The 226527-nt window shown below is 42.2% G+C and overlaps 4 protein-coding genes and 2 pseudogenes across 26 annotated transcripts; 4 read left to right on the plus strand and 2 right to left on the minus strand.

The window, feature by feature from the left end:
- Positions 1–3514: 3514 nt before the first annotated feature.
- PDZD11 (PDZ domain containing 11) lies at positions 3515–6347 on the minus strand. 6 transcript variants are annotated; one of them, XM_070290304.1, is made up of 7 exons: positions 6209–6347; positions 5601–5700; positions 5253–5336; positions 4929–4985; positions 4527–4625; positions 4243–4303; positions 3515–4082 (listed from the first exon to the last, which is right to left on the minus strand). In XM_070290304.1, exons 2-7 carry the CDS (start codon positions 5685–5687, stop codon positions 4048–4050), a joined length of 423 nt encoding a protein of 140 aa, XP_070146405.1. In that variant the 5' UTR covers positions 5688–5700; positions 6209–6347; the 3' UTR covers positions 3515–4047. The 6 variants fall into 6 exon arrangements, with proteins under 6 accessions (XP_070146405.1, XP_070146406.1, XP_070146404.1 ...); XM_070290305.1 differs by having other exon boundaries at positions 6250–6343; XM_070290303.1 differs by having other exon boundaries at positions 4243–4321; positions 6250–6343.
- Positions 6348–6351: 4 nt separating this feature from the next.
- KIF4A (kinesin family member 4A) lies at positions 6352–134497 on the plus strand. 4 transcript variants are annotated; one of them, XM_070290308.1, is made up of 31 exons: positions 6352–6468; positions 6845–6988; positions 7105–7219; positions 14488–14678; positions 15796–15888; positions 18359–18525; positions 18752–18846; positions 59851–59967; positions 60596–60771; positions 67425–67486; positions 79292–79424; positions 81008–81066; positions 81174–81279; positions 86208–86264; positions 87274–87459; positions 94073–94176; positions 95499–95643; positions 98132–98242; positions 102573–102656; positions 103106–103219; positions 109577–109732; positions 109852–109952; positions 114802–114931; positions 116068–116238; positions 118756–118863; positions 119864–119941; positions 120296–120394; positions 120924–121106; positions 131577–131693; positions 133376–133498; positions 133776–134497. In XM_070290308.1, exons 2-31 carry the CDS (start codon positions 6869–6871, stop codon positions 133977–133979), a joined length of 3705 nt encoding a protein of 1234 aa, XP_070146409.1. In that variant the 5' UTR covers positions 6352–6468; positions 6845–6868; the 3' UTR covers positions 133980–134497. The 4 variants fall into 4 exon arrangements, with proteins under 4 accessions (XP_070146409.1, XP_070146410.1, XP_070146411.1 ...); XM_070290309.1 differs by having other exon boundaries at positions 6415–6487; XM_070290310.1 differs by having other exon boundaries at positions 6415–6468; positions 6848–6988.
- Positions 10987–12063, minus strand: LOC138930087 (zinc finger protein Pegasus pseudogene; annotated as a pseudogene).
- A 1736-nt stretch (positions 134498–136233) lies between the features above and the next one.
- On the plus strand, positions 136234–145817 carry GDPD2 (glycerophosphodiester phosphodiesterase domain containing 2). Of its 10 annotated transcripts, none has more exons than XM_070290321.1 (17): positions 136332–136604; positions 137507–137540; positions 138181–138294; positions 138592–138695; positions 138951–139044; positions 139212–139271; positions 139502–139600; positions 139778–139871; positions 140019–140164; positions 140280–140362; positions 140471–140621; positions 142370–142591; positions 142790–142938; positions 144484–144631; positions 144790–144872; positions 145123–145151; positions 145239–145817. In XM_070290321.1, exons 3-17 carry the CDS (start codon positions 138190–138192, stop codon positions 145289–145291), a joined length of 1620 nt encoding a protein of 539 aa, XP_070146422.1. In that variant the 5' UTR covers positions 136332–136604; positions 137507–137540; positions 138181–138189; the 3' UTR covers positions 145292–145817. The 10 variants fall into 10 exon arrangements, with proteins under 10 accessions (XP_070146413.1, XP_070146420.1, XP_070146414.1 ...); XM_070290316.1 differs by having other exon boundaries at positions 136525–136604; positions 137977–138294; positions 138592–138650; XM_070290314.1 differs by having other exon boundaries at positions 136527–136604; positions 137977–138294.
- A 10414-nt stretch (positions 145818–156231) lies between these two features.
- Positions 156232–211799, plus strand: DLG3 (discs large MAGUK scaffold protein 3). 6 transcript variants are annotated; one of them, XM_070290322.1, is made up of 21 exons: positions 156232–156588; positions 159567–159620; positions 159890–159940; positions 160591–160715; positions 160918–161087; positions 161383–161519; positions 161862–162006; positions 162616–162775; positions 164361–164517; positions 164930–165032; positions 184944–185058; positions 199813–199989; positions 200213–200288; positions 203015–203060; positions 204732–204773; positions 206313–206363; positions 206818–206919; positions 207397–207569; positions 207951–208060; positions 208394–208485; positions 209549–211799. In XM_070290322.1, the coding sequence occupies exons 1-21, from the start codon at positions 156232–156234 to the stop codon at positions 209653–209655; spliced, it is 2550 nt and encodes an 849-aa protein (XP_070146423.1). In that variant the 3' UTR covers positions 209656–211799. The 6 variants fall into 6 exon arrangements, with proteins under 6 accessions (XP_070146423.1, XP_070146424.1, XP_070146425.1 ...); XM_070290323.1 differs by lacking the exon at positions 204732–204773; XM_070290324.1 differs by lacking the exons at positions 159567–159620; positions 204732–204773.
- LOC138929937 (heterogeneous nuclear ribonucleoproteins A2/B1 pseudogene) lies at positions 194001–197265 on the plus strand (annotated as a pseudogene).
- Positions 211800–226527: the final 14728 nt, after the last annotated feature.

Genomic DNA, 226527 nt, shown 5'->3' on the forward strand with positions numbered 1-226527 from the left:
ACTCTCAAGGGTCTTCTCCAACACCATAGTTCAAAAGTATCAATTCTTCAGTGCTCAGCTTTCTTTATAGTCCAACTCTCACATCTATACATGACTACTGGAAAAACCATAGCTTTGACTAGATGGACCTTTGTTGGCAAAGTAATGTCTCTGCTTTTTAATACTTTGCTCTATTTACTTGGGAGATTTACCTGTGCCAGGGATTAGAGCTTTGAGGCTTCTTGGTCCTAGGGAAGCATCATTATGCCTCAGAAAGGACTATCCCTATCCAGTAACTCTGGGTCAGAAGAGGGTCTTAACACTATCTGATCACTTACTTCATTTCTCATTTATCCAGACAAGTCTCTACAGAGGAGGCAGAATTATTGAGCCCAGTGCCAAAACCAGTTGCAATGCAAAAAATATAACTCATGTCTCTTTATGATCTCTCCATTGCATTCGTCCCTAGTTATTCACCATGGCTTACTCTTTTGGATAACTTTGGCTTATCCTATTGTGGGGTGGGGGTAAGGTTCATCTCCATACTATGCAGTGCAAAGGCCTGGAATCATGTCCCTGAACCTGACCTTTGTTTTTTCTTTTGCACACACACACACACACACAGCTATTCCAAGGCATGGCTTCTGCCCTTCTTTCCAGAGGTTAAATCATATCCCTGAACCTGACCTTTGTTTTTTCTTTTGCACACACACACACACACACACAGCTATTCCAAGGCATGGCTTCTGCTCTTCTTTCCAGAGGTTAAATCCTGTCTACTGAAGGAAGAGGAGAGGATCCTTTCTCCCAGTCTTGCTGAGGTAGGGAGGGTACGAGCAGAGAAGGCAAACTTCCTTTGCTGAGTTGATGGCCAGGCCAATTTTTCTGCCTGACATACTGAAGGGGAAATGGGACTAACTTCAGCCCAAAGCAGCTGCCTGGCTTGCTTTTAGGTGAAAGGGATGAGAAGATAAAAACTTCTTTTCTGTGTCTCCTACAAGATGCCTCTGAGAGTTGAGATTTGACTCCAGCCACTTCACTCTACCACCTTCCTTCCTTAACACACAATTTGGTGGCAAAATCCAACTGGGACCCTCCAATGAGTCAAGCATCAAAAACCACTGTTCTTATTGACAGCTTAGGCTATCTCTCTGCCTAATTTGATCAATTTGCTGTATTTGGGCTTCCCAGTTCCAGTCCTCCCCCACTTCATGTTTACAGTTTAAATACTTGGCTACTTATGAAGCTCTTATTCAATTCCTAGGCTTAGGAGTAAAACAGAACCCCTGAAAATGCTATCTTTTTTCCTTGACCACTTCTCACAGTTACAAGGTGGAAAGTTCTTGCAGAGTCCAGGAATCAATCCCACCTGACCATGTGGGATGTCTTACTGATAAACAACATCTGCAGGGGATCCAATTCTACAGCAGCTGCTGCTGCTAAGTCGCTTCAGTCGTGTCTGACTCTGTGTGATGCCATAGATGGCAGCCCACCAGGCTCCCCCATCCCTGGGATTCTCCAGGCAAGAACACTAGAGTGGGCTGCCATTTCCTTCTCCAATGCATGAAAGTGAAAAGTGAAAGTGAAGTTGCTCAGTCGTGTCTGACTCTTCGCGACTCCATGGACTATAGACTACCAGGCTCCTCTGTCCATGGGATTTTCCAGGCAAGAGTACTGGAGTGGGGTGCCATTGACTTCTCTGCTACAGCAGCTAGAATATCTCAAAGACCAACACAGTTCCTTCATTGTTTTCTTATCTACACCTTCAATATATGACAGGTCCTTTCACCCCAGTCTCTTATTGTTTGTGCCTTCTCCACACCATACCTACACCTCCACAATGCAGTTGCACCATGGTAGTGTCCCAACACAGAGCCATTCTAAGTACCTCAAAGAACAAACCAATTTAGGGCAAGAGGATTTTTGCCTCTTAGGCCTGTGGTACCTGGCTGGGACTTTTTACCCTGTTCACTACACTTCTTAGATGAGTTGTTTTAAAACCTTTTACCCACAGAGAGAGTCTTGAACCTCAACATTCAGTAGACTCAGCCAATGTCTTTGTGGAAGTATCTCAGCCCCTAGTTTCTTACTCAGATGGCCATTTGAGGGCAGCAGAGCAAATATGAACATATATTCTATGTGGGGCTGGGTGGGGGGGATTTCACTGGTGGCTCAGATGGTGAAGACTCCACCTGCAATGGAAACCCAGGTTCGATTTCTGGGTCGGGAAGATTCCCCTGGAGAAGGGAACAGCAACCCACTCCAGGATTCTTGCCTGGAGAATTCCATGGACAGAAGAGCCTGGTGGGCTACAATCCATGAGGTCACAAAGAGTCAGATACGACTAACACTTTCACTTTCCAGGAAACACAGAGGCAGCTAGATTGACTGTACCTCCAGCTCTGCTCACCAGGATGTTGCTACCTGACAATAGCACTGAGCTTCTAGAAGAGGTACCATAGCAGAGCTGGGGTTGGGGGAGTGTTTACAGGAAGAACCAGAACTTCCTCACAGAGATATGTTACTACTATTTAGAACAGTTTCCCATATTTGAAGACTTACTCAAATTCATTAAAAAGAAGTGGGATGGAAACCCTGGTTGATTAGCAGTCGGCAGAGTCAGTAAATTGGCTGGTTTGTGCAAAATTTGGGAAGAGTAGAGTGGGAAAGTGAGTTAACTGTGGCAACATGAGTAGAGGTGGTGCTGAAAGTGCAGAGGTGTAGCCTTCTAATAGTGATTTTTAAAAATTGAGGCATAGTTGATATACACAATTGTACTGTGACTTTGAATAAAAAGATCTTTAAGTACAAAAAAATAAAAAATAAATATATATTTAAAAAATCAGACATCTAGGCTACATCTCAAACCAACAGCATCACTTTTCAGGGGGAAGAGCCTCAAAATATATATTGAAGTTTCCCAGGATTCTTCAAGGAAAATTTGGGACTTTCATTATGGGGTACAATTTCACCCCATACCTCATTAGATAACTTTCTATTCTTAATGGGTATTGTGAACATGTCAATGGCATTACACGTGGCCTGGAATATCTAACAATGGATTGCTAAGAACATGGCAGAAAGCTATTTGGGGGTTGGAGTGAAGACAAGGGGGAAATCAGCAAGCAGTCAGTACTACTCAACCAACCAGGTGGAAATTGGGAACCGACTGCTTACTGCTATCCCTGAAAAGAAATGCATCTAAGCCTCTCCCTTAGTTTATGTTCCAGATGAAAGAATCTGGGAAAAGAGAAGACAGAACTATATTAATACTGGCTCCTGCACAGAAGTGGCCACAGTTCATGGGGGAAGGGACACCATTTCCTCCAGTACCCCTCACCCTATACCCATTCCTCAGTCATACTGCAGATAAGCTTCCTGGGTCTCCCTAACATTCTGGCCAGAAAGAGATAATTGTGAAGTACGTACAGTGTTGCTCTGTTGCTTCTAGTGGTTCCTCTCTTTGGAAGAGCTTTTATTTTTATCTCAAAAGCATTTATCACCCAACCAGTATCATTCAAAAGTCACACCAACATGTCCTCAGCACTGTATTTTACTTTTTTGCAGAGAGAAAATAGAATGAGGGAGGGGAGGAAAACATGGTTCCATTGCAGTCTCCAAAATGTACAGGTATACACTGCTAGCATAAGGATAGGATGAGATGGTCAGGCAGATTAGCGGGGAGGCCCCCAATATCCTTTTTTCTACTGATTTGTATATGCTAATGAAAATGACATGAAATATGTGGAATTGCCTAGCACATGGTATTCAATAAATGTCAGCTGCCTTCTCTAGCAGGGTTCTCCACAAGCTAAGAGATACCTAGACATCACCATCCTTCTCTTTCCAGGGTATGAAGCCCACATAGAAAACTAGAGAACTCAAAGCACAGTACAGTTGGGAAAATGCAGTTGGCCGGCTGGCTCAGTGCAGGGTCTTGCTGTCTCTCCATCCTCCCGACTCCACTCTCCCAGGGTGAGGCTGAGAGTAGTTTCCCAGATGGCTTCCCTGAGACCTAGCTAGCTTGTCCTAGGAGATCCCATGTGGAGGGCTGTGGGTTGCAACTCTCTAGTGCACAGTCCTCTCTTTCTGGCGATGATAATCTTGGGGAAAACAAGAAAGAAAAGGAAGAAAAGCACAGGTTATTTTCTGACCTGAGTTCCCAACTCCCCATCACCAACTTGTGGGGCCTCTAGTAATCAGCATTTAAAGAGTTCCCACTGAGGGTTCTGCCAGGTAAGCAAAAGAGAGAGAGGCACTTACTGTAGGGAAAGAAGCGGACCCGCATGCTGATTTCTCGAGCTGTCTTCAGGATCTCAACAGCCTGGAAGGAACGTGGCAGCTTGTACAAATGAAGAGATACAACCCAGGAAAGAATTATAACAAGAGGAAAGTAGTTTGCCACTCCAACCTTCTGGGTCACGAATAGCTGCCTCCCTCTTATCAAGGTGAAATTCTTTATCAGGTTACACATTAAGCTAATCTTACCCACTGCATCCTACCTGGGATGGCTTCTAGCCTCACCACAGCCCAGGTGCTGTGCTCACCTTGCTGTGCTCAATATCTTGGAAATCCACATCATTCACAGCTAGGACTTGGTCCCCTTCCTGAAGTCCTGCTCGATGTGCATCAGAGTCAGGAATCACCTGTAATATATATAATCAAGGTAGGATAATTTCAAACAGTGTAAGTGAAATTAAATGCCGTTCAAATGTAAGGTACTATATTCGTTGTGTGTGTGTGTGTGTGTGTGTGAGAGAGAGAGAGAGATGACGTGGGGAAACAGGTGGCTTGCAAGGTAGGAAGTTGTAAGTGGGCAAGGACAGTCTCACTATGCCCCTTCTATAAGTCTACTGAATCATCCTTCTCCCCAGTCTTGGGACATCACGGTTCAGCAATCTGATAACAAAGGGAAGTAGCTATCCATATTGCCTACCAGGCAGACGCACCTTGGAGATAAAGATGCCCAGCTGGGAGGCCTTTCCTCCTCGGATGTTAAACCCCAACTGTAAGACAAGAGCACAGAAGGGGGCTCAATACAGACCACAAACACAGGAGTATCTAGTAGCATCAATGTATGACAGCTTGCCTTATGTCCCTCAGAGAGCAGTCAGAAGTTGTGCAAGTGGCATCTCAGCTTTTCTGCTCATAAAAGGAAGATTCAGAGCCTCCTCATCTGCTTCCCAATTCATCCCCCCCAACCATGGCCAACTTCTGGGCCTGGTATGGACAAACCTAGCCTGGAATAAGAAGCAACTCTTCCATAAGCTCACCTGAGCTCCAGGGGGCTTCTTCAGTGTAACGATGCGGGGCAGAAACTGGGTCAACTCATTGTTGTAGTCTGGATGGTATACCCTCTGTAAGACACAGCAACCCCAGAAATCTTATTATCAGGCTTACTACTTTAATCCAGAACATAAATGCTTCACCCTGAAGCCAGGAGAAGGTGAAGTCATGGACTTAGTTTAAGTAAAACAGGTAACACTGTTTTAGTAACAGTTGCTCAGAATCCAACTTCTAGCTAAGATTCTCTCTCCATTGAGCTTTCTAACTGCCATCCTCCCTTTCATATATCATCTTGTGCCTATGGGAAAAAAATTCCTTGTACAGATGGTTCCCACCTCATGAGGAGGAATCCATGCTGGGGGATTCTCATAGGCAGGCAGGAAAACCACCGGGTAGTCATCGTAAGGAATCCGGCTGTCCATCTCCAGCAAGGACCTGGAATGGAAGCGTGAATCAAAGCTGACGAAAATGATTTAAAAGGGAAAACAGCCCAGCAAGTTTTAGAAAACAACCCAACCCATTCCAAGACTGTCAGTCTATATGCCCAGCCCACTTCTAGGTAGGTGATAGATTTTGGGAGAGAAGGAAGAAAACTATCAACTTGGCTGACTATCTGGATGCTAACAACCTCTTAGATACACTATAGAAATGATCTGCTTTCTCACAACAAGCTTGTGAAACATATGTTACCGTCCTCATTCTAGAGAGGAGGAAATCAGGATCGAATCTAAAACTATCTGACTACTTTCGAAATTCAACGGAATGCTGATTCCAACTATGCATATAAACTCGGGGCAAGGCACCGCCCCACATTTCCTAATGTGATGAGTTATGGTGGCGGTCTGCAGACTGGCCTTTCCTTTACCACCAGCCACCTTCCAGATCTCTTTCCAGCATCGTGCCTGAGTCCTGGCCCACAGCACTGTAAAAGTTGTCTTACTACCTCTCTAACCCGCAGGCCTCAGACGCCGAGTCTCAGCTCACCGCCAACTCAGCCTGGGAACCGGAAGCGGATGTTAGGCTGAGTCGGAAAGAGGCGGGTCACGGAGCGACGCGCACGTCCCCCTCCCATGCGTCTTCCTGCGCGCGCCGCGTGCGTGCTCCGCCCTCAGGCTGTCTGCGCTCCGATTGGCTGGCGCCCCCGGGAGTGATTTGAAACTTGGCGGTTAAACCTCTGGTTGGGACAGGGCGGCGGGAGACCTGGTAAGGGACGTTTAGTTTGGTGAGTTAAGGGGCCACCTTAGCTCAGGATCTGCCCTTCCCAGTACCCTGGTGCTTTGGTTCTTTGTCGTCGTCTCCGCTGGGCTTTTTCTTTCTATTTCAGAGGCCACTTCGCTGTTTTCAGAGGGTCAGGGTGATGGGCAGTCCTGTCCTGGCCAAGACTGAGAGACAGTGACTTTTCCTGAGGTAGCGATCCCGCTGGGAGGGAGAGGCTGCCGCCGTAGGCTACCGCTGACTTCCCTAACCCACCACACCCTCCGAGGAGGGCCAGAACTGAAGAAAGGAGGACACTCTCCCACTCCTGCCGACCTACCAAGGTTTATCAAAGAGCATCTTTTTCTTTTTTTTTTACCCTCAGCAGAGACGGTGCAGAAGTAGGATCATGAAGGAAGAGGTGAAGGGCATTCCTGTAAGAGTGGCACTGCGATGTCGCCCTTTGGTCCCCAAAGAGATTAATGAGGGCTGCCAAATGTGCCTTTCCTTCGTACCCGGGGAACCTCAGGTGCGTAGCAGAGTCCTGGGCCTCCCTCTGAACAGCTGGTGCCAAATAACAGTGAGGGGCACGGTCTAGCCTTTTTTTTTTTTTTCCCCTTACTCCTTGTTCCTTGCCTTCTCTAGGTGGTGGTTGGTACTGACAAATCTTTTACCTACGATTTTGTGTTTGACCCCTCTACTGAACAAGAGGAAGTCTTCAATACAGCAGTAGCACCACTCATAAAAGGCGTATTTAAAGGTGAGACTGGTTGATTCTTCAAACGATTCTTGAACATATACTATGTGTCAGGCACTGTGATTGGGTGCTGCCAATACAGGAATGGATGAAACATGAGTCCTGCCTTCAAAAAGCCCACAACCTAAGAACTGACCCAATGAAAGTACCTTTATTCTATATTTGCTTTCTATGGTTCTGCTCGTCTTTGACTTGTATATGTTTTTGTTTGTTTGCTCTGAAACCTCGTTAGATTTTAAGTTCTTTGATGGGTGCTGATGACGCCCTAGTTGAGGCCCAGGCACTGCAAAGTCTCTTGAGGGATTCAGAGGTAAATAATACAGCTTCTGGACCCTGAAAGAGTTCAAAGTCCAGGGGTAGGATTGGAAGTAGATGACTACGTACACACTGTTAAACACAGTCGTGTCTGACTCTCTGCGATCCCGTGGACTGTAGCCCACCAGGCTCCTCCATCCATGGGATTCTCCAGGCAAGAATACTGGAGTGGGTTGCCATTTCCTTCTCCAGGGGATCTTCTTGACCCAGGGATTGAACCCAGGTCTCCCACATTGCAGGCAGAGACTTTAACCTCTGAGCCACCAGGGAAGCCTGTTAAACACATAAGAAATATTAAACTTTTTGCTTCATTTTTTTTAGACAAAAGTATTTTAAATGTTAAAACCTTTGAGATTTCCTAAAGCCCCTGAATACACTGGCCAGTTAATAATCTTGATTACAGAAGAGAAGCCAGGGCTTTAGTGTTATTTAAGACTATGGCAAAGTTCTGAAGAAAGGAGCAGTGCCAGAGAGGTGTCTAACTGTTAGTCTACTACAGTGGTTAGTCAAGATTCAAAGGATTTAAAAGAAGTAGAACCATGGTGTACTAGTCCTTTAAAGTTGAAAGTGATATTTACACATCATCTAGTCTATTTTTCTTTCCATCCAAAGAAAATTACTTTCTAGCAATATCTCTGTTAAGTGAACTTCCAGCATCTGGTTAAAATTTTTTTCTTTGACAGAAATATCACAGATTGGTTTTTGGACTATTCTAATTGTGTTAGATTATATTGAGATGAAATTTGCTTCCCAGTAATTTCTGCTCAGTGGCATTAGTTCTTCCAGGCAACAGCTACTCACATTTTTTTTTTTTCACTTCTTAAAATGATGTCATGGCCTAAGACACATCGAACACTTTGTTTCAGATTTTTAAAATAGTAAAACAGTAATTTCAAACAAATGTTGCAGGAACAGCATAAAGTACTTTTTTTTTTCCTGAACCCTTTGACATGAGTTGTTGTCCTGATGGTCCCCTGAATACTTTAGTGTATATTTGCTATGAACAGGAGCTTTCTCCTATGTAACTACAATACGACCATCAAAATCATGAAATTAGCATTGTTACATCACTACCATCTGGTACTCAGACTTCATTCAAGTTTCACCAGTTATCCCAGTAATGTCCCATATAGCAGAAGGATCTGGTTCAAAGTCATATGTTGTATTTAGTTGTACTGCCTCTGTAGTCTTCTTTATTATAAAACTCATTTGGTCTTTTGACTTTCATGATCATGACAGTTTTGACAATCACAGGCCAAGTTTGTAAATGATATTTGTTTATGATTAGATTCAGATTATATATCTTTAGCAGGAATATCGCAGAAGTGGTGCTGTATCCTTCTCATTGAATCCTACGAAACAGCACACAATTTTGATTTGTTCTATTACTACTGGTGTTCTTTATGATCATTTGATTAAGGTGGTATCTGCCAGATGTCTCCTATAAAGTTAATCTTTTTCCTATCTATATATTTGGAGGACCATTATTTTATTCTAATTTTCTTCTAATTAACCATCCTTCCTTTCCTTTAGCCATTCCTAAAGAAAAATATGGCATCCAGACCCTGTATTATTCTATTATCTTTCATGGAATGTACCTTCACAACTTCATAAGAATGTTAAAGTTCTTCTTTTATATTCTGTTTCTTTTTTTGAAAGTGTGGCGTTTTTGTGTTCATATATTACAAAAGCAAGGCTTCATTCACAATATGAATTACATAATTGTAAAACTATTACATACTAAATAGTTATTCCAGCATTAAACTGATTTCTGGAATCCTTAAACAATGTAGTGTGTTTTGCAACTATACTCAAGTTTTATGTTTTACATACAAAATACGTTCTTTACATCAAAGTACATATTAACAAAACTAAGTTCTAGAAATCATGTATTCTGTAAGACTACTTAATGGAAAGTCCTTAGTAGGGAATTTAAAAAAAATACATCCATTTGATAAATATTTTTGTAGAACTTAAATGAAGTTTATTCTGGACTTTTCTTTTTTTTTTAGTTAATATTCCCTTTGTCAAACAATTCTGCAGATGAATGGCGAACACCTATTTCTAAAATGAAATGGCACTGGAAAATAGCTAGTGAAATTTTTTCAAAGTAAAAGTATATCCTTTACTTGAGTTTCAAGAAGTTGTAGCTACTTACTATATTAATAAAAATCTGAAATAAAATCATTCCCTGTTAATCCCTTTACAGTTTCTTAAAAAGAGTGGAGATAAATTATCTACCAGCTTTAAAATCTAGTTATGTTCACTAAACAAAACTAAATTTGGTTTCAGAACATTGCCTGTTAACAGTGAAGTATTATAAATAGTCCATGTTAAGCTTTTCTCAACTCATTTCTATAAAATATTTTATTAAAAATAAAATGGGAGAAACATTAAATACTTAATGGAAGATGCCAACATCTTTCCAATACAGAATTTAACTCACAAAAATTTAAATAAAACCTTAAATATTTAAAAAAATACAATACCAAAAAAGTTTCTAATGTAGATTTGCTTCAAAATTGTTAGTGCGTTTAGAATTAACTAGCTTTCAAGCATTGATACCTTTGGAATACAACTGTATTTCAACTTTAATTCATAGGAATTTTTAAATTATACATTCTAGTTTATAGTTCTGAAAAAAAAACTGAACTAAATTGCTCTTTCAAAACATCTTTAGTTGTCAGGAAAAGAAAGTGTTGATCACTCTTTGGCCCAGAATATACAGTTAATAAACTGGTTTTAGCATGAGAGGTCCTCCTTTTTGTTTAATGAATGCTTTCATTTTATATTTTGTGGTATTGCTTTTATATGAAGAATAAGTAGGAAAAAAATAGCCACAAAAGTGTCAAAATGACAGCATCCTGTTTTTGACAATATATACATACAAGGGCCAAGTTACACATTTGGAAGTGACTGCTGTAAAACTAATCTGAGCTGTAAGTGCTAAAAGCAACAGCAGAACAGACTGCAGACTTTCGATTCACAAGCCTCAGATTGACAAGGAGAGTTATATGGAGAAACTCCTTGGTGCTGCTCTTTCAACAGTGCAGTGGAGATTAGTTTAGATTAGATATTAAGCCACAAGAACTCATTCTATTGGCTTTGTAGCATTTGGAAGAGAGGACAGAAGATACATTAACTTGGCACTTTGGGGTTTTTGTGGAGACATACCACCAATATTTCCCTTTCACTTACTGTAAGTGTAAAAGTGCTTTTTAGTTAATACTTAATAGGTAAAATGTTTGCTTTAAGCCAGTTAGTAACACTTTCAAGATTTGAATCAAATTTTAAAAATTTTGCAAAGTACACAGAAAGCAAGAGTTAGTAACAATATATTTTATTGTTTGACCAAGCTGTCCTCAGAGTAAGCTAGTTATTACCCAATATAAAAATGACAGCCTCCTATTCAAATTTATTTACTCTAGATTTATTTACTCTAGATTCAAATTTATTTACTCCAGCTCCAGGGTGGGAGCTGGAGTGCTCGGTTGGCTGTTTCCCATGCTTGGACTACTCGTGTGGGTGCTTGGTTCACTGCTTGGACCTCCCACTGGGCTGTAGTTCCTCTGACTGTGACAGCCGAGGTTCAGGGCTGGTGGGAAGAGGAACTCTAAGGGATACTTGCTGACACTACAGAAACTACTGCCTGGGTAGAGGGCTGCTGTATTAGTGAAAGGCTTCTTGTTGGTGCAGGGAACTACATCAGGGGGTGCGAGGTTTTGCTTTTCAAGTGGCAAACTGGACAACTGTCCTGCTAGAGTCGAGAGCTGGTTTAATGGGTTGTCAACCATGAGTTCTTGGGGGCCTCTTGGCAGGCCCTCTGTTGGTGTGGTTTTTGCCATACTTTCATAGGAGTCACTCTGGATATTTGGGATTTCATGGGCAAAATCATTAAGGTGTCTGCTTCCTGAACCACTGTGGAAGGTGGGCTTAAATTGATTAGTGCTCTTCTGCTATAGGTCAGATTGCTAATTTTCTTTTGTAAACCCCTGCACATTCTCTTGCTGCTTAAGGAAGACCTAGTACCTTAAACCTAGAACCATTTTAGATTTGTGCTTTTGATGATGGGACAGGATGCTTCAATCACTGCAGCAAAAGGAACACAATCCACATTTGTATGGTTTTTCTCCTATATGGGAACACATATGGGCTTCCAGATGACAATCACAGGCAGATGCAAATGGGCATAAGTGACATCAATGAAGTTTCTCACCTGTATGGATTTAAATGTGTTCAGTGAGCCAGGTGGTGCCTTTGCTGACATAGTTGCAATATCAACCCTTGAGCTTTTCGTCAAAGGTCCTTTCAAACCCATTTACTAACATTCCTGAGTTTTCATCCAAGGAAATTTCAACAGATGGGTGATTGAGTCCATTTTGATCACCATCTGTTCCAGCTCCCTAAAGAGCCTCTGCTTCTTTGTCCCCACTAACTGATCCAGAAATCATGTTGACATGATGAGTCTGCTGAGTCAGGAATTCCTGGAAATCTTTCATGAAGTTCAAAGGCTCTGGTTTCTTTTCACTCATCTTTGTTTTTGAGATATTTGTATGGAGTTTACAGTTCATTATACCTTTTCACCCCAAATCAGTTCCCCCCTTTTCTTGCCACTCCAACATTGATGAAATGTAGAGTAATTTAAATTTACTCTGGAGACACACCAAGGGACTCCAGAAGGCCATGGAGGGAATTTCAACTAAACTGAAAAGCCATAGAGTTCACCTGACAGCCACGCTGAGTAACCCCCACCACCTTGTTCAACGCTGCTGCTGTCATCATCAGTGTCTTTGTCACTGCCGCCGCCCTGTTTGTGTGTCTCCAGTTCCATTACTTTCGTATTCTTAACTTGAGAAACTATGGGAATTATGGTCTTTAGAGGCAATAGAAAGTAGAAAGTGATTTCAATGTATATGTGTTTGGTTAATATTGCTCTCAGCTGCAAAGATAAAGCCAGTATTTTTCAATCAGCTCAACAGTACCCTGAGTTTTTTGTAAAAAAGTGCTGAAACTTGATTTCCCCAGTTATTACTATATATACATATCTGTGATATTATAGATGATTATGAAATGTTATTCTCTTGCCCCAGAGTCATGCCAGTTGATATTAGCAATCTATTACAGTGAAAATCTCAATGTAACATCTTAAGATCTTCCAGAACATCAAGGTCTTCATTTACATGAATCAGTTCAGTTCAGTTGCTCAGTTGTGTCCGACTCTGCAACCCCATGAATTGCAGCACCCCAGGCCTCCCTGTCCATCACCAACTCCTGGAGTTCACCCAAACTCATGTCCGTCGAGTTGGTGATGCCATCCAACCATCTCATCCTCTGCCGTCCCCTTCTCCTCTGGCCTCCAATCCCTCCTAGAATCAGAGTCTTTTCCAATGAGTCAACTCTTCACATGAGGTGGCCAAAATATTGGAGTTTCAGCTTTAGCATCAGTCCTTCCAATGAACACCCAGGACTGATCTCCTTTAGAATGGACTGGTTGGATCTCCTTGCAGTTCAAAGGACTCTCAAGAGTCTTCTCCAACACCACAGTTCAAAAGCATCAATTCTTTGGCACTCAGCTTTCTTCACAGTCCGACTTTCACATCCATACATGACCACTGGAAAAACCATAGCCTTGACTAGATGGACTTTTGTTGGCAAAGTAATGTCTCTGCTTTTGAATATGCTATCTAAGTCGGTCATACCTTTCCTTCCAAGGAGTAAGCGTCTTTTAATTTCGTGGCTGCAATCACCATCTGTAGTGATTTTGGAGCCCCAAAAAATAAAGTCTGACACTGTTTCCACTGTTTCCCCATCTATTTGCCATGAAATGATGGGACCGGATGCCATGAGCTTAGTTTTCTGAATGTTGAGCTTTAAACCAACTTTTTCACTCTCCTCTTTCATTTTCATCAAGAGGCTTTTTAGTTCCTCTTCACTTTCTGCCATAAGGGTGGTGTCATCTGCATATCTGAGGTTATTGATATTTCTCCCGGCAATCTTGATTCCAGCTTGTGCTTCTTCTAGCCCAGTGTTTCTCATGATGTACTCTGCATATAAGTTAAATAAGCAGGGTGACAATATCCAGCCTTGACGTACTCCTTTTCCTATTTGGAACCAGTCTGTTGTTCCATGTCCAGTTCTAACTGTTGCTTCCTGACCTGCATATAGGTTTCTCAAGAGGCAGGTCAGGTGTTCTGGTATTCCCATCTCTTTCAGAACCTTCCGCAGTTTATTGTGATCCACACAGTCAAAGGCTTTGGCATAGTCAATAAAGCAGAAATAAGTTCTCTCAAAAAAGAAGAAAAAAAAAAGGACATACATCACATTAAGTGAAGTCTCTCAGTCATGCCCAACTCTTTGCAGCCTCATGGATAGTAGCCTGCACCAAGCTCCTCCGTCCATAGGATTTTCAAGGCAAGAGTACTGGAGTGGGTTGCCATTTCCTTTTCCAGATATATCACATTGAATCATACTTAAATGATGACATTTCTATGAGGAACCTGATAATAGGGTTCTAATGAAGACTTTGTTAATCAAAGAAATACATGTTGGAATCCCTTCTATCTATGCATTTTCTAAGACTTCCATTTAATTCCCATAATTTAGAATTGTTCAGGTAGAAAGCAGAATTCTAAAACCCTGAATGACTTTTAGACAGTGACTTAGTCACTATCATTATCTCAGTCATATCGTTTTAAGTGTTTTACTTCCTAGCTTTTAAGAGCTAGCAAGAGAAGCATACATGTGGGTTCAATATTTTTCTTCTTTGCTTATTTGGAGTAATGCAAAGTCATGGCACCCATATAATTTTTCTTTGTGTCTGACATTCCCAAGAGACCCTTGTGTTCAGAGAGCAGTCTCAGTTCTGCTACAAGTAATTACTGAAGGACATGGAGGGTATTGATTGGATGAAAATATTTGAGCCCCCATCACTACACATGTGACTTCTGTTTTGCCAGGATACAATGCAACCGTCCTGGCCTATGGACAGACTGGCTCTGGAAAAACCTATTCGATGGGAGGTGCATATACTGCAGAGCAAGAAAATGAACCAACAGTTGGGGTCATTCCTAGGGTAATACAACTGCTCTTCAAAGAAATTGATAAAAAGAGTGACTTCGAATTTACTCTGAAAGTATCATACTTGGAGGTAAATGATTTATTTTTATTCTGAATTCAAATTTATCTTTGGGTAGAAAAATAAATGCATATTGAATTTTTCCTGGTATGACTCAATAAATTGAATTTTTAGTAAATTGCATTTTAGTAAATTGATAGAGAAAACTTACTGGCTCAGTTGGATCTGGCTCTCACCCAGTTTTTTCCTTGTCAGAGTAGTCTGTTTAATCTGATTGTTAGAGAAGTTGGCATTCCCATATAAAAAGAAGATAGGAATACTTTGAGTTTGGCCTCTATTATTGATTCCCTGTAGAGTCTTTAGAAAAATATTTGATATCCCTTTACTGTTTTGAGGCTTGAGTGATCATGCTGCTACTCCATGAAGAATGTTTATAAAAATTGGGTGAAGTTTTGAGCTGTGTAAGTAATGATAGAGTGTTTATTCAACAGATATTTATTGAATATTACAGGCCCTGTTCTAGGTATTTGGGATATATCAGTGAACAAAACATAAAAGTCCCTACCTTTGTGGATATTTTCATTCTAGTATATAGTAGTATACAAATAGACTGACCAATTACATCTAGCCCTCATGATACCAGAAACACATACCTAGAGACCTTACAACTTCTGATAATCTACCTGGTTGATTCCATAGCAATGATAAGATGTCTTATCTTTAAGGAGCAGTAATTAAATGTATATAATTTAACAAACAAACATGGTGCTTACTATGAAACAGTACTTAAAGTTCTGGTTGTTGAAATATTCGTTGCCATTCACCCTCCAATAAAGACCTATTACTTACATTTTAACAAAATCGGTGAAGGTGATGTTATGACCATCTAAGAACTGAATTTAGATACCCATGTAGCTTTTCATTGTGTCTACTATTCCTAAGAAACTCACTCTTAAGATAGCAGTTTTAATTTTATTACAAGTAATAAATGTGAATTTATTCTTATAAGTATCAGTGATTACATTTAGGGTTAAAATCCTTGTCTTAATTATAAAAAATACGTTTGTTGCAAAAAAATTTTTTTTAATACAGAAAGTCAAAGAATTTTAGAAATCACTTGTGGTCCCACAACTCCTTGATTACCACTGTTGACATCTTGTTTTTACCACTTTGTTTTCAATAATGCCAGATTTACAATGAAGAAATCTTGGATCTTCTATGCCCATCTCGTGAGAAAGCCCCTCAAATAAATATACGGGAGGATCCTAAGGAAGGCATAAAGGTGTGTTTGTCTCTCATTTGATGTTATTTTAAAATGTTGGCCACTTCTAACTGTTCACACTCACTTTATTTGCCACTGTGGTTTTAAATGACCGTTAGCACCTCAGTCTTTTAGGTTCTGTGTGAATTAGGTCCTAATCTAGAATTCCTGGATGGGAACTCTTGTGGGGAAGGAAGTTTTACTACCTTCTTAGAGAAGGTTAGAGAGGCTGCTGCTGCTGCTGCTGCTAAGTTGCTTTAGTCGTGTCTGACTCTGTGCAACCCCATAGACGGCAGCCCACCAGGCTCCTCTGTCCCTGGGATTCTCCAGGCAAGAATACTGGAGTAGGTTACCGTTTCCTTCTCCATATTACCTCTTGAAGGAATGCTAATATCAATGAAATGTTTATTGGCTATTTACAGAGTCCTGAGGCTGGGCTGTCCAGTATGGTAGTCACCAGCCATAAATGGCTATTTAAACTTAAATGAACTGCAATTGAATATAGTTTGAAATTCAGTCTCTCAGTCACACCAGCCACATATCAAGTACTCATGTGACTAGTGGCTACTGTATTAGATAGCACAGATATGGAACATGGTCATAGAAAATTCTGTTAGCCCTGTAAGAGACATTGTGCTAGATCTTTGTAAGGATATTTAGAAAGTAAGATGATACAAAAATTTTGAGTTTACCATAGGAAGAAGAGATCACTTATTTGAGAGGCTTCTGTCACATGGTATAGATGTAGGCTGAGGACCTATAGCTGAACAAAGTTTGAGGCAAGGTTGGGAGTTTTGTATATGGGAGTGGACCAAATCCAGAAGCCAGAAAACAGGCAGAGTTTGGTTCTAGCAGCAGCTTGAGTATTCAGGAGTTGGAGAATTTGAGGAGGGGAGTAGATAAGAATAGGGTAGTGCAGACTTAGGACAACTTGGTAAGATAATACCTTATGCATCTCCCTCTCCTTCTCTCTGTACCGAAAGTTGAAATTTAGGTTGCAGGTGCCTGAGAGGCAGTTGCCTGTGCTTCTGAAATTTTTTTGAGCCATTAAGTCATTAGCCAGGCACTAAGGCAAAGCTTGAAGGATCAGACCTATTTTGAAAGCCTGATAAGCATGGAATACAGGAAGACAATTTGCATGGTGGGGATAAGAAACCTGGGTAAGATGCATGCTATCACCAGAAGGAATGTTGGTACTTAGCCAGCTTTTGACTGGCTAAGATCTTCTGTGTGCCTAAACTATACTAGAGCAGGAATTAAATCCCAAACACTATTTGAGCAGAAATTTGCAATACAGAGAAGTGTGAATTTCTGATTCAAATTGTGGTGGGTAAGGAAAAGTTTGTAAGTACTGTTCAAGTGGCATGGATGGTAAGAAGTAAGTAAAGAAGTAAGGGCATTCTTGTAGTAAGGAATAGCTTAAAGCAGGAAAGCAGAAAATATACTCATGGGGGTAGTAAGATTAGGTTAGTCTGTCTGGATTAGAGGATATGTCTTAGGAACTAATAGGAGCTATGTTAAGACCAGATTATGAAGCCAGACTAAAGAGCTTAGTTTCTATCTCTGTGAATAGTATATAAGCTACTTAATACCTCCTGTGGCTACTTTTATCAAGTTTTTATCTTTCCGTGTATATCTCTGACTAAGTTAGCTCCTGGGAGGTTAGGAGAATATCTTAAAATCTCTTTGTACTCTCATTATTTCACATGGGGCTTGGGGGTTTGGTGACATTTTAGGAAGCTGGATTTTCAGAAGGCTAAACAAGAATGGGAAAAGGAGAGACTAGGATGAGGGAGGAAAATTTGGGGAAATTGCCTTATTTTTCAGGCATGTGAAGTAATATGGGTCTGGATTAGACAGTAGATATGGAAAGGAAAAGGAAGCAATGGATTCAAAAGAAGAATTATGGAGAGTTGGTAATAGATGAAATATGGAGGAAGAAGAGGAATTAAGGGCAAATCTGAAGTTTTGAGAATAGAGATCTAGAAATGAAGTAGTGTAGAGAATCACTATTGGTGGAAGGAAGATGAGTTTGGTTTTGAAATGTAGGACTAGAAATTAGGTTCACAGATGTTGATTTGGGATTTATGGCATTCTAAAATCGTAGCATATTAGGGCTAGAAGGGACTTCATTATCATCTAGTTCAATCTCCAGAGGCTCCAAGAGATTTTAACTTATGCAGCTTCTCCTGGGTAGATAGAGTACCAAACCTAGGACCCTGTTTTCCTAATCAGTGGAAATTGTACCAGGCTATTTTCCCTAGTGAAAATGAAATATAAAATGGGCCCGAGATATAGGAAAGAACATAGGGCCACATGGAGGAGAAAGTAGCAAAGAGAAATACTACAGCTATTTGTGTTGCCCTTACTATTCTTAAGGCCAAAGCTTACCTTCACCTGAGGCTCCCTGGAAGGCACTTATCCATTGCTACCCTAAAATGATGAAGTATTTGAAGTTGAATTATAAGAGTTTTTTCTTTCTCTGAATTAGATTGTGGGACTCACTGAGAAGACTGTTTTCATTGCTCTGGATACTGTTTCCTGTTTGGAGCAGGGCAACAACTGTAGGACTGTGGCCTCCACGGCTATGAACTCCCAGTCATCTCGATCTCATGCCATCTTCACAATCTCCATAGAGCAAAGAAAGAAAAGTGACAAGTAAGTTACGGTTTAAAGAGTTAAGATTTTTAATGTTAGTTCTACTAAAGTTGAATAATTGCTTCTTGATTTGACAAATAATCAAACATCAGTACTCTGAGTACTTGTAATAAATCAATCCATTTAGACTGACTTGAAAGAAAATGAGAGCAAGCAGATGAGCCTTGATACTCACCTGCCCTCAAAGTTGTGTATCGTTCTCACTTATGTCCTGTTATTTTCATAGGAATAGCAGCTTTCGCTCCAAGCTGCATCTCGTAGACCTTGCTGGATCAGAAAGACAGAAGAAAACCAAGGCTGAAGGGGATCGTCTAAAAGAGGGTGAGAGTAATTAAGGCCACAGTCATAGATAAAAACCTCTAATACTCTTATTGCTATTGTTGGTGTCTTGACTGGAATATTTCAGGTCACGTTCTAACAATATCAACAATTCAAGTTTGAGGCTGATTTCAGAAATAGTGAAAAACTGTTTCTTTTCCTTGCACTAATTTCCTAATTTAGGTATGAGATTTGGATCTGGTCCTTGGTTTGATTTCATCTGGCCCAGGCAAGTTTTAGTTTTTGTTTTGTTTTATCCCCAACTACTTATTAAAATCAGTATACTGATTCTGTCATTCCAAGTATTCACTATCCTTCCCCAGATGTTGTCACTTATAAACCTCATCAGCATGGTTTCCATATCTTCATTTAAGTTGTTAGATATAAATGATGATGCTCCTAAGGCTAGAAGAACCCCATGGTGTATGCTATTAATATTAGAAACCTTCATCCAGCATGCTAGTGACCTGATAATCTGCATGCTTTGGCAATGGTCTTTCAAGCAATTATTAATCTAGCTAACAAAAATTAACAACCAGCTCCCATTTCTCAATTTATACTTATTTATCTTTTATGTCATAAAAGATTTTGTCAAATGCCTTGCTAATATCCAGATATACTATGTCTACCATATTTCTCATGGCTACCAGCTTACTAACAGTGCAAAAAATAAATAAGGATTAGCCTAAATCAACTATTTCTAAGTGAATTCAAGCTGGCTTCTAGTGCTTGTTCTTCCATTTCTAGGTTCTTGCAAGCCATCCCTGTAATACTCCATCCCTGTAATAATCTAGAAGACTTATATCAAACTTACTGATCTGTAATTTATGGAATTAACCTTTTTTTCCTGAAAATTGAAATTACATCTGCCCACTCTTCTGGAACATCCTTCTTTGTGATGCCTGAAATATCATTGACATAGCTTCAGCATTCTTGTTTGAAATTACTCGCAGTTCCCTCAGCTATAATTCATCTGGTCCAAGATATTTGAACTCTTATTAAAGTAGTTGAGTTCTCGCTTACTACTTCTTTACTCATATTGGGCTTCAGTTCCTTCTTGGGAACTGAGAAGGCAGAAACAGAAATAGTAATTGAGGAATTTTACCTCTTTGTCATTTATCATTATTATACTGCTGACACAGGGTAGAGACCTATTTCTTCCTCATTCAGCTTTTTGTTCTGAATATATGTAAAAGTGTCCTTTTTGTACTATGTTTGTACTTTTGAGATTTATCCTTCTTAAGACTATTTTTAAAGGTTCTTGCGGTTCCTTTATCTTTTTTTAGGTGTACATTTCTGAGGGTTTTTTTTAAAACAGCTTTATTGAGATATAATTCACATGCCATAAAATTTACCCATTTAAACTGTACATTTCAATGAACTTTTGTATATTCAGAGTTGTGCAACCATCACCACAATCTAATTTTAGAACATTTTCATCACCCGCCAAAAGAAACTCATACCCATTAGCAGTCAGTCCCCATCCACACCCCCTTCTCTAGCCCTAGGCAACCACTAACCTATATTCCATATAAATGGAATCACATAATTTCTGGTCTTTTGTGACTGTCTTATTTCACTTAGCATAAGGTTTTCAAGGATCATCCATGTTACAGCATGTATCATTACTTCATTCCCTTTTTTTGCTGAATCATATTCCATTATACAGATATACAACATTTTGTTTGTCCATTCGTCAGTTGTATCCAATTTGACTATTTTGAATATTGCTCTGTGAACATCTATGTATAATTTTTTATGAGGACAATTGTTTTAATTTCTCTTTAGGTATAACCTAGGAGTGTTATACCTGGGTCATATGATAGCTGTTTATATTTCTTTAAAATATTAACGTGTGCTGAATGTACCATAAAACTCACTTTTTAATTTTTTTTTAAAGTAAGTTTTATTTTATTTATTTATTTTTAGTTATTTATTTTTTTAATTTTAAAATCTTTCATTCTTACAGGCATTCCCAAACATGAACCCCCCTCCCACCTCCCTCCCCATAACATCTCTGTGGGTCATCCCCATGCACCAGCCCCAAGCATGCTGTATCCTGCGTCAGACATAGACTGGCGATTCAATTCTTACATGATAGTATACATGTTACAATGCCATTCTCCCAAATCATCCCACTCTCTCCCTCTCCCTCTGAGTCCAAAAGTCCATTATACACATCTGTGTCTTTTTTCCTGTCTTGCATACAGGGTCGTCATTGCCATCTTTCTAAATTCCATATATATGTGTTAGTATACTGTATTGGTGTTTTTCTTTCTGGCTTACTTCACTCTGTATAATCGGCTCCAGTTTCATCCATCTCATCAGAACTGATTCAAATGAGTTCTTTTTAACGGCTGAGTAATACTCCATTGTGTATATGTACCACAGCTTTCTTATCCATTCATCTGCTGATGGACATCTAGGTTGTTTCCATGTCCTGGCTATTATAAACAGGGCTGCGATGAACATTGGGGTACATGTGTCTCTTTCAATTCTGGTTTCCTCGGTGTGTATGCCGAGCAGTGGGATTGCTGGGTCATACGGTAGTTCTATTTGCAATTTTTTAAGGAATCTCCACACTGTTCTCCATAGTGGCTGTACTAGTTTGCATTCCCACCAACAGTGTAGGAGGGTTCCCTTTTCTCCACACCCTCTCCAGCATTTATTGCTTGCAGATTTTTGGATCGCAGCCATTCTGACTGGTGTGAAGTGGTACCTCATTGTGGTTTTGATTTGCATTTCTCTAATAATGAGTGATGTCATTATTAGAAAACTCACTTTTTTAAAGTGTATAATTCAGTGACTTTTTTAGTATATTCACAAGGTTGTACAACCATCACTACAATAAATTTTAGAATATTTCATCATCCTCGAAAGAAACCCACACTCATTAGTAGTCACTCATTTTTTTCCATTGTCTACCTCCCCCCACCCCACCTCCAGGCAATGACTAATCTTTCTGTCTTTATGGAGTTGCCTATTCTGGACATTTCATATAAATGTAATCATACAATATGTGAGCTTTTGTAACTGGATTCTTTCATTAACATCTTTGCTGGGTTCATTCTTGTTATAGCAGGTATCAGTACCTCCTTCCTTTTATTGCCAAACAGTATTCTACCACATGAATATATTAAGTTTTTATTTATCCATTAATTTGTTGATGGACATTGGGGTTGTTTCTACTTTTGGTTATTATGAACAGTGCTGCTATGAGCACTGGTATACAGGTTTTCCTGTGGATATATGTTTTCATTTCTCTTGGGTATATACCTAAGTGGAATTGCTCAAATGATAATTCTATATTTAACTTTTTGAAGAACTGCCAGACTGTTTTTCATAGCAACTGTACCATTCTACTTTCTTACCAGAAATATATAAGAATTGTAATTTCTCCATATTGTTAGTTGTTTTATTATGTCTTTAATTATAGCCATCCTAGTGGCTATGAAGTGGTATCTTATTGTGGTTTGGGTTTGCATTTCTTTGACGGCTAATAATGCTTTGTGAGCTTCTCAGCAGTTTGTGTATCTTCTTTGGAAAAACGTCCATTCAGATTCTTTGCCCATTTCTTAAATTGGGTTATTTATCTTTTTATTATTGAATTGTGTGTATTCTTTATATATTCTAGATACTAGCCCATTTTCTGGAGAAGGCAATGGCACCCCACTCCAGTACTCTTTGCCTGGAAAATCCCATGGATGGAGGAGCTTGGTAGTCTACAGTCCATGGGGTTGTGAAGAGTCGGACATAACTGAGCAACATCACTTTCACTTTTCACTTTCATGCATTAGAGAAGGAAATGGCAACCCACTCCAGTGTTCTTGCCTGGAGAATCCCAGGGCTGGGGGAGCCTAGTGGGCTGCTGTCTATGGGGTCGCACAGAGTCGGGCACAACTGAAGCGACTTAGCAGCAGCAGCAGCCCATTATCAGTTACATGCTTTGCAAATGTTTTCTTCCATTCTTTGGGTTGCTTTTTCAGTTTTTTGAAGGTGTCCTTTGAAGCACACATTTAAGATTTTTTTATGAATTCCATTCGTTTGTTTTTTTCTTTTATTTCTTTAGTTTGGTGTCATATCTAAAAAATCGTTGCCTAATCCAAGGTCACAAAGATTTATATCTCTATTTTCTTCTAAGAGTTTTGTAGTTTTAGATGTTAAATATAGATCTGAGATTCATTTTGAGTTAAATTTTTTTAAAGATTATTTCTTTTTGACTGTACTGGGTCTTCATTGCTGTGCATGGGCTTTCTCTTGTTGCAGCGAGCAGGGGATCCTCTTTGTTGCGGTGCACAGGCTTCTCATTTTGGTGGCTTCTCTTGTTGCAGAGTGTAGGCTCTAGGCATGCCGGCTTCAGTAGGTGCAGTGCATGGGCTCAGTAGTTGTGGCTCTCAGAAGTGTAGATCAGTAGTGTGGCACAGGGGCTTAGTTGCTCTGTGGCATGTAGGATCTTCCCGGACCAGGGATTGAATCCGTGTCCCCTGCATTAGCAGGCAGATTCTTAACCACTAGGCAGCCAGGCAAACCTTTGAGTTAACTTTTATATATGGTATAAAGTGGCAGTCCACACTTTTATCTTTTGCATGATGTAGATATTCAGTTATCCCAGTATCATTTGTTGAAAAGACTATTCTTTACCCATTGAATTGTCTTGGCATCCTTGTCAAGGAATAGTTGGAATCTAAGTTCTATTCCATTGATCTATATATATGGATATATCCTTATCCCATTACTATACTGTCCTGATTACTGTAGCTTTGTAATAAGTTTTGAAATTGAGACGTGTGAGGGCTCTACCTTTGTTCTTTTTCAAGATTGTTTAGGCTATTCTGTGTCCTTTGAATTTTCATATGAATGTTAGAGTCAGCTTGTCATATTCTGCAAAGAAGTCAGCTGGAATTTTTACAGGGCTTGTGTTGACTCTGTAGATCAATATAGGAAGTATTGGTGTCTTTCAATTTTTTCAAGTATTTCAATTCATAAACATCAGATGTCTTTCCATTTATTTAGGTCTTGTTTAATATCTTTCAATAGTGCTTTTTAAAAAAATTTTCAGACTACAGGTTTTACACTACTTTTGTTAAATTTATTCCTGAATATTTTGTTCTTTTCAATGCAATGCTTTTGTAAATGGAATTGTTTTTACTTAATTTCATTTTCAAATTATTTATTGAGCTTTTATATTGATCTTGTGTGTGCAAGCTTGCTGAACTTGTTATTTCTAATAGTTTTTTAATGGAGTCTCTAGGATTTCTATTTACAAAGTCATGTCATGTGTGAACAGAGATAGTTTTACTTCTTTCTTTCTGGTCTGGATACCTTTATTTCCTTTTCTTACCTATTTCTCTTGGCTAGAACCTTCAGTACAGTGTTGAATAGAAGTGGTGTAAGTGGATGTTGTCCTATTCCTGATCTTAGGGGAAAAGCATTCAGTCTTTTACTGTTAAGACTGATGTTAGCTGTGGATTTTTCATAGATTCCCCCTAGCAAGTTGAGGAAATTCCTTTCTATACCTAATTTGTTGAGTGTTTGAATCATGAATTTGTCAAATGTTTTTTTCATCATCTGTTGACATAATCACATTATTTTCTGTTCTGTCAACATGGTATATTGCATTAATTGATTTTTGGGTACTGAACCATCTTGTACTCCTTAAATAAATCTAACTTATTGTTTTATACCTCTTGTGACTTTACTGGACTAATTCTATAATTCCCTGAGGTTTGTGGTCACAGAAGTATATGCTCAGTTACTTTAGTAGTTAGCTAATGATTGGTCATACATAAAACTGTGTGTGCTAAGTTGCATCAGTCGTGTCCAACTCTGTAATGCTACGGACTGTAGCCCGCCAGGCTCCTCTGTCCATGGGATTCTCTAGTCAAGAATACTGGAGTGGCCTCCTCCAGGGGATCTTCAAGACCCAGGGATTGAACCCTCATCTCTTACGTCTCTACATTGGTAGGCAGGTTCTTTACCACTAGTGTCTCATTTCCTTTAATGCCTTGAGCCTATAACTCTCTTCCAGCATTTTCCTAGGGCTCTGAGTTTGTGTTGGGGCTTACTTTCAATGCCCAGGTTCTTTACAGCTCTGTCTTAGTTTTTACTTCTTGAGCAGAGCCTCAAAGTCAGCCAGAGGTATAAAATGAGGGCCTTTTAGGTCTTTCCTGAGCATGCATACAGCTTTCTAGCTCTCCAGCAATATATCAGAGCTTTTTTAAAGTCCCCAGTGGACATTTCACTCCCCAGATCTTCCTTTGAACTTCTCAGCCAGGCTCTTGTTTGACCATGGCTTATTAAGTCTGGTGTGTATCATCACCAGATATTTTTATATGCAGGTATATGCATGGCCCTTGTGGCTCAGCATTAAAAGAATTCACCTGCAGTGCAGGGGAAGCAGGTTCAATCCCTGGGTTGAGAAGATCCCCTGGAGAAGAAAATGGCAACCCACTCCAGTATTCTTACCTGGAAAATCCCACGGACAGAGGAACCTGGTGGGCTACAGTCAATGGAGTCACAAACAATCAGACACGACCTAGCAACTAAACAACAACAATTTATATATATATATATAAATGCACATTTAGTAATACATTTGCTATATGCCTTTTAAAATTTTGGCATTGCTAAATTAATTTCCTTTTAATTACACAAGTAGTGTGCGTGCATGCTAAGTTGCTTCAGTCATGTCCGACTCTTTGCAACCCAACGGACTGTAGCCTACCAGGCTCCTCTGTCCATGGGATTCTCCAGGCAAGAATACTGGAGTGGGTTGCCATGCCCTTCTCCAGGGGATCTTCCTGACTCAGTAATCGAACCAATGTCTCTCATGTCTCCTGCGTTGACAGGTGGGTTCTTTACCACTAGCACCACCTGGGAAGCCCCAAAGTTCATGAATCAACAAGTAGTAAGTAAGTAAGTGAAGTTACTCAGTCGTGTCCGACTCTTTGCGACCCCATGGACTGTAGCCCACCAGGCTTCTCCATGGGATTCTCCAGGCAAGAATCCTGGAGTGGGTTGCCATTTCCTTCTCCAGGGGATCTTCCCTACCCAGGGATCGAACCTGGGTCTCCCATATTTTAACACTTTAACTGGGTCTCCCACACTTTAACCTGTGCTGCTGCTGCTGCTAAGTCGCTTCAGTTGTGTCCGACTCTGTGTGACCCCATAGACGGCAGCCCACCAGGATCCCCCGTCCCTGGGATTCTCCAGGCAAGAATACTGGAGTGGGTTGCCATTTGGAAAGCCCAGTATACAAACATAAGCAATATGGATGAAGATAAAATCCCCCTTGATTTACCATCTAATTCTAATCTAGAGGTAATTACTTTTACCTGCCCGGGGGGTAGCATTCAAGATTTTTTTCTGTGTATATACTTTTATTGGTGTTTCCTGTTGTTTTTAAAGATAAATGCTATCATATTGCATATATTAGGGATTTCCTCGATGGCTCAGGAATAAAGAATCTGTCTGCAGTGCAGGAGCCACAGGAGACATGGGTTCAATCCCTGGGTCGGGAAGATCCCTGGGTCGGGAAGATCCCTGGGTCGGGAAGGTCCCTGGAGGAGGGCATGGCAACCCACTCCAGTATTCTTGTCTGAAGAATCCCATGGACAGAGGAGCCTGGCAGACTATAGTCCATAGGATCACAAAGAGTAGGACACAACTGAAGCAACTTAGCATGCATGCATACACGCAGAGCATATATTGTTTGTCAGCTTGCTTTTGTCTCAGCAATATATGTTTGAATTCTGTGAAGTGTTAGTTGCTCAGTCGTGTCCGACTCTTTGTGACCCCATGGACTGTAGTCTGCCAGGCTTCTCTGTCCATGGGATTTCCCAAGCAAGAATACTGGAGTGGGTAGCCATTCCCTTCTCCAGGGGATCTTCCCAACTCAGAACTCTTTATCAGTTTATAAGTCTACCTCATTTTTACAACTATCTAGGATTCCAGAGTATACTAAGTTCACTTTAACTATTCCTATTTTGATTGACATTTAGGTTGTTCAGTTCTTGACTATGGCAAAATGATGCCTCAGTCAACAGCCTTGTGCATGATACACACATGAGAGTGTTCCCTAGGCTATGTACCTGGAAGAGGAATTGCTAATTTGAAGTGTATACATTTCAGGCTTTTAAATACTACTAAATATTGTCCTCCAAAATGTCTGAAATACTACTAAATATTGTCCTCCAAAATGTCTGTCTCAGTATGCACATCAATATATGAGATTATGTTTCCCTATACTGCTGACAATACTGAATATTATTGATCTTTTTCATTTGTACCTATTTTGAACATTGCATGTTATTTTTTAAAACTTGTGTTTCTCCAGTTATTTATGAAATTGAGCATCTTTTCATGTTTATTCCATTTCTCTTTCTACTTTTATGAATTTGCCTGCTCATTCCTTTGTTTTGTTTTCTATCAGGTTGAATTTTTCTGGTTGACTTTAGGAGTTGTTTCTATATTCTAGATATTAAACCTTGTTACATATATTGCATATATTTTTCTCAGTCTCATTTTTTAACTTTGTTAATCTTATTAATTCATTTATTCGGGTGTGCTGGGTCTTATTTGCAGCACACAGGATCTTTAGCTGTGCCATGAGAATTCTTAGTTGTGGCATGTAAGATCTAGTTTTCTGACCAGGCCCCCTGCCTTGGAAGCTCGGAGTCTTAAGCTACTCTACCATCAGGGAAGTCCCTAACTTTGTTAATCTTTTGATTCATTTCTTATGTGTGTATTTCTTCTATATAGTTTTTTCTTGAGGTAAAATTTATGTGCAATAAAATCACATATTTAAAATGTTCAATTTCTTGAGTTTTGATAGTCATATGCACTCATGCAACTACTACCCCAAACATGATAAAAAAACATTTCCATCTCCCCTAGAAAATTATTTTGTGCCTCTTTCCAGTCAATTCACCCTTCCCATATTCCACTTTAAGAAACCACTTTTCTGACTTCTAGCACCAGATTAATTTTATGTGTTCTTAAACATCATATAAATGGAATCATTATTTTTTCATGTGTTTGGCTTTTGCTCAATGTAAGATTTTGGGGACAGATTTTTTTCATGTTCTTTCTTTGATTAATAGTGTGTTCCTTTGTACTGCTGAGTAGTATTCCATTATAATACTACTTGTTCTTCCATTTTCCTATTGATAGAAATTAGAATTATTCCCAGTTTTTAGCTATTATGAATAAGACTACCCTGAACATTCATGTACAGGTCTTTTTGTTAACATACATTTTCATTTCTCTAGGAGTGGAAGAGGTAGATATATGCTTAGTTTTGAGTGCCAAACAATTCTGTAATATGGTTTGTACTGTTTTATACTCCAGCAATATTATGAAAGTTCCAGCTTATCACAGCTTCATAAATAAAGATATTGTCTTAGAAATTCTAGTAGGTGTCAAATACATCTCATCATATTTTGTTTTGTTTTTTTTTTTTAACCACACCGTGCAGCTTACGAGATCTTAGTTTCCAGACCAGGGACTGAACCTGGGCCATGGCAGTGAAAGCATCACGCCCTAACCACTGGCCCACCAGGGAATCCACCCCCCATAATTTTTTTTTAATTTTATTGAAATATAGTTGATTTACAATATTGTGTTAATTTCTGCTGTACTTTATACATATTCGTATTCTTTTCCATTATGGTTTATCATAGGATATTGAATATGGTTCGCTGTGTTATACAGTAGGACCTTGTTGTTTATCCATCCTATATATAATAGTTTGCATTTATTAATCACAAACTCCCAATTCTTCCATCCCCTACTCCCTCCTCTTGCTTGGCAGCCACAAATCTGTTCTCTGTGCCTGTCAGTCTGTTTCTGTTTCATAGGTATGTTCATTTGTGTCATATTTTAGATTCCATGTATAAGTGATATCATATGGTTATTTGCCTTTTTTCTTTCTGACTTACTTCACTTGGTCATCTCATCATTGCTTACTTTGCATTTCCAAGATGACAGTGTTGAGCTCCTTTTCACATACTTATTGTCTATTCATATATCTTTTTTGGGGGGAGGATCCAAGTATTTTGCCTATTTTTTAAAATTGTGTTATCATCTTTTTATTGATGATTTGCAGTTCTTTATGTATTCTGAATTCAATCATCAGATATGTATATTTCAAATATTTTTTTCCAGTATGTGGCTTGTATATCTTTTTAGTGATGTCTTTTGTTAAATAAGAATTTTAAGTTTTTAATTGAAGTATAATTGATTTATAATGTGTTAATTTCTGCTATACAGCAAAGTGATTCAGTTATATATATATAGATATTCTTTTTTATATTATTTTCTATTATGGTTTATCACAGAATATTGAATATAGTTCCCTGTGCTATAGAGTAGGACCTTGTTGTTTATCCATTCTATATATACTACTTTGCATCTGCTAGAACCAAACTAGATGGAGAAACAATGAAAACAGTGGCTGACTTTATTTTGAGGGGGCTCCAAAATCACCACAGATGGTGACTGCAGCCATGAAATTAAAAGACACTTACTCCTTGGAAGAAAAGTTACGGCCAACCTAGAGAGCATATTAAGAAACAGAGACATTACTTTGCCAACAAAGGTCCATCTAGTTAAGGCTATGATTTTTCCAGTAGTCATGTATGGATGTGAGAGTTGGACTATAAAGAAAGCTGAGGACTGAAGAATTGATGCTTTTGAACTGTGGTGTTGGAGAAGACTCTTGAGAATCCCTTGGACTGCAAGGAAATCCAACCAGTCCATCCTAAAGGAGATCAGTCCTGAAGAGTCATTGGAAGGACTGATGCTGAAGCTGAAACTCCAATACTTTGGCCACTGATGCGAAGAACTGACTCATTGGAAAAGACTCTGATGCTGGGAAAGATTGAAGGTGGGATGACAGAGGATGAGATGGTTGGATGGCATCACCGACTCAATGGACATTAGTTTGAGTCAACTCCGGGAGTTGGTGATGGACAGGAAGGCCTGGGGTGCTGCAGTCCATGGGGTCGCAAAGAGTCGGACACGACTGAGCGACTGAACTGAACTGAACTGAGAACCAAACTCCCCTTCCATCCCTCTTCCACCGCCCTCCCCATTGGCAACCACAAGTCTGTTCTCTGTCTGTGAGTCTGTTTTGTAGAAAAGTTCATTTGTGTCATAGTTTAGATTCCACGTATAAATGATTCATATGGTTATTTGTCTTTCTGACTTGCTTCACTTAGTATGATAATCTCTGGGTTTTTCCATGTTACTGCAAATGGCATTATTTCATTCTTTTTTAATGACTGAGTAGTATTCAGTTGTGTGTGTGTACCACATCTTCTTTATCCATTCATCTATCATTGAACATCTAGGTTGTTTTCACATATTGGCTATTGTGAATAGTGCTGCTATGAATGTAGGGGTGCATGTATCATTTTGAATGACAGTTTTGTCTGGATATATGTCTAGGAGTGGGATTGCTGGATCATAAGGCAACTCTATTTTTAGTTCTGTGAGGAACCTATATACTATTTTCATAGTGACTGTACCAACTTAATTTCCTACCAACGGTGCAAGAGGATTCCCTTTTCTCCACAACCTCTCCAGCATTTGTCGTTTGTAGACTTTTAATGATGATCATCCTGACTGGTGTGAGGTGGTATGTCACTGTAGTTTTTATTTGCACAAAAACTTTAATTTTGATAAAGTTCAGTTTTATCAAGTTTTGTCTTCTTTAATGTTTAGAGCTGTTGGTATCTTGTCCAAGAAATCTTTGTATACCCAAAGTGATGAAGATAATTTCCAAAGTTTTCTACTTGAAGCTTTATAGTTTTAGCTTTTACATTAGTTGTATAATCTATTTTGAGTTAGTTTTTGGTTATAAACTGAGATGTGGGTTGAAAATCATCCTCTACCCACTGTGAATATCTAGTTCTTCTAGCACCATTTATTAAAAAGAAACTCCTTTACTCCTTCTTTGACTTAGTATCTGAGTGTATTGAGTTGACCAATACAATGTGTGGATCTATTTCTGGCCACTATTCTACCCTATTAGTGAATTTGTTTATTCTTAAGCCTTTTATTGAATCTAGTTTGTAGTATGTTTTAATCTCTGGGAGGACAAGTTTCCCCTCACTTTTCTTTTATCAGAACTGTTTTTATTATTTTATTTCCAGGCAAATTTTAGAATCAAATTGTCAGGTTCTATGAAAAATCTTTTTGGGATTTTTATTGAGAACCAAATTCAATTTATAGATTACATATAATTGAGCCTACCCATCCATGAGCATGATCTCTCCACATTTATTCAAGTCTTCTTTTATGTCTTTCAGTAAGATTTGTAATTTTCTTAATGTAATTATTACACCACAGATCTTGGTAGGCTTATTCTGGAATTTTATAGTTTTTGTTGCTATTTTGAATACCTCTTTTTCTATTTTATTTTCTAGTCGTGTTTAGGAAAAGTATTCATTTTCAAATTTCCATCTTATATCTAACCACATTGCTGAGTTGCCTTCTTAGTTTCTCGTAATTTGTCCGTTGTGTTTCTTGGATTTCCTAGGTAGACATTCACATTATTTTCAAATACTTTGGCCTCTTCCTTTCCAATATATATTTTTTTCATGTCTTTTTTCATTATAAGGTTGAGTAGTACCAATGATAGTAACCATTCTCATCTTTTTTTCCTTTTTTTGCTCTCACCATCTTTTATTGGCAGATAGCCTTTATCAAGTTAATGAAGTGACCTTTGAGTCCTGGTTTAAGAATTACATATTTTTAAAATAAGAAATGAGTATTGGATTTTATCATTGACTTGGAATTAATGAACATTTAGTATTTTCTTTTATAAATTATTGATAGAATAAATTATAAACATAAATTTTCTGTCATTGAATCATATCCAGTTGATCATGATAAATTACTTTCTGTACATTGCAGAATTTCATGAACTAGTGTCCAGTTTAGGACATTTACATGTCTGTTCCTATGAGAGTAGTCTATAACTTTTTTTTAAAGTATGTATATCTTGAGCCAATTTTGGTAATTTATATTTTCTTAGAAAATTATTTTGTCTGGATTGTCAAGTTTATTGATATAATACTGCATGTAGATTTACTATTTTTAATCTATTCTGTAATTATGTCTCTCAGTTCATTTGCTTACATATCTTCACAATTTTTTTCCTATCATTATTTGACAGATTTGTATTTAACTGTACTTTTTCTCCTATTTAACTTTTTACTCTCAATTAATGACTTCCTCCCAGGTTATTTTATTTTGTTTAGATATATGCTTTTTATGGGGCTTCCCAGGCGGCTTAGTGGGTAAAGAATCCACCTGCAATTCAGGAAATGGAGGAGGCGCAGGTTCAATCCCTGGTTCGGGAAATCCCTTGGAGGAGGGCATGGCAACCACTCCAGTATTCCTGCCTGGAAAATCCCATGGACAGAGGAGCCTGGCAGGCTACAGTCCATAGGGTCGCAAAGAGTTGGACACAACTGAAGTGACTGAGCATGCACACATGCATGCTTTTTATGGCTACCTGAGTTGAAATCGTAACTCTCTTCTTCTCTTTTCTTTTTTAAAAAGCTTTTTCCCATTCTGAAGGCTGTCTTTTCACTTTGCTTATGGTTTCCTTTATTGTGCAAAACCTTTTAAGTTTAATTAGGTCCCATTTGTTTATTTTTGCTTTTATTTCCATTACTCTGGGAGGTGGGTCATAGAGGATCCTGCTCAGAATGGGAGAAAATAATAGCAAGTGAAGCAACTGACAAAGAAGTAATCTCAAAAATATACAAGCAGTTCCTGCAGCTCAATCCCAGAAAAATAAATAACCCAATCAAAAAATGGGCCAAAGAACTAAACAGACATTTCTCCAAAGAAGACATACAGATGGCTCACAAACACAGGAAAAGATGCTCAGCATCACTCATTATCAGATAAATGCACATCAAAACTACAATGAGGTACCATCTCACGCCAGTCAGAATGGTTGCTATCAAAAAGTCTACAAACAATAAACGCTGGAGAGAGTGTGGAGAAAAAGGAACCCTCTTACACTGTTGGTGGGAATGCAAACTAGTACAGCCACTATGGAGAACAGTTTGGAGATTCCTTAAAAAATTGCAAATAGAACTGCTATATGACCTAGCAATCCCACGCTGGGCATACACACCAAGGAAACCAGAATTGAAAGAGACACATGTACCCCAATGTTCATCGCAGCACTGTTTACAATAGTCAGGACATGGAAGCAACCTAGATGCCCATCTGCAGACAAATGGATAAGAAAGCTGTGGTACATATACACAGTGGAATATTACTCAGCCATTAAAAAGGATACATTTGAATCAGTTCTGATGAGGTGGATGAAACTGGAGCCTATTATACAGAGTGAAGTAAGTCAGAAAGAAAAACACCAATACAGTATACTAACGCATATATATGGAAGTTAGAAAGATGGTTACGATAACCCTGTATGTGAGACAGCAAAAGAGACACAGATGTAAAGAACAGTCTTTTGGACTATGTGGGAGAAGGCGAGGATGGGATGATTTGAGAGGGTAGCGTTGAAATGTGTGTATTATCATTTGTGAAGCAGATCGCTGGTCCAGGTTTGATGCATGAGACAGGGTGCTCAGGGCTGGTGCACTGGGATGACCCTGAGGGTTGGGATGGGGAGGGAGGTGGGAGGGGGTGTATGGATGGGGAACACATGTACCCGTGGCTGATTCATGTTGATGTTTGGCAAAAACTACTACAATATTGTAAAGTAATTAGCCTCCAATTAAAATAATTATTTTTTTTAAAAAAGCTTTTTAAGCATATTCAAAAGAAGCCAGGATGTTATAATGAACCCCCCTTGTACCTATCATGCAATTTCAACAGTGACTAATTTATGACCAATCTTGTTTCATCTGTATCCTAACCACTTTCTCCCTGTGATATTATTTTGAAGCAAATCCCAGATATAAGGTCTTATTTATTTCAGTTTGTATCTGAAAAAAAAATGAGAAATCTTTTAAAAATATAATCTTCTAAAAATTAATAATAATGACTTAATATCATCAAATGTCTAGTAAGCATTCAAATTGCCAAGTCTCACTGATTTTATTTATTTGCATCAGGATTTAAGTAAAGTCCACACATTGTTATTACTTGATAGGTCTTTTAATCTATAGGTACCCCCTCCATCTCCCCTTACTCCTCAACTTCCTAGAATTTATTTATTGAAGTAAGCAGGTTGCTTTATAGAATTTCTCGGTCTTGAACTTCACTGATTGCATGCCCATGTAGTTTTAACATGTCTGTCTTTCCTCTGTATTTCCCACAAATTGCTAGTTGGATCTAGAGGCTAAATCACATTCAGGATCAGTTTTTTTTTTTTTTTCTTTTGTTTGTACATACTGTTTGATTATCTCTCTTTTGGTGGTAGACCTCCTTTATTTTCAGTTGTCCCTATCTAAAAAGATACATTTAAGACTATACATTTTTCTCTAAGTACCACTTGAATATAATCGTATAATTGTGACAAATGGTACTCTAACTGTTCACTTTTAAATAGGAGGTTTCCTTTTTAAAATTTCATTTATTTGTTTGTTTATTTTTCGGCAGCACTGAGTCTTCATTGCTACATATGAGCTTTTTCTAGTTGTAGTGAGGAGGGGCTGCTTTTCATCGTGGTGGCTTCTCTTGTTGCAGAACATGGGCTCTCGGCACACAAGGTTCAGTAGCTGTGGGAGATTTCCTCTTTAATTTTCTCTTTAACCTAACAGTTAGGTAGAAAGTATCTCTATGTAGTCTTTTGTGGTTACTTTCTGATTTTTTGCATTTATGATCATTAAGTGTATATGATTTCTATTTTTTGAAATTTTGCCTAATTCTTATTTGATCTTTGTTAATATTCCATGTATATTTGAAAAGAGTATTTTTCTGTTGGGTGTATACCTATGTATACCTATGAAACTCATTAAATGTATTATTCACAGTCTCCACGTCCCATCCTGTTATTTGCTTAATGTTGTTTTCTTACAATCAAGAATTTGTCAATTTTTCCTTTTATTTCTTTATGTATTATATATTTTTAAGCTATATTGCTAGCTGCATAAAGTATCATGGCATGTATCTTCTTACATGATTATATCTATTTTGTTTGATTAATATTTCTTCACCTACATTCTATTTGTTAGCCCTTGCTTGGTGTGTCTTTTTGGATCTATTAATTGAAACCATGTATCTTGAGTTCATTCATTCATTCATTCATACCCAATCAGATGTTCTTTTTTAACAGAGGGCTTTTTTATTCTACATGTTTTATTTAATGTTTGTGTTTGAACTTATTCCTGCCATATCATTTGCTACTAGCGCCAGTGACCTACTCCTACTCTGGTACTACAACCAATTACCTTGATTGTTGTCCCAAGGCTCCCTCTTGTTTGCTGGATCCACTGCCTTCAAGTCTGCATTATCCATAGAGCTGGTGCCACCTTTTTACAGCAGTTCTTTCCTGTATATCTTTTCTTATGTTAGTCTGATTCAGCTGCTTTTAATCTCTCAAAGATTTTGCCATTTCTTATCCACCAGTGATAGATTCACAAGTGATTGCCGGCTTTCTCAGTTGGCAGCATCTTCAAATCTCAAAGGAATTTAACTCAATTTCTTTAGAGAGTTTTGTATACATATCCCAGGTTACTTTTTTTTTTTTTTTTTTTTGCTTCAGAGCTTCAATTTCCTCATTTGTAAAACAGGATTTGAATATATACTTGAATATTATACTTGCACAAAGATGTGAGGATTAAATGAACAAATACAACATAATTCCCGGTATACAGTAGCCTCTTAGTAATTATTAATTCCATCTTCTGTGTTTTCACTTGCTCTGAGTGGTGGTTAATATAGAATATAGGGGTCCTACTGATATTTATAAACAAGCTCAGATGAAGTAAGATTCCTAGGAGCTTGCTATGGTGCTTATCATCATCTGAGATAAATTTTTGAGGGTGGAAGAGGCTTATGGGGATGTGACTTATACCAGTGGAATTGTGTTATTTGGCTAACAAAATATTCCCAAAGCCAAGACCCCACTGTTAGAGGGCATGATTTTCTACCTATCAAGAGCTAAGAAGGTTGCTGCTGCTGCTACTGCTGCTAAGTCGCTTCAGTCGTGTCCAACTTTGTGCAACCCCATAGATGGAAACCCACCAGATTCCCCCGTCCCTGGGATTCTCCAGGCAAGAACACTGGAGTGGATAAGAAGGTTGCTAGCCCCTCTAAAATATTTTCAGAGGGTGGATATGGCTCATCAGAATTTTGTTGCATATTGCATTACTGGGGGTGGAGGGATGAGGTGTACTCAAGTGTCAGATTTGATTTATGAGGCAAAGAAGTTTATGACAAAATCATAGTTGAGTCTTAAATCAAGTGGGAGATGCCATTAACTGAAAGGAAAGCTAGTGAGAAAATAAGCCATAGGTATATAGGAAGCAGAAAGCAGAAAGATGAGTTTGATTTTGGATGTGTCAGATTTGAAATGCATATTAGAAAAGTCCAGGAAAAAATAGGAAAATTCAGTACTAGAGTGTAAAAGGAACATCTGGATTGGAGATAAAATATTTGGAATCTATGGGTTAGGTTGCCCTGGGAGAGAGTTGTAGAGAAAGACTAGATATTGAGAGAAGCAACTCTAATATTAGTGAGGAGCATTGATATTCAAGAGTCAAGGGTAAAGGAGCCAGCTAAAGAGGTTCAAGAGACACAGGATAGTAGTAGCTAAAAAAAAACTGAAGTAAGAGTTTCTAGAAAGAAGGGATTGTCACCTGGGTCAGATGCTTCAGAGTGGTTCTGTAAGATGAAGACCGAGAAGAAGCAAATGAATTTGTCTCTCCATCGAGGTTTTTGGTGATCCTTACCTAAACAGTGTCAGTTGTGTGGTAAGGAATTGGAGCAGGTTATGTCAGACTGAGATATGCGTGTACCTACCATTCTGAATGTGATGTTTATCTTTTCCATTAATTTCATTACTCTTGTTATCCCTTAATGATATATAGTTGGAGAAGGAAATGGCAACCCACTCCAGTATTCTTGCCTAGAGAATCCCATGGACAGAGGAACCTGGTGGGCTGCTGTCCATAGGTTTGCACAGAGTCGGACATGACTGAAGCGACTTAGTATGCATGCATGCATTGGAGAAGGAAATGGCAACCCACTCCAGTGTTCTTGCCTGGAGAATCCCAAGGACAGAGGAGCCTGGTGGGCTGCCATCTATGGGGTCGCACAGAGTCAGACACAACTGAAGCGACTTAGCAGCAGCAGCAGCAACAGCAATGATACATAGTGCTATTTTACCTGTTTTTAAACTTTTCATAAGTGGTTTCAAATGTATTTGTCCTTTCATCACTGATTTTTTTCCTCAGTGTTAAATTTGTGATATTCATCCATCTTTTAAAAAATATTTATTATTTTAAAAAGTATTTATATATTTGGCTGTATCGGGTCTTAGTTGCAGCATGCAGGGTCTTCGTTGGATCTTCATTGCAGCACTGAGGATCTTTCATTGCACGGGCTTCTTTCTAATAGTGGTGTACAGCCTCAGTAGTTGTGGCCTACAGGCTCTCTAGTTGTGGCGCTTGGGCTCCAGAGCAAGTGGGCTTTCTGGTGGTGGCACACAGGCTTAGTTGCCCCACCGCATGTGGGATCTTAGTTTCTCGTCCAGGGATCGAAGGCAGATTCTTACCCACTGAAACACCAGAGAAGTGCTAAGATTCATCCATCTTGATCCATATAGCTCTAAGTTTTTAAGGGGTTTCCCTGGTAGCTCAGCTGGTAAAGAATCCGCCTGCAATGTGGGAGACCTGGGTTCAATCCCTGGGTTGGTTTCCCCTGGAGAAGGGAATGGCTACCCACTCCAGTATTCTAGCCTGGAGAATTCCATGGACTGCATAGTCCATGGGGTCACAAAGCATATAGTTCTGTTCTAAGTTTTTTAAACTAGTCTTAGATTTTCTTAGTATAAAATCATATCAGTAAACAGAAAATTATCTCTTTGCCAAAATTTATTCCTGTTTTTTAATTCTCTTATTTTTTTTGTTTATTAGTAAGAAGCATGTTGAAGGATACATCCTGAACTTGTGAAGTTGCTTTCCTTGGGAGGAATCTAGTTTCTGATTTTAATTGGAATAGTTTTAGTATTTTAATATTTGGAATGTTAATTGCTACTGGTTTTGGTAAATGGTATCTTATTCTTTTAATTCCAGAAGTCTTTTTTATGCTGTACTTTAATGTCCTTGAGAGATCTTTTTTAAACTCAAGTTGTCTGCTTCCTTCAGCAGCTCTATTTCATAAAAGCCCTATTCTAAGCATTCTGCTTATTCCTCTTATTGACTTCCCAGTCTCCTTATGTGTGTTGTTATTTTCCTTTGTCCACTCATTGGGGGCTCAAGTCTTATGCTGGGGTGCTTTACATCATAGCCAGCTGTGTTGAATGGAAAAGTCACAGTGGTTTCTGCCCATGAACCGGGACTGTAGCAGCAAGCATGTTGTCAGTCAGCTTGTCGCAGCAGGCATGTTGTCATTCAGCTTGTCACCTTCTTGGGAGGGATCAAGAGGAGGCCTCTCTGTACTCTTGTTCCCTTGGTGCTGTCCTTGTCTCAAGGTAGGGAGGACCCAATCCAACTCTTCAGTTTCTTCTCAGCATTTTCAGATCCAGGAAAACCTGGCAAACTCTGATAGGCAATATTGACTCTCCCCTAGGAGTTAATAGAGTCCTTCAGGCCAAGCCTTCACCGGAAGCTGTGTTCCCATTCTTGCACTTTGTCTCTCCTACATCAGACCTCAGGCCAGTAGCCCAGAGCTCTCATCTGTTTCAGAGGTGAAAAATCCTGCCTCACCCCTTATTCTCAGGTCTCAAACCCATCTTGTGACCTCATTCTCTTGGTTGACAACAGTACCTACTTGGCTCAAGAGCAGAATAGATGGATCAGACTTGGGAATAGAAGGAATCTGGGATGTCTTTAACCTACCATCTTGTTAAAAATCCATCTACATTTTTAAATTCCCATGAAGGTATGCAATTATTCATTTTCTAAAGTTTACTCACTTTTCTACTAAGTATTACCAGTTTGATAAATTTAAAATGGTATCTCATTTTCATTTCCATAGTTATGAGTGAATTGAACATACTTTTATATTTATAGGCCATTTATATTTTGGATTAAATTACCCATTCAAAGTGTTTCTCTCGCTTTAGTCATTGTGGATGCTGTACATTTCTTGTTAAGTTTATCCCTACTTTTTCTTTTGGCCATGCAGTTCAACATGTGGGAACTTAGTTCCCTGACCAGAGATCAAACCTGCACCCCCTGCATTTGAAGCACAGAATCTTAACCACTGGACCGCCAGGGAAGTCCCAAGTTTATCCATACTTTTTATTGTGACTTTGAATATAAAACATGTTCAGATTTCTGCCAGATAGGTTATAAATAGATGACAGATGGATAACAGGTAGATTATTTAATTGAAGTATAAGGTACATATAGAAAGGTGCTCAAATCATAATTATACAGTTTGGTGAATGTTCACAAAGTGAATATAGCCATGTAATTAACACCCAGATCAAGAAACAATATATAAACATCCTAGAATTACCACCTATGCCCACTTCCAGTCTCTATCTTCCCTAGAGGGTAACCTTTGTGTCTGACTTCTTTCATACAATGTAAGGTTGTCAAAGAAAATACAGGTTGGTTAGTTAAATTTGAACTTCAAATAAATGGTGAATCATTTTGCATGGAGGATACATATATTAAAAATGATTTATCATTTATCTGAAATTCAAATTTAACTATCTAAATATCCTATATTTTTTTCTTTTGCTAAATCTAGTAACCCTAACTCAACATTATGTTTGTGAGATTCATCCATATTATTGCATGTAGATGTATTCATTCATTTTCATTACTATACATATTCCACAGTTTATTCCTTTCTACTGTTGGATGGGCATTTGAGTAATTTCCAGTCTGGAGCTATTGAATAGTGCTGCTGTGAATATTCTTGTACATATATTTTGGGAAACATATATACACAAGTTTCTTCAATCCTGATTTCTCCTGTAACTGCTACCCTATCTGCTTCCCTTTAAAGTTAAACTCCTTAAAAATGTTTATACTGCTTAGCAACATGTATAAATCACTCTTAAATTTTTTGGTGAGATATACCTACAGAAAATTACACAAACCATGTGTATAGTTTATTAATAATTATAAAGTGAACACCCTTGTAGTTACATTTAGGTTAAAAACAAAACATTTTTTAAAAAAAACATTTCCAGCACCCATATATAATCCTCACAGCTCACGATCCCCTCCCTTTTCTCTAAAAGTAAACACTCCTGATTCTTGTGATAGTAATTCCCTTGCTTTCCTTGATAGTGGTGCCACTTGTGTATACATATCTAAACAACATAATTTAGTTCTGTTTACTTTTAAACTTTATGTAAGTGGAATTATACTATATGCAATCTTTTGTGTCTTACATCTTCTATTCAACATTGTGTAAAAGGTTCATATGTTCATATAGGCATAGTTCTTTCATTTCCATTTCAGTATAGTTTCCATTGTATGATTATACCACTATTTATTCTTTCTACTGGTGATGGATATTTCCGTTTCTAGTTTTTGGTTCTCATAATCAGGCATTTTTGTTAATGTATCCTGATCTGCATGTGTAAGAATTTTTTAAGATATATACCTAGAAGTAGAATTACTGGGTCATAGGATACATATACACCTAGTTGTCTTCCACAGTGTTCCAGTGTGTGAGAGTCCATGTTGCTCAACATTCCTGAGGTGGTTATATTCCACATGTTTTAGCAGAATTTTAAACAGTTGCCAGTTCAGTGTGTGTGGAGTGGCAAACTTCATTGTGGTTTTAATTTTCATTACCTGGATGAATGGTTGATCACCTTTGCATATGATTATTGCCCATATATATTTTCTTTTCTGTTAAAGGCTTATTCTGTTCTTGCCCATTTTTCTATTGTATCAGTCTGTTACTGATTTTAAAAAGTAGTTCTTTATATGCTGTACATTCTAGTCACTCTTCAGTTCAGTAGCTCAGTTGTGTCTGACACTTTGCAACCCTAAGGACTGCAGCAGGCCAGGCTTCCCTATCCATCAACAACTCCTGGAACTTGCTCAAACTCATGTCCATTGAGTCGGTGATGCCATCCAACCATCTCATCCTCTGTCGTCCCCTTCTCCTGCCCTCAATCTTTCCGAGCATCAGGGTCTTTTCCAATGAGTCAGTTCTTCACATCAGGTAGCCAAAGTATTGGCATTTCAGCTTCAGCATCAGTCCTTCCAGTGAATATTCAGGACTGAGTTCTTTTAGGATTGACTGGTTTGATCTCCTTGCAGTCCAAGGGACTCTGACGAGTCTTCTCGAGCACCACAGTTCAAAAGCATCAATTCCTCAGTACTTGGCTTTCTTTAAGGTCCAACTCTCACATCCATACATGACTACTGAAAAAACCAGAGCTTTGGCTAGATGGTCCTTTGTTGACACAGTAATATCTCTGCTTTTTAATACACTGTCTAGATTGGTCATAGCTTTTCTTGCAAGGAGCAAGCATCTTTTAATTTCATGGCTGCAGTCACCATCTCCAGTGATTTTGGAGTCCACGAAAATAAAGTCTCTTACTGTTTCCATTGTTTCCCCATCTATTTGCCATGAAGTGATGGGACCAGATGCCATGATCTTCATTTTTTGAGTGTTGAATTTTAAGCCAGCTTTTTCACTCTCCTTTTTCATCCTCATCAAGAGTCTCTTTGGTTCATCTTCACTTTCTACCATGAGGGTGGGGTCATCTGCATATCTGAGATTATTGATATTTCTCCCGGCAATCTTGATTCCAGCTTGTGCTTCACCCAGTCCAGCATTTTGCATGATGTTCAGTTCAGTTCAGTTCAGTAGCTCAGTCGTGTCCAACTCTTTGTGACCCTATGGACTGCAGCAAGCCAGGCCTTCCTGTCCATCACCAACTCCTGGAGTTTACCCAAACTCATATCCATCGAGTTGGTGATACCATCCAACCATCTCATCCTCTGTCGTCCCCTTCTCCTCCTGCCCTCAGTCTTTCCCAGCATCAGAGTCTTTTCAAATGAGTCAGCTCTTCACATCAGGTGGCCAAAGTATTGAAGTTTCAGCTTTAACATCAGCCCTTCCAGTGAACACCCAGGACTGATTCTCCTCTAGGATGGACTGGTTGGATCTCCTTGCTGACCAAGGGACTCTCAAGAGCCTTCTCCAACACCACAGTTCAAAAACATCAATTCTTCAGCACTCGGCTTTCTTTACAGTCCAACTCTCACATCCATACATGACTACTGGAAAAACTATAGCCTTGACTAGGTGGACCTTTGTTGGCAAAGTAACATCTCTGCCTTTTAATATGCTGTCTAGGTTGGTCATAACTTTCCTTCCAAGGAGTAAGGATCTTTTAATTTCATGGCTGCATTAAATAATCAAGGTGACAATATACAGCCTTGATGTACTCCTTTCCTAGTTTGGAAACGGTCTGTTGTTCCACGTCCGGTTCTAACTGTTGCTTCTTGACCTGCATACAGATTTCTCAGGAGGCAGGTCAGGCAGTCTGGTTTTCCCATCTCTTGAAGAATTTTACAGTTTGTTGTGACCCACACAGTCAAAGGCTTTAGCATAGCCGATGTAGCAGAAGTAGATATTTTTCTGGAACTCTCTTGCTTTTTCAATGATCCAGTGGATGTTGGCAATTTGATTCTCTGGTTCCTCTGCCTTTTCTAAATCCAGCTCGAACATTTGGAAGTTCTCGGTTCATATACTGTTGAAGCCTCATTTGGAGAATTTTGAGCATTATTTTGCTAGTGTATGAGATAAGTGCAATTGTGTGGTAGTTTGAGCATTCTTTGGCATTGCCCTTCTTTGGGATTACAATGAAAATTGACCTTTTCCAGTCCTGTGGCCACTGCTGAGTTTTCCAAATTTGCTGGCATATTGAGTGCAGCACTTTTGCAGCATCATCTTTTAGAATTTGAAATAGTTCAACTGGAATTCCATCACCTCCACTAGCTTTGCTCATAGTGATGCTTCCTAAGGCCCACTTGACTTTGCATTCCAGGATGTCTGGCTCTAGGTGAGTGATCACACCGTCATGGTTATCTGGGTCATAAAGATCTTATTTGTATGCTGCTAAGTCACTTCAGTCATGTCTGACTCTGTGTGACCCCATAGATGGCAGCCCACCAGGCTCCCCCATCCCTGGGATTCTCCAGGCAAGATCACTGGAGTGGGTTGCCTTTTCCTTCTCCAGTGCATTAAAGTGAAAAGTGAAAGTGAAGTCGCTCAGTCATGTCCGACTCTTAGTGACCTCATGGACTGCAGCCCACCAGGCTCCTCCGTCCATGGGATTTTCCAGGCAAGAGTGCTGGAGTGGGTTGCCACTGCCTTCTCTCTTATTTCTATAGTTCTGTATATTCTTGCCACCTGTTCTTAATATCTTCTGTTTCTGTTAGGTCCATACCATTTCTGTCCTTTATTGTGCCCATCTTTGCATCTCTTGGTATCTCTAATTGCATCCCTTGGTATCTCTAATTTTCTTGAAGAGATCTCTATTTTTTCCATTCTATTCTTTTCCTCTATTTCTTTGCTTTGACCCCTGAGGAAGGCTTTCTTATCTCTCCTTGCTATTCTTTGGAACTCTGGATATATCTTTCCTTTTCTCCTTTGCCTTTCACTTCTCTTCTTTTCTCAGCTATTTGTAAGGCCTCCTCAGACAACAGTTTTGCCTGTTTGCATTTCTTTTCTTGGGAATGGTTTTGATCACCACCTTCTGTACAATGTTATGGTCCTCCATCCATAGTTCTTCAGGCACTCTATCATTTCTAATCCCTTGAATCTATTTTGTCACTTCCACTGTAAGGGATTTTATTTAGGTCATACCTGAATGGTCTAGTGGTTTTCCCTACTTTCTTCAGTTTAAGTCTGAATTTGGCACTAATGAGTTCATGATCTGAGCCACAGTCAGCTCCTGGTCTTATTTTCACTAATGGTATGGAGCTTCTCCATCTTTGGCTGCAAAGAATATAATTAATCTGATTTCGGTATTGACCATCTGGTGATGTCCATGTGTAGAAGTCTTCATAGAACCATTCAACTTCTTTGCCAGCTTCTCTGGCATTGGTGGTTGGGGAATAGACTTGGATTCCTGTGAAACTGAATGGTTTGCCTTGGAAATGAACAAAGATCATTCTGTTGTTTTTGAGATTGCACCCAAGTGCTGCATTTTGGACTCTTTTGTTGACTATGAGGACTACTCCGTTTCTTCTAAGGGGTTCTTGCCCACAGTAGTAGATATAATGGTCATCTGAGTTAAATTCACCCATTCCAGTCCATTATAGTTCACTGATTCCTAAAATGTCAATTACTACTCTTGCCATCTCCTGTTTGACCACTTCCAATTTGCCTTGATTCATGGACCTAACATTCCAGGTTCCTATGCAGTATTGCTCTTTATAACATCAGACTTCACTTCCATCACCAGTCATATCCAAAACTGGGTGTTGTTTTCTCTTTGGCTTCTTTTCTTCATTCTTTCTGGAGTTACTTCTCCACTCTCCTCCAGTAGTGTATTGGACACCTTCCAACCTGGGGAGTTCATCTTTCAGTGTCATATCTTTTTGTCTTTTCGTACTATTCCTGGGGTTCTCAAGGCAAGTCACTGTTCAGTTATATTTATTGCAAACCTCCCCACTCCTACATGTTTTGCTAATATCTTGTTCATCTCTGGCTTGTTCATTTACTCTCTTTTCATTTATGATTCTTTTATATTATGTCTTATTTAAGAAATCCTTCAGAACCCCCAAGGTATTCTGTACTATCTAATAAAAACGTCACAATTTTGCCTTCACATTTAAGTCTTTAATTCATCTGAAACTATTTTATGAACATGGAATGATGTAGGGGTCCAATTTTCATTTTCCATGTAAACACCCATTTGTCCTAGCAGTATTTATTGAAAAATCCATCCTTTTCCCTCTGATGAGCAGTGCCACTTCTGTCATATATTAAGTGCCCAAATATACCTTGGTCTGTTTCTGTGTACTCTGTTCTACTAAGTAAAACTAAGTCTTCCAAATCTATGTATATCTCCTCACTTATTGAGGACTTCTTTAATATTTCTCAATAATTTTCCTCATAGACATCTTATACATCTTTTGTTCTATTCTTGAGTAATTTGTATTTTGACTCTATTGCAAGTGATATTTTAAAATCTTTTTGGTAAAGTATGATATACAAACAGAAAAGTACATATATCATAACTGAATAGCTTGCTGAATTCTCATAAACTAAATAAATTCATGTAACCAGGATAAGTATAATCTTTAAAAATTTTATATTCTAACTTTGTTTTTGGTATATGGGAGTAAAATTTATTTTTTAATACTGACTTTGTATCTAGGTACCTGTAATCTATACCCACCTTGCTAAAACCACTGTGGAAAAGATCACCAGTGATATCTTAGTTGCCAAAATGAATTGGTTCTTTTCAGTGTCCATCTTACCTGACTTCTCTGTGGCATTGACACTTGAACATATCCATCTTGAAACTCTTCTTGTTTGTGAATCCTCACTCTCCTAGTTCTTTTCTTAACTCAAACTACTCCTTTTCAGTTTCTTTTCCTTCTTTCTGTTCTTAATAATATGCTAATTATTGTACTCAGCATGATTTTCTTGACTAGTAATGAGTACCTGCTGTTAGTTCTTCCTTAGCAATATTGCCACGATTCACCCACTTCCAGTCTGTTCCTGCTGCCTCTGCTAAGTCCATTCCTTACCCGACACACCTGGTCAGGAGTCTCCTAACACTGTCACTCTGAGGACGTTTTCCTTCTAAATATCATAGCTATGCTGATCTCCTTAAAATACCACTTTGTGCGTGGCACCTCTTCTGCTTAGAAACTAAGTGGCACATCACTGCTTATAGGATGAATTCTAAACACTATAGCTAGGCCTTCCAAACCTTTGTACCCTGGTCCCAGTTTACCTCCTCAGCTATCTTTCACAGCTTCTCTGCCCACGCTCTCTACTCCAGCTACATGGTCTCCACAACATGCCCTGCTATTTCTGGCTCTGTGTACACATCACAGCTGTCTCCCCTTCTCTCCCACACTGAAGTCATTCTCCCCATTCCCCATCAAACTATCTGCAACATAGCTATCTTTCAAGGTCCAACTTAAGTCTTGGGTTTTTGATGTCACTTTTTATAACTATTTTATCTTCTAATGTATTTCTTCTCTGAAATTCCGTACGACCAGGGAGCCACCTGGCCATTTTCTGGCCTGTCTGTATTTCCACTCATACGTCTCTCACCACTTCCCCATAAAATCCAGGGATCTAGCCATGACAGTCTCTACTCCATGCTTTCCAAACAGTACTGTTGTTTCAGATCTCTGCACTGTGGTACTTGTATTGGCTTTCCTCCCTCAGCATAGAAACATACCAATGTGTTTCTCCCATTTTAAAGCAAACAAAATCCTTCATCCTCCTCACACTATTGCTCTTTTCCCTTTTCCTTTCACTCTGCTTTTTTGGCAGCCCTCCATCCTCATCCCATTGAAACTGTCCCTGCCAAGATCAACCAGTGACCTGAATAACTGAATCCATCAGGCTCTTTACTTGGTGACTCCATTGTGTCTGACACCCTGCCCCTTCTTCTGGACAGTCTCTTTCCTCCCTTGAATCTGTGACACTGCCCTCCTGGGTTTCGTCTTACTTTTCTTTCTTTCTTTTTTAAAATTATTTATTTATTTTTATTTTTGGCTGCACTAGGTCTTAATTGCTGCACGAGCTTTTCTTTAGTTGCGGTGAGTGGGGGCTACTCTCCAGTTGTGGTGCCTGGCTTCTCATTGCGGTGGCTTCTCTCGTTGTGGAGCATGGGCTCTCGACACCCAGACTTCAGTAACTGCAGCATGATTGCTCAGTAGTTGCGGCTCAAGGGCTCTCGAGTTCAGGCCTCAGTAGTTGTGGCATATGGGCTCAGTTGCTCCTTTCTGGACCAGGGATAGAACCAGTGTCCCCTGCATTGCACGTCAGATACTTAACCCCTGGATCACCAGGGAAGCTCTTCCTCTTACATTTCTGAGGACTCTTTCTCAGGCTCCTCTGCTGCTGCTGCTGCTGCTGCTGCTAAGTCGCTTCAGTCGTGTCTGACTCTGTGCGATCCCATAGATGGCAGCCCACCAGGCTCCGCCATCCCTGGGATTCTCCAGGCAAGAACACTGCAATGGGTTGCCATTTCCTTCTCCAATGCATGAAAGTGAAAAGTGAAAGTGAAGTCGCTCAGTCGTGTCCGCCTCTTCTTCTACCTGCCTATAATTGAAACATGGCCCAGGTTCTGCCTGGGATTTTTTTTTTTTCTTCCCGCTGTAAGCCCCTCACCTTGCCACCTCCACACCACCCTAAATTATCTCAACACTTAGACACTTAAAGCTTCTACCCATAGGCTGCTGATCCCAAACTTCTGTCTCCAGCTCATATCTTGCATCTACATTTCAGCCTATAAATGTATTTGCCTATGGGGCATCTCCCAGAGCTCCTCACTTTGTACCAGGCACTCAGCATGGCCTTCACGCTCCAGCCTTGCCTACCTGGCTAGCTTCTTCTCTCCCCGACCCTTTGTCACAGTCTGCTTAGCCATACTAAGTGTGCTAAGTTCACACTCGTCTCTGCGTCTTTGTACATCCCACTCCCTCTGCCAAAAATGCCTTCCCCCTGTCTTCACGTGGCTTATTCTATTTCACCCTTCACTACTCAGCTCCAGTTTCATCCCCTTGAACGACCTTCAGTTCTTTGACTGCCTCCAACTTCTCCCACCCCCAACCCCTGCATCTAGTGCTTGCTTCTTTCCTATACTAACACTACCCCAACTCTGTACTATAGCCATCTCCTTTCCTGACTCCCAGTAGACAGCAAGCCAATCAAAAGTGGAAACTAAGTCTTATTCATCTTTGAACCCCTAGGGCCTGGCATAGTCCCTGACATATTTTCATAGGCCCTCATTGAATGCCTGAGTTTTTTCTCCCTTTGGTCTGACTGGTAGTTCCTACTAATATTTCAATTCACAGTTTGGATGTCACCCATCTATAAAACCTCTTTCTTGGGTTGCAGTCTTTCCATCAGTTGATCAGAGAAGGCAATGGCACCCTACTCCAGTACTTTTGCCTGGAAAATCCCATGGACGGAGGAGCCTGGTGGGCTGCAGTCCGTGGAGTCGCTAAGAGTCGGACACAACTGAGCGACTTCACTTTCACTTTTCACTTTCATGCATTGGAGAAGGAAATGGCAACCCACTCCAGTGTTCTTGCCTAGAGAACCCCAGGGACGGGGGAGCCTGGTGTGTTGCCATCTATGGGGTCGCACAGAGTCGGACACGACTGAAGCGACTTAGCAGTGGCAGCAGCAGCAGTAGCAGTTGATGCTCCCATACTGTTTTTTCCTAACACTTTCAAATTTTCAAAGAGACAACAAAGATTATACAGGAACATTTCTACATCTAGCATCTGGATTCCACCATTAATATTTTAGTATATTTCCTTTATTACATATCTGTCCATTTATCTACTTATTAATCTACATTCTTTTTTTAAATGCATTTTTAAATAAATTGTACACATTAGTACACTTCCTCCCAAATTCTTAAGCTTATGTATTATTAACTGAAGTTTAATATTTGAGTAGATTTTTAATGTAAAATTTACAATGAAAAGCACAAATTTTAAGTGTATCTTAGCTGAATTTTGACAAATGCATTTACTTAAAAGACTGTAATCCAAAGCGTTTTCATAATATATAAAAGATTATCTCTCTTCTCAGTCAATTGTTAGCCTGAGTCTCACAGCATTCTCTCTTTTCATTGTAATTATATTTGTCTTCTTTTCTTGTTAAATTTTGAGTTCCTTGAAGGGAGAGACCAGTTGATATTTTCTTGCCACCTGTGCTAAGCCTGACACAAAGTAGGTGTTCTATAACTATTGACTGGCCAGATATATGAATATCTGCCCTACTCCTGAAATATGAGCACATGCTGTATTCATTCTCTTTCTTGTCTCCCACATCCAAAAAGTTTCTTGGTTATGTCATTTTTATGTCTTAAACACCTTTAACTTCTCAAGACTTTGTTCTTCTCCCATGGTTCCAGTCCTTAACGATCTCTCAACTGAACTATTAAAATAACCTCCTAAATGGTTTCTTAAACACCAGTTTTTTAACTCCCAAATCTACCTTCCAAATGACTACCAAAGCAGTATTTCTTTTTTTTTTTCAAAGCAGTATTTCTAAATCTAAATTTGATCATGTTCATGCCCTCTTCAAAACCTTTCATTTGTGTCCATCATCTACAACAGATGTTTTTAGTCTGCCTTCCTTTTAAAGCAGATGAACTATTTTTAAAATGAAGTCATAAATTCTCACGGTTGAAATAAATTAAGAAACAGATTTGAAATTCACATAAATTTATTTTGTAAGTTCAGATATATAACATTGAGTAGGTCAATCTTCAAGCAATAAGAATATTACAGCTTATTTTATTATCACAATTTCTTTCTTTATATTCACTTGTATATCATGAAATTGTTCATGGTAAAAAATGCAATACATTTAACAGAGGACTTGTATCTAGAATATATGAAGAACTCTCAAAATTCAGTATTATAAAAAGCAATACAACTAGAAAATGAGCAAGACACAAACAGATACTACACTGAAGAGAATATACAGATGGCAGTAAGCACATGAAAAGATGTTTAGCATCCTTAGTCATTAACCAAATGCAAGTGAAAACCACAAGAAGATTGCATACCTCTCAAAATAACTAAAAGAAAAAATATCAAATTCTGGCAAGAATGTGGTGAAATCGAATTTCTCATACATTGCACTATTGAACATTTATTCCAGAGAAAGTGAATGTTCACACAAAAACCTGTACATAAATGTTCATAGCTGCTCTACTGTAATAACCAAAAACTGGAAGCATCTCAAATGTTTATCAGCAGGTAAATGAATGGTTAAACAAACTGGTATATCCACACTATGTAATACTACTCAGCAGTAAAAAAGAATGAACTATTGAAATAGACTCCTTGGATGGATTATTATTGTTATGCTGAGTGGGAAACAAAAGGGCTAGTCTCAAAAGGTTAAACACTCTATGTGCTGTTTATACATTGTTGAACTAGCAAAATTGTAGGGGAGAAAAATTAATGGTTGTCAGGGCGTAAGGATTGGGGTGTGAAGAGGTAAGTGTGCCTAGAAAGGGTAGTACAGGAGACCCTTAAGATGATAGAAAAGTTCTGTATCTTGATTTTGTTGATCATTTCATGAAGTTATACATGTGATATTATACAGAACTATACACATACACAGAGTATATATAAAAACTAAATAACATCTGGGGATTGTGCTAATGTTAATTTCCCTTTGCTGATTATTGTACTATGTTTATGAGAGATGTTACCATTGGGGGAGGCTGAGTGAATGGTACACAAGACCTTGCTGTACATATTCCTTACAGCTTCCTGTGAATCTGTAACTATTTCAAAATAAATATTTTTAATGCAGTATAAACAAAAATATTTTTTTCTCTCTCCCCAGATCCCTTGTCTAGGTGTTTAGACAGTCTCTCTATTTAAGTGGAAGCATTCTATGTACTCTCTTCTAATCTACTCTTTATTTATGGAGATTGTTCCACATTAGCATATACACCTCTACTGTGTTCTTTTTCATGTCCATATATTGTATAGATGTGCCATGGTATTTATTACACCATTTCCCTATTGATGAACATTAGGTTGGTTCCAGACTTTTGCACACTAGGCTCCAATGAACATTCTTAGTTCTTAGTATATGACATGATGGGGATTCTGGATGACAATCTTATTTAAGGTTTTGTATCTAATTTTTTCTGTAATTTTTCCTTGTCATACATTATCAAGAAAATCCTGATTCATACTAATACATAATTATGAGTTATGAATATTTTTTAACAGCCTACTTTGCAGTCTCTTCAATTATTAAACTGATCTAGGAGCTTTGATGAGAAGTGATAGGACATTTAAATTCAGTGTTGGATCACTAATGATATATTTCCTAATTTATGTTATATAATAACTTAATGTCCAACAAGACACTCACAAAGCTTATAAGAAGCACTGAAATCATCTTTTTTTGAGTGCCGTTGGCTAAGTGCTTCATATATACTATTGCATTTCATTTTTTCCCCCAGCTTTATTGAGATATTATTGACATATAGTATATATTATATTTATGTTGTACAATGTGATGATTTGACACATGTATTTATTATAAAATGATTACCACAATAAGGTTAGTTAACACCTCCATCTCCTCATTTGATTACCATTTGTATGTGTGTGTGGTGATAACATTTAAACTTTACTCCAAGGGGGTCAGGGAAAGATGAAATGAGTAAAGAGAATCAACTGTATGGTAATGGATGAAAACTAAAATTTTAATGGTGAGCACACTATAGTGTATATAGAAGTAGAAGTGTAATCTTGTGCACATGGAACATATATTGTTATAAACCAATGTTATCTCAATAAAAATGTTTTAATTAAAAAAAGATTTACTCTCTTAACAACCATTAAGTACATAATACAGTACTGTTGATTACAGTCACCATGCTGTATGTGAAATCCCAGAACTTACTCATCTAATAGCTGGATGTTTGTAGCCTTTGACCAACATCTCCCTATTTTCCCTACCTCTCAGCCTCTGGCCACCACCATTCTACTCTCTTTCTATGAGTTCAGCTTTTTTAGATTCCACATATAAGTAAGGACATACAATGTTTGTCTTTCTCCATCTGATTTATTTCACTCAGCATGATGCCCTTAGAGTCCATCCATGTTAAAAAAGGCAAGATCTTCTTTTTGGTGGCTGAATAATATTCCTCTGTATGTGTGTACCACATTTTCTTTATTGATTCATCCATCAATGGCTACCTAGATTGTGAAACTGTCTTTAATAGCATATCGTAACATGTTGAGTTCCATATTAATTTGGTACCACACAACTGACTATGAAAATGTGATGAGCACATGAATTGAGTAACTGCCTCTGTCTGGTGTTTCAGTACAAGCTCATGTGCTACAGTGGTACAGTTATTTGTACAATTTTCTGTGAGTGTGCACAGAAACTGGGCAAAAGTCTTGTGCACAGCTACAACCTCAAATTACACATTTGCAAAAAATTCAAACATACAAATAATAAAGGTATATTCAAAGACTGCAGAAAAATTAATTAACCTTGCTGTACAAGATAATGTGTCAGTAGACTCCAGTGTGTTAAGGTTTGCTTTATAGCATATTAGAATGAGCCATTTAAATGCAGTTTTATTTAAAATAGTTAAAATAATTTTAAATAGCAGTGATGGTTGCACAACAGTGTAAATGTACTTAATGCCACTGAACTGTACACTTAAAAGCTGTTAAAATGGTACATTTTATGTTATATATATTTTACCACAATAAAAATAATTTTTAAAACAAAATTCAAATTACAGTTACAGAAACTCTACAGTATTTTTGTGGGTCCCTGAAGTATCCCTAAGGTCCTGAGGAACACAATTTGAAAACCACTGTTCTACAGGGGAAATACAGATACCTGAGCATGACATATGCTGTTTATGATCTGCCCCTAATTGTCCTCTGGACTCATTATTTGTTACTCTTTACTTCGTAACTTGCACTGTTTTCCTATTGAACTACCTGTAGTTCCTAAATGTATGATGCCCTCTCTCACAAATATGTGCCTTGACATATGTTACTTCTCTGCCTGGAATGCCCTTATATTCTTTTTTCCTACTCTTCCCTCCTCCATCAGCATTGTCCTAGTCATTCTTCACAATTCAGCTCAAATTTTCAATTCCCAGTCCCTCCTATGAAAACTCATTTTTACTATATTTATCTTTTCCTTTAATATTATATTTGCAATTATTTTTTGTTGGTGTGTCTCTCTCCCTTTATATTTTTAACTCTTTGAAAGTAGGGATTGTGACTTATTCATTTTTGTATCTCTAATGCCTAGCACAGTGCCTAGAATATTTAACATATTCACTAAATGATGAAAAGGACTCGAATGTATGAGGTGATAAAAGTGGGAGAGTCCAGGATATCTCAGATTTGCTGTTTGTTGGGTGACTGATTAGATGGTGAGACAATGAAGAGGAACAGTGCTGAAAGTGAAATAGATTTGCACTGAAAGATGAATTCTGTGTTGTTCAAGTCTGTGTTATGCAATGTCATGTGTGCACAGCCCACTGGAGGTTATTCAGTCGGCAGATAAAATATAGCTTTGGACAACAGGAAAGAGGTCTGGTTTGGAGATGCAGATTTGAGGGAGTCATTAATACAGATGTTTATTGGAACTCTAGGCAAGGATGAGATAACCCAGGAAGAATGTATATAGTAAGCAAAAACCTTAAGACAGTCCAAAGAGAATACCAACATTTAATGGGTTGGTATTGGAAAGTCTACCCCACTGAGTAGACTAGGAATGGTTGAGAATGGGGGATACAGTAGTCACATGGCTCTGGAGGGAAGACTTGAGAGTTTAAGATTTCTTTAAATATAGTTTCTACCAACCCCATCTTTTCAGCCTCAAGTCTCTTGTCTTTCCAAGGTATCTGGTGCCTCTAAGGGAGCAAATAAGCTCATTTCCATAGAGCATAGAGGTTAGGATCATGGACTTTGGAGCCCAACTGCCTCCATTTGAATTCTGACTCTGCCACTTACTAGCTATGTGACCTTAGGCAAGTTACCTAACCTCTTTGTGCCTCAGCTCTTATATCTGTTGACACAAGGATAATCATGCTTTATGCACACTTTATGGGGCCACTGTGAGGGTTAAGTGAGGTAATATGTATAAAGTTCCCAGAACAGAATCTGGCTTTTAGTAAACACTATATAACTTAGCTGTTATTATCACTGTCATCATCATTATTGTCCCTTTGCAGGCACATTAGATTGAGGCTCCTCCGTCTTGCTGATTCAGTTATTGCTCTCCACCTGTACTCTAAAAACATTGAGATCTCTTGCCTGTTGGTATTTCCTCTCCTGTGCTCTGTGATCTTATCGGTTATTACTTTCTAAATTCCTTTTAATGGTATCTTAGTGGGGAAAGAAATGCTGATGGTCAGTCTTCTATGTTTGAACAGAACTTCGTCTAATGTTCTCTGTGTTCTTTTTGTATGCGGTTTTGTTACATTGATTCCTGTGAAGCTATATCAATTTTTATTGGAATAATGTGTGTCTAAATAATTACAATTTTATTTTTTGAAAGCCTTTCATACTTTTCCCCCTTTAGACTTTCAGTACCAGAAGCATAACTATTTTTTCCCCTGAGTTCTAGAAATCTGTTTTCTTAACGTCTAGTGTACTGATATTTGATCCTGCACCTCGGTCCCTTATAACCAGATTCTCATCATTTCACTTACACTGTCAGTTCTTCCATGTGTGTCGACTCGAAGGCCAAAGCAGCCATTTCCTTCTTGCCGTATCCTTTTGCTGAAGAAATTGTCATGAGAATAGATAAGGACTGTATTGGGTGCTCTGCTTTCAGTGTCATGTAATTTAGCAAATAACTACATTATCTAAGTTTCTCTGTCCTATTAATAATAACTTACATGTGGATAGCACTTTATAGATCACATTTGATTTTTATCATAGCCTCATGAGGTAAGTAAGGTATGTATTACACCTGTTTTATGGATAAAAGGAAAGTTTTAGTGACTTGTCCAAGGTCATACACACTGATAAGTACCAGAGGCAGAGTTTGAGCTAAGATTCTGTCTCCCAATTAAGTTCCTTTTCACCCTATCACCTCTCAGTAGTTACTCCTGTAAGTCTTGTGACCAATTGCAGTAACAGATCATTCCCTTTCTCTCTGACTATGCAGAGTATATCTATACTATCATATTACTTCTTTTCCCCCCCTAATCTGTGCTACCTGCCTTAGGCTCATACATGTTTTCTTCTCATACAGAGCAGGGTGTCTCAGCTGTTGCACTATTGACATTTTGGGTCAAATAATATTGGGAAGCAGGGACTGTCCAGGGCATTGTAGAAAGTTTAGTGGCATCCTTGCCCTCGACTCACAAGATGCCAGTAGTACTCCCCCTGACCTCGCAAGTTGTGACAACCAAAATGTCTCCAGATATCACCAAATGTCCTCAGTTCAGTTCAGTCCAGTCACTTGGTCATGTCCTACTGTTTGTGACCCCATGGACTGCAGCACGCAGGCATCCCTGTCCATCACCAACTCCTGGAGCATGCACAAACATATTTCCATCAAGTTGGTGATGCCATCCAACCATCTCATCTTCTGTCATCCCCTTCTCTTCCTGCTTTCAGTCTTTCCCAGCATCAAGATCTCTTCCAATGAGTCAGTTCTTCGCATCAGGTGGCCAAAGTATTGGAGTTTCAGCTTCAGCATCAGTCTTTCCAATGAACACTCAGGCCTGATTACCTTTAGGATTGACTGGTTTCATCTCCTTGCAGTCCAAGGGACTCTCAAGTGTCTTCTCCAATACCACAGTTCAAAAGCATCAATTCTTCGGTGCTCAGCTTTCTTTATAGTCCAACTCTCATGTGTATACATGACTACTGGAAAAACCATAGCTTTGACTAGATGGAACTTTGTCAGCAAGGTAATGGCTCGGCTTTTTAATATGTTGTCCAGGTTAGTCATAGCTTTTCTTCCAAGGAACAAAGCATCTTTTAATTTCATGGCTGCAATCACCATCTGCAGTGATTTTGGAACCCCCCAAAATAAAGTCTGTCATTGTTTCCATTGTTTCCCCATCTATTTTCCATGAAGTGATGGGATCGGATGCCACGATCTTACTTTTTTGAACCTTGAGTTTTAAGCCAACTTTTTCACTCTCCTCGTTCACTTTCATCAGGAGGCACTTTAGTTCCTCTTCAATTTCTGCCGTAAGAGTGGTGTCATCTGCATATCTGAGGTTATTGGTATTTCTCCCAGCAATCTTGATTCCAGCTTGTGCTTCATCCAGCCCAGCATTTTGCATGATGTACTCATAGAACTGTTCAACTTCAGCTTCTTCAGCATTACTGGTTGGGGCATAGACTTGGATTACTGTGATATTGAATGGTTTGCCTTGGAAACAAACAGAGATCATTCTGTTGTTTTTGAGATTGCACCCAATTGCTGCATTTCAGACTCTTTTGTTAACTATGAGGGCTACTCCATTTCTTCTAAGGGATTCTTGCCCACAGTAGTAGATATAATGGTCATCTGAGGTAAATTTGCCCATTCCAGTCCATTTTAGTTCACTGATTTCTAGAATGTCGATGTTTATTCTTTCTATCTCCTGTTTGACCACTTCCGATTTGCCTTGATTCATGAATCTAACATTCCAGGTTCCTATGCAATATTGCTCTTTGCAGCATTGGGCTTTACTTCCATCACCAGTCACATCCACAGCTGGGTGTTGTTTTTGCTTTGGCTCCATCCCTTCATTCTTTCTGGAGTTATTTCTCCACTGATCTCCAGTAGCATATTGGGCACCTACCAACCTGGGAAGTTCATCTTTCAGTGTCCTATATTTTGCCTTTTCATACTGTCCATAGGGTTCTCAAGGCAAGAATACTGAAGTGGTTTGTCATTGCCTTCTCCAGTGGACCACGTTTTGTCAGATGTCAAAAGTCCTACAGAAGCAAAATTGTCCCCAGTTGAGAACTGCTTCATAGAGAGCTGCCTCCTTTCTCTCCTACCTTGTTTTTCTCTCCTGTGACAAATATACCCTTTTAATCTAGTTGTAAAATCTATTGTAACATGTGTTCATTATACTTGTGAAGTTCTAGTCCCCTTTTAAAGTTAAAATCTCTATTATTTATTTGTTGCCCTAGTGAACAAATACCTGAAGCTATTGAGTAGTATTCTTGATCCTTTCCTCACTTGATCCATTCTCAATCTTTTCAAGAGAAGAGGAACTTCTGGTCTTACAACTTTATCCAGACATTTTTCTCCATAGCCATACTTGATCAGAACTTTTAAGTCTCTTCAGACATGTTCTTCCCAGTCTTTATGATATATTTTCTCCATCCATGTCAAGAATTTCTCTCTCAACAACAGAAAATCAAATGCTCTTTTGTGATGATTTCTTTCCAGAGAGACATTCATTTCCCTTGCTCCTTTCTATTCCAAAACCCCAACTCTCATTTGAAGAAAAAATTCAGCCTTTTTATTCTTAAGTCTGTGCTTCTTGCTTAGATCACAGTACCCATAATTTCTTCTCAGGGCTTATCTGGGCTTTTGTTGTTGTTCCTGTGAAGTAATAGATGGACATTTTGCTTAATAGGTTTGAAACACCTCAGCAGTCTTTCCTTCACATCCCAGATGGGATATGGGCCAATAAGATGGCACAATGTTCTGTTTGGCCAAAATGTGTAAGAAGAGAAAGAACTGAACTAATATGAGGATTAGTACAGGCAATGGTGAGGTTTGATTAATCTTACCAGGATCTCCTTCACATCCTGGATGGGATAAATGGCCCTGGAAAATAGCAGTAAAAGGAAAAGAAAGAGATGGTTGCTTGATGGAACTGTTTTTGTCTTCATTGTCATCATTCTCAGTTGCTCAGTCATGTCTGACTGCGACCCCATGGACTGCGGCATGCCGAGCTTCCCTGTCCTTCACCTTCTCCTGGAGTTTGCTCAAACTCATGTCCATCGAGCCAGTGATGCCATCCAACCATCTCATCCTCTGTCATCCCCTTCTCCTCTTGCCTTCAATCTTTCCTAGCATGAGGGCCTTTTCCAATGAGTTGGCTCTTCATGTCAAGTGGCCAAAATATTGGAGCTTCAGCATCAGTCCTTCCAGTGTATTCAGCATTGATTTCCTTTAGGAATTGAATTCCTTTAGGATTGACTGGTTTGATCTCCTTGCTGTCCAAGAGGCTCTCAGGTCTTCTCCAGCACCACAGTTTGAAGGCATCAGTTCTTTGGCACTCAGCCTTATATATTGGGATATTTGAACATGTGAATAAACTGAAAAGAAGGAATTTTTAAAGGGAAAATAAATTGAAGATCTAAGAGGAAGGTGGAAGATTGAACAATCCAGGGTCCCTGGGAAAATTAAGGGAATAGAAACACCAGCAGAGGCTGAAGGGAAAATAAAGGTAGTTATTTCCTACTGAAACAGGGAGAAGAACAGAGGAATCAGTAACAGTAAAGGAAAGACTGTGAAGTGAGGAGAGGGGAAGTTAGGGAGCCCTTGTGAAGAATTGATCACCATAATGTATTTGTTGAAATCGTATACTAATAGAGTGAAGGTAGATTTCCAGTCTTGGAAATGATGAGTGTTTAGAATAGCTGCCATGGTGAAGGAAGAATGAAGAAGAGAAGATGATCAATTGACCAAGGGTTCAGCCAAGGTCAGATAGCATGTTTTATAATGGATGAATCCAGTCCATTTGATTATGTAACTTTCTTCAGCATTGCAGTGTGGAGAGAAGCACACATGTGCGTGCATGTGCGCGCGCGCACACACAGCTGGTTTAACCTAGGCCTGGGAATTGACATGGTGGGAATGGCAGAAAGTCATGGGTTTAATGAGTGCTTGGGAAAGTATAACCGAAATGACTGCAGGGTTCAGAATAGGTAGTTTAAGGCCCAGGAAAGATGATCTACCAAGGGTATTAGAAAGAGTCAGTTGGTATTTCCCTGCTGGTCCAGTGGTTAAGACTCCACGCTTCTGCTTCAGCCGGTGCAGGTTTAATCCTTGGTCGGGGAACTAAGTTCCTATATGCCATGTGGTGCAGCGAAAAAGAGAAAGAAAGAGTGTCAGTAAATTTGTAGCCACAATAAGGGTGAAGAACAGCATCCATGAAAGAAACGGAAGGATGGTAGTAGGATGCAGTCAGAGAGGAATTTTGGAGTTAAGGATCTTATAGATATAGTTGTTATATAGATCTTATAGATATAGATCTATTTAAGGATCTTATAGATATAGTTGTTATATAGATCTTATAGATATAGATCTATAAGGGAGTCCAGTGGCTAATAAGTAAAGTAGAATAGCACTAACAATCATCATGCCATTTATATATCATATGACTTTGTTTTGTGTAAGGTATCTTATTAACTCCCCACCACAATCTATGAACTGGGTAGATTTGCCCCCTTCTGTAGAACTTACCCAAAATTGCATAACTAGTCAGTGACAAAGCCAGGATTAGAACCTAGCCACCATTGCCCATGCATTTAACCATTATACTATATAGACTTTCCATGATTGTAATCATTATACTGTATAGACTTTCCAAGATAAACATAACCATGGAGGCTTTCAAGGGACCTCAGATTATTACAATGTTTAAAAAGTAAACCTTGGAATTTAAGAAGTGGAAAAGAATGTTTACTTTGTTTGAAACAAGAGGAAAGTATAAAACGTAAATAACTATACAAGTGGTTGTTGTCATGGTGATCTGTTATCTGTCTGCTTTGTTTCCATGGAAAAGGGTAAGAAGTGCCAACTGACTTAATTGTGCTTTCACCTTTGCCCTTTGAACTTTACTTAATTGGAAGACCAACTGTTTGAAAGAGGAAGAGATGGAAAGAAAGTAAAATATCAGAGTGGACATCACCAGCTTTTACCAGCATTATGTTTATTCCCGTTTCTGTCCATTCCACCTAGGGAAAATATGGTGTGTTTCTCAAAGAGCATAAGAATATTTGATAAGAACACTAAAGATTTTTAAATAATGTTTTTCTTTTATAGAGAGCTTTCTGTTTGGGGAAAAAAAAGACACTCTCGGAAAAGTGAACAGGATTAAGAGGTTTCCTTAAGATTGCTAACTTAATAATTCTATGGGGTCTTTATTCTTTTCTCTTTCTCAGGATAGGTATATGTTAGATGTTACCAAGCAATTTAAATTTTCTTTCCTATTATTAGGTATTAATATTAACCGAGGCCTCCTATGTTTGGGGAATGTAATCAGTGCTCTTGGAGATGACAAAAAGTGTGGCTTTGTGCCCTACAGAGATTCCAAGTTGACTCGACTGCTTCAAGGTAAGCCCAAAGTGCCTCTAAGAAATAAGAAAGTAACTTAGAATGATAGTGATGAGAATGCAAAGATAGGACAGATATTAATAAAAAGCCAGATTTTTGGACTATTACATACAGAAATGTCCAATTGATAAACAGGAGAGAGACCTGCTGGCAAGCAGGCTTCTAAGGTAATGGAAAAATGTCTTCATATATGGATTTGAGAGCCAAAAAAATCTGTAGAGTGTCAACTGTACTTAGTACTTTGTATCTGGAAATGAACTTGCTTACTGTATTTATTAATGCTGACAAGCAGAATTCCCTAAAAAGTTAAAATCTACCTAGAGGAAGCATCCAAAGAATGTTTACTCCTAATAGTGGCTCCTAACTTACTTGGCCCAGGCCCCGGTTGTTTTAACCCGATTAACTGCTGATGTCACAGTCTCACTTAAGGAGGACACATGTAATAGCATGCTAAACTATATCATTTTACACAGCAGAAATTCTTGATGTGTTTATATTGATGCAATAGGAAATTTGTAGATACTTAAGAATTATTTTCTTACGGCTCTGAGATTGAAGTATCCAACCCAATGGACAGCTTTGCTTGCGTCCTACTTGGATTTCACTTCCTTCCATTATTCTTTTTCAGATTCTCTAGGAGGTAATAGCCACACTCTTATGATAGCCTGTGTGAGTCCTGCTGACTCCAATCTAGAGGAAACATTAAACACTCTTCGTTATGCTGACAGAGCAAGAAAAATCAAGAACAAACCTGTTGTTAATATTGATCCCCAGACAGCTGAACTTAATCATCTGAAGCAACAGGTAGAAGGGACTTAACATTTGATGGGGAAAATTACAAGTATGTGAGTGGAATGATAGAGCTCCTATTTCTCAGCTTTTTCTCCACCAGGACTTTAGAGATGTTGGTTAAGCATTCTGTTAGTATGAGGACATGTTAAAGTAACTCCTATGAACATGTTTTTTGGTCATATTTAAGATTAGAGGGTGACACTGGATATTTCACTGATAAAGAAGTGAGCAGTGAGAGTTGGGGCAAGAGACGTGTGCAGGAGTCAGATCCCAAAGGTCCTTATATGACTGGTTAAAGAATTATAATAATTCAAGTAAACACTATGGCCTGAACTAAAGACAGAAGCAATAGAGATAAAGAAAGGGGGACAAATTATTGACAGAAACAACAACAACAAAAAACCCAAGGAGGTAGAATGTATAGAGCTTACAAATGTGGCTACAGATTTGATGTGAAAGGGTAGGTAGGGAAAATCAAAGTTGATTCCCAGGTTTTTTGCTTGGACAACTGAATAAATGGTAGTAACAATCATTGAGTCAGGGAATTTAGGAGGAAAATAGGGGTCAGGCAGGGAAATGGAAATGATGAAATTCAGTTTGGGACATTTTGAGTTTGAAGCTCTTGAGGAACATCTAAGTAGAGTTATTCAAACTTGGCTGGGTATGCGGGTTTAATGTAGAGAGGTCTGAAGATACAGATTTGTATGTCATCAGCATTTAGCTATGACAAACCTAGACAACATATTAAAAAGCAGAAACATTACTTTGCCAACAAAGGTCTGTCTAGTCAAAGCTATGATTTTTCTAGTAGTCATGTACAGATGTAAGAGTCGGACCTTAAAGAAAGCTGAGTACCGAAGAACTAATGCTTTTGAACTGTGGTGTTGGAGAAGACTCTTGAGTGCCCCTTGGACTGCAAGGAGATCCAACCAGTCCATCCTAAAGGAAATCAGTCTTGAATATTCATTGGAAGGTCTGATGCTGAAGCTGAAGCTGTAATACTTTGGCCACCTGATGTGAAGAACTGACTCATTGGAAAAGACCCTGATGCTGAGAAAGATTGAAGGCAGGAGGAGAAGGAGATGACTGAGGATGAGACGGTTGGATGGCATCACTGACTCCATGGACATGAGTTTGTGCAAGCTCCGGGAATTGGTGATGGACAGGGAAGCCTGGCGTGCTATAGTCCATGGGGTTGCAAAGAGTCAGACACGACTAAGCGACAAAAGTGAGAATTTAGATGGTACCTGATGTTACAAAGTAGATGAAATCGAAGAGTGCCTGGCATGTTAAAGGCACTTACTCAATATTTGCTGAGTGAGCAAATGGCAAAGAAGAGAGACGAAGGCTAGATAGAACTCAGGGGTAACAGCAGTATTTAAGGAAGGGGGAAAGGAGAGCTGACAGCAAGGGAGATGAAGAAAGAGCAAACAGGTAGGAAGAAAATCAGTGGTTCATGGAAGACAAGGGGAGAAAGTTTCAAGGAGGGCTATCAAAAGTATAAATTTATAAAGAAGTGTAAAGATAAGGGTTAAAAAGGTCCATTGATTTTTTTTTTTAATCAGCAAGAAAGCTATTGATGACTGCAGTGAGAAGAGGGTCAGGGGAATGATAAGAACAGATTGCTATGGGATGGACAGTGAATGCTAGACAAGGAAGTGGAGGAAGTTGGTAGGCTCTTCTTTCAAGAAGGCAAGATAAAAGAAGACAGTAGCTGGTAGTCATGGGTCAAGGGATATAAATCTGTGGTTTTTTCTTTTTTTTTTTGAAATATGGAAGAGACTTGAGCATATGAAAGAACCAGAGACTGGTTGGGATAGACTTGGAGAGACTGAGAATAGGAATGAGTTGATAAGGTGTTTTCTTTCAGTTGAGATCCTCTGCACAAATAAAAAGGGATTCACCTTAGACAGTAGAGGGGATACCTGCCCATAAGACTAAAAGAAAAGAGGTTAGAATAGGAAGGATACAGTGACACTAATTTAGATAAACAAGAAGGGAAACTGAGCAATTTTCAGCCTGATGACCATTTTCTTCTCAGAGAAATAGAAGACAAGGTCATCTTCTAAGAGCAATCAAGCAGATTGATAGCATTGAGGGACTGAAGAGACCTCAGAAGGCTTAAAGTCTTGGAAATGGAAGAAGTAGCTGACTAGGAACATGAATTTGTGGTGGTATCAGTATGACTGTGCAACAGCTCAATAGCACTGGCAGAATAGCAGATAGTGAGATTGGCCCCCTTGGCAGGGGTGTCAGCTTTTCTTGGTATAGTACTCTTCCCAGTGGGAATCTAGTGTTTCTCAACAGTCTAGTGCTCACTCCATCTCTAGCTTCCTCCTCAGTGATAATAATTACACCTCATTTAATCTGTTGTCTTCCCTCCTTTTACTGTCCTTTATTTCCTTCCTCCTAAGGTTCACTATAGAAAATATAAGTAATTTACCTGTTTACAAAATCACTTTAATTATAAAGTACCTTATTCAGTGCTGCTTCTTTGTTTGCTTTCATGTGTACTCCTATTGCCAGAAATGCTTTTCTTCCTGGTCATTTATTTGTTCATCCATTCCAACAATAAAAATTTACTGAACACTATTATGTGCCAGGTACTGTGCTGGAATATATTGTTGAGCAAAGAAGATAGTTTCTGCCTTCATGGAACTCTCCTAATAGGAGAGACAAACAAACATTAAGCACACAGTCATACCAATGTATTATAAACTGGAATAGTGTACTATAGAGCACTGTGAAAGTATGAACAGGATCTTCTGTTAAATATCTACTCTGAAAAGAAGGCTTCCCTAAGGTAACTACATTTGAGCTGAGATCTGAAAGATGAAGTAGGAATCGTCTACGCAGAAAAGAAAGAAGATTCCAGAGAGAAGAAATACATGTTGTTGTTTAGTTGCTAAGTTGTGTCCAACTCTCTGTGACCCCTGGGGTGTAGCCTACCAGATTCCTCCATCTATGGGATTTCCCAGGCAAGACTACTGGAGTGGTTGCCATTTCCTTCTCCAGGGGATCTTCCTATCCCAGGGATTGAATCAGCATCTGCTGCTTAACAAGTGGGTTCTTTACCACTGAGTCACCTGCAAAGCACAATAGTGTGTGTATCAGAGTATAATGGGAAAGAGTATTGACAATGCAGCCAAGCTGCCCGGGTTCAAATCCTGGCTCTATACCTCACTAGCTATGTACCCTGGGCGAGTTCTCTGTGCCTCGGTTTCCCTATCTATAAAACAAAAATAATAATAATAGTACCTGCTTCATAGAGTTTTTATGAGGGTTAAATGAGTTAATACATATAAAGCACTTAGAACAGTGCCAGACATATAGCATGTCTGCAAAGGTCTTGAGTTAGGAATGAGTATAGTGCATTTGAAGACTATTGTGGCTAGAGTGGAGAGAGCAAGGAACGGGTAATCAGACTGGATTACCAGTTTCCCCCTATCAAACAACCTTGTTCCCTGTAAATGCTTTAGAAATCTGTGTTGTTGTTGTTTAGTTACTAAGTCATGTCTGACTCTTTGCAACCCTATGGACTATAGCCCACCAGGCTCCTCTGTCCATAGGATTCTCCAGGCAAAATATTGGAGTGGGTTGCCATTTCCTTTCAGTCAGAGGCCTGATTGAAGCCTCATGTACTATGTTAAAAATGATTTTAAGCTAGGTGGCAGCATTAATAATTTACAATTTTGAAAGATGGTATGGCTGCTGTGCACAAATAGATTATGGTGGAGCAAAAATATACTCATAGAGACCACTTAAGAAGTTACTGCAATGGCCCAAGAGAAAGAAAAGTGGTGGCTTGGACTTGGGGTGGTGGTAGTGATAGAAAGAAGTGACCAGTGGGTTAGATAAGGGGGTGAAGGTATGACACCCAGCTTTCTGCCATGTGAAACTGCATATTCACTGAACCAGAATACACTAGAGAAAAACCAGGTTTGGGACAGCAGACAACTAAGTGGAAATATTAAGTAGATAGTTCTGTATAAAGGTTCTAAATTCAAAAAAGTTGAGAAGATCCCCTGGAGAAGGAAATGGCAATCGCTCCAGTATTCTTGCCTGGGAAATCACATGGACAGAGGAGCCTGGTGGGCTACAGTTCATGGGGTCGCAAATGACATGATTGAGCGACTAACACTTTCAATAATAGTAATACTCATTTCCCAGTATTATTTATTAATAATGTTAATATTTCCCAGTAGTAATAGTCCCCTCAGGGCTGATTTGAGGACTTAATGAGACATTATGTCTAAACCATCTTCCATGGTGTCTGGCTCCAGGGACTAGACTCAGGCCTTAAAGAAGCTCCCTTTGTTTCAGATTTCCTGTCTCACCTTGACATGGTTCAGAAAAACCCTTTTATATTCATTATTTAATTTTATCATCATAATATGCCAATGAACACAGCAGGTATCTTTATCCCCATTTTAAGACACTAGGGTCTAAGAAATGAATATGGTGGTTCAGGGCAGGCTGACAGGAACCAGGTCACCTGATAGCCAGCCCTTGACTTTTCCCACTGTCTCTCCCCAGTGGAGTGGTAGTGGCTTTTCAAGGAACAAGAAAGTTCTTCTCCCTGCAATTGGATGTAAGCCTTACTTGCAGGTTGCAAGGGAGAGAGAGCTGGATTGGAGGGAACAGCACTCCCCTACCAGCAGTTCCTTCACTGATGGCCAGCAAATCGTCCCTAAGCTTTTTGCCTGAAGGCTCCTGTTGATAAAATGGAAGTAAAATATCAGTTTCCCCCTATCAAACAACCTTGTTCCCTGTAAATGCTTTAGAAATCTGTGTTGTTGTTTAGTTACTAAGCCATGTCTGACTCTTTGCAACCCTATGGACTGTAGCCCACCAGGCTCCTCTGTCCATAGGATTCTCCAGGCAAAATATTGGAGTGGGTTGCCGTTTCCTTCTTCAGGGGATCTTCCCAACCCAGGGACTGAACCCATGGCTTCTGCATTGCAGGCTGATTCTTTACTGCTGAGCCACCAGGGAAGCCCAGAGAAATCTGTGTGGATCAAATGAAATCACATGTGTAGTCATGCTTTGGAAATAATGATGTGATAGTAAATGTAAAATACTAGTGTTCTTGCATTTTAAAAGTTCTAAATTCAGAAAAATCTGTGTTTGAGATAAATTTGGGAGTCACCAGTTTTTATTAATAAATGGTAATTGAAACTATAGGCAGAGAGCTTTGAGGAACTTTTATCACCTAAAAGACAATTGGAGCAAAGATGAACTAAGAAATTGACTAGAAGATCAGCTTGAAAAATAGAAGGAAAAGCAGGAAAGTGTGGTGTCTGGTAACCCAAATGCTACCAAACAGTCAAATAAGATGAAGACTAAAAAATGCCCATGGGATATAGTAACATATAGATCATTGGTGACATTATCCAAAGTTATTTCAGTGGAATGTTGTGGGCACAGATCAGATTAGAATAAGTTAAAGAGCAAGTGAGAGAAGAGCAACAGAAATGGAGGCAGTGGGTGTAGACTATTCTCTTAAACTTTATGAAGGACAGAAATCAAGCAAAAAGTGATAGGAAGCGGGATTAGGGGAGGTACTGTTAAGATGGTAGAGACTTGAACATGTTTTAATCTTAATAGGAAGGATACCGTAAAAAGAGAGAAGTCACATATATAGAAGAGAGAGGGGATAACAAATAGAGTAAGATTTATCAGAAGGCAAGAAGAGTTGGGATCCAAAACTCAAGCAGAACAGCTTCTCTTTTGTCATAAGAGGAAATGGAGACAATGATTACAGGTGCACTCTGGTTTAAGATCCATCCCCACAAAGCCTCCTTTAAACTATTGTGGGATTTTATTAATTTGCTTCTTCTCAGAACCCTAAAGTACTTAAGTATACTTGATGACTTAGCATTTTCTGTCTTGTGTTATTTCCTACTTTTTCAGGCCTTAGTCTTGTCTTCATCAACTAGATTGTAAACTAGATAATAAACTACAAGAGTTTATTTTGTGCCCCCCCCCCAACATTGCCTAGCTCAGTGCTAAGTCTGATTTAAAAAAAAAAAAAAAACCAGAATAGAGGCTCAATAAACTCATGAAGATGCTTAGGTAAAAGAGATGACATCTTCTAAGTACTAGTTATTCATGTAGTGCTGATTGTCTTTTTATCATTGAATCATCAACCATGTTGCTTTCTGTAATACCTAAGATATGCCTTAGATTTCATAGGCATCAAGTAAAATTCAGTTCAGCTCAGTCGTGTCTGACTCTTTGCGACCCCATGGACTGCAGCATGCCAGGCCTCCCTGTCCATCACCAACTCCCAGAGTTTACCCAAACTCATGTCCATTGAGTCGATGATGTCATCTCATTCTCTGTCATCCCCTTCTCCTCCCGCCTTCAATCTTTGCCAGCATCAGGATCTTTTCCAATGAGTCAGTTCTTCACGTCAGGTGGCCAGAGTATTGGAGTTTCCGCTTCAACATCAGTCCTTCCAGTGAACACTCAGGACTGATCTCCTTTAGGATGGATTGGTTGGATATCCTTGCAGTCCAAGGGACTCTCAAAAGTCTTCTCCAACACCACAGTTCAAAAACATCAAGTAAAATTACCCTACTGCTAATTATGATAATTTTGCTGAGTAGGGATAAGTAGTTTTGATTGATAACTAGCTGACTATTTTTCTTTGCCTTTTCCAGGTCCAGCAGCTACAGGTTTTGCTGCTACAAGCCCATGGAGGTACCCTGCCTGGATCTATAAAGTAAGAGCCGTAGACTAATTTTAAATGTATATTCTAACAGAGCCTTTTTCTCCTCATAGTTGTTTCCCCCCTGATATTCTAAAGTTTCTGATAGCACTTGGTGTCAAGGTAGGGATCTTAACAAACTTGCTGTCCATTTAGGACTTGGCTAGTTAGCTTTGAGACAACCTGATAAAATAGAAAAAGCATGGGTTCTGGCCTCAGAAATGTATTAATTGGAATCCTACTACGAGAAAGAGCTATTTTTCTCCTCCTACCACTTATTTATCTGATTATGTATTTATAGCCATATAGACCCATGGGTATTTATTTTATTCTATGCATTAACACCCAATACTATCATCATTTGTTTTATATCTCGTTTTATTTTTTGTTTCTTGTCCACTAGGAACACCTTCAGAGTAGCTCTTGTATTCTTTAACACACGGTCAAGTTTTTAAGCATTTCCACCAGATGTTGTATTTTCCCTGCCTCAGCTCTGGAATCAATCATATGTCTAAGGAGCCCTGTTTTTTCTTTTAGTTGGAAAATGGTACTTAGAAACATATCTGGGCATTAGGTGTGCTCATTGTTACTGGGATATCACTACTTCTAGGCCCTCTCAGTGAGTAGAGCTAGGAAATATCTATATGTACAGTAACCCACACATATATCTGTATTTTTATATCTATCTAACTGTATATATGTTAAAAACCATGATTTTAGACTAATACCTCTGATTCCAATCTAACATTACAGGGTTTATTTTAATCTTCCCACTCTTTATTTATAACTTCTTTCTCCAGCAGTGAAAAACCAGCTCTCATTATTTGCGTTCTATTTACTTACTAGTTCAGTTCTAGTAGACACATAAAATAATTTTGGAATTGTTAGCCCATACCCCTGTGAGAAAGACTTTTAGTGACTAGATTACAGCATATATGTACAGTTCTTTTTGTCTTTAGACTTTAAAGTATCCAGGCAAGATACTGTTTCCCAAAGTTACTGTTTGTATTCCATTGTGGATCCCCCTACATCTTGCTCGGTTGGTTTTAATTGTTTATATTTGAGGTATATGAAGAGTATGTGAAGCATTATTGATGGTCTAAGAGTCAGGGTTTTACAAAAAGATATACTCAGAGCAGAGAAATGCAAATCAAAATTGCAATGAGATATCACCATATACCTTGTCAGGATGCCTACTATTGAAAAAAAAACAAACAGAAAATAACAAATGTTGGAAAAGGATGCAAGGAGAATGTGGAGAAATTACAACCTTTGTACATTGTTGAATGGATTGTAAAATGATATAAATGCTATGGAAAGCAGTATGGAGGTAGCTCAAAAAATTAAAAATAGAACTACCATATGATCCAGGAATCCCACTTCTGGGTATATATCTTAAAGAACTGTAAACAGGGTCTCAAAGAGATATTTGCTTACCCACCTATTCATAATAGATCCCGTGGACAGAAGAGCCTGATGGGCTGCAGTCCACGGAGTCACAAAAGAATTGGACATGACTTAGCGACTAAGCAACAATATATACATACAACAAAATGTTGTTGTTGTTGTTGTTGTTGTTGTTATCATTCAGTCTCTCAGTCATGTCTGACTCTGTGACCCCATGAACTGCAGCACACCAGGTTTCTCTGTCCTTCACTATCTCCCAGAGTTTGCTCAAACTCATGTCCATTGAGTTGCTATGCCATCCAACCATCTCATCCTCTGTTCCCTCCTCCTCCTGCCCTTGATCTGTCCCAATATCATTCAGCCTTTAAAAGGAAGGAAATCCTGTCACATGTTACAACATGAATGAAACTTTAGGACATTATGTAAGTAAAACAATCAAGTCACAAAAAGACAAATACTGTATGATTCCCCTTATATAAGGAATTTAAAGTAGTCAAATCCACAGAAATGAAGAGTAGCATGGTGGTTACCAAGGGCTAGGGGAGGGCCAAAAGGGGAGTTATTATTTAATGGGTATATAATTTGAGTTTTACAAGATGAAACATTTCTAGAGATCTGTTTCACAGCAATGTAAATATACTTAATGCTACTCAACTGTACACTTAAAAGCAGTTAAGATGACAAGTTTTATATTATATGTTTTTTGCTGTACTGTGCTGTGCTCAGTCACTTCAGTCGTGTCTGACTCTTTGTGACCTACAGACTGTAGCCCTCCAGGCTCCTCTGTTCATGAGATTCTCCAGGCGACAATACTGGAGTGAGTTGCCGTGCCCTCCTCCAGGGGATATTCCTGACCCAGGAATTGAACCTATATCTCTAATGTCTCTTACATTATAGGCAGGTTCTTTACCCACTGAGCCACCTGGGAAGCCCATGTGTTTTTTTACAATATAAAAAAAGAAAAAACCTACAAGAGAACTAGAAAAAAATATAGACAAAGTTCTCTGCATACAGGTGAAGGTAAAGAGCACTCTATGAATAAAAGCAGTGACAGAAACTAAAAGAATAGACCAGGGATGGAGAGTTGCTGTTGAATGGGTATGGAGTTTCAGTTTTACAAGAAGGCAAAGTTATGGAGAGTCATTGCACAACAGTGTAAATATACTAACACTATTAAACTGTACACTTTAAAATGTGCATACAACAAAGTGTTGTATGTTAAGATGGTAAATTTTATGCTATGCTTTTTACCACAGTGTTTTATTTTTAAAGAAAAAAATATGCATACTCAGAGAAGTGTTCCTGTTTGTCCCTGCTATCCTGTCCCATTCCACCCTTATTTCTACTTCTTTACCACCACATTCTCCTAACCCCTGTATTTAATCAGTCTCTTTAGTTTCTTCCTATATTTCTTTTGTACAAATGAGCGGTTGCTTGTGTATGATTTCATATCCCCTTCTTTCTCATATGAATGGTAGTACACTATAAATATACTTTGTGGCTTTGCTTTTTTCAGTATTTTCTAAAAGTCATTTATCAGTTCATAAGTCTTCCTCATTCTTTTTTGTACAGCTCCATGGTACTCTTACTGTGTATATGTGCCATACATAGTAATTCACCTTCTCTCCTGTGTATGGGCATTTAGGTTGTTTCCAATATTTTGCAATTACAGACATGCTGCAGTGAATAACCTTTTATATGTATATTTTCTTCCTTTTTCTTTCTTTCCTTATTAGCTGCACCGAGTCTTAGTTGCAGCATGGGTGGTCTTTAGTTGTGGCATGTGAACTCTTAGCTGTGGCATGTGGGATCTAGTTCCCTGACCAGGGATAGAACTCAGACCCCCTGTATTGAGAGTGTGGAATCTTAGCCATTGAACCACCAGGGAAGTCCCTGTATATATTTTCATATTGTTAGTTTTCTTCAGAGTAGGTTTCTAGGAATGGGATTGCTGGGGCAAAAGGTAAGTGCATGTGTGGTTTTGTTAGATATTGCCACATTCCCTTCCAGAATTATACCCATTTGTATTCCCAACAGCAGTGTGTAAGAGTGCTTTTTTCCCCACAGCCTCGCCAGTAGAATGTGTTGTCATATATTTTCAACTTTTGCTAATCTGATACAAGAGAAATTCTATCTCAGTGTTGTTTTAATTTGCATTTCTTTAATCGTGAATGAATTTTAGCTTTTTTTCCCAAATGTTTCAGGGCCACTTTTATCTCTTTTTCTGGTAAACTGTCTGTTCATGTGTCCCATTTTTTATTGGGTTTTTGGATCCGATGGTCCTTTTTTAAAAAAATGTGATTGCTCCTGCTAAGTCACGTCAATCGTGTCCGACTCTGTGCAACCCCATAGATGGCAGCCCACCAGGCTCCCGTCCCTGCGATTCTCCAGGCAATAATACTGGAGTGGGTTGCCATTTCCTTCTCTAGTGCATGAAAGTGAAAATTAAAAGTGAAATCACTCAGTCGTGTCCAACTCTTCGCGACCCCATAGACTGTAGCCTACCAGGCTCTTCCATCCAAGGGATTTCCCAGGCAAGATTACTAGAGTGGGTTGCCATTGCCTTCTTCAAAAAATGTGATTAAATATGCATAAAAAATTTAGCCATTTCAAGTATACAGTTCATTGGCATTAAGTATATTCACAATATCGAGCAATCAGCAGCACCATCCATTCCACAAACTTTTTTCTTTCATCTTGCAAAACCGAAACTGTACCCATTAAAAAACAACTCCTTGTTTCCCCTTCTCTCCAGCCCCTGGCAATCATAATTCTACTTTTATTGATTACTCTAAGTACCTCATATGAATGGAATAATAATTGTATTGTTTATCCTTTAGTGACTGTTTGTTTCACTTAGCATGATGTCTTCAAGTTTCATCCATGTTGTAGTATGTGTGAGGATTTCCTTCCTCTTTTTAAAATATTTATTTATTTATTTATTTGGCTGCTGCTGCTGCTGCTAAGTTGCTTCAGTCGTGTCCAACTGTGCGACCCCATAGATGGAAGCCCACCAGGCTCCCCCATCCCTGGGATTCTCCAGGCAAGAACACTGGAGTGGGTTGCCATTTCCTCCAGTGCATGAAAGTGAAAAGTGAAAGTGAAGTCGCTCAGTCGTGTCCGACTCTTCACGACCCCATGGACTGCAGCCTACCAGGCTCCTCCGTCCATGGGATTTTCCAGGCAAGAGTACTGGAGTGGGGTGCCATTTATTTGGCTGAGTCGTGTCTTAGTTGCAGCATGGGGGATCTTTGTTGTGTCATGCAGGATCTTTCATTGTGGTGCACAAGTCTGTGCACAAGTCTGGTTGTGGCACGCGGGCTCAGTAGTTGCAGCACATGGGTTCTGTAGTTGTGGTGCATGGGCTTAGTTGCTCTGAGGAGTGTGGGATCTTAGTTCCCCAACCAGGGATCAAACCATGTCCCCTGCATTGCAAGGCAGATTCTTTTTATTTTATTATTATGTTGGCTGTGCTGGATCTTTGTTGCTATGCATGGGCTTTCTCTAGTTGAGGCAAGCGGGTAAAAGCTACTCTTCATTGCAGGGGCACAGGCTTCTTATTGTGGCGGCTTTTCTTGTGGAACACAGGCTCTAGGCATGTGGGCTTCAGTAGTTACAGCACAAGGGCTCGGTAGTTGTAGCACATGGGTTCAGTTGCTCCCTAGCATGTAGAATCTTCCCAATTCAGTTCAGTTCAGTTCAGTTGCTTAGTTGTGTCTGACTCTTTGCAACCCCATGGACTGCAGCACGCCAGACTTCCCTGTCCATCACCAACTTCCAGAACTTGCTCAAAATCATGTCCATCGAGTAGGTAATGCCATCCAACCATCACATCCTCTGTTGTCCCTTTCTCCTCCCACCTTCAATCTTTTCCTGCGTCAGGGTCTTTTCCAATGAGGCAGTTCTTCACATCAGGCGGCTAAAGTATTGGAGCTTCAGCTTCAGCATTAGTCCTTCCAATGAATTTTAAAAGGAAATCAGGACTGATTTCCTTTAGGATGGACTGCTTGGATCTCCTTGCAGTCCAAGGGACTCTCAAAAGTCTTCTCCAACACCACAGTTCAAAAGCATAAATTCTTTGGCACTCAGCTTTCTTTAGAATCCAACTCTCACATCCATACATGACTATTGGAAAAACCATAGCTTTGACTATACAGACCTTTGTCAGCAAAGTAATGTCTCTGCTTTTCAATATGCTCTTTAGGTTGGTCTTAGCTTTTCCTCCAAGGAGCATGCATATTTTAATTTCATGGCTGCAGTCACCATCTCCAGTGATTTTGGAGCCCAAAAAACTAAAGTCTCTCACTGTTTTCATTGTTTGCCCAGCTGTTTGCCAGTGAAGTGACGGGACTGGATGCCATGATCTTCATTTTTTGAATATTAAATTTTAAGCCAACTTTTTCACTCTCCTCTTTCACTTTCATCAAGAGGCTCTTTAGTTCTTCACTTCCTACCATAAGGGTGGTGTCATCTGCATATCTGAGGTTCTTGATATTTCTCCTAACAATCTTAATTCCAGCTTGTGCTTCATCCAGCCCAGCATTTCTCATGATGTACTCTGCATATAAGTTAAATAAGCAGTACATACAGCCTTGATGTACTCCTTTCCCAATTTGGAAACAGTCTGTTGTTCCATGTCCGATTCTAACTGTTGCTTCTTGACCTGTATCCTGATTTCTCAGAAGGCAGGTAAGGTGGTCTGGTATTCCCATCTCTTTAAGAATTTTCCACAGTTTGTCGTGATCCACACAGTCAAAGGCTTTGGTGTAGTCAATAAAGCAGAAGCAGATGTTTTTCTAGAACTCTCTTGCTTTTTCTGTGATCCAACAGATGTTGACAATTTGATCTCTGGTTCCTCTGCCTTTTCTAAATCCAGCTAGAACATCTGGAAGATCTTTGTTCAAGTACTGTTGAAGCCTGGCTTGGAGAATTTTGAGCATTAATTTGCTAGCATGTGAGATGAGTGCAGTTGTGCAGTAGTTGGAACAGTCTTTGGCATTGCCTTTCTTTGGGATTGGAATGAAAACTGACCTTTTCCAGTCCTGTGGTCACTGCTGAGTTTTCCAAATTTGCTGGCGTATTGAGTGCAGCACTTCACAGCATCATCTTTTAGGATTTGAAAGAGCTCAACTGGAATTCCATCACCTCCACTAGCTTTGTTCGTAGTGTTGCTTCCTAAGGCCCACTTGACTTTGCATTCCAGGATGTCTGGCTCTAGGTGAGTGATCACCATCATGGTTACCTGAGTCATGAAGATCTTTTTTGTACAGTTCTTCTGTGTATTCTTGCCACCTGTTCTTAATATCTTCTGCTTCTATTAGGTCCATACCATCTCTGTCCTTTATTATGCCCATCTTTGCATGAAATGTTCCCTTGGTGTCTCTAATTTTCTTGAAGAGATCTCTAGTCTTTCCCATTCTATTGTAATCTTCCCAGACCGAGGATCAAAGCCATATCTCCTGCATTGGCAGGAGGATTCTTCTCCACTCCACCACCAGGGAAGTCTACAAGGTGGATTCTTACCTACTGAACCACCAGGGAAATCCCAGAATTTTGTTCCACTTAAAGGCTGAATAGTATTCCATTGTATGTATATACCACATGTTGTGTATCCCTTCATGTGTCAATGGACATGGGTTGCTTCTACCTCTTGAGTATTGTGAATAATGTTTCTATGAACATGGGTATGCAAATAACTTTGCTTTCAGTTTTTTGGGTATATACCCAGAAGTGGAATAGCTGGATCATATATTTATTCTATTTTTTATTTTTTATTAAATTTCCATACCCTTTTCCATAGTGGCTACACTATTTTACATTCCTCCAGAAGTGCACAAATGTTGATTTCTCCACATCCTTGCCAGTACTTGGTATTTTCTTTCTTTCTTTTTATGATAATCGCCCTAATTTTGGCCCTTATTTTCAATAGTTCTTTTTATATTAGTGGTATTAGTCTTTTGTCTGTAGTGTGTGTCACAAATATTTTCTCCTAATTTGTTTTGTACTTTGTTCCTGGTTTTTTTGAATCATGCAAAAAAATAAATTTTTATGTAGTAAAAGTTTATGAGTCATTTTTTATTACCTCTGGATTTTTTTTAACCTCTAGATTTATTGAGATATACTTTATATACCATTAAATCCATTCACTTTAAGTATACAATTTGATGGGTTTTTTTTTTTTTTCACTTTTTATTTATTTATTTATTTTTTGGCTGCACTTGGTCTCCTTGCTTTGCACAGGCTTTTTTCTCTAGTTGTGGCGAGCTGGGTCTACTCTTTGTTGTGGTGTGAGGGCTCCGCATCGCCAAGGCTTCTCTTGTGGAGCACAGGCTCTAGGCTCAGGGGTTCAGTAGTTGCAGCACTCGGGCTCAGTAGTTGCAGCACACAGGCTTAGTTGCTCTGCAGCATGTGGAATCTTCCTGGACCAGGGATTGAACCCATGTCCCCTGCATTGGCAGGCACATTCTTATCCACTGCGCCACCAGGGAAGTCCCAATTCAGTGGTTTTTAGTAAATTTACAGAGTTGTGTAGCTATCACCACAATCCAATTTTGGAACATTTCTATCACTCCAAAAAGATCCTTTGTGCCAGTTGTAGTCACTTCTATTCCTACTCCCAAACCCAGGCAATCACTAATCTGCTTTCTATAAGATTTGCCTATTATGGACATTTCATATATGTGGAATCTTGCTGTATGTGAACTTTTTATCTGATTTCTTTGACCTATAATATTTCTGAGATTATCAGTACTTCATACCTTTTCATTGTTAAATAGTACTCTGTTGTCTGGATATACCACATTTTGTCTATCAGTTTCCCAGTTGATGAACTTTTGGGTTGTTTCAACTTTGGGGCTATTAGCAATTATGCTGCCATGAACATTCAATTGCAAATTTTTGTATGGATATATGTTTTTTATTGGGAAGGTACAAGTGGAATTTCGGGGTCTCATAGACTTTTAGAGAAACTGCCAAACCATTTTCCAAAGTGGCTACATTGTTTTTAATGTTCTCCTCATGTTTCTGAATTTTGATTTCTGAATTTTGATTCCTATGCCAAGATTAAAGAGGAATTCACCCATGTTTTCTTCTAGTAGTTATGTTGCTTTTATTTTTCCATTTGGAGTTTGGTGTGAAGCTATTTTATTTTAATTTCCTTATTTTTCAATAACTCAATCATTTTTTCTGATTATAAAAGTGATACATTGCTTCTTGTAGGACATTTAGAAAAGTATAAAGAATAAATCTTAAAATTGCCATAATTTTATCACCCAGAAATGACTGCCTTTCTCTTTGAATTCCTCCCTCTTTGGATCATTTAATCTTGGTTTTCTGATAATATTTTAAGAATGTTGGATAAAGAAACTGAAGAAAGCTTGGATCCTTTAAAGGGTCTGCTAAACATTCGTTCTAGTGTAGCCAGTTTAGAAGCAGTTGACCTATCTTCCTTTCCTTTCAATTTAGTATAGACTTGTTTCATGTAAGACAAGACTAACCAAAATCATTTCAGACTTCTGACTACCTAGAATAACCTGTAGGATATAATTTCAGCTACAAAAGTAACAGATTTTAAGAAACAGTTGATAAAAGAATCAATTTAGCTCAATTGTTCAATGTTTTTCAGAGAAATAAAGATGCTGCCTCTTTGCTCAAAAATGTACAGTTATACTTTTAGAGGTGTTTCTTAAGGCTTTTTAACAAAATTTATTTTACATACATGATTTTTTTTGCTTTTTTCCTTAGGTTAAATACTTTTCTTTTTTGAATGTGTGTCATTGAAGCTTTTGTATAGATTTTCTGAGCCTATTTGTCAATTTGCACATACTCAACTTGAATTCCTTGTGGCACTGGCAGTTAAATAGCATCTGAAAAGAGGAAACATTGGTTTCCATTGTATTTTCTCCATATGGAGAAAGCTTGGAAATTTTTAGAGGGAAAGAAACTATTGAGTAAAATGTATCATTACTTTGGAGCTTGTCAACTTGCATGAATGATACATGGAAGTTTAATAACAATAAAGAAATCAGAACAATCTAAAATAACTCTAAATTTACCCATAGTTTATTTTATAATCCATATTTTAATTGAACATTCCTTCATAAGAGTTCTAATAAATTCTCAAGAGTATAATATGAGACCCTATAGTGTGGCCTTGCTTATTAACTTTTTTTTTTACTTTTTTTAATATAAATTTATTTATTTTAATTGGAGGTTAAAAGTAAGCCAGAAAGAAAAACACCAATACAGTATACTGAGGCATATATATGGAATTTAGAAAGATGGTAATGATAACCCTGTATGTGAGATAACTTTTGGATAAAGAACATGCTAAGATCTTCTCTAAGAATTTGTGGAAGTCTTAAACTGGGTGAGAGGGCATCTGTTATTAAACTCTTTCTGTTCTTTCTTGAGATTGAGAACAGCTGTTCCCTGTCCTTTTTTCTCTTTATTATATCCTTGCAACTATTCATTTCCCCCTGCCATTTCCTTCAGATCGAATCTTCATATTTCTTCTGATCTTTTTTTGCCAGTCCTATTTTCCAGTCTTTTGAACAATTAATCCCAGTGTGTTAAAAAAAAAAAAAAGGCAAATCAAAACTGCTTTTTATTGATTTGCTTCATTATTCTGGAACTGATATAGCAAATTATCTGCATAAATTCCAAACTGTTCTTATCTTTTAAACTATTTCTGTCCCTTCCTTTCACTGTTTCAAATGAATGCTATTGTTGCCACCACCCACACTAAGCCATTAAAAATTGATAGACAAATGAACAGGAGGCTGTGGGTCATCAGTTTGAAGCAAGGCAAGCATTTAGAAGGGAGCACTTATTTATGGAAAGTTGTGAAATGTGTTCTTAGTGACCACAGATCATCATTTCAACATTTTGGTTCCTAAATGCTATTTCTCTAAACTGTACAGCAGATCGGTAAGTCACTTATGTTGATGAACTTAAAGTTTGACCATGAGGAGTTTCACTTCTACCTCCTCCATACCTCTTCTTTCTCTGCTTCCCTAACCTTTAATGAAGGATTGAGAATGAGAAGAGGGAAACTTCTTACATATTTGGAATAAGTAAAAAGATCTTAAACCAAGAACTAAGGATAAAAGTTAGTCATTCCTGTTGCAACCATCAGTTCAGTTCAGTCACTCAGTCGTGTCCAACTCTTTGCAACCCCATGAACTGCAGTACGCCAGGACTCCCTGTCCATCACCAACTCCTAGAGTTCACCCAAACCCATGTCCATTGAGATGGTGATGCCATCCAACCATCTCATCCTCTGTCAGCCTTCTCTTCTCCTGCCCTCAATCTTTCCCAGCATTAGGGTCTTTTCACATGAGTCAGCTCTTTGCATCAGGTGGCCAAAGTATCGGAGTTTCAGCTTCAACATCAGTCTTCCAATGAACACCCAGGACTGATCTCCTTTAGGATGGACTGGTTGGATCTCCTTGCAGTTCAAGGGACTCTCAAGAGTCTTCTCCAACACCATAGTTCAAAAGCATCAATTCTTTGGTGCTCAGCTTTCTTTATAGTCCAACTCTCACATCCATACATGACCACTGGAAAAACCATAGCCTTGACTAGACGGACCTTTGTTGGCAAAGTAATGTCTCTGCTTTTTAATATGCTGTCTAGGTTGGTCATAACTTTGCTTCCAAGGAGTAAGCATCTTTTAATTTCATGGCTGCAGTCACCATCTGCAGTGATTTTGGAGCCCAGAAAAATAAAGCCTGACACTGTTTCCACCATTTCCCCATCTATTTGCCATGAAGTGATGGGACCGGATGCCATGATCTTAGTTTTCTGAATGTTGAGCTTTAAGCCAACTTTTTCACTCTCCTCTTTAACTTTGATCAAGAGGCTCTTTAGTTCTTCTTCACCTTCTGCCATAAGGGTGGTGTCATCTGTATTTGTGAGGTTATTGATATTTCTCCCGGCAATCTTGATTCCAGCTTGTGCTTCATCCAGCCAAGCGTTTCTCATGTTGTACTCTGCATAGAAGTTAAATAAGCAGGATGACGATATACAGCCTTGACATACTCCTTTTCCTATTTGGAACCAGTCTGTTGTCCCATGTCCAGTTCTAACTGTTGCTTCCAAACCTGCGTACAGGTTTCTCAAGAGGCAGGTCAGGTGGTCTGGTATTCCCATCTCTTTCAGAATTTTCCAACCATATCTGGCTCTAAATTATTACTTTCCTGCAAACCATTAATTTAAAGTAGTTCAGGCATACATTTTTATTTATCCAGTATACTACCTGGCTGGAAGAATGGACATACTTTTTCTAGATTTGTGAGGGGTAATTTTAAACCAAGCCCTGCAAAGGCCTATGGGATATATATTTTTAATCCACCTCTAATATAGGTATTATTGATCAGATATTTTTCTAATATGTTACTTTCTTTGTTTCAGTGTGGAGCCATCAGAGAATCTGCAATCCTTAATGGAGAAGAATCAGTCACTGGTAGAGGAGAATGAAAAATTAAGTCGTGGTCTAAGTGAGGCTGCTGGTCAGACAGCTCAAATGTTGGAGAGGATCATTTTGGTGAGGCTCCAAGACTAAACTAGCAGTCTGGACATTTATTAGCTTTAGTTTCTGAAATATTTAATGTGCTTCTCATTATGAGAGACAAGTTACATGAAAAGAAATGGATTAGTATTGCCGTATCCTCCATGGAACCCCTCCAGGGAGAATCCAACAAAATATAATCAAACATACAGAGAAGTTAAATGAATTATACTGTGAATACCTATGTATCTACCACAAAGAATCTTCATGAATCCCATTTTAAAATGGATTTGTTCTAAAAGAGCAGAGAGGAAAGAACCAGGTCCCTCTGTCAACTTAAGTTCTGCCTAATCATCCATAATACCAAGTAACTATCTCCTCACTAAGATTTTAGTTCCTTTCTATCTCCCTTCCCCAAATGTTGTCACATTTCACATCCCATCCCAACAGCTGCCATAATGAGATGAAACATCTGGGGGATTAATTTTAGCACCTTTTACATATGGTCAATTTTCAAATGGTGGATCACAATGTAACTAACTATATCAGTTTTGTGTCCTACTGCCTGTCAGATAGTAACCTCCTGGTTCAGTTCTGGCTCTTGTCACGAACATTTTTCTACTAGTCTAAATACAGCTCAGTCACAGCTGTAAATACAGCTCTAAACACAGCTATTGCCAGCAGTGAAAATGAGTTTCCACTAAAATGTAACTGAACATCTGTAATTTATACACCTTCATGCATCAGTGTACTCCAGTCAGGGAAGGGTAAGCTGCTTAAAGATTTCTTTAAAGGGGGCCAAATCCTAGGTCCATTGTAATGTCCATTACTAGCAGAAGGGTGAAAATGGGATCTAGGGAATTTTTTATATACAGTTTTCTATCTCCAGTGCTACATTTTATGTCTTTGAAGTAACCCTAGAAGCTGTAACATGTGAGTGTGGCTGACGTAACAGACAGTACTTGTTATTCTAGCCACGTACCCATCTGACCTTTTTAAGGTTGTTACAATGGCTGCCCAAAGGGTTTTTGTTTGATGTCTTATCAGAACTTCATAACAAGCACAACATTTTTGTCCTATATAAACTGCCCTTCCCAAATCTGTTGCAGCATCTAGCATGTTACAGATACTGTGATTAAAATAAAATGAAAAGTATCAATCACCCTTTCCAAAACGTAGCTGTCTCTGCCATTTTGTCTTCTCTGCCATCATTCTTATACCTCATCCTTTTTCTTGCTTTATTTTGCTAAAACTGTCAGGCAAGTGGGCTTTTGCACACAGCAAGGAATAGCATGCCAGGAAGTATTGCTTTTTCCCCCAGTTGCAAGGTTCTCTATGGAATTAAGGCTTCACACTCCATCCCATAGCTGAGCTTCATTACAAGCAGAAGACCCAGCTGCTTGGATGCTATTTTTAGTAGCTCATGTTGACTGAAGGGCTAATTTCCATGACTGTTAAGAAACACGTTTCTAAATAACCAAAGCCCAGTAAATCCTCTATTACAACAAATGAGGCAGCCTCTCTACCTAGGTTTTAATCCATTAAAAGTAGAAGAGAGGGCATAATTAGGTGAGGCTATCAGACACTTCCACTGATGATCTCTTGGATCTTTGTTGCAGACAGAACAAGCAAATGAAAAAATGAATGCCAAGCTAGAAGAGCTCAGGAAGCATGCAGCGTAAGTTTCCTCCCAGATGTTTGTTAGTGACCTATACCACCTTAGTGCATAACCATGGACTCACTGGCTTTTGATTAACCCTTGGATTCCTTTGCTTAAATTTTCAGCTGCAAAGTGGATCTTCAAAAGCTAGTGGAGACTTTGGAAGACCAGGAATTAAAAGAAAATGTAGAGATAATTCGTAACCTGCAGCAAGTGATTACCCAGCTATCGGTAAGCTAAATAAGGGTAGTGGAAATAGCCATATTGCTTTTGTTTACTTCTCTTGATCCTTATAAACCCATCTAACCCTGTACTTTTTGCTGAAACAACTCGATTGTGAGCTGTTGAGGACAAAGATCATGGATCATTGGATACAATCTGAATATTGAATTAGTTAAAACACTCATAGATCACATGTGCAATGGAACATTATTATTTCAGTATTCTAATCACACACTGGAAACAGCAACACAAGGGTGCAAAATTGCCTGGGTAGTTCAAGCAGCAGTCATTGATTTGCTGTCCTTTCATTGTAGGCTAACTTAATAAGAGGCCTTATACCATACCCAGATTTTAAATAAGCAGAATTCTGACCCATAGTGTAGAGCCTCCAGGGAATACCATAGCTCTCTTTTATAACCAGTAATAAATTAGTTTGACTGATCATTCTGCTATAAGTTCCCATTTCTATTTATTTTTAGAACTATTATAGTAGTTGTGGGTGGGTTTTATTGGGACGGAGGTTGTTGTTTTTTCCAGATGACAAATTCTTACAGTCCTACCATCCTAAAAACCTCTTATTTTGATGTTCCTTCTCTTAGTCCTTAGGCATAAATACTTTTTTTAAAAATCAAAATCATATTATGTTCAGGGTCATGGTTCGTAAAAAATTAGGGTTTGTTTTGTTCCATCTGTACTTTCTTGATTATTATTATGAAGCAGTAATGTGTATGTAAATGCCTGCTAGATATTCACAGCTCTGAAACAGAGGTTTTAATTTTACCAGAACTGTGATTCTCTAACCTGGGTCTTGCCCCATGGTGTTGTAGAGTTGTCAACAGAGTATCATAAAATCATCCAGACCTCTATTTTACTCTTAAAGAGTCAGTGAAAAAAATACCATACAATATTGTGGGGGGAATGTTTAGGATGGCCAGTTCAAGAGATTAAATGAGTAAACTACCAAGACTAGAAAGCAGTGTTTTAGAATAAGTAGTACTGTATAAAATTGTAGCAGGTAGTCCAAGATGACAGTTCATTTATCCAACAAACAGGCCATAGTATTTGAGAATCTGAGTTCCAGGGCCAGAAAAACCCTGGTTTGAAGCCCATTCTGCTACTCACTAGCTGTGTAACCTTGCTAGGTACTGCATTAATATCAAAAGAAAATAATTCAAGTGACTTAAGTCAAGATGAAAGACATTATTCAGCTGATATACTCTGGGGTCTCCTGAACTCCAGCTAACTCCCTGAGTTGAAATATGATTGGAGTTTCATAGGGTAAGAAGATAGGGATGTGTATCTTTGTCGTTTGACTCAGGTGACAGTTTTTGTTGTTAATTGCTGTGAATCTTTTGATTGGAGGATGCTCCGGTTTTCATGCTTCTTGCTCAAGAATTTTGATGCAATCCCATGCTGCTGATTATCTAATTATTTTCAAGAATTGTTCTTGCAAGTCTCGTTTTTTTGTCAGTTGGTCAAGGATGACAGGTGGGAGAGTTGGCAAAAAAGGGAGAAAGGAAAAGGAGGCAAGGAAAACTAGGAACTCTCTCTCATGTCTGTTTTAACCCTTTTACATCAGCAATATGAGCAAAGAGTGATGGGAGCTCAACGGAAGGAGTGATTAACTGCCTAGAAAATTCAGGAAGAAGAAACTGGGTCCTAAAAAATGAGTAGGAGTTTGCCACACAGAAAAGGGGGAAAGGATGGTCTATATAGAGGAAAAGGTACTCGCAAAAGCAGAGGTATAAATGTTTAGAACATGGTAAGAACATCATTGTGGCTGAAGACAGAGTGCATGCTAGAGAATGACTATCACAAGGTTCAATTTCACCATCTGTAATAGAGGTGAAGCATCTTATGTATGAAAACTTTGTGAGAGACTGCCTCAGAATTCAGATAGTCAAGGCTGCAGAACCCTGCTGGAACCAAAACTTATTAAGATCAGAAAAGAGTGATCCAGGGCACCATTGTTCATAGCCACTACACTGATCTTAAAGGATTCTACATCATCTTATTTCTGGGTCTTTGGGTCACATGGGAAGGATGAAGAAGGAAATCAATGGAACAAAGTTAACAAAATAATAGAAGTCATATCCTCAGTGAAGATCTGGCAGCATGACTGATGCCTGGTGTGCCTATGGAGGAAGTTGGTAGTGGTGGCTGGCTCAGAGGAACTCTAGAAAATTGCAGTGTCTGCCACTAAAATTCACTCGGCACACATAGCAAGAGGGTGCTAAAGATTGCCACAAGCTGATGAAGTCCCTGGCTTCCATCCACTGTCACCATTAGGCAGAATAACCCTTTTACTCAGGGCTCCTGCTGGACTTTTGAATCAGAGTTTTCTATGTCTATTGTTTGGAGACCCTCCTAGCTACATTTTTTTTTTTTTGGAAATACACAACAATGTATCCTGTGGCTTTTATTAAGACTCACTACAGTGAAAGCAAAATGTTTCAAATGTAAATGCTTGTGCCCTTCATTCTGGATTAAAACTATTTTTATTTTAAGTGACGGGCGAACACCCCCTTTTCAGTTATGAGGCAGTCACTGTTCCTGGACCTTTCTCCTGGGGTTTTAAGTGCTACACTGTACTATTTCTTCCTATAAAATATAATTCAAGCAAACCTCCTATAACAGTTACCTGTGAGGAAATTCATGCAGTCCTTTCAATTCCCACAAAATAAAAATTTCTTTTTTGTTTTTACTCCCTCCTTCAAGACCAGTTCCATAAATAGATTTTTGCATGCCAATAATGCTATTGCTTACAGCCTGTAAGCACAAACTTCATTTTGGTGGGTATTGCTGGTTAATGTAGCTCAGTGTACCATGGCCTTGTTCATCTGACCACCACCTTCAGCAAATGTATGTCTTTTTATTACAAGAGGTTCATAGTAGCCTTAAAATGGGGAAGAAAGAGGCTATTAGATTGAAATAAGTCCTATTGTTATATATTTACATCTAGGATTATAAAGACAGAATCCTGACATGTTCACATAGAACGTCACCAAAGCTTAAACCTTAGCATTGAAGTTATATTGGGCCAAAAGGTAAACTCAAAGTAATGACATATCTTCTTCAGGGCATGTTGAATCAGATCTACTCTGATCCTGACCCTCTGGAAAGCCCTAGAAAAAGTCTCCAAAAGCCAGTGTCATAGGTCCTGTTAATCTAGGATAGGTCTATAACTAGTCATTTTACTGAGACTTACTGGGAGGGAGAGCCCCTTGGACTGCAAGGAGATCCAACCAGTCCATTCTAAAGGAGATCAGCCCTGAGTGTTCTTTGGAAGGAATGATGTTAAAGATGAAACTCCAGTACTTTGGCCACCTCATGCGAAGAGTTGACTCATTGGAAAAGACTCTGATGCTGGGAGGGATTGGGAGCAGGAGGAGAAGGGGACGACAGAGGATGAGATGGCTGGATGGCATCACCGACTTGATGGACTTGAGTTTGAGTGAACTCTGGGAGTTGGTGATGGACAGGGAGGCCTGGCGTGCTGCGATTCATGGGGTCACAAAGAGTCGGACACGACTGAGCAACTGAACTGAACTGGGAGGGAGAAGAGGTAACCATTAACCTATAGTATTTTGAAGTGCTCTGTTTTTTAAGAAGAGTTTAGTATGTCCTAGCCTTGGAGAATCACCAGTACTGTAAATCATAATAAGAAAGGATGTGAGAACACTGGGTCTTCCTTTGAATTCTCTTTGAGTCTCACTGATTAGGAATTTCTAGGCAGAATAAGGGAAATGCTTTACAAACAACATTTACTAAGGGCCTCTTTTTTTCTTCTTCTTTTTTTGGCCACACTGTGTGACATAGCAGGATCTTAGTTCCCCAACCAGGGATCAAACTCATGCCCCCTGCACTGGGAGCATGGAGTCTTAACCAGTGGATCTCCAGGGAAATCCCACTAAGGGCTTCTTTCACTCCTTGCCTTAAAGGTAATAAGATTCAAGTTTCAGTAACTATGTAATGTTTCACTAGGCTGATGCAGAGACTCCCTGTGCTAACCCTAAATTTATCTCCTTGCTATTGAGCCAATAGCTCTTTTACCTATGACCTTAATCATATGACATCTTGAAAATAATCCTTTCTTCAGAGGACTTTGCAGAATCACTTAAACAGAAGTGGTAATCCTTATGTTTCAATGCCAAATAAAACCTAAATTCCAGTGGGAAAAACAAAGCTTCCTCATATGATAGCCTGTAAACAAATTTGTCCTAATAAGTGGCTTTAGGTTTCCCTTTTAGGTGGTTGTTATTCTAATGCCCCTAAAAGGATTGTGCCCTTTTCTGAGAGGGAATCAATGCTTACCCTTTCCCTTCAAGTAACCACTACCTGGAGTAACTGCATATGATTTGTTCCAATGCATATGAGGGACAGAATCTGAAGTATGTTTGTCTGACTTCATGAGCACATTTTTCTGGGGTATTTATTTCCTTGTAGAGTAGGCTCTTGCTACCTTGACTGGCTATAAAATAAAAATCACAAATAATCCTTCATCATACTCACTTTTCTGCTGCATTGCCTTTATTTGCTATGTCTGATCTTAAGATGCTGTGTCCATAAGAACTGACTAGACCTGTACATTAAAACATAAAAAGAAAGGGTAGCATCTAAAGTGGATTAAACTTTGGCCTGTTTAAATGACTGTTTCACTCTAGTTCAGTGATCTCTGGCAGAGCAGGAGAGGTGCAATAAATGTCAGTTGCTACATGACCTTATTTTTATAAAGACCACACAATTGACCTTTACAAAGAAGACAGATTCTTGAGAGTTGGGAAGTGGAAACGTGTGTGTGGGGGGTGAGTGGTATATGTGACTACAGAATTGGTCCAATACCTTAAATGATCTCTCTATACACTTGAAAACAACTAAATAACCCATATAAAACCCACTAGTAAGCTCCTAAACTGAGACATCATTTGTCATTGCAGGATGAAACTGTTGCTTGCATGACTGCAGCCATTGATACTGCAGTAGAACCAGAAACAGTAAGTAATTGGCCCTTTGTGTAGAACCAGGAGATTTAACTGTGCCATTTCTTATAATTTATCACTCAGCTGAGGAAGAGAATCCCTGATTGTTACCATCCTCCGTAGAATGCCCTGGAAATTTAGAACTCTTGAGTATAAATCTAAGCTAAGTATAAAATCCGTAAATTGGATAGGATCTCTCTCTAGTAGTATAACTGGTAATGGGTGACAGGGCTTCTCAGCGATGCCACTTTCTATATTTGCAGTCTGGCGTACTGATTTCTTGTTAGATGCTTGTATTCTGTATCAACTGTCTAGCACATCAAGACAATGAAGGAAACAAACTAGAAAATTATGGCAAAATCAAAAAACCATTAGAAAAGAAATGGAAGAGAATTTTTTCTCAGCATAGTTTTCTATAGATGCAGTGGTTAGGGGCTAAAAGAACCAAAGAAAATATTTTGAGCATTCAAGTCACAAGAATAGATCAAATGTGTTAGAAACTGGCTGATGGTTATAGAGTAAAGTCAAAATAAAAGACTGGACAATGGTTTGCTTGAGACAGCTTTTCCCCCCTAAAACAAATATATATTGGTATTTTTTTATATTCTGAAAGAAGAAAGATAGAAGATAAATCAGGTGCCAGAGGCCAGCTCTAAGAATAAATGAAACCTCTTCTCCACTTCCACCATTACAAAGTGCCATTTCCAGAGCCCTCTCTCCTCTAAGGACCCCTTAGAATAAGGTGAAAGTAAGAAATGTTGGCCAGACCTATAAAGAAAAGAGCAAGAAACTTGGTTCATTCTAAAAGAGTCAGTCAAAGGATATAAAAAATAAGGTGCTTGTGAGAGCAGGGAAATGGGTTAGCTCAATTTATTTCTGATGTTTAAAGCAAATGTATGAGAAGCCAGTTTTAAAAGAACAGAGGGACTGATAATGGAGAAATGGCTGTGAGACTTGATGAAACAGTGCCTAAGAACTCCAGTTGCTTATTTCTCTTACAAATCATTATCCTGATCTTTTCCAGCAAGAGGCCATCAGTCCAGAGAGCAGCAGGTCTTCTGATGCTTTCACCACTCAGCATGCTCTACGTCAAGCTCAGATGTCTAAGGAGCTGGTTGAGTTAAACAAAGCCCTTGCACTGAAAGAGGCCTTAGCCAAGAAAATGTCTCAGAATGACAGCCAACTACAGCCCATCCATTTCCAGTACCAGGTAAAATATTTACTAGGGCACTTGATATTCATGTCGACCATCTTTCTTTAGTTATACGGGAAGAAAACAGACACACCATTTTTGATGACAAGACAACATAAAATGCACAGTATGACTGGAGTTGTACTATTGGTTAAACACAGAAGGGTACATTCAGGATAAAGAAACTGTAATTTTCTTTCATTTAATCTAATACCTTACTTATATAACAGGTATTTAATAAATAGATAATGTTATAATACATGTGATCCTTACTTGTAGAGAATTGTTCTAATAACTATGCTGGGATTCTAAGGAAGGTACATCTCTTAGTAGATGGTCTGGGTTCTAGAGAGAATTATGAGGACACCAGTAATGGATGTCTCATGACCTGGCAAATGGGTAAACTGCTTTTCCTAATGTTAGTCCTAAGTGGCTCTTGCTAATTAAAATCAGGTCTTTACTTAGACAAGTCTTGGGCTCGTAGGTTGTCCACACGGTTACCCTTGCTCCAGACCTTATTTTCCCATGTAGCCCAGTGTTTCCCATCCACAAAGGGATGTCAGCAGAACTGGAAGGGGAGAGGATGGATTGTTTTCCTATTCAGACCCCCAAAGTCCTATGTTCTCAGGAAATCCCTATATTATACATTTCTATCACCAGCTCCTGTAAATTTTCAAAATGAAATTAAGTAAAGTGTTTCTCCTAAGTAATTTTCACCACTATTTTTTTTCTGTAGAGTAGAAGTTGCTTCCAAAATAACAGCCAAGTTGCCAGTAGAGGTTGTATTTCCATTTTGTTATCACAGTCTTAACATTTTTAAAACTTATTTTTTATGTCACACAAAAGCATGTATATCATTTTTACAGGTCAAATAATACAATACTCAGAAAAATAAAAGCAAACTACCTTCTCTCCTATCCCCTAGGCTTATACTTAAAGTTTTTAAAGCTGTTTCCTCTGACATTTACCTCCAGATTCTAGATAAGAGTTGGTAGTATAGTTGTTACTTTAAAATTTTTATACATTATCAATTGACTTCCCACTATGGAAGATGGGAATATTAGCTCTCATATACATTCCCCCATGCACATTGCCTCACCCTTTCACAGTTTTTGATTAAATGAATAATTACTATTTAAATTTTATAATTACACAAGTTTTACAGCTGAGCCACATAGTATAATGTGATTCTATTTTCTTTCTTGTACAGCCTTTTGCATTTCCTGAAGCTAATAATCTCATTTTGGGGAGTTCCCTGGTAGTCCAGTAGCTAGCACTGGGGGTTTTCATGGCTATGGGACCAGGTTCAATCCCTGGTCAGGGAAATAAGATCCCATAAGCCGAGCAGTGCAGCTAATAATAATAATCTCATTTTTTCATTTACTTAGTCTTCTGTGTACCAGTCAATAATTTATCACTGAGGACTTCCCTGGTGGTCCAGTGGTTAAAAATCTGCCTGCCAATACAGAGAACATGGGTTTGATCCCTGGTCTGGGGAGACCCCACATGTCACAGAGCAACTAAACCTGAGTGCCACAACTACTGAGCCCATACAGCTAGAGCTCATTCTCTGCAACAAGAGATGTCACTGCAATGAGAAGCCTGTGCACCACAACAAAGAATAGCCCTGGCTCGCCACAACTAGAGAAAGCCTTTGCACAGCAACAAAGACCTAACATAGCCAAAATAAATAAATACAATTTAGAAAAAAATAATTTATCTTCAGAACTTCCCTTGTGGTCCAGTGGCTAAGCCTCTGTGCTCCCAATGCAAAGGGCCCAGGTTCAATCCTGGTCGGGAAACTAGATCCCACATGTTGCAACTAAGAATTTGCATGCCTTAACTAAAGATCAGAGATCCTTTGTGCCACAACTGAGACCCAGTGCAGCCAAAGAAATAAACAAAAAGATAATTTATCTCTAAACTTCTTAACAGAATTATAAAGCTCCTCTCAGTAGAACAAATGTACCAGGTAGTTTATCAGTCCATTTCTTTCTTGAAGACAACCCTCCTATCTTCTGTCTTGGTTTGTTTTCTCTAGGCCTACTGCCCAGCCATCAGCCTGGGACCATTGTTTACTAGAAGCAATGCTTTACTGCTCATCTCTGTGTTGAAACCGATTCCATGTCTTCCTCATTCTTGGGCTACCTCTTTGTGCTGGTGGAGTACAACCCATATAGCTTTCTGAGAAAGTGTACATGAAAGGAAAATGTTTTAAACCATTCACTGCATGCCTGAAAATAGCTTTTTGTTTGTTATGGTGGAAATGACAGTGCTTACATTTGTTAATTTGTCTGGGTTTAGAATTCTGCAGTGGGAATTGTTTTTCTTCAGAATCCTGAAAGATTTGCTCCATTATCTTCTATTTCCAGTGCTATTGATTAGAAATCCATTATAATTCTTAATACTTTTTTTATGGGGAGGAGGGCACACCTAACAGCTTTGGGGGTCTTAATTCCCATGTCAGGGATTAAACCCACAGCCCCCCTACATTGGAAGCACCAATTCTTAACCACTGGACTGCCAGGGAAGACCCCTGATTCTTTTTATTTGACCTGTATTTTCCTCTCCTCTGGCAACTTTCAGGATCTTTTCTTTGTCCCCAGATATTCTTGAATTTCACAATGATGTGCCTTAGTGTGTATCTGTTCTCACATATTGTGCTTTGTGCTTCGTGAGTCCTTTCAATCTAGAAATTTGTATTCTTCTCTAGTGGGAAGTTTTCTTGTATTATTTCTTTAATAACGCCCATCACTATTTTCTGTTTTCTCTTTTCTTGCACGCCTCTTAGCCAGATATTGGATCTCTGAGATTTCGTCTCTGCTTATCTCCTCCCTTGTATTTTCTATTTCTTTGTCTTTTTATTCCACTCTCTGGGAGATTTCCTTCCACTCTTGGTAAATGTTTTTATTTGCCTATTTCTAAGATTTTTTAAAATCCTCTAATTGTTCCTTTTTATAACCTCTTCTTTTTTATTCATGGATTCAGTACTCATCTTTAAGGATAGAAATTAAATTTTGTTGAACTTTTCTTCTTCTTCCTGCCTTGCCTCTGTTTCATTCAAATTCCTTTTTTAGTATATTTGATTTGGTCTTTCTCTAATGCAAGACGTTTTCTTCAAATTTCTAGTAATTTTTGGTTATCCATTGATATTTAAGAGTGAGACAGTAATAGCCAATAGGAGAAGCCACCACAATGAGAAGCCTGTGTACTGCAACAAAGAATAGCCTCCACTCACTGCAACTAGAGACAGCCTGCATGTAGCAAAGAAGACCCAGCACAGCCATAAGTAAATAAATTAGCCAATAAGAAGTTCTTTATGCATAGGTTTCTCTGGGCTGGTCAGTTACCAATAAAGAAATCTTTCATTCTCCTGCCTAGAGTTGTGTGGGGAGAATAGCAATATGCCCTATTTCTGGTAACTCAGAGCAAATAGGAGAGTTGAAATCTCTCTGGTTATATACAGACTTCTTATTTAATCCCCTATCAATAGTATGTTAATTTATCCCTGTCTTTTGTTGTGTCTGCTGCCTGTGAGTTCAGCCTGTCAGGTTCAGCTTCTCCCAAGAGGAAAGCTCCGCTCTTCTTTGTGGTTCCGATACAAATTGGTTTGTTTCTTCCTGACATTTGTCCTATGGGAGTCATAGTTTAACTTTTTTAATTTACTCTACTGAGTCAGTTACCACTTACACAATTCTTTTCCTCTTCCAAAAAAGTTTGTTTAATTTCTTGACTACTCTCTTCATCCTTGTTGATTTATATCCTTTGGGGAGGTCATTTTAGTAGGTTTTCAAGAGAGGGCAAGTTAAATACAAAGCTCAATCCTCCATATTAACAGGACATACAATGCACCCTTTTTTAGGTCAAATGTATTTTGGCCTTTTCAGGATAAACAAAGGATTAATGATAAGGCTGAGAAATTATTCCTCTCTTTCTTGTACATTTGCCTAGAAACTCAGGAACATGTTTCCTCAGTGTACTTCTGACCCTATGATGGGTGCTGGTAATGAGCTAGAGCTATAGGTGTAGCAAGATAACATATCCGTTTTTTCCCCTTGGAATCAAATATGCTTGAGCTTCCAAACTTTAAAGTTAAAAGGAAATAAATTCTTAGTGTTAACTGTACCTTTTAATCACATGTAAATGTCTCTCTTTTTCTAAGAAATAAAGATAGTTCTTTGTTCTAAACAATATTTTCCTATCACTGTGAGGAATTTCTATAGGAAAAAAAATGTAATATCTATTTATTTATTTGCCTCACCAGGTCTTAGTTGTGGTATGTGGAATCTTTGATCTTTGTTGCAGTTCACAGGATCTTTAGTTGCAGCATGTGGGATCTAGTTACCTGGCCAGGGATGGAACATGGGCCCCCTGCATTGGGAGAATGAAGCCTTAGACACTGGACCACTAGGGAAGTCCTGATATAGAAAAATTTGAGGAGGTATAAGTTCTGGTTAGTGCAGATTACCATGAATTATAATAGTACAGTAGTCAACTATTTGAATTATTTCCCTTGTAGAGCCAGTGAGATAATGATTGACTGAATGTGGCATACATAATGAAGAGATACTGTTTTTTTACCTATCCAATTAATAAAAATTTTGAAATGTAGCAATATCAAATGTTGACAACAGTACAGGGAAACAAGTACTCTCATACATAGCTAGAGTGTCAATTGGAATAACCACTTTGGTAGACAGTTTGTCAGTATCTATTAAAATTGGAAATGTGTACACCCATGAACCTGTAATTCCACCTGTCTCTACCCTAGAAGAGGCTTGCACATGTGCACAGAAGGCATGTACAAGAATGTTTCATTATGGCAAAAAAGAAAAAGACTGTGACAATGAGATCTGTATGCACTGATATAAATAAATCTCTAAGACCAAGTTCTTTTTTAAAAAAGGCAAGTGACAAAATGTTATCTATGTATAATGTGACTCTATCTTTAACATATTTTAGTAGGTATCTACATACATGTACATATAGCATATGTATGTATATATATTATTTTCAAATCTATTTACATATATGTTCCAGGCATTTGCCAAAACATATTTAATAAATAAATGCACACACTTCCATGTAAATGTCTAGAATATGTACATGTCCAGATACATAGTATGTAAATGTCTAGGAAAAAGTGTCTGGAAGATCTGGACCAAGCTGATGACAATGGTTACTTCTGGAGAGAGGTCTGGAATTTTGGCAGGGGTGAGGCAGTCAAGGGAACTTGCCCTTTATATGTATTATCTGGATTATTTTTTGTAAGAATGTTTTCATATGTTACTTCTATAAGTACACACACACATACATTATTGTCAGTTTAAATATACAGGGTATATAAAGCAGTGAGATTGGTTTTCATTGTTTATATTACACTTGATCTTAGCCAAAAGACCAAGAAGCGATCATTGTTCATATTGAAATGACTAAAAGTGTGTTTCTTGAAAAATAGCTCTTGCCTATTTAGATACGGCCCTACCTAACCTGCCTTTGCTTCTTTGTCTCATTTCAATACTGGTTGAAGGCCTTCATATAATCTTCTTGGATACTAACCACTCATTCAGCCAGTTTCCTGTGAGAGCAGAAAGGAATCTATTCATTGAGTTTTCCCTATCTTAGAAGAGCTACCAAACTTCCATTTCTAGAATTTGTTCTCTAAATGCATGCAGAACTGCAGTTGCTGATACATGCATACATTTGAAAGTTCTAAATACAAGAATGTGCATCTCTTTACAGTTTACAAAATATTTTTACTTTTTTGTCTTATTTGATCTTCCCAACAACCTGTGAGGCAGATAGTGTTGTTAATTGCTTACATAGATGAGACCACCCCCAGGTTCAGCAGTTCACCAGGAGGAATCACAGGACTCAAGTATAGTCACACTCACCGCTAAGGTTTATTATAGTGGAAGTATACAAAACAAAATCAGCAAAGGGAAAAACCACATGGGGCAAAGTCTGTAGGAAACTGAGTGCTTCCAAGAGTCTTCTTCCAATGGAGTCACATAGTATGTACTTAATTCCTCCAGCAATGGATTTTAACAATGTGTGTGAAATGTTGTCTATCAGGGAAGCTCCCATGAGCCTAGGAGTCCAGGATTGTTAGCAGGGGTAATTCATGTAGGCATTTTGTCCCTAGCACATATGAAAATTCTAGACTCCCAGAAGGAAAGCAATGTGCTCAGGGTAAGTCATATTGCTTGCACAGTCCAGGCATAACGAGCCACTCTTAAAATTGTGGGAATCCTACCAAAATCCAGGTTCCCAGATTTGAGCCTAGGTCCAACTTGCAAGCAGATCTGTTTTTAGGACTGATAAGTCTCAGACCTGCCACGTTAGCTCTTTTTTGCATAGAAACTAAGGCTAAAAGAGATGAAATGGCTTTTCTTAAGTTATTTACATAGAGTATGCTGGACTCAAGGTTCAAACCTAGGCCTTTGGATTCCAAGTTGGTACTTTTCCCACTACATAACTTTAATCTCCATCAAATCAAGTAGAAATGTTTTTAGTGTGCAACTGAAGTGGTAGAAATTGAATGCATAGTTCCTTAAGATGTGAAATGTTGAAGTGATTTTCTTCCTTTACCTTGTAATGCTTTCTTTCTCTCAACCTATAACATTTCTAGGATAACATAAAAAATCTAGAATTGGAAGTCATCAATTTGCAAAAGGAAAAAGAAGAATTGGTTCTTGAACTTCAAACAGCAAAGAAGGATGTCAACCAAGCCAAGTAAGAAAAAAGTCAATAATTATATTTCACGTTCCTAACTGTGTGTGAAGAACTGTAGAGGAAATAGAAAAGTAAAAGAGCCATTTCCTGCCCTTAGAGGATTTAAACCTAATTATGGAGAGGAGACCTAAAACAAAAGAAAATTAAAGGAATTGAGATTTTAAATAACATTTCATGGTGACAGTAAAAGAATACCATAACACAGCATGTGATTAGTAGCCAAATAAATTTCTTAGGCAGTAATCACTTTAAGAGTTCAGAGGCAGAAGATATCAGTTCAGGGTGGCATAATCAAGGAAGGTTTTATAAGAAGTTAGCATTTAAAATTAAACAGAATAAAAATAAAGAAGTTAGCATTTGAGCTAGATTTTGAAAGATTATCAGACCTACCAGACCAGCAGTTTCTTGGTCCCTGTGCTGATGGTAAATTCACCTGTGAATAGAATTAATATTCAGGCTAGTAAATGAAAAATCAATCTAGCCATCCCTTAGTTAGTTAAGAATAAAGCCAAGACAAATTACCAGAATATCCCACTGTCCCTTAGACCTTTGCCTTATTGGCTATTCTACCTTCTTTTTACTCAATGATTCTATTATATTTCTCTATGTATCCAAAGTTCATGTTCTTAGAAGTTATGTTGAATGTTTGCTTTCTATCTCAGACTTGTGTAACAATCATCAGAATTATTCCTTATAACTAAAGTGAAGTGAAATGCTTTTAAAGAACCATCCTTTTAACACAAAGTGGTGGTGCCAGGGGTCGGGGGGGGAGTAGTATTGAGACAACTGCCTAGTTATATACTCAAAAAATTTCCTTTGCTCTTTGTATTAAGCTCTAATTTTTGAGACAGTTTTAGTTTTGGGGGTAGTATTAATTTTTAAAAAAATTTCTATTTATTTATTTATTTTTGGCTGTGCCAGGTCTTTGTTGCTGTGCATGGGCTTTCTCTAATTGCAGCGAGTGGGGAGTACTCTCTAGTTGCAGTGCCTGGACTTCTCTTGTTACAGAGCACAGGCTCTAGGATGTGCGGGCTTTGGTAGTTGTGGCAAGTGGGCTCAGTGGTTGTGGGGCACGGGCTTGGTAGCCCCAAGGCATGTAGAATCTTCCCAGACCAGGAAATGAACCCCGGTCCTGGCATTGGCAGGCGGATTCTTATCCACTGAACTACCAGGGAAGTCCAGTCTTCCTTATTTAAGATGGCTATATGACTGGTCCCCTATATTATATATATCAAGGGTGTAAACCTGGAAGTCTAATATTATGTCTTTTGAAATCAGACTTTGCTCCTGCTAGTCCTCATTCCTACAAAATCTGTGTTTAGGTTGAGTGAGCGCCGCCGGAAACGTCTCCAGGAGCTAGAGGGTCAAATAGCTGATCTGAAGAAGAAACTGAATGAACAGTCTAAACTTCTGAAGCTGAAAGAATCCACAGAGCATACCGTCTCCAAACTGAACCAGGAAATACGAGTAATATACTCTCATCCTTGCATTTACCCTGTAGAAACTTAACAACCATAGGCGTTCTATTAGAATTATACTACAGAGGTGTTTTCAAGTGAGGAAGTAGCTTGAATCTCTGCAAATGTCCTTTTTGTAAGGACATTGTGATAGTAGTCATCTAGAATTTGAATAACAAAACAGTTACTCAGTTTTGACATTCAGAATTTTAATGTTAGATTCTCTGAAACCAAAGGGCAAGGATACCTTAATATTTAGTGGTGATATTTTGACCACTTTCCATGATCATGTAGAATAATTCTGCAAAGTGATTACAAAATGACTGGCACCTAGAGAAAATTTTTGGTCACTGATGTTTGACTTCTGACATCTACAAAGTGGTGGTTACAGGTCATTGTACTGAACCTATTTGAATACAGTGGTTGCTAGGTAGATTTTGTCCTTGAGATTTAGTAGATACTTCCTTGAAATTTCATTTATATGCAGTGAATTTAGAGCTGGTTTTAGCTTGTAGGTAAATTTTTTATACAAAAAAGATCTTAATGACCCAGACAACCACAATGGTGTAATCACTCAACTACAGCCAGACATTCTGGAATGTGAAGTCAAGTGGGCCTTAGGAAGCATCACTCTGAGCAAAACTAGTGGAGGTGATAGAATTCCAGCTGAGCTACTTCAAATCCTAAAAGATAATGCTGTAAAAGTGCTGTACTCAATATTCCAGCAAATTTGGAAAACTCAGCAGTGACCACAGGACTGGAAAACGTCAGTTTTCATTCCAATCCCAAAGAAAGGCAATGCCAAAGAATGTTCAAACTACTGCACAGTTGCACTCACATGCTAGCAAAGTAATGCTCAAAATTCTCCAAGTGAGGCTTCAATAGTGCATGAACTTCCAGATGTTCAAGCTGGATTTAGAAAAGGCAGAGGAATCAGGGATCAAATTGCTAACATCCCTTAGATCACAGAAAAAGCAAGAGAATTCCAGAAAAACATCTACTTCTGCTTCATTGACTATGCTAAATCCTTTGAAGGTACAGATCACCACAAACTGTGGAAAATTCTTCAAGAGATGGGAATACCAGACCACCTGACCTGCCTCTTGAGAAATCTGTATGCAGGTCAGGAAGCAACAGTTAGAACTGAACATGGAACAACAGACTGGCTCCAAACAGGAAAAGGAGTAAGTCAAGGCTGTATATTGTCACCCTGCTTATTTAACTTATATGCAGAGTACATCATGAGAAGTGCCAGGCTGGATAAAGCACAACAAACTTTGGAAAAGTCTTAAAGTGTTAGGAATACCAGACCACCTTACCTGCCACCTGAGAAATCTGTATGCCGGTCAAGAAGCAACAGTTAGAACTGGACATGGAACAACAGACTGGTTCCAAATTGGGAAAGGAGCATGTCAAGGCTGTATATTGTCACCTTGCTTATTTAATTTATATGCAGAGTACATCATGAGAAGTGCCGGGCTGGATGAAGCACAAGCTGGAATCAAGATTGCCGGGAGAAATATCAATAGCCTCAGATATGCAGATGACACCACCCTTATGGCAGAAAGCGAAGAAGAACTAAAGAACTTCTTGATGAGGATGACAGAGGAAAGTGAAAAAGCTGGCTTAAAACTCAACATTCAAAAAACGGAAATCATGGCATCCTGTCCCATCACTTCATGGCACTTTGTTGTCATGGGAAAACAAAGGAAACAGTGAGAGACTTTATTTGGGGGGCTCCAAAATCACTGGAGATGGTGACTGCAGCCATGAAATTGAAAGACACTTGCTCCTTGGAAGAAAAGCTATGACCAACCTAGACAGCATATTAAAAAGTAGAGACATTACTTTGTGGACGAAGGTCCGTCTAGTCAAAGCTCTGGTTTTTCCAGTAGTCACGTATGGATGTGAGAGTTGGACCTTAAAGAAAGCTGAGCACCGAAGAATTAATGCTTTTGAACTGTGGTGTTGGAGGAGACTCTTGAGAGTCCCTTGGACTGCAAGGAGATCCAACCAGTCCATCCTCAAGGAAATCAATCCTGAATATTCATTGGAAGGACTGATGCTGAAGCTGAAGTTCCAATACAAGACCCTGATACTGGGAAAGATTGAAGGCAGGAGGAGAAGTGGACGACAGAGGATGAGATGGTTGGATGGCATCACCGACCTGATGGACATAAATTTGAGCTAGCTCCAGAAGTTGGTGAAGAACAAAGAAGCCTGGAATGCTGCAGTCTATGGGGTCACAAAGAGTTGGACAGGACTGACTGACTGAACTATTTTTTTCTATTATTTGTTCAGAGTGTTCATTTGTATAGTCTATACTTGGAAACCCTGTGCAAGCATAGTAAGGAGTATTGCAAGCATAATCAGAAAATCTGTTAGCAAACTTTTCAACTCAGCTCTGGATTTTCTTTCCTTAATGGTTAGTCTATCCATCTGTATATCAGCCCAGAATAAATGCAGGTGACTACTTGTGCTGATTTTTGTTTTCATAGGTGATAAAAAACCAGCGGGTACAGTTAATGCGTCAGATGAAAGAGGATGCAGAGAGGTTTAGACAGTGGAAGCAACAAAAAGACAAAGAAGTAATCCAGTTAAAAGAACGGGTAAGTAACTGCAGCTTCTCAGAATCCTAACTAATGAACCCTTTTCTGGGCTGACTAGCATTAAAGCCTCTCTTCTAACAACTGGATCTCTAAATATATGATACATTCATGAATTTAACATGAATTTTTTTAAACGTCTACTATGTGCAAGGTACTACCCACTAGATACCATGGAAAATAGAAAGATGAGTAGTATACGTGTTCTGCCCTTGAAGAATGTCTTATCTACAAAGAGTGGTAGAATATAATTTCTAAAGGTGATGGTAGTTTTATTTTTTAACTAAGCATTATAAAAGAAATGTTGTAAAAAGAGAATATGTTGTCTAAATGGGAAAGTGAGACATAAGCATGGTTTTCTTCAACAAGTTAGTGTTCCAATATATTAATTTGAGAGTGATGTTAAGATAGTGAAGTTTATATAATATTTGTATGTAATGTAGTACCAGGGAGGATAATAATTAGGAAAGCAGAAAATAATGAAAATCATTTTTTATCTTTTTAAAAATGTGTTTACTTTATAAAAAGTTGTTTATTTTTGGCTGGCGGGGGTTGCTTTGCAGTGTTGGTTTCTGCCTTGTATCCTCATTGGTCAGCCATGGGTGTATGTCACCTCCCTCTTGAACCTTTCTCCCACCTCCCTTTTTCTTGTTCTGATATCCAGCAAGGTTCAGCCCAGGTGGTTACCAAATACATACACTGGAGACTAATTAGAAAAGAAAATGTTTAAGAAAAAGAGTGTACCATTTTTAAAAAATGTTTTATTTAAAAATATTTTTAAATTAAAATGTTTATAAAGTAATTAAAAATTATTTAGAAGGTTTAAAAAACTCATGGAATTTTTCAAAGGTCTGAAAACAGTTCATATCTTTTTTATAAGAATAAACAAAAAAGTTAAAACCATAAAAAATTAGGCATAGTTTTCTTTAATACAAGAAATAAAGAGACTGGTACTTTACAAATAGTCTAAAATGCCAATGTAGTTAAGAAAGGGAATCACACTTCTAGTTGGACTAAAAAGATGATAACTGAAAAGGCCTTGAACAATAGGGAGGATTTTGACAGAGGTAAATGCCAGCATTCCAAATAAATAGAAGATCAGGAATGAAGACACAGAGATGACAGCTTTGTCGGAATTTTCAAGGAATAGCAAATGATCCATGTTGGATGAAGGATAGTCAGAGAAGATTTCATTGGAAAGACAAGTTGAAGCTGGATTGTTAAAGATTCAGGAAATTTGAAATTTGTTAGTGTAAAGATTTTTAGGATTTTTGAGAAACAAAGTAATATCAGCAAAGTACTGCTTTCCAAGATACATCTGGGATTCAGGTGTTAAACAAACTAAAGTATTGGGAACCTAGAGGCCAGAACACAAGCAAATATTGCATCATCCAGAAAGATAATAGGGACCTGAATTAGAATAGTAACAGTGATCTTGGAAAGCACAGGAAAGAACATTAATTTGGGATCATTTTTAGAACAGGCCAGAATGTGATATGTTGAATCAAAAAATGAGAGAAATGTTTTAGGAATGGTGGCACAAGGAGCTTTGTGGTCTCTCTTTCCAGCAAAAGAAGTGCAACTGGTGACATTTATTAAAACAACCATTAAAAGTCTCTGGAAATTGTCTTAAAGGCATACAGGAAGTAAATCATTCCAGGAAATCTATTTAATCTCAATAAGAACAGCAAAGAGTCTGTAGCCTTTGAGCCTCGAGCAACTCTCTCCCTCCTACCCAACAGCTCCATTTTGCTGAAGCTTTTTTTTTTTTTTTTTTTGGATTAAGAGCAGCCAAGAGGTCTGGGGATCCCTTCTTCCATCTCACCCCCGTGCACAGAGTGGAAGCTCTATCCCTGCTGCAGAAGACCACAACTACTGGGGTCTGACTATCCTAACCCCTCTAATCATAGGATGTAGGTTCCATGTCAAGAGAGGCAAACCAAGAAAAATAGGGTGTGCTGCCCCTGCTCAGCATCCTAATCCTAGAACAGAGATATCACTCAGAGAAGTGGGCTGCTGTCCCACCAGGTCCTAAACAGTGGTACAGATAGTTCTGCCCAGGGAGAGAAGCAGGCCATAGGAATGAAGTTTTCCCTAAGAGGACTGGCTTTATTTGGCAATAGAATCTGGGGAAGTTAAAACCTAAAGGTGCTGTCAAAAACAATGGAAATTTTGGTAGTGAACAATTAGGAGGAGACTGGTAGCTCCTGAGAACAATAAATGAAACAACAGTCAAAATATTCTAAGATCTAATGACTGAAAACTTTCTAAATTTGATTAAAAAAAACATTACACATCTAAGAAGCTCAATCAACTACAAGTAGGATAAATTTACAGAGATCCACACCCGAGACACTTCATGTCCAAATGTTGAAAGACAAAGACAAAAAACTTAAAAGCAGCAAAATAAAATGACTCATCACATACAGAGAAATCCCAATAAAATTAACAGCTGAATTCTCATCAGATCAGGAATAAGACAAGGGCATCCACTCTCACCACTTCTATTCAACATTGTCCTGGAGGTTCTAGCCAGGACACTTAGGCAAGTAAGATATATGAAAGGCATCTAGGTTGAAAAGGAAAAGGCAAAACTATCTCTGTTAGAGATGACATGATCTTGTATATAGAAAATCCTAGAGAATCAACTGAAAACTGTTAGAACAAATACATGAGCAGGAGAGTTGCAGGATATAAGTTCAATGCACAAAATTTGGTCATATTTCTCTTCACTAAAAACTAACAATTTGAAAGTGGAATTAAGATAATTCCATTTATAATAACATCAATAAAAATAAAATACTTAGGAATAAGCTTAACAAAACAAGTATAAGACTTGTATACCAAAAACTACAAAACGTCCTTTAATTAATAGAAGATCTAAGTGAAAAGAACAATAACCCATGCTCATGAGTGGGAAGACTTAATGTTAAGTTGGAATACCCCAAGATTGATCTACAGATTCAACACAATCCCAACCAAATTTTGTCCTAGCTTATTTATAGAAATTCACACATTTATCCTAAAATTCATATGGAAATGCAAGTGACCAAGAATAGTCATAACAATCTTGAAAGAGAAGAAACTTGGAAATATGATATTTCCTGATTCCAGCAAATCCATGACCTCACATAGCTACCCTTTATTTTCAGTGTGAAAACACTTAAGATCTACTCTTTTAGCAGATTTAAGTAGAGTTCAACTTTTTTAGATTCTGCATATAAGTGAGAAGGCTTCCCAGGTGGTGCTAGTGGTAAAGAGGCTGCCTGACAATGCAGCTTCCCTGGGTTGGGAAGATCCCCTGGAAGAGAGCATGGCAACCCACTCCAGTATTCTTGCCTGGAAAATTCCATGAACAGAGAAGCCTAGTAGGCTGCAGTCCATAGGGTCACAAAGAGTCAGACACGACTGAAACGACTTAGCACATATAAGTGAGATCATACAGTATTTGTCTTTCTCAGTCTGGTTTATTTCATTTACCATAATGACTTCCAGGTTCATCCACATTGTTTCAAATGGCAGGATTTCCTTCTTGTTTGTGAATGAATAATATTCCATTATGTATACAGTTGACCCTTGAACAACATGGATTTGAACTTCATGGGTCAACTTACACATGAATTTTTTTCAATAGTAAATACTACACTACTATACTATTCAGGGGCTTCCCAGTTGGTGCTAGTGGTAAGAAACCCACCTCCCAGTGCAGAAGACATAAAAGACATTCGACCCCTCAGTCAGGAAGATCCCCTGGAGGAGAGCATGGCAACCCACTGCAGTATTTTTGCCTGGAAAATCCCATGGACAGAGGAGTCTGGCAGACTACTGTCCGTAGTGTCGCAAAGAGTGAGACACGACTGAAGAGACTTAGCACACATGCACTATACTCTCCACAATCGGTTGAATGTATGGATGCAGAACCACAGATATGGAGGGCCAACTGTAAAGTTAAACCCAAATTTTCGATTGCATGAGAGTTGACACCCCTAACCTTGTGTTGTTCAGGCAGCAATATATTCCACATTTTCTTTATCCATTTGTTTGTCAACAACTTTTGTCAACTTAGGTTATTTCTGTAGCTTGGTTATTGTAAATAATGCTGCAATGAGTATGGCAATGCAGGTATCTCTTCAAGATACTGATTTCATTTCCTTTGCATGTATACTCAGTAGTGAGATTATCAGATCATATGGTCTTTCTATTTTTGATTTTTTAAGGAATTTCATTCTGTTTTCCATAATGACTGTACTGTTGAAAGACTCTTCAGTTACATTATAAGGTTTTATTTTAACTAGCTGAATAGCAATTAAAAATCTGGCTCTCTTCTTCTTAGGACCGCAAGAGGCAATATGAACTGCTCAAACTTGAAAGAAACTTCCAGAAACAGTCTAATGTGCTCAGACGTAAAACTGAGGAGGTAAGAAAATCCAATCTGCTAGGTCAAGTGTATTATCACTTTCAGGCTTAGATGCTGGCAGAATGGCATCCCTTAAATGAGCCAGTGTCCTGAGAAACCAGGGATACCAACCTTGACAGCAATTTGAGTCTTGATCCCTGTTGGTCAAGCATAAAACCTGCTGAAAATAGCAGTATTCGAATAAGGATTTTTTTTCCTGATTGGACTTGCTTCTTTACAAAAAAAAAGTAACACTAATATATGACAGTTCTAGATACTATCAGTCTGCAGTACTTCCTTGAAATGTGTACCTCCCCTAGGCTCTTGAGCCATAACCAGTGTTATGTACATGGGGACTTAGAAATGCGGTTCCTATAGAATTCAGACCCATAGAATTTTTATGCTAGAAATGAGAATGTTCTTCTTTCATACCCTTTAATTCAACATTACTATGAACCATTTTTATTTAGGCAGCAGCTGCCAACAAGCGTCTCAAGGATGCTCTCCAAAAACAGCGAGAGGTCGCAGATAAGCGGAAAGAGTCTCAGAGTCGTGGAATGGAAGGCACTGCAGCGCGAGTGAAGGTATGGACAGCTTGAACCACCATTTGTCTTATGTACACTGGGGATAGGGGAAAATGTGGAGTTGCTTTCTTTTTATTTAGAAGTAAACATTACAAAATCTGAAGTTCTACCTGAAAACCTTATTTCCCAAAGATATGATTACCTCCAAATGGTTGTTAAAGAACAGGAGTAGTGAACTCTTTCTGTTCCTGAGTCTTGATCACTGTTGGTCATAAACTTTGAGCAGATAAAATTTTTTAACAGTTTTATTGAGGTATATTTGACCTACAATAAATTATACATATTTAATGTGTACATTTTTAAAAGTTTTGACACAGATATACACCTTTAAATCATCACCACAATCAAGATAATGTCAGTGTCCATCAGGATCAAAACTTTGTCCACTTTTGTAATCCCTCCCTCCCATACCCAATCTATCCTTCTACCCCCCATCTCCAGGCATCCATTAATCTGCTTTCTGTCACTGGATTTTCTATGTAGATGATCATGTCATCTGCACATAGGGACAATTTTATTTATCCTTGCCCACTCTGTATGCCCTAAAAAAAGAGCCTTTCTTACCTAATTGTACTTGCTAGAACCTCTAGTAAAATATCAGTAGAATAGATAAAAAGAGGACATCCTTGCTTTGTTCCTAATTTTAGAAGGATAGCTTTCAGTCTTTCACCGTTAAGTATATTAGCTATAGATTTTTGTATCAGATTGAATAAGTTCTTATCTATTCCTAGTTTGCTGAAAGTTTTTTTATCATGACTGGATGTTGGGTTTTTCCCAAAAGTTTTTTTCTGAATCCTTTTGAGATGATTTTATGATTTGTTTTTACTCAGTATGGCAATGGCATTGATCTTTTTCCAATTTATTTTATTAAGATATAACTGACATACAGTAAGATTTACCCTTTTTAGTGTAGTACAGTTCTGTAAGTTTTAACATCACATGGTTATTATCAAAATACAGAATAGTTATCCCCTCCAAATTGCCCTGTAACACTTTGTCGTCATCTCCCACATCCTTTCATAAACAGTGATCTGCGTTCTGTCATTATTGTTTTCACTTTGCATTGTATCGATGTCATATAACTGGAAACATACAGTATGGCTTCTTTCACTTAGAATAAGGCATTTGAAATTCATCCATGTGTGTCTGTGCGTACTGTCATGTCCAACTCTTTGTGACCCCATGGACTGTAGCCTGCCAGGCTCCTCTGTCCATGAGATTTTGCAGGCAAGAATACCAGAGTGGGTTGCCATTTCCTCCTCCAGGGGATTTTCCCCACCCAGGGGTTGAACCCGCATATCCTGTGTCTCCTGCATTGGCAGGTGGATTCTTTACCACTGAGCCACAAGGGAAGCTCATCCATGCTATTGCCTATATTATTCCATTGTATGGAGGTTCCTTTATCTATTCACTTTATCTAATCATTTAAATGTTTTCTTGGAGTCATTTTTCTCCTAGTTTTTTGGGCTCATGAATAAAGCGGTTATAAAAACATTCTCATACAGGTTTCTATATAACAAAGATAGTCATTCACTTGGGTAAATAGCTAAGAGTGAGATTGCTTGGTCATATGGTAAGTGTGACCATATAAAGGAGAGGGAAGCCTGGCATGCTGCAGTCCATGGGGTTACAAAGAGGCAGACATAACTTAGCACCTGAACAGCAACAACAGTGTAAGTGTATGTTTAACTTTACAAGAAACTGCCAAATTATTTATCTAGTTGTTCAGTGCTAGTATATAGAAATACAATTGACTTTTGTATATTAATTTTTATCTTCTGACTTCATTAGTTTTGTAGCTATTTTGTAGGTTCTTTGGGACTTTCTATATAGGTAATCATACTGTTCATGGGGTTCCCAAGGCAAGAATACTGAAGTGGTTTGCCATTCCCTTCTCCAGTGAACCACATTCTGTCAGACCTCTCCACCATGACCTACCTGTCTTGGGTTGCCCCACGGGCATGGCTTAGTTTCATTGAGTTAGACAAGGCTGTGGTCCTAGTGTGATTAGATTGACTAGATTTCTGTGAGTATGGTTTCAGTGTGTCTGCCCTCTGATGCCCTCTTGCAACATCTACCATCTTACTTGGGTTTCTCTTACCTTGGGCGTGGGGTATCTCTTCACGGCTGCTTCAGCAAAGCACAACTGCTGCTCCTTTCCTAGGATGAGGGTATCTCCTCACCACTGCCCTTCCTGACCTTCAACGTGGGATAGCTACTCTAGGCCCTCCTGCTCTCCTTGGACGCAGGGTGGCTCCTCCCGGCCGCCGCCCCTGGCCTCGGGGATGCGGGGTGGCTCCTCCTGGCCGCCGCCCCTGGCCTCGGGGATGCAGGGTGGCTCCTCCTGGCCGCCACCCCTGGCCTCGGGCACTGGGTAGCTCCTCTTGGCTGCTGCCCTTCAGGCATGGGGTCCTCCCGGCTTCTGCCCCTGACCTCAGATGTGGGGTAGCTCCTCTCAGCCACGCTTAGTGCACTGGTCGCAGCCGCCTGCACTTAGTGCACCGGAACAACAGACTGGTTCCAAATAGGAAAAGGAGTCCGTCAAGGCTGTATATTGTCACCCTGCTTATTTAACTTATATGCAGAGTACATCATGAGAAACGCTGGGCTGGAAGAAACACAAGCTGAAATCAAGATTGCCAGGAGAAATATCAATAACCTCAGAGATGCAGATGACACCACCCTTATGGCAGAAAGTGAAGATGAACTAAAAAGCCTCTTGATGAAAGTGAAAGTGGAGAGTGAAAAAGTTGGCTTAAAGTTCAACATTCAGAAAACGAAGATCATGGCATCTGGTCTCATCACTTCATGGGAAATAGATGGGGAAACAGTGTCAGACTTTATTTATTTGGGCTCCAAAATCACTGCAGATGGTGACTGCAGCCATGAAATTAAAAGACGCTTACTCCTTGGAAGGAAAGCTATGACCAACCCAGATACCATATTCAAAAGCAGAGATATTACTTTGCCGACTAAGGTCTGTCTAGTCAAGGCTATGGTTTTTCCAGTAGTCATGTATGGATGTGACAGTTGGACTGTGAAGAAGGCTGAGTGCCGAATAACTGATGCTTTTGAACTCTGGTGTTGGAGAAGAGTCTTGAGAGTCCCTTGGACTGCAAGGAGATCCAACCAGCCCGTTCTGAAGGAGATCAGCCCTGGGATGTCTTTGGAAGGAATGATGCTAAAGCTGAAACTCCAGTACTTTGGCCACCTCATGCAAAGAGTTGACTCATTGGAAGAGACTCTGATGCTGGGAGAGATTGGGGGCAGGAGGAGAAGGGGACGACAGAGGATGAGATGGCTGGATGGCATCACGGACTCGATGGATGTGAGTCTGAGTGAACTCCAGGAGTTGGTGATGGACAGGGAGGCCTGGCATGCTGTGATTCATGGGGTTGCAGAGTCGGACATGACTAAGCGACTGAACTGAACTGATATAGTTAATCATGCCATCCATAAATACAGTTTTATTTCTTCTTTTATAATATATATGTATTTTATTTACTTGCCCTATTGCATTGGTTAGGACATTCAGGATGATACTGAATAGGAGAAATGACAGTAGAAACCCTTCTGTTTCTGATCTCAGGGGAACAATATTCAGTCTTTACCATTAAGTGTGATATTAGCTGTAGGTTTTTCATAGAGGTCCTTTATCAGCTTGATAATGTTCTTATCTGTTCTTAGTTTGCTGTGAGTTCTTATCTTGAATGGATTTTTTTTTTTTTTTGGCTACACCACACACTTTGTAGGATCTTAATTCCCCAACCTGGGATCAAACCCAGGCCCCCAGCAGTGAAAAGGCCTGATGGGTTCTAATTACTGGACCACAAGGGAATTCTCAATGAGTGGATATAAATTTTGCCAAATACTTTTTGTGTCTAGTTTGTTGATTTGGTGAATGATTTCAACGTTCAAATATCGAGTCAGCCTTGCAATCTTTGAATAAACTCCACTTAGTGATGATATATCATCCTTTTTATGTATTGTTGAGCTTGTGTGTGCATGCGTACATGCTCAGTTGCTTCAGTTGTGTCCGACTCTTTGTGATCCTATGGACTATAGCCCACCAGGCTTCTCTGTCCTTGGGATACTCCAGGCAAATGCCCTCCTCCAGGGGTATCTTCCTGACTCAGGGATTGAACCTGGATCTCCTGCATTGCAAGCAGATTCTTTACCGCTAAGCTCCATTGTTGAGTTCAACAATATATAAATTAAAATCTTGCTAAAATAAAAATTTTGTGTATAATTTTTATATCTGTATTCTTGAGGGACATTGGTCTGTTGTTTTCTTATAATGTCTTTGTCTGGTTTTGATATCAAGGCCTCCTAGAATAAGTGAGAAAGTATTGCCTCCTCTTCAATTGTCTGGAAGAGTTTGTATAGAACTAGTATTGTTTCTTCCTTACAAGTTTTGTACATTTCACACATTAAGCCATCTAGGCCTGAAGGATGTTTCTGTTAGTTGTTGCTTTGGGTCAGAGGAGGGGTTAACTCTAATTCAGTTAGTGAGCTTTGGTAGTTTGTGTGTTTGCCATGATGGCAAACACATGAATGAATAACTCATAAAGGCATGAAGTTATTCATCAGTTCAGTTCAGTTCAGTCGCTCAGTCATGTCCAACTCTTTGCGACCCCATGAATTGCAGCATGCCAGGCCTCCCTGTCCATCACCAACTCCCGGAGTTCACTCAGACTCACGTCCATTGAGTCAGTGATGCCATCCAGCCATCTCATCCTCTGTCATCCCCTTCTCCTCCTGTCCCCAATCCCTCCCAGCATCAGAGTCTTTTCCAATGAGCCAACTCTTTGCATGAGGTGGCCAAAGTACTGGACTTTCAGCTTCAGCATCATTCCCTCCAAAGAAATCCCAGGGCTGATCTCCTTCAGAATGGACTGGTTGGATCTCCTTGCAGTCCAAGGGACTCTCAAGAGTCTTCTCCAATACCACAGTTCAAAAGCATCAATTCTTTGGCGCTCACCTTTCTTCACAGTCCAACTCTCACATCCATACATGACCACAGGAAAAACCATAGCCTTGACTAGACGGACCTTTGTTGGCAAAGTAATGTCTCTGCTTTTTAATACGCTGTCTAGACTGGTCATAGCTTTTCTTCCAAGGAGCAAGCGTCTTTTAATTTCATGGCTGTAGTCACCATCGCCAATGATTTTGGAGCCCAAGAAAATAAAGTCTGTCACTGTTTCCATTGTTTCCCCATCTATTTGCCATGAAGTGATGGGACCAGATGCCATGATCTTCATTTTTTGAATGTTGAGTTTTAATCCAGCTTTTTCACTCTCCTCTTTCACCTTCATCAAGAGGCTCTTTAGTTCCTCTTCAATTTCTGCCATAAGGGTGGTGTCATCTGCATATCTGAGGTTATTGATATTTCTCCTGGCAGTCTTGATTCCAGATTGCCAAAATTGTTTCCAGATTAATATCAAATAATTATATGTGATTAATAATAGTTAATTAATAATAAATCATTAATATAAAAATATATCCACTCTAGCTTTCTTTGACTACTTTTAGCATGGTATATCTTCATCTAAAAATGAAAATTTTCATTTTTTGAAAGTATCTGTGTTTTATTACCCTGGATCTCATTGCGATACACAGGCTTCTCATTGTGGTGGCTTCTGTTGTTGTAGAGCACAGGTTATGCACATGGGCTTCAGTAGTTGCAACACATAGGCTCAGATGTTGCAGTGTGCAGGCTCTAGAGCATGGGCTCAGCTGTTGTGGTGCTTAGGTTCAGTTGCTCCATGGCATGTAGGTTCCTCCCAGACCAGGGTTCGATCCCATGTCCCCTGCATTGGCAGGCGGATTCTTATCCAGTGCACCACCAGGGAAGTCCAGGTTACCTTTCTAAAAACTGAATTTATTTCACTCAGACTGTAAAGTAATTAACCTCCAATTAAAATAAATAAATTTATATTAACAAAACTGAATTTAGTTAATTGCATTTTTTAAAATTCCATTGATCTATTTTAAAGATTAATAATGGTTACTGTTTATTAAGTAGAACAGATGATCAAAATATACTTCAGTTCTGTATTATGACTTATTATGGACAAAGGTTAAGGAGAAAATGGAGAAGGTAAAAACAGAATACATAGAAATGCTAGGATATCTGAAGAAAGATTTTCTGCAGAAAGCTTTCTTGTGACCTTTTTGGAAATTGCCACTAAAGGCTCTTAGAGCACTATTGGCATTTTTGGTGAGTTTTGGCACAAATGGAAATCTCACTTCTACTTACTTGGGCTCTGGTTCAAGTGAAATTAAACCTGGAGTGAATCTAGCCCATGGGCCAGAGATTCCTCATCCTTAACCTAACATGACTGATTTATCTTCTAGAGTTGGCTTGGAAATGAAATTGAGATAATGGTCAGTACTGAGGAAGCCAAACGCCATCTGAATGACCTTCTTGAAGACAGAAAGATTCTGGCTCAGGATGTGGCTCAACTCAAATTAAAAATGGAATCTGGGGAGAATCCACCTCCTAAACTCCGGGTAAGTGCTCTGTGGAAATATGTTGGCAATGATCATACTCTACACTCCCCAGAAATCCTCACTAATTTGGAGAACTTCTTTCTAATTAGAGCTTCACCCTCATCCCCACTTCTTTACAGAGGCGAACATTCTCACTTGCTGAACTGCGTGGTCAAGTTCCTGCATCAGAGGGTTCCATTAAAAAGCAGATTGAAAGCCTAGAGACTGAAATGGAACTCAGGTAATGGTACTATCTCTAAGTCATTATAAAAACTTATGCCTTGAATCAAAATAGAAGCTATCAATCAGTGATTCAAAGGCTTTGTGATGTGGGAGAAACAAAATAATGATTTTTTGAACTATGCACTTCACTAGGCGTGTTAGATACATTTTCTCATTCAGTCTCTCTGTGAGATATATACATTATGAGATAAGCATCATTCTTCTCACTTTAGAGATCTAAAGTTGAAAGATCTTTAAAAATTTGCTAAAGATTATACAGAACCAGGATTTGAAACCCACTTTATCTAATTACAAAATCTATTATCTTTAGCATCTGAGCCACCAGGGAAGTCCATGATATATCACAAGAACTGACAAAAAATAAAACTTTAGAGGAACCCAATAAATGATACCAGAAGATCAACAACCTGGGAGAAATAATTTTAGAGATCATCAGCAAAGTAGATAAAAGTAAACTATCATGAGCATTAAACGAGATTAGAAAGCAAAGTATAGGACTTCTCTAGTGGCTCAGTGGAAAGGAATCCTCCTGCCAATGCAAGGGACACAGGTTCGATCTCTAGTCCAGGAAGATTCCACATGCCTCAGAGCAACTAAGCCCATGCACCACAACTGCTGGACCCCGTGCTCTGTAGGGCCCAGATGCCACAACGACTGAGCCTGTGTGCTACAACTACTGAGGCCCCTGCACCTGGAGCCTGTGCTCTGCAAGAGAAGCCAGCACAATGAGAAGCCTGAGCACCTGAACAAAGAGTAGCCCCCACTCAGTGCAACTAGAGAAAGCCTATGCAAAGCAACTAAGACCCAGCACAGCCAAAAAAATAAATAGAGAGTAAAATACATAACACAGAACTTGGCATCTTAAAAGTGCTTGATAAATCCTCTTCTTTTTAATCACTATTACTGTCTTTTAAATATCTATTAAATCTATAAGGAACAGAACTTTGATAGATATTTTATACTGTCTTAGGTATAATAGAATTTTATTGCCCAGAAGACCTTGGAGATCATTTAATTTGTTTTCAGCAACACACACTAGCTGTATATCTTTGGATATGTCTTTAAGTCACTCAGCAATTGATGTTCTACTTTGTGCTACACTTGGAGAAGGAAATGGCAACCTACTCCAGTATTCTTGCCTGGAAAATCCCATGGATGGAGGAACCTGATAGGCTACAGTCCATGGGGTCACAAAGAGTCAGACACGACTTAGTGACTTCACTTTACTTCACTTTGTGCTACACTAGATGTAGTGGGATATATAGAAAGCATAGATGGCATTGTCCTTGCTCTCAAGTAGAAACATTATACTGACTGACAGTGGTGTGTTGAAATTGTTAAAATTTCAGGAATGCTGTAAACTGTTGATAGCTTACAATTGCTCGTGGTGAGAATATTTACACTATGGAAACTAGCAAAGGCTGCAAATCAGATCTGGTATTTTTAGGTGCTGTTTGTTAAACATTTACCTGCTCACCATTGTGCATAAGTAAATGATTATATAAATGTAGGGCAGGTGCCAGGTAGAGTGCAATTAGACCAAGGTGAGTTTAATCAAAGGAATTTCTCTAAAGACAGGAAAGGGCATTTGATAGATAAAACAACTCTAGTGTTCTGGCCCACCTCTTCCAAGAAGCCTTCCCTGACTCTTCATCCCTCACTAATTTTCCTCTTCTCTAAACTCCTTCAGAAATTACAGTACTCAGTCATGTAGTACAGATGATATATGTTCTCTTTATATTTATTGATTATTTTACATCTATTAGTCTTGTCAATCTAGACAGATTGTAAGCTTGTTGAAGGAAAGGACTACGTATTAGACCAGAGTTCTCAAAGTATGGTGTACAGTCTCCTGGGGATCTCTGAGACCCTTTCAGGGAACCTATGTGACTCCCTGTTTTTATAATAATATTAAGAAATTGTTTGCCATTTTTATACTATGTTGACGTTTGCCATAATAATGCCAAAGCAATAGTGGACAAAACTGCTAGCACCCTGGCTTGAATCAAAGCAATGGCACAAACCTGTGCCACGTGGTGTGCTCAGTCACTCAGTCTTGTCTGACTCTGCAACCCCATGGACCATAGCCTGTCAGGCTCCTCTGTCCATGGGATTCTCCAGGTGAGAATACCAAAGTGAGTTACCATGCCCTCCTCCAGGGGATCTTCTCAACCCAGGAACTGAACCCGCATCTCTTATGTCTCCTGCATTGGCAGGCAGGTGCTTTACCACTAGCACCACCTGAGAAGCCCAGCACAAACCTTTACTAGTGATCATTGAATACTTCATCATCACACACTCTCGTTTTTTAAAAAGTCAGTTTTACTCAAAAATGGCTGTGATAAAACAATAAAAATTGTTAATTTTTTTAAATCTCAACTCTTGAGTTCAGATCTTTATAATGTTCCATGTGACGGAACGGAAAGAATGCATAAAGCGCTTGTGCTGACGTCAAAGGCTGATGTTTGTCTCAAGGAAAAGCACTTGTGCGGTTTGAGGTGTGAGCTCAACAGACCTCTTTTTTCACAGAACATCAGTTTTACTTGAAAGAATTACTGACAGACAAAGTATGGTTATTCAGTCCTGGGTACTTGGCAGACATTTTCTCAAAATTGAGCAGAGTGAGCCTGTCATATCAAGGAAAACAACTGTCAGTGTTTGTCACCAAAAATAAAATTTGAGCTTTCATGCAAAACTTAGAATTTTGTGTATGATGTGTATCCATCACTGTTAACTTGACAGTTTTACATAACTTTTCTAATGCGCCCAGTAGTGATATTAACAATTGTTATCTCGTTTCTATTGTGTAACAAAATGTGTTGATTTGAAGGTTCTGTATGACCGTCCAAATGACATGTTACAGAATCACGTAAGATTAAAATATCCATTCAGTTGGCAAGTAACTACATTTCAACTCTTATAAGGAACTTGTTGGGTTTTGGTGTAGTCTCAAAGAAGAATATCCACAGTTTTCTGAAAAGGCTGTTAAAATGCTCTTCCCAAGAATTTCCAGGTGGTACAGTGGTTAGGACTCCATACTTTCACTGCAGTGCCCTGGGTTCAATCCCTGGTCAGGGAACTAAGATCCCACAAGCTGTGCAGTGAGGCCAAAATTAAATTAAAATGCTCCTCTCTTGTCCAACTACGTATCCATGTGTGGCCAGTACCTTCATTTACATCAACCAGAACATGTCACAAAAGATTAGATGCAGAGGGACATGTGAGAATCCAGCTGTCTTCTACTGAGCCATACATAACAGAGATATGTCAATGTAAAACAATCTCATTCTTCTTACTGCATTGTTTTTTGTATTGGAAAATGTTGTGTGTGTGTGTGTGTGTGTGTGTGTGTGAGAGAGAGAGAGAAAGACACTCATGCGCACACACACACACACATTCATATCCTTCTCAGACCTTAGAATGTGACTTTATTTGGAAACAGTGTCACTGCAGATGTAATTGTTAATATATAATGGATTATTTTGACCTTAAGTGAATTAATAAATATTTTTATCACTTTTACTTTCTAATAGTGTAAATATCTATAGATATAATGTATATGAGCAGAATTTCTTAGGAGTCCTCAATAATTTTTAAGAGTGTAAAGGGGTCCTGAGACCCAAAAAGTTAAGAACTGCTGTCTCAGATTATTTTAGTATCCATTTTCTTTATAGTACCTTATTGCATGTTACACACTGGAGAAGGCGATGGCACCCCCACTCCAGTACTCTTGCCTGGAAAATCCCATGGACGGAGGAGCCTGGTAGGCTGCAGTCCATGGGGTCGTGAAGAGTCGGACACGACTGAGCGACTTCACTTTCACTTTTCACTTTCATGCATTGGAGAAGGAAATGGCAACCCACTCCAGTGTTCTTGCCTGGAGAATCCCAGGGACAGGGGAGCCTGGTGGGCTGCCATCTATGGGATCACACAGAGTCGGACACGACTGAAGTGACTTAGCAGCAGCAGCAGCATGTTACACACATGCCAGTACACTCCCTCTTACTGGACACCTAGCAAATTTGAGAAAGAAGCTATTGATGAAACTGAAATATTATGCAGACCTTGATTTCAGGCCATAATTGATCATAAAGTATCTGGAAGCTATAACCAGTATCTTGGTATCTAGTTTTCTTAGAAACTTCTCAGTCCTTTGGCAAGTATTTCAAGACAACTTCTCATAACACCAGCCATAGGTATGTATTTGATGTTCAGTTCCAGCAAAGAGCATCTACCTGTTTGTTCTGTTGAGTTTTCCTTAAGGTCTCTAACCTGAATTTTGTCCTTGTAAATGTGAGCCACCATGTCACAATTCCAACTTATATGGCCTCAAGACAAAGTCATATTATAGACAATGTGCTACAACAAAAGCCTCACTAAAACAAATCTTTCCAAGCCCACTGTATGACCCACTTATTTCAACCAGTATTTAATAAAATAAAAAACATTTGGATAGTCTTAGAGTCCCTGTTGGGAGGGATTGAGGGCAGGAGGAGAAGGGGACAACAGAGGATGAGATGGCTGGATGGCATCACTCACTCGATGGATGTGAGTCTGAGTGAACTCCAGGAGTTGGTGATGGACAGGGAGGCCTGGCGTGCTGTGATTCATGGGGTCGCAAAGAGTCAGACACGACTGAGCGACTGAACTGAGCTGAACTGAGAGTCCCTTTATAACAAGATTTGAGATACTGTATAAAATCCTAACCAGATGACTCAGTCATTATTTAAGTGATATTTAACTGATACCTCTGTCCATAAAAGTATTTGAAGTTTCTCCTTAGAGCTCTTCCCTCTCCTTGATGCTAAGGCTACTGGCAATAAGGCACACTGTTTCTTTCCCTGAAGGAGTGCTCAGATTGCTGACCTACAGCAGAAGCTGCTGGACGCAGAAAGTGAAGACAGACTAAAACACCGCTGGGAGAATATTGCTACCATTCTGGAAGCCAAGTGTGCCCTGAAATACTTAACTGGAGAAGTAAATATTTCTTCCTATCAGCCATTAGGGGTCTGGTTTGGTGGTCTGAAATAAGATGTCAGCCTGGAATGTTGTCATAGCGCTATTGCTACTGTTCGTGGCAGAAACCACAATGACACTATCATTAGAGAAATAGTTTTATTGGTAAAGGTTTGTGTGAGCAAGTACAGCCTGTCACTTAAAAAAATATAAATAACTTGCAAGCTGATACTCATGCCTGGCATATAACAGATGTTCAATAATGTTCACTGTTATGAAAAGTTTAGCATACCATAGTAGGCCACTGATCAAACATAAAATATTATACTATACTACTTTTTAAAACTCCTCTGATATGTATTCAAAAAGTTTTAAGTACAATCCAGGAGAGACAAAATCTTTGACATAAAAATATTCATTTAAGGAAAATCCGTCTTCACTGACCTTAAAATAATATATCATCATCCATTGTCACAAAAGGAATTAAAATTGATCACCTCTGGTGATTGAGGCAAGCATACAAACTCTTAACTCTGCAAGTTTATAAGTGCTATCCTTTATACATTTTTGTGTTGGGTTAGCAGATTTATCCTACTAAGGAAATCCTTATTAGTCTTGTGAACACTGGTATTTATGATGTTCACCATCTGGACTAGTAGAGAATATGCAACTAGGTCACCATAGGATATCAATCTAGCCTAAAGAGCCAAAGCTGCAGTTTCAGCTACTGTGTCTACAAGTTCCAACATGTGAACCCGGGCATTCTGAAATGAGACATAATTAGCCATAAGGGTGTGACTTATGGATTTCTCTTTAAAATTAAGGAAGAACTTTTTGAATATCAGAATTTGGAATTGTCTGATACTCTTTGTGTTAGATTCATTCTTGCCTTGAAGTAGAACAAGAGATTAAATGACCTTAATGGTGGCTTCCAGCTCTAAGATACCTATCTCAGCAGTTAACTGTCTGGGCTCTTGGTTTGAATGGTGTTGTTACTATTCAATGGTAGAATCCATATGACATGAAAAAATAAGACTAGACATGGACATGGAAGAATATTTCTCAGTCAGTTTCAAGAAAGCTGACATTTTCCTGCCTAATGAATGGGGAAAGGTGACCATTCTCCAAATAAACTGATCTTCTTTTATCCCTTCCAGCTGGTCTCCTCCAAAATACAGGTCAGCAAGCTTGAAAGCGACCTGAAACAGAACAAGGCCAGCCATGCTGACATGCAGAAGATGCTGTTTGAGGAACGAAGTCATTTTGCTGAAATGGAAGCAGAGTTACAGGCAGAGCTGGTGAGAACAGAGCAACAGCACCAAGAGAGGGTAAGCTGGCAAGCCAAGAAGCCATACTGAGAAATAAACCATTGTTGCTTTCTGTTGTTGGTTTAAAATAATAATAGTGGGAGGTATGAAGTTTCCTGCAAAAGGTCATGTAGTCTTTTCCAATCTTTGCAAATAAGAAAACAGAAACAGAAAAATGACTTATCTAAGTTTACACGTGCCAGTGACAGTGGCTCTTAGCTTCCAACTTTTTTTTTTTAATATTTATCTACTTATTTATTTGGCTGTTTCGGGTCTTAGTTGCAGCATGCAGAATCTTTCGTTGCAGCACACAGGCTTCTCTGTAGTTATGGCCCAAGGGTTCCAGAGCACGTGGGCTCAGTAGTTGTGGTGCACAAGCTTAATTGCCTCATGGCGTATGGGATCTTAGTTTCCCAACCAGGGATCGAACCCATGTTCCCTGCATTGGCAGATGGATTCTTAACCACTGGACCACTGGGAAGTCCCTTAAGCTCCAACTTTAATACCAAGATGAACATGCTGATAATACTGTGGCTGTGCTTACTACTTCAAGCCATGAGAGTAAAAGAGAATAATTTTCTTTGAAATCACAGGGGAATAACTGCATCACTTCAGTTCAGTTCAGTCACTCAGTCATGTCCGACTCTTTGCAACCCCATAGACCACAGCATGCCAGGCCTCCCTGTCCATCACCAACTCCCAGAGTCTACTCAAACTCAACTCCATTGAGTCAGTGATGCCATCTACCCATCTCATCCTCTGTCGTGCCCTTTTCTTCCTGCCTTCAATCTTTCCCAGCATCAGGGTCTTTTCTTTTTTCTTAATATAAATTTATTTATTTTAATTAGAGTTTAATTACTTTACAATATTGTATTGGTTTTGCCGTACATCAACATGAATCCACCACATGTATACACATGTTCCCCATCCTGAACCCCCCTCCCCCCTTCCTCCCTGTACCATCCCTCTGGGTCATCTCAGTGCACCAGCCCCAAGCATCCAGTATCATGAGTCAGCTCTTCGCATCAGGTGGCCAAGTATTGGAGTTTTAGCTTCAACATCAGTCCTTCCAATGAACACCCAGGACTGATCTCCTTTAGGATGTACTGGTTGGATCTCCTTGCAGTCCAAGGGACTCTCAAGAGTCTTCTCCAACACCACAGTTCAAAAGCATCAGTTCTTTGGCAGTCAGCTTCCTTTATAGTCCAACTCTCACATCCATACATGACTACTGGAAAAACTATAGCCCTGATAAGACGGACCTTTGTTGGTAAAGTAATGTCTTTGCTTTTTAATATGCTGTCTAGGTTGGTCATAACTTTCCTGCCAAGGAGTAAGCGTCTTTTAATTTCATGGCTGCAGTCACCATCTGCAGTGATTTTGGAGCCCCAAAAAATAGTCTCTCCCTGTTTCCATTGTTCCCCCATCTATTTGCCATGAAGTGATGGGACTGGATGCCATGATCTTAGTTTTTTGAATGCTAAGCTTTAAGCCAACTTTTTCACTCTCCTCTTTCACTTTCATCAAGAGGCTCTTTAATTCTTCTTCAGTTTATGCCACAAGGGTGCCGTAAGGTTGTTCTTCAATTTATGCATATCTGAGGTTATTGATATTTCTCCTGGCAATCTTGATTCCAGCTTGTGCTTCATCCAGCCAAGTGTTTCTCATGATGTACTCTGCATATAAATTAAATAAGCAGGGTGACAATATACAGCCTTGACTTACTCCTTTTCCTATTTGGAACCAGTCTGTCATTCCATGTCCAGTTCTAACTGTTGCTTCCTGACCTGCATACAGATTTCTCAAGAGGCAGGTCAGGTGATCTGGTATTCCCATCTCTTTCAGAATTTTCCACAGTTTGTGGTGATCTACACAGTCAAAGGCTTTGGCATAGTCAATAAAGCAGAAATAGGTGTTTTTCTGGAACTCTCTTGCTTTTTTGATGATCCAGCGGATGTTGGCAATTTGATCTCTGGTTCCTCTGCCTTTTCTAAAACCAGCTTGAACATCAGGAAATTCACGATTCACATATTACTGAAGCCTGGCTTGGAGAATTTTGAGCATTACTTTACTAGCATGTGAGATGAGTGCAATTGTGTGGTAGTTTGAGCATTCTTTGGCATTGCCTTTCTTTGGGATTGGAATGAAAACTGACCTTTTCCAGTCCTGTGGCCACTGCTGAGTTTTCCAAATTTGCTGGCATATTGAGTGCAGCACTTTCACAGCATCATCTTCCAGGATTTGAAATAGCTCCACTGGAATTCCATCACCTCCACTAGCTTTGTTCGTAGTGATGCTTTCTAAGGCCCACTTGACTTCACATTCCAGGATGTCTGGCTCTAGGTGAGTGATCACACCATCGTGATTATCTGGGTCATGAAGATCTTTTTTGTACAGTTCTTCTGTGTATTCTTGCCACCTCTCCTTAATATCTTCTGCTTCTGTTAGGTCCATACCATTTCTTTCCTTTATTGGACTAAACTGAAATTCCTTTTTCCTCTTATTCCTTTGGTACCACTGGGTTGTATTTTTCTCTAGGTGCTGTACCTCCTCAGTCAGCTGCAACAAAGCCAAATGGCAGAGAAGCAGCTAGAAGAGTCAGTCAGTGAAAAGGAACAACAGCTGCTGAACACCCTGAAGTGTCAGGTACGGACATGAGGCAAAGCTCTCCAGAGATGGGGTCCACAGGCCTGACTTAGAACTCTATCTGATTTAGACCATTGTTTATCCTGCAGAAAAAATTACCTACTGAAAAGAAGTTTATAATGGTAGCCTCTGTTGCTTTGTTAGCCCTATTTGGTCAATTTAGGGATGTTTAGGATGTAGCCCTACATAGGATAACCTCTGTTTTGGTACAGAAATGAGAGTATATACTTTGTACCAGACTTTAAGGCCTCCTCGTTCTTTCTCTCAACTGTGAGCTCTAAAGAGTTGAGAAAGTTAAATCATCCAGTAGAATCCTAGGGGCATTTAGCTCTCTCTTTCTGTGCCTGCTATGAGTTGAGACCTGACCTGTTTATAAAATGCCTTGGGGTCTGCATTTCTTCCAGAGTCTGGGAACACCACACCCTTTAAGAGCATGTTGGAGCACTATTTTATCCAACTTAGCATCTTTTTCCTGAACCACCAGTCTCTAAGTTTTCCTTGGCACCTCTCATTGAAGACATAACCAAACTTGTTAAGGTCCTGTACATGAATCCAGTTGTCTTAAGTGCCAAGAAAGTTTAATCAGGCTCATTAGTGCGGCAAATAAACTGCTTAATCTGTGTTGAGAAGCATGGACAAAAGCATCCAAAGATGTCAAAGAGACAGCTAACTCTCTGGGTGGGTTTCTTTATTGGCATCCTGATGTGAATAAGGGATATGAGGCTAGAAAATAGAAAAAAATGAAGAAGGTGTATAGGGCAGAGCCCATATTTCCTGTGAGTGTGGTCATGGCTGCTTGGGAATGTTGGAATAGAGGTGGCATTCAGTACATCTAGGAATTGGTGGGGATCAGGCATTTTTTTGGGTGCCAATGCCTGCTGTGCAAAAACCATCTGCTGCCAGCAACTTGGCAGTAGTGTGTTTTCTTCTCTGAGTTGTTTGGTAACCCATAGGTAGTACCCAAAATAACCCCACCTATCACTGCATTATCTGGAAACAGGATGAAGAACTTGAGAAGATGCGGGAAGTGTGTGAGCAAAATCAGCAGCTTCTGCGAGAGAACGAACTCATGAAGCAGGTACTGCAGCTTCCCACCCATGTAATAAGCCCTGGAAGACCCTGTTGCAACTGAGACCAGCCCTTGGTAGCAACTCCTAGTATATGTAGTGACTTGGCTCTATTTTATGAGGTCTTCATCTAGTTTCCATGTGATATGGTCATGTGCATTTCAGATGATATAAAAGATATATTTAAATTTGCTCCTTTCTGAATCTAATACTGATCCTGTAAAGTGGGAATCCATCAACCTACTTTACTATTATCTGGCCTCACTTTACCATGGCTTAAAATTAAGCTAATTAGGATTCTGTTTCATCCATGAACACTCAGAAGCTTCCCTGCAAAGTACACTTTGTCTCTTCTTTTCAAATAGAAACTGAACCTCCTCCAAGTAGCCAGCAAACAGAAATCTCATCTTCCTAAGGATACCCTTCTGTCTCCAGACTCTTCTTTTGAATATATCCCACCTAAGGTAAACTACTCAGTGCCTGTGATATCTTCGCATAGCCAAGGTTTGTGGTGAGTGTGCAAAAATCTCCTTTTTTAGAAGTGGTTGAGAGTTAAAATTCCCACATTCCAGCATCTCAAGTTTCCTTGGAGTCCCAGATAAAACTGCAGTACAATCTTGAGGAAAATACAGTTTCTCCCTCCCTAGAAGCCTGTCTTTAGGCCATGTACAGGCATTATGCAACACAGCTGAGGAGGAGGAACAAAGAGCAATGTTTAGCTGTCCATCTAAAGATACTTATCATATCATGAGTCCCTCCCTCCTCCCTCAGATTACTCAGCCTCTGTCCCTTCAGTTTCTTTCCCTTCAAAGACTGTAAGGTCAAAAGCTAAAGCAGAATTTTCTTCTGATTGGTAAAGCCAAGTGGGGTATCTTTGAGGGCGTCTAAAATCTATGCTCTGAGAATATAGCTGGCAGCAGCTACTAAGAAGATAAGATCCACATGTTGTTGTTGTTCTTAGTTAAATAACCATTCCAAACCTTTTTTTCTTAGCCCAAACCTTCCCGTTTTAAAGAAAAGTTCCTGGAGCAAAGCATGGACATCGAAGATCTAAAATACTGTTCGGAATATTCTGTGAATGAGCCTGAGGACAATGATGGTGATGGTGGTGATGAAAATGATGAGGAATGGAAGCCGACAAAATTAGTTAAGGTGTCCAAGAAGAACATCCAAGGGGTAGGAGGCAGCTCATCTCTTTCAGGAGTTCTATTCATTAGTCTTCACTGCCAGTGAGAATGTGCCAGCCGCTCGATCCCATTCAGAGGCACTGGCTCCACTGAGGGGCGTTCATTGGGCAAGCTCTATATGGAACCCAGGGCTAATTGAGAGGGCTGCCTGGGTGCACAGAGGGGTTCTTTTCGTGTTTTCAGATTCTTACCCAGTCTGAACAGGTAGTAGTGTTCTATACCGTCTCATTGAAACTGGTTCCAGTGTGATCATAATAACCTTTCACATTTTTATAGCACTTTACAGTTCATGAACTATTCTCATATGTTACCTCTTTTCATTGTCACCCAAAAAAAAAAAAACCCAGTGATGTATTTATTGTTTGTATTTTACAGCTGGATCTGAGACTCAGGAGAGTGAAATGACCTTGCCCAGGCACATAAAACCAAGTGAGAGTCAGGACTGGGAATCAAATGTTCTGACTCCAAGTCCAATTTATTTCTACCACACCATGGTCAAATCAGTAAAAACCACAGACCAACTTTAAAATCAAACACACCAAAGGCTAGTTAGGAACAATCTGACTTTGAGACATGCTCTATTTACTTACTGGAGAAGGCAATGGCACCCCACTCCAATACTCTTGCCTGGAAAATCCCATGGATGGAGGAGCCTGGTAGGCTGCAGGCCAAGGGGTCGCTAAGAGTCGGAGACGACTGGGCAGCTTCACTTTCACTTTTCACTTTCATGCATTGGAAAAGGAAATGGCAACCCACTCCAGTGTTCTTGCCTGGAAAATCCCAGGAACGGGGGAGCCTGGTGGGCTGCCATCTGTGGGGTCACACAGAGTCGGACATGACTGAAGTGACTTAGCAGCAGCAGCAGCTATTTACTTACACAATGACAATGCTACATATTTACCAAACCTAGATGTTTTATGTTGAAACACTAACTTCCCAGGCCTTACAGTTCACTACTACCCCAGCTGTGCCCTGCAGCCACATTCCACTTAAAGAGAACAGCTCACAAATTACCTTAGCTGGATTCCTAGAAGGTTACTCAATTTCATTAGCTGATAGCGCACTGGGGAACTGAGCCTTGTAAAGCCACAAACACCAGAGACAAGCAAGTCATGAGAACTAGATCATTGCGGTGGCATTAAGTCATTTGCAAAGTCATCAGGAATGCAACAAAGTCACCATGTGTTCTTGGTGGAACTAAGAGCTCATCCTTAGCCTCAGAGAGCTTATAATTTAAATGGGAAAACAAAACAAAGAACTAGGAAGCATCACAGAACCTCGGGGCTTCCCAGGTGGTGCAAGTGGTAAAGAACCTTCAAGAGACATAAGAGATACGAGTTCGATCCCTGGGTCAAAAAGATCCTCTGGAGGAGGGTATGGCAGCCCACTCCAGTATTCTTGCCTGGAGAATCCCATGGACAAAGGAGCCTGGTGGGCTATAATCCATAGGGTCACAAAGAGTCAGACATGACTGAAGCGACTTAGCATGCATGTACACATAGAACCTCAACCTACTCATCTCAGGGACATGGATTGAGGGGCCTTGAAGAGTGACTATAAAGCCAAACCAAGTAGACAGACTTTAAGGACATGCCATGAAAGAGATGACTATTGCTGCATTATAAAACAGAAAAGGAAATACAGTCTTGGGGGACCATTTTCTGGCACAATGAATAACATATTGCAAAGTCTTGTTAGTAGAGGTAGTAGTGTAACAGAGTTTGGACATTGAGAGAAAATTGGGAAGAACATGTCTTTCATTCATTTACTCAGCAAGCATTTATGCTGTCTACAGTGATTGAAGTGGAATGCATGAGCTGAATGTTGATGAAAACGTCAGCCAGGTAATAGAAAGCAAAGATGAGAAGTACACACAGAAACAAATGGTAAAGGACCTAAAACCCTGGGAAGGAGTTTCCAAATAGGAAGCAAATATGGGTATACTCGTCTTTGAGAAATGCCTATCACACACACACACACACACACACAAGTATATATATATGCACTATTGCTATAAGCTTAAAAAAGGAAATATGAAAGTATAGCAAAATATTGCAAGTAAGTAATAATTGTTATCAATGATATATCCTATGTCTAAAACACTGAGAGATGATTCTTTTCTAGACTTTCCCCCTGATTTTATAACTTGAGAATATAATTGGGCTTTAAGAGGGGCAAGTTGACAATTGAGTTTCTCCTTTTTGGTGACCTTGAAGTATGCTGTAACTGCTCTTTGATCAGACTGCTTGTAGACACGTCAGCTTTAGACCTTGATGGTTTGCATGAAGGCCATCCTTATTGTTACTGTTGCAACACAGCTGAATCACTAGGTATCTGGACAGGAGACTGCAGCAAGCACCAAACTGATGACTTGTCCAAAGCTAGTGCTGAAAAAATAGGTTTCCTCATTCAGCTGTATTTCCTATATGTACTAAGGAGATGCCAAAGGATAAAGAAGTGATAGCTTAGAAGCCAGGTAGACATGAGTTCTGTCTTGACTTTGCCACTGTTTAGTTGGATGGCCTTAAGCAGGTCACGTAATCTCTCTGGGCCTCAGATTCTTTATTTATGTAATAAAAGGATGGGACTATACTAGTGATATATAAGGTCTCTTCCAGCACGAATATCCTGACTTAAAGTTGTATTTATGGGTTTTGTTGTTGTTTTTAATATGTGGGTTTTAATAATACCACCTTTATATGGTATTATATGGTATCTGAGAAGTTAAAAGAAATATATGTGAAAGCACCTTGTAAAGGATAAAATACCAGGCAGGTATTGGTATTAAAGCACTGTAACCACTATTACAAATATTCCCATTTGTCCCCTTTGGCAGAAAAGGAGCAGGTATTCTGGTCTCTAGTAATAAAAGAATGGAGATGAACTGGGATGGGAGTGATTTGTCCAAGGGCATGCCAAGTATTGAATATAAGACTAGAGCCCAAGTCTCCTAATTCCTAACCTGGTATTTATGTTACAATTTTTACCAGTTTTTATCATTCTAAGATATAATATAGCACTGAAATCAGTGCTAGAAGAACTATAGACTCTAAAGAAATAATTTTCAACCCTGGTTACACATTAGAATCTCCCAGGGAGCTTTTAAACACAGGTAGCCTGAGACCCCACGCCCAGATATTCTGATTTAATTAGTCTGAGGTGGGACCCGGCGTTTTTGAAAAACTCCCCAGAGATTTCTTATGTGCACATGGACATCACCAGATGGTCAGGGTTGAGAACCACTGGCATAAAGGAACCCCAGAGGTCTTTCATCTCTACTTCCCACTCTAGATGAAGACTCTCTATTATAGTGGTTCCCAGTTATGGTGTTGGGACATGCTGGTTGGTTGCTAGCAGTTGTGGTACACACACATGTGTGTACACACATATACCACATACATCATATTTGAAATTATGTCTGTGCCAAGGTCTTGCTCCCTCTCTTATATTTTGATCCCGGTTGGGAAAAAACAGGATGAAGTTATAGCTAGTACACCTGGCATTCATGTGAATACATCTAACGTGTAGGTCATAACTGTTCTATAATACCACTCCCAGGTGTTTATCTAGCGTCTGCTTGCTTGAAAACAAGCAGTCTACTGGGGGAAGCTCACAGTCTCACAGGAAATCCCATTATATTCCAAGTGGCTGTTAGAAAGTTGTACTTGGTTGAGCGAAAGTGTGCTGTCCTATAGATCATCCCATTGAAACTTTGGCTATGTAAAAGTTGACTTGTTCTTCCTTATAACAACCCCTCAGATACCACTTTCCTACCATTAACCCTATGGATAAAATGAAGACACATGGCCTGGGTAATAGAGTGTTTTTGAGACAGATAGATAAATGTGTAAATGGTCAGAGGACCATACCCAGCATATAGCAATCAATGGATCAATGTCATTCTGGTGAGGTATCTCTAGGACATGTCTTAGAATGCTATCTTTTGCTCTGTCTTATTCAAAGGAGTGAAGTTGGGTTTTGTTTTGTTTTATTACATCCAGTATTGGCAAAGGTGACTGAGGTGGGCATTTCTGTCTGTTGTTGTTAAAATGTAACTTGGCATACCTTTCTGGAAAGCACCTTGTAAATATGTATCAGAAGCCTTAAAAATATTCCTATCAGCAGGAATTTTCAAAGGGAGGGGACATATGTATACTTATGACTGATTCATACTATTCATGGGGTTCTCAAGGAAGAATACCGAAGTGGTTTGCCATTCCCTTCTCCAGTGGACCACATTTTGTCAGAACTCTCCACCAGTATGAAAAGGCAAAAAGATAGGACACTGAAAGATGAACTCCCCAGGTCAGTAGGTGCCCAATATGCTACTGGAGAAGAGTAGAGAAATAGCTCCAGAAAGAATGAAGAGACTGAGCCAAAGTGAAAACAATGCCCAGTCGTAGATGTGACTCGTGATGGAAGTAAAGCCCAATGCTGTAAAAATAATATTGCATAGGAACCTGGAATGTTAGGTCCATGAATCAAGGGAAATTGGAAGTGGTCAAACAGGAGATGGCAAGAGTGAACACTGACATTTTAGGAATCATGGACGGAAATAGGAGAATGTAATTCAGATGACCATTATATCTACTACTGTGGGCAAGAATCCCTTAGAAGGAATGGAGTAGCCCTCGTAGTCAACAAGAGTCTGAAATGCAGTACTTGACTGCGATCTCAAAAACGACAGAATGATCTCTGTTTCCAAGGCAAACCATTCAATATCACAATAATCCAACTCTGTCCCAACCACTAATGTTGAAGAAGCTGAAGTTGAATGATTCTATGATGACCTACAAGACCTTCTAGAATTAACACCAAAAAAAGATGTCCCTTTCATTGTAGGGGACTAGAATGCAAAAGTAGGAAGTCAAGAGATACCTGGAGTAACAGGCAAGTTTGGCCTTGGAGCACAAAATGAAGCAGGGCAAAGGCTAACAGAGTTTTGCCAAGAGAACAACACAAGAGACCACTCTGCACATGGACATCACCAGATGGTCAGTATTGAAATCAGATTGATTATATTCTTTGTAGCTGAAGATGGAGAAGCTCTATATAGTCAGCAAAAACAAGACCAGGAGCTGACTGTGGCTCAGATCACGAACTCTTTATTGTAAAATTCAGACTTAAAGAAAGTAGGGAAAACCACTAGACCATTCAAATATGACTTAAATCAAATCCTTTATGATTGTACAATGGAAGTGACAAATGTATTCAAGGGATTAGATCTGATAGACAGAGTGCCTGAAAAACTATGGATGGAGGTTTGTGACATCGTATAGGAGGTGGTGATCAAAACCATCCCCAAGAAAAAGAAATGCAAGAAGGCAAAATGGTTGTCTGAGGAGGCCTTACAAATAGCTGAGGAAAGAAGAGAAAGCAAAAGGCAAAGGAGAAAAGGAAAGATATCCATCTGAATGCAGAGTTCCAAAGAATAGCAAAGAGAGATAAGAAAGCCTTCCTCAGTGATCATTGCAAAGAAATAGAGGAAAACAATAGAATGGGAAAGATTAGAGATCTCTTCAAGAAAATTAGAGATACCAAGGGAACATTTCATGAAAACATGGCATAATAAAGGGTAGAAATGGTATGGACGTAACAGAAGTAGAAGATATTAAGAATCTGTGGCAAGAATACACAGAAGAACTATATAAAAAAGATCTTAATGATCTAGATAACCATGATGGTGTGATCACTCACCTAGAGCCAGACATCCTGGAGTGCGAGGTCAAGTGGGCCTTAGAAAGCATCACTATGAACAAAGCTAGTGGAGGTGATGGAATTCCAGTTGAGCTATTTCAAATCCTAAAAGATGATGCTGTGAAAGTGCTGCACTCAATATGCCAGCAAATTTGGAAAACTCAGCAGTGGCCACAGGACTGGAAAAGGTCTTTTTTCATTCCAATCCCAAAGAAGGGCAATGTCAAAGAATGTTCAAACTACTGCACAATTGTGCTCATGTCACATGGTAGCAAAGTAATGCTCAAAATTCTCCAAGCTAGACTTCAACAGTATATGAACCAAGAACTTCCAGGTTTTCAAGCTGGTTTTAGAAAAGACAGAGGAACCAGAGATCAAATTGCCAACATTCATTTGATCATAGAAAAAGCAAGAGAATTCCAGAAAAACTTCTACTTCTGCTTCATTAACTATGCTAAAGCCTTTGATTGTGATCACAAGAAACTGCTGAAAATTCTTCAAGAGATGGCAATACCAGACCACTGGACCTGCCTCCTGAGAAGTCTATATGATGGTCAAGAAGCAACAGTTAGAACCATACGTGGAACAATGGACTGGTTCCAAATTAGAAAGAGTACAACACACTATATATTGTCACCCTGCTTATTTAACTTATATGCAGACTATATCATGCTAAATGCCGGGCTAAATAAAACACAAGCTGGAATCAAGATTGTCGGGAGACCTATCAATAACCTCAAATGTACAGATGACACCACCCTTATAGCAGAAATCAAAGAGGAACTAAAGAGCCTTCTGATGAGGGTGACAGAGGAAAGTGAAAAGGCTGGCTTAAAACTCAACATTGAAAAAACGAAGATCATGGCCTCTGGTCCCATCACTTCATGGCAAATACATGGAGAAACAATGGAAAGAGTGAGAGACTTTATTTTGGGGAGCTCCAAAATCACTGGAGATGGTGACTACAGCCATGAAGTTAAAAGACACTTGCTCCTTGGAAGAAAAGCTATGGCCAACCTGGACAGTATATTAAAAAGCAGAGATATTACTTTGCTGACAAAGGTTCATCTAATCAAAGCTGTGTTTTTCCAGTAGTCATGTCTGGATGTGAGAGTTGGACCTTAAAGAAAGCTTAGCGCCGAAGAATTGATGCTTTTGAACTGTGGTGTTGGAGAAGACTCTTGAGAGTCCCTTAGGCTGCAAAGAGATCAAACCAGCCAATCCTAAAGGAAATCAGTCCTGAATATTCATTGGAAGGACTGATGTTGAAGCTGAAATTCCAGTACTTTGGCCACCTGATACGAAGAACTGACTCATTGAAAAAAATCCTGATGTTGGGAAAGATTGAAGACAGGAGAAGAAGGGGATGACAGAGGATGAGATGGTTGGATGGCATCACTGACTCGATAGACATGAGTTGGAGCAAGCTCTGGAGTTGCTGATGGACAGAGAAGCCTGGCATGCTGCAGTCTGTGGGGGCGCAGAGAATCAGATATGACTGAACGTAATGTATGGCTGATTGACGCTGTTGTATGGCAGAAACCAACACAACATTGTAAAGCAATGATCCTCCAACTAAAATTAATTTTTTTAAAAAGTTCCTTTCCTTCAGCCCTGTAATTATACGCCTAGGTATTTATACTAGGTAAGTAGTCATTGATATGTAAAAAGATCTATAAATCATTTTTGAGCACAGACTATGTATCAGGCACTGTTTCTAGGTGCTGAGGATAATAAACAGACACGTCAGATCCTTGGCCTCATGAAACTGAAGACATTCTTGTGGAAAGAGACACATAGTGACCAGAAAACAAAATAATTTAAGATGATAAGAGATGAAACAAAAATACAGTCAAATCTTAGAGAATGATGGGGTAGGAAGAGAGTACTTTGGAAGAGTGCTTGGAAGAGGCCTCTCTAAAGAGGAGATATTTAAGCTGAGATCTGAACAAAGTGAAGGAACAAGCTGGGAAAAAATCAGAAAAACATTTCAGGAAAAGGAAACCATAACTGCAAAGGCCTCAGGGTAAGAATGATCTTGGCTTATCCAGGAGCAGCTGAAAAGGTCAGTGTGGCTGGAGGATATTGAGAAATGAAAGAGTGCAATACAGGGGCAGGTCAGAGGGGTAATCACGGCCCTTGTCAGTCATGGTAAGATTTGGATTATATTTATGTACCAGGATATTTGGTGTATGTAACATGATTTATAATGGTAGACAATTTCTTTCAAAATAATCTTAACATCTAACATTAGGTGACTGATTAAGTAAATTGACATTTCCACATAATGAAAGGCCATATGCAATTGTTAAATATTAAAAATTATGGTTTTTATTTTCAGATTTTACAGAGTACTGTATATTATTCTCATAATAAGGAGGGGTAGATGTTTTAATGGTTTCTTTTACCTTCACAACTACAGAACAATTGTGATGATTGTCCATATGAAAGAGAGTTGAGGGCTTGAATTTAACTATAAATGCAGTGTGAATCCACAAAGATGGCAAGCTGAATAATGTTACTGTGATTTTAGGACTCATAACCAGAACTATTGAGTTCATAACAAGGGAGGTGTTTCTCTCAGTCTACTTTACAATGGTCACACCACATTTAGAAAGTTGTGCTCACTTCTGGATGTCACAATTAAAGATGAACTTGGACAAATTGATATATAGCTAAGGTGCTGAGAATTCTTGGAAACCATGTCATGTGGTGAATCATTGAGGGAGCTAGGTATATTTAGCTTTGAGAGGATTTGGACAGAGTGGGACTGGGGAGTGAAAATGATACTCAGGTTTGAACATCTGTGCTGTGAAAGTGGGGTTAAACTGATTTCATGTCATTCCAGATGGCAGAATTGGGTCCTGAGGTCAGAATTTATATAGAAACTGTTATCTCAGGATAAATAGATCATTGGATAATAAGACCAGAGATGTTAGAGTGGGGCTTCGTACATCAAATCAGGCTTTTAGTGGTCACTGAGGTGTTCTCTGACTAATCCATCATTCTGTGAGCTCTGCCACCTATATTTGTTCCAAGCCAACCTATCCTATTTTCTTCCACCATTTCTCTTATAACATCACTTCCTATAATACTGGTCACCCGCTGCTTTTTGTTTAATGCCCTCTTTATGAAACACGTGCACACAGTGAACTCCTGAATGTGTGTGCAAGGAAACATTGATAAAATGGGCTTAATATGTGGAAAGCACTTGTAACAGTGCCTGGCACACGTTAATATAAGCTATTACTACTGTAGCATTTTTAGTAAAGGTGAAATATGGCACTATGACGAGTATGGATCAGTTGTGGCATATCCATAGAGTGAAGATGAATGGAACAGGAGCTACATGCATCAACAGATTTGTGGTAAAACACACATGAATAAGCATCTAATTCAAGAGACTGCCCCTGCGAGGGAGGGAGGTGAATGGGATCAGGATGCTTCAGTTGTATCTGTTTTTTACTCATCAAAGAAGGGTTGGGGGGACTTCCTGGTGGTCCAGTGGTTAAGATTCCACGCTTCCAATGCCGGAGGCACAGCTTCCACCCCTGGTCGGGGAGCTAAATCCCACATGCCGCAGCTAGCCAGATTGAGGATTGGGAACGTGAGTGGGTTTTTTTATTGTCTATACTTTTTATACCAAAAATAAATAATGGTGCCCTAAAATAGAATATGTTATTTCAAGTGGGATCTGACTGACCCAGGTTTATCGAAGCAAATTTTTTCACTTCTTGTGATTTCTGAACTCCAGGTTTCTGCCTGACTTTCTTTCTGACAGCCATTTCACACTGTTGACTCGAAGCTTGCTGACACCTCAAGTCCCTAGACCTTTTTTGCATAAACTACCTTTTTTGTTTTGTGTATGTGTGTGTTTTCGGGGTTTTTGTTTGCTTTTGGCTCAGTTGGCGAGTGCAGCTTGTGGGATCTTAGTTCCCTGATCAGGGATTGAACCAAAGCCCTCAGGCCCTCAGCAGTGAAGTCTCCGACTCCTACGGACTGGACTGCCAGGGAATTCCCTTCACAAACTTCTTTTAAGCCAGATTTCCCCCCATATTATATTTATATGGCTGATTTAGGGGGGAACCTAAATGGTAGACTTACCAAATATATTTGAATTGTATTTCTGTTATCTTACATATGAATCATCCTTCCAGCTTTATGTCATTGTTACCACTAATGAATATGCCTACCTTGTAGACTGGCTATGAGACTCAAATGAGATTTTGCATTTCTATATATGAAAGTACTCAGAAAACTGTAAAGTGCTATACAGATGTAAATTATTTTATTTCGTATCATCAGTGATTTACTAAAATGTTGAATGATTAAACTGCTGAGGACAAAGCCAAGGCCAACACTAAACAAACTAGAAATGTGAGTTGGGTGAAAGTACAGCTGGGTAGATCTCAAGATACTGAGCAGCTCTACTCAGTTATTAAATCTGTCTAACTCTACTCCCATCCAGCTCAGTCCTTCGCTTTAGCCATAAAATCATCATGAAAATCTTTGTCAATTGCTCTGCATTATTATGGTACCCCTCCAATCTGTCTTTCAAGTAAACTATCCCAAAAATGTGGCATGACTTGTTCTTAGAAAAAACCTATGGTGGTTCTTGATGATCATTGTTTCACTAAAGAAGAGAGGACTGCAAAGATAGAAGATTTTCACTTTTTCTAAAATGGCTTGCGAATGAAGGGAAGGTACTTCAAACCTAGTCTTCTGACTCAGTAATGTTTCTTTCTGCAAACCTGTTTTGCAGTGTTCCTGCAAGGGCTGGTGTGGGAACAAGCAGTGTGGGTGCAGGAAGCAAAAATTGGACTGTGGCGCAGACTGCAGCTGTGACGCCACAAAGTGTAGGAACCGTCAGCAAGACAAGGTAGGATCAGTGCTGTCACCCCTCACCATCCCTTCAGGTCTCCCAGCAGTCTGTGCCCTTTTCTTCCACCTTCAATCTTGAAACCTGGAGTCTCCTGCTCAGCCCTTCCCACCCTCCTTTGCCCTGAAGCAGAAAAGGCTATTTCATTTCTCAGTCCTTCTTTCTTGCTGCTAGCCTGTCCACACCACCCCTCCAGAAGCCACAGCCCCTCCCAGGAGATTCCCAGATAATGCAGTTCCTTACCCCCAGCCTTGGCTATAAAATTTCTGTGCAATGTCTAAGGCAGGAACAAGGAACCAGAGAGCAAGCATTTACAGGCATACAGCCACACAGGATCAAACTAGTCCAGAGGCTTAGCTGGAGTTGTAAGGGCCATGTGCTGAGGTAGCATCTTCCAAGAAAGTTAATCCTTCTGACATCTTGAGACATTAGTTACTTAGACCTTTGCCATGGGAACCAGCTATTCCAAGGCTCTAGGAAAAGACCCACAGGAACTTGGTCTTCCTGATAAGCACTGTTCATGAGCCAAGCTGACTGTAACTGTTCTTACACTGCTCCCGGGAATAGCAAACTCAGGTGAACAAAATACACAGGAGATGGGCAGCACTAGGAAGGTCAGATCCCAGTCCTTGCCTTCTGCCCGCCTGTGCCCATGAGCAAAAGTTCATCCTACCGCTCTCCATGTAATACACAGGAATTCCAGCAAGACTAGTTCACCATGCATTTTGCAGTTTTGCCCTGGGTCTTCTATCTAAAAGACTTCTGGGATAGGTAATCATTAGAGAACTAAAATGGCAAGCTAGAGGTCAGGCTAAGAAGTGTAGAAGTAGCATTATAAAAAGTCTGGAAGGGTTCTCTGTTCCCATGCTTTTCTCAGTTTAGGTTCTAGAGTCCTACAGCGGCTCCAGACAGAGGAGTATGGCCCAACTCAGTTTGACCCCGTGCCAGCCAAAGCAGCTTGCTCTTGTTTATTTATCAAGTTTCCTCTAAGAATTTCAGTTGTAAAGCCACTGATCTAGTCCAATACTACCATTTTACAGAGAAGGAAACTAAGGCCCAGAGATAAGCCTCAGTGACTCGCCTGATATTTTACAGCTGGTCATGGCGGCTAAGATTAGACCTCAGGCTTCCTGACTTTTAATCCACTTCAGTTTCCATGACAACAGGCTATAAATCTAATCCAAGCTCTACCACAGAGTCGCCTTGTTACCTAAGCAACTCCTCTCTCTTGGCCTCAGCTTCCTCTCTGAAAGGAAGACTGATACAGGCAACACTCTGTAGAAATGCTAAAAAGGATATTGTAGATTGTGGAGGGGAGAGGATTAATTGAAGAAATGGCCAAGGCTCAGCCTTTGTTTTAAACTTTGCCTCATGATGTGTCCTGTGCTCTCCTCTCCAATCCTTTGCCTTCAGAGGCTTCCTTTGAGCATTGTGAGCCCCGCCCCAGCAGGATCACCCTAAGACTTGCTTAGACTGTCTGATGAGGCCCTCAGAGCTGGTACCTCACTGGCTGAAGGGGAGCAGACCAACTGTGTAACCCTAGGAGCTGAATTTCTTCCTTTTTTAATATAAATTTATTTATTTTAATTGGAGGCTAATTACTTTACAATGTTGTATTGGTTTTGCCATACATCAACATGAATCCGCCATGTTTCTAACATACCAGTCTGCTTGGTTCTCAGGATAGCCTGGGCACAGTTGAGCGGACTCAGGATTCTGAAGGCTCCTTCAAACTGGAGGATCCCACAGAGGTGACCCCAGGATTGAGCTTCTTTAACCCTGTCTGTGCCACTCCCAACAGCAAGGTAGGTGGGCTAAAAGCCAGGTGTTTCCAAATGTATGTTTCCAAATGTATCAGTGTCCATCTCTGCTCTAGCACTGACAGAGAGCTGTGGGGTAGGGAAAGGAAATAAAGGTACAATCAGCTTGCTGAGAATTGGGTATCAGCTAGAGTCTGTTTTCTTCAACAGAGCAATTTTGGGGGTCACCTCTGGGAGTGTGCTAAGTATTTGTAGTGGCTAGGCTGTGCTGAGCCTCTGAACCCAGCCCAGATCTAGTCACAGCTATCTCTGTCCTTCCTAGATCCTGAAAGAGATGAGTGACGAGGAACAGGTGCTGTTAAAGAAGACGGCTCCAGCTGCCTTCTCCCTTGGCCACTCAGAGTCGAAAGATGTAGCAACAGAAACCCAAGGAAATAAAGCTCCAGGGAAGAAAAAGAAACGAGCCCTGGCTAGCAATACCAGCTTCTTCTCTGGCTGCTCCCCCATTGAGGAAGAGGCCCACTGAAGCTGGATTCATCATCTCTGCCCCCGTCTGGCCTGGGAGATGCATTCAGGTTGCAGCCAGAGGGGTCTTTAAATGACTCCTGTTGATTTTGGACTCCTTGCCGTGGAACAGAGGAACAACACGTTACTGAAAAAGAGTGTCCAGCACCCCCAGCCCCGGACTACTACTCTCCTCTCCAGAAGGGTGCTGAGCTACCTGCTGAAGAGAGAACCAACTCTCTTCAGAGACCTTCCTGGTGACTCATCAGGAACGAGTCTTCAGTACAATCTAGCTCTTTCCTCCTCATGAGCAGTTAGGGCTGTCTTATCTCGAGGTTGTCTCAGCTTAATGGCAGAGCCTGCTCTGTGTTGGAGGCCTGGCACAGATCCTTCACGCCACCTCCAGAATGGGGTTGGGAATCTTTCCTGTCCCTGGATTTCAATGTTTTAACAGCACCGTCAGTTGTCTTTCATGTTGCTGGGAGGTAAATGAAATCTTTTTAAATGTTAATGTTAAGTAAATAAATAAATCTTAGTCCATCTGCTGTTTGGAAAGATTCTTCTGTGCCAGAGGGAGAAATACAATTTCAACCCGTGTTCCTCCACCCCTGGGAATTCCATTAAGGAAGCTGGTGCAAGTGCCCAAACCTCACCGCCTTGTAGCAGCACTCTTTCCCCAAGGGGTATGTGGAGCAGCAAGCCATGTGTCTTCATGTTGCTGTTATCTCAGGAAGTTAGAATAATGCTAGCAAGGCCAGTGACCTGAGCTTCACTGGAGAGCCTGCCTGACCTTTGGGGGAAGGAACCATATTTACTAAGCATCTCCATGTGCTTGCCACAATTTTATCCGCTCCTCACAAAAACGTTCAAGGTGAATAGGGCTCATTTTGCACATGAGGAGACTGAGATACAAAGAAGCTGTCACTTCACTGGTCACATAGTTAGTAATAGAGCTATGACTTGAACCCAGATGTGACACTAAAACTTAACATGACCCAAGAACGACAGTGGTGGCCATTGACTAATGCCCCACAGCCTGACCTGACATTGCCTGGATGTGGGATGTTACTGCTGCCCAGCCCCCGGACAGCACCCCACTTGCTGTCTGCTTTCTCCTCTGAAAGGGAAGAGGAGGGGCTTGGCTGACTCTTGCTGCATCAGGGCTCTCTATCTTTGTTAAGGCCCTGGTCCAAGGGCCTTCGTATCCATGCATTCTGAATCCCAGCCCCCACCCCCCAAAAAAAGCTCCCAGAATTCAGCACATGAAAGCCAAGACTCCTCCAGAATACAACAGAGTCCAAGTAGAGGAAACTGAAGGACAACCTGCCTAGAGAGAGGTGACCCTGCAGCCTTTGCTGGCCTCCTGCCAGCAAGCGGCCCTGCTTCTCTTTGCATTTTAATGCCGAGGGAGCAAGGGAGCCTTTGCCATTGCCAACTAGAGCCTCTGGATACAATGGAAAGGCAGAGAAGGAGGGGGGCCAGCTCTTGGCATAAGAGAGCCAGTCATCTCACTGTTTTCAAATCCAGTGCGTTTGGGGGGAGGGGTAAGCTTATTCCCAGAGAAGACATTCTTTCCCACCAACCCTTTTGTGAAAGTAAAAAAGCCAAAAGGTAGAGAGGGAAGGTCAGTCAAAGCCAGCCCCTAGTCCCCAGCCCACCCAGAGGCCCATGCTTTAGGGCTAAGCTGACTCTACAACCCGCCTGCCATCCCTCTCCTGCTGATGGTGTGGTGACAGCATCCTTTGTGTGTGCTCACCTTCCAATAGCTGGTGACCCTAACATTATACTCACCTTCCAATAGCCGGTGACCCTAACATTATACACTCTTTGAGTGATTCTTGGAAAGAGACTAGATGCCTTGGGGTCAAGGCAGCTGGAATGATGCAAACCTCAGCACATCTTAAATGAGCATATCCTTTCTGGGCTGATGGGTGGAAGAGAAGGGCTGCTAGTGTCACTCAGGCCACACCATGTCCCCAGAAACCCCTGGTCCCGAAACAGGGTGAAATAGGAAGTGGCTTGCAACTCTTCTAGATGCACCACCTTCCAGACGTGGATCCCAAGAGGGAAGGGAAGGCTGATGAATTAAAGCTCTCCTCCCAGGGAGCTTGAGACTGAATGCTAGACTTCCTCACACACATACACACCCTTTTCCAGGGGACTGACTGGGCCCCTGCTCCTTACTGCCAAGTTGCAAAGTTGTGTGGTCACCTCCCCCTAGCTTCCCGCCCACCCGTGCCCTCAGCCCTCGCTTCCCTGAGCCAGGACAAAGCCCCAGCACTGACTGAGAGAAGAACAGGAGGAGGGACAGAGGGATGGGGAAAGCTGCACAAAGGAATTCCTCACCCCAAGCCCCCTGACCGGCGGCGGCTACGGCTACGGCAGCAGCAGCGAGTAAAGAGGCAGATCTGCTCACCCTCCCCCTTCCTGCTTCCCATCTTCCCACCGACCCACGGACAGACACCACAGGCCACAGAGCAGCTGCAGGCTTTGGGAGAGTACCCACACAGCCTCCGGTAGATGGCAACAGTGCCACCTGTTTGACTGGTGGGGCTGAGCCGAGGACTGGGAGAGGGAGGAGGCAGACAACTCGGAAAGAAGCTGGGAAGCAGTGCAGAGCACAGAGCGGAGCTACTGCTGAGAAAAGGTGTGAGGGCTGGGGAAGGCTTGGGGCCACAGGCGGGAGTGGCGGGGAGGAGACCGGCTCCTGCTGGCAGGCACTGGGCCCAGGGATTGAGCAGCACCCCTGGTCAGCATCCCTGGCTGGAGTTTTCTGACTGCTCAGCTCCTGGAGGGAAAGGGGACCCTGGAAGGCAGTGATTGGGGTGCAGGGGCAGGACCTGCAGTACGGATGGAGCCCAAGGCAGGCTCCTAGCACTTGGTGGTCCCACCATGGGAAGAGGTAGGGGACCTCCTTTTGGGTGGGCTTTTTCCTTACAGGGGTGTCAGGGAGGGGAGAGGTTTCCTCCCCTCAGGCCCTCCCTCAGCCCCAGCCCCCTAACTTCCAAGCCCTTCCCCAACTCTCCTTTCCAAAGGCAAGCAGAAGATGAGAAGGGCTGCTTCGGGAGCAGCCACATCCTCACTCCTTCCAGGGCCCCGGCCACTGTGCACCACTAAGACTCCACAGCCTCAGGGGAGCCCAGACCACACACACTTTGGGTGTATCGAGGGGTACCGTTACATATTCCAAGTCACCTAGAAACCCATTTCACTACCAGCCACTAGTGCACACGCATATGCAAATGCTGACACAAACCCCACACCTTCTCATGCAGTCTCACAACCACACGTCCAGCCTCATGTGGAGATCAGTAAGCCAGCTTGGTCTCAGCTTAACCCCAAAGCACAAGGTCCAGGGATCCCCTGCCCCAAGACAACCACACACCCCCATGCACACCTTTGCCCTGTATCTGTTGTACTTTCACCAAAGTGACATCAGAGGGTGGGGCCCCTGAAAGGAGAAAGGCGGTGACTTGGTTCCTGGCTGGGGTTGGGGGATGACTGGGCAGGAAGGGACAGGACTGGGGCGAAAGGGCTTCGATTTTCTAGGTGTGTGCCGGCAGGAAAAAAGTTCCTTCAGGAGGTAAGGAGTGACCCAGGCAATTCGTACTCCTCAAGACTTCCCCATGCTGGTGGTACCTCCTGCCCTCTGGAAGGTGGAAATAGAATCTTTCAGTTCAGGGCTTTGTGATGTCTCCAATCTCTGTATCCACAGCAACTGAGCAACTAGCCACTAGCCAAGCCTCCCAGGGTCCCAGGCTAGGACTGGTGTCTCTGCTTCAGGTTTTTCCTGGTTCCTGTGGTGGAAGCCACACCATGGGGCTTCCTGAAGCTTGGCCAGATTTTCCTCAGCTTGCTAAACCCTGTTTGCCCCACCCCAGGCAGTTTTTCCAGAGTTCCCACCCGAGGCAAGCACTCCATCCCCAGATAGGGATGCTGTTAAAAGGGGAGGAGTTGGACAGAGTGGGTGTGTATCTGCCTAGAGGCTAGACCTCCTGAGTATTTCACTGACTTTCCAGGTGTGCCGTTGAAAGGAAGACCCCGGAAACTGTCCCCTTTGCTCATCTCCTCCTCCAATCTGGCACTTGGAGCCTGCCCTGTAACCTCCATCGCTGAGCAGTGGCCCAGGCCTCCGCTCCTCCCCGACTGGGCTCCTCACTGGGAGGGAGGCTGGGATCTCCCTTCTGCCAGGGTCTCTGAGAGCCAAGCGTCCCTCCCTCCAGGCCCTTACCATGGCCGAGTCCCCTGGCTGCTGCTTTGTCTGGGCCCGCTGCTTCCACTGCCTGTACAGCTGCCACTGGAAGAAATGCCCCAAAGATGGGATGCAAACCAACAAGGTGAAGTACGGATGGGGGGGCGGGGTGGGTAGGGGTGGAAGTCCAAGGTGGGGACCACTTGGAGGGGGAAAGATATCCAGGTGTGCTCAGAGACAGTGGTGGGGCAGGGATAGGGAAGGGACTTTCTCTCCCCAGGAGGAAAATCCCTTCAAATATGGAAAGAACTGCCTGCAAAGCACAGCAGCCCCACGCCTTGCAGGAAGCCCCTTTGAGCTGCCATCCCCTGGGGACTCTGAGCTAAAGTGGGGATGTGAGCCGCTGTGAGCTGCTGTGAGCTTCTCTCTTGCCCCTCTGCAGTGCGAATGCGTCTGGTTCGGCTTGCTCTTCCTCACCTTCCTCCTGTCCCTGGGCTGGCTGTACGTCGTGCTCATCCTTCTCAATGACCTGCACAACTTCAATGAGTGTGTCACGGACCCCCTTCCCCAGCAGACATGTCCGTCTACTCCCCACCCTGGGACCCCTGGGTGCTCAGCCCCTACCCTGCCTCTTTGAAAACCTTTCCATGAACTCTCCCCAGACCTTGGAGCCCCTGACCCCATGAAAGGCTTCCCTTCACTCCCTTCTAGCCCTGGTCCTGGATCCACCCAGCCCAACTCCCCTCAGGCCACTATTACCACCCTTCCCCCACTCGGACACCTCCCTCTCCCCTCCCACAGATTCCTATTCCAGCACTGGGGGCACTGGATGGACTGGTCCCCAGCATTCCTGCTGGTCATCTCTCTGCTGGTCACATACGCATCCCTGCTCTTGGTGGGTGCAGGGACAGCTGGCCTAACCTTAGCCCTCCCTTCCTCGCAGCTCTATGCTGTCACTCTCATCCTGGCCACTGAGGGGAGGGTAGAGGGAGGGGTCAGCCTAGGAAACTCACTCAGTGACCCCTCTTGGCACATCATGACTCCAACCACCTCTGCCCCCAGCTCCTGGCCCTGCTCCTGCGGCTCTGTGGCCAGCCTCTATGTCTGCACACCGTCCACAAGGTAGAGTGGGGATGGGCGCAAGCGGGAGAGGGGTGCACTGGACCCGGTGCTCAGCTGGCTCTTCTCTTCCTGGGCACAAGCCCAGGACCCAAAGCCCAGTAAATATATGTTGAATGAAAGGAGGACAGTGTCTGAGCCAGGAGAACGGAATGCTCTTGTTTTCACAGAGTGAGGGGCAGCCTGGGCAGCCCAGGTTGACACAAACGTGCCCCTCACCCCTGGTTCCCCAGGTGCTGCTGCTCCTCATCATATTTCTTGTGGCTGCTGGCCTTGTGGGACTGGAGGTCCAGTGGCGGGAGGAGTGGCATAGCTTACGTCTGTCACTGCAGGTGAGTGGCTGATATCCAGTGCTTGGGGGGGAACCTTCGCCTGTGGCCAGCCCCAGGACACAGCATGCTCCCTGGTGCCCCGAGACTGCAGGAAGCTCTCAACTTCAAAAGTCAGCTCCTAGGACTAGAAGGAGAGAGGTTCTAAGGTTCTAAGACCTTACCAGCTCTTGTCCACAGGCCACAGCCCCATTCCTTCACATTGGAGCAGCTGCTGGCATCACCCTCCTGGCCTGGCCTGTGGCTGATACCTTCTACCATATCCATCGAAGAGGTGCCAACTCCACTACCACCCTCCAGTCCCCTTAATGCCCACCAGTGCTTCTGCCTCCTGCTGCTCCATTTCCTACACCTGTGCTGTTTTCTGCCCCGAGGGCCCACCACTGCACTTTCTTCATGGCCTGTCCCCCACTCCCCACAGGTCCCAAGATCCTGCTACTGCTCCTATATTTTGGAGCCACCCTGGGCATCTACCTGGCGCCCCTATTCATCTCCTCAGCCTGTATCATGGAACCCAAAGACCTACCACACAAGCCTAAGTTGATAGGACACCGAGGGGCCCCCATGGTGAGTGTGGGGCAGAATGCAGGCAGGGTGGGGCAGGTCTGCTTCTCCAGGCTGCTGCGGCCAGGCCTGTGGGTTGCCAGGCTCCCACCCTTCCCTGCTCCCTCGCCTTTCCCAGCTGGCCCCCGAGAACACACTGATGTCCCTGCGGAAGACAGCTGAATGTGGAGCTGTTGTGTTTGAGACCGACGTGATGGTCAGGTGAGGAAAGCTGGGGCCCCTTCCCCTACCCGATTGACACAGCAGGGGAGCTCCAGAAGTGATGACCAGCCCCGGAGCTTGGTCCTCTGACTCCCCTTGTGCCTTCAGCTCCGATGGGATCCCCTTTCTCATGCATGATGAGCGCCTGACCAGGACCACAGATGTGGCCTCTGTGTTCCCAGACCGAGTCAACAGCCACAGCAGTAACTTCTCCTGGGCTGAACTGAAGAGGCTCAATGCTGGGGCCTGGTTCCTTCAGGTGAGGACAGCCTTCTGCAAGAGACAGCCACGTACAGGGGCACTCTGGGCAGAGTTCATTCATTGATAACCATCTGCTGAGCCCTGTGCTGGGCAATAGGTATACAGTCTCTGCCCTCAGGTCATTCCTTCCTAGTAAGGCTATCAGAATAGGAAACCTCAAGTGAGAACAAGGTCTGCACTGGGTAGAGAGGAGAGAGAGGTCACTGTTGGCCAGAGGCAGTGTGGGAGAGAATCAGGAGTGGGGTCACAGGAGAGGATGCCTGAGCAGCATATGAAGTGAGGGTAGTTTTTAAGATGGGCAAGGCAGGGAACAAGAATTCTGGTTAGAGGGAAGAATGTGGATAAAGCCCACATAAATATGAAGAAGTGTTTTCAGGGAATGAAGAGTGGCTCAGTAGAAATTTTCTGGCAGTTCAGTGGTTAGGACTCAGCACTTTCACTACCTTGGGCTTGGGTTCAATTCCTGGTTGGGGAACTAAGATCCCCCAAGCTGTGCGGTGTGAAAAAAAAAGAAAAGAAAAGAAACACACACACAAGACAATGAAAAAGTGGCTCATTGGAAGTGGGAGATAAAGATGAATGGTAGTCATGGGAGCTGAGGCTGGCTGGGGCCTGGGGGAGCAGAGTCTTGGTCTCTGGTGGGCTTTGAATGCTAGGCCGGGAAGTGTGGACTTTAATCCTGCAGATGATGGAAAATATTTCAAAGGATACTTACTTTGTTTAACTCCCCTTTTCTTGATTACCAAAGTAACAAAGTTCCTTGTTAAAAAAAAAAAAAAAGTAAAACATCAGAGAACTAATCTAAAAAATCTCCTGTAATCCAACCCTTCAGCTGGGTATGTATTCTGAGTGATGAAGACACATCTGATTGCCTAGAGTAAGGGATGTGTGAGTTTGAATCATGACTTAACCACTTCCTGGCTGTTTGAGCCTGGGTAACATTCTTTAGGGTCTCTGTTCTTCATTTTCCTCATCTATAAAATGGGAGTAACAACAGTACTTACCTCATAGGATTGTCAGGAGAACTAAATAATACACATAAAGCACTTCTAATACTGCCTAGCATGTAGTAAATATTTAATGTGTTGATAGCTCACTTTTTCCATGTCAGTGATTACGAGGCAAGGTCATTTGTTGATTTCAAGGGGAGGAAAGGAGAGTGGCAGAGGTTTGGAATAGCCAACAGGAAGAATGGGAGAGGAAGCAAATCAAGAGCAAGTAAAAGGATGGCTAAGTGGCCCAGAGAACACAAAACAGGACTGCAGGGCCAACAGCCCACGTGATATTCTCTGCCCTCCAATTCCAGTGGGTGGAGGAGGTGGACAATTGTAGAATTCAGTCAGAGTTCAGGATTTGTGGGGCACATGGGGCAGGAAAGGAGTTGAGTGGGTTGTTGAAAAGTAGTTTAAGCTGAGAATGGATCATGGGTAGGGGATGTAGGTGTGGCTAGAAAGGGGCCGATGGACTAGGAAGAAACCAAGGGGTCAAGATCCCAGAGGTCTCCATGAGACCAAGAGAAAGTGTAGTGAGAGTGAGGAAGTTAGGAAACCCAGAGGGTAGGAGGTTGGGGTCAGAGTAAGATGTCAGAGGGTCTAGAAAAGGCTGCAGTTTGGAAAAAGGAGAAACCCTGACTCAACAGAGGGCCAAAGCTGTTCACTAAGTCGGGGAAACGAGTAAAGATAATGAGGATGGTGGCACAGCCTGGAGGCTTCTTCTGGTCTTGAAATAATTTTCTTCTTCCAATAGAGGCAACCTTTCTGGGGGGCTAAGCAGCTGTCAGGCCATGATCGAGAAGATGCTGAGAATCAAACAGTGCCATCCTTGGAAGAGATACTGAAGGAAGCTGCAGGCCTCAACCTTTCTATCATATTTGACCTGCGCCGCCCCCCAGGAAACCACACGTATCATGACAGTTTTGTCAACCAGACATTGGAGACTGTGCTGAGTTCAGGAGTGCCCCAAGCCATGGTGATGTTGTCAGGACCCCAAATACCCCCTCTTGCCCCTCTCCCCTGCCTTCCCTAGACCATGACAATGCTGAGGCATACCCCCTCCCCAGGGCCCTGGCCCAGCTCATGTACCCCATCTGTGGTCATACATCTTCGGCCCTGCTGCCAGAATCCCCAGGCCTTCTCCAGCTTCATGCTCACCTACCCTGAACCACAGGTCCTTTGGCTACCGGATGAAGATCGGGCTTATGTCCAAGAAAGAGCCCCCCAAATGCGCCAGATATATGGACATCTGGAAGGCCATGGCACTGAGAATCCCCAGTTTCTCAACCTCCCCTATCAAGACCTGCCACTGTTGGATATCAAGTGAGTGCCAGAGGAAAGGAGCCGAGGGGATCACGTGAGGCTTAATGGTATAGAAGAGCCAAGGCTGGGAGGGCAAAGGCCATTCATTCATTTGCTCATACAACACATATTTATTGAACACCTACTATGTGTCAGGCTCTATTTATTGCAGGTTTGGGGCATGGGAGAGACAGATAATAAACCACTGCACATAACATATGCATGTTGGAGAGTGATAAGTGACATGAAGAAAAAAAATTTAGGAAGGGGGTAGAGATTGGGAGAGAGGGGAGAAGGTCACAGTAGGAAGAGTGGTGAAAGAGGTGGTGTCTGGGCTGAGACCTGACAAGTCACAAGGAGGTGACAATGGGAAGAGCTGCAGAACAGCAGGAACAGCAGCCTCATGAGTAACGGGAAGGTGAGACTGGAGAGGTTGGCAGGGGCCAAACTGGGTAGGACTTCGTAGGCCACCAGGATTTTAGCTTTCATTTTACACCAGAGAGAGGGTGGATCCAGGGGAGAGAGGCAAGGGAGTCGCAGATGTGAGTGGATGCAACCAGAAAACATAATAGACTTCAAAACCTGTAGTCACCAAGCTCTCTTGTAATATCCTTGTGGTTAGATAGGGAAAAAATGTGGACTGAATGATGGCCCAGTTATCATATTAAGCATTTCAGGGACCTTCCCCCAAGTTGTCACCATGGGAGGAGATTGGATATCAGGTTAAGACTCCCCTTAGTCTTGTCCTGATCAACATCGACTGCTGATCATGTTTCCAGGAGGCATGAATTGGTAATGAAAAAGGTGATGGGAAAATGGAGGCCCCAGAAGGTCTAAGCACTCTAAGGTGACAGGTCAAATGTACCAAGATGAAATGCAATGGAGATACATGTAAAGACCCATGCCCAGGGTCCAGAGGAAACTCAATTGCACAAAAATAAGAGAGGGAGACACTGGCATCAGCAGGAACATGTGTGAAAAAGACCAGGACTTTGATTGTACACTGTCCATAATGAACGAGTCAAAGTCACTTGACATTGCCAAAAACTAACCTGACCCTGGGCTGCCTTCACATGGACATAGCGCCCAGAAGGCAGGAGGAGTTTTGCTCTCCTCCAAGCTAGTCCCAGCCCACCCAGGCTGTCACGTTCAGATGCAGGCTCCATACTTCAAAAGGAACATTGGTAAATGGGAGTAAGATCAGATTAGAGAGGTTTGTATGGTGAAAGGAATGATAACCCAGGTCCCTGATTGAAGCAACTGGGGTGGTTGGGCCTGGTGAAAAGAAGACTCGGGGGAATGTGGTCACACTGTCCCTCAGACCTCTTAAGGGATGGCATGGGACAAAGAGGAGAGACACATTTGTGTGACCCCAAACAGCAAAACTAGGACCCATGGGTGAAATCCACTGGGAGACAGAGCAGGTAGGGGTCTGCTATTCAAAGGCAGAAGTGATGGCTCTGGAGCAGGGACACTGTGGATTCAAACACGGAGAGGGGCTGTTTCCCTCCTGTGCCTGGAGCCTCAAGGTTCTGAATGTTCCTTATTTCTTCCCCGCCTGCACAGGGCACTGCACCATGATAATGTCTCGGTGAACCTATTTGTAGTGAACAAGCCCTGGCTCTTCTCCCTACTCTGGTGTGCAGGGGTGGATTCAGTCACCACCAACGACTGCCAGCTGCTGCAGCAGATGCGTTACCCTGTCTGGCTTATTGTAAGAGCTCAGGGACTGTCACCCCTCCTCCTCTTTTCCTATTCCTGCTTCTCCTTAACCCTATTCCCCTCTTCCTTACTTATTTCCCCCCATACACCCCCTGAATCTGTATGTGGGTGGCTCTCGCCACTGACAGGGACCTTTTTCTTTTCTCACAGCCTGCTCGAACCTACCTGATAATATGGATCGTTACCAATTGTGTCTCCATCCTGCTGCTTTTGTGGACTTTCCTCCTACAACAGTGAGTCCTTTGTGCCTCAGCTTTCTGGATCTTCATTCTCCCTAGGGTCCTGGTGATGGGGCATATTCAGACTCATTGACGCTGCCTAGGGCTTGGGGTTTGGTCTGTTTGGACCCTTGGAGATTCTTAAACCCTTCCTTTATACGTTTAATTGGCTTGAACCTGGGAAAGTCAGTTTGGGGGAACTCAGGGTCAAAAGGTTGTGCTTGACGCTGGCTGAACTCACAATGCGAAGCTTTTCTCCCCATAGGAGGTGTGCTAAGGAGAGACAGAGAACCGGTAAGAGCTGTTTCCCCTTACCTCATTTTTCTCCTCCTCTAGCCTTCCCCTTACTCACTCCCTATGTGTTCCCGCTTACCTCTCCAGGGCTAGAGACAGCAGTGCTGCTGACCAGGATCAACAATTTCATAAGGGAGTGAATGTCCTGTCTTAGGCCCCCGCCAGCCAAAATCGGAGGCCTTTTTGCACTGGCCAACAGCAAGGAAGAGAGGGTGGCTGAGGTGGAATGTTGCTGAGGTTGGCGTGGGGTGACCTTTCCCAGCAGAAGGTGTTCCCCTTGGGATTTTGACCTGAGGTGGTCAGAAAGACTGAGTCACAAGAAGTTTGTCCCCAAATGAAACTTAACAGAGGAAGAGACAAGCAGATTGCCAAGAGAGTGTTTCAGATCTATGTGCAGGTATTCTTGTGTACAAGGCACAGGGTATCAGGGATGGGACAGCTCAGAACTGTGACTGAAGGAGATGACAAAACGGCCTTTCCTGGAGAACTGTAAGATGATGGAGACATCGACCTGGCTCCATTCACTGTCTCTCTTGACATATGCAATTTATCTGATTTCCTGCCTAAAGACTAGGAGCTAAAGAGCCCATCTAGCCATGTAATTCTGTGCCTGCAAGTGGCTTTTTCTTGTGCACAGTCTTTTCTTCAAGACACACCGGTTCTTGACTCTTGTCGGTTACTCTGTTATTCAATGAATTTAATGCCCATTTGGCATAGTCTAACCTTTACGGTGCTGGCGCTGGGTGGAGGAAGCACCTTGCATCTCGAGTTGTATGTGACATGACATTGACGGGTCATCATGAGGAGAATCGTGGGTTGGCGGTGCCAAGTGGGCCACCTGGGGCAATGAAGGGCTGCAAATGGTCAGCAGGAGCACCACCGCCACAGGGGACATTCCCGGTGGCCCAAGCGCGCTGTGCAGTGTTGCGCTGGAGCTCCACCTTGTGGCCACCTGCCCCAAAAGGAGGGCCGCGCCCGTCGTCACCTGTGAAATATTAGCTGGATGCCACCTGTTTCTCGTGCCCGTTGGGGACCTGTGTTCCTGACTCCAGACCCCAAGGGCATGATCCGATTTCCACAAGTTCTTGCTTCTCTGGGTTGTGCGCAGGGTCTGGTTGCCCGACCCACCTTTCCCCCCTCCCCGAGAAGCAGGTTCCCCGGTGTGTTTGCTGCTTGTGAGTCCCTGGACTAAACAATTTACATGACCAGAGCGGAGCTGGCCTACGATAATGTGACTGATAGAAGTGGGGGAGGGGCTAAAGAAAACACAAGGACAGGAGAGGACTCTGGCTGCCTCTTTAGTCCCCCACCGCACCCACATTCGCCCCGGTTCGTTTCTCCACACGAAGGGAAATCGAACTAAGGGTCTGACGAGGTTAGGAGGTTCGTTTCTCAATTATTCCTCTCCCTGGGACCAGGGGTGGCACTGGCACCTAGGGACAAGATCCTCCTTGGTTGCAGGGCAAGCAGCCCTGAGAACTACAATTCCCAGGATGGCCCTGGCCACTTCCGTTCTCGGGATGGGTCGACCGAAGTGAGTTTGAATTTATGCTCCCGCCCCCTCCTCCTCCCGGACCCTGCGCTTTCCCTTCTCGCCGCCCCGCCCCCGCCACGCACACACAGGTACGTACAGACACAGGCCGCCTTCCACGCCAACATACCTGGCCTGCAGCTGGCGCGATGGGCGGGGGCACCGGCGTGAGACCGACTGGGAGGCCGGAGGAGCCCCAGTAGCCCACGCCGCGGCAGCTGCCTGGTCCCAGTCTTCTCGGGGGTCCACGCCGCCTGGGACCTCCTCTTCCACACACTACCTTTTCAAGCTGCAATTCCGTAGTTTTCTCCCTTCCGGATCCCGCCGCTCAGACAGACCGCCAGCCTCAGCCCTGGGGCGCGGAGGTACCGGCGCCCAGGTACCGCCGGGCTCTCACCTCTCAGCTCGGACCTCCCTCTCCCGTCCCCATCCCTACTTTTCTGTCCCCTCCCAGACGCCCAGACGCCCAGCCCCGCAGCCTCTACCTCCCCTCCCCTCCCCTCCCGACTAGACCCTGACCACCTCCAGAGTCTCCAAACCCCTCAGCCTCCACTTCTCAGCTCCCAGGCTCAGCTGCAGTCCTCTAACCTCAGAATCTCGACTCCGGGCCCGGCAGGAATGCCCCTAGCCCTTGCCCCAAGCCTCTAGCCTTGAGTACTCAGCCCTGTGCCTGACACCGCCGATGCTTCCTCTCTTCCCAGCAGGATTAGACTCTTAACTTCTATAGGGTCCTGGACTGGAGACTGACACTGACAAAAACTTGAGGGTGGAGGGCCAAGGGGAGCCGCTCATCGGGGTTCCAATGCAGTTGCTCTCTTTATTTTTAGCTGCTGACTCACAGCTTCTGGCACTAGGGTTTGGGGCTAACAGGCTGGGCTAGGGGGCTATTAATAGAGCTAAGGCACAGCCCCGACCCAGTTCAGTTTAGAAGCACTGGGAGTAAGGAGCCCTCCCTTGGATCCTCTGGAATTATGGACTAGGGTAGTGGCTGGACTAGGACCTCTGGCTGCCAGTACCTCAGCCTGGTATCTCTACCTTGGAACTCTTGAGGGAAAGCCCCTGACAAAACTCGGGGCACAGCTCTCCCCTAAGTTTGCCGTGGCTTGGGGCTCTGCCACAATGAAGCTCCTGCTGCACTGAGTGAGCAGATGACTTCCAAGTGCAGGGATTATTGTGCCCACGGCTTTGGCCTGCTTAGACCTACTCCTGGGCCAGAATGCTAAGTTACTAGGAGGAATAGCTGTGGATTTCTGGTTCCCAGAGGCCCTCATGATGATGGGATACTACAGCATGGTCCTAACAGAGAGAGCACAGAGCTGACAGAATTTGCTAGCTCCAAACCAGACACAGGACTAGCAAGCTGTCAAATTCTGTGTTCCCGCTCTCCCGTTCTTTTTTCCTTTCCCTTCCGTTGTGCTCTGTGCCTGCTCACAGGTGTCAACATATCTCAGGATCTCTCTCTACTCCACAGAGAAATCTAATTGAGGAAAGTCACTGAGAAACTCCTATAGGACCTTTTTGTCTTAATGGGTGGAAGTAGGATTTTCCTAATCCATTCATTGGGGATGGTGGGGAAATCTTGATACCTTAGTGAACTAACTAATCATCAAAATCATTCCACCCCACGCCCAATGTGCTAGAATTCCCATTCACTGAGAATGCACACCCATAACAATGTCCCTTACTCACAAAGCAGAAACTTCCCAGTTTCAGCACACCCAATCTCTGGCTCCCAGGTGAAAAGCCCCAAGGGCTTTGGGGCAAGAGTGGTTATTTCTTCACACAAAAAGACTGGGGTCACCCAATGAAGCTATACTTTCAAGAATGAGCACAGATTATCATATGGTAGTGGGCCACACCACCCTCATCCTGTCAATTTGCTGAGGGAGCTGGAGAGACCATGGATGGAAGTCAGAAATAGTCACTCTCCTCCCAAATGCTGTATCAGGTTCCTTGGTGGCTTCAGTCTCATTGTCAGTTCAGTTCAGTCGCTCAGTCATGTCTGAGTCTTTGCGACCCCATGGACTGCAGCATGCTAGGCCTCCCTGTCCATCACCAGCTCCCAGAGTTTACTCAAACTCATGTCCATTGAGTCGGTGATGCCATCCAGCCATCTCATCCTCTGTTATCCCCTCCTCCTCCTGCCAATCTTTCCCAGCATCAGGGTCTTTTCAAATGAGTCAGCTCTTCACATAAGGTGGCCAAAGTATTGGAGTTTCAGCTTCAGCATCAGACCTTCCAATGAATATTCAGAACTGATTTCATTTAGGATGGACTGGTTGGATCTCCATGCAGTCCAAGGGATTCTCAAGAATCTTCTCCAACACCACACTTCAAAAGCATCAATTCTTCAGTCCTCAGCTTTCTTTATAGTCCAATTCTCACATCCATACATGACTACTGGAAAAACCATAGCTTTGACTAGACAGATCTTTGTTGGCAAAGTAATGTCTCTGCTATTTAATATGCTGTCTAGGTTGGTCATAACTTTCCTTCCAAGGACAAGCGTCTTTTAATTTCATGGCTGCAGTCACCATCTGCAGTGATTTTGGAGTCCCCCAAAATAAAGTATCTCACCGTTTCCACTGTTTCCCCATTTGCCATGAAGTGATGGGACCAGATGCCATGATCTTAGTTTTCTGAATGCTGAGTTTTAAGCCAACTTTTTCACTCTCCTCTTTCACTTTCATCAGGCAGCCCAGTTGCCTAACAATCTCAGTCGCCTGCAGGGGCAGGGGTTGTTTTCCACCTGTAGGGGGCGCCTGTTTCCCTGAGGTCTCAGGCTAGCAGTTGGGAGGGGGTTCCAAGTGTCAAAGCATCTCAGGGTTGCTGACCTCTTCCCAGGGTTGCCAATCATGTCCAGTCTGAGCATCAAGGAGCCTGTTAGAGTGGGGAGAAGCTCACTATGAATGTAAATGGATTTTACTCATATTCATTGAAAATGAAAATGTGAAGCGGGGCAGTCAATGGAGATCAAGCATGAGGAAGGCAGTTTAACCCTCTCCATTCACTCCAGGCTTAGCAATTTTTCTCCTGAGCTACTTTTTGGATGTAAGAAAAGAGTCTAGCACTCTACAGTATTGACAAACTGCTGAGCATATAAAAGACTTTAAGGTCCTGAGTTACCAGAGTAGCCTAGACTTGGTCATGAATCCCTAATCCATTAACCCTAATCCACTGTGTACTAGGTAGAGTGCTCAGTGTTTTACATTTAATCCCCACAAAACCCCTATGATTATTTCCATTTCACAGATAAACTGAAGCTCAAGAAGTAAAGTAATGGCCAAAGTCACACAACTAGTGACTGGATTAGGTGTGATTGAGCAACCACTGTGTGCCAAGGGCTAAGAATACAGAAAACCAGACAAATACAGAGGTAGGATATTCCATAAAATAACTGAGTTGTACTTTTCTCTGCCTAATGAACACCTATTCACCCTTCAGGACCAAACTAAAAATGTCATCTCTTATGACACTTTTCATAACCCCTCATCACCCACAAATAGAGTTGATAACTTGCTTTCTTATATACCCTCTGAAATAGCACTTTTTGCAGTTACTGTAATGACCTGCTTCTGTATTTCCTTTTCTCCAGCTTTGACCACCCCAATGACAAGGCCTGTTTACTATTTATCACCACTGGGATATCTGATAGACATCTCAAACTCAAATGTCTAAATCTGGACACCTGATCTTTTTCCCCCAAATGACCTCTTCCTTAAAGTGGTACTCATCTCAGCTGATGAAAATTTCACCTTCCCAGTGAAATTTGCTCTGGTCAAAAAATCTTGTAACCACACCTCATAATCAATCTGTCAACAAATCCTGTTGACTTTCTCCTCAAAATACGTATAGAATCCAATCACTTCTTATTACCTCCAGTGCTACATCCTGGTCCTAACCACCATCACCTTTCATTTGGATCACTGCAATAAGCCTCCTGACTGGTCTCACTGATTCACCTTTGTCCCCTGTGACCCACTCTCAGAAGTCAGAGTGATGTTGCTAAACACAAGTCAGATCATGCCAGTTCTCTGCACAAAACTCTCCAAGGGCTCCCCATCTCAGAATAAAGCCAGAGTCCTTCAATGTCCTGCAGACTGTATACAGTCTGGTCTCCTTCAAAATCTCTGATCTTATCTGCTAGTACACCTCCCCTCCCACTCTGCTCTAGCTATTTGGTTCTCCTTGCTGTTCCTTGAACAAGCCAGATGCATTCCTTATCCAGGACCTTTGCATTGGCTGTTCCCTTGCTAGGTATACACTTCTGCATGACTTTCTTCCTCACCTCCCTCAAATCTTTGTTCAAATATCATTTTCTCACTGAAGCCTACCTTGAAGAACCTGTTTAAGATTGCCTCTATTTTAATGTCCAGTTTATAGCAATACAGGGTATAGAGGAACAAGATAAATGACACCATGAGAAAAAAAAAAAGCAAATCCAGAAGTAAGATATTCTAAAAAACAACTAACTTGTACTTTTTAAAAAGCCAATGTCATTAATTAAAAAAAAAAAAAAGATGAGGGGAGTTCCCTGGTGATACAGTGGCTAAGACTTCTAGCTCCCAATGCAGGGGGCCTGGGTTTGACCCCTGCTCAAGAAACTATATCCCACATGCCAGAACTAAAGAGTTTGCATGCTGCAACTAAAAAAGATGCCGCATGTCTCAACTGAGACCCATTGCAGCCAAAATAAATAAATAAATAAATAAATACTTAAAAAAAAAAAGATGGGAGACTTCTAGTTCTGGACTCAGCTGGAGTAGACATACTCCTATTTCTCCCTATTTCTCCCAATAAGAACAGCTAAAACCCTGCATGTGATATGTAAAAACAAGCATAGGAAGACTCTAAAAGAGGGGGAAAAGGGCAGTTTTGACTAAGTGAGCTCCCTGGGTTTTCTTGTTGCATTATATCCCAGCCTGTAGGCTGGAGAAGCCAGCCTGGAAGTGCCAGTAGGCACAGACAAAAAAAATAAAAAAAAATAAAAAAACACCTCAGTAAAAGCCTGTTCTCTCTAGCCCAAAGACTAGCAAATGGGCAGCTTAGTTGGACAACACTAAACTCTTAGACAATAACCACTTTCCTGCAACCAGACATTACAGAAAAGCAAAAACAAAAGACTGCAGCTCCACCCACTCTAGCCAGCAAAGACCCAAGTGGAAACCAAGACTTTCCCTCTTGCCAGACTCCCCAGGCTCCCTGGGGTGGTGTCTAAGTAGGGAGTCTGGACTTCCATCCCCACAGGTTAACCTGTGTAGCATCAGAGTATCAGAGGAAGGCCTAGTGGAGAGTCTAGACTTTTGCTGCTGCCCTGCTCCTCCTCCCCTCCCCATCCCAGTCCTCTATCATCTTCCCCTCACCTGCACCCCCACCCGTGGTGAGTGGAAGCTACCTGGGAGCAGGAAGGAGGCCCTTCAACCCTTCCCCAGCCAGGGAAGTGTCAGTGGAGGCCTTGTAGGGGGCTGGAACTCCCACACCTGCCCAGCAGTAAAGAAGAACCCCCTCTTTGGGTATCAACCAGTGTTAAGTGGGGAACAACTTGAACCTCTACCCCCTCCTGGCAGTAGCCAGGCAATGGCCCCTTCCACTGATGGCAACAGTGTCAGAAAATGCCTATCCAAAACAAGAGATTTAAGTAGGACCTAGAGTCTGATAACATAATATCCAAAAATGTCTATGATACAATGGAAATTCACTCATCATACCAGGAACCAGGAGACCCTCACCATGAATAAGAACTAAGCAACAGATGCCAACACCAAGATGACAGAGAGCTTTCAATGATCTGAGAATGAGTCTAAAGAAGCCAACGTTAGGAAAAAATGCTTCAATGAGCAATTACAAATAGGTTGGAACCAAAGAAAAAGATGGAAAGTCTTAGCAGAGAAACAGATAAGATGGAGTATCAGACAGAAATTTTAGAATGGAAGAATACAATAACCAAACCAAAATACTGAGGAAATGGGTTCATCAGCAGGATGGAGAAGACAAGAAAAAAAATCAGTGAACTGGAAGATAGAACATTAGAAATTGCCCGATCTGAATAACAGTGGGAAAATAGACTGAAAAAAAAAAACGATCAGAGCCTCAGAGACATGTGGGACTATAACAAAAGACCTAACATTCATGTCATCAGGGAGTCCCAGAAGAAGAGAGAGAAAGTGGGCCAAAGAAGTCCTCAAGAAACGATGGCTGAAAATTCTCCCAATCTGGCAAAAGACATAAACCTACAGATTCAAGAAGCTGAACAAATCGCAAACAATAAAGAAATCCATGCCAAGACATATTCAAGCTTTGAAAACCCAGACCAAGAGAAAGTCTTGAAAGCAGTAAGAGAGAAATACCACTTTATCAACAGGGCGAAAACAATTCAAGAATCAGTGATTTCTCACCAGAAACCATGGTGACCAGAGGAAGTGGCACAACATATTTCAAGTGTTAAAAGAACTGCCAAGGCTGGATGCTATATTTAGTGAAAATATCCTTCAGAAATGAGGGAGAAATCAAGATATCCTTAGGAAAAGGAAAGCTATGAGAACTTGACACGAGCAGACTCACCCTAAAAGAGTGGTTAAAGGCAGTGCACACAAGAGAAAGGAAATGATAAAAGAAGAACTCTTGGAACATCAGGAAGGAAGAAGGAATAGAACGAATAAAAACGTAAGTACAACAGGCTTTCCTTCTTCTCTTGAATTGTTTAAATAATGTCTGATGGTTGAAGCAATAGGTACAGTATCATCTGATGTGGAGCTCAATATATGTAGAGGAAATATTGAAGACAACCATAGGAGAAATGAGACAGGGTAAAGAGACCTAAATAGAGTTAAGCTTTTTTTACACTTTCCTCAATCTTTTAAACTGATGACACCAATAGGTCTTTGTGGTGACAAAATAGTTTTGCAATGGTTGTTATAGGAATCTCTACATGTGGTAAAATGGTATAGAACTATACACACATTGTACCAATGTCAATTTCCTGGTTTTGATATTGTACTATAGGTATGTAAGATGCCATCATTGAGTAAAACTGGGTTAAGGGTACCCAGGCCCTCTCTGTACTATCTATGCAATTTCCTTGTAAATCTATAACTATTTCAAAATAAAAATTTTTTCTGTTAAGATTGGGGCTGTTCTAGTGGCTAAAGACACAAATGCAATGTGACAACTGTGATTAGATTCTGATGTTAAAACATATAAAAGACAAGTTTGGAGAAACTTGAATATAGACTGGACGTTGTTGTTGTTGTTCAGTCACTAAGTCATGCCCAACTCTTTGAGACCCCATGTAGCATGCCAGAGACTAGACGTTAGATAATGTGAAATAATTGTAAATTTTCTTACATGCCATATTCATATTATTAGAGAATGTTTTTATCCCCACACAATGAATGCTGAAATATTTAGAGGAGGTGTGTAATGAAATCTGTAACTTACATTTGAATGATTCAGAAAAAATTGTAGATCGATTGATAGAGCAAATATAACAAGACATTGCCAGTTGTTGGCTCTATGAGGAAGATATATAGGAGTTCATTGTACTATTCTTTCAGCATTTCTGTATGTTTGTAAATTTTCATTTTTAAAAAAGCTAAAGAGGATATGTGAAAGATGCATATGTGATAAAGCAAGTATAGTAAAATGTTAATGCAAATCTAGGTGGCAATTTGCTGGTCCCTGTAAAATTCTTTCAGTTTTTCGGTATGTTTGAAAATTTTCCTTTTAAAATGTAAGGGTAAAAAACTTGAAGAAAAAATTATCACAACCTCATATCCTTCCCTAGTACTCCCAACCCCTCTTTTTCTGCTCTTTTTCTTTTTTCCCACAGCATTTATCACCATATACAGTAGTATATACTTCACTTATTTATTGTACTAATTTTTGTCTGTGTCCTATCACTAGAATGCAAGCTCCCCAAGGGCAAGGATTTATTGTGTGTGTGTGTGTGTTTTTTTTTTTTCCCCTGTTTGCTGCTACGTCCTTAAGTCCTAGAACAGTGTCTGGCACATAGCACGTGCTCAGAGAATATTTGTTGAATTAAGAATAAGTTTCTGTAGCCCTAGGGCCTAGGGCTTGCACAGAGTAGGTGTGCAACAAATGATCATTAATTTGAGATCTGCAGAAGTTAGAATAGACCTGTTGTACTTGAGTCAAACGGCTAGGATTCCGTCACTTCCACCTGTGTAACCTAGCTGCATTAACATCCCTGAGCCTCAATTTCTCACTGGTATAAGTCAGATAATAATAGTAACACTTTGGTAGGGGTTTTGTTTGCATGTAAAGCACTTAGGACTTTGTAAAGACTCAATAACTGGTAGCTAATAACAAAACAAGAACAGCAAAATGACAAGTTTTCCCAGCATGTTATCCTTCTTCCATCCACCAACAGGCTGAGCCAAGAGAGGTTAAGAAGATGTCCTTGGACAAGTATTCCCAACTTCTTTTCTAGGCCCTCAGGTTTCTTTCATTTTAGACCTCTTCTTTCCTTTCCTCCTGCCTGGGACTTTCTTTACTCTCTTGGCATCCTGAAGTGCTTTCTTCCATGATAACCAAGCAGGAGTGGAGTGGAGGAGACAGGAATCTGTGCACCAGGGACAAAAGCTTAGAGCTTTCCTCTCCTCCTGTTCTAGGCGTGAGTCCCTCATTGGTGATAGAAGCAGGTCAAGTGTTAGGTTGTAGTTATTTCAGGGCCTAGAGATTGAGAGAACAATAGTCCTGAGGAAGAGGTACTGACAAGAGAATAGCCTCCTAAGCGGTCCTCTTCCTTGGTCCCGTTAGGAAAGAGCACCTCCCTCACCCTGCTCTAACGTCCCTTCCATCGGTTCTGCCACCTCAAGTCTTTACTTCTGGTGGCCCCAGCTCAGAGCAAGGCCGGGGACCCATTGAGCATCTCTCTGCAACTCCCTCTTGGTAGTAGGGTGGGGTGGGGTGGAGTGGGCGGAGGACAGGCTGAGATTGGAGATGAAGGGGCATGAAATTGAGAGCTGAGCTCACCTGTGGCCTAAGTCCCCTGTCCCTGACCTAGGGTCAGCCCTACCCGGGATATCTGGGGAGCTGGGGCTGAGCCTGGGGGTGCCACTGCCTCTGTTCCTTTAAGGAGCCGCTGTTTAGCATTCCTGCCGCTGCCGCTGCCGCTGCCTGATTCTGAACGCTGATTGGCTGGAATCAACTGAGAACCGAGCCAGGGAGAGATGCTCTTGACTCCACTCAGATTCATCCTGGGGACCAGTGCAGGAGCGGTCCCCGCAGCACCCAGCTTCTGCCCAAGCTTCCGCTCCTTCTTTGCCGCTGGGCCTCGGCCCAGGAGCCACGACGGGCGACACGGAGCCGCCAGTGCTGGAGGGGGAGCCGTGGGTGCGGGGCAGCGTGGGGGCAGAGGCCCCGGGACGCCCGCCCGGCCCCAGGCCCCGCTCCGCCCGGGCACCCCAACGGGTGCCCCCCCCTTCCTGGTCCGAGCAGTGTGAGTGTGCCCGGGAGCCCGGCGGGGGCAGCGGCGGCGGCGTGGAAACCGGCGTGGGCTGGGGGGTCCGGGCCGCGGGGGGCAGTGCCATGCACAAGCACCAGCACTGCTGTAAGTGCCCCGAATGCTACGAGGTGACCCGCCTCGCCGCCCTGCGGCGCCTCGAGCCTCCCAGCTACGGGGACTGGCAAGTACCCGACCCCTACGGGCCAGGTGGGGGCAATGGAGCCAGTGCCGGTTATGGGGGCTACAGCTCGCAGACCCTGCCCTCGCAGGCGGGGGCCACCCCCACCCCCCGCACCAAGGCCAAGCTCATCCCCACCAGCCGGGATGTGGGACCAGTGCCCCCTAAGCCAGTCCCGGGCAAGAGCACCCCCAAACTCAACGGCAGCGGCCCCAGCTGGTGGCCGGAGTGCACCTGTACAGGCCGGGATTGGTATGAGCAGGTATGGACGGGGGGCAGGGGGGGCGGAGGGGGGGCAACCCAGGGGAGCTGGGGAGTGGGGGGCCTAGAGGCCTGGAGTGCAGCAGGGGTTCCTGGGGCTCCAAGCCAGCAGACCCTGAGCCCCAGCACTGCAGCTGGCTCAAGAGAGATGGTTGGAAATGTGTGCTTCTCTGTGTGTGTCTGTTTGGGGGTCTCCATTTGGAGGGGATTGGGAGGAGCTGTGTGTCAGGAGGTGAAGGTATGGCGGAGGGGCACATTTTCCTGTGTGGGGGGATTGGGTTCTTCTCCGTATGGGGGTTGAGCAGTGTCTCTGTGTCTGACAGGGGGCGGGAGGTTCTGCGGGGGCTGTGTGTGGTGTGTGTCTCCACAGGAGGGGAGGAGGGGGCATGGTGCTCTGCGTAGCGGGAACATGTGTGTGTGTGTGTGTGTATGTATGTTGAGGTGTGTAGAGAAAGGCAGTGGAGCGCCTGTGAATCTATGTTGAGGAGCCATGTGCCCAGCTCGCCAAGCTTCATCCCCTGATGCCATGAGTCCCTCTTTATCCCTTTGTGTGTGAATGTGCACATGGACATGTGGGGATGTCTCTCTGAATGTGGAGGTGTCTCTGTAGACGAAGCTGCAGGTTTGGCTGTGTTTGCCCATATGTGTGTGTGGCCACATGTATATGTGTGTGAGCATGTGGCTGCAAGTGTGTGCATGTGTGTGCCTCTATGTGTGTGTGTGCATGTGCAGTGTCCCTGGTGAGAGGCGCTTGACAGGCAAGGAAGGGAGGGGGAGGAGGCAAGAGACACGTCCCAAGCAAGGCTGAGAGGCTGCTGAGAAGGATGGACTCTTTGTCCAAGCGGCTCTGAAGTGTGTGTGTGCTGAGGGGGGAGCTGAAGCAATCTTCCTCGCTCCAGAACAGGCATGGTGCCTGAAACCAGGCAAGGGGAAGCTGCTTTGGTTCAGGGACTGGCCCCGGTGGGGCATGTCCCCCTGGGGTACCCCTAGATGTGGGAAAACTTAGCCCCCCCAGCCCTGACTTGGCACAGCTTGGGAACCCCTGGGTGCTGGGCACAACTCCGGCTTCTACCCCCAGCCTAAACTGCCAGCTTAGAAAATGGAAGGAGCATCTGTGGGAGAAGCAGCAAAATGGAGGCTGGGCCGGCAGAGCCAGGTCCCTGGCATGCATGGCGGAAGGCCTGTCTGGTTTTTCAGCTCTGCAGCCCCCAGGGTAGGGAGAAGGGAGGAGGAGGCTTTGCTGGGGAGGGCAGGTGCTGGCTGCCCCAAGCTGGTGACCGTTCTGGCCACCTTTGTCCCCCTCTGGGGATCGGATGTGCTCTCACTCAGAAGGAAGCATGGGGACTTCCTGGGGAAAGAAATCCTCAGTTCTGCCCTTCTGCCTGTTCACACCGACTGTTTCCTGTGTCCCTTGCTTTGGCCCCTTGCCCTCTCCAGCGGGTTCCCCTCTCTCCTTTCCCCCTCCACCCTGGGGCCCTACCCTTGTAAACACTCTCTTGTGCTTGTCTGGCTCAACTGGGAGATAAATGCCAGTCCCAAGGATAGGTGGACCAGTTGGTCAAGGTTTCTTTGCCAGGACTGATCCCTGGATGGCTCCTGGCCCTGGGAATGGGTTCCTTGAGGGGGACAATGTGAGACTGGAGCGTGGAAGCCAGGAGCTGCTGGGTCTTGCTGGAGCTGGACTTGAAGCATGGCTCTCACATGTGGGCACACATGGTATACCAGATGCATAAAAGAGCTGCATGGAGATCCTTTTGCCTGTGTGTCTGTTGCATGGTACTTCAGGCAGCTGTGTTCTTTCGCGGCTCTTAAGAACCATCAGTTATTCCTCCTGGGATCAGGGACAAGAGTAAGGCTGCAGCAAGAATCTCCCCACCAGCTCCTAGAGCTGCAGGGCAAAAAGTCCTGGGGCCAGGCTCAGGAAAGGTAGAGGCATGATTAGCCAGTCCTGTCCTCCTCTGCTTTTCAAAGCCAGAGCTGTGGGGTGAAGGCAGAAGTGGGGAAGCAGAGCAGGGCATGCAAAGGAATCTTCACCCTGGGTCTGCAGCTTCCTTCTTCAGAGGAGGAGATCAGGGGTCAGGAAAGGGGTCTCACAGCCAAAGATGAGAGGAAAGGCACCAGGTTCTCTGGGGAGAAAGGCAAGAGGGCTCCTCTATTCGTGGGGATGAGAATGAGAGCCAGGGAGCAGGTGCTACTTGTCTGTCCAGAATCACATTTTCACTTGGCAGTGGCCACAAGTTTGTCCTGCGTGGGAGGCTACTTCTGTGGGTTGGTCAGACCAACCCTGTGTTTCCATCCTCTTTCCTTGCTTCTCCTCCCATGACTACTGCATGTCAAAGGCCATGGACTCTGCTGCCAGTTAGTCCATGGGTCACCAGCTTCTTCCTAATGGGGAACCTTGTCCATTCTCCTCCTGTTCCACCCTTGGCTTTGCCCTGACTCCTGACCAGATCCCTTTCTGCTGAGAAACACAAAGGGTTCCGGATCAAAAGCCCCTGGATAGAAAATGGATTAAGACTTTGACTCCTTCTGCCCATTGGAGGAATTGGGTTCTTGGGGACACAGAAGGAGAGGCAGAATGAAGATTCATGAGGTACTCTGAGGGGGCAGATTTTCTTTTGCCCATGAGCTTTAATGGGCAAGGCGATTGACTGGCCAGAACATCAATGGCCTTGGCAAGCTTGCTTTACTCAAAAGAGCACCTGGAGATCCAGGTTCTAGCCCTTGTTCTGCCACTAACTCCCAGTATGCCCTTAGGCATAACCTGTGTCCTCTTTGGTCCTCAGTGTCACTGTCTGTCACATGGGAGAGGTTGAACAAGATGGTGACTGCTGTCTTTCCAACTCCGACATGGTGGGAGTCTGTGATCCCCAAGTCAGGGAGACCTGTTGTTCAGAGAGGAGCAGGTTCCCATCCAGGCACGGATGCTGTGTGTGGCATGGTTTGCCCACCATGTTCCATTTCTGCCATCCCCCTCAGGCCAGCCCTGCACCCCTCCTAGTGCACCCTGAGGCCCCGGAGCCCAGCCTTTTGGTGAGTGCACCACTGACTGGCTCAGTCCCAGACAATTGGTCTGGGCTAAGTGAGAAGCTGGATTTGGCCTGTGTGGCTGGAAGCAAGGGGAGGGGAGCCTCCTCAGGGTCAGCCTGCCCCATCTGTGGCCAAGAGGTGTCCCAGGGTCAATTTGGGCTTCCCTACTCTGCAGGGAGTAGGGGGACAAGCAGGTTGACCAGCAGGCAGATGGTTGGGGTGGGGAGGGTTAGGCAGGAGGCACTTAGGGTCCTGCCTGTGTCTTTCCCCAGGTGAATGGCAGTGATGGCATGTTCAAGTATGAGGAGATAGTCCTTGAGCGGGTGAGTCTGGCAGTGGGGCAGGATGAAATGGGAGGGGAGGGTTAGAACCAGGTGGGGGGGGTTCCTGAACCTCGGTCTCAAGACTCATGGGGACCTGCATTGAGAGGATGGGGAAACGGCCCTCAGAGGCTGCATTACTACATCAATCAACCAACTGACTGTGTGTGCTAAGTTGCTTCAGTCGTGTCCGACTCTGTGCGACCCTATGAACTGTAGCCCACCCGGCTCCTCTGTCCACGGGATTCTCCAGGCAAGAATACTGGAGTGGGTTACCATGCCTTTCTCCAGGGGATCTTCCCAACCGAGGGATCGAACCCAGATCTCTTATGTCTCCTGCATTGGCAGGCAGGTTCTTTACCACTAGCGCCACCTGGGAAGCCTAATCAACCGACTAACAAATATTAATTGACCTTGTTTGCTGAGGCCTGGGGAATTGGGGAGGGGATGGCTTTGCTGAGGCCTCCATGCCAGAATGGTCAGCAGAGGGTGGGAATCTGCCAGATTTGTGACGAATGTGCCCCAGCCTGCCATGGCCCCTTCTGAGGCCTGGAGAAGCTGCTCTGGGGAGGGGCAGGGGTAGATGGGGCCCCAGAAACCCTCCCTTCTGCCTTCTGTTTGAGCAGACCATGCCTCTCCACTTCCTTCTGCAGGGAAATTCTGGCCTGGGCTTCAGCATTGCAGGTGGCATCGACAACCCCCATGTCCCCGATGACCCTGGCATCTTTATTACCAAGATTATCCCTGGTGGAGCAGCTGCCATGGATGGGAGGCTGGGGTGAGGTGGTCTAGAAGCAGGGCCAGGGGTTGCAGGGACAGAATGGAGGTGAGAGGGAGGAGGGCTGCCTGACAGGACGACCCTTCCATTAGATCTGAGAGGGGGAGGGGGAGATGAGGGGAGGAGAGAGAAAGAGGAGGAGGTGGGAAGGAGGGTGGAAGGGCAGTGGCAGAGTGTCATGCCTCTTGGGCTTCCCCCGTAGGGTGAATGACTGTGTGCTGCGGGTGAATGAAGTGGACGTGTCAGAGGTGGTGCACAGCCGGGCTGTGGAAGCACTGAAGGAAGCTGGCCCTGTGGTGCGGTTGGTGGTACGGAGGCGACAGCCTCCACCAGAGACCATCATGGAGGTCAATCTGCTCAAAGGGCCCAAAGGTGCGGCCCTCTGGGTTCCCGTGCTCTGGCCAGAGGCCCCTGGTTGGCCCTATAGGAATTGGAAAGGAATCCCCTCACCCTCTGCCTACCTCCCCAGTTCAGCTCACAGTCTTCTTTCTTGACCCCACACTCACCCTTACTGACCACGGGATGACAGCCTAGTGTTTGGGATCCCTGGGGAAAGCTCCTATGGGGCTGGTGGCTTGGCTGAGCATGGGGCATTGGGGCTGGGCTTAACTGAGCACTCTAACTTTTCCTTGTGTCACTCTTCCATTCCTTGCTGGCTTCCTCCCAGGCCTCGGTTTCAGCATTGCTGGGGGGATTGGCAACCAGCACATCCCAGGAGACAACAGCATCTACATCACCAAGATCATTGAGGGAGGTGCTGCTCAGAAGGATGGACGCCTACAGATCGGGGATCGGCTGCTGGCGGTGAGACAGCCTTCCCAGGGATGCCCAAATGGCGGGGTGGGGAGGTGGAGCTTTAGCAGCCTCTCCCTCCCCCTGAACCTCACTCCGGGACTAGGCATTATGGGGAATTTCAAGAGCATCATCTGAGGTGTGTGTCCCCAGATAGCAAGCCCCTAGTCCTCTTCATGGCTGGAACTCCCTCACCTGCCCACCACTACCCCCTGCTTCTCTGCTCCCCACAGCACTGTACTTGGGCCTCTGTCAGACAGCACCATTGAATTTCACTGAAAGAGTACCCCCCCAGGATTCCCTGGGGAGGCCCTCCCTTCTTCTTCCCAGTGCTAGCCCTAAGACCTCTTCCAGGTGAACAACACCAATCTGCAGGATGTGAGGCATGAGGAAGCTGTGGCCTCACTGAAGAACACGTCTGATATGGTCTATCTGAAGGTGGCCAAGCCAGGCAGCCTCCACCTCAACGACATGTACGCACCCCCCGACTATGCCAGCAGTACGTACCCGTCTGTCCTGTCCCTGGCCCAAAGCCCTACCCCCTGGTTTCTGGAGGGGAAGAAGTTAATACTCCTTGTTAAGAGAGAGAGAAGTGGGGGCAGAAAATAAGACTAGTGCTGGGGAGAGCTGAGTGCAAATCCCAGCTGTGTCCCTTCTTCCTCGATGCCCTTGGAAAAGTCCCTTTCACCTGTCTTTAGTTTCCTCTCTGGCAAAAAGGAGCTAGTGATATATGTGCTGCCCTCCTCTTAGGAGTGCTGCAAGGATCAAATGAGATCATGGACGAGAAAGCCCTTGGAAAACTGTATTAGGCTATAGAGATGTGAGGGGTTATTATTAGTCACACCTCTAGTCATGCTTTTCTTTGTAGACTGCCTTGACTTTAGCTCTTTCTAAGACTCACAGGAGTGAGCTCAGGATTCAGAAAGGGACTGTGGAGGAGGAACCCTGGGGGGTGGAGTAGGGAAGAGAGGCCTGAGGAATCAGCATCCCTTGGTCTGTTTTTTTTTTTTTTGCATCTGAGGGAGTGGGGGCAGTCCGTGGTGGAGGGTGGAGGAGGCTACCACTGGGGAGTGGTCTCGGAACTTCTCTCTCCCTTTCTCCATTCCAGCTTTTACTGCCTTGGCTGACAATCACATAAGCCATAACTCCAGCCTGGGTTATCTCGGGGCTGTGGAGAGCAAGGTCAGCTACCCTGCTCCTCCTCAGGTTCCCCCCGCCCGCTACTCTCCTATCCCCAGGCACATGCTGGCTGAAGAGGACTTCACTAGGTAACACCCTCACCCCGCCCCTCTTCATCCTATCTAGGGGTGGGGAGGAGAGGAATCCTTTCTCCTTGGTCACGGGCCTTCTTGTAGTATGGCAAAGAAGAGGATAAAGCCCTCCTCGCTTCTGTCTTCGGGGTCTGAGGCCCCCTCTCAAGCCCTTGGGAATCTATGGAGGGACAGAGGTGGCTGCAGGAACAAGTTCTACCATCAGGGGGAGTGCCAAGCGTGTGGCCCCCTTTCGAAAGTTTGGAGAAAGGGTAGGATGGAGTGTTTAGGGGGCCGAGCGGGTGGAGGCTGCGGGGTTTCTTGTCCTGTAATGGTTGCAGCCCCCTCTGTTGCAACCATTCCACGTTAGAGAAGAGAGCAGTTCGGCTGCTGGGGCTGGCGGGCCAGGTGGCCTCGCAGGGATCCGCCCCGCCCCACTCTGGCGGCTGCCGCGGGAACTGGCCACCTTCGCGGAACTGGTCGGGCCGGCAGGGGTTCCGGGGGACAGGTTTCTGCGGGGTGGGGCCTGGGAGGCTGCCGTGGAGCCGGAAGGGTAGGCTGACGGAGCTAGGGGGGAAAGCCGGAGGAGCCATGGAGAGGACACGCAAGTTCTCAGGCTCCGGCTTGGCCCTGGGCTTGGGCTCAGCTTCGGCCTCGGCCTGGAGGAGGGCTTCACAGAGGTGGGCCTGGCCGCTCCGCTCCCTGCGGCCTGGAGGGGATACCAGGTAGGAGGAGAGGGGGGCATCCGGTCTCAGGGAGGGAGCCCTGCACTGAAGCTGGGAACAAGAGAGGGAGAGCCTCAGACCTGGAGCTCCTCTGATGAGAGATGCTTAAAGTGAAGAGTGAGCCGGGCAAGTGTGCCAGGTTTGGTTGTGTGACTGCACAGGAGCTGCTGCTGCTCCCATCTGATGACACTGTGACCATTTACAGAGGGGTTCCTTAGACATGGTTAGTTGGTGTTTTCACGTGCTCGGCTCCTCTTTGGTTAGGCTCCTAAGCTCCTTTTGGGGACCTGGGATTTCTTTACCTCTGTCTCCCACATAACCCAGCAAGGGTACATAGTGGTAGCTGGTGACTAAATCTGTTGTTGGAGAAAGTAGGAGGGGTCATAGCTGGTGGGTGGATTTTTGAGACTGCGGAGGAGCATGTGTAAAGTAAGTAGGCGCAGTTTGTGGGTGGTGAGTTGCAGTCAACCCCAGGGCCATTCCACAGCCCCTAACTGATTCCCCTTCTTGTGGCCCAGGGTCCACCACACCAGTTGGTAGGATGGGAGAATCTGGGGAGGAAGAGGACCAGTGAGTGGGCTCTGCGATATCGTCGCTAGAGCCCAGGATAGGGGTTTGTTGACCTGAGAGAGGCAGGGACTGCCCACTGGGAAGTTCATTCCAAGCCCTCAGGAAGAAAGGAGGAAGAACAACTGAAACTTGGCACCTGGCAGCAAACAGCGGCCAAGCAGGTTTCAGGAGAGAAAGGGAGCAACAGAGTATCATACCTAGGGACCTGAGTCCTTCTACAGACATGTGGGCCTTGTTCCAGCCTGGCCCTCACAGGGATGACAGTTTATACCTACTTTGTCCTGACTCTTCCACTCTTTTCCCACCAGGGAGCCCCGCAAGATCATCCTGCACAAGGGCTCCACAGGCCTGGGCTTCAACATCGTTGGGGGTGAGGATGGAGAAGGCATTTTTGTCTCCTTCATCCTGGCAGGAGGCCCAGCTGACCTGAGTGGGGAGCTGCGCAGGGGAGACCGGATCTTATCGGTGAGGAAACAAAGGCAAGGTGGGAGGATGGGAACTGGGCCACTCTAAAAGGGAGGAGGGAAGACCTCACTTTCTCCAAGGAATGTTTCTTGAAGTGGGGGAAGGCTAAGAGCTGGAAAAAACATATTCTCTTTATAGATATCCTTAGTGAGGAACAGAGACCAGACTTGTACTTAAAGAAGAAATGCATATCTCTTGGCTCTGAACCCTGGTTGACATTTGACCCCCACAAAGATAATTATTACACTAGAGGTGTAATCTTTAGGTTTCATCATAATAGGCAGGGATGGGCTACTGAGAAAGGCATCTGAGTAGGCTTAGGGATGGGTTACCCGTCTCCCTCTCTTAACTGCTACAACAGAGAACTCCTTTCTTCCTTTTGAGGTGGCTCACAACACCTCTCTTTGGACAGGTCAATGGTGTGAACCTGAGGAATGCAACTCACGAGCAGGCTGCAGCTGCTCTGAAACGGGCTGGCCAGTCAGTCACCATTGTGGCCCAGTACAGACCTGAAGGTAGGAGAAGGAAGGCGGAACAAGATGATTTGGGAAGATTAGACCTATTATTCATTGCTGGCTTTTGCCATCATAGGTAACAAAGCCACTTGACTAGTTCTCTTCTACCCTCACACAGTAACCCCTTCCTCTCCCCTTTTCTGGGTGGGTTGGAAGCATCTATTAAGACTGTGCTCAGAGCCTTTTGATTAGGGCTGCAGTGCAGCTAAAGGCCAGTAGTGGGCAGCAGCCTACGGGAGGAAGCACAGAGACTGGGGCGACTGGAAAAAGGGGAGGGGGAAGTGGGGGCAGAGGCGAAGAACATAACTGTACCCTGGAACAGGAGAGTAACTCTTGGCTAGAATGACCCAAGGGAGAAGAGTACCAACTTCTCAAGAGAGCTTGGACCAGCCTCTGTGATCCCTACCTCTCCCCTCATCAGGGTAACCGTGAAACACTCATAAACCCGCTGAAAAGGTGATGCTAGGTTCTCCAGGTTGGGACATGGAAGTGGACATCCCCCTCCTGCTACGGGGGTTCTTCTTTGTGTTCTCTGGGTGCGTGTCCCCCGGCCTGGGCGAATGGGCGGGGCCAGTTATGCAAACGAAGACGTTTGATTGGCTGGGGCCAGCCAAGGCCCAGGTGCCGAGGTGAGCTGCGGGATGGCGCGCCCGAGCCAGCCCGCCGGCGGGGTGGCCATTGGCCGGCCGAGCGCGGCCTCCAGCCTCACGCCCCGCCCCCTGACCCAGGCGGAGGGCGGCGGGCGCCCCTCCTCCCCCCCCTCGCGCGCCTCAGGCGTCTCCTCCTCCTTTCTCTCCCCTCCCCCCTCCTCTTCTTCCCCTCCTCCCGCGCGGGCCCCGCTTTGTGTCCGTGGTCTCCCGCGCGGGACGGAGGGGCCGGCGGGAGCTGGCGCTTTCTCAGCACTAGACCTGGACTCCGACCCGGCGCCAGGTGAGGTGGGGCGGACAGGGGTCAGGCCCCTTCACAGTCCCCCCTAGCCTCTCTACGGTTCTGTTCTCAGACTCTTTTCCCACACTGTGCCCCCAACTCTGCGCTCTCCCTGGAACCCCTGGGCCGCGTGTCCCCGGCTCCGCGCGGCGCGGGGCTTTGGAGCCCCTCCTGAGGGCCCCTCGCCGCCCCACGGAGCGCCTCGCGCAGCTGAGCGTTCGCGCCACCGAGCCCCTGCGGGTCTCTTAACCTCTTGGCCATCACCTCTCCCCACCCACGAACTCTGCCCTTTCTAGCCCAGGGCCTCTGTCCGCCTCCCAGTCTCCTTCTTGCCAGCTGCTGCGCCCCTAATGCCCGTCCTCTGAGGAATTTTCTCCGTCTTCCCCTCCCCCACACCCGTTACTACCCCCCACCCCCGACCTGGCGACCTCTGGGAACTCCGGAGGTGGGCTTTGTATTCTCGCCCCAACCCACGCCCGCTTTTGCTTGCCAGCGTTTTCCGACTGTCGCCGACTCCTTTCATCCCCCCTCCCCCTTGTCAGGCCGGTCTTTGTCCCTTAGGGCTGCAGTGCCTGGGCTCCTGGGACACCTAGGCCCCGCTGGCCGGTCACTGAGATGGAGGCAGGGCCCTCCCCTGGGCAGGTGCTCTGTTCCTTGATGAGAATGGGGAGAGACTGGCAGCTCTGTTGCAAAGCCGTGGAAGGATGGAAAGCGCCTACCTTTGTCCTTTCCGCTGCCCCACCCCCACCCCTTGTTCAGCGCCTGCAGGCCTAGAAGAGAGGGGCCTGCCACCTTTTGCACTAGGCTCTTTTGATGGGGACAAGAGTAGGGAGGTGACTAACAGGAGAGCTTGTTGATCTGAGGTACTGGCAAAGAGGGATGCAAATGGACACCTTGAGTCATTTCTTTCCGTGTTGGGTGTCCAGCTTAATGACAAGAAACACACATTAGGGTTATTGTTTTTATGATGCCTGCGTGTGCTGTTTGCTTCTCCGTGTAAACCTCACCATCTGATTTTTATTAGCAACCAATATTTATCCATTTCATGCCCGCTGCTTAGGCAACCTAGGTTCTGCAAAGAAAATGGTTTCTTGTGTGTCTGTGGGGGTGTGTGGGTGGGTGTGTGTGTGTGTGTGAGAGAGAGAGAAATTGATGTGTTTGGTTTTACTTACTGATACTGGACACAGGGAAACTACTGTGAATTTGGTGGTACTATGTTGGAAACTGGTAACTACATGTTTCTGTGAGTTTTGTTGGGAGAATGTAATTGGTTTCCATAAGGAGCCGCAAGTTGTCTAGGCTGAAGGGATTCCTGCAGTGTTCATTGCTCTCTGGGCATGTTTCTGAGCGTTTATGATGTTTGTCGAGGTGCTGTCTTACGTTAGATTTCTCTACCATTTGAGAAACAAAGCCATTCTTCTCTTAGGATTTAGTTGAACCAGTGTTGTTAAGGCTCTGCCACCCCAATCTCACTTATTTCCTTGGTTTGGAAAACCCATCAGGGCCTCAACATGGAAATGCTTTTTTTTTTTTCTCCCATAAAAAAAAAGGACCCTTAGAAACAGGCCCAGAGGGACTATCAAGCATTCTATGTTGGGCTCTGAATTTTCTTTGATAAAGTGATAGTTTTTAAGAATAAGGACTGCATGTTAATTATTTTATAATTATGTTAAATACTGTTCTTTGGAGGATTGCCTCACATAGGCATTTACAAAATGAGTAATCCAAATATATATTTGTTGGCTAAAATGGCAGAGACTTTCCATGTTATTGGTCAAATAAGTGTTCATCATTTGTATTTTTCTTTGCAAGGAATGTGGGCACTGGAAAAGATCACGTAGTCCAATCCCTCACTGTGCAGATCAGAACAGCGACAGGAGAGCAAGGACATGACTTGCCTAAGGTCATGAAGGGAACGTTGCTGAGGGTCAGCGATCAGTATAATCCTAAAGTCCACCACTTGGGACAAATCGTGCTTGGGAATACCTAGAAACCTGAGACCTTTTTGGAGCAGAGAAAAGGAACAGGGAAACTAATAGAAGAGAGAGTAAGGAAAGAAAAATGTATGTGTGGGGAAAGGTGCGAGTGATCACTGTGGTGGCCCCGGAGGCACTATTGCTCAACCAGTGCAGCCTGTAGCTAGATATCTTTTAGTACGAGAACTTAAAAAAATAGCTTTAACTAATTAGAACAATCAGAATAAGAACATTTTTTTCTCCTTTTTTTAACAGCTTAATTGAGATATGATTCATATACCATACAATGCATCCATTTAGGTGTACAATTTAGTGGCTTTTAGTATATTCACAGAACTGTGCATTCATCATCACAGTCAATTTTAGAACATTTTCATTACCCCTCTCTTTTGAATACATAGAGATGGTGCAAATGATTGTAAGTGGACAGTTGCTTCCTGATGTATCTCATCTGGGCACTTAAGCTGGATGGCAGCTCTAACTTTGAAATATCTGGTTGCCTAATGGGCTGAACCCATAATGAAGATAGGAACCTTGTCTATCTATATAAACTTTGTATTATGCCTAGCACAGTTGCTTTACAAACATTTGTATGATGAAGCTTTGGAAGATATTAAAATGGAAATAGAAGTGCTAAATGATAAGGTACCACAGTGAAAGATGCTGTTTAATAGTTTCACTCTTGATTGCTCCAAACTGTTGTGGACACAGCAATCCTACCTATTTAGCTAAAAATAGCATGATGTTCTTGGGCATGTATAATCCTGCTTAAAATTCAAATTGAAAATTTAAACAACTGGCTCTTGGCAAAGGCTCCCTTCCAGTTTATTCTAAAATGAAAAATATTTTTCTGTGACTTGTGGAATTACTCTATCAAGGGAAGGATGGGTTTCGTATTATAACATTTTGATTTAGAAACTATCATCTCCTACATTTTCCTCCCTAGTTACTTTCTGTCAGCCTCTGTTTATAAACTCAGATAGTATTTTTCTGGAAAGCCCTTTTGTTTTTAGCATAGGACCTGAACCCCAAATCAGGAGGTGAGCCAGAAATTGGTCACTAAGGTAGCTAAACTGGGAACTGATCCTTTGTGACTAGTCTTTTCAACTGGAATGTAAATCCAGACAGGCTGGGGCCGGGGTACAGGGAATGAAAAAGAATTAAAGTTTTCCATACTTACTTTGAAGTGCTGAAGAGGCACACTTTTCACCATGGAAACATGTACAGGTAAGGCCTGGAAGAGTTAAAGGATCAGTCTTGATAATAACTTGTAAGCATAAAAGGGATATTTTCCCCATAACATTGAAGTAACCATCATATCTCCCCTGTTTGAGAATGAGGGATGTAAATGTAGCTGCCACCCTATCAGCATGATCTCTCTTGAGAGGGTAGAGGTGAAAGTTTATCAAGGCAAAGAATCAAAGTCCTGAAACTCCTACTGCCATCCTAAAAGAAGAAAAGAAGAAAATGAATTCCTGTTAACAGCATTTCTACACTGAACAATTTGAAGGCAGCTACTATTGTATTTATCTTTGTGCCCCAGCACCTAGTCCAGAGCCTGGCACATATTTTGTTGAATTATTGAGTATCTCTATGTTCTCAGAACTCGCCTGCCAATGCAGGAGACTTAAGAAACACTGGTTCGATCCCTAGGTCGGGAAGATCCCCTGGAGAAGGAAATGGCAACCCACTCCAGTATTCTTGCCTGGAGAATCCTATGGACAGAGGAGCTTTGCAGGCTACAGTCCCTAGGGCTGCAGAGAGTCAGACACCGCTGAGCAACTTAGCACAGCCCTATGTACTTTGGCCACCTGATGTGAAGAGCCGACTCATTGGAGAATACCCTGATGCTGGGAAAGATTGACGGGTGGAGGAGGCGGGGCTGACGGAGGCTGAAATGGTTGGATGGCATCACTGATTCAAAGGACATGAGTTTGAACAAACTCCAGGAGATAGTGGGCTTCCCTCGTAGCTCAGTTGGTAGAGAATCTGCCTGCAATGCAGGAGACCCAGGTTCAATCCCTGGGTCAGGAAGATCCCCTGGAGAAGTAAATGGCAGCCCACTCCAGTATTCTTGCCTGGGGAATCCCATGGACAGAGGAGCCTGGCAGGCTACAGTCCATGGGGTCGCAAGAGTCGGACATAACTTAGTGACTAAACCACCAACCACCACCACCAGGGAAGCCTAGCAGGCTGCAGTCCATGGGGTCGCAAAGAGTCGGAGAAGACTTAGTGACTGAACAACAACAGTGTTCTAGGTGGCTTTATAAGCACTAATATCCATATGGGATAGGTGGTATTATTCCTATTATCTGGGCTTCCCTGGTGGTTCAGAAGGTAAAGAATCCACCTGCTATGCGAGAGATCTAGGTTCGATCCCTGGGTTGGGAAGATCCCCTGGAGGAGGGCATGGCAACCCACTCCAGTATTCTTGCCTGGAGAATCCCCATGGACGTAGGAGCCTGGCAGGCTACAGTTCATGGGGTCCCGAAGAGTAGAACACGACTGAATGACTAAGCACACACACACAGTCCCTATTTTACAGATGAGGAAAGTGAAGATCAGAGAGGTTGAGTGACTTGCTCAAGGTCCCACAGCCAGTAAGGGGTAGAATCAAAATTTGAAGTCAGATTTCCTGAGAACTTCATGTCCCAGGCTTTTGCCAATAGACTGCCAACTACCTTTCTCCACAGCAGAGAAGCTGTAAGCCCCCCTACCCTACCCAGAAGATACTCTCTGAGAGTCCCAATTGTTAGCTTTTTAAATCTTGATGATCACAAACTCCTATACCAAAGGAGGTAACGAAACCTGAGGGAGCACCCCGTCTCCTGCAAAATGAAAGAGGACTTAGGAAGACTGTCACAGAATGGTATTGTGGGGGATACCTCAGGAGGAGCCAAAAGATGAAAGTTGGTTGGCTTGACTTAATATGTGCAGGCTTAAGAATACTAATACAACAACAACAAAAAGAATACTAATATAGTAAAATGGAGTTGTATTTGTAATTCATTTTTTATGACCTTATAATTCAGTCATTTAAGGGTGTAATTCAGTGGTGTAGAATTCACAGAGTTGTGCAACCATCATGTCAGTCAATTTTAGAACATTTCACCACCTGGAAAATAAACTGAATCCTTTAGCTGTCTCCCACCCCTCAAACCTCTCCATCCCCCTCAGTGCTACTAACCTACTTCTGCTTATATGGGTTTGCCTGTTCTGGACATTTTGTATAAATGGATTCATATATTATATGGTCTTTTATGACTGACTACTTTCACTTGACATAGTATTTTTGAGGTTCATCTGTATGGTAGCATGTATCAATACTTCATTTATTTTTATGGCTGAATAACATTCTGTTGTATGAATATATCACATTTTGTTTATCCATTTATGAGTTGATAGGCATTGGGGTTATTTCTACTTTTTGGCTGTTACAAATACTACTCTTTGAACATCTGTATGCATATAACTGGATCATATGGCAACTCTATATTTAACCTTTCGAGGAAAACCCAGGCTGTTTTCCGTAGTGGCTGTGCCATTTCACATTCCCACTAGGGTTACAATTTCTCCACATCCTCGCCAACCCTTGTAAATGTCAGTCTTTTTGATTCTAGCCATTCTGGTGGGTGGGAAGTGGTATTTCATTGTGGTTTTTATTTGCATTTCCCCAAATGGCTAATGATGTTGAGCATCTTTTCATGTGCTTATTATTTGCCAGTCAGTTTTGCTTTGCTTGGTCCCTTGATTCTCAAGCTGTTTACGAACTGACTTGAGACCAGAGCAAGCCAACTATGTCATTACTCAGGCGATTAGAGGGAAGCAGGAGGAAAGGTGCTACCTTTCACTCTTACCAACTGTGTGCTGGAGGGCTTGGGTGCAGAGAATTTTAGCTAGGAATGCTGACCTGATAAAAATGATAGGGCTGCCCTTAAAAAAAAACAAAAACCCAGTTTATTCACATACTATACAATTCACCCATTTACAGTGTACCACTCAGTGGTTTTTAGAATGTTCAGAGTGGTACAACTGTCAATTTTAGAACATTTTCCTCACCCCTAAAAGAAGTCTCATCCCATTAGCAGTCACTCCCTATTTCCCCCAGACTCCTCCCCTCTTCCTAGCCCAAGGCACCCACTAATCTACTTTCTGTTTCTATAAAGTTTCCTTTTCTGGCCCATTCATATGAATGGAATCATATAATATGCAGAATATGCAGTCTTTTGTGTCCTGGCTTCTTTCAACATAGTTTTTTCAAGGTTCATCCCGATGTAGCATGTAACACTTCATTCCTTTTTAAGGCTGAATAATATTTCATCTTATGGTTATACCACAAATCGTTTATCCCTTCTTCAGTTGATGGACTTGGGTTGTTTCCATCTTTTGACTGTTGTGAATACCGCTGCTATCAATGTTCATGGGAAGTTTTTGTGTGGTCATGTTTTCAATTCTTTTGGGTATATATTCCTAGGAGTGGAATTGCTGGGTCATAAGGTAACCACATTGAACAGTTTTGAGGATCTGCCAGATTTTGCCAAAGTGGCTACACCCTTTTAGGCCCACCCTGTTTTGCAAACTTAGAAGAGAAAAAAAATGTCAGCTTTCTTTTCAGTTTTGCCTCCTGGGGCTGAACTTTATATACAGCTCGCTCGCTCTCTCTGTGTGTTTGTACTTGTGTACACTGGGCTTTTCGGTCTTCCATGTAGCTTAAGGACATGGTAGCTAGAGTTGGCAAAGCATTCTGATTCTAGCTAGACAGGTGCTTTCTTGTCCTTGTTAGATGGTTTGAGACAAAATCCTAGGAACTTTGGTGTCTATAAAACATTGGTTATTCTGATAGGGTAGAATGATTAATATAGAAAATGAATTAGTTCTTATTTATTTATAGCATTTTAGGATTTCTTTTTAATTTAATGTGTTGCTTGTTGAAATCTTGACCCTGATATTTACACTGTTGCTTTGTTTGTTTAAAGCTTTAGACTTATATTCCATAATAGGGTAATTGTTTTATTGTTTTTAATAGAGAAATATAATAATTTGGGCCTATCCCTGGTGGCTCAGACGGTAAAGAATCCGCCTGCAATGCAAGAGACCTGGGTTCAGTCCCTGGGTTGGAAAGATTGCCTGGAGGAGAGCATGGCAACCCACTCTAGTATTTTTGCCTGGAGAATCCAGTGGACAGAGGAGCCTGATGGGCTACAGTCTGTGGGGTCCCAAAGAGTCAGACATGACTGAGCGACTAAGTATGCACACATATCGTCATTGAGATTTAAAAATACGGATTTTGCTCCTTTTATCTTAAGAAAGGGAATCGTCTTGGAGGAGTAGCCAAGGCCCTGGGTTCTAGTTCTGACTTTAAGTAGCTGAATGATCTTGTACTGCTGCTGTGGCTGCTGAGTCGCTTCAGTCGTGTCCGACTCCATGCGACCCCATAGACGGCAGCCCACCAGGCTCCCCCGTCCCTGGGATTCTCTAGGCAAGAACACTGGAGTGGGTTGCCATTTTCTTCTCCAATGCATGAAAGTGAAAAGTGAAAGTGACGTCGCTCAGTCGTGTCTGACTCTTCGCGACCCCATGGACTGCAGCCCACCAGTCTCCTCCATCCATGGGATTTTCCAGGCAAGAGTACTGGAGTGGGGTGCCATTGCCTTCTCCGGATCTTGTACTAGTCTACCTCTTTGGACCTCAATTTTCTGATCTGTAAAATGATGGGACTGTGCAAAATGATCCCACATGTTTCTTCTAACTCAAATTCTGTGTTAGATAAGTGGAAGTAAGTTGTGAATTCAATTCACAAGTTCCTGTTCGTGACTAGAGTGTTACTGAATCACAGTTTTGAGTTAATAACAATCTTGCATTAGTAAAGGTCTTGTCTTCCCCTCTTCTTTTCTGTGGTAAGGCTTTCATCCTCTTGAAATGGATCTTTGTTTACTTTTCATTGAATTTAGAAATCTTAAAAATGCAAAGACCTTAGAGATTTGGGGATTTTTCAACTTGATAAAATTAACACATTTTGTATAAAAATATACATTGGGGGTCTGCATACATGAGTATCCTTCAGATTTTCAAAAAGAAGAAAGAATTTTGCAAATCTTGGGTTAAATAAACTATATTGTTGAGTTGTTTTGTAAACACTCAGAAAAAGAAGTGGTGAGCACTGAAACCACCATTGATTCACCAAGGTCAAACAAATCATGTCAGACTGCCAAGTTGCTTTGACGGACAGGGTTACTAGACTGGTAGATCAAGGAAATATGGTAGATGTGGTTTATCTAGATTTCAGCAAGGCATTGGCAGGGCTTCTTTGGTTTACTCTTGGGTAAGATGGCAAGGTGATAGTAGTGATAATACGTTTAAGTGGATTTGTCTGCAACTGGTTGAGTGATCAGTCCCAGGGAAAAATGAAGAATGAGCCAGGAGTGGGAATGGAGGGAAATTTCTAGTGCACGTGTGTCCTGTCTTCATCCTTGGGCCTGTCCTTTTCAGTCTGCCTCTACATCCCCCTCAGATTACATTTTATGTTGTAATATATAATTTTAAAAATTATATTTATCCTGGATATATAAATATTACATTCGGATTTGTAGAAAATTGGAAAACAACAAAATACAAAGTTTAAAAAAAGCTCAAATCATGTGTAAAACTACCTCCAGAAATAACCTTGTATTTGTGTGTATTTCCCTCCAAACTTTTATATCTCATATAGTACGTATGTCTTTCAAGACTGGGATCATTGTATTTAAGCAGTCTTGTATCCATTCTTTTAACTTAGCATATGTCATTAATATTTTATTAAAGTGGTTATTAATAATTAAATATTCCATCATGTGTGTGCCATAATTCATGTAATCATTCCCTTGTTGGAGGACATGTAGGTTGTTTGCAGTTTTTTTATTTTATAAATAACACATTGATGGATATCTTTGTATGAGGCTTTTTGTGAATCTGTGATTGTGTGTTCAGAATGAATTCCTTGGAATGGAATTATTGGGCTAATGGATATGAACATGTTTAAGACTTTTGATATATTTAATATGTATTTGATATATTTCTCTATCTCCAGCAACAATATAAAAGTGTATATTTTGAGATCCTTGCTAACATGGAGTGTTATTTTTTAAAATATCTGTGCAAATTAGGTAAAAATGTTATGCAATGCATATCTTAATTTGTATGTCTTTTTAATAATAGAATTGAACATTTCTGTGTGTGTGTGTTTATTGATCATTTTTTGTGTGTGGATTGCCTGTCCATACCCTTTCCCCATTTCCTTGTTGAGGTATATTTATCAGTTTTTGCATGCATGCTAAGTCGCTTCAGTCGTGTCTGACTCTTTGCGATCCCATGGACTGTAACCCGTTAGGCTCTTCTGTCCATGAGATTCTCCAGGCAAGATTACTGGAGTGGGTTGCCCTGCCCTCCTCCAAGGGATCTTCACTGACCCAGGTATGGAACCCGTGTGTCTCATGTCTCCTGCATTGGCAGGTGGGTTCTTTACCGCTAGCACCACTTGGGAAGCAGTTCTTACTGACCCATAAAAGCTTTAAAGTAGTCAGTCATACATGTTGAAAGATTTTTCCCATTTTGTACTTTGCTTTTTATTTTATTTTGATGTACAGATGTTTTGTTTTTATGTAGTCAAATCTATCAGTGTTTTCTTTTTTGTGTATTTTGCCTCTGCCCATAGCTTTGGAAAGGCCTTTCTTACCCTGAGAGAAAATAAATGTCCACCTTTTTTAAAAAAATTCTAGTTGTTTAATGTTTTTCTTTTTGCATTTAAAACTTTAACCTGCTGGGACTTTATTTATGATGTAAGATAGGATACTACCTTATTTTTGCTCCAAATATTTTAAGGAATTACCTTGGAACTATTTATCAGATAAAATCTATTATTTTCTTGCTGTTTTGGAGTGCCACCTTTATTACGCACACACACAACCACACTCACATACTCATAATTTGGATTTTGGGTTTCTTAATTCTGTTCTGTGATATTTTACTCTGGGATTATCAGTTACTGAGAAATGACCACAGATGGTTTGACAAATAACCAGAAGGGTCTTTCTCTAGGTCTCAGTTTCTGGGTTCCTTCCACAGAAACTTGACCCAAAAGATCCAATTGATACCCCAATAAACATTGTCAGATAATTTGTGATCCTGTTGGAGTGACCACTGTGAAGAATAGTTGAATCTAGACTCTCAGTTGACGTGTAAAACATAGAAATCAGGGATTTCCCTGGCAGTCCAGTGGTTACGATTCTGCACTTCCACTCTAGAGGGCCTGGGTTCGATTCCTGGTTGGGGAACTAAGATCTTGCAAGCTGCTGGGTGCAGCTGCAGCCACAAAAATCCAAAACAAAACAGAAATCAGTTACATACCTATGGCTGATTCATGTTGATATACGGCAGAAACCAACACAATATTGTAAAGCAGTTATCCTCCAATTAAAAATAAATAATAAATGAAATCAGTTACATTAACTCATTAGCAAGCTTAGTCATAAAATGTGTTTCAGTCACTATATTGCAATATTTTTGTTAAGTGGGAAAGATTGTTGTGAACAAGAGTACCTGCTACCTTCAGAGCAAGGATAGGTACAATTCTTTATTCTTTCTCATGTTTTCCAGATGAGATGTTTTGTCTTGGGGTGATTCTACATAGACTTTGACTTATGGGTTAAAGGAGCTAAAGGATTTGTTAATCTTGTATTTATTTGAATATGCTATGTGAAATTCTTTAGAAATAGAGAAAAGACCCTATTTGAAGCTTTTACCCTGATCTCTGGTGATTCAGTATAGAGTGAGAAGAGCCAGTGGCTAGGTCCTATGAAAAACTTTTTCTTAGCTTGATAAAAGATCAAAGCATTTTTCATGCTACTCATTTCAGACCAGGTGGCTGAACGTCATGGCACCTTATACAGTATAGTGCTTTTGCTCAGTGCCCTTCCTGCATCCTCACTAAGCTCTTTAGGGGACAGAAACATCCAGTCAGTAGGAATAATCTGGAATTTTTTATGGCATGCTGATATGGATTGTCTTGTTTTCTGTTTGATTTCCAGTATCAGGATGCTGTCCAGAACTCTGGTAATGTGTGTGTATGCCTGAGGAAGCATTGTGACAGTGGAGGGACCAAAATACAATGACACTGAAGTTTCTGTTCTGGGTTAGTCATAGTTCTGAGCCCATTGTTCTAAAAGTAGAGCTGAAATTTTCTTCAAGCACCATTTGCCCATATGGAGGCCTGTTTGCCACTTTCCTGCCCTCTCATATAGCCTTAAATTATTTTTATTTCAACTTATACTCCTTATTTGGTATTTTTTGACCCAAAGAGTATAGGATTATTTGCAGATGTGAAGATTTCCTTCTTATAGATCATGTTAAAAGTTTTAATTAGACTAGTCTTAGGTTTGATTTCTTATGGACCACATTGATTTGATTCTAAAATCATAATTATGTCAAAATCAGAAGGGACCTGAGAAATGGTTTAGTTTTAGAGGTATCAGATATTTTAAATAGTAGGCTCCATAATTAGAAACTAACCCAAGTAATAGGCTTCATATTATTTTATAGAGACAAGTTTGTGATTCTAAGAAATGTGCTTTTTGACAATTCATATGCTTATCTCCACATTGACAGGTATCTTCTTTATTGGGCTTATTTTACTTTTGGCTCCATTCATTTCTTTTGAAAACATGAACTATGTTGTTGGTACAGATGCTTGTAATTCATACAAATCCTGAGGGTTTGCATTCCACAGGCAACTGTAGAAAACCTAAAACACAATTCATACTCATCAGAATTTGACTCTCGCATGTGATTCCTCTGAGCTCAGGGCAGCTCAGCAATGGCAAATGAGGGCTGTATGAATTTGAGATTTGAACACCTTCACTTCCTTAGGAACAAATGAGTCTTTGGGCAACTGTTGACTTATTTTGTGATGATAGCAAACCAAGACACTGTGCTGTGATTCAGCCCTGTCTTTTACTCAGTGTTTGTGTGGGAACTTAAGGTCGGCAAGTTACATTTCTCTTTTTCATTTTATTTGTATTTGTGTCTTTCCATTGTTCCTGCCTGTCACAGTCTGTGTGTCTGAAGTCTGTCATCCAGTTGTCTTCCCAGCTTCATTGTCCTTTCCGAATTTGGTAGGCATGGCTTTTATTTTATTTTGGAGCATTTACCTTTTATATCTTCGTTCACACCATAGGTAGTCAGTGCTGCATGCAGACTAAGTACTCTTTGTTGCTTTTATTTGTTTCTTGTCTCTACAACATTTTCCTACCCATAACCAAATAGAACCAAATAAGTTTTCTATAGTTTGAGAAACTGAGCCCCTTTCAGTGTTTCCAAATTGCTGACAAGTATCATTTCTAATACCAAGGAGACACTTTTTCTTTCATTAGGAAGGTAGATGCATTTGAGATCAAAGTCTTAGAGGGGAGATGGCTTTGGAGGCTTGGTTATGTGTCCATTTCATAGTAGTGAACATTGTAGTTTCAGTCCTCTTTGATGCTTTATTAGGCTATTAAGTAGGTCTTGAAAGCTCTGATATGTTAGTGTTTTGCAGAAGTGGTTTACAGTTTTGTTGTTCAGTTTTTACCCTTTTGGGATGAGTGGAAGGAGAAAGTTTTGTGTTCTTTTTCCATACATTAGTTCCTGAGGAGCCAGAATTTGAGAATTACGGTGTCCAGGTTTGTCCTGTCAGATCTTTATAGCAAGTTTACACCCTTGTTGACTCAACAAGGGTGCTAATTGCCATGCTAAACTTTGAGAAGGAAACAAAAAACACATCAAGGAGCTTATAGTTTTGTAAAGGAAATGACATCACAAATTCTGGGCACTAGATTTTAAAAAGGGAGAGGTAGTGGAAGGCCTGGAAACCATGTTAGATGAAGAATGTTTAAGGAAGTAACAATATTTAGCCTGTAAAAGAGAACTTCTTTTGAGGACATGATGGCCATTCTCTATTATGGCTGATATTATCCCACCTTTTCCTGGTCTTTTAGGAAACAGCTCAGAAGCTGCCTTTGATCCTTTCTCACCCTACATCCAATCAGTTGTCAAAATTTCTCTCCTCTGGCTCCAGCATATTTCTTTTTTTTAATATAAATTTATTTATTTTAATTGGAGGTTAATTACTTTACAATATTGTATTGGTTTTGCCATACATCAACATGAATCCGCCACAGGTATACACGTGTTCCCCATCCTGAACCCCCTCCCTCCTCCCTCCCCATACCATCCCTCTCAGTAGTCCCAGTGCACCAGCCCCAAGCATCTTTTTATCCTCAGTTGTCCCCACACTATGTCAAGCCTTTGACGTCACTGTCTGTACTAGTAGAACAGGTTCTTGGTCTCTGTTGCCTTTGTCCCTGTTTTCCTTTCTATATTATGTTCTCAGAATAATCTTCCCCCAAACCTAGTTCTAATTGTATTACTTTCCTATTTAAACACTTACCAGTGGTTCCCAAAGCCTAGTAAGAAAAGCCCTTACTCAAACTCTTATAATTTGGCCCCCAACCTTCCATCACTTCCCCTTCCCCTGTTCACACTCTACCTTCTATTCAGTCTTATTCAGTAGTCTTGGAACCTGTTCCAGGCTTCCCCAGCTCTTTGATTTTCTTTAAATTGTTCCTTCATACAGTTATACAGAAGAGAATCCATCATGTTTATACTGTTTTAGACACCAAAATAGGACCAAGTAACAAAAGAGATGGCCCTCAATCTAACAATTTTCTCTTGTAGTGTTGTCTAATGATGAAAGAATAGAGAGCTTCCCAACATTGGATATATTTGTGCAGAGATTGGGAGCTAGCTGGTCTGGATGCTGTAAAGCAGGCTGCCCACCCCCAGGCTGTAGGTGCTAGACAAGAAGAGAAAGCATGGTTCTCTGCTCTGAAGAAACTTAAATCTACATGTGAGGCACCACACTTATTCTCCCCATGATAGCTAAAGTGATATACATACACACATGTTCATGTCATTCCTTTGCTTAAAATCTTTCAGTGACTTCTTTCTGTTACTCTTAGGATGGATGCAGAAATCCACAAGGTCATGTATAATCTGACCTCAGTCTGCCTTCCTAGTCTGATCTGCCAGTATCTCCTTACTGCCCTGTGATCCAGATATTTTTTATCCCCACATATTTTGTTTCTTCTATCTGGAATGCTTTATCTATCCGTCTTCCCCTGGCTAACTCTTCATCCTTAAAGACTCAACCTAAATGTCACTTCCTCATGGAAACCTTAGTTAACATCATCCTATCCCCCTCCTCAGTAGGTTGGGTCACCCTGTTGGTCTCACGATCATAACTAAAGTTGTAATTAAATAGTAGTTTCTTTCATTCTTGTAATTTCTAGGAACCATTTGATTACCTTTATATTCCCATCAGCTCTCATAATGCCTGGCACACAGTAGACATTTAGTTAATATTTGGAATAAGTAAATGAATGAATAAGACTTCGGGGTGGTGAACAACATAAAGGATGTTCAGTGTCAGGCAGGGAGAAAAATTTCAGGACAAGGGAGTAATAGCTAGGAACGAACAAATTGTGTTCAAGAGTTGCAGGCAGGTTAACTCAAAAGAGGATTCTGTTATTATACGCCAGAAACCACAAAATTGTAAAGCAATTTTCCACCAATTAAAAAAATAAATAAAATATTTTTAAAGAGGATGATCTATCTGATGACACATGGGATAGATCAGCTAAGAGTGATAGGATGATGGTTTTAGCAGTCTTTGACATTTTAGTTGAGATATTAAAATTCTTTAGTTGCTATTGAATTATTATAGATACTTGGATGAGGGGCTCCAAGTTGGAGTTTTAGGAAGACTTTTGAAATAAGAATCTTAAACTGGACTGGAATTTGGAGAGCCTGGGGGCAGACTACCAGCTAGAGCAATACAGCAGTGGTCCAGAGAAGAGGTAACTATGTGACCTAAATCCAGGCAAGAGATAAAATAATAATGAGAAAACAAAAAGGCAATGACAGTGGAAATTAGAAAGAAAGAGATGGATTGAGGAGGCAGTTAGAAAGAACATCAGCAAAACTTGAGGAAACAGTAGTTGTGCACAGGGGAAAGGGGGCTGTTGTTTCCAGTACCAGGGAGATTTGGCTTGAAATTTATCAAGTAGGTGGATGCAAAGTGGTCAAAACTAAAGGTAGATATTTCTAGAGGTAGACAGAATGTCATATAGGTAGTAGGACAGTCCCTTTAAATCAGCAATTCCACCCACCGGTAGACCTTTCCTGTGATTATGCAGAGAGAACATTTGAGGTTCCTCTTTGTCTATTCCAGAATGCAATTTTGGCTTTACTTTCACATAACCTAAATGCTTATTAAAGTTTTTTCTCCCGAAACGAAAGATCAATCTGTCCTTAAAGGTAAGTTCTATTTCTTCAGGAACAGAAAAGCTGCTGGAAGCTTTAGAATAGCAGTTTATCCTTACTTCCAGTTAGAAGGGTTTCAGAATGTTGGGGTTCAGTTTGGTAGTGCCAATCAAATTTTTTCATGTGCATGTAATTTGACTCTGCAGTTTCAATTCAAGGAATCCATGCTATAGAAATGCTCATACAAATACACAGACCAGCGCTGGTTGTAATGTAAAAAATCAACAATTTAAATATATGTCAGTTGGGATATGACTGAATAAATTATGATCTGTCCATAATATGCAATACTATGCAGCTATTACAAAGAATGAGGTAGATCACGATTCATGTCAGTATAGGTTGCCATGACATATCGGAGAATGAAAAAAGCATGTGACTCTTGGTGAGTTGCTAATGTATATGAATGATACATACAGAAAATAAGTCTGGAAGGATACATACTAAAAATCCTAACTAGTTGCTTCTGGGTACTGGGATGGGGAAATGATACAGGAATGTCCAAAGGAAAAAAAAAATTTTTAATCATATGCTACTTTTATAATTTTAAAAAGTGTAAACTCATCAGCTTTCTTTGACCCCCAGGTGGTCAGTGAAGAACCCTGTTTGGGGAATGATGTCTGACTGTCCTACTCCCACCCCCTTTTCTCTCTGTGATTAGTAAAGAGAATGAGGGAGCAATGACTCACTGTGCATATCTTTTGTGGATTACAAATAGTTGGGTTCATCTGAATGGGAAAAAATAAATATAACACAGTTTAGTAGACTTAAGATTTTAGTAATAAATATTCTTTAAAATAGCCTGTTTGAAGTAGGACGTTTGGGTTATAGAGGGTGGTCTGGTGGGCTTCTAAGGTAATGACTTAGGCCTAGGATATGCCTTCCAGCAACGGGTTTGTTTTGAGTGGAAGGGGAAGTAAGGCCTTGGCAAATTGTGAGGTCTTAGAATTGAGATACTGTTTAGGTGAAGCTTTTGTTCTTGGGAAATGATGCCTCTAATATTAAGATGAGGTACTATCTATCTAAAGACTATTCTAAACAGCTTTTTGTTAAAATTATTTTTTCTTTGTTATAAACAAAGTTTGCTAATCAGATGCCCCCTGTGGGTTGTTAGTATCTCAAAAAGGTGTTTAAAAAACATATACTCCATTTGCTTTCAATAATTAACCTTGGGAACAAAAGTAAATGGGAATACCTCTTAACTACCTTTCCAAGCCCTCAGTGAAGCTGGCAGCCATCAGTTAAATAAACCTTTAGGTTTATTAGTTTGAGAACAGAAGCATCAACTTGGGCACAGTTTTCTAATTTGCTTCTCGTTTACCCAACAATCATTTATTCAGAGGCGATTCTGTGCCTACTGGACATTAGATAACTCTGCAAATAAAAGCCAGAGGCCTGTGAGCAGCTAGAACTCTAAGGGGATCATCTGAATGGGGAAAAGTGAATAAAACACTGTTTAATAGATTTGAAAGCTCAGTAGCATGTAGAAAACAGAAAATGACTTCCTTAAAGCAATAGCTTTGTTCTCTTTCTATAGTCTATTTTAAGTGGGCCCTCTGGCCCAGTGTTATCAACCTTGGATTAGGAGCTTGAGGAAATGGTGGTTTGGTGGTTGTTTTTTAAAGGGTTTTTAAAGAAATGTAATTACTAAGCAACTGCCATGACCTGCTGCTACGTTGGAGTTCAGTGGGCAAGTCAATTCCAAAGAAGAGAATACGTAAACAAGTTGGGAGAGGGGAAAACAGCTTAAAGATAGATTGGGTGTTTTTTCCTGCGTTCAATGCATATTTCTGCCTTTTACTTATCTTGCGCAAGAAAGGGCTGCTTGGTCAGAAATATCTTTGTTTCACCTGGTCTTCTCTCAGCCGGTGAGTGGGGAGGAGGGCCAGAAAGAGCCAACTGGAGAGGGTTGGGCTGGAGGGCTGAGCCTTAGGGTGGGACCCGTGCCTGGGCGGCTCTGGAGGTAGATAGCCCTGCTGCTGTCCAGGGCTGCTATGACAGATTGGTCACAGCCCTCTACCTTTAGATTGGGACGCCTCATTAATATTGATGTGTTGCCTTGTAACCCTCAGAACAGGGACATTGTCCAGCTGCTGTCTCTCTTTTTTTCTCCCAACATTTAATGGGTGAGTCAGTGACTTAACTGCTTCCTGCAGGATTTCAGAGATGGGAGTAAGTAATGAGGACAAATCACCATAACACCAGTGCGTGATGAATGAAAGAGCACACAAATTTAGCCAGTTGGCTTCACTGGTACCAGAGTGAACAAAAAGAAACTTGGTTGGGAAGAGGAGATTTGTTTGAGCTAGAACTCTATTCTCTCCCCTTAAGATTTTTTACTGTTTCCCTTTATACCTAACTGAAGGTCAGGTTGCTTTGGGGTGTCAGGTGTTGGAACAGGTGTTCTGTTTTCTGCCTGTAGAGTCGTACAGACTAGATGGGGATGCTTCTTGCCAGCCCTCTGTGGTGCATGAAAATGCTTTTGTGGAATTTTTTCCTGCTGGAAATGTGTTTGTTTTTTTAAAGCAGTTCCCAACCTTCAACCCCCTAGTATAAACCTTCAACCCTCTAGTATTGACTTCCTTTAAAATCAGCTTCACCTAATGAAGTGTGCCTCTTTTCTGTCATTTTCACAGTCTGTGCCGTAGAGATATCCCATTTTATGTGGCGATCACAGACCTGAAAAATGTGTGAGGTGTGTGTGTGAGTGTGTGCGTCTGTATGTGTGTGGTAAATGTGAATATCACATTTGAGATGTACTAGGAGAATGTCACAGTAAAGTAACCCTATAAAAAGCCTTTCATAGTAGTTGTATGGATAGAGTTCATTTTCCTTTGTCAGGTTTTCTTAAATTGGATATAAACTTGGCATCACCATTCCAGAATGACGAGGCTTTTTCAGGCTATGTGATGGTGTCAGTGGGCTACATAGTTGGTCACAGACTTATGATCTCACTGACTAGATGATTTTGAAGAAGAGAGATGTCAGCAGACTTCTGGGTTTGGGAGAATTTTTATTGTGATGTTTGTTCAATTGTTACTGAACCCTGATTGTTAAGAGGGAAATAATTCAGGAGAGCTTTGTGATCTCCTTTTCTGATTGTGATGTTTGTTTTTACCTTTGTACTGCATTCCATTCTCCCTTCTCAAAAAAAAGTCACCTAGAAACAGATCATCTTCTTTGCCTAATAATCATATAATGGCCTCAGGTCTTTTCCTGCCCTTCCACCCTGCGTCTCAGGGCCATCTGTTCTCTGCAATCCACTTTTCGGGAAAGTCTCCTTTCCCATCTGCTCTCCTTGGGCCTCAGTGTCTGCTCTAAAGATTTATGAAGGCTGCTCTGGCACCTCTTTCCAGTTATTTTTTTAAGGATCAGTAAGCTTTTTCCATAAGTTACTATTTTTTCAGGTGTATTCTTTCATTCTTTCACTCTGGGGGTGGAGAGAAATCTGTCTTTCTATGCTTGCCGGAGGTACTCTGCTTATCAGAGCAAAGATTGACTGGGCTGGCTCTGGCCCAGTCAAGGGTCCTCCTGGCCTTTTGGCCACTGGCAGATAGGCTCAGTGCAGCTCCTTGGGTTCATTCGTTTCCTGTCCTTTCCCTTGTCTCCCTGACAGAGTACAGTCGCTTTGAATCGAAGATACATGACTTGCGAGAACAGATGATGAACAGCAGCATGAGCTCTGGGTCTGGGTCCCTGCGAACAAGTGAGAAGAGGTCCTTGTATGTCAGGTAAGTCTCACTTCTGAACACCAGGCTTTGTGTGGCACGAGGGAAGCTCTCTGCCAACCCAGCCCTTCTTGTTTAACTAGTGGGATAGGGAGTGTATACTCCCAGTACTAAAACAACACTTTGCACTGTATGCTCAGGTTGTGTACTTTATGGTCAGTATCTCCTCCCTTTTGTGATCTGGCTTCTTCCTTTTCACTCCTGAATGACTCAGTATGGGAAATTTTCAGTGTACTCTCTAATTGTAAAAGACTGTTGCTAGTCAGCATTCAAAGAGCACTCAAATGTTCAAAGTACTTTGCTCACAATCTGTGATTTGAGGGGAAACTTGGCATTCCCACTTCCACATATGCATAATAGATATCAGACTTTGTATTCGAACATATCAGCTATCACTGTGTACTGGTACAGGGTCTCTTTTAAGAGACCAAAGAACTGACAGGTTGCTGCATTCTGTTTTGTTTGTTTTAAGTTGTGTTTGCTCGCTCCCTGCTGCACTGGTCTGCTGTAAATGAGTCATGGGACATAGGATGGGATGATGTACCTTCCACAGGAAGGGCGGGTGGAAAGAATATATAGCATTGGATTGCTGCTAAAGCTTTTCAGAGATACTGTCCAAGGTTGAGCTTGTGACCCTTGAGGCACATAATAATACTTTGTCAGGTCAAAGTACAAACCTTGGAGAATTAGATTGCTAAATGAACACTGTGGACTCCTAGAATTAGTGATAGTTTTCTTCTTCCTGCTTGGGCTTCTTGGCAAAACTCCAACAGTCTGGGGTAAGTACATTGTATCTCTCCAAGGGTAAAATCCTCAGAGAAAGAAGTGGTAGGATTACTCCTCTGAGGGGTGTGTGTGTGTCCTCTGAGGCTTGTGTGTTTGTGTGTGTCTGTGTGTTAATGCTTGTATCAAACTCTTGGGTTGAACTTTTTCTAGTGGTCTCTGATACCAGGTGGGGGGCGTGGAAGGGAGGCTACAGTTGCTAGTTGCCTGGCAACATGACATCTATTTTGTCCTTGGGGTTTGAGATGAGGATAGCCAACCAATGTAAATGCTAATTGCAGTTTTTCTCTCAGTGCTTGATTTTCTTTTTCCTCAGTTGCTAGTCCCTGACCCTCCTGCGGGCAGAAGAGCCAAGGGAGTCCAGATTTGAGCCTCAAGCCCACTAGACTCCTTCACGGTTCTTTTCTAGAATGAATCCTCAGCTTGATTCTGTCTGTGTTGAGAGCAGCTTTCTTCACGTTTGCTGTGAGAAAAGGAGAGCGGGAGGAAGGCTGGGCTACTCACTGGTGATCTTTTCAGTCTCCTGTTTTCTGTCACTCAGCCCTTGTTCTGGGTCTGCAGCCTAGACATTGGCGTGCCAATGGGGGGATTCAAATGTGCTATTGCCTCCCTCAAAAGGGTAATACTTACGTGACTTGGTCAGGATTGTTCCCATTCCTGTGCTTCCAGCCCCCGCAGATGTGGCACTCCAGTGTGCGTGGGAAGCTGCTCTTTAGGCAAGATGGTTTCTTTGGAGAGCTTTATTTTTAGATTTCCCCTCTCTGCCTATCCTGCGCTAGAGCTGTCCTCGCCTGGGCAGGGGGAGTGGGGCATCAGCTCCCGACCTACAAGACCTGGAACACCCTTCTCTGGTCCTGGCAAGGGACACATTCTGTCTGACTCTGGGGAGAAGGATGGAGGCTGCACTCTGTTTCTAGTGAAGCAGTTTATACAGTTTATATCATCTGCTATTAACTGTATCTAGGTAACATCTGTGTCCTCAGGAAAGTAAATATGGTTTAGAATAGTGAACATTTGTAGTCACTAGAATTCACCAAGGGAAATAATATTTTATGGCCAGAGTAGTGAGCTAAGGTATTTTGCTAAGCTAACGCTCTACCAAAGCTTGGAGCCTGGCTCACTCTACTGCCTTACATGCCTGTTTTTGGCCTAAGGTATTTTGCTGAGCTAGCCCTCTACCAAAGCTTGGAGCCTGGCTCACTCTAGTGCCTGTTTTTGGCCTTTTTTTTTTTTTTTTAACTCTACAGTGGCTTCCTTTTCTTCAGCATTTAAACATATTCAAGTTTCTTCCATTTTTGAAAAGAAAATTTCCCTCAATACCAACACTCCTGAAAACTATTGTCTGGTCTCTCTTCTGCTGACCACATTTGCCAAATTATGTGCCAGGAGACACTGGTTCCTCTAGATGTTAAGTATTGTGTGAAAAGTCAGTGGTTCAGTAAGTTGGGCAAATGCAGGATTAAACAGAGGGAAATGGGGTTCTTTACTCTGATTAATCTCCAGGAGGGACTATACTAAGCAGTGTTTCTCCAAAGATAGGAGCATAGAAGCCTTATTTGGAGAAATCAGTCTTAGCATCCAGGCTGGAAAATGTTGTAGTCGTCTGTACTCGCTGCTGCTACTTCTTCAAATTGTCTCTCTTTCAGTAGGAAAGAAAGTGTGCATTGGCTTTTCAGCATGATGGTGTGGTCCCAAGCAACTCCAGAAGATTCTGGAGGGGCAAAAGCCCAACTCTTTTGGGGTGACTGGTTCAATGATTCTCTGCCATTGGTCTGACCTCTTCACCACAGTACTTTTCATGAATTTACCAGCTTTCTTCTTTAAAGGCTCTCTTTCTACCTTGCTGACCATTCTTCAGTACGTTTCATTAGCCCTGCCCCATAGATAGCAGTGTCATGTATTTTCACAGCTTCAAATTCTTTCATCATGTAAATGACAACTCTGATCCCTTTATTGAACTCCAGACCTGCGTATCAATCACTTGCTGGACATGTGCCTGGAGCTGCCCTCCCAGTGCTTCAAACAAGCAGTGTGTTCCAAATGGACCCCTCCCCTCCACATACACACACCTTCTCCTCCTCACTGTCCTTATCTTAATTAATTGCATTACCCTATCATGTGGAAAAGGGATTAGATTTGTTCTGTCACCCAAGGCAGATCTCAGTTCTACATAAGGAAGAAAGAGCTAATGATTAAAACTGTCTGAAAATGGAATGGACTGCTTTTGGAGATAGTAAATATGGTCCTTTGTCACTGGAGGTGTTACAGAAAAGGCTGGGCAGCCATTTGTCGGGTTGCAGAGCAGGTTGAAGCTAATGATCTGCTCAGAGGCTTTTAGTAGTTTCCAGTGTCTTCAGGATGAAGGGGAACAAACGTTTAGGGAATACGTGCTCTGCATTAGGACCTCTGTTAGTCTCTTAATAATGCTACACAGTAGGTATTGTTGTTCTCATTTTGCAGGTAAGAAAACGGAAACTCCAGTTAGACAGCTGAGAAGTTCCAAAACTGGAATTTGAACCTGGTTGTTCTGACCAGAATATGGTTCTCTCAGCAGTTCCCAAACCTACTGATAGGAATCAGCTGGCATGCTAATAAACATACAGATTCCCAGGCTCCTCTCCTATCAATTTGGATTCACCAGGTTTGGGGAAATTATTTTTAACAAGTAATCATAATACTTAGGAATGATGACTTATTTGTCACAATAGACGTTTATTTCTGTTTCACTTGAGAACTGAACATAACGCTTACTTTAACTCTGGCTATGTGCAAAGCAGTAAAGCACAAGCTTGAGAAATTAAGTGTGGTTGTGGGGGTAGATTCAAGGAAGCAGTAGAAGTGGTTCCTGCCCTCTAGCAGCTTACCATCCACACAGAAGATAGTGTGCAGCAGGTGGTTAAAGTTAAGGAACCCTTTTCATGGGAGTTTCACCTCTAAGTCTATTCTCTATTGCTTCCCCTTCTGACATGAGCCTCCTCCCTTCCCTTCCCGCAAGTCTCTATCCTCCTCTGGTGTGTATGGGCTCGCAAAACTATTTTGAAGCAAATACCACCCTCTTGCAGCTGCACCAAGGCTGTAGCAGGTGAAGCAACCACAGGGGAGATGGGATTTGTGGAGCAAGTCAGCAGGAGAAAGGACAGATAACAGTGTTTGGAAAATGAGACTTGATTTTAAAGTCCCTAGTGACTTAATGGAAAGGCCTTTCCCACCCTTCGCCATACTAGAAACATCTCTTAAATAGTATAGACAGGGTGAACAGAGGCCCTCTTTGTGCCCAGTCTAGGACCTCTGCTCTTCTGTTTCATTTGCCTTCCACCCTGGAGAAGTCCATAGAAATATGCTTCTCCAGCCTTTTGCTCAAGGTCAGGGTGACCAGGTCAGGTTTAACTCAAGCTGTTCTGATGTTGAGGTAGTAAAAAGACACAGGGAAGTTTAGCGTTCCAGAGACCTTCAAGTTCTATGTTCATATTTAATTAATTAATTTCATAAATAAGCAAAAGACCTTGTCCTCCAAAGGTTGCCAAGAGGTTTGATAGTACATTTGTGGAAATAGTTTTTGAAAGTCTGTTCCTGTTAACCTGGCTACATTCTTTGCAGCCACTGGACAGCATCAGGCATTTTGGGAGTCCTGGTCTTCTGGCTGGCCATCTGCCATCCTAGCCTTCTTCCCGCTCTTGGAAGGAAATCATGCCCTATCTGTAGTCCTGATTCAAGAAACAGTGTCAGAGTCATCAAAGAAAGCTGGAAGATGCTCCTTCTTGTTAACAAGCATTTGTTACACTACTCTGTGCTTAACCCAGGATGATGCTTGAGGGGGTCCAACTTTGTCTTGCTCATTAATGAGTTTCAGTTGTGGATTAAGAGGCCAACAAGGTATAATATTGACAGGCTTCACTATCTGACACAATTTGGAAGTGATGATAATCTGCATCTTAAAAAGCAACAAGAATTTATATACTGTTGGGGGCTACCAGAAGATGAGACAGTTTCATGTATCAGTGATTCTGGAACTGCCTGTCGTATATCCTAGACACCAGTCCTAGACACATCATCACCTCAGCTGATCCAACAGGTGCTGTGAACCCTGAATATTCACACATTATGAACCTGTGAATGCTTCTCTAACTTCAGAATTGCACTCTAAGGACTGAGACCCTGAAGTAGGCTGTGGAGAACAGTGTCCTTCCCTGTTCTCCATGTTCCCTTCTTCAAGATGTGCCAGCGATTCCTGACTGGCTGCCAATTGCATTTGCTCCTCTTGTGATGGCCCATCTTGTGTCTACTTAAATACTCAAGTTTGGGGTTTTGAGTTGCTCTTCAGAAGCTGCTAGAAACTTTGACTTTCACGCTGAGGTCAAGGGATGAGGAATTACTGTCACTGCATAGCTCCCTGTGTATCCTTTAGATGGACCGGGCAAGGGAGGGGCTGCTCAACTTATAAGTAATCTGTGCCCTTTATCAGGCACTTTCTGTCTCAGGTAGCTTGGGCAACTACAACAAAAGACCATAGGCTTGAGCAGCTTGAACAACAACCATATATTTCTCACAGTTCTGTAGCTGGGAAGTCCCAAGTTCTAGGCTCTGACAAATTCAGGTTCTGGTGAGCCCCCCTCTCCCCCCACCCTTCTTGCTGTGTCCTCACATGGCCTTTCCTGAGTGTGTTCTGAGGACAGAGCCAGCTCTCTCCTGTCTTCCTCTTCTCATAAAGGCAGTAATGTTAGGATGAGGATCCCTCCCTCATGACCTCATCTAAACCTACTTACTTCCCAAAGGCCCCACCTCCAGTCACCATCACATTAGGGGTTAGGGCTTCAACATATGAACTTGGAAGTGGGGCACCCAAATATTCAGCTCTTAACACTGACCAGAGTAAGAAAGCAGAATCTCCCAACTGGCATGGGAAGGATATGTCAATACTATGGAAGAACATGGGGCTTCCCAGGTGGCTCAGCTGGTATAGACTCTGTCTGCAGTGTGGGAGAACTGGGTTCAGTCTCTGAGTGTGGAAGTTCCCCTGGAGAAGGAAATGGCAACCCAGCCCAATATTCTTTTTTTTTTTTCCAAATATTTATTTATCCGGCTGTGTTGGGTCCTAGCTGTGGCACGTGGGACCTTCGCTGTGGTGCACTCAGTAGTTTCAGGGCATGGGCTTAGTTGTCCCAAGGCATGTGGGAGCTTCCTGGACCAGGGATTGAACTCGCATCCCCTGCATTGCAAGGCAGTGTCTTACCACTGGATCACCAGGGAAATCCCCCAGTCCAGTATTCTTGCCTGGGGAATTCCATGGACAGAGGAGCCTGGTGGGCTACAGTCCGTGGGGTCAGAAAGACTTGGACATGACTGAGTGACTAACACATTCACTTTCATGGAAGAACCTGTTGCGGGGTGGTAACTGGGAGGGTATTCTGTGCTCCTTACCCCAACTTGGTCTAATCACCATTCACAAATATCATACATGGCCTTAGTCCTCAAAGGGCTGATGGTTTATATTCCCCCAAAGGGATATAATATGAAAGATTAAAACACTACAAGAATGAAATAGCAATAAACATAAAATATTAAGAAAGATCATTGCTAAATACATAATATGAATTTGGAAGAAGGAAATTTGGAGTGGGCACAGTCACAGACAAGGGTGGGACTTGAGTTATGCCTCAGAGGAGCTGCCTGCACTGGCAGCAGATTCTGTACCACTGAACTTACAGGGAAGTTAGTGGGCATCTCTTAGGGGATACTATTTGAAAGATCACCACTTAAACAACATATATTTCAAGACCTTTGATGATGCTTTCTCCTTAGAAAACACAGTAGCATTTAAAGCTGATGTGCTGAAACTTAGCTTGGGAACTTCAAGGGGACAGGCAGAGCCTCTCAGGCCAGGCAGATGGCTGGAGCCACAGGCAGAGAGGTGATCACACGGAAGCAGCTACTTGCCTTTGAGGCTGAAGTGCTGTTGTTTGCTCTGAGAAACCTGCCTGACCAGTTTCCTGCCATTTTCTTTGCATTCCTATTCCACAACACACAGGGGTGACTGGGCTAGATGCTTTTGCTTTTTCTGGATCTTTCAGACCCAAAGTTTAAAATTTAGGACCTAAACTGCAGAGACTTTGGGCCTAGTAATCTGTTTACTTTGAGCTGATTATGTTCCTGCTTTCCCTCTTGGCAGTGGGGTCCCAGCTGAAAGGAAGATTAGGCAAAGTCCCCCAGAGCACATACATCATCCCTGTAGGCAGCTCTTGTTGTTGCTTAGTTGATCAGTAGTGCCTGACTCTTTGTGAACCAATGGGGTCAGGAAGATTCCCTGGAGAAGGAAATGGCAACCTACTCCAGTATTCTTGCCTGGAGAATCCCATGGACAGGAGCCTGACAGGCTACAATCCATGGGGTCACAGGCAGTGGCATTTAAAGCTGATGTGCTGAAACTTAGCTTGGGAACTCCAACCTGCAGACCCTAGGGAGTGAGCATCAGCTTTTTATGCTGGTGTGACGTGGTTCCAGAAGGTGGCTTCATTGCCTGCTTTCTGTTTTTATGTGCCACATTTTCCCTGGGACATGCTCTTTATCCACTCTTAAGACAAGTCAGTATTTTTTGGCCTGGCCATGATGTTTGACAAGTGGCTCTCCTTTGCTTCACAGAGGTGCATGGACATATCCAGGGTTGAGGAATAATCTTTTATGTAGACCACTTGCTGTGCTCTTAGGCTGTGGATGATAATATTTTCATAAGCTTTGTTCTCTCCTGATGTAGTGTTTCCTTCTGACCTGACCAGTCCTTAACTTGGAGACCCCTATGAAATTCTTTTTATTTAGACCAGAAACGGTAAGGAGTTGCTGAGGTTTCTAGTCTCCCAGCACAATCTCTTGTCAATAAGCTCACACATGAGATGGGACCAAAGTGACAGAGTCATTAATTATGGTCTTTCTTGCGGTGTCCAGAGATACATAGGTGTTGTATTTTCCTTCCTGCTCATCCTTGGTTTGAGTCAGAGGTTGGAAAGGTTGGTCGCTGTGTCATCTGGGCTCTGCATGTGTAGGATTTTTGGCTCTGGAACAGTGGTTTATTGCATTTGACTTTCCCAAGTGCTTTCCCTAAGGATAAAAAGGGGCAGGCAGGAGGATATATTCTTGTTGTGGAGAAAGGTGCCCTTTGATCCTCTTACCAAGCCTGACCGGAAGTGTTTGTAACAAGGTGCCAATCCCTATCACTTCCTTATGTTTCTAGGCTGTTGATAAGACAGACTGTTATTGCTAGATGGCTACAGTTTAGCATGCTTCTTAAAGATCTTAGGTAGGTAGTCGATATTTTTTCAAAGTTTATTAAGGGCTAGGGCTAATTTACATACTTTTTCCTTTACATAAAATATATGTCATTTGAAAAGTAGTTTAACTTTACTACTCAGGCCTGTTCTTTTACTGAATTGCCTTCCATATGAAAGTTTAGCCCAGTAATGATACTTAAAAACAAAGAAAGCAGAGGCAATGAAGTCAGTCACACAAGGCCTCCTAAATGAATGCCAGACTCCTTAGCTGGACTCGAGGCTGTCCACAGGCAGGCCCTGGCCTGCTGCTCTCCCTAATACCCTGCCGTATGGCCAAACGGCCAAACGTGGAGACTGGTGACCCCAGCACACACCCTGGGCTGCTTGCCTTGGAGTCTCTGCTCATGCTCTTCCTTCCCACCGGAAGGGCCTCTCCCTATCTCTGTCTTTTGAAACCTGAACCCTGTTGAGGCCCAGTTCAAAAGTCAACACTTCCTCATAGATTCCCCAAGCTCTATGACCTATGCTCCCTCTGAAGACTTGGAGACCTTGGTTTGTCCTGTCCTGTGCCTCTCTCTGTAACACACAGCACAAGGCCAAGACTGATTTTGCTTCTGCATCTCCCGTCGATCAAACACAGTGCTGCCAATTAAAGTCAGTGAGTATGTAAATAATGGAAGAAAGGTATTTTCCAGACAGCCAAGTGGACAGTTAGCTTTTTTTTCTTTGTTAAAAAATGTGACCTTGACTTAGACCTCACAGAATTTTTCTGAGATTTAGGAGCCCTGGTTTGAGTTGACCACCAAACAACTCTAGATGAGGCCCTGTGCATCTCTGGGACTGATTTTCATTGTTTGTGAGGAACTTTTCCAGCTCTTAGTCAAACAAAATTTCAGCAGGAAGAGATTTGGAAAACAAAGCAAGATCACAACAATGGAAGGACTGTTGAAGGAATTTTGAATGTTTAGCCTGGTAGAGAAGACCTAGGCTTTCTCTGGCAAGCTACAGGTGGTCTACATCTCAGGATCGAGTCACAGGTCAGCATCAGGATCGGGTCAGGGGGAACCAGCATCAGCCTCTTTCACAGATCAGCCTGTTCTGAAAAATTGAAAGCGGCTCAAGACTGATTCAAGGGCGGCAGAGGCTCCAGAGGCAGTAATAGCATCCCTGAAGCCAGGACTTGGAGGTTCTCCTGGAGGCTCTCTTTCCGGAAGAGTGGAAGCCAGGAGCTGGGATTGGTCAGGTTCCTGTTAGTCTGAGATCTCCTTCATCCTCCTCAGCTTCAGAAAAATGGCTCAAGCGCCCAAGCACATGATGAAAAAAATGTCAACATCTGATCCTTTGGAGAGGAATAAGAGAGATAATGAAGAATTCCGTAAACTCTTTGTTGGTGGCTTGAGCTCTGAAACCACAGAAGAAACTCTATGGAACTACTACCAGCAGTGGGGATATCTTACAGACTGTGTGGTCATAAGAGATCCTGCCAGCCAGACATCAAGAAGATTTGGTTTTGTCACGTTTTCCTCTGTGGCTGAGGTGGATGCTGCCATGGCGGCCAGACCTCATTCCATCGATGGGAAAAGGGTCACCCCCAAACGCGCTGTCCCAAGAGAGGACTATGGAAAACCAGGGGCTCTTGTCACTGTGAAGAAGCTGTTTGTTTGTAGAATTGGAGAAGACACGGAGAAGCATCATCTTAGAGATTACTTTGAGAAATATGGAAACATCAATGCCATTGAGATCATTAGTGATAGGGAGTCTGGAAGGAAAAGAGGTTTTGGGTTTGTGACTTTTGATGACCACGATCCTGTGGATAAGCTTGTATTGCAGAAATACCATACCATCAATGGTTATCATGCAGAAGTAAGAAAGGCCTTGTCTAGACAAGAAATGCAGGCACTCCAGCATTCTAGAATAGGAAAGGGAGGAGGTAAGGCTGATTTCCTATACTTGCATAGTGGTGGTGGAAATTTTGGAGCTGGACGAGGAAGGGACTTTAGAGGAGGATCTGGAGGTGGGAGCAGTGGTGAATCTGGGGATGGTGACCATGGGTATGGAGGGGGACCAGGAGGTGGTAGTTTGAGGGTTAGTCTTGGTTATGGAGGAGGACCTGGACATGGCCACCAGAATAGGGGCTGCAGAGCGAGAGGAAGGAACGATGGAAGTCAGAATTGCTATAATTTGGGAAATTATAAGCAGAAACCTTCAAAGTACGAGTTACTAAAGAGTGGGAAACTGAATGGTAGGAGGAATATGGAAGGATCATATGGTGGAGGAAACTATTGTCCAGGAGGCCATGGAGAAAGTGGGGATTATGGAGAGATGGCGATACTGAGCTTGTTATTAGACAGGGGCTTGATTGTATAAATCAGGGAGAATGAGAGCCTGGAGGTAACAGAACAGCTTCAGGCTATGGAAATAACAATGTCAAGGAAACTCTCATTTCAGTCATGCATAAATATTTGGTGATGTGGCCCAAGGCATGAGAGCACATGCAGAAAGCCATTTTGTGAATGGACTTAATTATGTAAAAACATTACCGTCTTTGGAGGAAAAAATCATATAAAAAAATGCTTTTGAGATACAATTCTTTCTTTTTGAAATGTCTTTCCAGTGGCCACTGTTCAAGAGTGTAGAAGCATCTCTTTCTTTGATAATGTTAAATTTCAGTGTTTTGGGTGAGATGTGAAAATCCTTTTTCAAGATTTTCCCCAACATTTGGAAAAACTACTAGCTAGAATCATCATGTAATAAGACCTAACATCATTCTTCTAAAAAAATTTAGTTCGTGTGTAAAGAAGCTATTGTACATTGAAGATTTAATAAAATAATTTAAAAGGTAAAAAAAAAAAAAAAAAAAGAGAAGACCTAGGAAAGACTGAGACATTAAATGCTTGCACTGAAAAGAAATTTAGAGAATATCAAAGGAATTTTCTTTTTTAGATAGCAAGTGGGATGAAATGACCTTTGAGGCTTTGATGTTCTACAAAGCTCTGTACTCATTTGCAGTTCCAATTGATAGAAAAGGAAATTCTTGTTAATTCACCTTTTACATTCTCAACTGAGAATGATAATTGTAGTTCAGAATTTCAAATACAACTATTGTGCTGCTATGGTTTTAACAAAATCATGGTTTACGAAAGGCATTGTCCATTCTGTTGTTCAGTATTGCTCATTCACAAATTTATGAGATAGAATGCATTTTATTGGAAAGTTAACTTTTTTTCCTTGTTTCCCAGGGAACTTAGAGCCAAACATGTTCTTCATCTGAAGTAAATGACTAAGTCAGATGTTTGGTTTATTGATTCCTCCCTGCTCCGTGCTTTTTTTTTTTCTTTCTTTTTTTAAAAGTGCCTGGAAGAGTGGTATCTGGTCATGTTAGATGGTGATAAATATTTCTTAATTGATGGATATTCTTAAGAATAGGCTGTTGTATCATCATTAAAAATATTAGTTTTGGAAAATAGTCAATGATATTTCAAATGTTAATGAAACAATTTCAAGTAATAACTAAGGTTGCAAAATAGTATATACATAGCATGTTTTTAACTTAGTGAAATATGTGGGTTTTTGATTTGTGTGTTTATTATACAATACCACAACAGTATGAAGAGTTACTTCTAAGATATATTAAATGTGATTTTTCTTTTTTTAGGCTTTCTATTTTTCAGATGTTCTATGACACGCTTATATTAATTTTTAATGAAATTAATGTATATGGATAGTTAAAAATCTCAAATATTACAATAGCATATGCAAAAAAACCCTTGCCTATTTACCCCTTTTCTTGATACACAAAGGTAATTGCTTTCAAATATTATAACAGAAATAGTAAATCTAAATAGCTATGTGTTAAATAATAGCTACAAAATAATACAGATGTAGAAATGTAGTCAAATGAAAAAATCAGGTATTTATTTCCACCAGGAAAAAAAAATAGAAAAAGTTTATATGAAAAGAGGGGTAGTCATCTATGAACAGCACTTACGTCATGATGTAAAATTCAATATTGTTTAACCAAAAAAATGTGATGTAACAGAATTGGGAGAGCAGAGGAAAAAGGATGGGTGAGTGCTATAGAAAACCAATACATAATGCCTAAAATATAAAAAACAAAACAAGCAAGAAAAAGCAGTTGTTTAGAAATATGTTAGAAAAGAAAAAGAAACACCTAAAAAATTTGAAAGCAGTTCCTTTTAAAATTGACTTACATTTTTTGAAAGTCATAAAAAGGAACACATGCCTGTGGTTAAAAAACAAGTCAAACAGTTCCATTCCTGACACTGCAGTGGGATCTGCTGGCATTCTTGTTGCCTTGGATCTGTACTTATTTGGTTTTTACTTAGCTTGTGTTATGTGTTTTAATATTGTAAAGTGTCTGAAATTCATCTTAGAAGTAAACCAACCTTTTAGTTTTCTTTCAATCTCGGATGTTTAATCAATAACCAATAATTGGATTCCTCATCCACAAAACGTTTATGTCCACTTTACCATATGTACTTCAGCTTCTTACTGCTGTTGCCAAACATCAGTATAGTTCTGGGAGGTGCTAAAATATATATTGGATTGTCCCTTTTATGTTTTAAACTTATAACCAGTAAACTCTCCCCTCTAATCTTCTAGAACCTCATCCTAATCTTTCCTAACTCATTTAAACATCTTCCTTCCCTCTCCAAACTGATTTGTTCTGAATCCAAGCTCTGTTCTTTTCTTTACTACATTTGTTTTAGCCTTTGAAGCTCAGAATGACATTTAGTATTTCTCATTGTCACTTAGGATAAGGTCTTTACCATGCACCTCTTCAGAGGAACCTCTGACAGAATACCTTCCTTTCTTTAGGACGCTCAGTTTCGAATGCAGTGTAAATGCATTCAGATTTGATTCTGTCACACAAAGCCCAGAAAGAACCTCAGGGATGGAGTGCCTCCTTAACCTGCTGACCGTGGCCTCTCTCCTTATTGCTTTGAGTGCGTAAATTGAGGGAGATAAAGGTCTTCCGAGAGCTTCACTGGTGGCTCAGTGGTAAAGAATCTGCCTGCAATTCAGGAGACCTGGGTTCAATCCCTGAGCCATGAAGATTCCCTGGAAAAGGGAATGGCAGCCCACTCCAGTTTTCTTGCCTGGAAAATTTCATGGACAGGGGAGCCTGGTGGGCTACAGTCCATGGGGTTGCAAAGAGTGGGACATGACTGAGCATGCACACACAAAGGTCTTTTGTCAAAGTTCAGGTATTTTCATTTTCACATAATCTGACAGTGATTTCTTAAGGATTGCATTTTAAGAAGTTGGCGGGCCACTTTTCATGGGGATGCAAGAGATTCGGACATGACTTAGTGACTAAACAGCAACAACAGAATTTCACACTCCACAGTTTTACAACCTTCTCCATTTCATTTGGACTGGGCTGCACATGGGGAAATAGCATGTTTTACTTTGCAGCTTCCAGCTGAGCCACATAGCACCGTGCTGCAGGTAGAACTACGTCTAAGTCCTGGAACTAGTTCTGGGAACTCTGCTTGGCTGTGTGTGTAAAGGTGTTAACAGAGAATATGAAGACAGCCTAGATTGCAAGTAGAAAAATACAAACTTCTCACTCACCTGTTTGTGGTGACTCCATATGAGGAGAGATCCAGAGGAGGAGAAAAGTAGATACGTGTAGATGGATTTGTTCCCTGAGCAGGGGAGCTCTGTTGTCAAGTACCAGCTTCTCCAGAGCAGGAGTCAGCGGTGTGTCCTGAAGGATTGAGCTTGTAGCTTTGGTTTAAGTTTGCCTTCAAATCTACCCCCTTTTCCAGTATCTGATCATATATGAGGTCAGATTAATGTTTCTAAGGCTCTTTTGATGTGTCACTTGCTTACTCCCAAATCTTCAGAGGTCACTGGATCAGGTCTGTTCAAGGCCTTCCAAAATTTGCCCCAGATCTTTATTTCTAACCTCATTTTCCATAACACTCACTTACAACCTAGCTGGTCTCCACCTTTTGTTTTCAAGCCTAGATGGTATAGCTCTCTTCCCACCTTCTCCTACCTTCCCATTTAATCTTTATTCCACATGTCTTGTCAGAGGACTTAGGTTCTATCCCAGATTAGTTTGGTGTGTGACCTCAGTCAAATTATTCTTCCTCCTCGAGCTTCCACTTTCCTATACATGAGAGAGAGAGAGAGAAAGAAACTGAATTGGGAGACTTATTTATACAGACCCTGTCAAGTTTATCATTGTGTGGGTCAACATCAGCCTTAGCTTTGTTGCCACAGAACCCAGGGCCTTTTTCACTTTTGTATTTCTATAGCATTTACCATTCATTGTTTGGGATTGTAGTTAACATTTATGTCCTATTTTCAAGTAATTTTTGAAGATTTGTTGTAAACTGAGACAGCCCATTGGCAGAGCTAAATTGTTTCTGGAGGATGTGTCTGAGGGAGAAGACTAGCAAGGGTGTTCTGCTTTGGACTTTCACTTTGTGTCCAGAAGCTGGAGGGAGATGGGAGTCATGAAAGATTTTTTTTCCCTTATGTAACTTGTTGGGAGAATAGAATATTTACATTGTCAAGACTGAAACAAGGATGCAGTCTCCCACAGGATTCCTTCCAGTCTGCTATAAGGCTCCTGGATCTGTGCTGACTCTTTGGGTTGGCCTTCCTCCACCATCCTCCACCACTCTTCCATCCATCTAGGGCTGAGACAACAACTTTATCTTTCGCTCTTCGTTTCCAGAGCCTTGTTTGATTATGACCGGACTCGGGACAGCTGCCTGCCAAGCCAAGGCCTCAGCTTCTCCTATGGTGACATTCTACACGTCATTAATGCATCTGATGATGAGTGGTGGCAGGCGAGACTGGTGACCCCACATGGAGAAAGTGAGCAAATCGGTGTGATCCCCAGTAAGAAGAGGTGAGTTGTCATGATCATGAGAGACGCTTTCTTTATCCTCTTCCTGGTATTGATTTCTTTTTTACCTATTATACTATAAGTGCTTGAAAGCAATGGATGTGCATTATTACTCCTTTTTGGTGTTGAATTGGTGCTCAGGACATGATTATGATTCACTGAGCCAAAGATGGCTGCTGAGACCATGCACTGGCAGTAATAGGACTTCTTTCTCACTCCCACACAGGGTGGAAAAGAAGGAAAGGGCTCGATTGAAAACCGTGAAGTTTCATGCCAGGACGGGGATGATTGAATCTAACAGGGTAAGTGGGGATCCCCAAGGAAGTCAGCCATATGTAAAGAGGCATAAGAAACTTGAAATCTGTTTGGTGGATAAGAGAACTGGGGAGCACAAAAGAATATCTCTTTTTCAGGGTGCTGCCTCTGTCCTATCAGAACACTGACTGCTTTTCAGAAAGCAGAGAAAGGGGGCACCCAAACTCTACAGCCAGGGTTACTCCTCTCAGCTGGGTAACTGGTTCCTGAAGATGTGTTGGAGCTGCACTGTCTGGAAGGCTGTCTTTCTTGGGGCATATGAAAGCATTTGTGGGTATCTCCCTGGCTGTAGACCCTTTTGGAGTTATGGGGACCCTGAATAGAGCCTGGCTTCATCAGCCAGCCAGGAAGGCCAGCCTCAGAGCTCCGACCGTCCTCCAGACCAAACAAAGCATGAGGGCTCTATCCATTCACCCCTTTTCTTCTGTGAGCTTCGCAGGCCAAAGAACTTCCGGAGCAGTAGAGGGAAGAGAGACATGGAGTAGATGGCTCTTTGTTTATCAGTGGCACCTTAGGGAATGTGTCCAGGAGGCTACAGTGACCTTTGTCATTTAGGATGTACCAGTGAGTGCTGTGAGTCTGGATTAGGTAGAAACCTCTAACATCCCTACAACATTTTTCTGTAAACATAATTTTTCCTCTTACATCAACTTTCATTTAATCTCATAGATTCCATTTGTGAGAGGTGGTCTTTTATTTAGCTCACCATTGTCTCCATTTTAGTTTTTCTTGCATGCTTTAAAATCCATTGTTCTGTTTTTTTTTCTTCTGTCCTTCCCCTCCATCTTCATGTTCTTTCACAGTCGATCAAACCGAAACGTAAAAAGAGTTTCCGCCTCTCTCGAAAGTTTCCATTTTACAAGAGCAAAGAAAACATGGCCCAGGAGAGCAGCGGACAGGAACGTAAGTAGCAGCAGGGAACAGAGAGCAGACCACCCACAGCCCCACCCTCTCTGCCTCAGTTGCACTGAAGACTGGGAAAGTGTGTTTTGTGTGTGTGTGTGTGTGCACATGCACACACGTGTCCATCCGTCCATTGTGTGCATGCATGTTTGTGTGTGTGTATTTGCAGAGTCAGGGTAGAAATTGGTCTGTACAGGGTGACGTTGGGTCTTTTTTGTCCAACTCTTCTGAAAGGATGTTGGAGGCTCTGAGGTAGAAGTGATTGCAGGGGGGCCCAGTGGGAAGTCCCGGCACTACTAGCGTTGGGAGTGCCAGGCTGAGCTCTGCTCTGGTGCTGATGAGCAGTTACCAGCTACTGTGTCAAGTTTAGAAAATGGTTTTTCAAGAGAATTAAGTCTAGGAACTCAGTGTTGCTCTCCCGGCTTCTTTCGCTTGTGTTTTCTTTCCCTTATCTTTGCTCATCTATGTCAAGAGAAGAGCCTTTTCTTATCTGGACACTCGGAGTTGGGCTGAGTTCTTGAATTACGTGCATGTGCCTATACACACAGAATGTTCACATGGCTCTAATAGACTCAACTGTCTTCCCAGAGTGATTACAGAGCCAGCTTTCAAAATAAAATCCTTCTTGCTAAAAGGAATTGACACCAAACAGGAATTACTTAACATTGTCCAAATAAAGGTTTATTGAAGAAACGCAAAACTGGTTTGGTAGAAAAGGCCATAAAGCTGGGCTAAGTTAACTTGCAACGCTGAGAAATATTCTTTTTCTGCCATGTGCCTCAGAAATTAACTGCTCTCACCCTAACCTTAAACACCAGGTCAGGCTGTTGAAATGTTTCTCATGTGGCTCATGGTGAATTGTAAACCTCTGTCCTGGGCTACTGGGACAGGAAACTAGTTCTGCAAGGGAATGTCCTTTTTCTAGGCCAGCGTGTTTCGTGGTCATGGGATACGTGGGTCTGGGGTGGTAGCTGTTAGATTACAAGGGTGCCCTTGTCCCAATAGAGGTTAGGGCTCACAGTCCTGGGGAGCTCAATAAGAAGGCAATCTGAGATAGAGACCTGAGGTAAGGTTGCCACCGTTCACCAGACAAATTCCAAAAGTTACCCGCTGAGCCCAACCTAGGAGGGTTCACTGTTGAGTGGCCTAGCTGAATGGGGGAGGGAATTGGCTGTCGGATAAGAGTTGAAACTGCCTAGTGCTTATTCTTCAGAAGCTGAGCTCATCCCCTGTGGTCTGCACAACTCATGTCAGCTTGGAAGGCCACACCTCAGACTGCACGAAGCTTTCCCTGAAGGGTTTGGACAGAGCAAGTCAGTATTGGGAAACTCCTTGGGATGATGAGTATTGTACCTGCCTCTCTACCACACATAGGTGTTTGATTTTTCATTCAGCTTCAGAGGGAAATGATGATTTCAGGGGCAAAGCAGTAATGGCTCTATAACTACAAATTTAGTCAAAGCAGGTACTCCAAGCCTTGGTAAGTCACCTGTCTGTCTTGTCAGCCCGTGTAGGCTCTAGACCACCTCAAAGAGGTCATTCACTCCGAGGCCCTCTGGCAGCAAATTGGGCAGCATGAAGTCCAGGCATTTTATCTGACCCGGGACGTTCTTCCTGTGCAAAGTTCTTAACCTCACTGTAGCTATAGGTCTTCATGGTATTTCATACTTCTGTCACTGATGCTCACCTGTCTCTCTATTCTTCCTTCCCCTTGTCTTTTTTCTCTATTTTCTTTCTTCTCCCCAATTCTTTCCTGCCCTCCCTCCCTTCTTCCCTCCCTCCCTCTTTGTTCTGCTGTCTGTGAAATTAGGACTTCCCTGGGTTAAGTGACGATTATTATGGAGCAAAGAACCTGAGTAAGTCAAACTTGCATACTGTTCACTGTATTTCTGGCATGAGTGGAGATGCTGGGGGTGGGTGGAGGGCACGGCAGTGCAAGAGTCTGTGAGGGTGAACGCCACCACAGAAGGAAGTGGAAGTGGCTCTGAGTGTCACACTTTTGCTCTGGATCCCTGGAACCATAATAAAAGCCTATCATTCATGTCTGTTTTTCCCTTTTGTACCTTGAAATGGTGTGGAGCTGTCTTGGCATTCCACTTTACAAGTGAGGGGGGCAGCAAGTGCTTCTCCAGGGGTGACCACTCAACTCATCTCTAGCCTGTTGTTGAGGTGAGGGGTGCCTGCCCGGTGTATTCTTCTCCCAGTGACACAACACTAAAGGATTGGGCTTAAGATTTAGCTGTTTTAGTCTGTCTAAACAGGGGGTGATAGTGCTGTGAAGCCCTTTACCCAGCAAATATCTGGGATGTCCCGGCAGGTTCAGGGCCTTCAGCAGATGGTGTGGGCTGGCTCTCCAGAGCGTCTCTAAGGGGCTGAGTGGGTGGGGGTCTCAAGAGCGTTTTATGGACTATGTATATTTAGTGCTTTAGCTTGGAAAACTGACCATCCTCTCATCTCTGGAAAATAATCTTAGAGTTGAAAAAAGAAGGGATCTAGATGACAGGGCCTTATCCTCCCTGCTGTGCACACAGGTGCGTGTGTGCACACATGCGGCCATGCCCTGCGGGTTCTGTCAGCGAATACTCTCCTTCCATGAATAATAAAGGTATAAGGGTAAAGGTGCTTCCTCCATGGCTTACTCAGGAACTAGCATGGGTGACTCAGCCAGTCTTTCCTGGGGCCACAGCATATCACAGTCTGGAACAGTGTCATCTTGGCTGAAACGAGCAATGCCTCACTCCATGGTTTGTTTTGTTCATGTTTCATCTCCATTTGCCTGTCATCTTGGGAGTAGTGCATTTTGTTTGGGCCAAACTGTGCTTTGTGCCTCCTGTGAGTACAGTTGCTCTGCCCACTCAAGATATGGGTAGGTCCCAACAGTCTGAGACAGGAGGATCATCTTATCTTCCATGTGTTCTTCATTTGTTGTCTCTGTTTTCTCGTCTTTTCATGGATGGAGGAGCATCCCCTTTCACCACTGGGGCTGAGCCCTCCTTCCGGGTAGCGATGGCAGGAGGGCTGTTGGTTCCACCAAAAGGCCAACATGTCATTCCCTGGTGACTGTTCATTCAGCCCAGTGCTTAGCCTCCTAGTCCTGAAACACTGCACAATTCTGTTCTTCAGGGGTTCTATCTGGGGAGGTGATTCAAGAGCAGCCTGCTCACTGGGCTCCTCTTTGCTACTGTCACTGCCTTTCCTTTCCTATTGATAGCATTGGGAGATGCATTCTGAGATAGGATTTGGAAACCATCCAAGTCAGTTCTCTTGATTCAGATGAAGAATGGAAGCTGGTAGTCTATAATGGAGGGCCTTGGAAGACTGAAAGCACCCTGGGGACAAGTATGAGGTGGCCAGGGTCTCAGGATTGGAGCTGCACCTCTCAGCTGGTAGCCTGATGTGGCAGGCCTCCTGTGGCCTGACTTGGTTGGCAGCTCAGCGTCTGGCTCTTGGAGCATTTGAGTTTTGTGCTGTGTGTGACCTCTCAGTGGTGTGTTCTGAATCAGAGTCTCTTTCTTGTTGGCTTGCAGAGGGAGTGACATCCAACACCAGTGACAGCGAAAGCAGTTCCAGTAAGTGTGTGTCATTCTTCCCCATGGCATGTAGCTCTACCACGTGTCCCAGCCATCCTCATTCCAGCATTGCATGGCTGCCATATCTGTTCAGAGGCTAGTGCTTCTTTTAGCCATGTACACTTGGAGATCCTGGAAATGCTGTGGCCATTTTGTCCCTGTGGGATGGGTTTTAGGCTGTGAGTTAAAGGAGAGAATATATGCCCTGCACTTCTGGCCAGGACTTGACTTAGAAGCATCCCTACTGTAGGCACTTGGGGCTGTAGGTGCTGCCAGTTTCACATATTTGCTCAGAGACCAAAAGGAGAATGGCTCCTGGGGGATATTGTCCTGAATTGCCTTTCCAGGTCACTAGTACCTCCTGGGTGAAGGCTTGGTGTCTTTGCCTTTTTGCTGGGCTAAATGACCAGGTGACAGCTCAGGTTTCCTTCAGAAATCCTGTGACCAGGCCAGAGAAGCCACAATTCAAAGCCCATGAAGTTTTGGACTACTGGCCTTTTAGGAGTTGTAGCTAGAGGCCCTGAGAATGCATCCCAGAGCTTGATGCAAATATCACTGCCTTCCCTAGCACTGCCATCGGTCACTTTGCGACCTTCTAGTACACAGTACCCGGAGAAGGCAATGGTAGCCCACTCCAGTGCTCTTGCCTGGAAGATCCCCATGGATGGAGGAGCCTGGTAGGGTGCAGTCCATGGGGTCGCTAAGAGTCGGACACGACTGAGTGGCTTCACTTTCACTTTTCACTTTCATGCACTGGAGAAGGAAATGGCAACCCACTCCAGTGTTCTTGCCTGGAGAATCCCAGGGACGGGGGAGCCTGGTGGGCTGCCATCTATGGGGTCGCACAGAGTAGGACACGACTGAAGCGACTTAGCAGCAGCAGCAGCAGTACCCAGTACCAACTTGCTTGGTGACTCTTAGGAAGTCCTCATCATTGCTAGGATAGACGGAGCTCTCCTGTGTGGGACGAGCAGGGCTCAGTACTGCTCTTAAAGGGCACTGGGGACCATAGCCCAGCCTTGTGCCACTTTTCTGGGTACTTCTTCCAGTGCAGGGAAATAGGCAAACCCTAAAAAGGTTAAAGTTCAGCTGCAGCTTTGGGGACCTGCACGAGTGCCCTGACTTCCTTGCCCACAGATGAGGGACACAGGCAGTGTGTCCCCATCACTTGAAGCTTTTCCTGTGATTCTTTCTGGAGCAAGAGGGCAACTGAGCAGAGCTGACTGTTAGCTATAAGAAGAGTTCTAGGACATTGGGGTGGTTTTTGGTGGAGGCTTAATGGCTTCTGGGTCATGTTCCTTTGCTCAGCTATATTTTGCTGAACAAGAGGACTCCTGACTCCTGTCTCAGGGGTGATGAATGGTTTCCTGTGCTTTCATTCCAGTGGGCAGTAGACAAGCCCATGGCACAGTTGTTACCAAGAACCAGTTGACAAGACTGTTTTCTGGTGGAGGTTGGGGTGCAGTGACTATTGTAGGGAGATGAGGATACAAGGAGGCAGATTATAAAGTGCTAACATGTCTTCAATTTTTGTTGCAGAAGGACAGGAGGATGCTATTCTGTCATATGAGCCAGTGACACGGCAAGAAAGTAAGCCCCCTTCTGAGAGTCTTGCCTTTGAGCTAATCTGGTAGTCATGGGACCCAAACCAGTGGTTGGTCATGGAGAGACAGAGGAGAGATTGACGAGAGATGGCGAAGGTCAATTTCAGTGGGTGTGTGGCCGCTGCTAAAAGAGAGGCTCTGGTCCCTCTCTTCAATGGCTGCTCTGAAAAACCTTGCTCAGCTGTTGGTGCCCATGCACAGATTTCTCCTGAATCTGTTGGAAAGGGAGACGCTTCTGATTTCATACTTGCCTTGGACTTACTTAGATGTTCTCAAATTAAAGCCTCTTTGATGTCTTTGTAGTTAAAAGGCAAAATGGTTGAAGATGTGCTGCTCTGTGTGAGCGGTGGCTCCAGCACCTCATTGCTCTAGGCAGACGAGGAGGGAGGTCAGGCTGTCTGGTGAGGGCCTCACTGACTGTCTCCATGCTCGCTCTCCAGTTCACTATGCAAGGCCTGTCATCATCCTGGGCCCCATGAAGGACAGAGTCAACGATGACCTAATTTCGGAGTTTCCACATAAATTTGGATCCTGTGTACCACGTGAGAGCCCAGGGTGTCTTTGGGGGGGGAGGCGTTGGTGTCCTGGGAATTACTGTTGCTCTCATGTTTTATGGAGAGGGCCTGCGGCTGGGTTCTAGGTATCTCTGGGAATAGGGTACATCCAACCCCCCAGAAGAGATTAGGCAGCCATATATTCCCCCGAAGCTGTCCCAGCCCACTGGCACAGCTTCTTAGGCTTGCCGGCTCCTGGACCACATTTGTCACCATCTCTCTGCCAGATCTTGGCCCAGGAAACCCCATCTTTCTGGTCCAGTTGAAGCTAAAGCAGATGGCTCCTTGTGCATGTGAGACCTGGTGATTAGAAGAGATATAGGCAAGATAAACTTCTTCCCAGCCTCTTTCCCCCATTCATCTGGAGTGACTCTGGGGCCCTGCAGGGGGGAAACAAGTCAGCCCTCGGTGGCTTGAGGTAGGACATTGTCCTTGTGCCACAGAGCATTTCCTCTGTTTCTACAGATACTACCCGGCCTCGGCGTGATAATGAGGTGGATGGGCAAGACTACCACTTTGTGGTCTCCCGAGAACAGATGGAGAAGGATATTCAGGACAACAAGTTCATTGAGGCAGGCCAGTTCAACGACAATCTCTATGGGACCAGCATCCAGTCAGTGAGGGCAGTTGCGGAGAGGGTAAGGAGAGAAGTGGTTGCTCTACAAAATTACCCCTGAAGGGAGCACAGAAATGTTCATGCCAGAGTGCCGCATGGATCCTCGTCCTTCCAGCACATGGCTGGTGGCAGTGCTGACCAAAGCCACGCCTGTTCTGCACATTCCCAGCCCCTGGTTGGAGACGTCTCCTCTGTGCAGCTCACCCCAGAGTATCACCCTGGCTGCATCTCCAGATGGGGCCTTTTCTGGATAGTAGGAGCCAAATGTGGAGCCTGGGTACCTCAGAGGTAGAATCTTCCAGGCCTCTCTAGGTGGCCCCACATTTCTCACAGGTGGATGTTGGGGTCAGCACCATGGGTAGATAGGGACTAGGTGGACTGATGGCAGCCCTTTCTTTTTCAGGGCAAGCACTGCATATTAGATGTTTCTGGCAACGCTATCAAGAGGCTGCAGCAGTCGCAACTTTACCCCATCGCCATCTTCATCAAGCCCAAGTCCATTGAAGCGCTTATGTAAGTATTTGCTGAGATTCTCAGCCAGGAGAGGGCTCTGGAAAGACAATGAAAAATCAAGTGGTTTGTTGGGCAGGGGTAAGACTCAGCGGGTACTCAGTGGAAAGTCTGTGTCCCTCTCTGTTCACTGGGGGCTCCTTTGGATTTGTGTCCTCATGCTTGTACCCCTAGTTGAGCTTTAAGACCTAGAAGTTTGGGGAAGATGTTGAGCCTTGGGCCACTACTGCTCTCAGAGGGCAGCTAAGAAGCTTTCCAGGGAGCCTGGAGCAACCCTTTATGTTAATCAAAACATAGAACCTAGTTTGGTACCATGTTCTTCTGTATCTTTGGAAGGGAAATGAACCGAAGGCAGACATATGAACAAGCAAATAAGATCTATGACAAAGCCATGAAACTGGAGCAGGAGTTTGGAGAATATTTCACAGGTAAGTCTCCCCATTGTGCAGCTGGGGTAATGTGGGAGCAGGCAGATACCTATTCTATGAGGTTTTTCCAAGAGGCCTAGATGCCTGGCACAGTTTCTGGCTGCTTTTGAGCTCGAGCATTTCCAAAGTACTCGAGTGCCCTCTAGCCAGAGTAGTTTAGCCAGTTTATAGTTTGAGCCATCATCATCAAATGCTTTGTTTTGTACAGTCTGTCTTCATGTCTTCCTGGGCTGTAGCTCTCTGTTTTAGTTTGTTTCCCTCCCCTCCAGGCTCCCTCATCCAGCACTGGCTGCTTTGCATGTTTTATGTGCTGAGTGGGCATTTGTTGATGATGATGGTTGCCTGGTGTGGTGTTCAGGTGTTCTCTGTCAGTGTGTGCACACACAGGTGTGCATGTTTATATGGTTACCTACTTTAGAAGGGCAGTTCCTAAAAGGTTGGGAAGGTTTCTGTGTAATATGTTGCTTACCTTTTGAAGTATGGTGACCTATGTGTGCAGGTTGATGCTGAGTAAACTCTAGCTGGTGATGCTGCAAAGTTAGCTGGCCACAGGATTCATCACTGTTCTCGCATGCCTTGGGTACTGGAGCTCCCTTTTCTGTCAGCAACTGTGTCCTTGTTTGCTGCACTGACGTCTGACATAATGCAGATGTGATGGCCCCAGGAGCATTGCATCTTGCTAGAAATTGTGATTTGCAGCTCCTGCTCTGGATAACCAGGATTTTCCAAGTCTTCCAATGAGGCTGCATCAGAATTGCCAGCTGCTGGCCTTATGGCAGCCAAGAGCAGTACAGACTGCAAGGTCTGGCATCTAATGGGTGCTCAGTAAACATTTTTTTGAGCAACACATTTTCCTACTCATTGCTGCCCAGTGTCACTGTCTCAGCAAGTTGACTTCAAGCCCTGGGCCTTGAGTGCCTGCTAGCTTCCCCACTGCCCGGGGCCCTTGGACTGCCACCTAGTGAACAAGTGGGCTGAACTGTGGGCTGGTTGGGGTGGACCAGACTGTCAGGGTGTGAGGGGTTGCTGTGGACCATAATGATAATTCTGTTTTCCTTTTCAGCCATTGTACAGGGTGACTCACTGGAAGAGATTTATAACAAAATCAAACAAATCATTGAGGACCAGTCTGGGCACTACATTTGGGTCCCATCCCCTGAAAAACTCTGAAGAATCCCCTCCAACCATTCTCTTGTGAGCAGAAGAAATCAAGTCCCTCTTCCCTCCTCCCTCTTCATTCCTGTCCCCACGGGGAGAACAAATGACTACTGTTCTTGTCCCCTTTTTTAGATATGTCCAAAAATTAAGTTTTCTAGTCCTGTTCTGTTTTTTTAAATTTTTGTTTTGTTTCAGTTTAATTTTGGGATGATGCCATCTCACTCATCATGTGACTGTGCCCATGCCTGCATGAACCTTTCCCAAGCACTAGCACAGGTGCAAATCCATCAGAGTCATTGTTTTCATAAAACCAAGCAGAAGAGAAGAGAGGAGGACTGATGGAAAGACAGACTGGACGGCTGCACGGCTTGTGAAGTGAGCCCTTCACACCACATGAGGAGAGGCTCCCAGGCTTTGCTACGATCTGTATGTGGCCTTGCGGCTCAGGACGGCGCGGCGTCATGGCGACAGAAAGTATCTTATTTATATATAGATATATATATGTAATTTATATAAAATATATAGAAATTATTATATATATATATTATACTCTCTCATATAATATATATATATATTCACACGCATTTGGACTAGAAAATCTATGGAGACTTCATCAATGGTACTGTGTTATTAGAGAAATGCTTTAATTTTCATATTCTAATCAGATGGCATCTTATATCCCAACTGGTTGGGGAGGAAGTGAAAGTGGTAGTAAGTGCTGGACTGAGGGCACCCACATTGGTCATTCTCTTGAGAGCTAGGCTTTTCTCTAGGAGGGATCAGCCACAGGACAGTGAGAAAGGGCTTTTGCCCAGGGGTCAGATGCTTGGAGCCGTGACTCTAGAGCCGATGCTGCCCTCGGGGCAAGTCAGGCCCGCATGTGGGGAGGCAGAGAATGGCTAATGGTGCTCCCGCCATATTAAATTGCCGATTGTTTTATGCCACCTGATGTGTCTGCATGAGAGGTTTCCTTTTTGTTCATTTTTAAGCTGCTGTTAAACCAAAACCATGTTGTGCTACTGTGTCAGCCTTTTCATTCTTCCAAATTTTACTTTTACTATTTAAGTGAATGCGTAGAATCCAATTTGACTGTGTTCTAAAGGCTCATAATGTTCTGGAAGAGCCAGACCTCGTGATAGACTACGTGACCCAGGTTGGGCTGTCCCATCAGCAGAAGGGGGAGCAGGTGAGAACTGACAGGAGCCGGGGCTCCTATTGTGTCCCTTCGCTCACCTGCCAGGGACGTGCTGGGCTCAGCTAAGGCCCTGTCATGGGGCCCACTGGCAGGGATGGGGAGTCACTTGCTGTCCAGCCCTGTGCTGGGGCAGTGGGAGAGCCCTGAGCTTGGCCAGCCACGTGATGAAAAGTTTGATTTGGGTTTTTTCCACAGCTGCTTCATATACCCTACCTACCCCACCCCCTCAGTAAAAGCTGGTAGCTTACTGTTTCTTCAAGAAGAAAGTAGACTTTTAATGCTGTCAGTTTGAGCTATAGAGCTAAGATTCACTTACTGTTGAGATGTGAAGCTTTGTTGCTTTTTCCCAGAGTCATATGGTGGTGATTGTGGTCAAGGGGCTTTTTTTCTCTGACCACAGATGCAGGCGGCAGGTATGGCTCAGGCCCCATGCCACCCTCCTGTGCTCCTTTGAAGCCACCATACCTCCCTCAGCTCCACACTGGAGGCACAACACAGGGGAGAAGAGAGTGGATATGCTCAGCCCTAGGGTTGAGTCTGTTGTTTCCTAGCCCACTGTGTCACAACCACTGCAAATGACACACATTGAAGATGCTTTGAGTGCTACCATCCAAACTTAGGGAAGATGTTAACAGTTCTCCTACCAGCATGACTAGGCTAAGTGTAAAGTCTGGGGCCCAGAGTGTGGGTGAAGAAAGGGTGGCAGCTTTCCCTGGGCAGTGCATTAGATTGAAGGCAGGAGGGGTGAAGTGGTGGCCAATGATGACTCTGGTGAGGAGGGGTGAAGCTGGGAATGTTGTTGATTTCTCTGATGTGAAGTGATGTAGTCTGAATGATGCTCAACCCTCTACCCCTCCCAGGGAAGAAAAGCAGAGATTCAAAGCAAGCATGACACTAGTTGGTTGACCAGTGTTCCTTCCAAGGAGACATATATTTTTTAATAAATGATAGTTGCGATGAACTGTGGCTCAGAGACCTTCTTGAAGTAGCTGAGAGGGGATGGTGGGGCAGAGCAGTGGGAAAAATGCCCCCAAACTTTGGGAGCCAAAAGGCTCTCTCCCTAGTGACCATCAGCTGCCCAAGTCAGGTTTCCTCTGGCTGGCTCTCGACTCCTATGGCTGTAACAGGTCCTTTGTGAAGGCTGTATGCTCAGTCTTCTATCCCCGCCCCCGAACACTGTCTCCAGTACTGCTGGCCAGGTGTGTGTGGAGGGCATCCGCATCCTTTGGGGCAAAATGCCAAAGGTACACAAGACAGGAGATGCCTACTGCAGCACAGACATTTATTAGAGAAAGCAGGAGCCAAGGGAGCAGCAGAAATCTGAGTACTAAATACGGTAAGCAAACCCAGCTACCAGAAAGTATTACTGTGCAAGGGAACCAAGGGTGAGATGGGACCAGGTTGCAGAGCAGGGTGTCAGTCATTCTGGCAGCCCTCTGCTGAGAGGAGGAGCACTTGGAGCAGGTGTCTGTGACTTGACTGATGTCCCTGCAGCTCGCATGCAGAAGCCTGAGGTCGTCCTGCTATGATTCAAGTCTAGAGCGATGACTGAGTGTGTGGGGGCTGAACTGCAGTGGGGATGACTTCTTAGCTGTTTGGGGCACGTGGCAGTTTGCAGGGTGCTTCTTTTCACACATTCTCTCATTCACCAGAAGGCAGCCTGACAAAAAGAAGTCCCCAAAGCACTCTGTGGGGTTTTAAGGAAATCTGGCTCCTAAGTGCAAAGGGTACAGAGAGCTAGCCTCTGATCCTGCTGTGCTGGGACTCTGGCTCCACAGCTGCTGTCCCTCCTGGAGGTGGTGCGGCTGGAGAAAATGCAGCCCCGGCGGGAAGATGCTGAACAAGTTGAAAAGAGCAGAGGTGGACAACCTGACCCTGATCTCTACCACCACCATCTCCACAGGGAGGCAACACTATGTTCTCTCCCAGGCTTTGCTGCTGACAACACAGCCAGTCACGCCCTGGCTTCTTCGTTTAACAGACCTTAAAACAGTCCTAGGATGATCTCATGACTACATAAATTACAGATACAAATGACCAACTTTATCTTAAGGTGAAAGTGGTTCAAGAAATTAGCTAATGAAGGCAAAATCTTTACCCAAAACAAGTGTGGAAGTTAATGCTCAAAGATGAAGCTAATACGTCAGATACAGAGGAAGGTGGGGGCTGAGCTGTAGCACTGGGCAGAGACGAGGGAGCGTATCCTGAGTGGGTCAAAGTCAAGCAAAAAAGGAGGGGACTGAAAAGGGACACTGGGCTCCTTGAGCACAAATGCTAGTGTTAAAGGACAGTGGAGCCCTCTCCACAGGGACAGTACTTGCCTGGTGCCAGCCACTGGAGGTCCATAGTGTCAGACTGGCTGGTGAGAGAGCCTTAGCTCTCAGGAGCTAAGTGCCCACAGGAGATGCTCACCTGGGTGCCTGGTGCGCTTGCCTCAGTTGCTCCCTTGTTTTGTCCTTTATCTGTGTTCCCACCTAGGATTTTGTGACCTCGATGCCACTAATCCTCTTACTCATTCAATCAGTTCCATGGCACCTCTACAACTTCTATTACTGCAGGTAACATTGTGAAGCTAAAATTCCAGTTTCCTCAAAAAGTCTCTCTTCTTCATCACTTCCCAGAAATAGCAGAACTGGTGTGTCCCCTCCCCATTCCCCACTCCATGTCTTGATTCTTGTGGAACCAACATGGTCTTGATAGCAAGAGTTGTCACAGAGGATATTCTGTTCAGCAGTGAAGCCCTCACTAGATTTTTATCTGCAGCATCGGGTTGATACCCACTGGTTTTTTACGTGTTAGACCTAATGGAGTCCCTCTGCGTCCTGTCCATCCTGGCACTCTCAGAAGCATCTATCTAGTACAGGTCAGAGGACTGGAGAGTGGGTGGTTTGAGAAGAAAGATTGAGACCTGCTTGCTGGTAGTGAAGAGTACGTGCAAGAGGATGTTCTCCTGAGACTGGCCTTCCTGTTGCCACAACCATCCTCCCTTCAAGCTTGGAGGGAAGAGATTTGATGAGGTCCAAACCTGTGGTGAATGCGAAGTTTGTTTTCTGTTTTGTGGAGAACTTCCGTTCTGGAGTCCCTGCTACTTATCTGATCTTGCTCTGTCAATTAGGACTCCTTTTCATTGCCAACTGCTTCCTCTTCTTTAGCTCCCTTTCTTTTCACTCTGCTGTCTTCTCACCAGGAACTGAACAATCTCCAATTCTGCTCCCTCTTCCTGACCATTCATTGGTTCAGTGCAAGTTTATCAGGTAACCGAAAACGCTCAGGGTCAGCTAGGACCTCCCAAAAGTGATTTTCAAAGACTCCTCTCTCAACATCACAGAAAGATAAATGTCTTTCTGTGCACCCCCCACTCCTTGTGCCTCCATTCCTCCCTGGAGCTTTTTGACTTCAAGTAAGACTCTTTCACTCTTCTCCCCCATCCTAAATGCCAGCATTTTCCTAGTCACCTAGGCTCAAAGTCTGATTTCTCTCCTTTGGTTATCATATCCAATCTCCTACTGAAAATTCTTTGTGGTGTCCATTCAATTTAGTGCTTTGTTTTCATTATCACTGCCACTACCCTCACAATAAGAAGAGCCATGACCAGCACGAGCTCCTCATGAGAGGCCTTGTGCTTGGTGCTGGAAGTACAATGGCAAATCAAAGGAAGACAGTCCTCAAGGAGCTTCTAGTCTAGTGGGGAGAGGGCAACAAACAAGTAACTAAGTATATAATTACATGTTCTACTAAATGCTGTGAAAGAACTAAACAGATTGTGGCAATAGAGAGTAATACAGAGAGGGGCCCTGCTTAGAGACGGTGTCCAGGGAAGGCTTCTCTGAGAAGGTGACATTCAGGTTAGAGCTACAAGTTCAGCAGGGCCAGCTTGGTGACAGGAGTCTGGGTTGTGGGGGAGGGATATACCGAAAACCCTCCGCAGGCCCTGATCTGCTTTTCCATATTACTTACTCTATGTTTCTCTATAAACCAATCTAGACTTGCCTTTTAACCTGTGAGCAAAGCCTCTGGAATGTTTCCAGTCCTGATCTCTATGGAACCCTTCAACTTTCAGCTTCAGTGGCATTTTTCATGGTAATGCCACTGGTCTTTCCAGAAGACCTTCCCCCTCCCTTCCTTTGCACCACTTTAGCAGTTTATACGAACTTACTCTTCTTCCTTGTCCATAACGTACTTCAACTAGACAGAAAGCTTCTAGAAAGCTGGGATTGCATCTGATGTATCTTTGTATCCCTCACAGCAGCTAATACATGCTAGATGCTCAATAAATGTTTGATGAATGAACTCCCTCTTTCTGGGCCTCAGTCTTAACCTAAAACAGGAGGAAGTTGCACCCATGAGCTCTACAGCCACTCCCAGCTCTAAGGCTCATTGACGATGATAAAGTAGAATTCTAAAGGATGCATACTATGAAGAATCCCTCACAAAAAGACAGTTCATGCCTTTTGTGGATTTGCAGTTGGAAAAAACCAATAAACAGTGATGCAGATGATGTGAGAGGCTTAAATACAGCTGCCAAAGAACACTGCCCAAGAGCACATTAGGTTTATACATGATCAAACATTACACGCTTGGTGCCTGCTGGAAAGGAGGGAGGAAAAGGATCCATAGGCGTGTGTACTAGGATGTGGGAAATTTCCTTTTCCCAGCTGGGTAGAAGTGTAGGATCCCAGGGCAGCTTGAAAAATAGAAAACTGATAGAAGAAGGTGCTGATTCTGATTACTTACCCTCAAAGAAATTGTGCTAGGAAAATACGGAAATAGAGGTGTCAAACATGCCACTAGACACCCTCCTAAGGAGAGTGTAGGTGCCACATGGTGACAAATAGTAGCTCCTGGTGGTTTCTCAGGAGAGTGAGGGCTGTCAGCTGTGGGACTCCACCCAGGAAGTGCTTCCTAGTTCTGAGGCCCTGCAGGCAGTGATGCCCCAGGTTGGGCTTTTAGAGCAGTTGCTGGCTTTGTGTTTGTTAAATGTGAGCTTTTCAACTTTCAGTTCTTGAGGCATTGAAAAGATTCCCACACAAATAAAGGTTCCCTTACCTTTGACCTATCAGACAGGTTGAAGTTTCCTAGGCCGAATGAGGGGAAAACTGCAAATAAATAAACTCAAAATGTAAAGGAAAAAAGATCCTAAAAAAGTCAAGGGGGAACCCACCCCTTGCTGTTAAGTAGAGGAGACAAAAAGGGCCCTCCCTCTCTGGTTCACCCCACTGTTTTCAGAGAGTGACAGACAATAGAGAAGGTAAAGGGGACTAAAAACCAGAGTCAAGACTCTAATGAGCAGAAGATTGCGAAACAACAGAAAAGACGGTAAAAACCCCACCTCACTCTGGCTGTTGTATTAAAGATAGGAAGCCTTTCCTGGGGCTGGGAAATTCAGATCTTGTGGAGAAACAGAATGACAAGAGGGTGTCAAGAGTTAGTGGGTGCAGGGAAACACGTGACCCTGCTAGAGGGCAAGAGCCAAATAATAATTACAAACCTTCAGAGGTGTCAGGCGTTGCTCTACCAGCTTTGCATGTATTTACTTATTTACAACAACTCTATGTAACTGTTGTTATGGAAACTTTATAAGCAAGAAACAGGTCCAAAGTGAGGTTAAGCACCTCATCCAAAGTCGTACAGCTAGTGAGTGGGATAGCAAGGATTTTAACTTGGGCAGTTTGGTTCTGCGTTTTGCTGCTTTGCTGTGCTGCCTCATCTATTTCTTACTACTTCCCACAGTGGTATTCTTTGCAGTCTGGCTTTTGCCCTCACTACTCCGCTGAAACTGCTCTCACAAGTCATGAATTCCAAACCAGCAGATTTTATACTTTTAGAGAGGTATACAAAGTGCTCTACCATATTTCACACTGTTGAAACATTCTCCCCACCCAGACCTGAAATCTTTGCATCATGTCTGTGTCTCTCTAATAGTCCTCACATCCACCATCACTGTTTTTACTGCTATTATCCCAATTCGATTCTTCATTATTTCATCCATTCAACAAACATAATTCCATGTGTCAGGCTCTGCGGATACAACAGTGAGCAAAACAGATAAGTCTGCCCTTATAGAGCTCACTGTGGAGGAGACAGGCATCAAACAGTCATAGAAAGATATTTACAAACATAAGTGCTATTCATGAAGGGTGTGGGGCCTTATAAAAGGGTGAAATAGAGACGTTATAATGATTTACAAATTAGGCTTCCTGTAGCCGTCTAGTCAAGGCTATGGTTTTTCCATAGTCATGTATGGATGTGAGAGTTGGACTATAAAGAAAGCTGAGCGCAGAAGAATTGATGCTTTTGAACTGTGGTGTTGGAGAAGACTCTTGAGAGTCCCTTGGACTGCAAGGAGATCAAACCAGTCAATCCTAAAGGAAATCAGTCCGGGGTGTTCATTGGAAAGACTGATGCTGAAGTGAAGCTCCAATACTTTGGCTACCTGATGCAAAGAACTGACTCATTGGAAAAGACCCTGATGCTGGAAAGATTAAGGCTAGGAGGAGAAGGGGACAACAGAGGATGAAATGGTTGGATGGCATCACCAACTTGATGGACATGAGTTTGGGTAAACGGGAGTTGGTGATGGACAGGGAGGCCCGGTGTGCTGCAGTCCATGGAGTCGCAGAGTCAGATACGACTGAGCAACTGAACTGAACTGAGACTCTCCCTTCCAATCCACTTCATGCACTGTTGCCCTGATGTTCCCACAGTCTGTCTTTGACCATACCACTCCCCAGTTCAAATTCTTCCATGGCTTAGAGAATCAAGTTCAAATGCTTAGTCAGGTGTTGGAGATCCTCCATAATCTGCTTCCAACCTATATTTCAAAGCTTTTCCCCTATATTTACCTTAAGCACTCCATATTGCACATAAAAGGAACTATTCACCGTTTCTACTACTGGAAGACTGCCTTTGCCATGCTGGGGTTTTTTGTTGTTGTTTCGTTTTGCCTAGAATACTCTTCCCCTTGTCCCTTATGTCCAAATCCAGTTCAACCTTCTCCACAAAATATTTCCTGTTCCCCTCCTTTAGTAATCTCAACACATTTCCCCTACTTTTATATTAGTCACATTCTATCTTTAATATTATAATCATTGTAACACATAAATTGTAAGCCTAACCAGTTCACTGAGGGTAGTATCTGGGTCTAAACCACAACTACTCATTGGCTAGATGGACAGATGAATGAATGGATAGTTGATGGCTTCTGGGTTGACAATGTGGATGCCAACATAGTATGAATATTTTCTCTGATCATGTATTTTCATTGCAGTTTAGCAGAGAGCCATGGTAAAGCTATCAAATGCCCATTTCCACCTTCATTCGCCTCTTGATTTAACAGGTGGACATCTGGTAGGAATGAATGGCCCCACCAAAGGAGACATATAAACCATCCCCAATGACTATTGTGACTGGAAAATTCAATGACATCGATCAAGTGTTTTTTTCCCTTACAAAAGAAAACTGATACTTTAGAAAAGAAAATATGAATGGTGAAATAGCTGCCTATAGAGAGGGAATTGCAGAATGGGATTTCTTTGTCTGGCCTATAGTTTAAAATATTGGATTGCTGGGCTCTTGGCTAGGGACAGAGTTCTCTATGATAACTGGGAAAAATGTGTTTACCCAAAGCCTTGCTGATCTGATAAAGAGAACTTTAAATTGAAAATGGAGGGGAAAGGAGGAAAATGACCTGATAATGTAAAATCAATTACTATGATATCAGCTATGACAACAAGAACAGCAATGGAAGAGGTGCCTGTTCAGTCATAGAATACATCTGGGAAAAGTCCTAAGTAGAATTTATGGCTTAAGCTGTATATCAACGCACAGCACATACACTGGGTTGAACCACATGAAATTGCCAATATTCTACTGCTTTGGCAACTTCATATGGTTCAACCTAGTATTATGAGGTAATCTTAAAATTTTACCTCAAGACAATAAATATCAACTTAAAGATATCATTGAGACTTGGTGGAATGAAACACAACTAGAATTTGGTATCAGGAGCACACTGTAAACAAAGACTCTCTTGAGAATGGGAGATGGCATTGTGCTGTGTGCATCAGTTCAGTTCAGTTCAGTTGCTCAGTCATATCCGACTCTTCAGCACACCAGGCATAGACATCCACAAACGTGAGGACAAAGCCCTCTACAGAGTTTTGGTGAAGCTGAAAGGCGAAAGGAGCTGGAGTAATATAGTGTAAGCATGTCACACAGCACTTTACAAAATGGGAGAAATGGCTGATGTATTCTTGACACAGATCACAAAAATGGCATTGGGCAAGATTTAGCAGCAATGAGGTACTTTGTCCAGGGTTTCTATTGTTTCATTTGCTTAAAAGCAGAACATTTTGAAATATTTCACTTGTCTTGCTGACAATATTTCCCCTCAGAAAGTAAATCCACAAGTAAACTGCTCTCCATGACCTAATTCTGACCAATAACAAACAACTGATTAGTGAAGTGGAAACGAAGAGTAACCATAATAGCTCTGGACTTTTTTGACAGCATAAGGCTGGACACAGTAAGGTATTTTGCTCTAGAATTTAAGAAGGCAGACTTCAGATGGTTCAGATAAAAGGTAGCATGAGGGCAAAGAAAGAACAGGGATCCAATAGATCTAGTTTTCAATCATGGCTCTGCCATTTACCTGCTGTGTGACCTTGATTAAGTGACTTAAACTCTCTGAGCCTGTTGCCCACAGAATGACAAGGAATGACAGGGAAGGAGGGAGAAAGAAAGGAAAGAAGGAAGGAACAGCAACAATCGAATGGCACCACCTCCTTCCCAGAGTTGTGACAACAATCAGATAGGATGGCACACATGAAGGGCTCCGTGCTTAGTAGGGATATATTCACTGTTAGTTTTCCTGCACTTTCTACTCAACTGCCCTTCCAAAAGGGTTTTAAAGCTCTTAGAAGCTAAATTCTGACCTTACAATTGTGGAGTATTTTAATGAAGAAGTAAAAATAAAAGTATGGAAAGAAAATGATGTAAATGAAAGAGTTCTTTGATGATGAGACATTTAAAAGGTGGAGAGATGGCATCTGACCAAAGATGAATATAAAATAGTAACATGGAGCTGTCAAAATTATATCAGGGAGGCCTGACCCCAAATGAGCTAATGCTAGGAATAAGAGAGAGACGCTTGTTTTCAGTTTGTTTGCATCAAGAAGCAAATCAAGGAGGATATGAAGTCTGCAAGTTGGGGCAGAATGGTATGTTTTAATTAGTTTTTAAAATTTTAAACGTAATATAAACACATGTAAAAAGAATTCTAGTAGTACCACAGGGTAAAAAATGAAATGGTGTAATGTTGACAGACAGCCTCTTTAATTCCTCCTTTGCATTAGTCTTCTCCACCATACAAACTGTTCATTAGACTAGAAAGGGTCAAGCAGACATTGGTAAAGAGGAAACTGAGGATCATAGTAAATAAGAAAATTGTAGGAAAGCATCAGAGTGCTTTAAATAATTTTGAGTCTCCTGGCTGAGACAGGTTGTATTTCAGGATGTTGAAAGAACCTGTAGATGAGATCATTGCACTGGTGTTTGTAACCATGGGGAACAAGAAAAATGCTGGCAGCCTCAGTCCAGTTCAGTCGCTCAGTTATTTCCGACTCTGACCCCATGAATCACAGCATGCCAGGCTTCTCTGTCCATCACCAACTCCCGGAGTTCACTCAGACTCACGTCCATTGAGTCAGTGATACCATCCAGCCATCTCATCCTCTGTCGTCCCCTTCTCCTCCTGCCCCCAATCCCTCCCAGCATCAGAGTATTTTCCAATGAGTCAACTCTTCGCATGAGGTGGCCAAAGTACTGGAGTTTCAGCTTTAGCATCATTCCTTCCAAAGAAATCCCAGGGCTGATCTCCTTCAAAATGGACTGGTTGGATCTCCTTTGCAGTCCAAGGGACTCTCAAGAGTCTTCTCCAACACCACAATTCAAAAGCATCAATTCTTCAGCACTCAGCCTTCTTCACAGTCCAACTCTCACATCCATACATGACTACTGGAAAAGCCATAGCCTTGACTAGACGGACCTTAGTCGGCAAAGTAATGTCTCTGCTTTTGAATATGCTATCTAGGTTGGTCATAACTTTGCTTCCAAGGAGTAAGTGTCTTTTAATTTCATCTGCAGAAGCCCCATTTTGGAGCCCAGAAAAAGTCAGCCACTGTTTCCCCATCTATTTGCCATGAAGTGATGGGACCAGATGCCATGATCTTCATTTTCTGAATGTTGAGGTTTAAGCCAACTTTTTCACTCTCCTCTTTCACTTTCATCAAGAGGCTTTTTAGTTCCTCTTCACTTTCTGCGATAAGGGTGGTGTCATCTGTATATCTGAGGTTATTGATATTTCTCCTGGGAATCTTAGAGGACAAATACTCTTATTTTTTAATATAAATTTATTTAAATGGGAGGCAGATTCATGTTGATGTATGGCAAAACCAATACAATATTGTAAAGTAATTAGCCTCCAAATACTCCTTTTTAAAGGGAGGATGGTAGGTTTCATAAGCTTTAGATAGGCAAATTTCATCTTAACCCCAGGCAAGTTTCTTTTATGGGAAAGGATGGTTTGCATGAGACCTGGAAGGGAAGTAGTGATCACAAAGGGTTTATAAAACTCGACCTAAAAAGAGTACAAGACAAAGCTCATTTTCTTTTCTGAAATGAGGTGAGCATATACAAATGGGTAAAGCTGGGGAACATTGTAGACATAGTGTATCTAGATCCAGCAAGGCATTGACAGCCACTCGTGTGTGACTTTTTCCTTGTGAAAAAGTTGGGAAAATGTATATAGTACAATTATGGAATGGGTGAGTGATCATCCCAAAGTCTGCTAGTTAATGGATCAAAGTTTATTTATATACTAATTTATCTGTCACCTCCACTTGGATGTAAGCTCCTTGAAGGAGAGACCTTGTCTTCTAATTTACTCATGACTTTATCCCCACTACCTATAACCATGTTCAATATATAGTAGAAAGTGTTCAGGAAGTGTTTGTTGCATGAATGAACGAACTTGTGGGTAGGACTGCAAGGCCTGCCACCAAGCTTTGTCTCAGCCCTTCCCTATTAAGTACATCTTTTCACCTACTTGGATGAAGACATAATGTGGTGCACTGATGAAATATGCAGATAATATGGGTCTGAGAGGGATAACACTGTAACAAAGATAGAAATTTTAAAAAGAACAACTGGTGAGAGCAGTTTAATAGTGATAAATGCACTTAGACTGGAAGTACAAGCTGCTGTTGCTGCTGCTAAATTGCTTCAGTCATGTCTGACTGTGCGACCCCATAGACAGCAGCCCACCAGGCTCCCCCGTCCCTGGGATTCTCCAGGCAAGAACACTGGAGTGAGTTGCCATTGCCTTTTCCAGTGCATGAAAGTGAAAGTGAAGTCGCTCAGTCATGTCCGACTCTTAGCAACCCCATGGACTGCAGCCCACCAGGCTCCTCCGTCCATGGGATTTTCCAGGCAAGAGTACTGGAGTGGGGTGCCATTGCCTTCTCCGAGTACAAGCTGAGATATCAATTAATAGCAGGATATATGAAAAAAAATCTTAGTTTTCATTCATTAACAAATATACTTATTGAAAGTGCTGGGCACTGTGCTAGATACTGGGATATACACACTGTCTGCCCTTCTGCAGCTTAAAGGCTATTGAGGGAGACAGATGTTAATCAAATTAGTCCACAAGGAAATATGTTATCTACAAACTATGAAGAATAAAACAGAGCACTAAGACAGCATATGACAAGAGAACCTGACCTGGTTGAGAAAGGTTTCTTTGAGGAACTGACACTTGAGCTGACTTCTCAAAAACTAAATAGGAAAAAATCCAAGGTGAACACTGGGGAGAGTAAACAATAAGAAGTCTCGTGAGTCAACACTATGAAACGCCTGCTTAAATGTAAATGTGCTTCCTTGCCCTTCCCTTTGGTGGGGGACTCGGAAGGGACTCACCTCGCTCCTTCCCTGGGCCGGGAGCTTAGCTGATGACTTGGCTAGTGTTTGCCAGGGCTTTTTGGACGGCCCTCATGGTCAGTATGGTGGCATCAGGACTGAGGCCTGACTGGGAGATTGTTCTCAAACAGGGAGATTGAGCAAATAAGTGAATATTTGAAGTTAATAGGAGTCAGGTTTCTCAATGTTGGCAGAGATAGCTGCAAATATGGAAAAGGAAGAAGGCTAGAATAAATCCTCTGGTGTTGGATTAAAAATGGAAGTTATCAGTATGAACTTAGTATGATCCTATCAGTATGAAGTTTTATATATACATATGTTCACCAGGTGGCGCTAGTGGTAAAGAACCCGCCTGCCAATGCGGGCAACGTAAGAGACTCAGGTTAGATCCCTGGCTCAGGAAGATCCCCTGGAGGAGGGTACAGAAATCCACTCCAGTATTCTTGCCTGGGGAATCCCATGGACAGAGAAGCCTGGTGGGTTACAGTCCATAAGGTTGCAAAGAGTTGGACACAACTGAAGAGATTTAGTTTTATCTGTAGGTATGTATACACCACACATTTATTTCCTAATTCTGTCCACTGAGAGGCTGTAGAAACAATTGCACCCTAGTACACCTAGCACTCAGATATTGGATAATAACTACCATTCTCCATTAAAAGGAATATGGGATCCTTGGAGAAATAACTGATTCTGGTACAGGAGCAGGGAAAGTGCAAGACGAGCCTGCAACATTTTATTTTGTCACAGAGTAAGAAATTGTTTAGTGAATGATGGGGACATGTCAAAAGCACATAGGAGGCAACTCTGAGTAGCAAAATAGTGATAATAGTGTATTATAACACTGAATAAGATAGGAATCCAGTCAGTTCAGTTCAGTTCAGTCGCTCAGTCGTGTCCAACTCTTTGTGACCCCATGAACTGTGGCACGCCAGGCCTCCCTGTCCATCACCAACTCCCAGAGTTCACCCAAACCCATGTCCATCAAGTCGGTGATGTCATTCAACCATCTTATTCTCTGTCGTCCCCTTCTCCTCCTGCCCTCAATCTTTCCCAGCATCAGGGTCTTTTCCAGTGAGTCAACTCTGCATCAGGTGGCCAGTTTAGTCTATACTAAAATGGATTTTTAAAGTATGAATAAGGGGAAAATGCTCTTCTTTACACATGCCAACTAATAAATGAAGAGGGAATGATGGAGATTTTTTAAAAAATCAACATTTAGTAACCATCACAGTAAAAATGGATTCAGGCAAGAGTCATCAGTGGATGCTAAAACTAGTGAGAGTTTAATGAGGAAGAGGATATTTGATCTTAAAGTATCTTCCACAAGATACTTTATAATTATGAATTATTAATATGGTAGACATTGTCTTAACCATACCCATCAATGAAACAAACTGACACTGTGTGTCTGTACGATGCACGGAGAAGACATCACTTCTGTGGGTGTGCTTACCAAATGTGTATAAATTAATCATTAGGAAACACCAGCTACACAGAAGTGGAGGTTCATGTTACAAAGTAATTAGCCTACATTCTTCAAAAGTGTCAAGGTCATGAAAGATCAGGGAAGACTGAGAAACTTTGGTTTGCAGATGAGAGACATGACATCTAAAAGCAACTTATGATCCCGAACTTATAAAGGGCTTTATTAAGACAATCAATGCAATTTGAAAGGAGTCTGTGGATTAGGTGGCAGAATTGTATCATTATGAATTTTCTAATATTGATTGCTGTACTGTGGTCATTTGGCAGAATAGTATTCTTATTTTTAGGAAATACACAATGTGGCAAAGGGGTAATGGAGTGAGAAGTCTGCAAATTAATCTTGAATGATTCAGAAAGAAAAGCAGAGAATGGTAAGGCAATGTGCTAAAATATTAACAAATGGGGACTCTGGGTAAAGGGTATGTAGTAACTTGCACCTTTCCTGTGAGTATGAAACTATTTCAAAATCATAAGTTAAAAAATGTTAATACAAACCAACTGGGGAAAAAAGTCAGTGTCATCTCACACACTAGTAAAGTAATGCTGAAAATTCTCCAAGCCAGGCTTCAGCAATACATGAACCGTGAACTTCCAGATGTTCAAGCTGGTTTTAGAAAAGGAAGAGGAACCAGAGATCAAATTGCCAACATCCACTGGATCATCCAAAAAGCAGAAGAGATTTCCAGAAAAACATCTATTTCTGCTTTATTGACTACGCCAAAGCCTTTGACTGTGTGGATCACAATAAACTGTGGAAAATTCTGAGAGAGATGGGAATACCAGACCACCTGACCTACCTCTTGAGAAACCTATATGCAGGTCAGGAAGCAACAGTTATAACTGGACATGGAACAACAGACTGGTTCCAAATAGGAAAAGGAGTACGTCAAGGTTGTATATTGTCACCCTGCTTCTTTAACTTATATGCAGAGTACATCATGAGAAACGCTGGGCTGGAAGAAGCACAAGCTGGAATCAAGATCACCAGGAGAAATATCAATAACCTCAGATATGCAGATGACACCACCCTTATGGCAGAAAGTGAAGAGGAACTAAAAAGCCTCTTGATGAAAGTGAAAGAGCAGAGTCAAAAAGTTGGCTTAAAGCTCAACATTCAGAAAACAAAGATCATGGCATCTGGTCCCATCACTTCATGGCAAATAGATGGGGAAACAGTGGCTGACTTTATTTTTCTGGGCTCCAAAATGGGGCTTCTGCAGATGGTGATTGCAGCCATGAAATTAAAAGACGCTTACTTCTTGGAAGGAAAGTTATGACCAACCTAGATAGCATATTGGAAAGCAGAGATACTACTTTGCCAACAAAGGTCCATCTAGTCAAGGCTATGGTTTTTCCAGTGGTCATGTATGGATGTGAGAGTTGGACTGTGAAGAAAGCTGAGAGCCGAAGAATTGATGCTTTTGAACTGTGGTGTTGGGGAAGACTCTTGAGAGTCCCTTGGACTGCAAGGAGATCCAACCAGTCCATCCTAAAGGAGATCAGTCCTAGGTGTTCTTTGGAAGGACTGATGCTGAGGCTGAAACTCCAATACTCTGGCCACCTGATGCGAAGAGTTGACTCACTGGAAAAGACCCTGATGCTGGGAGGGATTGGGGGCAGGAGGAGAAGGGGACGACAGAGGATGAGATGGCTGGATGGCATCACTGACTCGATGGACATGAATTTGAGTGAACTCCAGGAGTTGGTGATGGACAGGGAGGCCTGGCGTGCTGTGATTCATGGGGTCGCAAAGAGTCGGACATGACTGAGCAACTGAACTGAACTGAATCTTACAGTACACTAATGCAACTCTGGCCAGAATGAGTTTGCTGAACTCTGTGTGGGTCAGACCTCACTGGAACGTGGGCTTTGGCTCTGAGAAAGGTGAGGTAACTACATCATATGAGGAACAAGTGAGGGAGTCTGAGGATGTATAACCAGAAGAAAAAAGCCAGGATGATAGAGGGACAGAGGAAGCAAACCTGGTATGAGACAAATTTCTGTTCAGTATGAGGAAGCGTATTTTACTAATTAGCAAAAAAAGGTGGATTGCATTGTCTCAAGATTGTGTTTTCTGTCAGGATATGTTCTGATAGAGCCTGGACAACCAAGTCTCAAGGATGTCATAGATTTCATGAAATCTGATCAATGCTGGGCCCACAGACCACTAAGGTCCATCTGATGTCTATGGTTCTCTTATGTTCAGGTATTGGGAATTAGAGCAC

This window comes from Ovis canadensis, chromosome X, assembly GCF_042477335.2.
Source record: "Ovis canadensis isolate MfBH-ARS-UI-01 breed Bighorn chromosome X, ARS-UI_OviCan_v2, whole genome shotgun sequence".
NCBI lineage: Eukaryota > Metazoa > Chordata > Mammalia > Artiodactyla > Bovidae > Ovis > Ovis canadensis.

Excerpts from the sequence above, each read along its gene's own strand:
- PDZD11 (XM_070290303.1), bottom strand. The coding sequence starts at position 5,687 with ATGGACAGCCGGATTCCTTACGATGACTACCCGGTGGTTTTCCTGCCT. Across the intron at positions 4,986-5,252 it reads AGAAGCCCCCTGGAGCTCAG|TTGGGGTTTAACATCCGAGG; the intron begins GTGAGCTTATGG and ends CTTGTCTTACAG. Across the intron at positions 4,322-4,526 it reads AAGATATTGAGCACAGCAAG|CTGCCACGTTCCTTCCAGGC; the intron begins GTGAGCACAGCA and ends CATTTGTACAAG.
- KIF4A (XM_070290308.1), top strand. The coding sequence starts at position 6,869 with ATGAAGGAAGAGGTGAAGGGCATTCCTGTAAGAGTGGCACTGCGATGT. Across the intron at positions 14,679-15,795 it reads TGAAAGTATCATACTTGGAG|ATTTACAATGAAGAAATCTT; the intron begins GTAAATGATTTA and ends CAATAATGCCAG. Across the intron at positions 15,889-18,358 it reads ATCCTAAGGAAGGCATAAAG|ATTGTGGGACTCACTGAGAA; the intron begins GTGTGTTTGTCT and ends TCTCTGAATTAG.
- GDPD2 (XM_070290312.1), top strand. The coding sequence starts at position 138,190 with ATGGCCGAGTCCCCTGGCTGCTGCTTTGTCTGGGCCCGCTGCTTCCAC. Across the intron at positions 138,696-138,950 it reads GACCTGCACAACTTCAATGA|ATTCCTATTCCAGCACTGGG; the intron begins GTGTGTCACGGA and ends CCCCTCCCACAG. Across the intron at positions 142,939-144,483 it reads CTGCCACTGTTGGATATCAA|GGCACTGCACCATGATAATG; the intron begins GTGAGTGCCAGA and ends CCGCCTGCACAG.
- DLG3 (XM_070290322.1), top strand. The coding sequence starts at position 156,232 with ATGCACAAGCACCAGCACTGCTGTAAGTGCCCCGAATGCTACGAGGTG. Across the intron at positions 199,990-200,212 it reads GTGATCCCCAGTAAGAAGAG|GGTGGAAAAGAAGGAAAGGG; the intron begins GTGAGTTGTCAT and ends ACTCCCACACAG. Across the intron at positions 200,289-203,014 it reads GGATGATTGAATCTAACAGG|GACTTCCCTGGGTTAAGTGA; the intron begins GTAAGTGGGGAT and ends CTGTGAAATTAG.